At 42.2% G+C, this 243793-nt stretch overlaps 10 protein-coding genes, 2 long non-coding RNA genes and 1 pseudogene across 16 annotated transcripts in view; 8 read left to right on the plus strand and 5 right to left on the minus strand.

The window, feature by feature from the left end:
- Window positions 1-4338, plus strand: part of LOC115143160 (oxytocin receptor-like) — a 6525-nt gene extending 2187 nt beyond the window's left edge. Inside the window, exon 2 of the mRNA XM_029683285.2 lies at window positions 1626-4338. Within this exon, the coding sequence (XP_029539145.1) occupies window positions 1626-1831 (206 nt within the window). The 3' untranslated portion in view covers window positions 1832-4338. The remainder of the gene's footprint in view (window positions 1-1625) is intronic.
- A 17783-nt stretch (window positions 4339-22121) lies between these two features.
- On the minus strand, window positions 22122-43665 carry crbn (cereblon). 2 transcript variants are annotated; one of them, XR_010458827.1, is made up of 14 exons: window positions 43607-43665; window positions 43480-43506; window positions 42899-42921; window positions 39245-42387; window positions 38551-38657; window positions 38097-38299; window positions 37697-37846; window positions 31456-31618; window positions 31024-31086; window positions 30717-30801; window positions 29869-29984; window positions 27262-27326; window positions 25933-26137; window positions 23747-23821 (listed from the first exon to the last, which is right to left on the minus strand). XR_010458827.1 is itself a non-coding variant. In XM_029683289.2 (11 exons), exons 1-11 carry the CDS (start codon window positions 39315-39317, stop codon window positions 23638-23640), a joined length of 1341 nt encoding a protein of 446 aa, XP_029539149.1. In that variant the 5' UTR covers window positions 39318-41261; the 3' UTR covers window positions 22122-23637. The 2 variants fall into 2 exon arrangements, 1 of the variants encoding a protein (XP_029539149.1); XM_029683289.2 differs by lacking the exons at window positions 42899-42921; window positions 43480-43506; window positions 43607-43665 and having other exon boundaries at window positions 22122-23821; window positions 26006-26137; window positions 39245-41261.
- Window positions 43666-43710: 45 nt separating this feature from the next.
- Window positions 43711-46209, plus strand: LOC135560238 (uncharacterized). Its single transcript, XR_010458828.1, has 2 exons — window positions 43711-43815; window positions 44695-46209. It is a non-coding gene; the product is annotated as an uncharacterized LOC135560238 (long non-coding RNA).
- On the minus strand, window positions 46001-58980 carry LOC115143163 (proliferation-associated protein 2G4-like). Its single transcript, XM_029683290.2, has 12 exons — window positions 58838-58980; window positions 55652-55780; window positions 53173-53278; window positions 51152-51221; window positions 49206-49362; window positions 48513-48591; window positions 47739-47817; window positions 47468-47601; window positions 47185-47279; window positions 46963-47090; window positions 46634-46687; window positions 46001-46536 (listed from the first exon to the last, which is right to left on the minus strand). The coding sequence occupies exons 1-12, from the start codon at window positions 58920-58922 to the stop codon at window positions 46471-46473; spliced, it is 1182 nt and encodes a 393-aa protein (XP_029539150.1). The 5' UTR covers window positions 58923-58980; the 3' UTR covers window positions 46001-46470.
- Window positions 58981-66487: 7507 nt separating this feature from the next.
- LOC115142324 (receptor tyrosine-protein kinase erbB-3-like) lies at window positions 66488-101333 on the minus strand. Of its 2 annotated transcripts, XM_029681730.2 has the most exons (29): window positions 100880-101333; window positions 90749-90903; window positions 83831-84017; window positions 82896-83021; window positions 82599-82661; window positions 82342-82460; window positions 82072-82213; window positions 81765-81878; window positions 81511-81628; window positions 79905-79978; window positions 79700-79790; window positions 79277-79294; window positions 78432-78649; window positions 78158-78290; window positions 77950-78043; window positions 77603-77757; window positions 77469-77522; window positions 75414-75555; window positions 75167-75286; window positions 74917-75015; window positions 71422-71607; window positions 71178-71333; window positions 70657-70732; window positions 70382-70528; window positions 70102-70199; window positions 69682-69867; window positions 69387-69446; window positions 68968-69238; window positions 66488-68713 (listed from the first exon to the last, which is right to left on the minus strand). In XM_029681730.2, exons 1-29 carry the CDS (start codon window positions 100962-100964, stop codon window positions 67830-67832), a joined length of 4371 nt encoding a protein of 1456 aa, XP_029537590.2. In that variant the 5' UTR covers window positions 100965-101333; the 3' UTR covers window positions 66488-67829. The 2 variants fall into 2 exon arrangements, with proteins under 2 accessions (XP_029537590.2, XP_064857892.1); XM_065001820.1 differs by lacking the exon at window positions 79277-79294.
- An 11233-nt stretch (window positions 101334-112566) lies between these two features.
- Window positions 112567-124221, plus strand: LOC115143164 (peptidyl-prolyl cis-trans isomerase FKBP11-like). Its single transcript, XM_029683291.2, has 6 exons — window positions 112567-112910; window positions 113141-113203; window positions 113933-114023; window positions 114212-114245; window positions 114507-114577; window positions 123967-124221. The coding sequence occupies exons 1-6, from the start codon at window positions 112797-112799 to the stop codon at window positions 124173-124175; spliced, it is 582 nt and encodes a 193-aa protein (XP_029539151.1). The 5' UTR covers window positions 112567-112796; the 3' UTR covers window positions 124176-124221.
- Window positions 124222-133549: 9328 nt separating this feature from the next.
- On the plus strand, window positions 133550-139564 carry LOC115142325 (small ribosomal subunit protein eS26-like; annotated as a pseudogene).
- A 4832-nt stretch (window positions 139565-144396) lies between these two features.
- LOC115143165 (zinc finger protein Eos-like) lies at window positions 144397-156760 on the minus strand. Of its 3 annotated transcripts, none has more exons than XM_029683293.2 (8): window positions 156672-156760; window positions 151398-151449; window positions 149676-149780; window positions 149226-149492; window positions 148870-149037; window positions 148580-148729; window positions 148365-148496; window positions 144397-148172 (listed from the first exon to the last, which is right to left on the minus strand). In XM_029683293.2, exons 2-8 carry the CDS (start codon window positions 151432-151434, stop codon window positions 147295-147297), a joined length of 1737 nt encoding a protein of 578 aa, XP_029539153.1. In that variant the 5' UTR covers window positions 151435-151449; window positions 156672-156760; the 3' UTR covers window positions 144397-147294. The 3 variants fall into 3 exon arrangements, with proteins under 3 accessions (XP_029539153.1, XP_029539152.1, XP_029539155.1); XM_029683292.2 differs by having other exon boundaries at window positions 149676-149783; XM_029683295.2 differs by lacking the exon at window positions 148870-149037 and having other exon boundaries at window positions 149676-149783.
- Window positions 156761-159007: 2247 nt separating this feature from the next.
- Window positions 159008-166632, plus strand: LOC135560239 (uncharacterized). Its single transcript, XR_010458829.1, has 3 exons — window positions 159008-159130; window positions 159525-159586; window positions 161608-166632. It is a non-coding gene; the product is annotated as an uncharacterized LOC135560239 (long non-coding RNA).
- Window positions 166633-168051: 1419 nt separating this feature from the next.
- Window positions 168052-187619, plus strand: LOC115143166 (limb region 1 homolog-like protein). Its single transcript, XM_029683297.2, has 16 exons — window positions 168052-168316; window positions 174218-174302; window positions 180090-180123; window positions 180300-180439; window positions 181031-181134; window positions 181764-181887; window positions 182117-182185; window positions 182294-182358; window positions 183152-183224; window positions 183387-183470; window positions 184831-184907; window positions 184995-185072; window positions 185351-185515; window positions 185618-185684; window positions 185821-185982; window positions 186089-187619. The coding sequence occupies exons 1-16, from the start codon at window positions 168251-168253 to the stop codon at window positions 186172-186174; spliced, it is 1479 nt and encodes a 492-aa protein (XP_029539157.1). The 5' UTR covers window positions 168052-168250; the 3' UTR covers window positions 186175-187619.
- Window positions 187620-188449: 830 nt separating this feature from the next.
- On the plus strand, window positions 188450-193017 carry LOC115143167 (GTP-binding protein Rheb-like). The gene is made up of 8 exons (XM_029683298.2): window positions 188450-188878; window positions 189392-189463; window positions 189893-189960; window positions 190177-190259; window positions 190580-190636; window positions 190744-190791; window positions 191017-191098; window positions 191204-193017. Exons 1-8 carry the CDS (start codon window positions 188827-188829, stop codon window positions 191294-191296), a joined length of 555 nt encoding a protein of 184 aa, XP_029539158.1. The 5' UTR covers window positions 188450-188826; the 3' UTR covers window positions 191297-193017.
- Window positions 193018-198348: 5331 nt separating this feature from the next.
- LOC115143168 (5'-AMP-activated protein kinase subunit gamma-1-like) lies at window positions 198349-221358 on the plus strand. The gene is made up of 13 exons (XM_029683299.2): window positions 198349-198600; window positions 201069-201120; window positions 217352-217452; window positions 217551-217632; window positions 217758-217816; window positions 218047-218092; window positions 218183-218237; window positions 218390-218516; window positions 218782-218947; window positions 219055-219092; window positions 219252-219398; window positions 219634-219739; window positions 219916-221358. Exons 1-13 carry the CDS (start codon window positions 198364-198366, stop codon window positions 219924-219926), a joined length of 1227 nt encoding a protein of 408 aa, XP_029539159.2. The 5' UTR covers window positions 198349-198363; the 3' UTR covers window positions 219927-221358.
- Window positions 221097-242968, minus strand: LOC115143169 (activin receptor type-1B-like). Its single transcript, XM_029683300.2, has 9 exons — window positions 242813-242968; window positions 227269-227514; window positions 226785-227051; window positions 226310-226540; window positions 225982-226149; window positions 225419-225575; window positions 225192-225316; window positions 224844-224974; window positions 221097-224507 (listed from the first exon to the last, which is right to left on the minus strand). The coding sequence occupies exons 1-9, from the start codon at window positions 242901-242903 to the stop codon at window positions 224382-224384; spliced, it is 1542 nt and encodes a 513-aa protein (XP_029539160.1). The 5' UTR covers window positions 242904-242968; the 3' UTR covers window positions 221097-224381.
- Window positions 242969-243793: the final 825 nt, after the last annotated feature.

Below are 243793 nucleotides of genomic sequence, written 5' to 3' on the forward strand. Positions count from 1 at the left end.
ATTTTGATAAATAGTTTGGATGATTTTTGGGTCAAATGAACCAGTTAGGCTATCTTCCTTTGATAAGTAGCTTGCTAGCTGGTTAACAGTTCACTCTCATGCCAATTTCAAGTCTTTCTAAACTAATATCTGACTAAGGGTGCGTTTGTAAATTCACTCTGGAGTGTCAGAGTGTGCTGAGTGCAGTCAGATTGTCCGTTCATGAATTCAGTGAATTTTGTTCTCGGAGCGTACAGAGTGCACACTGGACGTTCAGGCAGAGGAGTAAGCTTGATGCGAGCGTTCTGACCTCACAACGGCAGTCAAGTGCCCAAGCTAAAGTTAGATAGTTTGCTAGGTACTTCCAGACACAAATGAGAGAAACCTCACTCTGACCATTTTATTCGCCCAAGCAGAGCTGGTTAGACTGTTTTCATGTTATCTAGAGTGTTAGTGACTGGAACTGTGCTGCTGCCAATGTTTACTGACACTGGTCATATTCGCGGCAGGGTAGCCTAGTGGTTAGAGCAATGGACTAGTAACCGGAAGGTTGCAATCCCAGAGCTGACAAGGTACAAATCTGTCGTTCTGCCCCTGGACAGGCAGTTCCTAGGCCGTCATTGAAAATAAGAATTTGTTCTTAACTGACTTGCTTAGTTAAATAAAGGTTAAAAAAAAATAATAATATTCAGCGGGTGTTGTGTGTTCAGAATTTATGATTGGACAATCTAACAACTCTCTGAATTTACTAATGCCAAGATCGGTCTCTGAGCGCACTTTACAAACACACCCTATGTTAGCTAGCTATCCCCAGTTAGATAATGTGTTTTCCCAGTTAGATAATGGGTTTCCACTTATTGCATCTGCATGCATGTTATGTTCTCCCTGGTGCACTCATTTGTTCGTGACATGAGCTGGCTGCTCGTTGTAAATAGTAGCCTATGATCTAATCTGTTCAAAACAGTGGCAGCAGTGGTCATTTGGTTTTTGACATGCAAAAGTGAAATAGGTGTATTTATGCTGTTGTTCAAATGCACATATTTCTTTATATGTCTTCTCAAATAATCTACTGGTAGTTTGAAAACATGACATCATATTTATGTCATGCTGCTTTGTTGACAACTCCAACCACCTCATGCCCAGGGTATTCAGGCCACAGGTACACACCCTCTGATTTAGGCTAGTCTCTTACACGCCAATCAGACCTACAGCATCATTGGACAAAATGGTGCCCAGCATAATCTGGATATGTGTGCAACAAAAAGTTCAACATTCACCTTCTGCTACCATTTCTGTCAAGCCATCTACACATACAATTTGGTGCATACCTTTGATAAATCCAACATATGCACCACACAGAACACACTGCAACTGCCTCTGCAACCAGTGGAGGCTGTTGAGGAGGGGACAGCTCATAGTAATGGAAACCAGGTTTGATACCATTCCATTTACTAAATTCCAGCAATTATTATGAACATCCCCCTCAGCAGCCTCCACTGTCTGCAACGCAATGCTGCAAGGCAAACGCTGCGTTCCATTGGAAATGAATGTACTTCTGGTGTACCAAAACGCAATGACACTGTCGGTGTGATCGGGGCGTAGGGCGCAGTAAATGTGCGTAATTTATCCTTGTGTTGTCATTGCAGCCGCAACGTTCACCATCCTGATGCTGTTGGCAAGTCTGAACAGCTGCGCCAACCCCTGCATCTACCTGCTCTTCAACGGTCAGCTGCCCAATAAGCTGACGGTGCTGTGCCGAAGGCCTTCCAACGGGAAAGACTCCATTAACTATGAGGCCACTGTGGTCAGCTCGCTCTACATGAGCTTCAAAAGCATCTCCGACTCCAAATAGAACACACGGTTTTCATATTCTCCAGGTATGGGGAAGCAAGTAACTAGAGGCACGCTTTAGAACCTGAAAGGGTTCTTTGGCTGTCCCCATAAGAGAACCCTTTGAAGAACCATTTTTGGTTCCATGTAGAACCCGTAACAAAAAAGGGTTTTCCTATGGGGTACTGCCGAAGAACCCTTTTGGTGCTCTTTCTTCTAAGAGTGTATGTGCGGAAATACACGCTAAATACTGGGGAATAGTCCACCACTAATGGATGAAGGCAGCCTGTTTGTGATGTGGGCTGGCGCTGGGTGTCACATAGATATATCACGGTTGTAACACCTCTGGCAGACAACATAGGAATGAGCAACATTAGCTAGATTTCCGACAGTTTTCATGCGAATATGATCAAATCCACATAAAAACAATATGCGAATTTCCCACTCTGGCGGTGTTTCCATCAAATGTACTTGATTGACATGATGCAGATAAAAGGCTGTGTGCGCGTGATCATGTGGTGCACATAAAATATATTTTGCGGTTAAATGTACCCAAGAAAAAATACAAGTTAAATGAGTTTCCAGCACATTTTCAACTCTACTGATGGTTTTCTAGCTAACAGCGCTATCGTATTTATATTAGTCAAACGGCAGCCAGGCCTTGATTAACATGTCACCAGAAGAAAACCCTGGATATTTATTGGAAAGGAGCATCAAGCTCATCACCTTGCACTTTCACCACCCTGTGAACTTCATCATTTATTTAATCTGTAGCATAATAACCTGCATGCTTTCCCAAAGAGTTGTAGTGGGGAGGACCACACATGTCATTACGTGACTCCAAGTTTACTTCGATATGATAATTATTATATCAATATTTGCGCAGAGCAGTGTTTCCCAACTCCTGTTCTCGAGTACCCACAACAGCACATACATATTTGTTGTAGCACCAGACAAACTCACCTGATTCAACTAATTGAGGGCTGGATAAGAGCGTCTGCTAAATGACTTAAATGTAATGTAATGTTAATGATTAGTTATCAAGTTGAATCAGGTGTGCTTGTCCAGGGTTACAACAAAATGTGTGCTTTTGGGGGTACTCGAGGTTGATTAGTTGCCTACCTTTTTGTGAATAAATGTCTAAATCTAATCTAACACCACCAGTTAACACCTGCAAACTTTTTAATTGTATAGTGTAGACTGCATTTACTACCTGTGATTGTTTTCAAAAATCACATGATCATCTTCAGCTGTTTGGTGCTTTTATGATGCCAGAGAAGTGGTGAAAGAAGCAGTTACAAAATAGGTGTGTGTTCACAGACATTGTCCAATGTTGATGTAACCTAACAAAATACAAGCCAACTGTTTGATGTCTTCTGTGCACATATGAATGAACCCTATGATGTAACTGCAATGATGAGATAGATGTTCTTCTTCTTTGTTTTATTTTCTCGCAGTCATACTGTGTTCAGCCGTGTTTGATCTTGCCTAGCCATCTTGTCTCAAGAGGACCACAATGGAAATAAGTCCCAGACTTTATTGTGTGCTATCCTCCATGCTTTAACAATGGAAATAAGTCCCAGACTTTATTGTGTGCTATCCTCCATGCTTTAACAATGGAAATAAGTCCCAGACTTTATTGTGTGTTATCCTCCATGCTTTATCAATGGAAATAAGTCCCAGACTTTATTGTGTGTTATCCTCCATGCTTTAACAATGGAAATAAGTCCCAGACTTTATTGTGTGTTATCCTCCATGCTTTAACAATGGAAATAAGTCCCAGACTTTATTGTGTGCTATCCTCCATGCTTTAACAATGGAAATAAGTCCCAGACTTTATTGTGTGTTATCCTCCATGCTTTAACAATGGAAATAAGTCCCAGACTTTATTGTGTGCTATCCTCCATGCTTTAACAATGGAAATAAGTCCCAGACTTTGTGTGTTATCCTCCATGCTTTAACAATGGAAATAAGTCCCAGACTTTATTGTGTGTTATCCTCCATGCTTTAACAATGGAAATAAGTCCCAGACTTTATTGTGTGTTATCCTCCATGCTTTATCAATGGAAATAAGTCCCAGACTTTATTGTGTGTTATCCTCCATGCTTTATCAATGGAAATAAGTCCCAGACTTTATTGTGTGTTATCCTCCATGCTTTAACAATGGAAATAAGTCCCAGACTTTATTGTGTGTTATCCTCCATGCTTTATCAATGGAAATAAGTCCCAGACTTTATTGTGTGCTATCCTCCATGCTTTATCAATGGAAATAAGTCCCAGACTTTATTGTGTGTTATCCTCCATGCTTTCACTCATGTGCATGTATGGCTTTTTCTAGTTTTATGTGTGCTTGTTTTTTGAAATTGTCAAATTAATAAACTAAACTCCAGAAAGACTAGAAAGATTTTTGGAAAACTTTGTTTAATACCCCGAAAATGATGTATGTAAACCTTCTATGTTTAGGTCTGTTGTAAACTGACAAAGACTAATGATTTTGTAGTGCAATTGATTGTAAAATAAACAACCACATTTTCGTGGGTAGATGTTTTCCATTTGAAATGAAGCCCATAAAGTTGCCAAATTGCTGGAAGCCATTTTATTTTTGTTCTGCAACAGAGCTGTTTCTGGGAGATTTCTTGGAGTTAAGGAATTCTTATTCAATTCCCTTTCCTGTTTGAGTTGGGCACCATTAGTAAGTGGGCGTCTGTTGAACAATTGCAGAAATGCAACATTTCTAATGATCTCTTTTCTTTAAACAGATCCCCCAGTATCTATTTTGTCATTAACAAAGAGTGAGACCAAGCACACCATCAATGCACACACATAATCAGCAGCATTATAGCCTACTTGCGGCTACAGCATAAAACACAGTGGATAAAATGTCTAGTTAAGTACACAATCAAAAACCGTCCAGCCTAGAGTCTAAACGTGACTTTAGTCTATGGTACACAACCACAATCATACAGCTAATAGAACGACAGAAAATTAGCTGCTGTATAATGAGCTAAATTGAATTTGTGTGTCTAGCTGCACTGCTGTTCCATAAAGCATGTGTACGTTTGTAAATCATGTTCCCCTTCTTTGTTTTGATATCATTTGCACAGTATAATATGTATGATGAATAGTTTTCCATACATGAGTCGGGCTTGATTGTGTTTTCAAACAGTCAATCATCTATTAGTGACATGAACATACATTTTTCAGATGCATCTCCAATTACCTATATCTATCCACCACAGTGTACAATAACACCAGCAGTACAGTATGTTCTGTTTTATATTGTTGAATACATCACTTCAGTATTTGGTCATGAAAACACAAAGAACACAACCAACTCCTTTGCCTTAATTGGTCAGTGACTGAAAGAAAGGAAGATCATAGTGTGAATATGACTTCCGAGAAATGTATGCATGTCATATAAAATGTCTCTCCAGCCTATTACTGATAACTGCTCACTATATAAGTGCAGATTTCAGTCCCAGTTCAAATACTTTATTTTAAATTGCTCTGGATATCATGCGCTCCAAATTCTGCATGCACTGACAGTCTCAACAAAGCCATTGAATATATCACGAGTCCTCTTTGACTATACATTAGGTGGAATGGCATTTACGGCAATCAAATACTAATCAGCAGGGACAATAACGACAGCTATGTAGACATGGAACAGACTGGTCCCGTTTGGCAGTGATATAAGGACATACTTCTAGATGACAATGAGTTTAGGATAGCCTGAGTGTCAGTCGTTTTGTGCCATCATGCCATCTCCTTGTCACTCATTGTCATGCAAAACATGATCGGATTGACAATGACGGCAATGGAGTTGGCAAGAACACAATCAGATCTGAGACCAGGCTAAGTTTACAGTGTGTTACAAAAGTATTCATCCCTCTTGGCATTTTTCCTATTTTGTTGCATTACAAATTGTAATTTAAATGGATTTTTATTTGGATTTTATGTAATGGACATGCATAAAATAGTCCAAATTGGTGAAGTGAAAATAAAAAAAATTTACTTGTTTAAAAATAAACTTTAAAAAAACTGAAAAGTGGTGGGTGCATATGTATTCACCCCTTTGCTATGAAGCCCCTAAATAAGATCTGGTTCAACCAATTACCTTCAGAAGTCACATAATTAGTTAAACAAAGTCCACCTGTCTGCAATCTAAGTGTCACATGATCTGTCACATGATCTCAGTATATATACACCTGTTCTGAAGGCCCCAGAGTCTGTAACACCATTAAGCAAGGGGCACCACCAAGCAAGCGGCACCATTAAGACCAAGGAGCTCTCCAAACAGGTCAGGGACAAAGTTGTGGAGCAGTACAGATCAGGGTTGGGTTATAAAAAAAATGAAACTTTGAACATCCCACAAAGCACCATTAAATCCACCAAAACTCACAGACCAGGCAAGGAGGGTATTAATCAGAGCGGCAACAAAGAGACCAAAGATAACCCTGAAGGAGCTGCAAAGCTCCACAGCGGAGATTGAAGTATCTGTCCATAGGGCCACTTTAAGCCGTTCACTCCACAGAGCTGGGATTTGCGGAAGAGTGGCGAGAAAAAAATCCATTGCTTAGAAAGAGGCAAGCATACAAGTTTGGTGTTCACCAAAAGGCTGTGAGAGACTCCCCAAACATATGGAAGAAGGTACTCTGGTCAGATGGGACTAAAATGGAGTTTTATGGCCATCAAGGAAAACGCTATGTATGGGGCAAATCCAACACCCCTCATCACCCGAGAACACCATCCCCACTGTGAAGCATGGTGGTGGCAGCATCATTCTGTGGGGATGTTTTTCATTGGCAGGGACTGGGAAACTGGTCAAAATTGAAGGAATGATGGATGGCGCTAAATACAGGGAAATTCTTGAGGGGAAACCTGTTTCAGTCTTCCAGATTTGAGACTGGGACGGAGGTTCAACTTCCAGCAGGACAATGAACCTAAGCATACTGCTAAAGCAACACTTAAGGGAAAACATTTAAATGTCTTGGAATGGCCTAGTAAAGCTAACTTTAAGAGACATACCCCAAGAGACTTGCAGCTGTAATTGCTGTAAAAGGTGTCTCTACGAAGTATTGACTTTGGCAGGGTGAATAGTTATGCAAGCTCAAGTTGTTTTTTTGTCTTATTTCTTGTTTGTTTCACAATAAAACATATTTAGCATCTTCAAAGTGGTAGGCATGTTGTGTAAATCAAATGATACAACCCCCCCCCCCCCCCAAATCCATTTTAATTCCAGGTTGTAATGCAACAAAATCGGAAAAATGCCAAGGGGGGTGAATACTTTTGCAAGGCACTGTAGGAGCCTGTCAGACCGGTCTCTGTATCGTTATGAGAGCTGGTTGACATAGTTTCTCACTGAATATAGCCATACTGTAAGGTATGAACAGGTGATGAAATATAATATGGCCTGCCAAGTGAATGGATATCAGCAGAATTGTATGTCAGAAGTAGTGTTCCAAAGCGCCACACATTTATCAGAAAGCTGTTATTAGCTGTTCTGTTCCAGGGCCTGTCAGTGCCGCACTGGGAAACCAGTCTGTACCGTGTGACGGCCTGTCAATCAATCACAGCTAATGTGTGTGCAATGCATTCTTACAATTAGGCAACTTGACAATTGCCTGAGCCCTCACATCCTCAGGGGCCTCGTTAACTTGGCATAATTTTGTTTAATAATACATAATTTTGTTATCTTGCCTTCCTCCTCCGCTCAAGACCTTCCTAAGCTCGTGGGTAACCTCTGATCGGTTTTCTTCCTCTGAAATTGGCTCTACTTTTCGAACAGTTGGGACTATTAGCGCTCTCTCTATGACGCTCTCACAGGCCACGCAGGACCCATAGAAGGGATGGTGATAAAACTGCTATTTAAAACACTGCAGATCTTTTTTTCTACACATAATTATTACCTGACAATCTTCCCTGATGTTTTCTCACACTTTTAGAACCACGGGTATTGGCCCAGAATTTCCACATCAGTGCATCCCTAACTTGAATGTCTAAAACCAGGTAGAAAAAAATGTAGAAATGATAATGGCCCTACATATTTTAAAATAACTGCTCTTTTTCTGGCCCGTAAATCTGTGCCGCCCTACGTTGAATTTTGAATTCCCGGTTTTGGCCCTCGAGCCAAAATGATTGCCCACCCAGTTTTTATGTTGTGATACAAAGACCTTAATTAGTAAAGGGCATTTAAAGTATTTTCTGTTAGACTATTCATTCTGCTTTGTTCACTTAAAAGACACGTCTCCGAACAGCTCTTCGTTCAGTTGCCATGATTATGATAAATAAACATGAGTTGGGGCCTCAGACTGGCCTATGCGTAGGGCCTCCAAATCTGCTTTTGTGTGTGTGTGTGTGTACAATATACATAAACACACACATATATATATATCAGTCTGATATGAGCAAATTTATGACTCATAGTTGTAGAACCATGTACTTATTGAAAGTAAAGTATACTTCCTACACAAACTAACATGAACACAGTGAGACACAAACACCTAAAAGTGCTGTACTTCATGCACACACTTACATGGACAGAAAGAGACACACGAACACACACATATCTAATAGTTCTATACCTCAGACTAAGAACAACTTCAGGGGATGTCCAACTTATTTGAGACTTTGAGACAAAGGGTTGGAACTGGTTCAAAAAACAGAAAATAACACAATTATTTGAGGAACAGAACACAAAACGAAAACAAAACTGAACCATTATTTTAAAAGCATAGGAACCGGTTAATAACATTACTTTACATTCCAGGCATCGCAACAAAGCGCCTATGCAAAGCCCTCACTCTGTCACTCAGAAACGTATTACAACAACCGTTCATTCAATAGAATAAAATAAGGAGTAAAGTACAAAAATAACAGGTATCAGAATAAAAACATCTATTACAGCAATAATGTCGACATCAACAATGTGTGTGTGTGTGTAGGCTACCTGCCCCTCTGAAGCATTGGTCACTGTAGCCTATTTACGATGTTACAAGCGTGATTCAGAAATTAGGGAGAGATGTTTAACTAGAGAAGAGTGGAATTCATTTTTCATGGCTAGTTAAGGATACTATAGTTATCACTTTTCACATTGTATTTATTAACTACAAAAAGATCAAACGTGTTTTTAATTCTACTGCTGCTCTGCACACACAAGCTTGTTAGCTAGCTAAAGTTTACTCTGGTCCAACATTATACCAACTCCGAAGTTCAAAGACTTTGAAAGTTCCTCCGTGGATGCCGCTCCTCGGTAGGTATAACTGTGTGAGCCTAATTCACATAATGCATGTCATAACAAGATGCCCAGTGCTTCAAGGCAAGCTTCCTTCATCCTCTCTCGCCCAGAGTGCATCTTGTGCATCTTGCGACTGGCAGCACAGTGTGTGTTTCTCCTTCATTATGATTAAACCATGCTTTCACTGCATAATTCAATTTGACTTTCCGATAAAGATTAAAACTATTACCTGCGCCACAGCAAGCTGCTATATCTGCACTGATTGGTGAAGTAATTTAATGTTGAGCTAAATGTAAAAAAAAAAAAAAAAAGGTGGGCTATATTTCAGAGGTTTAAAAAGGAACGATATAAACTGGTACTTTTTTGGGGTTCGAACCAGTTCAGAACTTAATTTCTCTGGTCGGAACAGTGGAACTGAACCAAAAAAAGAATGGTTCTGTTCAGAATTAAACGATTTGAAAATAATGTTGTTTCCACCCCTGCCTGAGACAGACATTGGTGGTGTTGTTGTGAACTGAAAACAATCTGGGGTCCTGCCCTAGAAACGCTGTCTGTGCCTCAGGCCAGCCAGGGTCTCAACAATCTCTAAATGGCAAAGTATGAACCTTTCACAATTAGACACAGGATTTATAGGCTTATAGGCTCTTTCACTAGGATTGAACTGAAATCCTGTGTACCCGTGGCTCTAAATATGCTGAAATTCAAGATACAATGTGTTCATCTTTTAGGCTAACATATTGAAACTTGGACAAATGCAGACTGGAATATGATGACTGTAATCAGAGGACTCCATATGTGCTGATTGTATCCACAGTGTCCTAATGTGGGGAGAGGGAGGGCAGTTTGTTGGTGTGATAAATGACAACTGTGTTTGTAATTAACACAAATACAACATCAGTCTATGTCCTATAATCATGGCTTGTTAGTGGCAAAGATGTATTGTTCCTCTAACTTCTGAGTTATTGAAACACTCAAAGGCTCATTCATGTGCACTTATGCACACAGACAGGCATAAACACACACCTTTTATACACCTGATACAAACAATTACTGTTTATCGCAGATACAACAGTCAAGCAGGTAATACAAGTTTAACATAAGAGGTCTGACGTCACCAGTGGTGGAAAAAGTACCCAATTGTCATACTTGACTAGAAGATACCTTAATAGAACATGAGTTAGTCACCCAGTAAAATACTACTTCAGTATTTGGTTTCAAATTCTGAAATATTAAGCAAACCAGATGGCAGAATTTGTGTTTTTTTATTAGATAGCCAGGGGCACACTCATAATTTACAAATTAAGCATTTGTGTTGAATGAGTCCGCCAAATCAGAGGCAGTAGGGATGACCAGGGAGGCTCTCTTGATAAGTGTGTGAATTGGATCATTTTCCTGTCCTGCTAAGCATTCAAAATGTAACAAGTACTTTTGTGTGTGAAGGAAAATGTATGGAGTACAAAGTACATTATTTTCTTTAGGAATGTATTGAAGTAAAAGTTATAAATAGTAAAGTAAAGTACAGATACCCCACCAAAAAAGTAGTACTTTCAAGTATTTTTTACACCCCTGGACTAACCCCTGAACCACTATTTTAAATCTCGTATTCCCCCTTCATCAAAGGCTTATTTTTGAAATGAGTAAATGATGAAAGGGATGAAAACCAGAGCTGGATAATTCATGTATCCTCCAGCAATGTGTTTGTGAGGGGTGAGCACTAGACTCTGGAGAATCAATCCATACCATTTCATCTCCATATAAATATTTGAACCAAACACACCTCAAGCCACCCCACTGTCCTGTTCTTCCAAAACAAATGCTTTGCACCCACCCAACTTATTAGGCTACCAGGGAGAAAAGCAGTTATCATAGCAGACCTAGCTGACAACGACAGAGCACTGTGGACACAAAACATCTCTGCCACGTTAGACACAGCTTCATTATCGCTCTGTGATTCTCCAGCATTATTGGCATCAGCAGGCCAATGTCATTGTCACTATAGAAACAACAGACAGGTTGTTTTTGTCTAGATCACTATGGCAGCCACCATGCCTGGCTCTGTTTTGACTGAGAGGGCTCCTGTGATTGGACAAGATCTTATCATGAACTGTAACTACCTCTGAAGTTTATATATAGTCTGGGATCTGTGGGCATGCATCTTTCAGTGCAGTGGGAACAGAACCGCTTCACATATTCCACATAAACATGTATTGGCCTAACAATTGTCTTGCAAACTCCAATCACAACAATCTTCATGTGGATTTTGCTGTATCAAAGTTGAGCTACAAGGGTAAGGTTTAAAGTAATTAAATAACTGACACTTGTGACTTATCCCATCAAGAGTTCTCCGGTGAACTGAGGTTGGGGTGTACATGCGCTGACTCCGACACTTATAATCAGTGAAATCACAAAAACAAAGAGAGCAGGAGGGTGTGTTCACTTCTCTCTGATCCTTGCAACAAATTAGGCTCTTGGCTGATGAGCTGCAATTGTGCTACAGATCATGGAGAGACTTGCCGGGAGTCACCACTTCTCTCAGAGTTTGTGAGAGAGAAGTACGAGACCTTATAATAACATATGCCATTTAGCAGATGCTTTATCCAAAGCGACTTAGTCATGCATGCATACATTTTATGTATGGGTGGTCCCAGGAATCAAACCCACTATCCTGGCATTGCAAGCACCATGTTGGGCGAGTGATTAAAACTTACCACAGAACGAGGCCCTATGGTCTCAGCTCTCATGATGTGAGCGATGACACTTCCTTATTAGCAGGATACACGTTTATTAACCATGTATCATGACTCAACTAGCTCCAATAAAGAGCACCATTCAGGCAGTCAAAAAGCCACCAGGTGAGCGAGGAGAGCCCTGGAGGGCTCCGTGATTAACTCCAGCTGGAGTGGCTCACTTACTTGACATCACAGGGCAAGGAGTGGGTGGATGAATTAGACCTGTCAGTTAGAGCCACTGTGAGACTCAGTACATGCTATTATAGCATGTCCTGTAGCTAGCTCTGTGCCTATCTGCTCTCCTTCACACTGGCCAATTAGGAGGAGGACATGGAACAAATAGCTGAGCGGAGACAGCAAGATGGAGAGAGATGCCGAATGATAAGAACACAGACGAAAACGAATATAATTATTTGCCACACCCACACTGCGGCCAGCTTGAGTGTGGGCAAAAAGGAAACAATATAACAAGAGAGGCCATCCGTCTTTTCTCTGGGGTTCTTTTAAAGAGTTTGAGGAGTGGTGCAAACCTTGATTCAGTTGTAACTGCCTGTCTCTCTCATCATAACAAAACATATGCTGAGCGATACAACCAAAAGTGCTGTTGTGAGGACCCCACAAAGGCTCATGAAGTCATAAAAACTCCTTGATATGTTTCCCATTAATTCCTCAGAAAAAGTGACCAGCTGTGGTTCAAACGTAGGCCTATTGTAACGAGTCAGATGGGCATGAAACCTCATAGGGAGCTCATCATACTAAATCCCTGATCAAACACAACACAGCGGGTCAACAGCAGTCTCATTCCCAGCGCTCTTATCGGATTAACGTCCAGGCCGCCACCACATCAACGGGTCCCCCTGAGTGTTCCCTACACTTTCCCCTTAAGAGTCGTCTGGCCTGGACAGCAAACATCTGTTGGATCAGGTTCACCAACATGGTTTAGTCAGGGTGGTGGTGATCAATCTGCCGGAACCCAATGAGTAGGTTGCCATTACCAACTCCTGCCAAATCAAATATACGGTAACTTTGAAACTAAAGCAAACTGATATCTAGTGTGTTCAATCACAAAACTTTTGGGGATCCATGTTTTGGATCACGCTGGAGGTTAATTCTGTTCTTTTGTGAATTGCCTCCAATGTCAAGAGGGCATATTTTTCTTTGAATGCAGTTTACAATGACAATTGTAAGGAGAATGTTCAAACTTTTAGGAAACCTTCTGTTAAAGTAATGAAAGTAATGAAATACCAAGAAAATACACATTTTTCTTGTCAAGTTCCTTTAATGTGCTGGATAGTGCTCATTGAGACTATCATAATAATATGTAGACAACCCAAATGAAGTGATCAGTCATTACTGTGTATTTACAAACACATAAAAATGGATATCATTCATTCCTCACTGAGGTTCAGCAGACACATGCTCACATGGACTGGTACACACGTGGAGAACAACACAGGACACTCTCAACGAGTGAGGTCTGTCTAAAGGTGAACACTTAGTGTTCAGCTACAGTGTAATCGCATGTATGAAAACCATTCCCTACCGTTGTTATTTGACAATTACTTGTTCTTTCTTTGACATCCTGGACCAGTGCAGCCTTCTCTCTTTCAACTGCCTCAAAACTAACAGCCGTATGAAAATTCCTATGATAAAGTTATCGCTCACAACAGTACACCCGAGGATAAATTACTCCAGGTTATGGCAGGGAGAGAGAGGGTAGAAAGAGAGGGCTGAGGGTAAGAAGAGAGGAGACAGAGTGAGATATGGAGAGATTTTTCATAGATTATATTCATTATGGACATGCCGATGGAAAATGTATAATTTAATTGTGAAGAAATTAGGGCACGAAATTATCTAACAAAAGTCGTCCTTTCTAGTTTCAAAGAGCGTAGTAGGCTAACTGCACAGATAAACCCAAGCAAGATAAAAGCAATGCAGACCAGAGAGAGCAGGTTCACAGCCAGGGAGACGAGAGACAAGCCAGGCACTGTGGCTGTGACAGTAGCAGGGGGCGTCTATAACAAGCTCAACTGAGTGCTGTGAGATATGAGCTGTCACACACTGGACATGAAAAGGAACACAATTTCACTGGCTGCAATTATTCCACGATGAGGGCCTCTCACGTCCCTCTCATGGAGAGTGCTAAGGCAAGTTGAGATGCGTGCCGGAGAGCCCCCAGATAGGCCAGTCTCCCGCTCAGTAACCACTCTCTGGTTAGCCCCTTGCTGGGCCAGGATATGAGACAGCGGCAGAAGGCTGCAGGAAAGCACTGTCCAAGCCAGCACACAGCAGTGTACCTGTATGCCTACAAAACACACACACACACACACACACACACAGGTTCAGCTCAGGCTTCTGCCATCTCTTTTCCTCCCACCTTTTCATTCTCACCGTTGTTCCCTTTTACCCCATTCTGTTTAAAGAGGTTTTTCCTACATTCTGCATCTCTCTATAGGTGTTGTTTCTGTCTGAGGGAGTGTGCCTAGTGTTCCTTTGTTTGTTGGAACAGTAAAGTGAGAAGTGTATCTGCTGGCTTCTAAAATCCCTTCTGATGCTGAGAGTGCACCTCCACATGTGCCAAGAAACAAACACGTACGCTGTGGAGTTTTCAGCTCCTTATTTTGATTTTAGCTACAGAAGAACACTGAAAACATTCAAGGGCAATGGAGTGTCCTTAGACTAGAGGGAATAGTGCCCCCTACTGGCCCTCCAACATCACTCTCGCATCATCTGGTCTCCCAAGGCTCGACCAACCCAACCCTGCTTAACTTTAGAGGCAAGACAGGACTAGGATGGTGGGTAATATGGCTCCTGACCACATGAGGTTGGTAGCACGTTAATTGAGGAGGACAGCCTCGTGGTAATGGCTGGAGTGGAATGGTTAAAATACAAACACATAGGTTCCGTGTGTTTGATGCCAATCCATTTGCTCCTTTCCAGCCATTATGAGGAGTACTCATAATGGTCCTATTGATACTGTCCCATGGTTATTGTCTCTGTCAGGTGGATTACACTGTATTGACCTTAAACAATCTGTCCCTGGGGTCGGCCACTGAGGACACAAACCAACACACAGAGGGACAGCAATTTCCTTCATAGATACTTTTCCATATTGGTAAAATCAGATGACAACAACTGGTTGTGTAGCTAGCTGCCTTTATTCAATCAACACACACACACACACACACACACACACACACACACACAGCGTTAAGTCATTATAAATGTCACGTTAATGCCAACGGAACTTCAGGTCACACTGATGCACTAACGACAAGAGTAAATCTGGATCACAAATGGAAAAAAACATTTGAGTAGCTTTACCCTTAAGAATTGTTTTTATCATATCTAATAGAACAAGCTCAAAACCATGCCTGTTTAATTCAATTTAAAGTAATCAAAGCTTACACTGAGTGTACAAAACATTAGGAACAACTTCCTAATATTGAGCTGCACCCAGGGTCAAGATCTCTCACCAAGTCAAAACGGGGACCCAAACCAACTACCTATCGGCCACCAGCCCAAGCTCCCAACCGCCAGGACACCAACCATCCAAGATCCCCCTATAGTTCCCCGAGAGCTGCCCCTCAACCATCCGAGACCACCCCAAAAAACCTCTCCCTCCATTCCCCACCTCTAACAAGCCATCACCCCTCCAATGCACCAGCAACCAACAAAGTGAACAAGAGATAAAAACAATACAAAAACAAGATATCAAGGACAACAAAAATCAAAACAGCATGCCCAACTGTATATACGTTTGAGTGCATGTGGTACTATTTACATGTGTATGTACAGTTGAAGTCGGAAGCTTACATACACTTAGGTTCGAGTCATTAAAACTCATTTTTCAACCACTCCACAGATTTCTTGTGGAAATGAATAGTTGTGAAAATTAAAAATTAATAAAAATTGTGAAAATTATAGTTTTGGCAAGTGGGTTAGGACATCTACTTTGTGCATGACACAAGTCATTTTTCCAACAATTGTTTACAGACAGATTATTTCACTTATAATGCACTGTATCACAATTCCAGTGGGTCAGAAGTTCACATGCACTAAATTGACTGTGCCTTTAAACTGGGCCTTGAAAAATTCCAGAAAATTATGTAATGGCATTATTAGCTTCTGATAGGATAATTGACATCATTTGAGTCAATTGGAGGTGTACCTGTGGATGTATTTCAAGGCCTACCTTCAAACTCAGTGCCTCTTTGCTTAACATCCTGGGAAAATCCCAAATAAATCAGACAAGACCTCAGAAAAAAATTGTAGACCTCCACAAGTCTGCTTCATCCTTGGGAGAAATTTATAAACGCCTGAAGGTACCACGTTCATCTGTACAAACAATAGTACGCACCCGTCATACCGCTCAGGAAGGAGATGCGTTCTGTCTCCTAGAGATGAACATACTTTGGTGCGAAAAGTGCAAATCAATCCCAGAACAACAGCAAAGGACCTTGTGACGATGCTGGAGGAAACAGGTATAAAAGTATCTACAGTGGGGAAAAAAATGTATTTACTCAGCCACCAATTGTGCAAGTTCTCCCACTTAAAAGATGAGAGAGGCCTGTAATTTTCATCATAGGTACACTTCAACTATGACAGACAAAATGAAAAAAAATCAAAAATCAATAACAAAAGTTTATCTCAATACTTTGTTATATACCCTTTGTTGGCAATGACAGAGGTCAAACGTTTTCTGTAAGTCTTCACGAGGTTCACACACTGTTGCTGGTATTTTGGCCCATTCCTCCATGCAGATCTCCTCTAGAGCAGTGATGTTTTGGGGCTGTTGCTAGGCAACACGGACTTTCAACTCCCTCCAAAGATTTTCTATGGGGTTGAGATCTGGAGACTGGCTAGGCCACTCCAGGACCTTGAAATGCTTCTTACGAAGCCACTCCTTCGTTGCCCGGGCGGTGTGTTTGGGATCATTGTCATGCTGAAAGACCCAGCCACGTTTCATCTTCAAAAAGTTATATTTTGGTTTCATCTGACCATATAACATTCTCCCAATCTTCTTCTGGATCATCCAAATGCTCTCTAGCAAACTTCAGACGGGCCTGGACATGTACTGGCTTAAGCAGGGGGACACGTCTGGCACTGCAGGATTTGAGTCCCTGGTGGCGTAGTGTGTTACTGATGGTAGGCTTTGTTACTTTGGTCCCAGCTCTCTGCAGGTCATTCACTAGGTCCCACCCGTGTGGTTCTGGGATTTTTGCTCACCGTTCTTGTGATAATTTTGACCCCACGGGGTGAGATGTTGTGTGGAGCCCCAGATCGAGGGAGATTATCAGTGGTCTTGTATGTCTTCCATTTCCTAATAATTGCTCCCACAGTTGATTTCTTCAACCCAAGCTGCTTACCTATTGCAGATTCAGTCTTCCCAGCCTGGTGCAGGTCTACAATTTTGTTTCTGGTGTCCTTTGACAGCTCTTTGGTCTTGGCCATGGACAGGTGTCTTTTATACTGATAACAAGTTCAAACAGGTGCAATTAATACAGGTAACGAGTGGAGGACAGAGGAGCCTCATAAAGAAGAAGTTACAGGTCTGTGAGAGCCAGAAATCTTGCTTGTTTGTAGGTGACCAAATACTTATTTTCCACCATAATTTGCAAATAAATTCATTAAAAAATCCTACAGTGTGATTTTCAGGATTTTTTTTCTAATTTTGTCTGTCATAGTTGAAGTGTACCTATGATGAAAATTACAGGCCTCATCTTTTTAAGTGGGAGAACTTGCACAATTGGTGGCTGACTAAATACTTTTTTTGCCCCACTGTATATCCACAGTAAAACGAGTCCTATATCGACATAATCTGAAAGGCTGCTCAGAGAAGAAGCCACTGCTCCAAAACTGCCATAAAAAAGACAGACTATGGTTTGCAACTGCACATGGGGACAAAGATCGTACTTTTTGGAGAAATGTCCTCTGGTCTGATGAAACAAAAATATAACTGTTTGGCCATAATGACCATCGTTATGTTTGGAGGAAAAAGGGGGAAGCTTGCAAGCCGAAGAACACCATGCCAACAGTGAAGCACGGGGGGCTTTGCTGTAGGAGGGACTGGTGCACTTCACAAAATAGATGGCATTGACCCCAAGCAGATGACAATGACCCCAAGCATACTTCCAAAGTTGTGTCAAAATGGCAACAAAGTCAAGGTATTGGAGTGGCCATTAAAGCCCTGACCTCAATCCTATAGGAAATGTGTGGGCAGAACTAAAAACGTGTGTGCGAGCAAGGAGCCCTACAATCCTGACTCAGTTACACTAGCTCGGTCAGGAGGAATGGGCCAAAATTCACCCAATTTATTGTGGGAAGCTTGTGGAAGGCTACCGAAACGTTTCACCCAAGTTAAACAATTTAAAGGCAATGCTACCAAATACTAATTGGGTGTGTGTAAACTTCTGACCCACTGGGAATGTGATGAAAGAAATAAAAGCTGAAATAAATCATTCTCTCTACTATTATTCTGACATTTCACATTCTTAAAATAAAGTGGTTATCCTAACTGACCTAAAATAGAGCATTTTTACTAGTATTAAATGTCAGGAATTGTGAAAAACTGAGTTTAAATGTATTTGGCTAAGGTGTATGTAAACTTCCGACTTCAACTGCATGTGTAAGTGTGTCCGTGCATTTGAATGTGTGTGTATATGCATGTGTACACGCGTACAAGCACCTGCGCGGCAACAGCCTCAGGGAAACAGGCATTGGATGTAACAGCATTGTCCCTTCGTGTCATTCAAACTTACTTTATTTTGTTCCACAGGGATGCTGGCCCATGTTGACCCCAAGGCTTCCCACAGTTGTGTCAAGTTGGCTGGATGTCCTTTGGGTGGTGGACCATTAAGACACACAGGAAACTACTGAGCGTGAAAAACCCAGCAGCGTTGCAGTTCTTGACACACTCAAGAACTGGTGCGCCTGGCACCTACTACCATACCCCATTCAAAGGCACTTAAATATTTTGTCTTGGCAATTCACTCAAAGCCATACATATACACACTCCAGGTCTAATTGTCTCAAGGTTTAAAAATCCTTCTTTAACCTGTCTTTTCCTCTTCATCTACACTGATTGAAGTGAATATGACAGGTGACATCAATATGGGATCATAGCTTTCACCTGGTCAGTCTCAAATCAAATTAAGTGGTCACATACACATGGTTAGCAGATGTTATTGCGAGTGGTGCGAAATGCTTATGCTTCTAGATCTGACAGTGCAGCAGTATCTTACAGGTAATATATTCTAGTGATGGGATAAAAATATATAAATATGCAATATATGGCTGAGCAGTGACAGAGCGGCTAAGATGCGATCGATAGTATAGAATAGTATGTGTATACTGTATCTTACACTATGAGATAAGTCATGCGAGATATGTAAATATTCTTAAAGTGGCATTATTAAAGTGACTAGTGTTCCATTTATTAAAGTGGCCAATGATAAAGTCTGTAGGTAGGCAGCCACCTCTCTGTACTAGTGATGGCTGTTTAACAATCTGATGGCCTTGAGATACAAGCTGTTTTTCAATCTCTCTGTCCCAGCTTTGATGCACCTGTACTGACCTCGCCTTCTGGATGGTAGCGGGGTGAACAGGCAGTGGCTCGGGTGGTTATTGTCCTTGATGATCTTTTTGCCTTCCTGTGACATCGGGTGTTGTAAGTGTCCTGGAGGGCAGGTAGTTTGCCCTCTGTGATGCGTTGTGTAGACCGCACCGTCTGGAGAGCCTTACAGTGCCGTTGCTGTACCAGGCTGCTCTCGATTGTGCACCTGTAAAAGTTTGTGAGTGTTTTCGGTGACAAGCCACATTTTTTCAACATCCTGAGGTTGAAGAGGTGCTGTTGCGCCTTCTTCACCACACGGTCTGTGTATGTGGACCATTTCAGTTTGTTGGGGATATGTACACTGAGGAACTCAAAAACACTTTCCACCTTCTCCACTGCTGTCCCGTCGATGTGGGTAGGGGGGTGCTTCCTTTGCTGTTTCCTGAAGTCCACGATCATCTCTTTTGTTTTGCTGACATTGAGTGAGAGGATATCTTCCTGACACCACACTCTGAGGGGCCTCACCTCCTCCCTGTAGGTTGTCTCATCGTTGTCGATAATCAAGCCTATCACTGTTGTGTTGTCTGCAATCTTGATGATTGAGTTGGAGGCGTGCATCGCCATGCAGTCGTGGGTGAACAGGGAGTACAGGAGGGGGCTGAGAACGCACCCTTGTGGGTCCCAGTGTTGAGGATCAGTGGAGTGGAGTTGTTGTTTCCTACCTTCACCACCTGGGGGCAGATCATCAGGAAGTCCAGGACCCAGTTGCACAGGGCAGGGTCAACACCTAGGGACTCAAGTTTATGATGAGTTTGGTGGGTACTATGGTGTTGAATGCTGAGCTGTAGTCAATGAACAGCATTCTTACATAGGTATTCCTCTTGTCCAGATGGGATAGGGCAGTGCGCAGTGTGATGGCAATTGCAACGGCTGTGGACCTATTGGGGCGGTAAGCAAATTGAAGTGGATCTAGGGTGACAGGTACGGTGGAGGTTATATGATCCTTGACTAATCTCTCAAAGTACTTCATGATGACAGAAGTGATTGCTACGGGGTGATAGTCATTTAGCTCAGTTACATTAGCTTACTTGGGAACAGGAACAATGGTGGCCCTCTTGAAGCATGTGGGGACAGCAGACTGGGATAGGGATTGATTGAATATGTCCATGAACACACCAGCCAGCTGGTCTGCGCATGCTCTGAGGACGCGGCTAGGGATGCCGTCTGGGCCGGCAGCCTTGCGAGAGTTAACACTTTTAAACGTTTTACTCACGTCGGCCATGGAGAAGGAGAGCCCACAGTCTTTGGTAGTGGGCCGTGTCGATGGCACTGTATTGTCCTCAAAGCGCACAAAGAAGTTGTTTAAAAAGTCTGGAAGCAAGACGATGTCCGCAACGGGGCTGGTTTTCTTTTTGTCATCCGTGATTGTCTGTAGACCCTGCCACATACGTCTCGTGTTTGAGCCGTTGAATTGCGACTCCACTTTGTCTCTATACTGACACTTTGCTTGTTTGATTGCCTTATGGCGGGAATAACTACACTGTTTGTATTCGGCTATATTCCCAGTTGCCTTGCCAAGATTAAATGCGGTGGTACGTGCTTTCAGTTTTGCACGAATGCTGCCATCAATCCACGGTTTCTGGTTAGGGAAGGTTTTAATAGTCACAGTGGGTTCAACATCTCCTATACACTTCCTTATAAACTCGCTCACCGAGTCAGCGTATACGTCAATGTTGTTCTGAGGTACCCGGAACATATCCCAGTCCACGTGATCAAAGCAATCTTGAAGCGTTGAATCCAATTGGTCTGACCAGCGTTTGATAGACCTAAGCACGGGCACTTCCTGTTTTAGTTTCTGCCTATAGGAGGGAAGCAACAAGATGTAGTCATGGTTAGATTTGCCAAAAGGAGGGCGGGGGAGGGCCTCGTATGCATTGCGGAAGTTAGAGTAGCAATGGTCGAGCATAGTACTTGCTCGTATACTGCAATCGATATGCTGATGGCATTTAGGTAGCCTTGTTCTCAGCTTAGCTTTGTTAAAACCCCCAGCTACAATAAATGCAGCCTCAGGATATATGGTTTCCAGTTTGCATAAAGTCCAGGGAAGTTCGGACGGCCATCTTGGCATCCGCTTGTGGGGGATATACACGGCTGTGACAACCGAGGAGAGTTCTCTTGGGCGATAATACGGTCGGCATTTGATTGTGAGGAATTCTAGGTCAGGTGAACAAAAGGACTTGAGTTCCTGTATGTTGTTACAATTACGCCATGAGTCGTTAATCATGAAACATACACCCCCGACATTCTTTTTACCGGAGAGATGTTTATTCCTATTGGCACGATGCACTGAAAATCCCGTTGGCTGTACTGACTCAAGTTAGCCATGTTTCCGTGAAACAGACTATGTTACAATCCCGGATATCTCTTTGGAAAGCAACTCGACCTGATTTTGTTGACTTTGTTAACTAGGGACTGAACATTAGCGAGTAATATACTCGGAAGTGGTGGGTGGTGTGCGCGCATCTGAAGCCTCACTAGAAGACCGCTCCGGCATCCTCTCCTCCGGCAGCATTGTTTTGGGTCAGCCTCTAGAATCAGTTCTAATGCCCTGGGTGGTGCCAACAAAGGGCACCACCCAGGTGGGAAAGTCACATTCCTGGTCGTAATGTTTTGATATAAAAATGGCTGCATTGGACCTTTAAGGTTTACCAACTGGGACATCACATATAAACACTTAAAAAAACAAAAAATCTTAACAAAACTCAAAGGGGAAAAAAACAGACAATCTCAATCGTATTGTAGAACATTTCTTATTGCGTGGAATTACTTTACTCAAATGTTGATAATCGAGCTGAACAAATCAATCATGTATTACATGTTCTAAAATGGAAATACACGGCAATGGGAGGGGCAAGAGTGTTGAGGTTCTACATAGATAAATCAGCTATATCAGACCAGAATTGCTACATTGATTCTTATTGGTTACTTACAAACATGAGCCAAAATAACCTTGTACATCAGCAAGGAATACAATTCTTAATTTAAAACAAATACATTGATCTAAACAAAAATATAGTTATGTAGGTAACACTTGATATAATGTTGCCATTTTTAACCAATACAGGTTAATTAACACAATGTCCCATTTAATTGTGTGGCTCATTAGACATTGATTTGGACCATAGGCACGCCATCCAGCCATGCCCTTAGTGCAGCAACATCACATATAGAACCATGGCGAAAGACTGAAATTCTAGTATCTCTGGCTCCACTGCCTTGTGCCCTGCTGTCCAAGTCTATAGTACACCAGGCATCAAACCAACTCTAGTCTTCACTAACCAGAGGTACTCCTTGTCTTCAGAGGAAAAGTGTCTTGCAGTTCAATGGGCCTCCACCTGTTTCAAAATAGAAACCTCTATCTCTACATGTGTATTACATATAGTGTACATTTTAGACAATGTGAAAATATGAAAACCAATCAAATAATATATTTCCACGCATTTCAAAATAAAGCAATAGCTTCCTTACATTGTTCATGTTCCGAATTCCTCCATCATATGCATTCAACGGGCATATGAAACAAAGGCATGATACATCCTTGTAAAAGCAGTATACTTTCATATGTACGTACACCGTCTAAACCGTGGATTTGACATGGTTTAACTCTCTATGACCGATCCAGCTGAACTGAGCTTCTCTGAGAAACACATCAAGGACAAACAGTGGACCTGAATCACAAGTGGCTTTCTATTGATTGGTTTGTTTAGAGATAGATGATGGGTACTGAAGGTCCTCTTGATGGCTGTCTATAAGCCTATATACACCTAGCTGGATACCGCATGCAAAGTCACACCCACTATGTTTAAGAGCAAGTGGCAATGCACTGGTGCGTGCCGTGTCTGTGGCAAATAGCATAGAAGCTGGATAGACAGACCACAGTAGACAGCCATACAGACAGGTCAAGAGTAGCATGCTATGGGGAAGATATGCTGTGTTGCAGAACTAATCTCTTGCTCCATTCCCCACATCTATCTGTCGATGTGCAACGCATTCCATCAGCAGTGTCCCTGCAGTCAGGAACAAAACACCCCTCCCACCTCCTCCTTGCCCCCCCCTCTATGTTAGAAAATGCCATTTTAAAGCAGGATGACCTTTACACTAATATGATGAATGTGCTGCAATGGCTGTCAGGGGGTTGGGTGGGACGCCTCGATTACTAAAATAGAGACCCTTGCCCAGTGGACAGGGTGGGGCGATCGAAGAGCCATTGGGGACATGGGGGGTGGGGAGGGGAGTTCCCCATGTTGTCACAGGCAGAGCAGGCGGGAGCCCTCATCCCCCTCCTCACCCTCAGTCTGGGGGATGCGGGGCAGCATGGCCGAGCGGGTCAAGCCCCAGAAACGAGGAGGGGACAAGTCTTTCTTGGTGGCTGTGAACTTCCATCCCATGTGTGAAGCACAGGTACGACACTGAGCAATCGTCCAGGCATACCTGAGGGGGAAGGGAGAGAGGAAAAACAGAAAGAACATATTAGTCCTCATGCATTTGTGCTGCATGCCACATGTCTTATTATTGTTGTCATAAAGCCTTTGTTGGCTTTCACGTGGGAACGGCGGCGGGAGATGGAAGCAAGGCACACAGACAAACCACTCCCCTCCAGCCACTCATCTGACATCTGTCAAATTAAGACGTATCCCAGTGTCCTCTTCTTGGCAACAGCATACCATTTGAAGCGGCTGCATGACAAGTATCACCCAGCAGCACTGGCCATTCAAATCGGCTGTATACTGACAAATGCCAGCATACAGCCTAAAACTGCCATCTTATGGGTCTGTTGCTCTCTCTACAACAAGTCTTCTCAGAACACCTTATGCTAACAGGCTGTAAAAGCACCCTTCCCCAGAAAAGCAGTGTGGCACAGAGAGGTTGAGTGGAGCAAAAGCCCTTTCTTCCCCCTCCCCCTCCATACCTCCCCTCTGAGAGGATTTGAATAAGACTCAGCATGACTAGTGCCAGCCCTCGAGGAGAATAAGTGGAGGACGTTATTACTGTCATTATTATTACTGGAGGCTAACACTGGCACAAATGCATTGTCTCAGGCAGAAAATGCATAATGGGGATCATTTTAGAGAAGAGCACTGAGGAGTGGCGTTGGTTGAAGGAGCCTTATGTTACAGAACCACTGAGAAGCCCGTGGAGCGCTCTACTTCTCTCCAAACAGTTCAGGTTCTACGTCAATACCTCCGTCAAGCCTGATGTTATGTACCCAGACACCCACACACACAGCTGCTGTGTGTGTAAGGTATCCCCGCAAGGAGAATTATGTAAAAAAAAAAAAAAAAAAAAAATACATTTAGCATATTGACAACATACCAAAAATGACAGTACACCAAAGGGGCCAGACGCTTTCGTTTTCAAGTCTTTAGCAGCTTAGATTATTCCTGGACCAAATAAAGGTATTAAAGTGCAAATTAACCCAAAAAACAACTTCTCTGGTTGAAAACGGCCTGTGTGTGTAATTTGAGTCAGAAACATGTATTCTAGTGTCAAAATTGACTACAAAATGTGAGTATTGTCCCAAACTGAGATTTGCGAGATGTAAGCTTTCCGTGGGTTGCGTTTATTTGATTTCAATCCTGCCAACATGCCCACAGCTGGCAGCACCCAAGTAATCATCAATTGAAGTGTTCCCCATAAAAACAAATCCAGCGCATCGGGGGTGCATTGCTATTTCTAGCTGTTCCCATTGACTTCCAGTCATTGAGCCCACGGTAGAAATATATATTTACAAACATGACATGTTTTTTTATTTATTACATGCTTTACATACTTTTTTGAAGCGGCGGGAACAATTTAGCAGTGGTGGATCACCGCTGCCTAATGAATATAGGGAAACACTGAATTTGAAGTGCAGCTGCACACGACCCAATTGTAATGCCCACTATAAACACATGGGTGTGGAACGCACACTGACCGTGCTAAATTTGATTTCACTTTGGATATCCCTATGGGGCTAGTTGGGATAGGCTATCCAAAGTCAAACAACTTTTGCAATGGTCACACACCGGCCAACTGAAGCCAATTGGCGAAAGCTGGTTGGCCTAGGATACTTTCAGAAGGTTACATCTTCACCATACCATCTGGTTTGCACTTAGTGGGACTAAAATTAGTTTTTCAACAGGACAATGACCCAAAACACACCTCCAGGCTGTGTAAGGGCTATTTGACCAATGAGAGTGATGGAGTGCTGCATCAGATGACCTGGCCTCAACAATCACCTGACCTCAACCCAATTGAGATGGTTTGGGATGAGTTGGACCGCAGAGTGAAGGAAAAGCAGCCAACAAGTGCTGAGCATATGTGGGAACTCTGTTGGAAAAGCATTCTTCATGAAGCTGGTTGAGAGAATGCCAAGGGTGTGCAAAGCTGTCGTCAAGGCAAAGTTGACTACTTTGAAGAATCTCAAACATAAAATATATTTTGACTTGTTTAACACTTCTTTTTGGTTACTACATGATTCCATATGTGTTATTTCCTAGTTTTGATATCTTCACTATTATTTTACAATGTAGAAAATTGTAAAAATAAATAAATAAATAAACCTGGAATGAGTAGTTGTGTCCAAACTCTTGACTGGTACTGTTGTTGTGCGTGTCATGTAAAGAGAGGCATTACCCTGGAAACCAGCTATGGAGCGTGGACGGCCTACCGACCAGGTTGAGGTTGCTGGCTTTGTAGACGGTCAGGGTCTCATGGACGTAGCCGTGGGGGTTGACGTAGGCTGCCATGGGGCCGTACAGAGACAGGCTGCAGGAGGAGAGAGGAGACATGGAAGAGACATGGTACAGATTTTCTAAACCACATTGTACAAATAGCAGCTGAATTGACATGCAAACATTTTTAAGTATAGAAATATACTAAAACTACAAATATTCTAAAATTATACAAACATACTACAATGACCACAGGCCAGGTGGCTACGGCTGTGGTAAGGTACAGGTCAGACAGTTTAGACCAACTGAATGGGACAGTAGACAGAGAGATGGTTATGAAACCGAACTAGATGAATGTCAAACAAGAGACAACTTCTGCTTAATCCTTCCTTCATCGCTCTCATTTGAGCAGAGTACAAATGCACCTACAGCATCATTAATCTAGTGTGTTTGAAACGTATACTGTATCAAACACATCAGTCATCAGTTATGTACACTGAATATACCAAACATTAGGAACACCTTCCTAATATTGAGTTTCACCCTCCCTTTTGACCTCAGAACAGTCTCAATTTGTTGGGGCATGGACTCTACAAGGTGTTGAAAGCGTTCCATAGGGACGCTGGACCAGTTGACTCCAATGCTTCCCACAGTTGTGTCAAGTTGGCTGGATGTCCTTCGGGTGGAGGACCATTCCTGATACACACCGGAAACGGTTGAGTGTGAAAAACCCTGCAGCGTTGTAGTTCTTAACATACTCAAACCAGGGCGCCTGGCACCTATTATCATACCCCGTTCAAGGGCACTTAAATCTTTGTCTTGCCCATTCACCCTGTGAATGTGTGTACACAATCCGTGTCTCAATTGTCTCAAGGCTTAAAAATCCTTCTTTAACCTGTCTGATCCCTTCATCTAAACCGATTGAAGTGGATTTAACAAGTGACATCAATAAAGGATCACCTGGATTCACCTGGTCAGCTTATGTCATGGAAAGAGAAGGTGTTCTTAATGTTCTATATACTCAGTGTATAGCTGCCCGTTCCCAAGTAGGGCTGCAGAGAACCAAAAATGGGTCTGGAGAAGCTCATTGCCTCTGCTTTTGGGTCCCTGTGTTTCGCAACACTCATCACACACACTACCAGCTCACTCTGACAACCAGTGTTAGACTACTCGACAGACACAGAAACTATTCAGAGTCTAGGTGCATCTCTCCCTCACCTGAAGATCTCGTTCTTGGTGGTGATCTCTGTATCTTGGCACTGCTTGCAACACAGCGAGGTGCACTGTGGGAAAAAAAGACCACTAATGTGACTTCATGTTCAAACCACCAGACTTCTGTAGCAGAAGCAAACATCCCTGTAGTTATTGCCTGTACTAACAACCACCTCAGAATGGCCAGGTGTTTCTCTTTATAACCCTCTTTCTCAAGGCAGCTGCATGAGAGTGCTTATTATCTTCAGTCAGAGGAAAGAGAGCCAGCTACAGTAATGAAGCAAGAGAATTTCCTCACATATCCATACTGACACACACATCCATCATCTCCTAACAGTCATGCCCATAGAGATTCTGCTGTTCTAATATTATCCCATTCTCATTTCATTTCTATGGCCGTGCTGGAATCATGAGAGTACAAAAAATAAGGAGAGTACAAAACCTGGGAGTGTACAACAGGATTACATTCTCATGAGCCATGTCTTCGTGTGTGAGGGAGTCTCATGCTCAACCATCCTTATGTTTATGTATAGAAACTCCATGCACTTCCTCCCTCGCTCCCTATATTTATTTAACCTTTATTTAACTAGGCAAGTCAGTTGAGAACAAATTCTTATTTACAATGACGGCCTACCCCGGCCAAACCCGGACGATGGGCCATTTGTGCGCCGTTATTGCTGTTATATACCAGACATAATTCCACTTTCAATTCCCACAGAAGTGGACACTAAGCCTCTCTGCCCAGTTTTCCTGCTGTGGCTGGTGAACGCAGTGCGGAAGCAGTTTAAGCCCTAAGTCCTGAGACATACGCCAGAGCACCTTTTTCTGTTGACGTTGGAACTGAAGGGAGTCTTTGAGGGACGATGAGAGACAAGCAAGCAGTGGTGCAGGCTCGGAGTGATCAGAGTGGAGATGAGGGTGATGATGGAGGTAGGGTTTAGGGAAGTAGCACTGTAACAGCTCTCAATGCTTCAGAGAGTTCACAAAGGAAGGCAGCATCTCCAACCCACCGACTCAGAGGGGAAATGATCATCACTATACAGTATATAGTCAGTGGTTAAATATTTTGAACAAAAATATAAAACCAAACAAGTGCTGGTCCCATGTTTCATGAAAAGTTCCATACACACAAAAGGCTTGTTTCTCTCAAATTTGGTGCACAAATTTGTCTACATCCCTGTTAGTGAGCATTTCTCCTTTGACAAGATAATCCTTCCACCTGACAGGTGTGGCATACCAAGAAACTGGTTAAACAATGATTAAACAATCATTACACAGGTGAACCTTGCACTGGGGACAATAAAAGGCCACTCTAAAACACAATGCCACAGATGTCTCAAGTTTTGAGGGAGCATGCAATTGGCATGCTGATTGCAGGAATGTCCACCAGAGCTGTTGCCAGAGAATTTAATGTTGTTTTAGACAATTTGGCAGTATGTCCAATCGGACTAAAAACCGCAGACCACGTTTAACCATGCCAGCCCAGGACCCCCACATCCGGATTCTTCACCTGCAGGATCGTCTGAGACTAGCCACCAGGACAGCTGATGGAGCTGAGGAGTATTTCGGTCTGTAATAAAGCCCTTTAGTGGGGAAAAACTGATTCTGATTGGCTGAACCTGGCTCCCCAGTGGGTGGTCCTGGCTCGCAAGTGGTCGGGCCAATGCCCTCCCAGGCCCACCCATGGCTGCGCCCCTGCCCAGTCATGTGAAATCCATAGATTAGGGCCTAATGAATTAATTTCAATTGACTGATTTCCTTATATGAACTGTAAATCTTGAAATTGTCATATGCTGCATTTACATTTTTGTTCAGTATATAAACACTAGAACATTAGAGGAGAGGGAAGAGAGAGGAGAGGGAAGAGAGAGGAGAGGGAAGAGAGAGGAGAGGGAAGAGAGAGGAGAGGGAAGAGAGAGGTGAGGGAAGAGAGAGGAGAGGGAAGAGAGAGGAGAGGGAAGAGAGAGGTGAGGGAAGAGAGAGGAGAGGGAAGAGAGAGGAGAGGGAAGAGAGAGGAGAGCGAATAGAGAGGAGAGCGAATAGAGAGGAGAGGGAAGAGAGAGGAGAGGGAAGAGAGAGGAGAGGGAAGAGAGAGGAGAGCGAATAGAGAGGAGAGCGAATAGAGAGGAGAGGGAAGAGAGAGGAGAGGGAATAGAGAGGAGAGGGAAGAGAGAGGAGAGGGAAGAGAGAGGAGAGGGAAGAGAGGGAGACAGAGGCGTTTGCCACAGAACAGCAGGGAGGAGTAGGGGGTCAGAGGTTAGACAGATCAGTCGGGGAGTCAGTCGGTACAGCTGGATGGATGTGTGTTGTGCGTTTCGGGGTACATATCAAACCGTGTGTGGATGGTCAGTACCATCATTGATCCTTGGGGCGTCCCTACCCATAACCATAACCCTTAACCATTTTAAATTACCTCAACTTTAATGGGGTATGGACGTCCCAAGGATTTCTGATAGCACAGACCATGTGTGGATAAGGCTCTGTTTCTCACAGATGAACAAGTCCTTGCCTGGTCCATCTGTTGAGCAGTGTGCCTGGCCTTTATATTGTAAGGTTTAGTGATGTGTATTTCTTGCTCTGTGTGTGGGCGCACATGTCTGTGTCTGTGCTCACCCGGGCCATGATGTCCAGCTCACAGCGCAGCCTCTGGATGGCACTGCCAATCTTCAGCAGCTGGAGCCGAAGGGCATCATCTATGGGCAGACAGGCAGCCACTCTATAGGAGAAATCTGACAGGAAGGAGGGGGAGCAGGAATATTACAGTTCAGGATTTGAATTCCGTGAGATTGTCAGTAGTACTCTAAAGATGTTAGGTGGCATAAATACTCTGAACAAAAATATAAACACAGCATGTAAAGTGTTGGTCCCAGGTTTAATGAGCTGAAATAAAAGAACTTTTCCATACACACAGAACGCTTATTTCTCTCGAATCTTGAGCAAAAATTAGTTTACATCCCTGTTAATGAGCATTTCCCCTTTGCCAAGATAATCCATCCAGCTGACAGGTGTAACATATCAAGAAGCTGATTAAACAGCATGATCATTACACATGTGTACTTTGTGCTGGGGACCATAAAAGGCCCTGCTAAAATGTGATGTTTTGTCACAGCCATCGAAGAGGAGTGGAACAGCCATCGAAGAGGAGTGGAACCAACAATCCACATGCCACAATCAACAGCCTGATTAACGATATGTGAAGGAGTGTCACGCTGCATGCGGCAAATGGTGGTCACACCAGATACTGACTGGTTTTCTGATCCACACACTTTTTTTTAAAGGCATCTGTGACCAACAGATTCATATCTGTATTCCCAGTCATGTAAAATCCATAAATTAGGGCCTAATGAATTTATTCCAATTGACTGATTTCCTTATAGGAACTGTAAATCAGTAGAATCTTTGAAATTGTTTCATTTATTTTTTTGTTCAGTGTATATACATAGCTTAGAGGGCAGTTGTACCTATAGCGTTTGTGGGGAGGGAATCATCCTTGAGGTTCTCGTCCCACTCATGGAGCTGTCTCTTCACTCTCTTCATCAGAGTCTCCTGGGAGACAAACACAAGAAACCATGTTACAAACAGGATGTGTGTCATAACAGTCACTAAACTCACTTACAGTATTTCTCTGGAACGCATTATGGAATAAATCAGCTTAATCAAGTTCCAGTGGAAATGTTATGTCTGTACACACACAGTAGTTCTCTCTAGCCCTGATAAGTTAGCACACTAACCTACAGAGCAGAGATGAGCAGGGCATTCAGTACTCACAGAGTCATAGAGGGCGTAGACCCAGGGAGGCCACGAGGTCATGTTGGCACAGTGGAACTTCCTCTGAGGAGAACAGAGGCAAACACACAGACAACACCTCAGCAAGAGAACTTCTTTATTCATCTTCATCGTTGAACACAAACACTGGGATGCCAGGTTGCATTCAGGAGTGAGCAACTGTATAAAGACCGGATATGTTTCCTTTTCCCAAATGACAAAGAAGCATGTCTGTTCTAGCTAAAACAAGTTTATATGAACACTTCATAAGGTTGGGCCTTGATTTGAACACATCTCATGTTTTGTATGTCTCGGCCTGAAGACCGCCACCTCTCCTCGGCATCTTCAACATCCAAACATCACCCTAACAAACAATTAACATTGACTCCATCCCTCCCCCGTTCCTAATTTCCACAAGAATAATGTGTGTCGGACCTGGCGGTAGGTGGCCCACCAGCGCTGGGCCTGTTTGCAGCTCTGGGCAGGGGGTCTGGAGGAGGGGTGCATGTGGAGGCGGGACAGGGGCGTGAGCTGCACTGCAGTCAGGGGGTCTGGAAGGATCCGCTCAGGGAGGATCTGCACCTTAGCCTGTCTGATTCTAAAAGAGACAAGAGAGAAGACAGAGAGAGAATTGGGGCTAGATAAACAAAGATAGTGAATAAACCCTTAGGTACGTATACTATGCATTTCAATTACAGAGCAAAAGCATACTTCATCAGAGAGAGGAGATAATCTGGGGCCTTAGTGAAAAAAACATTACGTGGTTGATTAAAGCATGCAATTTGGTGCAAACATTCCTCAGGTGACATGAAAACATCCCAGAAGGGGTGTCCATTAACATTTTACCAGGAATAGTTTTTTGTTTTGTGTAAATCCAAAATGGCTTCCATAATATAGGTATTTGACCATAAAAACTGTTATGCAACAGATAAAAGCATGATATTTGGTACAAACATTGCTCAGATGATATAAAAACATCCTAGAAGGGGTGCTAATTGCAGATAGCTTGTGCGAATAGCTGCATAAACTGGACATAGAGCACAAACATACCATATTAGGGTGTGGTACCTGCAATTTAAAAAATAGATAGTGGCACAGCCAGTCCACAAGGTGGCGTAGCACCAGTCTTACATTCTTTGGAGAGAACCCTGCCAGACAACTCTCTGACTTCATTCATACATTAGACCAGTCATCACAATGCTAGCAGCCAACCATAATTAGCTTAGGCCTACTCAACGTAAAGTCCCCAATAGAAAACATCACTTACGTGCATGACTTTAAATTGTATTGCTTACTATTATTTCCATGCTACACGCCACCTCTCAAGACATTTACTGAAGGCAATCTCCATCTCGCATTCCCAAATCTCCAAACTAGCTTTGTGACACTGGCAAATGCTCAAAATATAAACGGCAGCTACTCAGTGTTAACAAAACGGCAGTTACACGGTGTCCACAAACGCGCTTGAAGAAATACACATCTGCTACATTGTTCCATGTTACAATAACAACAGTGAGTGCACAGGCTTGACTAGTCAGATTCACAGTGATTTGATCAACCACTGCGCTATCCATGGTGCTGAATCTCTGCTACTAGGCCTATTTGCTTGTCGGTTTGTTTAGCAGAGAATTGGATATGTTCCCAGTGACAAAGTCATCACAAGCGGGTTACCATAAAGTAAAAACAGCCACAACCTTATGAAATTACACTGACAGCCAGGTGCAAGAGAAGAGAAAAGGGCCAACAAGCTGGCTGACATATTTCAGTCAAAAGGTGAGTTACAATAAATGTCATTTTCACTAGGCTGTAGGCTAATAACCTCATATTTTAGGCCTACATTTAAACTAGGCTCCTTCAATGAAATAGTCTGGTGACTGACTAAATTGATTAAATTGTGGAAAATACAACAAGATAGATTCAAGTCCATTTTCTCCATTTACAGTGATATAACCATGTCAGAGGAGAAAGGCTTGCCTTTGAGATGAATACATTCATGGATGTATGTACTCTATGATATGTATTGTCTTTTCTCTGTGTGACTGATGACTATTTCAATGCTAATAAACAGTAGACATATGTTGAAGAGGTCACCAGGGTGTATAGATCGCAGGGTGGTCACAGTGTAGGGTGAATGACCGCCGACACATAATCATAGGTAAGTCACCAAGTGCACCAACAGGTCCAAATTGTTTTGAGCTCAGGGGGTCTATGTACACCTACTTATGAATAGACCGACTGAAGACACGAGAGATATCACTATAAACACTATCGGCCAGGATTATAGCTGCTAATTTACCAATCAAGAAATTGTTAGCTGACTGACACTAGCTTGGTTTCCATCCAATTGGCGCCAGATTTTCATGGGAATATTATAAATTCTGCCTAAAACAAATACGCACATTTTCCCACCAGAGATGTGGTTCAATAAAATTGGACTTGTTAAATGGATTTCCATCACAACTGATGATTTTGTCACAATAAATGTAGCGTTAGATAGTGAATGTGCCCACTCTGGTATTGGCACGTGCTCTCTAACCAACAGCTCGCAAAAATAGTGTGGGTATTTTTGTATTTATTTAACTAGGCAAGTCAGTTAGAATTCTTATTTACAATGACGGCCTACCCCAGCCAAACCAAAACGACGCTGGGCCAACTGTGCGCCGCCCGATGGGACTCCCAATCATGGCCGGTTGTGATACAGCCTGGAATCGAACCAGGGTGTGTAGTGATGCCTATTATGGATTATTAAAAGTGCGAAGACTTTTATTTGTCAAATGGCAGCCAAGCATCGATCATCATGTCAACAGGATAAGCCCCTTGATATTTATTGGAAACCACCATCAAGCTCATCAACTTGCACTTTGACCACTATTTGAAGTTCATCATAACTTATTCATTATGTAGCAGAATAAACTGCATGTTTTCCCAAGTCATAGTGGGATAACCACATTTCATTGCGTTACTCCATGTTTATTTCGAATGATGATTATTATACTGAACAAAAATATAAATCCAACATGTAGCAATTTCAATGATTTTACTGAGTTACAGATCATATAAAGAAATCAGTAAATCAAAATAAATAAATAAATTAGGCCCCAATTAATGACTGGGCAGGGGCACAGCCATGGTTGGGCCTGGGAGGGTATAGGCCCACCCACTGGGGAGCTGACCCAGCCAATCAGCATGAGTTTTTCCCCACAAAAGGGTTTTTATTACAGACAGAAATACTCTTCAGTTTCATCAGCTGTCCGGGTGGATGGTCTCAAATGACACTGCAGGTGAAGAAGCCAGATGTGGAGGTCCTGGGCTGGAGTGGTTACATGTGGTCTGCAGTTGTGAGGCTGGTTGGATGTACTGCCTAATTCAACGTGGGAGGCGGTTTATGGTAGACAAATTAACATTAAATTCTCTGTCAACAGCTCTGGTGGACATTCCTGCAGTCAGCATGCCACTTGCACACTCCCTCTAAACTTGAGACATCTGTGACAAAACTGCAAATTTTATTGTGCACAGCACAAGGTGCACCTGTGTAATTATCATGTTGTTTAATCAGATTCTTGATATGCTTTTTGTGTGTATTTACAATTTCTGTGATCTTAGCTCATGAAACATGAGACCACTTTACATGTTGCGTTTATATTTGAGTTCAGTGTGCATGTACAGTACCAGTCAAAAATTGACACAACTACTCATGCAAGAGTTTCATTATTTTAACTATTTTCTAGATTGTAGAATAATACTGAAGACTATGAACTATGAAATAACACATATGGAATCATGTAGTTACATCTCCAGGCTGTAAGGGCTATTTGACCAAGGAGAGTGATAAGAGTGCTGTATCAGATGACCTGGCCTCCACAATCACCCGACAACCAAATTGAAATGGTTTGGGATGAGTTGACCCACAGAGTGAAGGATAAGGAGTCAAGTGATCAGCATTGTGGGAACTCCTTCAAGACTGTTGGGAAAGCATTCCTCATGAAGCTGGTTGAGAGTGCCAAGCGTGTGCAAAGCTGTCATCAAGGCAAAGGGTGGAAACGTTTAATTATCTCAAATATAAAATATATTTTAACACTTTTTTGGTTACTAAATGATTCCATGTGTTATTTTGTAGTTTTGATGTCTTCACTATTATTCTATAATGTAGAAAATAGTCTAAATAGGTCTAAATAAAGAAAAGGTGTGTCCAAAATTTTGACTGGTAATGAACTGGCAGCTTCATTAAATAGTACCCGCAAAACATCAGTCTCAACGTCAACAGTGAAGAGGCGACTCCGGAATGCTGGCCTTCTAGGCAGAGTTCCTCTGTCCAGTGTATGTGTTCATTTGCCCATCTTAATCTTTTCTTTTTATTGGCCAGCATTCTAGGCAACTCTGCCTAGAAGGCCAGCATTCCAGAGTCGCCTCTTCACTGTTGACGTTGAGACTGGTGTTTTGCAGATGCCAGTTTGGGACTTGTGAGGCATCTGTTTCTCAAACTAGACACTAATGTACTTGTCCTCTTGCTCAGTTGTGCACCGGGGCCTCCCATTCCTCTTTCTATTCGGGTTAGAGACAGTTTAGATGGAAACCTGGTTAGTGACTGAAACACCAAAAGGAATTGCTTATGCACAACCAAATTTCGAAATTGCACCTTGTGTATTCTACTATTCTAACTCTCAACAACCATGTATTTGGGAAAGAAACACTGCTGTAACTATATACTGCTGGTCACAAAACAATTGGTTTACCACTGTCTCTGAGGATATATGATTGTCCACCCTTTATAGGGAATAGTGTCTTATGTGCTTTCCCACTCAGATAATACAAATAAAGTGAGTTTTCCATCTTGTGGTTACTTATGATATCACTTACAAAATATTTCCTGCTCATACATACATAATCTCTACTTACTGTTGAAGTCGGAAGTTTACATACACCTTAGCCAAATACATTTAAACTCAGTTTTTCACAATTCCTGACATTTAATCCTAGTAAAAATTCCCTGTATTAGGTCAGTTAGGATCACCACTTTATTTTAAGAATGTGAAATGCCAGAATAATAATAAGAGAAAATTATTTATTTTAGCTTTTTATTTCTTTCATCACATTCCCAGTGGGTCAGATGTTTACATACACCCAATTAGTATTTGGTAGCATTGCCTTTCAATTGTTTAACTTGGGTCAAACATGTCAGGTAGCCTTCCACAAGCTTCCCACAATAGGTTTGGTGAATTTTGGCCCATTACTCCTGACATAGCTGGTGTAACCGAGTCAGGATTGTAGGCCTCCTTGCTCGCACACATTTTTTCAGTTGTGCCCATACATTTCCTATAGGATTGAGGTCAGGGCTTTGTGATGGCCACTCCAATACCTTGACTTTGTTGTCCTTAAGCCATTTTGCCACAACTTTGGAAGTATGCTTGGGGTCATTGTCCATTTGGAAGACCCATTTGCGACCAAGCTTTAACTTCCTGACTGCGGTCTTGAGATGTTGCTTCAATATATCCACATAATTGTCCTACCTCATGATGCCATCTATTTTGTGGAGTGCACCAGTCCCTCCTGCAGCAAAGCATCCCCACAACATGATGCTGCCACCCCCGTGTATCACGGTTGGGATAGCGTTCTTTGGCTTGCAAACATAACGATGGTCATTACGGCCAAACAGTTCTTTTTTTGTTTCATCAGACCAGAGGACATTTCTCCAAAAAGTATGATCTTCGTCCCCATGTGCAGTTGCAAACCATAGTCTAGCTTTTTTATGGCGGTTTTGGAGCATTGGATTCTTTCTTGCTGAGCAGCCTTTCAGGTTGTGTTAATATAGGACTTATTTTACTGTGCATATAGATACTTTTGTACCCGTTTCCTCCAGCATCTTCACAAGGTCCTTTGCTGTTGTTCTGGGATTGATTTGCACTTTTCGCACCAAAGTACGTTCATCTCTAGGAATCAGAACGCGTCGCCTTCCTGAGTGGTATGACGGCTGCATGGTCCATTGGTGTTAATACTTGCGTACTATTGTTTGTACAGATGACCGTGGTACCTTCAGACGTTTGGAAATTTCTCCCAAGGATGAACCAGACTTGTGGAGATCAACAGTTTTTTCTCCGAGGTCTTGGCTGATTTCTTTTGATTTTCCCATGATGTCAAGCAGAGGCACTGAGTTTGAAGGTAGGCCGTGAAATGCATCCACAGGTACACCTCCAATTGACTCAAATGATGTCAATTAGTCTATCAGAGGCTTCTAAAGCAACTGTTTAGAGGCACAGTCAACTTAGTGTATGTAACTTTCTGACCCACTGGAATTGTGATACAGTGAATTATAAGTGAAATAATCTGTCTGTAAACAATTGTTGGAAAGATTACTTGTGCCATGCACAAAGTAGATGTCCTAACAGACTTGACAAAACTATATTTTGTTAACAAGAAATTTGAGGAATGGTTGAAAAACAAGTTTTAATGACTCCAACCTAAGTGTATGTAAACTATCGACTTCAACTGTATATTGCCATGAAGACAATGCCTTTATGAACCTGAGAATGATGATGAAAGTCAGAGTGAAGCTCAACTGATAGACAGATTGGATAGATGTTGGTCTGTGTCTTATTCGCCGTTTTACTCAGTACTATGCCCAGGTTCTACGAGGATTTAGGTCGTTCTGATCTGGTCAGTAACATTTAGTTCCACTCACCCATCTGCTTGCGTTCTGATCTCATGGACCTTGAACCGCTGCCGCCCGACTGCCTTCACTTTGACTGTCTCAATGCCGTACTCCTGCTCCTCCCGGTAAGCATAGATCTCAGCCGTCGTCCCAAACTCTGCCTGCACCTCGCCTGTTTCACTGGAGGTGGGGGGCACAGACACATCTATTTAGCAACCCCCTACTGTGCTCTACTCTAGCCATGCTCAATACACACCAATCCAATGTATTCTAATACATGACGGAGAATGAGCAAGAGAAAACTTTGTGGAGAGGGGTAGCCAATTGGAATGCAGCCCATTACGATTCCCACTCTTTCTGAACCCATACACTCTACCCCCCCCGTCCCCGTCCCCCTCTCCCATTCTCCTCCTCCTCTCTCCCGCCATACCTGTGTGCAAGAACAGCAAAGGTGCGGTCTCTCTGGATAATGCTTCGCATCATGCTGACCTCCTGCGGTCTGAAGAGCTGCAGCGGCAGGGTCTGTCCTGGGATCAGCATGACAGCTGTGAACGGCAGCACTGGGATGGTCTGGCAGCTGTCGTCATCGTGCACTGTGCGCCCATGAAACTCCTCCATGTCTGAGCCCAGGTACTGGGAGGGAAGGGGGGCATTAGAGGGAGAGACATTATCAGATACATGAAGAAACAGCACTACTTGAATCAGTAGGCAATTCTAACTGCACTGCTTATTTGAATAAATTACTGACTAAGTGACTAAAAGGCAGAAGGGAAGCATTTCCCAGATAAGGAAAGAAGAATTAGTACTGTGTGTGTAGAAAACCCCATACTGAATACTGATACAGCTGCACAACAATACTTTGTAGAAGTAAATATGAAACCCACAGCATGTGAAGTTGGAAGACTGGGGTCAAAGTTTATGTTTGGTTTTTCTGCATCCTCACTGTCACGGTCCTCAGTCTCCATCTCATTCTCCTCTTCCTCTTCATTTTCTATAATAGTGAGTGGCAAGCAATACATACTTAAACAAGCAAATATGTACTTTCTCTTTTACTTCAAATGACCGCATTGTTAATTTATTTTTATTTTTAAGTATTTCCCTTAGTCATCGTGTTGACAATAGCATAACCTGTTGGACATGCATTTAGATGATGATTACCAGTGATCATACACACAGACCAGAAAACCTAGCTCTGGCAAGCTAATGCATTTTAATGCCAAGTGTAAGTAGACTGACATGACTATCAGCTGGGGATTAAATCACATTAGCATACATGGTAGCTAGCCAGCTAAATAGACAGTTTAATTACAGTCTGATGAAACAATTCCATAGCTAGCTAGCAAGATATTACAAATGATAAAACAAGCAATCAATCCGTCAAGATAAAAAAAAAACGTGCTTCACTGCGACAGCGATTGAGTGAGCTAATTATGCTCTGTCACTTGAAGTGGTGTGGCCTCGATTCTTTGTAGAATACAAAACTGATTTTGGCTTGCATAACGAGGCTTTACCATTTACAATAACCAACGTATTCAGTACACTAGTCTACCAATGCAAATCAATTGAAGACACATTTACCGGGTAAGAGCTGTAGTTGGTTGCCCATGTTGTCGTTGATATTGTTGTCGCCTGCACCCCTCTCGTCGGCCATATCCTTCTGTTTACACCATAGACTGTAAAAAAAAAAATGGTTTTGACTCTTCTTTCTCAGTGGTGTCTTATCGCAGGATATGCGTCGAAAACGACTCACTATCGTCCCTCAGTGGAAGGAACTAGTCTTGTATTCCGGTTCTCGAATTAATTTTACATTTGGGGTAAAGAACATTATTATTTTCAAGTTTCAACGTTTATTCGCCACGTGCACAGAACAAAGCAGGTGTAAAACTGTACCTTGATAGCTCTTTCCCAACAATATAAAAAATGTCAACCACACAAAAACTACAATGTGAGCTAGAAACACGAGAATGCAAGTACATACAGGTTACTGCCAGTACCTTACTAAATAAATGTTATGGGGTACTGGAGCGGTTGAGGTGGATTTATAAATAAAAAGTGACTGGTAGTGGAATATACATGTAAACCAGGCTGAAAAGTGACTGGTAGCAGGAATATATACATACTTATGGTAATATATTAATGGTCATTTATAAACTGGGTGGTTCGAGCCCTGAATGCTGATTGGCTGACAGTCGATGGTATATCAGACAGTATACCACTCGTATGCCAAAACATGTATTTGCACTGCTCGAATTACGTTGGTAACCAGTTTAAAATAGCAATAAGAAGGCACCTCGGGGGTTTGTGGTATATGGTCAATATACCACAGCTAAGGGCTATGTCCAGGCACTCCACGTTGCGCATAAGAATATACAGTACCAGTCGAAAGTTTGGACATGCCTACTCATGTAAGGGTTTTCTTTCTTTGACTATTGTCTACTTTGTAGTGAAGATAGTGAAGACATCAAAACTATGAAATAACACATGGAATCATGTAGTAACCAAAAAAGTTTCAAATCAAAATAGGATTTATATTTGAGATTCTTCAAAGCAGCCACTCTTTGCTTTGATGACAACTTTGCACACGCTTGGCATTCTCTCAACCAGCTTTATGAGGTAGTATCCTGGAATGCATTACAATTAACAGGTGTACCTTGTTAAAAGTTCATTTGTGTAATTTCTTTCCTTCTTAATGTGTTTGAGCTAATCCAGTTGTGTTGTGACAAGGTAGGGGTGGTATACAGAAGATGGTATTTGACCAAATAGGGCTAAATCCATATTATGGCAAGAGCATCTCAAATAAGCAAAGAGAAATGACATTCCATCATTACTTAAAACGTGGTCATTCAATCCCAAAAAATAAGAACTTTGAACGTTTGTTCAAGTACAGTTGCAAAAGCGCTATGATGAAACAGGTTCTCATGTGGACTGCCACAGGAAAGGAAGACCCAGTTACCTCCGCTGCAGAGAATAAGTTCATTAGACTTAACTGCACCTCAGATTGCAACCCAAATAAATGCTCAGTTTGTTATAGACACATCAACTGTTCGGAGACTGCGAGAATCAAGCCTTCATGGTCAAATTCCTGCAAAGATATCACTACTAAAGGACACCAAGACTTTCTTGGGCCAGAAACATGCAATGGATATTAGACCGGTGGAAATGTGTCCTTTGGTCTGACGAGTCCACATGAGATTTTTGGTTCCAACCATCTTTGCCAGATGAGTAGGTGAAGATTTATCTCCACGAAACATGGTGCTTGGCCTGTGACATTGATTTATTTCGAATTCAAGGCACACCTAACCAGCATGGCTACCACAGCATTCTGCAGCGATATCCCATCTGGTTTTGGCTTAGTGGGACTGTGTTTTTCAACAGGACAATTACCCAACACACACTTCCAGGTTGTGTAAGGGCTATTTCACCAAGGAGAGTGGAGTATCAGATCACCCGACCTCAACCAATTTAGATGGTTTGGGATGAGTTGGACCAGATTGAAGGAAAAGTGCCAACTCCTTCAAGACTGTTAAAAACATTCCTCATGAAGTTGGTTGAGAGAATGCCAAACATGCAAAGTTGTCAAGGCAACGGGTGGCTACTTTGAAGAAATTCAGATAATCATTTTTGATTAAAAAAAATTTGGTAACAATTCCATTTGTTATTTTATTTTAACTACCACTAGCAGGATAAATAATGGCAATGTGGACAGGAAAGCAGTAGTTAGCTATGTAAGTGTTACTGCCTGGGAAAAGAAACTGATGGACAGCAGCACAGAAGTGTCTTTTGCAGTTTCAGGCCTTGCGCTGGGCTGTCTGCACCTTCCAGTCACAAGCAGTGCAGTTGCCAACCCATCAGGATGCCATTAAGAGGATCAGAGGGAACATGCCAATCTGGGGTTTAAGAGAACTTGGCACGCTGGAAGACCACTGTTCAGGAACTTAAGTTTCGAAGACATGTTCCCATTGCTGTTTGCCTCAAATAGCCACTAGATGGCACCACAGACCAGTCCTTCCAGTTTGCACCAAACAAGACAGACCTACAAGTAATTTTCATAGTACCATTATTCCAGAAAGGGTTTGTGCAACTGAATGCAAGTCATTGGTTAGGACCGGCATAATAGTACAAGGCATCTTGTCGATGTAATCTTCATATGCCACAGAGAAGTTAAGCCAGAACCTCAACTACTACATTACTGATCCCCAGGGCAGTTCAAAGTCTACAGCTGTAAAAGCATCCACTGGTTCCCAAGATATTAGTTTCCAACGTTATCAAAAGCATTTAAGTGTAGTGCAAGTTGGGTGGACCGAAAGACATGAATTTCACTACACCCGCAATATCTACTAATGTGTGTGACCAATAAGATTAGATTTGAACCTGAATCAATGTTTACAGAGACTAATGTAGTTAGTAAACCAAATATTTATTATGGTCTTTACAACAAATCAGCTGTGCAGGTGGTAAAAGGCCAGAGCTGAACAGGACAGGAGAGATTCTAGCGGAAGTCAACGGCCAGGAGCCATTGGCAGAGTAGAGGGCCGGGTAGGCAGAATCTGTCCTTCACACCAACGAGACCAACTTCAGACCACCATGGTTCAGCTCTTTTCAAATCATGGACCGCTGGCTTCAGAGGGCTTGGAGTGGGTGGAGAAAAACAATCACAGCAGTAGGGGAATGGGCCAGTCTACTTGGACCTCTGCCTCATCTTTCGCCTTTTACGCTTCAGCCTACAAAGACCAGAAAGTGTCAATTAGTGACCAGGGCTGCATCATTACACACCATAGTTTGTAAAAGACACAATGATTAGCATTAATCCCACCATAGTCATGTACTCATTTAAATGTAATGTTTATTTAAATAGGCAAGTCAGTTACCAAGTTTCTATTTACAATGACACACGGGTCCCCAGTAGGCTGTTAACTACCTTGTTCTGGGGTAGAATATATTTAAGTTGTCACCGTGGCGATTCGATACAGCAAACTAGCAGTTAGTAGCCCAGTTCTCTAACCACTAGACTACCTACAACCCTGAATGAACAAACATTCAACATACACCCTGAATTGAACTCGTATGAGCCTGAAAAACAGTCATATACATGGTTGTCAAATCTATTGTAGTAGATTGCAAATATATGCGGTGTCCATGTTAACAGAAGACTGGAGTAGAATGCATATCTGAACGAAACTACACAAAGTAGCATTAGCATTCAGCTAAATCCTTAAAGGAAATGATCCTTACCTGCGCATACGCTTCTTCCTCCACTGAAAACAAAATAACACTTGAGTCAATTTAAAGACTCACAACCAAACAAGGAATCATTCATTTTTACAGCACAAGCTGCGGATCTAAACAGGAAGACACGTGAATATCTGGCATGACAATGCGTCACAATGTTAAGAGTAAAGACCATACAAAAACACGCAGTAGGCATGGAACAGGTGAACAGTATTATGTATCCTGCTAATATAAGCCATTCCTGAAATCTACAAAATGCATTACAAGTAATATTGTTAGTACCTTGTGCGCCATTGGGCCGTGAAACCTAGTTCGCCAACGTGGTCAAGCTAGCAAACCAATACGCCATGTAAATTTGTATATCCAACATTCAAAATTAACTCCTGCGCCAATTAAGCGTTTCCCCCTTTATAGTAATATTGGATACTGCCAATGTTTCCATAATATAAATTGGAAGCCAACTATTTTAGGCACGTTGTCGTTAAGAGACATGATTGTGTCGCGTTAGTTAGCTAGCCACTGCTTAGTGACAATGAGCCAAACAAAAGCCCTTCTAATAGAGAGTTAGATATTTATCAACTCACCTTTGCTCTCATCTTGTGGAGATGTGTCTGCAATTAAAGATAACACAGTTGTTGGATGTAATGGATGGCAAACAATTACTAGTGATTCAGTTGGATTTGTTTTGGGACATAATTCAATGTTTCTTACCTCTACAGCGAAGACACCAAATTGAAAGAGGACGTGACGAAGAAAGGGGAGGGCCTTTATAGAACAAAATGAAACGTCATATTCAATCGCCACTTGCTCAGCTCATTGCTCACTGGGCGATGTAGGCAGAAATCGTTGAAATTTAAATCATATTTTATGTTGGAATTATATACCTATGTTCAGCTATGTTCAGGCATGTCTACAATCACGTAAGTATATGGGTGCTGTTTGTAATAGAAAAATGGGTCACACTTTCCGTCCATGTAAGCTTCCTTTTAAATCTTATCAAGCAAATGTTATTTTTCCACCACACCTCCCCAATCCAAGTCATATATAATCTGAAACCTCTGATTAAAGTGAAACTGAATGGTCCAGGCATCAATTATGTACACTACATGACTAAAAGTATGTGGACACCTGTTCATCTCATTCCAAAAACATGGGCATTAATATGGAGTTGGTTGTCCCCCCCTCTTGCTGCTATAGCAGCCTCCACTCTCCTGGGAAGGCTTTCCACTAGATACTGGAACATTGCTACAGTGACTTGCTTCCATTCAGCCACAAGAGCATTAGTGAGGTCGGGCACTGACTGATGTTGGGTGAAACTTTCTGTCCATAAATTATGCAGAAAAATTAATCCATGCTTTTGTTATTTCTAGGTTAGACTACTGCAATGCTCTGCTTTCCGGCTACCCGGATAAAGCACTAAATAAAATTCAGTTAGTGCTAAATACGGCTGCTAGAATCCTGACTAGAACCAAAAATGTGATCATATTACTCCAGTGCTAGCCTCCCTACACTGGTTTCCGTTCAAGATATCCCTCCATTGGTGTGGGGGCTGTGCTTTGGCAAAGTGGGTGGGGTTATATCCTTCCTGTTTGGCCCTGTCCGGGGGTATCATCGGATGGGGCCACAGTGTCTCCTGACCCCTCCTGTCTCAGCCTCCAGTATTTATGCTGCAGTAGTTTATGTGTCGGGGGGCTAGGGTCAGTTTTTCCTATCTGGAGTACTTCTTCTGTCCTATCCGGTGTCCTGTGTGAATTTAAGTATGCTCTCTCTAATTCTCTCTTTCTTTCTCTCTCTCGGAGGACCTGGGCCCTAGGACCATGCCTCAGGACTACCTGGCATGATGACTCCTTGCTGTCCCCAGTCCACCTGGCCGTGCTGCTGCTCCAGTTTCAACTGTTCTGCCTGTGATTATTATTTGACCATGCTGGTCATTTATGAACATTTGAACATCTTGGCCATGTTGTTATAATCTCCACCCGGCACAGCCAGAAGAGGACTGGCCACCCCACATAGCCTGGTTCCACTCTAGGTTTCGGCCTTTCTAGGGAGTTTTTCCTAGCCACCGTGCTTCTACACCTGCATTGCTTGCTGTTTGGGGTTTTAGGCTGGGTTTCTGTACAGCACTTTGAGATATCAGCTGAGGTACGAAGGGCTATATAAATACATTTGATTTGGTCCTATTCTGTGAGCTTGTGTGACCTACCACTTTAACACTGATGCTCCTAGAGGTTTCCAATTGACAATAACATCACTTTGTTGACCGGTGCAGCTCGAGCAGGGCAGAAATTTGACAAACTGACTTGTTGGAAAGGTAGCATCCTATGACGGTGCCACGTTGAAAGTCACTGAGCTCTTCAGTAAGGCCATTCTACTGCCAATGTTTGTCTATGAAGATTGTATCCACTAAATCCACTAATTTGAAGTGGTGTCCACATACTTTTATATATATAGTGTACTCTTTATGGCTGTGCAGTCTAAAATCATCAGAAAGTATATATGTAATGTTGACTCATATCTGTGCAGATCAGATCATGACTCAATAGCTTTGTTGGAGCCTTCCAACAGAGAACAACATATTAGACATATTAAAAGGTCATTTGATTTCATTAGGTACAAATAAGTATTGGATACTGGTTATGCTTTAAAAAGTACATCTCAACATGTACTACTGTTGTCAATTTAGCTTTTTGCCACTTAATGACATGCTCTCACTTAGTTGAAAAACTTATGATTTCAAGCAGTTCTGAATGAAGATACTTTGTTTAAAAACTACACTAAAATGTTTAATTTGGTTGATAAAAATTAGGTATTGTTGAAAATAAAAATCGATTTTTAAACTGAACTCCCCTACCAGGAAGGGGGGGGGGGGCAGTAAGTATAGCAGGGTTTGTTCCCAGAATAGTAACTCTTCAGGTGTTGGTGCAAGAATTCTGTGCTTTAACCTTTCAATACTGTCATGTTTGAATAATTGTAACACAAAATGATTCGAGGCCAAAAGATTGAGTTGCTAACTCAAGTCTCATTCATGTACAAGTGTGACTGGCACCCAACTATTATTTTCCAACAAATATCATCCAGTTAAAATTAAGTTAATCAAAACAAAACTTTACTTTGTATACATTTTTAATTTAAAAAGTTTATAACACTTCACCTATAGATTGCAACATTTCTGAAGTCAGGTACATCACCTAACGATAAGGTGTAAAAACACAATGCTAGAAAAGGTTTTTTTATCCATCATATTCCAAAAATGTGTTTCCCCAATCTCATACTCCAGTTAAGTATCAATGTAAAATAAACTCCATATATATGTGTTACAAGGGTGTGACTCTTATTCAGACTCCAGATTCAACTGAATGGCTACAAAAAAAAAGTTTTTTTTCAACAGATTTGAGAGCATTCCCAACAGGCTCAACTCCAAATCTATCAGATGTATTCAATGGGCCAAATACTAGAAAAGGGCATGAGGGTCAAAAAGAGCTAACAGTTGGGAAATATTTAGATTCACTTTCTAAGTTTGTTATATGGTGTGTGTGTGTGTGCGCGTGTCAGTGTGGCTGAAGACAGGTAGGCATCTACTCTGCAGCCTTGTTGCTCTCCTCGGTTGACTGTCCAGTAGTGCTTTCCACAGTCTTGGAGGCCTAGGAGGGAGGAAGCAAGGCACCGATTAAGAATGGAGAGCGCAAACAGAATGTTTTGAATTAATTTGTTTTTTTTTACCATTGTCATATAAAATACCTTCTTTTTCTTCTTCTTCTGTGTTTTGCGACTGGCTGTGCTCTGTAGCAGAGTCTGGGGGAGAAAGAGGGATTGTTTGCTGTCAATCAAGAAATGTCTTCAAGGAAGAGAGCCACAACAGAGCTGCTAAGTGTGGAAATAGACTGGTCAAAACATCAGATGCCATCTCATACCCTTATGCAGTTACTTCTTAGTAGGCTGTGTAGGCTGTAGGCTCTGAGGTGCAAGTCCCTGTTCATTAATATAGTTATTCATGTAATATGAGCGGTGAAGAGCCATTCAGGTTGCCTGGGGCCATGGGCTGGGAGCCAGCTGGAAGCCCTATTTACCCTCAGTTCTGCATCCTGCACCTCGTGCTCTGACTTGTAGAGCTCTGGCTCAAATGGTCCGCTGGTGATTTTATGGGGGCCGTTGGCCATTAGCAGCACTGTGAACTTAAACTGGGCCACAAACTCTCCTGAGAAGCAAAGAGAGATAAATGACACACATGGTTAGGAAAAAAAGAAACAGTGCACAAGGGGATAGGAAAAGAAAGATGCAGAGAGACTCACCCTCCTTCTCATTGAGCACACTGAAAGGCTGTAGCAACTCGTGTTTGGCACACTCCACCACGCCCAGGCGGGCTTTGGCCTCATCCTCAAATGCCCTGAAGAGAGGAGAGGAACAAGACACACCTGTTAGCTGAGGTCGTCTCCAATGGACAGTCAAAGCACCTGACTTACAGCATCAGAGAGATGGTTGACGAAAAAAAAGTCCAAGACTTTAATGATAAGATTATGTTGATGCGGTTGGTTATAACAAGTCTCTCTGACACTTCTAATGAGGACATCCTACCTGAGAGTGAAGGGCATGGCGTCGAAGCGTCGCTCCACATCGCTGAAGAACATGCGGGAGGTCTTCATCTTCAGCCCGTACTGCTTACTGGGGTCCCTCTTATAAATGGTGGTCCTCTGGCCTCCATCCCTGGCCTGGGCAGGGGACAGGAGAATAGAAACATCAGTATTGGACAGTCACATTTAGCCAGGTAAGAAATTAAAAGTAATATTGCCCTTTTCTATCCATGTTACCGCATGGGGTCATTGGGATCCCCCCCTCGCTCTCTCACCTTCCCTTCACCAGTGCTGATCAGCACATCAACAGCGTAGACCTCGTGCACCTCAAACGCTGCCTTCTCATGGTCCTTCCTGCAGATGGGCATCAACAGTAGCCAATCAGAGCAACTCACATCTTTCATTTATCATTCAGTCCTAGTGACTAGGGCTGTGGCGGTCATGGAATTTTGGATCGGCCAAATTACCGTTATAACTGTTCGAATAGCAAAAAAAAACAACAACAAAAAAACTCTCATGACTGCATGTGCTGCTCCAGACTGCATGTGCTGCTCCAGACTGCATGTGGTCCTAGGCGTTGCCTTGGACTCAAATCAGAAACTGTTTACTGACTGGTGGATAGCTAGCTAGCTGGAGTTAGCTAGCCTAACTTGCTGACATTTCTTTGTGAAGTCACAGAGTGTGTCCTGTTTTTGGTATTCCATTGGGTGCATGTTTTTCCATGATCGCTACAATACTGTACCTTGCTGAAACAAGGAGCAACAATGTTTCATCACGGTGTAAAGAGACCATGTTTGTACGGAAACTGACTCAACTGCACTTCTCGTATTTTTGAATGCCCGGCCATTCTGTCTTCAGTTCCACAACACAAAATTTAAAAACGGGCTAGTTTTGTCTCCTCTCGTCTCTTCTTATATCGGCTGTTAGATGTGAACCAGACTTACTTTCATACAAAACAAAAATATAAACGCAACATGCTGTCTGCCTTCGTGGCTGTTAGGTGTGAACCAGACTTACTTCATCAAAACACTGCTTGGACGTTAATGTACCTTTGCTGGTCTGTGGGGTTCTGAATGATGGTTTTCTCTCCATCGATGACGTGTTGCTTCAGCTGATGAGATAACATACCTTAAACAGAAAGATACAAAGCCATTGCAACAGTTTTCGCCCCACATTTTACTGCAGTCACACAACAGTTAACTGCATAGACTGTTGGCTGACAATGTCTTGAAAATGATGCTTGTGTTGTGCATTGATGGGGCCGGAAGCCATGCATTGTTATCATTCTGAAAGGTCAGATGGCTAGCAACAATTACAATAAGCTGCCATGTGGGGAATTTTAGGTGGCTCATTTCAGCTAGTTTTATCATGTTTTTGATACCATGTCTTGTTGTGAGGCGTTTTGAGTGATTTCATGTCAATGCTAATATGACTCAAATTCACGAGCTAGCTAACCAACAACTGTAACAATGTATTTGAGAGACAAGTGCTCATTGTGCAAATGCATTTGTTTTCAATAAACATTTGGAGACTAACTATAGTTTACATGTTTTCAACCATCTAAGCCAACCCAGTCTGTTTTGCCCCATAGTTGCGCAAGTATCGGTTTTGTTGCTAAACAACCAACCCGTCTATATGTAACCCGTCAGCTAAAACCGTTGATTCACTATCTTAGACCGATGAATCAGAGTCAACTCTCAGGGCAAAACTGACTTTCTGCCTCAACTAGTGAAGGCACTCACCCTCGATGGCTGTGCATTTGAATGACTGAGCGATCTTGTTCCAAGCCTCTGTCACCTTTGAGTTCTGGTTGCCAGGCTTGACAAGGCGTAGGGCTGCCTCCGCACACAGATGAGCTGCCTTTATCACATCAGCTTTCTTCCCGGTCACTGGCGCCTCCTACATGTACACGGCAGAGGTAAGGTCAGGGCGCGACGTTTACCTTTCTTTTCAAGGAGCACGTGTGCGCCTAAATTAAAAAATGTAGATATACACAAAGACATTTATGAGCAAAATTGAAAATATTTGAGATATTAAAGCTAAAATCCTTAAATTTTTACCAGCACAGTGGTCGCACAGTAAAAATATTTAGGGACACATGCCAGAACCCTGAAGGAGAGTTAATGTGGGTGATTTAAATATATTTTCTGGAAGTTTTCTATAATTTCAGCCAGTAGTTTTGAAAGTAGTGCTCACGAGCCAAAACGGATCCCGAAAATTGTGTACAACGTCCTCACGTCATTGTTCACAAGCCTCTGTAGCGTGTGCTCAAAGAGCGTAGAAAAAAACTCTGTAGTGTTCATGTGGCGTGCATGTTGGGCTCACTCCAAAATTGGGGCTGTAATGAAAACACGAAGCAGACCAACTATTTGGTCCTTTAAAAACCTGCTGTATATAAATTATTGTGTGCTATAGCTTGGAAAATAAATACATGTGACTCTGGATGACAACATAATGATGTTTGTTTCCATTTGGGCTGTTTTCCTTAAGAAGTTCCATCCCTTTCATGTTTTGTTTCCTTGCCAGTATCGAGATACTGGTATCATCCCGGCACTACCAGCAACCTCATTGGACAATACTGGGCCTATCCCGATCCCGCCTCCCACTTTAACCTTGCAACCTCATTGGACATAATTTTACCTGCCAATTAACATTGTCCGTCAGTTTGGTTGTTGCAGGCCAGTTCCCGACTTCCTGTAATTGCACCCAAGGTCTCATAGTGATGTGATAATGTAATTTCATACAATGGAAAGTTATACCTGTAGTTATACGATGGCATCAACTCCTTGAAAGTTGTGTATTTATTATAAATAGCATTTGGCTACGTGATGAATAATGATCGCTGACAATGAACTGCAGTGTTGGATTATTATCCCATATCATGGAATAATACCTTTGTGAATGTTTATGACGACAAAAGTTGGACACATGGAATTATTTGAATTGGATATCCATTGATAACAGAAAGGTAGGCCGATATTTTATTGTCTAAAAAGTGGGTGAAAGCATGCATTTCTCGAGTGCATCAACATGCGTGTTATGTCATGATTGGCGAATGGGACAAATGGATGGACGCGCACCTGGTAAAAACCTTACAGCCTATTGTGCAATATGTTCCAAAATTCACCAGCGACACCATTTAGAAACTAAAGGTTGTCAGCACAGTGTTTGTGATCGGGTAGACAATTACCTTCTAATGTATTTGTGTGGCTACAGGAGCATCTTTAGCGCACAACATTCTCTGGTTTGCAGAGAAATGCTTTGAAAGAAATTTAACTACTTAGGTCTAATAGATCTCACTTCTAATTCAGGAGGCTTTCTAACTTCTGATGCATTGAAGTTATCATGCATTGATGAATTCAATGTATTTTCGCTGTTATCAAAATAACTAATGGTAAACGCATGCAGCCACTCATCCCACTTGCTTCAGAGCGCACGTTCACTGCATGACAGGAATGAGCAAGTAGATCTCATGCACTAAATTATGGCAGGTTAGAATGTAAGGATTCTGTGCTTCTTTCCACTGGGAGAGGACTGTAGATCATTTATTATGCATGTATGAGCCATACATTTATACGTCAGGTCCAAAACGGGAGGCAAAAAAATAAGGTCATTTTCAATCCTCCAGAATATATCTATTCAATGAGGGCTTAAGAAAACCAAGTCATTAGTTCATAACGGCACATACCTTGGTAGCTCCCACAACAAAGCTATGAGCCACATTTGAGATGAAGCCATCAACATGGACTCCAAGATCACTGCAGAAATAAAGGGGACAGAGATGGAGAGGATAAGAGAAAAGGAGAGATGGGAATGTTTAAGTTATGAAGGAAATAGTTCATCAGACATTCAGAAATCGTTATGCCAACCATGTAGTGGTGTAGCAATGTTATATGATGACCTGTTATATCTTGTGTAATGTAAATGTCTTGATGTGTTTGGACCCCAGGAAGAGTAGCTGGGGAGGCCTAATAAAATACAAATCCAAAACCAGTTGCTGATATCTATGACATTGTGTAAAAAGACATATAGATGAGACGATTAAATACATTTAGACAAGGACAAAATGGCAGTCATGTTGTGCTTCCAAAGATCAAATAGGAAAAAGTTTACTGACAAAAAAGACAAGGTCAGAGATAAATTAAACAGTCTAATTTGTGTGATTATATTACGGTAAGTGTCGAGTGAGGATATGCTCCGAGGGTAAGTTGTTATTGGCTTGTTCACCTACAACCATACTGCAGGGGGGGTCATAATGTCTTCCAAAGACAGCACCCATGACAATGAAATTGCTAGTGAAGGATACACCCAGCCTTTTGTTATAGTAATGAAACATGACTTTTCAACAGATTCAGAGAATGGCCAGCCCTACAGTAATACAACACATTGGTTGGCATAACCATCTACACTGAACAAAAATATAAATGCAACCATTTCAAAGTTTTTACTGAGAGTTCATATGACCAAATTGAAATAAATTCATTAGGCCCTAATCTATGGATTTAACATGACTGGAAATACAGATATACATCAGTTGGTCACAGATTTCAACAACAAAAAAGGTAGGGTGTGAATAAGAACCAGTCAGTATCTGGTGTGACCACCATTTGCCTCATGCAGCGCAACACATTTCCTTCGAAAAGAGTTGATCAGGTTGTTGATTATGGCCTGTAGAATGTTGTCCCACTCCTCTTCAATGGCTGTGCCGAAGTCGCTGAATATTGGCGGGAACTGGAACACGCTGTTGTACACGTCAATCCAGAGCATCACAAACGTGCTCAATGGGTGATATGTCTGAGTATGCAGGCCATGGAAGAACTGGGACATTTTCAGCTTCTAGGAATTGTGTTCAGATCCTTGCAACATCAGGCTGTGCAGTATTATGCTGAAACATGAGGTGATTGCGACGGATAAATAGTAGTAACATTAAAAATTCTCTGGCAACAGCTCTGGTGGACATTCCTGCAGTCAGCATGCCAATTGCACGCTCCCTCTAAACTTGAGACATCTGTGGCATTGTGTTGTGTGACAAAACTGCACATTTTAGAGAAGCCATTTATTGTCCCCAGCACAATGTGCACCTGTGTAATGATCATGCTGTTTAATCAGATTCTTGATATGCCACACCTGTCAGGTGGATGGATTATCTTGGCAAAGGAGAAATGCTCACTAACAGGGATGTAAACAAATTTGTGCACAAGATTTGAGAGAAATAAGCGTTTTGTGTGTATGGAAAGGTTCTGGGATCTTCTATTTCAGCTCATTAAACCTGGGACCAACACTTTACTTGTTGGGTTTATATTTTTGTTCAGTATAGTTGCTCGAAACACTAACATTATTCCAGACAGTGAAATCCTTATATTGACAGAAGACAGAAAACAGGAACAGTCAGAGAGATGACAAAAGTGGCAATCCAACAACTAAGATGAAAAGGCTTGTTCAACTATACAATGGCAATAGTGACAATTAGACACCATTACCAGATGAACAAGGCTAGTAATCCAATCTTTACTTATCGTTTGCCATATAGACATACAGGCACATAGACATACAGGGAGACAAGACCTAACAAAGACGACAAGTCAACAGCCAAGGAGACCCCATCAGATGCATGAGAACACAGCAAACAAGATGACAGACAACACATACTTGGGAGACTGAAGACACACAAAGTGAAGGGGTAACATTACTGTAGATTGAGGTTCATACATTTTGACCAGATCGCCATCTTTAAGTGTGTAGTCAGGGTCACTCTTCAGGGGAGAGAAGTGGCAAACACAGTTATTGACTGAGACGCTGGTGGGGAAGGCAATTCCTGGAAGAGGGAAGAGAGAACCACCAAATCTTCAATTGAAAATAATCTGCAGTGTTTATGAGAGACCTGACTGATGGCAAATAATGTCCCCCTTTTCAACCAATATCACTACTCATAGTTCTGTCATCTCACTGACATATTCAATAACACATCCCACTAACATCAAGGCGGTGGCCCGTTCCTGTAGGTTCATGCTCTACAACATCCGCAGAGTACGACCCTGCCTCACACAGGAAGCGGCGCAGGTCCTAATCCAGGCACTTGTCATCTCCCGTCTGGATTACTGCAACTCGCTGTTGGCTGGGCTCCCTGCCTGTGCCATTAAACCCCTACAACTCATCCAGAACGCCGCAGCCCGTCTGGTGTTCAACCTTCCCAAGTTCTCTCACGTCACCCCGCTCCTCCGCTCTCTCCACTGGCTTCCAGTTGAAGCTCGCATCCGCTACAAGACCATGGTGCTTGCCTACGGAGCTGTGAGGGGAACGGCACCTCAGTACCTCCAGGCTCTGATCAGGCCCTACACCCAAACAAGGGCACTGCGTTCATCCACCTCTGGCCTGCTCGCCTCCCTACCACTGAGGAAGTACAGTTCCCGCTCAGCCCAGTCAAAACTGTTCGCTGCTCTGGCCCCCCAATGGTGGAACAAACTCCCTCACGACGCCAGGACAGCGGAGTCAATCACCACCTTCCGGAGACACCTGAAACCCCACCTCTTTAAGGAATACCTAGGATAGGATAAAGTAATCCTTCTCACCCCCCTTAAAAGATTAGATGCACTATTGTAAAGTGGCTGTTCCACTGGATGTCATAAGGTGAATGCACCAATTTGTAAGTCGCTCTGGATAAGAGCGTCTGCTAAATGACTTAAATGTAAATGTAAAATGTTCAGGCCCATTGTGAATGTGTGGCATGTGTTTCTGATCTGGAGACAGTATGACAACATACTGTCCCCCTCACAAAAGAAGGCATGGTTTTGAACCACCTGCCCCATATAAACATTTCTGGGAGATTGTTGGTCCTATCTTATGTCTCTTATAACTACATAGTAGGGGTGTGAACGTTTAAACAACATTGGGATAGTTAACGGTTATAAAAAAAACTACTACCAACAGGTCCCAATCAATCAAATGTACTCATAAATCCCTTCTTACATCAGCTGATATCTCAAAGTGCTGTACAGAAACCCAGCCTAAAACCCCAAACAGCAAGCAATGCAGGTGTAGAAGCACGGTGGCTAGGAAAAACTCCCTAGAATGCCAGAACCTAGGAAGAAACCTAGAGAGGAACCAAGCTCTGAGGGGTGGCCAGTCCTCTTCTGGCTGTGTCGGGTGGAGATTATAACAGAACATGGTCAAGATGTTCAAATTTTCATAGATGACCAGCAGGGTCAAATAATAATAATCACAGTGGTTGTCGAGGGTACAACAGGTCAGCACCTCAGGAGTAAATGTCAGTTGGCTTTTCATACCCGATCATCTACATCATTAAGGGGAAATAGAAATTAAACAAATACCTAAAGCAACAATTCTGTCATGTTAGTAGGAGGAGATATGCATCTTTCAAATGATTTGCCAAGGATATAAATCGCTCCACACCTCATCGCAGTTAATAGTTATCAAAATGGCAGAGTGAGGCAGGGAAGTCCCGTATGACAATACTTTGAGAGGTTAAATGAGAAGCTGGTGAAATAAATACAAACTGTGCAAAGTGGAATTGAGCTACGGTGGCAATTACAGGTGAAATATTTAACCATCATCTGAAAGGGAGGCACCATGGAGTGAGAAAATCACAGCACTGATTACAGAAATTATTGCAGTTGATATGCATCCATTGTCAATGGAAGAGAATGTCAGCTTCACTGCCCTGATGGCATATCTAGAACCAGTCTAAAAGATGCTATGTAGAAACAGATGTAACGACCTGGATGGTGAAATTGTACAATGATTGCTCTGCGAGTACAAAGCGCGAGCTCTCAAACACCATACGTGGTGTTAACAGCAGATTGTTGGATGTCTATGAACACGCCATCATACGTCACTGCAACGAACCATCACATTAATGAAAAGTGGGACATGCACTGACAATTGAGCACATGGAGGAGAGGGACACAGCAGGGAACCTAAAACAGCATTAACTAGCAGTAAAGTGAGCATCTTCTGTAAGTAGCAAGGACTGCGGTAGATTGAACTGTACTGCCCCCTAGCGGTTATACGCAGGATCATATCTGAATAGTAAAAGTAAAAGATTTTTTATTTTCATTTAAACCTTTAAATGATTTTAAAAATTGCAGTTTAAACATTAAGAACAATTGTAACGCCATTCCGCTTGCACTTCTCATCCAGCTTTTACCCCCCTTCCACCCCGGCCCTTTACCTTTCTTCAAGTCTTTCTCCTTCCTGAAGACCTTGCCAGTTTCTGCCATGATGTGAGCGTCTCCCTTTTCACAGAGACTGATCACAGACACCCCTGACTTGGCCGCCTCAATCACCATGCGCAGGGCCTCTAGGGAGAGCGAGAGGGCAGGGGAATAGGAGGTGGAGAGTTATGAGACATTTGAGAGGTGAAAAAGAGTGTAGTAGTGAGACCAAATATGTCATCATCACATTCAATCAGAACACGTGCGTTCTCTATTAATAAGACTATCCATCATGGCTGTATTATGTCATGATGAATCAGCTGCCATTGAACTGAGTTCAATGTTAGGGTATGAATCTTGACCCTGGGCCTGAGGTCAGTTTGAAGCCTGTCCATAGAGGAGTAAGGAGGAGTCTACCGTGTCCGGAATTTACTTCCCCGTTCATTAATTGCATTCAGGGTTCATTCAAACATAATTTAAATGAGTTTTTTTACTATTGACAGTTACAGCAGATTTCAATATTGTATACCCATTCGCTCTCCTTAAATATAGGTCATCTCATTTATTTGTTTGTCTCTGAATTGTTTAAATCAAACTTTTCTCTGCCAACTCCTGATATCAGTGCATAAAAACTTAGAGGTATACTGAATTAGCCAGGTGCGCATGGGCACACATGCACACTAAGGCTAAGCTCGTTTTCCTATTTGAACTATGCTAGTTTCCATCCTCATTACCAAACTTCACAAATACTCCCACCCTCGACTTCATAACTCCTTTGCTAGTTATACAATTATGTAAATAAGAAATTTGCTGGAAAGAAACTTAAAGTATTTGTTTTATTGAATAGTCATGACCGGTTCGAGATGACGGCGGTGAAGGATATCATTGCTACTTAACGCGGATCCAAGTTCAGTTTTGAGATCCACCGGCATCACCCACCGGCAGGGTTAGCTGGATGTTTCTGACTGGTCTTGAAACTGTGACAACGGGCAGCTTCTCCAACGCAGCATCTGCTTTGCCAAGGGCTGAAATAGAAGTCAGTTCTATTCGCGATACATATCGGGCTGCAAGTCCTGCCTCTCCTACCTCCTCATTGGTTTATAGAATGGTAACTATGAAAGTTTGGATGCCAATCATCATATAATTTCAAGGAAGAAAAAGCCTGGAAGGAGGCGAGATGACTAGAAACGATTTGGTTGACCGTTTTATGTTTGGATTAATTGTCGAAGTAGAGGGCCATGTGCATTTCAGGTAAAATAACAATGTAATATTTATATCCCAGGACAAATTAGCTAGCAACAGCAAGCTAGCTAAATAGGACAAAGTAGCTAGCAAGTGCAAGCTAGCTAAATTTCCATAAATGTTTAATGCTTTTGACCTGTCGCCAAATGAATGTAATTGGTTCAGAGTTTGTTTTGATATTTTAACCTGTGTGTCATGATCGTGTTTGGTGTGGGGGGAAAAATACATTTATTCACGATGGTGCACGAGTTTGGGTCCGCGTTAGCCCTTGGCAACGCAGACGCTCATTGGCGCAATAATTGATCAATATAGATTTCTAAATTTATTTAGCAACATGAGCGGTGTAGTCATCCTATTAACCTTTTATTAAACTGACTATTGTATCTGTTGATTAAATCTGACTTACTATAATGAGTAATCCAGTAATGTCACAAGTTATGAGAAAACAGCAACTCTACAGAGCGCTAACACTACAATGAATGGCAAAATTACTTCCGGATACAAATGGTCTGCAGAGCACCTCCTGCCCAACACCGCCACCGATCTAGCTGTGTCATGTCTAGAAAGGAACCAGCTTCGTCAAATTATCATCAACAGTGGAATTTTGGGGCATTTTAGCTAACCTAACCCAATTCTCCTAACATGCCAAGTTATTTTTTGTAATGTCAATTAAGGTGGCTCAACAAATCACAGCACAGATTGAAGGATAAACTTGCCGCTTTTACTTCTTGCTATGGTTACGCTCAAAATGGCTGCCAGTCCACCCATTATGTCATCATTGACTTGAATGAAGAGCCCCGTCTACTCATTCTATTTCTGTGTGTCATAAAGCTACTAAGGTCATGCCAACAAGCAATGTCAGCATTTTTGGCCCACTTGCTTTGGGTAGGGAAATGAGCTGTCCATTTATAATACCTGTGAAAAAGTTGTCAGTGAGGCAGCTAGCTAGCCAAATCACGTGTGGTTGGAATAATATTTCCCTGTCAAGTTTAAGCCTTTCCCAGTAAAATTGTCTCAGTTGACTACAGCTAGGCAGAACAAACGTACACATATATAGCCAGACCTATTTCACTTTACTTGGAACTAGCTACATTAGCTAGTTATGACTGCTAGTAAGGGACAATTCCATGACGACAGAATTATGCGGAGGCTAATTTTTCACTTTAAATGTATGCCAAACAAAAATCAATGATTGCAAAGTTAAACAAACCATACAATTCTATGCACAAGCCAGCATTTTTACAATTTCCACCGAATTTTACAAAAACAAATTTACTTTAACAGTACAGATGCAAAGTTTGTTAACAGAATACTGGCACAAACAGCATAAACCATCATTCTGTTACAAAACTTTGCATTTGCATTGTTTGTCAAGTAAACGTATTTTTATAAACACTTTTGTTACATTTTTAAAAGTAATCTTTGTGCATTGAGTTTTTGTTTCTTGGTTTTTGTTTGACATAACTAACCAAATTTCCCCAAGGCCACTTCCTAGCTGTGTGGTTGACATGGAAACATAAATTCCGTTAACTACTGTAACTCCACAAACAGTGAACTAAGATTATGACAATACAAAACAGAACGTTTGCTAGCTAACTACTTCTACCTAGCAAATACAATAATGGTTACTACTGTCTGGTGTGCCTGTTGATAATTAATGTGTAGGTAACGTTTGCTATTTAGCCATTATGTTCACGGTCATTGACAAAATAACCGTTAACCATAGCTAGCTGGCTTACTGAATTTTGCTCACAAAATAACATCGTGAAGTCCGCTTGCAAGCACTAGACTGGGATACCAGGGCTAGGACAATTTCCATTCCACGTTTCTAAACTGCGCCTACTATGTCAAAGCACATGGTTGTGTTTGTCTGTGCCTACACATCAGGCTGGTGTTGTACGAAAGGCCGTCAAGAGCAGGTCACCTCATTTAAATGCAAGTCACCCCGATCTGACACTTACGGTTGGCGATGTCGCCTCCCATTTTGTACTTGGTGACAACCAAGTCCTCAGCGATAGTCTGTTCTTGTTCTTCATTGTCAGACATCTTGACAGCGACTCTCTTGACAACACACCTCCTAATGTGTCGGCACCAAGACCGACACCTGTGTGAAGCTAGCCACAATAGTGGAATTTGCGGTTCGACTACAAAATACAAGTCACCAATTGAAATTGATACTAACTGATACAAATAATGGAATCATGTCATATTTGGAGTAGATAATGCTAAACAAGTTTGGAAAGTTGTTATATACATTTGAAAAAAGTCCATAATTGCTGAACAATGAATCAAATGGCCACCCGGACCATTTACATTGACCCCCCCCATACTTTGTTTTTACACTGTTGCTACTTGCTGTTTATTATCTATGCATTGTCACTTTACCCCTACCTACATGTAAAAACTAACTCGACTAACCTGTACCCTTGCACATTGACTCTGTACCTGTACCCCCTGTAACACAGCCTCGTTATAGTTATTTTATTGTTTTACATTTATACATTTTTTAACTTTATTTTACTTAGAGAAAAATTAAATATTTACTATTTCTTGAACTGCATTGTTGGTTAATGGCTCCTAACTAAGCATTTTATGGTAAGGTCTAAACCTAATGTATTCGGCACATGTGACATATAAAATATGATTTGATTTGATAATTAGTCAATATATGCTAATATTTGTGAAACTCTTCACAGTTGTAATCTGTGGATGTCACCGAGTAGGCTGATACCCCATTTCAAAATCCGTAGGTAAGGCTATACATTGCAATATGAACATCAATACGCACAATAGGCTATCTAGTGAGGTGACCTCCCACAGTTAAATTTCCCAAATATTAGCAACAATGGTAATATTTGTGTAAACTCTTCACAGTTGTAATCTGTGGGTGTCACCGAGGAGGCTGATACCCCAATTCATGGACCGATGATCAATAGTTAAGGCTGTACAAAGGAAAACCCAGCCGCGAGCTGCCCAGTGACGTGGGCCTACCAGACGAGCCAAATGCCTTTTATGCTCACTTCGAGGCAAACAACACTAAAGCATGCAAGAGAGGACCAGCTGTTCCGTATGACTGTGTGATCACGCTCTCCATAGCCGATGTGAGCAAGACCTTTATACAGGACAACGTTCGCAAGGCCGCAGGGCCAGATGTATTACCAGGACGTGTATTTAGAGCATGCGCGGACCAACTGGTTTAAATATATATATTTATTTATTTATTTGACCTTTATGACTGACTATGCAAGTCAGTTCTTATTTACAATGATGGGAACAGTGGGTTAACTGCCTTGTTCAGGGGCAGAACAACAGATTTTTACCTTGTCAGTTCGGGGATTCGATCTATCAACCTTTCAGTTACTGGCACAATACTCTAACCAATAGGCTACCTTCCGCCCCTTAAGTGTGTTCACTGACATTTTCAACCTCTCCCTGACCGAGTCTGTAATACCTACAAGCAGACCACCATAGTCCCTGTGCCCAAAAAGGGAAGTTAACCTGCATACATGACTACCGCCCCGTAGCACTCACATCGGTAGCCATGGAGTGCTTTGAAAGGCTGGTCATGGCTTACATCAACACCATCATCCTGGAAACCTTAGACCCACTCCAATTTGCATACCGCCCCAACAGATCCACAGATGACATTTAAGTCATTACATTACATTTACATTTAAGTCATTTAGCAGACGCTCTTATCCAGAGCGACTTACAAATTGGTGCGTTCACCTTAAGACATCCAGTGGAACAGCCACTTTAGAATAGTGCATCTAAATATTTTAAGGGGGGGTGAGAAGGATTACTTTATCCTATCCTAGGTATTCCTGAAAGAGGTGGGGTTTCAGGTGTCTCCGGAAGGTGGTGATTGACTCCGCTGTCCTGGCGTCGTGAGGGAGTTTGTTCCACCATTGGGGGGCCAGAGCAGCGAACAGTTTTGACTGGGCTGCGCAGGAACTGTACTTCCTCAGTGGTAGGGAGGCGAGCAGGCCAGAGGTGGATGAACGCAGTGCCCTTGTTTGTTTGTAGGGCCTGATCAGAGCCTGGAGGTACTGAGGTGCCGTTCCCCTCACAGCTCCGTAGGCAAGCACCATGGTCTTGTAGCGGATGCGAGCTTCAACTGGAAGCCAGTGGAGAGAGCGGAGGAGCGGGGGTGACGTGAGAGAACTTGGGAAGGTTGAACACCAGACGGGCTGCGGCGTTCTGGATGAGTTGTAGGGGTTTAATGGCACAGGCAGGGAGCCCAGCCAACAGCGAGTTGCAGTAATCCAGACGGGAGATGACAAGTGCCTGGATTAGGACCTGCGCTGCTTCCTGTGTGAGGCAGGGTCGTACTCTGCGGATGTTGTAGAGCATGAACCTACAAGAACGGGCCACCGCCTTGATGTTAGTTGAGAACGACAGGGTATTGTCCAGGATCACGCCAAGGTTCTTAGCGCTCTGGGAGGAGGACACAATGGAGTTGTCAACCGTGATGGCGAGATCATGGAATGGGCAGTCCTTCCCGGGAGGAAGAGCAGCTCCGTCTTGCCGAGGTTCAGCTTGAGGTGGTGATCCGTCATCCACACTGATATGTCTGCCAGACATGCAGAGATGCGATTCGCCACCTGGTCATCAGAAGGGGGAAAGGAGAAGATTAATTGTGTGTCGTCTGCATAGCAATGATAGGAGAGACCATGTGAGGTTATGACAGAGCCAAGTGACTTGGTGTATAGCGAGAATAGGAGAGGGCCTAGAACAGAGCCCTGGGGACGCCAGTGGTGAGAGCGCGTGATGAGGAGACAGATTCTCGCCACGCCACCTGGTAGGAGCGACCTGTCAGGTAGGACGCAATCCAGCGTGGGCCGCGCCGGAGATGCCCAACTCGGAGAGGGTGGAGAGGAGGATCTGATGGTTCACAGTATCGAAGGCAGCCGATAGGTCTAGAAGGATGAGAGCAGAGGAGAGAGAGTTAGCTTTAGCAGTGCGGAGGGCCTCCGTGATACAGAGAAGAGCAGTCTCAGTTGAATGACTAGTCTTGAAACCTGACTGATTTGGATCAAGAAGGTCATTCTGAGAGAGATAGCGGGAGAGCTGGCCAAGGACGGCACGTTCAAGAGTTTTGGAGAGAAAAGAAAGAAGGGATACTGGTCTGTAGTTGTTGACATCGGAGGGATCGAGTGTAGGTTTTTTCAGAAGGGGTGCAACTCTCGCTCTCTTGAAGACAGAAGGGACGTAGCCAGCGGTCAGGGATGAGTTGATGAGCGAGGTGAGGTAAGGGAGAAGGTCTCCGGAAATGGTCTGGAGAAGAGAGGAGGGAATAGGGTCAAGCGGGCAGGTTGTTGGGCGGCCGGCCGTCACAAGACGCAAGATTTCATCTGGAGAGAGAGGGGAGAAAGAGGTCAGAGCACAGGGTAGGGCAGTGTGAGCAGAACCAGCGGTGTCGTTTGACTTAGCAAACGAGGATCGGATGTCGTCGACCTTCTTTTCAAAATGGTTGACGAAGTCATCTGCAGAGAGGAGGAGGGGGAGGGGGAGGAGGATTCAGGAGGGAGGAGAAGGTGGCAAAGAGCTTCCTAGGGTTAGAGGCAGATGCTTGGAATTTAGAGTGGTAGAAAGTGGCTTTAGCAGCAGAGACAGAAGAGGAAAATGTAGAGAGGAGGGAGTGAAAGGATGCCAGGTCCGCAGGGAGGCGAGTTTTCCTCCATTTCCGCTCGGCTGCCCGGAGCCCTGTTCTGTGAGCTCGCAATGAGTCGTCGAGCCACGGAGCAGGAGGGGAGGACCGAGCCGGCCTGGAGGATAGGGGACATAGAGAATCAAGGGATGCAGAAAGGGAGGAGAGGAGGGTTGAGGAGGCAGAATCAGGAGATAGGTTGGAGAAGGTTTGAGCAGAGGGAAGAGATGATAGGATGGAAGAGGAGAGAGTAGCGGGGAGAGAGAGCGAAGATTGGGACGGCGCGATACCATCCGAGTAGGGGCAGTGTGGGAAGTGTTGGATGAGAGCAAGAGGGAAAAGGATACAAGGTAGTGGTCGGAGACTTGGAGGGGAGTTGCAGTGAGGTTAGTGGAAGAACAGCATCTAGTAAAGATGAGGTCGAGCGTATTGCCTGCCTTGTGAGTAGAGGGGGAAGGTGAGAGGGTGAGGTCAAAAGAGGAGAGGAGTGGAAAGAAGGAGGCAGAGAGGAATGAGTCAAAGGTAGACGTGGGGAGGTTAAAGTCGCCCAGAACTGTGAGAGGTGAGCCGTCCTCAGGAAAGGAGCTTATCAAGGCATCAAGCTCATTGATGAACTCTCCGAGGGAACCTGGAGGGCGATAAATGATAAGGATGTTAAGCTTGAAAGGGCTGGTAACTGTGACAGCATGGAATTCAAAGGAGGCGATAGACAGATGGGTAAGGGGAGAAAGAGAGAATGACCACTTGGGAGAGATGAGGATCCCGGTGCCACCACCCCGCTGACCAGAAGCTCTCGGGGTGTGCGAGAACACGTGGGCGGACGAAGAGAGAGCAGTAGGAGTAGCAGTGTTATCTGTGGTGATCCATGTTTCCGTCAGTGCCAAGAAGTCGAGGGACTGGAGGGAGGCATAGGCTGAGATGAACTCTGCCTTGTTGGCTGCAGATCGGCAGTTCCAGAGGCTACCGGAGACCTGGAACTCCACGTGGGTCGTGCGCGCTGGGACCACCAGATTAGAGTGGCCGCGGCCACGCGGTGTGGAGCGTTTGTATGGTCTGTGCAGAGAGGAGAGAACAGGGATAGACAGACACATAGTTGACAGGCTACAAAAGAGGCTACGCTAATGCAAAGGAGATTGGAATGACAAGTGGACTACACGTCTCGAATGTTCAGAAAGTTAAGCTTACGTAGCAGGAATCTTATTGACTAAAATAATTCAAATGATACAGTACTGCTGAAGTAGGCTAGCTGGCAGTGGCTGCGTTGTTGTTGTTCTATCTCTCTATAGTGCTGTTTCTTGTGACGCAATGTCAATCGCACTGCACACTGCCCTTTCCCACCTGGACAAAAGGAACACCTACGTGAGAATGCTGTTCATTGACTATAGCTCAGTGTTCAACACCATAGTGCCCACAAAGTTCACCACTAAGCTAAGGACTCTGGGACTAAACACCTCTTTGCTGACGACACAACAGTGGTAGGCCTGATCACTGACAACGATAACACAGCCTATAGGGAGGAGGTCAGAGACCTGGCAGTGAGGTGTCAGGACAACAACCTCTCCATCAACGTGAGCAAGACAAAGGAGCTGATCGTGGACTACAGGAAAAGGAGGGCCGAACACACCCCCATTCACATTGACAGAGCTGTAGTGGAGCGGGTTGAGAATTTCAAATTCGTTGCTGTCCACGTTCTCTCTGCTACCACACGGCAAGCGGTACCGGAGCGCCAAGTCTAGATCCAAAATGCTCCTTAACAGCTTCTACCCCCAAGCCATAAAACTGCTGAACAATTCATCAAATGGCCACCCGGATTATTTTGTATTCACAACCCCCCCCCCCCCCCCCCCTGTTTTTAAACTACTGCTATTCACTGTTTATTATCTATGCATAATCACTTATGCTCCTACCTACATGTACAAATGACCTCGACTAACCTGTACCCCGGCACATTGACTCGGTACCGGTACCCCCTGTTTATAGTCTCGTTATTGTTATTTTATTGTGTTACTTTTTATTTTATTTTTTACTTTAGTTAATTTAGTATATATTTTCTTGAGCTGCATTGTTGGTTAAGGGCTTGTAGTAAGTAAGCATTTCACATTAAGGTCCCCACCTCTTGTATTCGGCGCATGTGACAAATCAAATTTGAGTATGCCACCAATGCAATTCTAATACATCCACTGATTTTTACTTTTTTTGTGTCAAATGAATAAATAATTGTCTTTTGGTGAATTTATATAATTACATTCCGACCTTGTTTACTGTTATCTCGTCCAAATATGGAAAGATTCCACTATTTATTTCTGTTTAAATTACTTTCATTGGGGAACTTTTATTTTGAAGCCAAACCGTCAAGTCCACAATTGTGGTTAATCCTTATTGTGGCTAGCTTCACACAGGTACCGCCACTACCAAGCCAGAGATACTTATTAGGAGATGGTAAACTTGTTCAACACGACAATGAAGTGCGCGGTGCATTCTGGGTGATTATTGGACAAGGAGAGCTCTCCTTCAAGGTTTGAATGGGAGTCAATTTGACGCTGGCTCAAAAACCCAACATTAGCATGAATTTCGTCAACAAGAAGTGCAACATTACCAATATTTTCAAAGATGTGAGGTAAATAACTTGCTCTCTGTAATATTGTATAGCTTTGGAATCGTGAGATTACGTACTTTCGATGAAAATAGGCACGTTTCTCCACTCATACCCTGACTTTGAGAAGGGATTGCGTGACAATTAGTTTTTAGCAACCGTGTGATGCAGCATGATAACGTGAACGCGATTGGTCGACAGTCTGCTGGGTGGGGCGTTGTACATGATCCATTCATTGCCCAATGTGATTCCTATCTCCTCCTTTCTGTAATATCAGTTAAATTGAAGGGGTTTTAATTGTCATGGGAAACATATGTTAACATTGCCAAAGCAAGTAAAATAAACAAGTGAAATAAACAGTAAACAAAAGTGAAAAACAGTATGTACAGTAAACATTACACTTACAAAAGTTCCAAAAGAAAAAAGACTATCTCTGACCAAGCTCCACTTCATGTAGCTGCTCAAGCCCCTGATTCTCCAATCTCCTCCTATGTTCTTGCTACGTAAGTAAAAACGTCACAACCAAATAGGGCTTTATGGTCTAAATCAGGGATGGGCAACTTGATCGGGATGGGGGTTAAAAATAATCTGAACTCATGAGGGGCCACAGTTGCTCGCGGGTCTGTGTACACACTTTGTTACATCTGCTGTTGTAAAAAGGGCTCTATAAATACATTTGGTTGATAGAAATAGGCAGGGTTTATGATCCTTGGGACATTGCTACCCTAAACCCTAAAGCACTTTTCATACAGCCAGCGGAATATCGTTGAGTTACGACTTGATAACTTGTAGAAAATGATCCAGTTTCCCACCTGGGAAGTTTCGGAATCAACCAGTATGAAGGTCCACGCAAAATAACTTAAGTTCATTTTAATGCAGAGGCTCCAAGTTTCCGTTAGCATGTGAACACGGTGTTAGATCAGCATCTTTGATTTCCTTGCGCCTCTACCGAAGGCTGTAGAGACAGCCGCATCAAGGTGCCATCCCACTTCTGACACCAATGTGTACATTCTGGCCTGGGTCGCATCCTTATCGGGACTCAATCTACAATCCCTGAGACTGTCAGTCCAACACCTTAACCGTTATGCACAGAGAATAACTTGACAAGGACACTAATTGTTGTACTAACGTCACTATAAATGTGGTTCCTGGGATGTTGTTTCAGGTGTTGAGCTCTGGTCATATGCTCAGCCCAACTGGAATAACGACAACATGGAATGTGCCTATTCATTTCTCACTCACCCCAAATGAATGGGACTGTGTAACAAGTGAACAGCAAGACACCACAGAAATGAATTAAACGTCTGTTATCAACAAACAGATTGTGAATCATGCGCATTCTCACTAATTAATGACAACAATCACATACATTCTTCAAAGAGTTTTATTATGTGGAAAATACTCAATAATATCACTTAAAATGTTACATTAACATTTTCAAAACATTAAAATACCATAGAAAAATAACATTGTACAAAACCATTTTTTGTTCTTATAAGTAAAAACATATACAAAGCTTATAATCGGGCCATTTCTATTAGTGCTTCACACACTCACAGTGCCTTACACTTATAATACAGTATCATATTTGAAAGAAAAGAAAAACATCCCAAAGCCTGTTATTATGGCTAAAAAACATGATCAATGTAAACCTGTAACAGACACATTAATGGCTGAACTTCCTGATTTGGCTTCTTTTTCGGCTTGGTCATTAAGAAATGCAGCAGCCATGACTGAAGCCAAACAAGAGTTGTCTTGTAAGGTGGTTTAATGTGGGTGTCTCGTGTGTGTGTTCATATGTGGCAAGCTTTTGTACATTCACTCTACCAAAACAGTGCACAGTTACAGTAACTCACCCTTCTAGATATCTTGAAACCAGGTCTTGTGTCTTAAAGTTGCCTAAGATAGGTAGTGCTAGCCAATTGTGTTTTGCCAGTTAGCTTCTGCAGGCTAGTATGTGACCGTGGCAAAGTAGATTTTTCATGTTGCACATCTTTTAATTGTCTCATTAAATGCTTTCAATATTTGTTTATGAATTTCTACAATTTATAGTTTGTATTAGGTTTTTAAGTCATTTAAATTTGGAGCTATTGATATTTAAAAAATATTGTCCCATGTACCATTTACTGATGGTCCATCTAGCCCCATAGCTATCTAGCCCCATGGGTATCTAGCCCCATGGGTATCTAGCCCCATAGCTATCTAGCCCCATGGCTATCTAGCCCCATAGCTATCTAGCCCCATAGCTATCTAGCCCCATGGGTATCGAATGTCAAATCAAATTGACTACGGGCATTACAACCTCCAAATTGATGACTGCTTGGTGGGCAGGATTGAAATAAACCCAAACCCAGGAAAACTATTACGGTACCGTTTATTCCGTGACATAAAATGTTTTCCTATCATCTCGCAAATCTCTGTTCTGAACGAGACTGACTTTATGATTTACACTTTGTTTTGACACTAGAATTAATGTTTCTGACTCATTGATGCCACATAGAACATTTTTAAAACAAGAAGTAGCTTTTTAGTGTCAGTTGCTCTTTAAAATACAAAAATGGCACACAGAGATATGTCTTAAATATTTTTGATATTTGGATGGCTCTGGATTGGTTTCTCCCCTCTCCTGGTCCTTCATTGAATTCAATGGACATGGAAAAGCTACAGAGGCAGCTATCCCCTTCAGGTTTGATGAAGGAGGTCCACTTCCCTACGTGCTCACAGCGTTAGGTTTCAGGAACAACCTGCTCTGCCAGTAGTCTGGATTGTCAAATGAGCGATCTCCGCCACCAGACTCCCCCACCCCTACCCCTGCACGCACTTTTACAAATGCCCCCATCCCTGTGTGCTGACCCCCCATGCCCCCCACTACACCCTCACCTTCTCCCTGCAAATTCTCATACTCCACTGGGTCCCCAACTCCAGGGACAGCCAGGGAATCCATGTCCTCGTACTCATCCACCTCTCCCTCTCCTCCTCTCTGCATCCTCAGCCCCTTCCTGCTTCGCAGAGCCTGCCGCAGCTTGGGTTGCCTGTTAGTGTAATGATAGTCGTCCTCTTCTACGTATTCATCGTCCTTTTCCTCCACCTCTCTCTCGTCTCTCATCCGCTGTTTGGGCATAGCTCCAGGATGAGGGACAACTCGTGTTGGGGGATCGTCTGGTCTTTCACTGGCCTCTGGTCCAACACTTCGAATGTCCATGTACTCATATTCAACGTCACCAGAGCCCCTTTCCTCCATTTTGTCTGAATCAGAGTTGAGGGCAGGGAATTCATAGTCCTGGTGTTCTTCATTCTTGGTTTGGCCTCCCCTGTTCTCCCCAGCTGATGTCCTGTGCCCCGTGCACTCTGTATACTCTGTGTCCAGGGATGGCAGAGAAGAGCGTTGCCTCTTGTTCATCTTCAACCAATGGCCATCTTTGGAGTGGCCAGGCTGCTGCCTGGGGGAGAGAGTCATCATGAACGCCTGTTTGTTCATGTACTCATATTCTTCACAGGAACTGTCATTGTCCTCCGAGGGTCCTGACGGGTATGAGGGAACCTTGGACGTCCTCCCGTGAGGAAGGGTGACCCGTGAGCTAGACAGTAGCGTATCTGTGGAGAACAGTGATAAGGGAAAGAGGAATGAGTAAGGTGATCGAGAGATCTGAAATGATCTGAGTAATTAACACTGACACTTTCAGTTGTAACAATGACCATGCAACCATTCACAAACAAAAACATGTGACTATTTATGGCTTAAAGAAAATATAAAAATGCAATATGTTCAATAGTCAGAAACACAAAGGTATATGTTCCTATGCATATTGTGTGGTATGTTTGTTTTCGTGATCTATCTATGGTATCACCTCTCTCTGGACTGTCACCCAGTCCGGGGAGCACGTATCCGTTTTGGTCCTCCTCCCCCTCTGTGTCAGGGGAGGGGGTCTCAGACAGCACCCCTGACATGCTGTCCCTCTGGGACATGTAGGCACTGTCCTCCCGATGCCGCTTCCTCTGCAGGCTGCCAGCCAAGTCCTCGCTCATCTCCAGCTCCACCAACGTGCCCCGCCCCTCGGAGCTCTCTGACACAGTGCGGGCGGAGTTGAGGCGAGAGCGAGATGCTGGGGACCACACCATCTATATAGAGGAACAGGGGGTATAATGTCAAATGAGTGATCAACCCTATAGGATTGATATAGGCTGGAAGACTTTCAATAATACATGTGTTAGCATGTAAACGTTTTCAGTAGGTTTTCATGTATCTTTATCATCTCCAGTGATTGACCTGAGAGTTATCCAGTCCTGGGGTCATGGGCAGGTATCCAGCCTGACTGCTGTGAGCACCCTGAGGGGAATACAGGAATGGGACAGGACGGGGTGGGAGTTAGAAAAACAACTTGGTGAACAAAAGGTTGTTTCGATCTGCCCATGTTATATATTGACAACCTGACCAGGACTATAGGCTATAACTTGGATTTTCCTGGTCAGGTCACATGGTCCAGAAAAACTCCTGGCCCCATACAGTTTAAAATGTATGCATCGTGTATGCATCGGGAGAGATGCCTTATATGAGCCCTCACCCTGTGGCTTTCCATTCGTGAGAGTCGAGAAAGACTCCTGGCCTGTGACAGATAGAGAGGAGGTGTGGCCATGCCGTCCCCTAGCCTCTCCTCATCCTGGTCCTCCAGCCCCGCCTCCATGTGATCCAGCTCTGTAACTCGGTGGTGAGAATCGTCTGAGGGAGAGTCAGACGGGCTGCAGTCCCCCTGGTGAACAGAGGAAGATAAAGAAATAAACTTCAATCATCATCATCATCACTAACAACATTATTATTATCCTGATGAGCTGACATTTGGTGTGGATGAACAAGAGTGTGACTCAGGCAAAGAGCACAGTCTTAGGACTGTATTGATTGGCATTTGGGAGTAGACTCCAAAAAACACATTCTTAGAAAACATTGATTTATATGGCTGTCTCCCAGGTGTGGCATTCTATCTTACCTTGATCACAAGGTACCGAGGCGGGTCCCTGGCCATTCTGGTAAACTCATTGGCCAGTTCCTTGAAGGTGGGACGGACATTCTCGTCAATCATCCAGCCTGTAAATGATGATAATGCCACATGAGTCCCATTTGAAAATATTTTCAGTTGTTTGAACATTCTTTATATACACAATACTTTCATAGCAAAACAAATTATTAAAATGCAACGTACTCTCCCTAACACATTTCACACAGATCTGATAGGTATTGAGGGTGAAGGAGAGAGGGTCGGCACTCACATTTGACCATGACCATGTAAACATCTATGGTACAGATGTGTGGCTGGGAGAGACGCTCGCCCTTCTCCAGCAGGTCAGGCACTTCCTGTGGACGCATCGTTGAGTAGGGCTCCGCCCCGTATGACATCATCTCCCACACTGTCACTCCTGCAAGATGGAGTAATATAATTGACATTCTAAAATCCTGGTAACTCAACATACACATAAGTACTTTCAAGTTACCGTTGATATAAAAGTCTATAAAAAGCACATGAAACATACACACAGTGACTCACCATAGCTCCAGACATCACTTTGATGTGTGTATCTGCGGAACAAGATGCTCTCCAGAGCCATCCATTTGATAGGCGTCTGTGGTGAGAGAGACAAGACAGGGAACTATGTCACCATGAGTTGCACCCAGTTCAAAGCCCGTGGCCACTGGGAAAAAACACCTATTAGGTAGTGTTCATGGCAACAATGCAAAACACATAGAGAAACAGGCCACGTATCTAGTCAACATCTCACCTAACAGAAAATACACAGGCCACGTATCTAGTCAACATCTCACCTAACAGAAAATACACAGGCCACGTATCTAGTCAACATCTCACCTAACAGAAAATACACAGGCCACGTATCTAGTCAACATCTCACCTAACAGAAAATACACAGGCCACGTATCTAGTCAACATCTCACCTAACAGAAAATACACAGGATGGTTTTCCAGAAGAAGATAAAGATAAATAGTAGGCTGAGACATTGTCCATGACGAGTTATTCCGGACTATGGGACCTAACCAAGAAGCCAACACACCTTGACCTCATTGTAGAAGTACTTCTTGTCATCAGGGTATAGCAGGTCTGCGATGCCATAGTCAGAGATCTGGACCATGTAGTCACTTTTCAAGAGAACATTCCTGGCTGCCAGGTTTCTGTGGACCATCCTGTGTTCCTCCAAATAGTACATACCCTGACGGGGGAGAGGACACACACCTCAGTCGCATAAACAATAACATGCACACATACACAACCACACACACACACACACGGTATCTCACCTTGGCAATCTGCACACACCAGTTGAGCAGCCTCTGTGGGTCCAGGCTATCCCTGTAGTGCCTGATGTGCTCCAGTAAGGACCCCTGAGTGCTGAGCTGGGTAACCAGCTGGAGACTTGCACCTGGACAGACGCCTAAGAGCCTGACTATGTACTGGTGGTCCAAGCTACCCATCGCCAACATGTGCTGCAGGGGTTATTAGAAAAATCTGCATTAGTAAACAGAGTCAAGCTAAGTGTTATCAGGTCAGTTATGATTTGAAGGGGAAGATGTTCTTGAGAATGGGTATGTGAGATATACACCACCGTTCAAAAGTTTGGGGTCACTTTGAAATGTCCTTTTAAAGAAAAGCACATTTTTTGTCCATTAAAATAACATCAAATTGATCAGAAATACAGTGTAGACATTGTTAATGACTATTGTAGCTGGAAACGGCTGATATTTAATGGAATATCTACATAGGCGTACAGAGGCCCATTATCAGCAAACATCACTCCTGTGTTCCAATGGCATGTTGTGTTAGCTAATCCAAGTTTATCATTTTAAAAAGGCTAATTGATCATTAGAAAACCATTTTGCAATTATGTTAGCACAGTTGAAAACTGTTGATCTGATTAAAGAAGCAATAAAACTGGCCTTCTTTAAACTAGTTGAGTATCTGGCACAACAGCATTTGTGGGTTCAAATACAGGCTCAAAAAGGCAAGATACAAAGAACTTGCTTCTGAAACTCGTCGGTCTATTCTTTTTCTGAGAAATTAAGAATATTCCATGTGAGAAATTGGCAAGAAAATGAAGATCACGTACAATGCTGTGTACTACTCCCTTCACAGAACAGTGCAAACTGGCTCTAACCAGAATAGAAAGAGGAGTAGAAGGCCCCGGTGCACAACTGAGCAAGAGGACAAGTACATTAGATTGTCCAGTTTGAGAAACAGATGCCTCACAAGTCCTCAACTGGCAGCTTCATTAAATACAGTGAGGGAAAAAAGTATTTGATCCCCTGCTGATTTTGTACGTTTGCCCACTGACAAAGAAATTTTCAGTCTATAATTTTAATGGTAGGTTTATTTGAACAGTGAGAGACAGAATAACAACAAAAAAATCCAGAAAAACGCATGTCAAAAATGTTATAAATTGATTTGTATTTTAATGAGGGAAATAAGTATTTGACCCCCTCTCAACCAGAAAGATTTCTGGCTCCGAGGTGTCTTTTATACAGGTAACGAGCTGAGAGCACATTCTTAAAGGGAGCGCTCCTAATCTCAGCTTGTTATCTGTATAAAAGACACCTGTCCACAGAAGCAATCAATCAGATTCCAAACTCTCCACCATGGCCAAGACCAAAGAGCTCTCCAAGGATGTCAGGGACAAGATTGTAGACAATTGTAGACAAGGCTGGAATGGGCTACAAGACCATCGCCAAGAAGCTTGGTGAAAAGGTGACAACAGTTGGTGCGATTATACGCAAATGGAAGAAACACAAAATAACTATCAATCTCCCTCGACCTGGGGCTCCATGCTAGATCTCACCTCATGGAGTTGCAATGATCATGAGAATGGTGAGGAATCAGCCCAGATCTTGTCAATGATCTCAAGGCATTGTTATTTTTACCTTTATTTAACCAGGCAAGTCAGTTAAGAACAAATTCTTATTTTCAATGATGGCCTAGGAACAGTGGGTTAACTGCCTGTTCAGGGGCAGAACGACAGATTTGTACCTTGTCAGCTCGGGGATTTGAACTTGCAACCTTCCGGTCACTAGCCTAACGCTCTAACCACTAGGCTACCCTGCCGCCCCATAGTCACCAAGAAAACAATTGGTAACACACACTAATCCGTGAAGGACTGAAATCCTGCAGCGCCCGCAAGGTCCCCCTGCTCAAGAAAGCACATATACATGCCGGTTTGAAGTTTGCCAATGAATATCTGAATGATTCAGAGGACAACTAGGTGAAAGTGTTGTGGTCAGATGAGACCAAAATGGAGCTCTTTGGCATCAACTCAACTCGCCGTGTTTGGAGGAGGAATGCTGCCTATGACCCCAAGAACACCATCCCCACCGTCAAACATGGAGGTGGAAACATTATGCTTTGGGGGTGTTTTTCTGCTAAGGGGACAGGACAATATCACTGCATCAAAGGGACGATGGACAGGGCTATGTACCGTCAAATCTTGGGGGAGAACCTCCTTCTTTCAGCCAGGGCATTGAAAATGGGTCGTGGATGGGTTCCAGCATGACAATGACCCAAACACACGGCCAGGGCAACAAAGGAGTGGCTCAAGAAGAAGCACATTAGGTCCTGGAGTGGCCTAGCCAGTCTCCAGACCTTAATCCCATAGAAAATCTGTGGAGGGAGCTGAAGGTACAAGTTGCCAAAAGTCAGCCTCGAAACCTTAATGACTTTGAGAAGATCTGCAAAGAGGAGTGGGACAAAATCCCTCCTGAGATGTGTGCAAACCCAGGTGGCCAACTACAAGAAACATCTGACCTCTGTGATTGCCAACAAGGGTTTTTCCACCAAGTACTAAGTCATGTCTGCACATCTATCATTCCAGTGTTTAATTGCTATATTGTAATTACTTCGCCACCAGGGCCTATTTATTGCCTTAACTCCCTTATCTTACCTCATTTGCACTCACTGTATATAGACTTTTTGTTTTCTTTTGTTCTACTGTATTATTGACTGTATGTTTTATTTATTCCATGTGTAACTCTGTGTTGTTGAATGTGTCGAATTGCTATGCTTTATCTTGGCCAGGTCGCAGTTGCAAATGAGAACTTGTTCTCAACTAGCCTACCAGGTTAAATAAAGGTGAAATAAAAAAAATAAAAAATGTTTTGCAGAGGGCTCAAATACTTATTTCCCTCATTAAAATGCAAATGAATGTATAACATTTTTGACATGAGTTTTTCTGGATTTTTTTGTTGTTATTCTGTCTCACTGTTCAAATAAACCTACCATTAAAATGAAAGACTGGTCATTTCTTTGTCAGTGGACAAACGTACAAAATCAGCAGGGGATCAAATACTTTTTTCCCCTCACTGTAGTACCCGCAAAACACCAGGCTCAATGTCAACAGTGAAGTGGCGACTCCAGGATGCTGGCCTTCTAAGCAGAGTTGCAAAGAAAAAGTCATATCTCAGACTGGCTAATAAAAAGAAAAGATTAAGATGGGCAAAATAACACAGACACTGGACAGAGGAACTATGCCTAGAAGGATAAACTTGGATTAGTTAACACAACGTGCCATTGGAACACAGGAGTGATGTTTGCTGATAATGGGCCTCTGTACGCCGATGTAGATGTTCCATAAAAAATCTGCTGTTTCCAGCTACAATAGTCCTTTACAACATTAACAATGTCTACACTGTATTTCAGATCAATTTGATGTAATTTTAATGACAAAAAAAATGTGCTTTTCTTTAAAAAACAAGGACATTTCTAAGTGACGCCAAACTTTTGAACGGTAGTGTATCTATATATTTTCTTACGTCTGTGATCTCATGGAAGGTCTGCCGCCCTGTTCGATCATGAATAGTCTTTATGGCCACGGGGATCTTCACTGAGTCTCCCTCAGGAATCCAAATGCCCTGAGAAAGGTGGAGGAAAAGACAGAGGGAGAGGGGTTACCTCACAATGAAACAAAGAAAACGTAAGAAGCACAATTTGGTAAATGGTAGAAAGGTGCAGTGATGATGAAAATAGGGGGTTTAAGAGGCCGACGGTTGATGTTGTAATCACCTTGTGGATGGAGCCAAACACCCCGGTGCCCAGCAGCTTGATCTTACGGAGCTCTCTGACCTTCAGGATCCTCGCATGAACTTTGACCCCCTTCTCACCAGGGTCCAAGGGCTCTAAACTCTACAGACCAACACAAATGCACACAGTTAATATCAAGACAATAACACACACACAGACAGTGCTATGAAAAAATCCTTATTTTATCTCTCTCTCTCACACTCACACACACCCTCTCTCCCCTCCCCACCTCTCCACTCGCCAGGTATCTCCTCATGGCTCTCTTGCGCCGGATGGCAAGACCTCTGCGGTACAGAACACTCATCACAAAGATAGAGATGCCCACTATCACCGCTGCCAAAACTCCCAGAACAATGCCTATAATGGGTTGGCTGGAAAGAGACACAGGAAGAGGTATTAGCCAATCGGCAGCTGATATACAGTGCATTCGGAAAGAATTTAAACTCCTTGACTTTTCCACATTTTGCTATGTTAAAGACTTATTCTAGAGAGTATTATAAAAAAATCGAATCAATCTACACACAATACCCCATAATGACAAAGCAATAACAGTTGAAATGTTGGCAAATTCAATTGATTGGACATGATTTGGAAAGGCACACACCGGTCTTAATAAGGTCCCACAGCTGACAGTGCATGTCAGAGCAAAAACCAAGACATGAGGTCGAAGGAATTGTGCGCAGAGCTCCAAGACAGGATTGTGTTGAGGCACAGATATGGGGAAGGGTACCAAACATTTCGGCAGCATTGAAGGTCCCCAAGAACACAATGGCCTCCATAATTCTTAAATGGAAGAAGTTTGGAACCACCAAGACTCTTCCTAGAGCGGGCCACCTGGCCAAAATGAGCAATCAGGGGAGAAGGGCCTTGGTCAGGAAGATGACCAAGACCCCGACGGTCATTCTGACAGAGCTCCAGAGTTCCTCTGTTTAGATGGGAGAACCTTCCAGAAGGAGAACCATCTCTGCAGAACTCCTCCAATCAGGCCTTTATAGCAGAGTGGCCAGATGGAAGCCACTCCTCAGTAAAAGGACTCTCGGAACATGAGAAAAAAGATTCTCTGGTCTGATGAAACCAAGATCAAACTCTTTGGCTTGAATGCCAAGCGTCACGTCTGGAGGAAATCTGACACCATCCCTACGGTGATGAATGGTGGTGGCAGCATCATGCTGTGGGGATGCTGTGGGGATGCAGGTCAGTCAATTCAGAAAATTTCCAGAACTTTGAAAGTTTCTTCAAGTGCAGTCGCAAAAACCATCACACCCTATGATGAAACTGGCTCTTACAAGGATTACCACAGGAAAGGAAGACCCAGAGTTACCTCTGCTGTAGAGGATAAGTTCATTACAGTTATCAGCCTCAGAAATTGCAGCCCAAGTAAATGTTTCACAGAGTTCAAGTGACAGACACATCTCAACATCAACTGCTCAGAGGAGACTGTATGAATCAGTTCTTCAAGGTAGAAACCACTACGAAAGGACACCAATAGGAAGAAGAGACTTGCTTGGGCCAAGATTCACGAGCAATGGACATTAGACCGGTGGAAATCTGTTCTTTGGTCTGATGAGTCCAAATTTGAGATATTTGGTTCCAACTGCTGTGTCTTTGTGATATGCAGAGTAGGTGAACGGATGATCTCTGCATGTGCGGTTCCTACCGTGAAGCATGGAGGAGGAGTGATGGTGTGGGGGTGCTGTGCAAGTGACACTGTCAGTGATTTATTTAGAATTCAAGGTACACTTAACCAGCATGGATACCACAGTATTCTGCAGCGATACACCACCCATCCGGTTTGCGCTTAGTGGGACTATCATTTGTTTTTCAACAGGACAATGACAAAACACACCTCCAGGCTGTGTAAGGACTATTTGACCAATAAGGAGAGTGATGGAGTGCTGTATCACATGATCTGGCCTCCACATGTCTTCACTATTATTCTAAAATGTAGAAAATAGTTCAAATAAAGAAAAACCCTTGTATGAGCAGGTGTGTCCAAACTTTTGACTGGTACTGTATGTAAATGTGATATTTTAGTTTTTGCTTTGTCGTTATAGTGTTAGATTGATGAGGGGGAAAAACTATTGGATCAATTTTAGATCAAGGCTGTAACGTAACAAAATGTGGAAAAAGTCAAGGGGTCTGAATACTTTCCGAATGCACCGTACAATAATGAAGATTGCTGTGCTCTAGACTAGAGAACACAGAACACACTTTAATTGTCATTACATTGAGGAGATATCAGGTTGTCAGTCACAGGTGGAGAAAAGACAGAGGCTCCACTCACCTAGTGGTTAATCTGGACGAGTCCAAACAGTCCCCAATGCCTGGCCCTGAGCAACTGAAAACACAGAACAGAGAGATATTTAACACGCATGCACACACACACACACCTCCCCCATTCTCTGACTCGTTTCTCACCCCTGGGTGCAGTTGAGGTGGCAGGGCTCACAGCGTCTCTGCTGGTTGGGGTACTTAAAGATGAGACCCTTCTCCCCCATCACTCCCTCAGGGCATGAGGACACACAGTGGGGACCGTCCCTCAGACTGGCACACACCACACACTTATTAGCTCCCTGCAGAGAGACAGAGAGGGAGAGAGAGGACCATTTCCATGTAACTGTGATCCAAAATATCCCCCGCAAGGTGGCAGTAAAGCGCTACATTTCAGATAGTCCTGAGAATTTTGAGAGACACTTTTCAACTGATCCCTCTGAGCTTATGTCTTTTTATGACACATTGAGAGATATGGTCAGAGGTGTGCATACCGGTCCTGTGCAGGTGAACCGTCCCTCCTGGACCTCACACTCTGAGTGACAGGGCATACATTCGCCCTTTGGACCTGCAAACTCACGCCCCTCCCTGGAGAAAAACAGAGATTGAGATTGAAAAATAGGTTGAAAACATAGTCACACACACATATTGAGACATACTCTACATTATGATAAAGATACATTGTTTTGACTGACTACTGACCCAGTGAGAAATCTGCACTGATGGACACAGGTTCCTCCTCGGTTGAAGTTCTTACAGGACATACACTGGTCCGGACCAGGACCCCAACACCCCTCCAACGAACACAGTGGGTCACACATGTGCCCCTCCTCAACTACACACACACACACACACACACACACACACACACACGAATATGCAAAAAACTATTAGTTCTTCAACTAGTTTACCTGCCATATTCACTCAATGATTTTGAGATTTCACCCAGTCTCTCTCCTCAGTCCCCCTGTCTCACCACACTGGCTCTGGAGACGATTCTCCTTGACGTCAATGTTCTTCTGGCGGCGCTGTGGGCGGGAGCTGCTGCTGAAGAGGCGTGTCCAGTTGACGGTGTGGTGGTAGCACAGCTTCTTGTTACCTGTGATGTAGACGCCGCCGTCGTTGATCCTCCGCAGCGAGCGCAGCCCCAGAGATGTCAGGGACGGGATGCGCATCACCAGCAGGGAGTAGCCCCTGAACAAGAGGGAGGAGTCAATAACACAGGAGGAGGAAGATGAGCAGGGCAGAGGGGTAGAGAGGCAGTGGGAGAGTGGGTCAAAGGTGAGGGAGCAGGGAGAGGAGAACCATCAGGGTGGAGGGAATGGAGGATACTTCAGACAAAATATGTACAAATGTATACTTTAGCTGGGAACATCAAGTCAGGACAGATTTAAAAAATGAATCGCACATTCGTCATTGCTGCTCCCAAACACTAATTGTCTACCAGCAGACAGAAAATGTGTATGTTGCTATGTAGCGAATGTATATGTCATTGTCTTTGAGATTAGTTTGATCAATACCACCTATTCACCCAGTGACTCCCAGTACCCAACTCTTCACTTATACGTAGAAGTGTGTATGGTCATATGGTATGATCAAGTTCAAAGTACAATCATGAGGATAGTGGTTACCTTATACCTCAACACAAATCCCTCACCCACCACCACCAACTGAGACACTTCTCATACAGTTCAAGACAACACATAACAAATTCTGAGTAAAATGTTGCTTAGCATAATCACAGGTGATAAGGAGGAAATTGTGTAAGTATGATGTCATACCAGGAAGATTAGTAAAACAGCTGTCACAAACACACTGTACCTTTTAGAGCGCCCTCCTCTGATGGGACAAACAAGACAGAGAGAGAGACAGAAGAGACAGAAGAGACAGAGACACAGAAGAGACAGAAGAGACAGAAGAGACAGAAGAGACAGAAGAGACAGAGAGACAGAGAGACAGGAGAGACAGGAGAGACAGAAGAGACAGAAGAGACAGAGAGGAGAACAGAGTAGAGAATGAGAAAAAGGGTGAAAGAGGATGAGAGAAAGTGGTGACAAGACACACAAGACACAACAGGTCAGTCTATGCATGCATGTCTACAATGCAGTTGAACACAGATGGAAATGGTGATGGGTTCAGTGTACACATACTGTAGAATGTGAACAAGATATGTCTTTAGTGCAGAGAGACAGAGACACAAGTATAACGTCAGACAGTGAGGGAGACAGACAGACAGATCGTCACCTGTAAAGGGTTCTTCCTTGTATGGTTGTCAAGTTGGAGAACACTGACAGGTCTGTCAGAGTTTCCGGCCATGACTGGATACTCAGAATGTCTGGCAACCGGAGAAGGTGTGTTACAAACACAGAACACCATACAAACACACCACTAAACTGACGCATGCACTTGAAACTTCAACACACACACACACATTCATACACACACATACCTGTGATCTCTCGCACAGTTCTGAAGATCTTCAGTTTCTCTGGATCCAAAGCTGTGATGTTGTTGTAGGGATCACTGTGTGTAGAAGATCAACCAACAGAGAAGTGGTGAGGACCAACGAAAAGGGAACAAATTGACATGACTGTGTCATTTTGAATATACATATGTAGGATCTTCATTTGAGACAGTTTGCTACAGCAGGAAAACGAGCCTGCAGAAACAGGACTTGTGAATTATTATCTGGATTATAATTCATGTAATTTTTTGTAGGGGATGATACATTTTTCATTAGGGCAATTCAAGTCTGACATTTTAAAGTGGAAATTAGAAACCTTAGAAGACTTTTTTAACCTTGAATAGACTACAAGTTTGCATTTCGTACTGTGCAGGAAAATTCTCAGAAACAAATCTTAATCAAATTAAGATTCTACATCTGTACATTGAGTGTATAAAACATTAGGAACACCTGCTCTTTATTTAATAGACTGACCAGGTGAATCCAGGTGAACGTTAGGATCCTTTATTGATGTCACGTGTTAAATTCCCTTCAATCAGTGTAGATGAAGGGAGGAGACAGGTTAAAGATGGATTTTAAGCCTTGAGACAATTAAGACATGGATGATGTGTGTGCCATTCAGAGGGTGAATCGGCAAAACAAAATATTGAAGTGCCTTTGAATGGGTTATGGTAGTAGGTGCCAGGCGCACCGGTTGAGTGTGTCAAGAACTGCAATGCTGGTGTTAGCTGTGCCACTAGAGATTCTGGGTTTGAGTCCAGGCTCTGTCGCAGCCGGCTGCGACTAGGATACCCATTGGGCGGCGCACAATTGCCCAAGCGTCATCCGAGTTAGGGGAGGGTTTGGCCGGCAGAGTTGTCCTGGTCCAATCGCGCACTAGCGACTCCTGCGGCGGACCGGGCGCAGTGCACGCTGACACGGTCACCATGTGCACGGCCAGGTGTACAGTGTTTCCTCCGACACATTGGTGCGGCTGGCTTCCGGGTTAAGTGGGCATCGGTTGGATTGCGCTTCTGAGGACGCACGGCTCTCGACCTTCGCCTTTCCCGAGTCTGTACGGGAGTTGCAGCGATGAGACAAGACTGTAACTACCAATTGGATACCATGAAATTAGGGAGAAAAAGGGGTAAAAGTAACACAAAAAAACAAAAATATATAAAAATTACATTTAAAAAAGAACTGCAACGCTGCTGGGTTTTTCACACTCAACAGTTTCCTATGTCAGTTTCCCATATCAAGAATGGTCCACCACTCAAAGAACATCTAGCCAACTTGATACAACTGTGGGAAGGGATCCCTTCGACCCCTTATAGAGTCCATGCCTCGTCAAATTGAGGCTGTTCTGAAGGAAAAGGGGGGTGCAACTCAATATTAGGAAGGTGTCGATTTTTTAAGATATTTAAAATCAAATGTATTTAATAGAGAGAGATAGAGGTGAAAGGTAGGGGAGAGAGTGCTGAAAGCATATTGGGCCAGATTGGAAACTATACTGGCAGCGGTACATTGTACATGTGCTCCAGCTGCAGTGTCTTCGATCATTAAACCACCTCAGGTCATGCCATTTTGATAGGACATTGCAACTGTCACTCACCCTTTGATCCCGGTGACCAGAAAGTGCAGGCTGCCCTGGATCTTGGTGCAGTTGATGAAACTGTCAATGTTCTGAGAGTCCACTGTCTGTCTAGAGGCTGTGCCTGTTCCTTGACAAGCTAGAGAGGAGAGGAAATAATTAATAAAGCCAAAGTTTCACTACATGAGTGAAAAGGACAGGTTGCTGGAGTAGAGGACACTACAGATCTGTGATATTTGATGGGTGTATAGTATGTGTGGACACTGGACAGGTACCTTTGGGACAGAGGCCTCCACAGGGCTCACACCTCTTCACTCCTTTCCTCTCCACCTCCGTCTTATAAGGGGGGCAGCTGCTCACACACGAGCTCCCGTCCACCACAAAATTAGCTGTGGAGGAATGAGAGACAGAGAAAGAGTGGGGCAGAGGGACAGACAAATCATTAGAATCCATAGGAAAATACACAGGGAGATTGGACCATGCTAGAAATTGATAGATTGAATGTAGTCATGATGGTCATGATTAGGACCAGGAGTTGACCGGTGAGGTGTAGTGGATAGAGCATGCTGTGTGTGGACTCACTGGGGCACTGGGCCACGCAAATGGAGCCGTACTGGTACTTGGCGCTGGGGTTGGGCTCCAGTTTGAAGGTGTGCTTGTTGTAGATGAGGGTCTGGGGACACTGCGGCACACAGGAGCCTGAGTTGTTGAAGTTGCGGCAGGCCTGGACAGAGAAAATATAGTTATGCATTGCTTAGTAGTATAGGTTTAACCTATTCATTTCTATTAAATGACTATCAGAACTTCTGGTAACACTTCTTTGCAGTATGCTTGTGTGTACAGAAAACTCACAAAGCAGTCTGTGTCCAGGGGTCCGGTACAGCCTCCTGCACACTCCATATGACAGCACTCACTGGGACTCCTCCCAAAGCAGCGGCCATTACACTGAGGGGCACACACTGTCTTCGTCACTGAGGGGGGAGAGAGAAAGAGAGAGAGAGACAGAGAGAGAGAGAGAACACTTTGAGCCAAGCGATCTGACTGAGCTGGGTTGTATGCGACAGAGGGGTTATCTAGTGTTGCAAGACAATGAGAAGCAGGTGACTAACAGATCTGGCAGGTGTCATTCCTGGACCCCCAACATGGACCTGGGCATGCCTCATCACATGGCTCTGAAAAACAACATGTCAGAAATGTTAGAAAACGTAGAAGCTACATTATACAAGAACACAGATCCTAACCATTTAACATAAAAGTTATCCTTACTGTAGCTGTCTCATCACTAATCTGAATACATAAACATGACAATTGACTTCTGCGAGTCCCTACCATGTACCTCCCACTGTACTCAAACAAATTTCAAACAAATGTATTCATAAAGCCCTTCTGAGCTGGGTTGTACTCACGTTCAGGGCCGTTCTCGTTAATGATGACCTCAGAGGCTCCATCCTTCACTATGTCCAGCCAGTTCACCTGAGGGGTGTAGCTCAGGAACTTATTCTGAATGATCTGCACCCCTCCCTCCAGGATCTCTGTGGAACACACACACACACACACGCACGCACACACGCACGCACAGACGCACACAAAGGAGGACAAACAATTAGTTTACTGTTTCTAGTCAAGATAATTGGCATAACAGGCCAGAACCCATTGGTGAGTAACCACATCAAAACTGACACAAGTCTGTATTTCTCTCTCACCCTATAGTGCCTCCTCTCACCTCTCATGTTACACTGACAGTTGGGTACATAGTAAAGGGCATTTCAACAGGGACTTCCAATAAAGACATCTACTCATATTGTACCTGACACACACACACACACACACACACACACACACACACACAAACAAACCTCCTTAAACCCTACTGTACTGTATCCATGCCAACAAGGGGTGTGGTTGTACTATGTGGGTGTGGGAGTGCCAACAGTAACATGCAACCTGCCTAGCAGGCTCTCTTTTCTTTATGTCCAGCCTCCCACGCGCAGCCATACTACAACTCTAGAGAGGGAGGGTTGTAGTAACATGCCTGCCATTTGTCACTGACACTTTGATGGGACGGGAGCCTAAAAGTTAACTACTGAAGTTGGCATGGTAGTTGACATGTGGACCATGATAACCATATTGTTGTTCATGATGATGATGTGTATCACTTAAAGGCTTATCTTCATCTCCATTAACATGTTTTTGAATGTGTGTGTGTGTGTGTGTGTGTGTGCGCTTCATCTCCATTAACATGTTTTTGAATGTGTGTGTGTGTGTGTGTGTGTGTGTGTGTGTGTGTGTGTGTGTGTGCCTTTGTGCGTGAGTTTGTGCGTGCGTGCATGCATGCGTGTACCTGTGAGGTGTGTGAGGCCCAGCTCCTCCAGTCCGTGTTGGCCGTCCTTCTGGTAGTTGACGAGGACAGCCAGAGCAAAGCGCTCCTCGAACAGAGTGGTGCCTCTGATGATACGGAGCTGGTCCAGCGGCAGCCGACTGAACTGGTTAATGGCTATAAGGATGTAGCCTGTCACTTCTCTGATAGACTACAGGGGAGGAGAGAGGTCAGGGAAGAGGGAAAGAGTCAACAAAAAAGTTTTACTCCAAAGTGCAGATGGAATGAGGATACGGCTATGTTTCTCATTGTTGATCTTGGAGGGCTGCACACAGCAAATTAGCCAGTGATGATTTTACAGTATAACATTTCTAGTGTTGATTCAGCAGTTAAATTCATTCTGTAAGAGTGAAATTAACACTCAGTGGTGTAAAATTTTCCCCAGTGTTGGTGTTAATAATTAATAACCAGAGGTATTGTTTTACACTTGAAGAGAAAACAGTCCCATCAAGACAATGCTCATCATTATCACATTTCCCAGCATGCTGTAGATAGATTTTTTAGGATTGTTTTCAATCTGTAGTGGCCTGTAAACCAGGAGTTTTCTAACATGACTGCATTAGGTTAAAACTAGGCCATCAAAGTAAGGCCTTATTGTGATGGAGTTTAATTTTAATGATGGCATTCACCTAGGTACTCACTTGGTGAAAGCTTGGTGAAAGCCAAAGTCTTGTAAAAAGAAATAATTCAATAACCATGTCTCTGTTACTAACAAATACAGTCATGGGTGGTAACTCTACAATTTACTCGTAAAGAAAAGGCACCCTGGGAAATATGCAAATGAGACTTTACACAATTCAGTGTTAAAACAGCATCCAAAAAATGATTTACTGTAACACTACAAGTGTTAATTTCTTACACTGAGAAAGTGTAACAGCGTCAGCACTAAGCAAAGTGAGTCCAGTTTTACATATAATCAAGTGTATGTTCATATGACTCATATGTTCACTGAAAATAGTATACATTTGACACTTTTAGAGTTAAATGTACACCATTGATTTTGCTGTGCAGTGTGAGCAGGCATTTGTTACCTGATTCAATTTAATTAACTATTCATCAAGACCTTGATTTGCTGAATCAGGTGTGTTAGAACTGGGACAGAAGCCTGCACATAAGTAGCCCTCCAGTATGTGGAGTGAAGAACATAGATGTAGTGGATAATGTACCTTAATTCAAGACTATTTACTGTAAATACTAAGATGCTACATTGACTTTGACAATAACATCACAACACAACATCCTCTTCTTCTCACACTCATCAATAGTTACCATGAGAGCCGTAACATTAGCTAATCACAGTACCATGACAGTTAAACTAGTTATGGGTAACTAACTGGTTTCCATGGCTATGTGATAAGTTACCATGGCTGTGTGATCAGTTACCATGGCCGCACCACAGTGTGGAGGAGACTAAGCAGGGCCGGCTCTAGCCTTTTGGGGGCCTAAGCAAAATTTGGTTGGGGGCCCAGCCACCAAGTAGGCAAAAAAATCTAGATGCCCCCATCTTGACATCGGAGAGAAAATTTTAATTTTAAAGTGCATTTCCTGCAATTCTACACATTTTGCAGTGGCGTGTAGAGAACATGTTTCAGTTTTCTCCACTTATAGACATTTTGCCATGGGGTGAACATTTTTGCAACTTTGCAACACATTTCATGCAATTCTACTCATATAGCCATAGGGGCGGAGACACATTTTTGCACTTTTATAGCAAATTTCCTGCAATTCTACATATTTTGCCATGGGCATGATTACTACAAGTTTACATAACGGGCTAGACAAATTTACCAATCTAAGACTTAGTTAGCTGATATGGCTAATTGAGTGACAATGAATGGTTTGAATCCCTGAGCCGACTAGGTGAAAAATCTGCGGATGTGCCCTTGAGCAAGGCAATTAACCTTAATTGTTCCTGTAAGTCACTCTGGTTAAGAGTGTCTGCTTAATGACTGAAATGTTAAAATAGAAACTGCTGATGCACAACCAAACATGAAGATGGCACCGAAGAACACGGCTGACATTTTACATTCTCCCAACCAATTGTGCTATTTTGTTAGTTTTTTTGCGTTTTGTGTAACTTATTTTTTAAACTTATTGTGTACATAATATTGCTGCTACCGTCTTTTATGACCGAAAATAACTTCTGGACATCAGCGATTACTCACTGCGGACTGGAATAAACTTTTTCCTTTAACAAGTCGGACAAGAAGGATATCCTGCTTTCACTGGATCAGGCCCAAATCCCGCCTTTTGCGGGAAGAAAAACGCAGGAAAAGGGGCCGCAAATCGGGCAGCCTTCTGAGAATCCATAGGCGAGCGAGTAAACTCCCACTGCCATCCGTTCTTCTTGCTAACGTGCAATCATTGGAAAATAAAATTGATGACCTACGATTAAGATTATTCTACCAACGGGACATTAAAAACTGTAACATCTTATGTTTCACCGAGACATTGCTGAACGACGATACGGACAATATAGAGCAAGCGGAATTTTCCATACACCGGTAGAACAGAGACGATACCTCTGGTAAGACGAGGGGTGGAAGTGTGTGTCTATTTGTCAATAACAGCTGGTGCGCGATGTCTAATATTAAAGAAGTCTCGAGGTATTGCTTGCCTGAGGTAGAGTATCTTATGAAAAGCTGTAGACCACACTATCCACCAAGAGAGTTATCATCTATATTATTCGTAGTAATCTATTTACCACCACAGAATGAAGCTGGCACTAAGACCGCTCTCAACCAACTCCATAAGGCTATAAGCAAAGAAGAAAATGCTCACCCAGAAGCGGCACTCCTAGTGGCCGGGGACTTTAATGCAGGGAAACTTAAATCAGTTTTACCAAATTCTAACCAACATGTCACATGTGCAATCAGAAAAAAACAATTCCTAGACTTCCTTTACTCCACACACAGAGATGCATAGAAAGCTATCCCCCACCCTCTAATTGGCAAATCTGACCATAATTCTATACTCTTGATTCCTGCTTACAAGCAAAAACTAAAGCAGGAAGTACCAGTGACTCGCTCAATACGTAAGTGGTCAGATGACGAGGATGCTACACTACAGGTCTGTTTTGCTAGCACAGACTGGAATAGGTTCGTGGATTCATCCAATGTCATTGAGGAGTACACCACCTCAGTTATAGGCTTCATCAACAAGTGCATCGACGACGTCGTCCCCACAGTGACTGTACGTACATATCCCAACCAGAATCCATGGATTACAGGCAACATCCGCATCGAGCTAAAGGCTAGAGCTGCCGCTTTCAAGGAGCGGGAGACAAATCCGGACGCTTATAAGAAATCCCATTATACCCTCAGACAAACCATCAAACAAGCAAAGCGTCAATACAGAATTAAGATGGAATCCTACTACACCGGCTCTGACACTCGTCGGATCTGGCAGGGCTTGAAAACTTTTACGGACTACAAAGGGAAACCCAGACGCGAGCTGCCAAGTGACGCGAGCCTACCAGACGAGCGAAATGCCTTTTATGCTCGCTTCAAGGCAAGCAACACTGAAGCATGCACGAGAGCACCAGCTGTTCTGGATGACTGTGTGATAACGCGCTCGGTAGCCGATGTGAACAAAAGCTTTAAACAGGTCAACATTCACAAAGTCGCTAGGCCAGACAGATTACCAGGACGTGTAGTCAAAGCATGAGCGGACCAACTGTCAAGTGTCTTCACTGACATTTTCAACCTCTCCCTGACCGAGTCTGTAATACCTACATGTTTCAAGCAGACCACCATAGTCCCTGAGCCAAAGGAAGCGAAGGTAACCTGCCTAAATGATTACCGCTCTGTGGCACTCACATCGGTATCCATGAAGTGCTTTGAAAGGCTGGTCATGGCTCACATCAACAGCATCCTCCCAGATACCCTAGATTCACTCCAATTTGCATACCGCACCAACAGATCCATAGATGACGCAATCTCATTCGCACTCCACGCTGCCCTTTCCCACCTGGACAAAAGGAACACCTATGTGAGAATGCTGTTCATTGGCTACAGCTCAGCTTTCAACACCATAGTGCCAACGAAGCTCATCACTAAGCTAAGGACTCTGGGACTAAACACTTCCCTCTGCAACTGTGTCCTGGACTTCCTGATGGGCCGCTTCCAGGTGGTAAGAGTAGGCAACAACACGTCTGGCACACTGATCCTTAACCCTGCTCAGGGGTGTGTACTTAGTCCCCTCCTATATTCCCTGTTCACCCACGACTGCGTGGTCAAACACGACTCCAACACATCATTAAGTTTGCTGACGACACAACAGTGGTAGGCCTGATCACTGACAACGATGAGACGGCCTATAGGGAGGAGGTCAGATAACTGGCAGTGTGGTGCCAGGACAACAACCTCTCCCTCAGTGTGAGCAAGACAAAGGAGCTGATCGTGGACTACAGGAAAAGGCAGGCCGAACAGGCCCCCACTAACATCGACGGGGCTGTAGTAGAGCGGGTCGAGAGTTTCAAGTTCCTTGGTGTCCACATCAGCAACAAACTATCATGGTTCAAACATACCAAGACAACATACCTTTTCCCCTTTAGGAGACTGAAAATATTTGGCATGGGTCCCCAGATCCTCAAAAGGTTCTACAGCTGCACCATAGAGGGCATCCTGACCGGTTGCATCACCGCCTGGTATGGCAACTGCTCGGCCACTGACCGTAAGGCGCTACAGAGGGTAGTGCGAAAGGCCCAGTACATCACTGAGGCAAAGCCTCCTGCCATCCAGGACCTATATAACAGGCAGTGTCAGAGGGAAGCCCATAAAATTGTCAGAGACTCCAGTCACACAATTTATAGACTGTTTTCTCTGCTACTGCACGGCAAGTGGTACCGGAGTGCCAAGTCTAGCACCAAAAGGCTCCTCAACAGCTTCTAACCCCAAGCCATAAGACTGCTAAACAATTAATCAAATCGCCACCGTACATTTTATATTGACCCCCTCTCCCTTTTGTACACTGCTGCTACACGCTATTTATTATCTATGCAGTCACTTCATCCACACCTACATATACAAATTACCTCAACTAACCTGTACCCCCCGCACACTGACTCGGTACCGGTGCCCCCTGTATATAGCCTCGTTATTGTTATTATTTTTGTGTTACTTTTTATTATTACTTTTTACTTTCGTCTACTTTGTAAATATTTTCTTAACTCTTCTTGAACTGCACTGTTGGTTAAGGGCTTGTAAGTAAGCATTTCATGGTAAAGTCTACACTTGTATTTGTCGCATAAAAATAAAGTTTGATTTGATTTGAAATGTCGAACTTTCACCGTATGTATTCTACTATTCTACCTCTCAAAAGTAAGTTCAGATCTCGCTTAGTGGCCGGAGGCCCTAAGCAATTGCTTATATCGCTTATGCCTGGGGCCGGCCCTGGACGAAGGTTATAGAACTGCATGTAAGGTGACTCATTTTGTACAGGAGACAGTGACACTATCCACAGGAGACACACACTGATAAGAGCTCTGAGTAGTTATCTGTGCAGCAAAGGGGAGTCTGTGGCCTGACATGTCTGATTGTGTTTAATGTTGTCAGCAGTGGTGGAAAAAGTACCCAATTGTCATACTTGAGTAAAAGTAAAGATGCCTTATTAATAGAAAATGACTCAAGTAAAGTAAGTCACCCAATAAAATACTACTTGAGTAAAATTTTTAAAGTATTTGGTTTAAAGGTACTTAATTATCAAAAGTAAATGTAATTGCTAAAATATAATTAAGGATCAAAAGTAAAAGTACAAGTATAAATAATTTAAAACTCTTCATTTTAGCAATTACAATTTTTATTTATGTATTTATTATTTATGGATAGCTAGGGGCACACTCCAACACTCAAATGAAGCATTTGTGTTTGGTGAGTCTTACAGACAAGAGGCAGTTGGGATGAACAGGGATGTTCTCTTGAGTGTGTGAATTTGACAATTTTCCTGTCCTGCTAAGCATTCCAATTGTAACAAGTACTTTTGGGTGTCAGGGAAAATATTAAAAGTATATCATTTTCTTTAGGAAGTAAAAGTAAAAGTCGTCAAAATGATAAATAATCAAGTAAAGTACAGATACCCCAAGAACCTACTTAAGTAGTACTTTCAAGTATTTTTACTTAAGTACTTAACCTCTTGCCTCTATTCGGGACGCTTGCGTCCCAACTAGAGCTCTGGAAATGCAAATGCGCTACGCTAAATGCTAATAGTATTAGTTAAAACTCAAACGTTTATTAAAATACACATGCAGGGTATTGAATTAAAGCTACACTCGTTGTGAATCCAGGCAACAAGTCAGATTTTTTAAATGCTTTTCGGCGAAAGCATGAGAAGCTATTATCTGATAGCATGTAACACCACAAAAGACCCGCAGGGGACGTAAACAAAATAATTAGCATTTCGGCGTTACACAAACCGCACAATAAAATAGAAAACATTCATTACCTTTGACCATCTTCTTTGTTGGCACTCCTAGATGTCCCATAATCACTATTGGGTCTTTTTTTCCGATTAAATCGGTCCATATATAGCCTAGATATCATTATATGTAGACTGTGTGATCAACGGAAAAAAAGAGCGTTTCTTAACGTAACGTAATTTTTTAAAATTCAAAAAGTCGACGATAAACTTTCACAAAACACTTCGAAATACTTTTGTAATGCAACTTTAGGTATTAGTACACGTTAATACGCGATAAAATTCATCAGGAGGCGATGTAAAAATCATTAGCTGTCGTCTTGGAAAAAATCACCACTGGTTGTCAGGAAAATAGACTAGCACTATATTTAGACTTCTGTTGAACTGGACTAAATTATACATACACTCCTGATGCAAGAAACACACACACACACCTGTTGCCATTCATCCACCTGTTCATCCCCTCACCTGTAGAAAAGTGAAATCCCTCCAATGTTCCATCATGGTTATCTCCAGATTGCCCATGACAATCTCACAGCCACTGTACATATCCTTCATCAGTGTGTACTGCGTCTGTGAACTTCCTGTCACGCTCAGTGCGTTCTGGGTGCCGGAGCATATCACTGCGGGGAAAGAAAGGCAAAAGATAGTTCTTCAGTTTTTAGGATTTCACTTCAAAACTCTAGCCTAAGTTATTGTCAGTACTGATCCATTTTGTGTAGTTTAGATCAGTTCACAACATACATTCAAACTGACTAATACGTACTGTAATAACTGTCAGTGCTAGGAATAATAATTCATTTGTTTATGCTCATTTCTCATGCCCTTTAGCTTTGCATGCTAACGGCCAGAATGGATACATGTGATGTGAAATAGGCTGAGGCCAGTGCTACATTCAATACAGTAACTGACTGTCTCTGGGGCAGACATATTGGGCCTTGTTTATTGTGGCCTGTAGGAGTCCAGTCCTTTTCCATGTCATTGGGACAGAGAGACTGTTTTGCTATTCAAATCTCAGCCAGATGTCCAAAGAGAGAGAAAGAGAAAGGGAAAGAGGAAGGAAGAGAGGCTAACTGTATAATAACGTGTTTGTATTTTTATTTCCAGTTGCTGTTCGATGAATATGTTTCCCTATATACCAATAGGTAATTTATTCACAGATTGAAAGGTAGCTAAGAACAAGCTATACTGTGTTGGATCTGATGGGATGTTGAATTGCACACAGGCTTGCTTGTAACTACCCTAAAGAGATAGACCATGTTTATAACGAAACAGGACGAGACCCAAATGCAGACACAGGAAGCAGATGGTTCGAGTCTCTGGTATTTATTAATAGACAAGGGGCAGGCAAAAGGCAGGTCGAGGAAAAGCAATAGTTCGTAAACCAGGTCAGAGTCGGATGGGTACAGGGTGGCAGGCGGGCTCCGGGTCAGGGCAGGCAGAATGGTATGGCAGGCGGGCTCAGGGTCAGGGCAGGCACAAAATGTCGGAACCGGGAGGAATAGAAAAACAGGAGTACAGAAAAACACACTGGTAGGCTTGACGAGACAAGACGAACTGGCAACAGACAAACAGAAACCACCGGTATAAATACACATGAAATAATGGAACAAATGGGAGACACCTGGTGGGGGATGGACACAAGCATAAGACAGGTGAAACAGATCAGGGTGTGACAGCATCCCCACCTCTAGGGGCGTCACCTGGCGTCCTACCCGGGCGGATGCCTGGTTGACCGGGATGCTGGCAGTAAAAGTCAGCGATGAGGGCCAGGTCCAGGATGTCCTTTAGCGGGAACCCAGCACCTCTTCTCCGGGCCATTACCCTCCCAGTCAACCAGGTACTGGAAATACCTGGAGGTGGTCTTAAGAAGAGCGGACCGGGCTCTCTTCCAGGTATGCCGACAGCGACGGACGAACATCTGGGCTGAGGGCATGCTGACCTCTTCCTCTTGCTCTGGGAAAAGCGGAGGCTAGTAACCCAGAGAACACTTGAAAGGCGAGAGCCCAGTAGCCGAGCAGGGCTGGCCGACGACCCAATGAGGGTGCAGAATGCCTTCCAGAATCGTGACGGAAACCGAGGACCACGATTGGAGACCATGTCGAAAGGAAGTTCATAGATTCGGCACTGTGCATGCGGCGACCATTGTAGGATGAAACGTTATTGGATGAAAGCCAGGGTCCGGCGAGAGCCGAGATGACAGGTAAGCTTTGAGGAATGGGCCCATTCAGGACTGGGCCGAATCAGGGACGAACATCCAGTTAGCCATGCCCCCTGCCTGGTGCACCTTGTGGACCAGGCTCTTGATTCTCGAGACAAGTGTAGCAGTGAGACAGGAGGTAGGGAGGATGATCTCTGGGTCTGATTGTGTAGCCGCAGAACTGTACAGGCGGGAGAGAGCATCAGGCTTAACATTCTTGGACCCAGGGCGGTAGGTGATGGTAAAGTTAAACCGAGTGAATAACAGACCCCAATGAGCCTGTCTAGAGTTGAGGAGTTTGGCGATGGGACATATTCAAGATTCTTATGGTCGGTCCAAACTAAGAATGGGTGTTCTGCCCCATTAAGCCAATGATTCTACTCCTCCTCCTTCTACTCCTCATCTTGACTGCAAGAAGCTCTCGATTACCAATGGCATAGTTCCTCTCAGCAGAATTCAGGCGATGAGAAAGGAAAGCGCAGGGGTGCAACTTTTGGTCCTGTGCCGAACGTTGGGACAGAATGGCCCCCACTCCAGCATCCGAGGCGTCAACCTCCACCACGAACTGACGGGATGAGTCCGGATGGATGAGGATGGGCTGTGGTGAAACGATGCTTGAGATCCAAAAACCCAGTGTCGGCAGCTGGGGACCATATGAACGGCACCTTAGAAGAAGTGAGTGCAGAGAGGGGAGAAGCCAGGGTGCTGTAGCCCCGAATGAAGCGCCGTCCAGTGCTCTGGCTTCCATGGGAATGTAGAGGAGTTGTGTGGAGATACCCAGCTCAGATACTAGAGTAGCATCCATGAAGCTCTCGTCAGTCCCAGAGTCAATGAGCATCCGGAGAGATTTAGACCGGTCACCCCACAGCAGGATAACATGGAAAGGAGTACAAGTAATAGGAGTTAGAAGACTCCCAGTATGGCCCACCAGCGTTACATATCCACCTGTCCAGTAAAATACCAGGCTCGTCAGTAGGTGGGGGCTCGGGTGACATCGGATCCTCTTGGGAATGCAGGCGTCAGGGACTTCCGGGTTTCTTCGGAGGAGAGAAAGCAGCCGTGGAAGAGCGAGTGTGGACGAGAACAGACCTCCTCTCCCTCCTGCATTCCCATAGGTGCCCAACAATCACCCATAGGTGCCCTTATCCTTGTGGTTAAGGCTATGAGGGAGTCGAGGTTCAAGGTTAACACTCGAGCTGCGAGCTCGTCTTTAATCTCCTCCGATAATCCATGAAGGAAGGTGTCAAACGGGGACTCCGGGTTCCAGGCACTCTCAGCAGCCAACGTGCGAAAGTCTACCGCGTAGTCTCCCACACTACCGGAGTCTTGACGTAGTAGAAGTAGCTTTCGGGCCACCTCTCCCGGACACCGGAGAATCGAACACCTTCCTCACATCCGCCACAAAATCCTGCAGACGAAGGCAAATGGTGGATTGTTGCTCTTAAACCGCTGTAGCTCAGGTGTGTGCCGTTCCAGACATCAGTGTTATGAGATACGCTTTCTTCGAACGATATGAAGGAAACGAAGAGGGCTGCAGCTCAAAGATAAGAGAGCACTGGGAAAGAAACGCCTGGCAGGTTCCAGGATCCCCAGCATAGCGCTCCAGAGGAGGTAAGTGGGAATCTTGGGAAGCTGGGGTAGGCTAGACAAAAATCACCACTGTAGGGGGATTACTGAGCATCTGGGAGGTCTCCGTTGTGACATGCTTCCTGATAGATAGTCCACGGAATTGTTCCAGTAATGATTTGAAGCCCTGGTCATGGCGTTCCGCCAAAGTATGGAGTCCTTCCATAAGATTCTGGAGTAGCTCCTCATGTCTTCCAATGGTGGCTCCATGCAGGGAGACAGTGTTGCGGAGCTGGTCCGAGTCTGCTGGGTCCGTCATGGCCAGTTCCTACTATAACGAGGGACAGGAGGCAGATGGTTTGATTCTCTGGTATTTATTAAAAGACAAGGGGCTGGAAAGAGGCAGGTCGAGGACAGCCAGAAGTTTGTAATCCAGGTCAGAGTCAGATGGGTACAGAATGGCAGGCAGGCTCGAGGTCAGGGCAGGCAGAATGGTATGGCAGGCGGGCTCAGGGTCAGAGCAGGCAGAAAAGGTCGGAACCGGGAGGACTAGAAAAACAGGAGTACGGAAAAACATGCTGGTAGGCTTGACGAGACAAGATGAACTGGCAACAGACAAACAGAAACCACCGGTATGAATACACAGGAGATAATGGAACAAATGAGAGACACCTGGTGGGGGGAGGAGACAAGCACAAGACAGGTGAAACAGATCAGGGTGTGACAATGTTGTCTAGTTCGTGTGCTCTCACATGTTGTCTATGTGCTGTGTTCTTGTGCTCTCACAATGATCGAAATACATGTTCTGCATTAAATCTGGAGACTGAGGAGTCACATAGACATGAGCACCGAACGTGTTAACATGTACTAGTTCATTAGATTCACACAGGGAATAACAATCAGTAAAAGCTAGAAGGTGATTCTGGAGAGAGTAACGTATAGCATGTGATAACAGTCCAATGAGCAGGCCCAGCCATCATAAAGCAGAGATAGCAGCTACTTTATTGTGCTTGTGAAGGAGCAAGAGAGAGAGGGTCACAGATGCTAGTCTAGAGGAATTTGGACACACTTGGGCATCAATCCCAGTCAAACAGAGCACACTGACTAACTGGGTAGAGGGTCTATGGAAATTCCTGAACACTACACTCTTAGAAAAAAGGGTTCCAAAAGGGTTCTTTGGTTGTCCCCATAGGAGAACACCAGACATCACCAACAACAATGTCGCCTATGGGCACAAACCCACCGTCGCTGGACCAGACAGGACTGGCAAAAAGTGCTCTTCACTGATGAGTCACGGTTTTGTCTCACCAGGGGTGATGGTCGGATTCGGGATTATCGTCGAAGGAATGAGCACTACACCGAGGCCTGTACTCTGGAGCGGGACCGATTTGGAGGTGTAGAGTCCGTCATGGTCCCACACCAGATACTGACTGTTACTTTTGATTTTGACCCCCCTTTGTTCAGGGACACATTATTCAATTTCTGTTAGTCACATGTCCGTGGAACTTGTTCAGTTTATGTCTCAGTTGTTGAATTTTGTTGTGTTCATACAAATATTTACACATGTTAAGTTTGCTGAAAATAAACACTGAATACAGTGAGAGGACGTTTCTTTTTTTGCTGAGTTTAGAACCCTCTGTGGAAATAGTTTGACATGGAACCCAATAGGGTTCTACCTTGAATCAAAAATGGTTCTTCAAAGGGTTCTCCTATGGGGACAACCGAAGAACTGTTTTAGGATCCAGATAGCAACTTTTTTTCTAAGTGTACCTAGCAGCATGCTACATTAGACCAGTGCTCTTCTATCTTTGTCCTGGACACCCACAAGGTTGCACATTTTGCTCTTGCCCAGCACTTGCATATGTGCAATCTGCCATTGTGAGATTGCATGCGTGTATTAAACGTGTAATAAACAAGGAACATACTTTTTTATATAACGAATCACCAGCTAGATGATAGGTGTACAAGTTACAACACAAGAGAGTGTAATTTAAGCATGTGTACTGTAGGAGTTCTGTTCACCTCAAATTGGGCTATGGACTTTGTGCAGTGTAGACACGTTTGGGCCTTGGAATTGTAATTATCATTAGATTGTAATTATGTTCTTCTGTGTACATTGCCCACTGCGAACCATCTTATCACTGCCCCACCTAGATTAAGCACTGGGAGAAGCCTGTGCTGGGTCACTGCTATCAGTGGATTGCTTAAAGCTGTTGACACTCAGTCAGTTCAATTACCTGTTGAGAAATAGTCCTGTGCACCTGCACATGTACACCCAGGCAAACACTAATGTGTATGCAAGCACAATAATTGTACACAAAGAAGGTCATCAGATGCTGTTCAGCCACATTATCTACCTCCATAGAGTTCCTGTACACTGTTTCACATTGTTTGTATAGAATGGTAACTTTTTGTCTTCTATATTATATATTGTATTGCCTTGTCTTTTTTTAATCGACTATTGTACTCTTGTTATTTTCTTACTATTTGTATTACTTTTATTAATCTACTTTGTATATTGATAGTTTTGCTACTGTATATTGTATATTTAACAAATAAGGCCCGCGGGTTCTGGTATATAAGCTTCTCTCTCTCTCTCTCTCTCTCTCTCTCTCTCTCTCTCTCTCTCTCTCTCTCTCTCTCTCTCTCTCTCTCTCTCTCTCTCTCTCATAATGAAGATATTTTCCTAGACTCTATACCTCTTTTCCATTTTCTCCTGACTATTTTCCTCTGTTGCATATGCAGTCAAGGCTAGATAGTGGTGTCATTGTCCATTTCCTTAGACCAACCTAACACACTAAAAAACATTACTGCCATAGACAGTAACCTAACACACTAGAAAACATTTCTCAGTCCTGGATCAGGTTTAGTTGTCATTTTCATTCAGCTGTTTCCACAGGAAAGAAAAGGGAGGGAAAGAAAAGAAAGAATGGAGGTAGGAGGAGATAAACTATTTCTATAAAGCGATAGAAACGGTGGATGAGGTAAACAGAAACTTGGCTCAGGATGCCAACAGATTACTGCATACCTTAGAGGTCTATTCTCACATACACGCCTCACTGAGATGTATGTTCAGCACACACACACTGACTCACACACACAAACACACATACACACAGAGCAGAAGGATCAACACACACATCAAAGCATAAAAACACATACTATGTCACATTTATTTTACAAGGCACATTTTATATTGCTATTGTTCACTTCCCACAGGGTATAATCCTTCAGGTCCATTGATATTGTAATCATGCTTAGCTTAGGAATACTTTTTCTGTGATAAATGAAAATAATAAATAAAGAGTTTCATTCCAAAACGAGATATATCAATTTTCAGAAATGTTGGTAAAAGAGCGTTTTTGGTTTAAAGAATTTACCAAAGAGATTGGTGTGTTTTTTCCACATCTAATCGTGGCATGGGGTTGTTCAGTAACAGGCATGTATTTATTTGAAATCTTTCACTGGATGGCTTCATTTCAGAGATACAAACAACCACATTTAGGTGCAAAACAAGATATATTCGCCTCACTCTCAGAAGAAAAAGTAGCATTCAAGAATTTACACAGTCAAATGTGACAAATAATTAAATTTGTAATAAAGAACTGAACAAATTATACATTTGATATCAGTAAATTTAAAAAAAATATAAAAAATTATCAATACAGTAATATGAGATCTGGGCTCTGGTCAAAAGTAGTGCACTATATAGGGAATAAGGTGCCATAGGGACAGGACCTAAGTCTAACCAAACACTATACCATTAGAGGTTAGATTCATGATGGGTTGAATTTCTATGTTAAATATACAGGATAAGAAACATATCATTCCAGCTTAATAATGGATGTACACTGAGTACACCAAACATTAGGAACACCTTCCTAATATTGAGTTGCACCCCCCTTTTTGCCCTCACAACATCCTCAATTGGTTGGGGCATGGACTCTACAAAGTGTTGAAAGCATTCCACAGGGATGCTGGCCCCTGTTGACTCCAATGGTTCCCACAGTTGTGCCAAGTTGGATAGATGCCCTTTGAATGATGGACCATTCTTGATACACATGGGAAACTGTTGAGCGTGAAAAATCTAGCAACTTTGCAGTTCTTGACACATTCAAACTGGCATTTAAATCTTTTGTCTTGCCCAATCACCCTCTGAATGGCATACATACACAATCCATGTCTCAATTGTCTCAAGGATTCAAAATCCTTCTTTAACCTGTCTCCTCCCCTTCACCTACACTGATTTAAGTGGATTTAACAAGTGACATCAATAAGGGATCCTAACTTTCACCTGGATTCACCTGATCAGTCTATGCCATTGAAAGAGCAGGTGTTCTTAATGTTTTGTATACTCAGTGTATAGCGTTTTGCAACAAAACCCTCATCTAAAATCTTTGGAAATAAACTTTTGAAATATTAACTGTAATGGGTATAACATTTGGATAAGTATTGTGCAATTACAGAGAAATACATACAATCTAAGCTATTAATACATATTGAAACCAATGAAATCATAAAAAGTGATTGAGTGCAATTAACTTTGTTCAGCAAACATTCACTGGTTTATGCTGTTCCTCTACAGTGGCCATGCACTGCACTAGTCTGGGAGACCAATATATGAAAATAACCCAGCTTTCCTACCTCTCTATTTCACAGACACGACTCCAACATCTGTAGTATGGAACCTGATGATCTGGTAAATGTTTTGTTTTTATTAACCAATCCACATCTTGCAAAGGTGTGCATGCATCATAATATCATTATGGTATGCCATAATTCATCTTCATCAACATTTGAAAACAACATGTATCACATAACAATAATGATTTGATGCGGATAAATATGCTCCAGTGTCAAATCTTAAAACACACACCACACACACACGCGCGCACACACACACATGCACAAGCACACACTGTACACATACACACAATTCCGGGTGAAGAAAAACAAGCTTGAAGAGGTTGAGGACAATCCAAGCTTCAGAGATGCCTGAGAAAGGGCTGTGATTGGTAGGTTTTTATGGCATGGCTGTTATCGTTATCTCTGACCCCTGATATGAGTTCATGGCACACAGTGCTTTTATAGGGCCTCGTAATCTAGAGCTCTGTGCCACATCTTCAACGGCTAAGAAAACAAACCACTGCCTGAACAGTGCCCATGGTCACATATAGGACAAATAATCAAACAACCAATCAATCAATCAATCAAATTGAAATTATATTTCATTAAATTAAATTTGGATCCATTTTAGGATAGGAGCAAAACTGTTTTCACCCCATAGCTGCAATCTAGGACCAGCTGTCCCTCAATAAATAAAGTGTGAGTCATTTAACTGCTTATAATAATTGGGGCACATGCAACTCTGGTCCATTGTGTAATAAACCATTTATTAACTTGTAATAAATATGATCCATGCATCATTTACCTTCAATGAATTCACTGTTTACCATATATTTACAACATTTGTCAAATTGTTTACCAGGGGTTATAGATCTCTAGAGAATACATTGAAATATGTATAGGCCTAGTGTGCGAGCAGAGGAAATAAAGTACTGATTGGATGCAGATCAAAATCTACATGAATTATATTTCCTCAGTTGTATGAGTATATTTACTTCTGCCTATTATCCTTCCCTGATGCCAGAGGCTCAGTCTGACTATCAGCTGCCTCCTGACTTGTTGTTGACTTTGTTTTCCTCCTGCACTGCACCACCTTATTTACCTAAGGCCAGATGACATCAGTACAGAGCCAAAGTTCAGATTCAAATCACAACACTTCACTCTAACATGGAACCTATACAATCCTACCTGACTCACCCTGAATACACCTCACAGATTTGACAAGTTTCCAGGAAGCTTGTTAATGAGTAGCTATTTTTTTTAAACTCTTGACCATATCATATGGACACTGGGGTTAAAAAAACGTAAAGAGGTGCAAAGTGAGAAAGACAGAAAGACAAAATAGCCATTATTTGTATTGCTTTTAATCTTTTTAAATGAATTTATCTTATTAACACTTTGTTCTAGCTAGCTATTTGCGTAGGTAGCTATCAAGTAAACACAATGATAATAAAGAGGTGCAAAAAGAGAAAGACAGAAAGACAAAATAGCCATTATTTGTATTGCTTTTAATCTTTTTAAATGAATTTATCTTATTAACACTTTGTTCTAGCTAGCTATGTGTGTAGGTAGCTATCAAGTAAACGCAATGATAATAGGAGCTGTTTTTTGTTAGCAGCTTGCATTGAGAGCGATAACATACAAAAGAAGCACAGAGACAATTGACACAAACACATAGGCACACTCTGTTCTGAATGTCGGCTGACGCACAGCAAACAGGTTCTGCACATATGAAACTGGTTTTGTCCCTACGGTCAGATTGACAGCACTGATTTAGGTGAGCACAAGAGATGCACCATTGACTCTTTTATGTGCACAACTCTGTGGGATTTGTCACTGCTAAAATAAAATAAAAACACTCAGCTTGATTGTGAATTAACACAGTAAGAAAAACATATAGGACATATTGGCACCAGTGCCACTAAACACTGTTGACTCTTTTGTTGTTGTTGCCTATAACAACATTTCGTAAGCAATGTATATTTTTAGTGGTGTTAAACTTCCTGGGCTTAAAAGTGGGATTATTGACAAAATAATAGGCAACATTCTTTGGGCATAAATTAAACTATTTGCCCAAGTACAATTTTTGTGGTTAAAGTCAAATAGAAAACATAATGGCTCATAAAATCGGGGGATTAGGAAATAATTTGAAAGACATTGCAGCCTACTCAATTTGATGCCGAGCGCAATACAGACACGGAACCTACCTTCTTGGGTTTGAGCGCAGGTAAACTGGAGCCATGTTAGCGTGACGCACAGCGCGAACACCTGCCGGAGACCTGTCATCCTCATTCCGCCAGTCGAGAAAATGTGTCAAACATTACGAGCTCGGAGAGATGTACAATATCGACCAAACTCTGTTATCCGACTGCTCAGGAATTGTTAGGCTACGAAATCCTTTGAATAAAAGTCCAAATCTACAAATGAAGTCTTCGAATGTTTCCCCTCCTATGTACAGTATTCCAAAGAGAAGAACAGTTCAAGTAAATCAATTTAAAGTCGACTGAAGAGTCCTCTTGAAATTTTTAGGTGAGGCAGAAGGCTACTCAGCAGAGTTTCAATTGGTTAAGACGTTCCTTTAATTGGCAGAAAAACGCTAAGAGTATTGACAAGTACACGGTATGAATAGGTTAAAGGCAAGTGTACATCAGTTTGACACCGAGTTTACAATCGTTCAACCTCTGATGTGTAAAATCATCGCTAGTCACTGATTGGACCACAGACTGGTCGTTGAACCTATCAGAGGCAGATGCGCCTTCTGTAGGCTACTCTACAACAGTCTGCATAAAGTCTACAAAGTAGCACTTGCCACGAATGGATTATTATTGACCAATCCTTCGTAGTAAATAAAGTAAATTTTTCATTTGCCTATATTAGGTCTATTGGTCATGCTAGTACTGTATGATAAATCAAGATCATTTTTGTATCATATTTTTGATTTTTGAGATATATTTAGAAATCCCTACATAATTCTTTCCCTAAATAATTTGAAGAAATAACTTGTAGATAATCTTGAAGCCCTACCAGTTAAATATGATGAACCACACACAATAGACTCAACATCATTTGGGCATCCTGGCTTCTCGCAGGGAGACTTTATCCGGGCTAATGTAAGCCCACCATTGATAAATGGCTGCTTGTTGAGACTTACATTGCACTGCTGTTCCCCATGAAGGGCTGTATTGTACCTCTGTATCGTGGACTGGTTAATCAGTCTTTCTTTGAAGGGTGCTGGACCAGAGCTATCACAATGACCGCATTGTCAACGGGTCAAATTGACTTCTGAACCCTTACAAGCGCACGCACAGACGGGGCAAACATTCTCTTGTCTGCGTCACTGAAACAAAATATCACATTTATATTCAATGTTTCATTTTGTTTTGTGTTTTTCTCAGTGTGAAAGTACATCAATATTCGGCCATGAATTCAACTATTCAACTGTGGTATTCTGTGACGGGCAGTAGGCTAATGAACTGATGATGTTATCCTAGTAGTGGAACAGGAACTGTATATGAATAGACTCTTTATAGTTCATACCGTCATCATAGTGGTTATTGAATGAAACAAAATGGTGCATGTATTTAGACTTCTCACTCACTCATTTACACACACACACACACACACACACAAGGGGTACACAGCTCAAATTGAGGCACATTTCTGGTTTGGCAAGACAAAGAACAACATAATCTCCTCTCTTTGACTAGTCACTTGAGCTTTATGCAAACACAGTCTGTCTGAGTGGGTGAGCCAGCTAAACAACTGCTCTACTGAAACTGGCTCTGCCTGTAGCTCCAGTCTGTGTGTGCACATGTGCGCGTGTGTGTGTCAGTGATTGAACAGACAGGCACTGATTACAGTTTTTCTCAATCACGTGAGAGCATTTTTGGGATCTGTGTTGATACTTATCAACAGCAGAACAGCAATGACCAAATGCATTTACCAAACTTGGGATCATTTTCTTGCCCGAGTTGTGTATCTCAGAACCCCTTTTGCGAAACTTTAAATACAAATGTCATCAGTGAACACAAAAAGTGTTTTGTTCACAGAATATTAACAAATTCTTTTCATCTGAAGTGTAATTGTGTTCTAAATCACCCCATCAGTGTCATACAATATAGGGAAAGATCTAGTCAATGGGGACCATCTCATTTCTAGGATTTTTACAATATTGCAAACATGCAAAGGTGTCATAATCTCCATCGGTGTGACTTTCCATTATAGGGCTGCGCTTTGGTGTGGATTGAGGCCTATACATTCATATCAGTTGTGTTTCTTCAATGTGTTCACCTTTCCTTATTTCTATTGTGGATTGTGTTTCTGTATGCCAATGGAAAGTCAACAAAACTATGAGCAAATCAGACCATGTATTTTATACATGGAATTTGATTGTGATGAAGCTGTTGAATAAATCCTGCATACAATGTGCTAATTTTTTTATATGACTTTTTATCAGGAATACAATTTGATTTGTTTGGAGAAATATGCATAAAAGGAGGCACATTTCTTGCACATAATGCTGCACCTTTGCATAGATGTTCTACCACTTTTGATCATCATGATTTAGTGACTGCAAAGAAAATGTATTGATCTATTGGAATTGTTAAAAGACAGACTAACTTTCTGTTTTGTGTGCTTGGACTCAAGAGATAAATATGGTTGTGTTCCGTCTTTTTGAAGGCAGTTGTGTTCTTTTTATGAATGTATTTACAATTTTGACGGTATAATATAGTTTTGATGAATTTATTCATTTATTGAGAAGCAAACTACATTTTGAATGTGCCTTTACTGTTTTGCAAAAGGCCACAGAGTTCTTGTTGTGTTTTGTCAATGACGTTGTTCCAAGAAATGTACGCGATTGAGAAAACAGTGAAGAACAACACTGAACAAAGTATTTTGGGCTAAATCACCTGCACTTAAGCATGTGACAAATATAGTTTTAGAATAATATTGATCGTTTTAAGACTTTTTTTGTAACTAAACACCGAAAGACCCCAAATGTTCCTATTTGTGGCATTGCCACATGTATACATCTACTCTTGTTATGCATTATGCTAAAATAAAAAGTAAACATCTCACTATAGCCAGAGGTTATATCAGGAAGTTATTCTCAAAGATCTTATCATTTTCTGAAAAGGACCTCTTGTTTCGTCTTGGTGAACTGTGAGGTATGGGGTCAAATACAATAAAAAAGATGAGACAATTAAAAGCAAGCATGTAGGGGTTGTTTTACAATGTCTTTATGCAGCTAGACAAAAAACGACTTGACATTAGACCAGGCAATGAAACATTTAAGAGGCAAATGTCAATGACATTTCCGTAATGCATTAAGCCAGTGAGAGACGTGTGCTGGTGAAGACTGACCTCTTCTGGCCAGCATGAAGAAATAACTGAAGTGATTGTTGTCTGACTCTAGGTTAGATGTAACGGAGCACTCCAGGGTTATAGACAACATCGTCTGAATGTTGATTGTATCTAATGTCACCCCATCTGTCAGAGCCTGTGAGTCAGGTCATACAGAAAACTGATTTATTTTTGACACAGCAGGATTTTCCTTTGTTTTATAACATCACTCTACAGCCTTACTAGGTAGGATGTCCATGACACCCCAGAGACTTGGTCATCATAACAGAACAATTCTTCAGTAAGTAATTTACATTCTTTTCCCCATTGATTATCATTATTTATGTTCATTTATGTTCACAGACAGAGTCTGTGTCAGTTTAACCCAAGCACCAAAAATCGACTACCAAAATTGAACCAACCACTCTCTTCAAACACAGGAACCCAAAGGAACACAGAACAGGCAACCCTTGCTAACTTATTTTGCACAGTGGAATAAAATACAACATTGTCATAGAACGTATAAAGAAATTGAAGGCTGATTATATATACAATTATATTATAGATATTATATTCACATCCTCATACAGATATATAATCTTAATTTGATCACTATTTTACTGATGAGAATTTTCCTGCACAACATGAAATGCAAACTTGTAGTTTATTCAAGGTTTAAAAAGGCTTCTAATGTTGGTCATTTCCACTTTAACATTTCAGACTTGATTTGCCTTAATGTAAAATGTATCAACCCCTACAAACATGTACATGAATTATAATCCATATTATAATTCCAATTTCCTGTTGCTGCAGGATTATTTTCCAACTGTAGCAATCTGGCTCTTAATTAAGATCCGACAGCTGTATGGTTGACAAGCAAACCAATTTGAAACGAAAATGTCTTATAATACTATAAGGCAAAAAACCTCAAATGATTCAACAAATGTAACATACTGTAGATGTTGTATGTACAGCGCCTTCAGAAAGTATTCACACCCCTTGACCTTTTCCACAATTTGTTGTATTACAGCATGGATCAAATGTATAACTACATAATTCCACTTTGACATTATTGGGTGTTGTGTGTAGGCTAGTAACAAAAAAAACATCACAATTTAATCCAGGCTGTAACACAACAAATTGTGGAAAAAGTCAAGGGCTGTGAATACTTTCTAAATGCACTGTGCAGAACAAAAAGATTTCAAAACATGCGTCCTGTTTATAAACAAGGCACTAAAGTAATACTGCAAAAAATGTGGCAAAGTAATTCACTTTTTGTCCATAATACAAAGTGTTATGTTTGGGGCAAATCCAATACAACACATTACTGAGTGCCACCCTCTATATTTTTTCAAGCATATCGGTGGCTGCATCATGTTATGGTATGCTTGTAATCGTTAAGGACTGGGGAGTATTTCAGGATAAAAAATGTACGGAATGGAGCTAAGCACAGGCAAACACTTAGAGGAAAACCTGTTTCAGTCTGCTTTCCAAAAGACACTGGGAGATTAAAATGTGAAGTCTGCATATTTGGGGAACGTTTTTCATTTATTTGATTCAATTCAGTCTGGTATGAGAACGGTAGCCCATATCTGCAAAAGCAGGGTGTCTGCGGAAAGCTGAGTATCTTGACTATTTGTCGGTGCCTTCAAAACTTGGTATGACTTACTACCATATATGGGCATATGAATTTATAAGGGCAGGCCGAGCTGATTACCTAATTTCGAGATGACTGCTACTTTCATTCCGGTTAGCGTTGTGAAGAATAAACACAATAAACACGGAATATGTTGATACACACCAAAAACCGGGCCTCCACAGATCATGAGGATATCTTATTTGTCTGCCTGTGACCTACCGTTATTGATCACCAGCCCCGAGAGTCAAAAATGTTTATTTAATACAACGTTTTCACCAAACAGCAAACATCTTACAGGGTAATCTTCGATTTGGTCTGTGCTATAGCTACATGGGGGGTATCAAATGAATCCTTAGGTTGGTATGAACAAATATAGCCTATTGCCAATATTATCTGATGATGTATGACTTAATGGAAACATCGAATGTCCACCGAGTGATGATATCTTTGCCCATCAAAAATATGACGTTGCCTGCTTCCTCGCTGTAGGCATCCATATCCCCTGTATGTACCCCGATACCACCACAATGTTTGAGAGAGGTTGGTGTTGTAAAAATGTAGTTTTATAGTGAACAATGACTTTTAGGCACATCCAGTGTGCAAAAAGAGTGCAATTATCACATTCGTACACTTTGGAGAGGTTCAAATCTACTTGAAAATATATGGCAAGACCTAAAAATGGTTGTCTAGCAATGATCGACAACCAATTTGACAGAGGTTGAAGAATTTTGAAAAGAATAATGGGAAAATGTTTCACAATCTCAGTGTGGAAAGCTCTTAGAGACTTACCCAGAAAGACGCACAGGTGTAATTGCTGCCAAAGGTGCTTCTACAAAGTATTGACTCATGGGTGTGAATACTTATGTAAATGAGATATTTCTGTGTTTCATTTTCAATACATTTTCAATAATGTCTAAAAACATGTTTTCATTTTGTCATTATGGGGTATTGTGTGTAGATGGGTGAATTAAAAAATCATATTTATTCAAGGGTTATGAATACTTCCTGAAGGCACTGTATGTGAATATTGGACTGTTTGGTTTGTTAGGTAGATACAGTATACTGTATCATAGTGTTAAATATTACAACACTCACCAAAAATACTGTTTTTGACAGTAAACTCTGAGTTTGGCTGGTATCAGTGGTGGTAGAATGGCTTACATCTGGACAAGTAGCTAAATCAGACTGTTTGATGTGTTCATGATTCCTGAGAGAATAGAATTAGAGGGAAGTTTGAGATCCGGTATTGTTCTGGTAATGCAGTGAATATTGTCAGTGAATTACATTCATATTATTATTAGCTTTAGGTGTTAACATACAGTATCTGGCATGTCAAATTGAAGAAAGGACCCCTGAAAAAGAGTAAAGGACTTCTAAAAGAGGACAAATACAAAGATAAATGGTTTCACCCTGCTTATTTTTAAGTAACAAACTGCAAACAATTCATTAAATACATTAAATGAACATCAAATAAAATAGACCCTTGTCATTAATAAATACATCAACAAGAGTAAAATTCAATTACACTCAGCTATCAACTTGGACCCTTACGTCTTCCCCAGATCCAACTCAACACTGAGACAAAATGAACTCATGTAAGAGCAACATGATGCAGTTTGACTCCTAACTAGGACAGGCAGGTAGGCAAGCGGTAGCAACTTCCTTCCTTTTTCTTTTCTAAACCATACACATACTCTCTTCTTAATAAGGGGTTTCCATAATAACTTGTGTGATACAGTTACACGCCTTCCATTCTCCCCACACACTCTTTCTCTCTCTGTGTGTGTCTCTCTCTCTCTTCCATTCAACTCGTGCTTTCTTGCCTAACAGACTAACTACAGAGTTCACCAATGTTAGCTGATTAGTTACGACGCTGGGACAGTTTCCAAATGAATTGCATCAGTAGAAACTGGACAAAACATGCAACTTGTTAGCAGGCTCTGCAAATCCAACTCATCATATGAGCTCCACTGCACGGGCATCTATTAAGCTGTCAAATAATAGGAAAACGAGGCAATATACAGTGAGGGAAAAAAGTATTTGATCCCCTGCTGATTTTGTACGTTTGTCCACTGAAAAAGAAATGATCAGTCTATAATTTTAATGGTAGGTTTATTTGAACAGTGAGAGACAGAGTAACAAACATATCTAGAAAAACGCATGACAAAAGTGTTATAAATGAATTTGCTTTTTAATGAGGGAAATAAGTATTTGACCCCTCTGCAAAACATTTTAATTTGTTAAATTTTATTTCACCATAATTTAACCAGGTAGGCTAGTTGAGAACAAGTTCTCATTTGCAACTGCGACCTGGCCAAGATAAAGCATAGCAATTTGACACATACAACAACACAGAGTTACACATGGAATAAGCAAAACATACAGTCAATAATACAGTAGAACAAAAGAAAACAAAAAGTCTATATACAGTGAGTGCAAATGAGTTAAGATAAGTGAGTTAAGGCAATAAATAGGCCCTGGTGGCAAAGTAATTACAATATAGCAATTAAACACTGGAATAGTAGATGTGCAGACATGACTTAGTAATTGGTGGGAAAACCCTTGTTGGCAATCAGAGATCAGACGTTTCTTGTAGTTGGCCACCTGGGTTTGCACACATCTCAGGAGCGATTTTGTCCCACTCCTCTTTGCAGATCTTCTCAAAGTCATTAAGGTTTCGAGGCTGACGTTTGGCAACTCGTACCTTCAGCTCTCTCCACAGATTTTCTATGGGATTAAGGTCTGGAGACTGGCTAGGCCACTCCAGGACCTTAAATGTGCTTCTTCTTGAGCCACTCCTTTGTTGCCTTGGCCGTGTGTTTGGGTCATTGTCATGCTGGAATACCCATCCACGACCCATTTTCAATGCCCTGGCTGAGGGAAGGAGGTTCTCACCCAAGATTTTACGGTACATGGCCCAGTCCATCGTCCCTTTGATGCGGTGATGTTGTCCTGTCCCCTTAGCAGGACCTTGCGGGCGCTGCAGGATTTCAATCCTTCACGGCGTAGTGTGTTACCAATTGTTTTCTTGGTGACTATGGTCCCAGCTGCCTTGAGATCATTGACAAGATCCTCCCGTGTAGTTCTGGGCTGATTCCTCACCGTTCTCATGATCATTGCAACTCCATGAGGTGAGATCTTGCATGGAGCCCCAGGTCGAGGGAGAATGACAGTTATTTTGTGTTTCTTCCATTTGCGTATAATCGCACCAACTGTTGTCACCTTCTCACCAAGCTGCTTGGCGATGGTCTTGTAGCCCATTCCAGCCTTGTGTAGGTCTACAATCTTGTCCCTGACATCCTTGGAGAGCTCTTTGGTCTTGGCCATGGTGGAGAGTTTGGAATCTGATTGATTGATGGCTTCTGTGGACAGGTGTCTTTTATACGGTTAACAAGCTGAGATTTGGAGCACTCCCTTTAAGAGTGTGCTCCTAATCTCAGCTCGTTACCTGTATAAAAGACACCAGGGAGCCAGAAATTTTTCTGGTTGAGAGGGGTCAAATACTTATTTCCCTCATTAAACTGCAAATCAATTTATAACACTTTTGACATGCGTTTTTCTGGATTGTTTTGTTGTTATTCTGTCTCTCACTGTTCAAATAAACCTACCATTCAAATTATAGACTGATCATTTCTTTGTCAGTGGGCAAACGTACAAAATCAGCAGGGGATCAAATACTTTTTTCCCTCACTGTATAGCCTATGAATATGTGCACCTAGCAAGGATGACAAACCATAACCTACGCCCAACAGATAAAAAAATAATTGCTCTAGTCTTTATTTCGGTGGCTAGTTAGCTAGTTAGCTGGTTGTCTGTATAGCTAGCTAGTGAAAGTGACAGCTGAGGTTGACGCTTAGTGTGCACAGCCCTAAGTTGCTGCAACACACAACTTTTCATGCCTGACCGACTAACTAGTTAGTTAGCTAGCTATAGCAAGCAGCTTGGACCATTTCCATATGAATTACATCGGTAGAAACAAGACAAAACAACCAACTACACTGAACAAAAATATAAACGCAACATGTAAAGTGTTGGTCCCATGTTTCATGAGTTGAAATAAAAGATCCCAGAAAAGGCTTATTTTTCTCACATTTTGTGTACAAATTTGTTTCCCTGTTAGTGAGCATTTCTCATTTGCCAAGATAATCCATTACATATCAAGAGCTGATAAACAGCATGATCATTACACAGGTGCACCTTGTGCTGGGGACAATAAAAGGCCACTCTAAAACATGCAGTTTTGTCACACAACACAATGCCGTAGATATTTCGAATTTTGAGGGAGCATGCAATTGGCATGCTGACTGCAGAAATGTACACCATAGCTATTGCCAGAAAATGAAATGTTAATTTCTCTACCATAAGGTTGTATAAGAGAATTTGCCAGTACGTCCAACCAGCTTCACAATCGCAGGCCACGTGTACGTCATTGTGTGGGCGAGCGGGTTTGCTGATGTCAATGTTGTGAACAGTGGTATGGGCAGACATAAGCTACGGACAGCGAACACAACTGCATTTTGTCGATGGCAATTTGAATGCACAAAAATACAGTGACGAGATCCTGAGGCCAATTTTTTAAAGGTATCTGTGACCAACAGATGCATACCTGTATTCCCAGTTATTTGAATTCCATAGATTAGTGCCTAATGAATTTATTTCAATTGACTGATTTCCTATTATGAATTGGAACTCAGTAAAATCAAGGAAATTGTTGCATTTTTATATTTGTATTCAGTATAGTTAACAGACTATATACAGCTAAACACTGCAATTATTTCCATGAGACAGAGAGCAATCATTCGAGCTCCACCGCTGATGTGCTCCTCTGTACCAACCAAGTTATCATGACATGACTTGCTAATATGAGAGCTATTCCCCAACTTTCACAGCATCAAACAACATCAACAACGCCAAACATTTATCTGCTGTTTACTTATTTCACTCACCTCGACATCTTCGCTTTTCAAAGTGCAAGGACGAGTTCGAATCAGTATCACCAACCAACATACAGTACCAGTCAAAAGTTTGGATAGGGATGGTGTATCGCTGCAGAATGTTGCTGGTTAAGTGTGCCTAGAATTCTAAATAAATCACGACAGTGTCACCAGTGTCACCAAGTACCGCCACACCATCACACCTCCATGCTTCACGGTGGGAACCACATATGCAGAGATCATCCGTTCACCAACTCTGTGCCTCACACAGCGATTGGAATCAAAAAATATCAGATATGGACTCATCAGACCAAAAGACAGATTTTGTGTTTCTTGTCTTCTTCTTTTTTAACCCCCTTTTTCTCCCCAATCTCGTTGTATCCAATTGTTAGTAGTTACTGTCTTGTCTCATTGCTACAACTCCCGTATGGGCTCAGGAGAGACGAAGGACAAGAGCCATGCGTCCTCCGAAACACAACCCAACCAAGCCGCACTGCTTCTTAACACAGCGCGCATCCAACCCGGAAGCCAGCCGCACCAATGTGTCGGAGGAAACACCGTACACCTAGCGACCTGGTCAGCATGCACTGTGCCCAGCCCGCCACAGGAGTCGCTTGTGCGCGATGAGACAAGGATATCCCTACCGGCAAAACCCTCCCTAACCTGGACAAAGCTAGGTAAATTGTGCGTCACCCAATGGACCTCCCGGTCGTGTCCGGCAGCGACAGAGCCTGGGCTCGAACCCAGAGTCTCTGGTGGCACAGCCTTAGACCACTGTGCCACCCGGGAGGCTATTTCTCTCTTCTTCTTGTTGGTGTCCTTTAATAGTGGTTTCTTTGCAGCAATTCGACCATGAAGGCCTGATTCACGCAGGTTCCTCTGAACAGTTAATGTTGTCTGTTTCTTGAACACAGTGAAGCATTTATTTGGGCTGCAATTTCTGAGGCTGGTAACTCTAATTAAATTATAATCTGCAGCAGAGGTAACTCTGGATCTTCCTTTCCTGTGGCGGTCCTCATGAGAGCCAGTTTCATCATAGCGCTTGATGGTTTTTGCGACTACACTTGAAGAAACTTTCAAAGTTCTTGAAATTTTCCAGATTGACTGACCTTCATGTCTTAAAGTAATGATGGACTGTCGTTTCTCTTTGCTTATTTGAGCTGTTCTTGCCATAATATGGACTTGCTATTTTACCAAATAGGGCTATATTCTGTATACCTTGTCACAACACAACTGATTGGCTCAAATGCATTAAGAAGGAAATAAATTCAACCAATGAACTTTTAGCAAGGCACACCTGTTAATTGAAATGCATTCCTGGTGACTACCCCATGAAGCTGGTTGAGAGAATGCCAAGAGTGTGCAAAGCTGTCTTCAAGGCAAAGGGTGGCTACTTTGAAGAATCTCAAATATAAAATATATTTTGATTTGTTTAACACTATTTTGGTTAATACATGATTTCATATGTGTTATTTCATAGTTTAGATGTCTGTACTATTATTCTACAATGTATAAGAAAAACCCTTGAATGAGTAGGTGTGCCCAAACTTTTGACTGGTACTGTAGATACAGTCTCTTTCACAATAAAAGTCATGTCCGCTTCGGCGCTGTCATTTTCTGTAATGAAGTTTAAAAAACGGTGAAAAGTCAAACGACAGCATACCCTGTTTCCGGTTTCTGGTTGATAACAACAGCCACGCGAATACGATACCAGATTGTTAACAAATTCATTTGGCGAAACTGACACATATTATTGATAGAAAAACAAGGCCATTCACAGCCGCTGTAGTAAATTAAAGAAACCCCGTCGAGGGCCACTATGGGTTCTAAAGGGAATATTAATTATGTTTTTTTTCTGGGGGTACTGATACTGCTGAAGCTTTAAGAAGACTCACAACTGCCCTCAATCGACACAAATAATGTAACTGCACCGTTACCTATCAGCAATTGACTTCTGGGATGCTGGCGGAATGTTTAAGGCGGGCTCTTCGCAGTCATTTCGGCGACACAGGCCCGCGGGTCGACTGCATCGTTATCACCATACTATAACAACACATCACCCTTAACTGGCGTCTAGCCTATATATACACACACAGTACCTCCGAATCTCTATTCGACAGATTGTCTGTGGTGGTCAGTCGGTGGCGCTTGCTGTACTACGGCTTCACGGAAGTTAGTTGGATAGTTTTCCAAAAGTTCGGATTTACAATGAAAGCCAAGACTGGGGTCACCCTAGTCTTGCTAGCTGCTTTCGTTTATGTTGCAGCACAGGAAGGCGAATCCGAGCAAAATGTTGTGGAAGAGTTATTGGTGGAAACCTTGGTGAGTTCTGTCTTTTTCTCTCTATCGTAGACTTATAGAGCGATAGGAAAGTGTCGACTCTTGCACTAACCGAATGCCATTCATTGTAACATTCAGACCAAATTGAAACAATGTATCCGTTTTTGATCGTTATAATTGTCAATGTATCGTTTATTTTGTGTAATAAAGCGATGCATTCGTATTTATTTGCAATTCAAATATATCATGTTTTAATTATCTCCCTTCATAAGGTAAAACCCGAAACTTGCTCTATAACGTCAGAAATGGGAGACACGCTACAAATCCACTATACGGTAAGCAAAAAGGAGTGGAAATGAATGGCCTAAAAATATTTTCAATTTCGAAGGTATAGGCACCGCCCTGTTTGACTTCAGACCTAGCCTGCCTATTGAGAGAAATGTGAACTACATTTTTTGGGGGAAAATGTGAATGGAATCTGGTCAAAAGTGTGCTCTGTATTTTAAGTGGTTCTGATTCATTGCATGTCAATAAACTTGACTATAGTCAATACGATGTTGTCTGTGGCATGGTGCAGAGTAACAAGTTACCGTTTTTCATTTGAGACTGGCAAATTCGTGAACTTGGCATCAAATATTGTCAGATAAAAACCACTTTCTATTCTGCATTACACATCGTTGGTATTCGTATCTGGGATGAGTAAAACTGCAATGTTTTATCCCATGTCGCGAAAAAAATGACACGTTTTATGCGTGCCATATATTTGACTCGGCACTGCAATGGGGAGATGCAACACGTCAGCACTCCTGCTCCTGCTGCGAGTAGGGCAGTAGTCCAACCGAAACTCGTCACTCATGAAGCGTCATGCTTGAGCTTGACCATTGCCTCACCTAACATACAGCCAACTCTTATAAAGACATTTGAAAAAAGTCTCAAGTGTTTCACATTTTAATTTGATTTGCAGGAAATGCATCTTAACCTTCTATTTTGATTCTAATCACTGCTTGCATGCACAATCCTTTTTAACATGTCTTCCATTCACATTGTTCCAATGCTCTGAACAGGGTAAACTACTTGCTGATGGCAAGGTGATTGACTCATCACTGTCCCGGGACCCTCTTGTTGTTGAGCTGGGAAAGAGGACCGTTATCCCTGGTAAAATCACACAACTATTCAAATTGCCTGTATTAGACCTGATATTGATCACACAAAATAGCAGGAACACTAGCTTATGTTTCAAACAGCAATATACCTTCAGATTTAGCTCACACTAGCATTGCAGTGTTTTTGTTATCGCATCAGTCACTGTATAAAGATAACATGAAATTCTGTATCTCCAACAGGTCTGGAACAGAGTTTGGTAGGAGTTTGTGAAGGGTAGGTAAACCGTCAAGGTCTGCCAATACAAAGCTTTGAAAGGGACATGTTGCATTAATTTATATAAGATAACCACTTTCTCTAGGAAATAAAAAATGATATTATATGAACTAGGATAACTAGTTTAAAATATAGATATTTTCAGTATGTGAAGCAATCACAAAGATCCTGTCTCAAATGACTGTTAAAATTGTGTCACTAAAATAGTGGAAATCATGCAAACCTTTAAGAATAGGCCTTTTCTGTCTTGTGTTCCTCCAGACAAAAAATCAAGACCACTATTCCACCACACCTTGCCTATGGAAAAAGAGGATACCCTCCAACTATCCCAGGTACTTAAAAAACATGTGCATATACACATGTACATACGCATACTGTATACATGCAACTGTATCATATACAGTGCCTTCAGAAAGTTTTCACACCCCTTGACTTTTTCCACATTTTGTGTTAAAGTGGGATTAAAATGGATTTAACAAAAATTGGTCAACGATCTACACAAAGTACTCTAATGTCAAAGTGGAAGACAAATGTATGAAAATAAAACTGTTGATTGCATGAGTATTCAAACCCTGTGAGTCAATACATGTTAGACTCACATTTAGCAGTTATTACAGCTGTAAGAGCTTTGCACACCTGGATTGTATAATATTTGCACATTTTATTATTAAAAAGAAAAATCTTTAAGTTCTGTGAAGTTGGTTGTTGATCATTGTTAGACAGCCATTTTAAAGTCTTGCCATACATTTTCAATCCAATTTATGTTCAAACTCTAACTCGGCCACTGTCTTCCTAGTAAGGAACTCAAGTTTAGATTCGGCCTTGTGTTTTAGGTTATTGTCCCGCTGAAGGAGAATTGTCTCCCAGTGTCTGTTGGAAATCAGACTGAACTAGGTTTTCCTGTAGGATTTAGCCTGTGCTTAGATCTATTAAGTTTGTTGTTATCCTAAAAAACTTGCTAGTCCTTCCCGATGACATGCATACCCATAACATGATGCAGCGACCACCATGCTTGAAAATATGAAGAGTGGTACTCAGTTTTATGTGTTGTCGGATTTGCCCCAAACATAATGTATTCTTTTCAGGACATAAAGTTAATTTCTTAACAAAATGTTTTGCAGTTTTACTTTAGTGCATTAATGCAAACAGGATGTATGACTTGGAATATTTGTGTACTGTGCAGGTTTCCTTTTCACTCTGTCATTTTAAGGAAAGGGAAAGGGGGATACCTAGTCAGTTGTACAACTGAATGCGTTCAACTAAAATGTGTCTTCTGCATTTAACCCAACCCCATTTTTAGACTAGTATTGTGGAGTAACTACAATGTTGTTCCATCCTCAGTTCTCTCCTATCACAGCCATTAAACTCTAACTGTTTTAAAATCACCATTGGCCTCTTGGTGAAATCCCTGAGCGGTTACCTTATTCTCCGGCAATTGAGTTAGGAAGGACGCCTGTTCTTTTGTATTGACTGGGTGTATGATACACCATCCACCAATGTAATTAATATCTTCACCCTGCTCAAAAGGATATTCAATATCTGCTTAGGTTCACTTTGCAAGGCATTGGAAAATCTTTGTGGTTGAAACTCCCTGCTTGACGAAGGGCCCTTACAAATAATTGTATGTGTGGGGTACAGAGATGAGATTTTATTTTACTAGGTAAATTGACTGCGAACACATTCTCATTTACAGCAACTACCTGGGGAATAGTTAGAGGGGGATGAATGAGCCAATTGGAAGCTGGGGATGACAAGGTGGCCATGATGGTATGCGGGCCAGATTGATTGGGAATTTAGCCAGGACACAAGGGTTAACCCTTACTCCTACGATAAGTGCCATGCTCGCTTTAATGACCACAGAGAGTGTGGACATCCATTTAACATCCCATCTAAAAGATGACACCTTACACAGCAATGTCCCCAATCACTGCCTTGGGGCATTAGGATATTTTTGGGGGACCTGAGGAAAAAGTGCCTCATACTGGTCTTCCAACACCACTTCCAGCAGCATCTGGTCACCCATCTAGGGATCGACCAGGACGAACCTGCTTAGTTTCGAGGCAAGCTAGCAGTGAAATACAGGGTGGTATGCTGCTGGCCAGGTAGTCACTCAAATCATATTAAACACCATAATGGCATACATGCAACTTATTATGTGACTTGTTAAGCACATTTTTATTCCGGAACTTATTTAGGCTTGCCATAACAAAGGGTTGAATACTTATTGACTCAAGTCATTTCTAAAAAAAAAAAAAAAAAAAACATAATTCCACTTTGACATTATGGGGTATTGTGTGTAGGCCAGTGACTCATCTCAATATAATCCATTTAAAAGTCAGGTTGTAACACAGCAAATTGTGGAAAAAGTCAAGGAATGTGAATCCTTTCTGAAAGCATTGTACACACTCAATAATACAAAGAAACAAACACTAAATAAATACGGCAACTCACCTTGATGACACTGCCCTGCCAGTCATGTCGATGTAAACTTGGAGCCACGCGATGACATGTGTCCCACAACAACTCGTCGGAAAAGCATGCAGTTTATTAGGATACAGATTAAATAAATTATGATCTGGATGCTCCATTCCAATAAATATCAAGGGTCTTATTATGGTGAAATGATCATCGACGCTTGGCTGTCGTTTGACAAATACAAATAATCTCGCTTTTTTTGTCCATAATAATCTCTTCATGTAGACTATAACCGTACTGTATATGCGAGCTGTTAGCTAAAGCGCATGTGGAAATACCAGTGGGCACACCCGCTATATACTGAACCATCAGTAGAGTTGAAAATGCGATGGAAACAATTTAACTTCATTTATTATTTGGTACGTGGGAATTGAACTGCAAATTGTATTTTTATGTGCAGTACATCATCACGCGCAGGCTTTTATCCCCAATAAGTCAATTTGATGGAAATACATCTGGTGGGAAATATTGTTTTGATACGTATTTTAGAATATTCGTATGAAAATCTGCCAATTGGATGGAAACCTAGCTACTGTCAGCTTAAAATCCTTTACAAGTGCAAGTGATATAGAACACAATATTAATTGGTATGCTGTAATACTGTATGTAAATACAATATATGATTACATATTCACTGTTAGCATATGCTGAAATTTTATTACAATACAATTTAAAACCTCTTAGGGATCCCTTAACGCTCGAATCCCGTTAGTGGGATAATTTGACAACATCCGGTGAAATTGCAGTGCGCCAAATTCAAACTACAGAAATATAAATATTTAACATTCATATAAATACAAGTGTAATACATCAAAAATAAAGCTTAACTCCTTGTTAATCCAACTGCTGTGTCAGATGTCAAAAAGGCTTTACGGCGAAAGCACACCATGCGATTATCTGAGGACAGCGCCCTGCATACAAAAACATGAAAGCCATTTTTCAACCTGGCAGGTGCGACATGAAAGTCAGAAATAGCGATATAATAAATGCCTTACCTTTGAAGATCTTCAAGCCCAAATGTCTGTGACACAATGAATGGTCGCTTTTATTTGATAAATTCCTTCTTTATATCCCCAAAATGTCAATTTATTTGGCGTGTTTGATTCAGAAATACACTGGTTCCAACTCGCCCAACATGACTACAAAGTATCTAATAAGTTACCTGAAAACATGGTCCAAACAACATTTCTAATCCAAACTCGGGTACCCTAAAATGTAAATAATTGATCAAATTTAAGATGGAATAAACTGTTTCCAATACCGGAGAAAAATAACGAGGAGCGCGCTCCTGTTCGCGCGCACCAAAAGTCCATCTGAGTGACACATGGAAAGAATAGGACTACTTAATTTCTCAAAAGGAAAAACATTGAACAATTTCTAAAGACTTGACATCTAGTTGAAGCCATAGGAACTGCAACCTAATAAATCAGGTTTCCCATAGAAAAGCATTGGCAAACCCAATGACCTCCAAAATAAATGTTCCCTGGCTGGATTGTGCTTGGGGTTTCGCCTGCCAAATCAGTTCTGTTATACTCAGACATTATTTTAACAGTTTTAGAAAGGTTCGTGTTTTCTATCCAATACTACCATGCATATTCATATCCTAGCTTCTGGGCCTGAGTAACAGGCAGTTTACTTTGGGCAAGCTTTTCATCCGGATGTAAAAATACTGCCCCCTAGCCCAAAGTGCTGTTTTGCTGCAGTAAATATAAAGCAATCTGTCAATTATGGTGCACTGTGGAAAAGTGTGTGGGTGGGGAAATAATCTTTGGGTCATTAACATATTTCAAGGCATGCCTTGTAAGTGGCTATATTTGTTGCACCCACTAGTGAGAATGCTGTACCAATTGAACTGATGTGGTAGTAGTGCCCATACAATTAACATGTGTGTGTGTATAAGAAACAAATCAGTGTCAGCAAGTAATTACAGTTGAAGTCGGAAGTTTACATAGACTTAGGTTGGAGTCATTAAAACTAATTTTTCAATTTCTTGTTGACAAACTATAGTTTTGGCAAGTCGGTTAGGACATATACGTTGTGCATGACACAAGTAATATTTCCAACAATTGTTTACAGACAGATTATTTCACTTATAATTCACTATCACAATTCCAGTGGGTCAGACGTTTACATGCACTAAGTTGACTGTGCCTTTAAACAACTTGGAAAATTCCAGAAAATTATGTCATGGCTTTAGAAGTTTCTGATAGGCTAATTGGAGGTGTACCTGTGGATGTATTTCAAGGCCTACCTTCAAACTCAGTGCCTCTTTGCTTAACATCCTGGGAAAATCTAAAGAAATCAGCCAAGACTTCAGAACCAAAAAAAAACTGTTGACCTCCAAGTCACGTTCATCTGTACAAACAATAGTACGCAAATATAAACACCATGGGACCACGCAGCCATCATACCGTTCAGGAAGGAGACGCGTTCTGTCTCTTAGAGATGAACGTACTTTGGCGCAAAAAGTGCAAATCAATCTGGAGGAAACGGGTACAAAAGTATCTATATCCACAGTAAAACGAGTCCTATATCGACACAACCTGAAAGGCCGCTCAGAAAGGAAGAAGCCACTGCTCCAAAACCGCCATAAAAAAGCCAGACTCTGGCAACTGCACATGGGGACAAAGATCATACTTTTTGGAGAAATGTCCTCTGGTCTGATGAAACAAAAATAGAACTGTTTGGCCATAATGACCATCATTATGTTGGGAGGAGGAAGGGGAGGCTTGCTAGCCGAGGCACACCATCCCAACTGTGAAGCACAGGGGTGGCAGCATCATGTTGTGGGGGTGCTTTCCTGCAGGAGGGATTGGTGCACTTCACAAAATAGATGGCATCATGAGGAGGAAATTATGTGGATATATTGAAGCAACATCTCAAGACCTCAGTCAAGAAGTTAAAGCTTGGTCGCAAATGGGTCTTTCAAATGGACTATGACCCCAAGCATACTTCCAAAGTTTTGGAAAAATGGCTTAAGGACAACAAAGTCAAGGTATTAGTGGCCATCACAAAGCTCTGACCTCAATCCCATAGACAATTTGTGGGCAGAACTGAAAAAGCGTGTGCGAGCAAGGTGGCCTACAAACCTGACTCAGTTACACCAGCTCTGTCAGGAGGAATGAGCCAAAATTCACCCATCTTATTGTGGGAAGCTTGTGGAAGGCTACCCGACATTTAAAGGCAATGCTACCAAATACTAATTGAGTGTATGTAAACTTCTGACCCACTGGGAATGTGATGAAATAAATAAAAGCTGAAATCAATCATTCTATCTGCTATTATTCTTACATTTAACTTTCTTAAAATAAAGTGCTGATCCTAAAACATAATTTTTACTATGATTAAATTTCAGGAATAGTGAAAAACTGAGTTTTTAAATGTATTTGGCTAAGGTGTATGTAAACTTCTGACTTCAACTGTATGTGTGTTTTCTTAATGTCCTTTTGGTCTTTTTGCCCTGGAATCATTACCAGTTTGGAAGCCTTTGTTTACACCTATAGACGTGCAAGTGATATAAATATTTTGTAATATAAACATTTTTTATTTAACCAGGTAGGCCAGTTTAGAACAAGTTCTCATTTACAACTGCGACCTGGCCAAGATAAAGCAGAGTGTCAAACAACAGAGTTACACATGGGATGAACAGTCAATAATATACAAATCTGTATACAATGAGTGAAGGAGGCCGGTTGTGAAATAGGAAGCCTATTTCTAGATTTAATTTTGGATTGGAGATGCTTAATATGAGTCTGGAAGGAGAGTTTGGTCTAGCCAGACACCTAGGCATTTATCGTTGTCCACATATTCTAAGTCAGAACCGTCCATAGTAGTGATGCTAGTCGGGCGAGCGGGTGCGGGCAGCGATCGGTTGAAGAGCATGCATTTTGTTTTACTAGCATTTAAGAGCAGTCCAAAATGATCGGTGATCTGTTTGTTCACCTGGCTTTCGAAGACTTTGGAAAGGCAGGGCATGATGGATATAGGTCTGTAATAGTTTGGGTCTAGAGTTTCTCCCCCTTGAAGAGGGGATGACCGCGGCCACTTTCCAATCTTTAGGAATCTGACAATACGAGAGGTTGAACAGATTAGTAATAGCTGTTGCAACAATGGTGGTGGAAAATTTTAGGGAGAGGGGGTCCAGATTGTCTAGCCCAGCTGATTTGTACATCAGCTGTCTGGATTTGGGTGAAGGAGAAGCGGGGGGGGGGGGGGCAGAGCTGTTGGCCGGGGTTGGGGTAGAGCTGTTGGCCGGGGTTGGGGTAGAGCTGTTGGCCGGGGTTGGGATAGCCAGGTGGAAAGCTTATTGAAATTATCATGGATTTATTGGTGGTGTCAGTGTTTCCCAGCCTCAGTGCAGATGGCAGCTGGGAGGAGGTGCTCTTATTCGCCATGGACTTGTGTCCCAAAACTTTTTGGAATTAGTGCTGCAGGATGCAAATTTGTTTGAAAAAGCTAGCCTTTGCTTTCCTGACTGTGTATATTGGTTCCTAACTTCCCTGAAAAGTTGCATATCACTATTCGATGCTAGTGCAGTACATCACAGGATGTTTTTGTGCTGGTCAAGGGCAGTCAAGTCTGGAGTGAACTAAGGGCTATATCTGTTCTTAGTTCTACATTTTCTGAATGGTGTATCTTAAATAAGCATGGTGAGGAAAGTGCTTTTAAAGAACAACCAGGCATCCTCTATGGGATGAGGTCAATATCCGCCCAGGTTGATTAAAGGCCTGCTCGCTGAAGTGTTTTGGGGCGCGTTTGAAAGTGATGAGGGGTGGTCGTTTGACCGCGGACCCATAACGGACGCAAACAATGAGGCAGGGATTGCTGAGATCCTGGTTGAAAACAGCAGAGGTGTATTTAGAGGGCAAGTTGGTCAGTATGATATCTATGAGGGTGCCCATGTGTATGGACTTGGCGTTGTTCCTTGATAATTTGTGTGAGATTGAGGGCATCTAGCGTAGATGGTAGGAAGGCCGTGGTGTTTAGCATGTCCCAGTTTAGGTCACCTAACAGTACGAACTCTGACGATAGATGGGGTGCAATCAATTCACATATGGTGAACAGGGCACAGCTGGGAGCTGGGGGGGGGGGGGGGGTCTATAACAAGTGGCAACAGTGAGGGACTTATTTCTGGCGAGATGGATTTTTAAAAGTAGAAGCTCGAACTCTTTGGGCATAGACCTGGATAGTATGACAGAACTCTGCAGGCTATCTCTACAGTAGATTGCAACTCTGCCCCCTTTAGCAGTTCTATCTGTTTTGGAAAATGTTTATAAGTGGGGATGGAAATTTCTGGATTTTTGGTGGCCTTCCTAAGCCAGGATTCAGACACGGCTAGGACATCAGGGTTGGGACATACCTAGTAGCCAACCTGCTTGCACCAATCCCATAGAATTACAGTGAAATAACATAAAAATTACAGTAGCATTTACTTTCAGTATAGTAGGCTAATTTTACAGTATTGTACTATATGATTACTCTATTACAGTAATTTACAGGAAGCTGATGGCAAGTTACTGTGAATATTACAGTAACATACTTGGCACTAGCCAGAGTTGGGCAAGATAACTTTTGATGTATCTCAAAATCAAATACAATTTTATTGGTTGCATACTCATGGTTAGCAGATGTTAGTGCGAGTGTAGCGAAATGCTTATGCTTCTAGTTCCGACCCTGCAGTAATATCTAACAATTTCACAACAACTACCTTATACACACATGTGTAAAGGAATGATTAAGAATATGTACATATAAGTATATGGATGAGAGATGGCCGAACAGCATAGCCAAGATGCAGTAGATGGTATAGAGTACAGTGTATATACATATGAGATGAGTAATGTAGGGTATGTAAACATTATATAAAGTGCCATTGTTTAAGTGACTAGTGATACATTTATTACATCCAATAATTAAGGTGGCTAGAGATTGAGTGGCTTCTGCCAACAAAGACTCAATGTTAGTGATGGTTGTTTAACAGTCTGATGGCCTTGAGATAGAAGCTGTTTTTCAGTCTCTCGGTCCCAGCGTTGATGCACCTGTACTGACCTCGCCTTCTGGATTATAGCAGGGTGAACAGGCGGTGGCTTGGGTGGTTGTTGTCCTTGATGATCTTTTTGGCCTTCCTATGACATCGGGTGCTGTAGGTATCTGGTCTTCAAGTTATTTTGTGGTTGTAACAAATCTATCCTTAAAGGTCCCGAACAGTCATTCTGATTCCCATGTAAAATAGCCTTTTCTGTGACTAAAATATCCCTGATAATATTTTGGGGGATAGAAATGCTAAACATTTTAGGAAGTAATGTTTCTGTCATGGCCAACTACCAGGAAGTTTGAAAAGACAGGCTGAGTGGGCAGGGAGCTTATATTCATGAGCTCACCTTGACTGACAGCTCTGAGATCCCTATGTCAAGAAACTTGGATGCAGTGTTTCAGTAAAATCATCTCAAGCTAATTTGGTGATACACAAAGCAACTCAAACATTGAAATTGCATCAATGATGTACTTTTTTTTATATATACATCTTCTGTTTAGCATGTCTCTTGTGATGCGGTTCACAGCAGCATTGACTGATGTGTTGACATGACAACTGCTAAATGACACTTTGGTCATTTAGCAGACAATGTGATTTATAGTCTGTGTGTTTAACTAAGGTAGATGAACATATTAGTCATAGCAAGTAAAAAGATTGTTACCGTTAGTAAGTATGCTGTTGTAGTTAAGTAGGCTACTTGCACGTCTACTTTTGTATTGTAAAAATACATTGTATTCCAATTAAAATGTTACAAAATACATGTAACAGAAATACTTCCCATTGTTGGCACTAGCTGCATGCACTGTAAATCTGCAACAGTTGACTAATTACTGTTCTAGTAATGCACTGTAAATTCTAGAAATACAGCATGTTGCTGTAGTCAGGTGTTCTAGTAATATGCTGTAAGTTTGCTCTAAAGGTCCTGTAAATATACAGTAATTTACTGGCATTTGTGCTGCTAGTATTTTACTGTAAAAATGGCAGGACATTTTGTACAGTACACGCAACAACGTGACTCGGTTAGGGTTGCAAAACTTTCCCAAGATTCCCTGATTTTCCATAAATCCAGATTGGAGGATTCTGGATATCCCTGCTTATTCCCTCACAATTCTGGAAAGCTTCACACCAGGATTTAAGGAAAGTTAATGGAATTTTGCAACCCTAAACTCAGTACTTGATCCTCCATCTCTCTTCTTCCCTCTGTCCCGTTAGCTGATGCTGCTCTAGAGTTTGAGGTGGAGGTGATGTCACTGATCCAGGCAACCCCATGGCAGAAGATGGTGAATGATGTCTTTCCCCTAGTGTGTCTGGGCCTGGTTCCCACTCTGCTGGGTATGGTGGGTCTCTACCTCTATAACAAGGCCAATGCCCAGCGGCCAGGAAAGAAGAAGGCCAAGGACAAGAAGAGCAAGAAGAAGTGAAGGAGACTCTCATAACTATTTAACTAATAAAATTAAAAACAAGGGAGTTTTTTTGTTATTATTGTTTTAAATACTCTTCTTGTTTTGATAGTTATTGTAAGACAAGTATAGAATAAGGAATAGGATTCTGCCAGTAGGAGTGCATTCTACCAGTTTAAAGTTCTATTTACTCTTAGTCAGCATACAACTTGAAACCCTTTTGAAGTTCATGTATGAGTGATGCTGTGTGATTGATGTGTAGCCTGTTAGTTTGCATGTGCTGCACAACATGTGCCACCTCTTGACAGTGTGGCGCTTGCGTTGGGCGTCAGCAGTGAGTTGAACGATGAGGGTGGCTGTGATACCATCAGCAGGGGCTTGCGATGGTGGAGGATCTGGTCACTAAGAGATGACGGCGCAGTAAGACCCGCAGCTGCTGGGTCGCCCAGGTCAGAGCGCCCCTCTCCCGTTCCAGACACAGCCGGTTCAGCAGAACCTTGTTATAACGTTGCCAGAACCATTCCAGAATCGATTAGTCCAGCATGGCCTGAGCACACAGGGTTATGAATAAGAAGTGAGGTGAGAGTCATGAAGATCAGATCAGTGTGTGTAATACAGTATTACCCATCCCTGTGCCAACTCCTCAGATGGAGGCTCATAGCATTAGCTCTCTCGTGCTCTCCTCAGCAGTGAGAGGTGTAGAAGTGCAGGACTTTATGTTCTGTCTCCAGCTTATGACACATCTTAGCCAGACTTCGAAGCCTCCCCCTTATCCACACAATCGCACAAATGTGAGAATGTATGGGAAGCGAGTAGTCAGTACACATGCATAAGTGTGAATGTGTATAGTGTGCTGTCTATGTATGCATATGACAGTCAAAGGGTGTGTATGTAGGGCCTCCCGGGTGGTTAGGGGCGCTGTACTACCAGAGAGTCTGGGTTCGCGCTCTGTCGTGACCGGGAGGTCCGTGGGGCCTAACGTCATCCGGGTTAGGGAGGGTTTGGCCGGTAGGGATATCCTTGTCTCATTGCGCACCAGAGACTCCTGTGGCGGGCCGGGCGCAGTGCGTGCTAACCAAGGTTGCCAGGTGCACGGTGTTTCCTCCGACACATTGGTGCGGCTGGCTTCCAGGTTGGATGCGCGCTGTGTTAAGCAGTGCGGCTTGGTTGGGTTGTGTATCGGAGGATGCATGACTTTCAACCTTCGTCTCTCCCGAGCCCGTACAGGAGTTGTAGCGATGAGACAAGATAGTAGCTACTAAAAACAGTTGGATACCACGAAATTGGGGAGAAAAAGGGGTAAAATCCCCCCCCCCCCACCAAAAAGTGTTTGGATGCTAAACACACACACACTAAGGTACTGTATGCCTACACAAGCACCACGCACTTCACTATTATCGAATTGAAGACCCCCACTTCCTTCCATCCTGCTAGTAAATGTGCAATCTTTGGACAATAAAATAGAGGACCTACGTGGAAGATTAAACTACCAATGGGACATTCAGAACTGTAATATGGCTGAACGACGACGATATTAACATACAGCTGGCTGGTTATACGCTGCACTGGCAGGATACAACAGCAGTGTCTGGTAAGACCAGGGATAGCAGACTGTATTTTTGTAAATGACAGCTGGTGCATGATATCTGAAGAAGTCTTGAGCTATTGTTTGTCTGAGGTAGAGGATCTCATGATAAACTGTAGACAACACTACCTACAGTTTTCATCTGTATTCTTCGTAGCTGGTTACAGTCAGACGGGCACTAAGACAGCATTGAATGAGTTGTGTTCCGCCATAAGAAAACGCTCACCCAGAAGGGCGGCGCTCATAGTAGCCGGGGACTTTAATGCAGGGAAACTTAAATCCGTTTGACCAAATTTCTATCAGCATATTAAATGTGCAACCAGTGGGGAAATAAACTCTGGACCACCTTTACTCCACACACAGAGACGCATACAAAGCTCTCCCTCGTCCTACATTTGGCAAATCTGACCATAATTCTATCCCCCTGATTTCTGCTTCCAAGTAAAAATTTAAAGCAGGAAGCAGCAGTGACTCAATCAATAAAAAAGTGGTCAGAAGAAGCAGATGCTAAAATACAGGACTGTTTTGCTAGCACAGACTGGAATATGTTCTGGGATTCCTCCGATGGCATTGAGGAGTACACAACATCAGTCATTGGCTTCATCAACAAGTGCATTGATGACGTCGTCCCCACAGTGACCGTACGTACATACCCTAAACAGAAGCCATGGATTACAGGTAACATCCACACTGAGCTAAAGGCAAGAGCTGCCTCTTTCAAGGAGCGGGACTTATAATAACCCAGAAGCTTATAAGAAATCCCGCTATGCCCTCGAACCATCAAACAGGCAGAGCGAACCAGTATAGACTACAAAGGGAAGCACAGCCGAGAGCTTTCCAGCAACATGAGACTACCAGATGAGCTAAACTACTTCTATGCTCGCTTCGAGGCAAATAACACTGAAATAAGGATGAGAGGACCAGCTGTTCTGAAAGACTGTGTAATCACGCTCTCCGCAGCCGATGTGAGTAAGACCTTTAAACAGGTCAACATTCACAAGGCCGCAGGGCCAGATCGATTACCAGGACGTGTACTGCGAGCATGCGATGACCAACTGGCAAGTGTCTTCAATTACATTTTCAACCTCTCCCTGTCCGAGTCTGTAATAACATGTTTTAAGCAGACCACCATAGTGCCTGTATCCAAGAACACTAAGGTAACCTGCCTAGATGAATACTGACCCGTAGGACTCAAATCTGTAGCCATGAAGTGCTTCGAAAGGCTGGACATGGCTCACATCAACACCATTATCCCAGAAACCCTAGACCTACTGCAAATTTGCTTACCGCCCCAACAGACCCACAGATGATGCAATCTCTCTTGCATTCCACACTGCCCTTTCCAACCTGGACAAAAGGAACACCTATGTGAGAATGCTATTCATTGACTACAGTTCAACACCATAGTGCCCTCAAAGCTCATCAATAAGCTAAGGACCCTGGGACTAAACACCTCCCTCTGCAACTGGTTCCTGGACTTCCTAACGGGCCACCCCCAGGTGGTAAGGGTAGGTAACAACTCATCCGCCACACTGATGCTCAACACAAGGGCCCCTCGGGTGTGTGCTCAGTCTCCTCCTGTACTCCCTGTTCACTCATGACTGCATGGCCAGGCACGATTCCAACACCATCATTAAGTTTGCCGATGACACATCAGTGATAGGCCTGATCACCGACAACGACGAGACAGCCTATAGGGAGGAGGTCAGAGACCTGGCCGTGTGGTGCCAGGACAACAACCTCTCCTTCAACGTGATCAAGACAAAGGAGATGATTGTGGACTACAGGAAAAAGAGGACCGAGCATTCCCCCATTCTCATTAACAGGGCTGCAGTGGAGCAGGTTGAGAGCTTCAAGTTCCATGGTGTCCACATCACCAACAAATTAGCATGGTCCAAGCACACCAAGACAGTCGTGAAGAGGGCACGACAAAGCCTATTCCCCCTCAGGAGACTGAAAAGATTTGCCATGGGTCTTCAGATCCTCAAAAGGTTCTACAGCTGCACTGTATATACACTGGAGTTGCTTACCAAGAAGACATTAGTTTTTGACTATTGCTTACACATGGTTTCTGAAACTATGGCTCCTTTTCTCTAGACTCTACACAAACAACCCCAAAACACACACAACATGCAAAACGTCACACCTCTTGTAAAACCATGCGCTTCATTCAAAACTATTTTAACTCTTCTCAAAATGATGTTTTTGCATCAGAACTCTACACTTACACTTATACACACCAACTACACACAGATGTGACAAATGTAAAACACTACCATCGTGTGTCTTTTGCATGTTCAGTGGAGTCCACGGCAGTTTGTCATAGCACTCACACATACATGTATGTGCACAAATATATACAGTATGTATGCATATTCAGTATATATTTACCATATAAACAGAAATGCAGGGGGGGGGGGGATAACCGTTTTTTTTGCAATCGCTTACACGCTAAAAGTGTTACTTGAGGCACACTCAGTGAAACCATTAACTCATGTCCCTAATCCTCAGACCAAGTCTGCAAAACTGCAAGCATGTTATCTGCTTTACACTCAGTCTGCAATTGTAAAACACACTTTTTGCAAAACACAGTTCTCTACATTAGACACATATTTTAAAACTAACAGGTTCTGTGTTTCGTTTGGAAAACACTGGCATTCAAAATGCCACACTCATTTGCCGATTACCTACACCCAGGACTCACGAGTGAAAACACTTATAGCTAATTTCTTCACTTCCAAATCAGAGCTTGAGCACTATAAATAGACTTCAGGTTGGCTTTCTTGGTTTGGACAACAATGGAGGGCAATTTTGGAAGGAGTTAGAGGAGTGGGAGTAAGAGGGGTACGAGGAGGAGGCCTGTGGTGACAGACGAGGAGGCATGCCAGGACTGGCAACGCCACTCCAGATGCTACTCCCCCCCCCCCCCCCGCTGTTTAGCCAGAGAGGGACATCACTTGTGATGTGGCCAGACCCACATAGGAGACAGGATGCACCCTAAAAGAAAGTGTCTTTATAGTAACAAGCCTATTTGTTTATCTTCTACAGTATTTGTTTTGTCTGTTACTGTTCATCCTGAAATCTGGATGAATATACAATGTTTTGAGTAGGAAATACATTTTAGCCCCCCCCTTGCATTTCTGTTTATAGTGTAAATATATACTGAATATGCATACATACTGTATATTATTTGTGCACATACAGTGGGGCAAAAAAGTATTTAGTCAGCCACCAATTGTGCAAGTTCTCCCACTTAAAAAGATGAGAGAGGCCTGTAATGAATTTATTTGCAAATTATGGTGGAAAATAAGTATTTGGTCTCCTACAAACAAGCAAGATTTCTGGCTCTCACAGACCTGTAACTTCTTCTTTAAGAGGCTCCTCTGTCCTCCACTCGTTACCTGTATTAATGGCACCTGTTTGAACTTGTTATCAGTATAAAAGACACCTGTCCACAACCTCAAACAGTCACACTCCAAATTCCACTATGGCCAAGACCAAAGTGCTGTCAAAGGACACCAGAAACAAAATTGTAGACCTGCACCAACCTGGGAAGACGGAATCTGCAATAGGTAAGCAGCTTGGTTTGAAGAAATCATCTGTGGGAGCAATTATTAGGAAATGGAAGACATACAAGACCACTGATAATCTCCCTCGATCTGGGGCTCCACGTAAGATCTCACCCCGTGGGGTCAAAATGATCACAAGAACAGTGAGCAAAAATCCCAGAACCACACGGGGGGACCTAGTGAATGACCTGCAGAGAGCTGGGACCAAAGTAACAAAGCCTACCATCAGTAACACACTACGCCGCCAGGGACTCAAATCCTGCAGTGCCAGACGTGCCCTCCTGCTTAAGCCAGTACATGTCCAGGCCTGTCTGAAGTTTGCTAGAGAGCATTTGGATGATCCAGAAGAAGATTGGGAGATGGTCATATGTTCAGATGAAACCCAAATAGAACTTTTTGGTAAAAACTCAACTCGTCGTGTTTGGAGGACAAAGAATGCTGAGTTGCATCCAAAGAACACAATACCTACTGTGAAGCATGGGGGTGGAAACATCATGCTTTGGGGCTGTTTTTCTGCAAAGGGACCAGGACGACTGATCCGTGTAAAGGAAAGAATGAATGGAGCCATATATTGTGAGATTTTGAGTGAAAACCTCCTTCCATCAGCAAGGGCATTGAAGATGAAACGTGGCTGGGTCTTTCAGCATGACAATGATCCCAAACACACCGCCTGGGCAACGAAGGAGTGGCTTCGTAAGAAGCATTTCAAGGTCCTGGAGTGGCCTAGCCAGTCTCCAGATCTCAACCCCATAGAAAATCTTTGGAGGGAGTTGAAAGTCTGTGTTGCCCAGCAACCGCCCCAAAACATCACTGCTCTAGAGGAGATCTGCATGGAGGAATGGGCCAAAATACCAGCAACAGTGTGTGAAAACCTTGTGAAGTCTTACAGAAAACATTTGACCTCTGTCATTGCCAACAAAGGGTATATAACAAAGTATTGAGAAACTTTTGTTATTGACCAAATACTTATTTTCCACCATAATTTGCAAATAAATTCATAAAAAATCCTACAATGTGATTTTCTGGATTGTTTTTCTAATTTTGTCTGTCATAGTTGAAGTGTACCTATGATGAAAATTATAGGCCTCTCATCTTTTTAAGTGGGAAAACTTGCACAATTGGTGGCTGACTAAATACTTTTTTGCCCCACTGTACATGTACATGTGTGTGCTATGATGAACTGCCATGGACTCCACCTCACACTGAACATGCAAAAGACACAAGATAGCAGTGTTTTACATTTGTCACATCCGTAGTTGACATGTTTAGTTGACGCGTAATAGAGCTAATCATTTGATGGTTTGTGTGTAGAGTTTTGATGCAAAAACACAATTTTGAGAAGAGTTAAAATACGTTGAAATTAAAGTTTTGGCTTTGCAGGAGATGTGACATTTTGCATGTTGTGTGTGTTTTGGGGTTTTGTGTGTAGAGTCTAGAGAAAATGAGCCAGTTTCAGAAATCATATGTAAGCAATTGCCAAAAACTGTAAATGTATTTCTTTCTCAAAACATTGTATATTCATCCAGATTTCAGGATGAACAGTAACAGACAAAACAAATACAGTACAAGATAAACAAATAGGCTTGTTACTATTAAGAAAAAAACCAATTAGGGTGCATCCTGTCTCCTATTTGGGTCTGGCCACAGCACCTCATCAACATCACAAGCTCCGATTTCGAAAGTGAAGAAATGAGCTATAAGTGCTTTTCACATGTGAGCACTGGGTGTAGGTAATTGGTAAATGAGTGTGGTATTTTGAATGGCAGTGTTTTCCAAACAAAACACAGGATCTGTTAGTTTTGAAAGATGTGTCTAATGTAGAGAACTGTGTTTAGTAAAAAGTGTGTTTTACAATTGCAGACTGAGTGTAAAGCAGATAACGTGCTTGTGGTTTTGCAGACTTGGTCTGAAGATTAAGTACACTTAGTGTCAGTTGATGACAATTCTCCCGGATCCGGGATGTGGAGATCCAAGAGGTTAATGCTTTCACGGAGAGTGCCTCAAGTACCACTTTTAGTGTGTAAGCGATTGTAAAAAAGAAATGTAAATGTTCGAGTGGCATAGTTACAGTTTAGACTCAAATGGGCTTGTCAGGAGTTTAAAATGGCTGTCTAGCAATGATCAACAACCAACTTGATAGAACTTGAAGACTTTTTAAAAGAATAATGTGCAAATATTGTACAATCCAGGTGTGGAAAGCTTTTAGAGATTTACCCAGAAAGGCTCACAGTTGTAACCGCTGCCAAAGGTGATTCTAACATGTATTACCTCAGGGGTGTAAATTAGATATTTCTACATTTCATTTTCAACACATTTGCAAAAATGTCTAAAAACATGTTCACATTTTATCATTATAGGGTATTGTGTGTAGATGAGTGAGAAAAAAATATTTTGTACACTTTAAATTCAGGCTGTAACAACAAAATGTGGAATAAGAATTTGTTCTTAACTGACTTGCCTAGTTAAATAAAGGTAAAATAAAATAAGTCAAGGGTATGAATATTTTCTGAAAGCATAGAGAGTATGCATGAATACAGAACTGTATTCAAATAAATATATTCTTGCTCTGACTCATTAGAGTAAATACAATCACGTTGAAAATATATTTACAGAGATGAGCAATATGAGTTTTCTATTTTCACATGGTAGACTGTTGCACAGAGTAGTCATCTTGACCATATTTTCCTTATAGGGGAATTCAGAACGAGTTACGCGCCCGTAAATGGAATTTAATTAATTGTTTTATGGACTTTTCTCTCGGCTGGTTTCTCTCTATGCATATTCTGACCTTGAATTTAAGCATAGTGAAACACATGTGCCAGACGTTTAGGGATGAGATGACAGAAATTGAGGTGTGGCAGAGGTGTGTCTACAGATTCTACAGATACAGTGTATTCTGACCTTAATTTAATTCCCTCATAATTCCACCACCTTTACGCTTTACCTTATGATCGCTGGAGACAAAGGTGAAATCAGTCATATGGCTGCAAACTGAAAAACATTTCAACATGACAGGTATTTACAGTATGTCCCTTTCACACAGTCAAATATGAAATGTTGTGCCATTATGCAGAATAAAAATGATGTGGCTTTATAACTTTTAGGGATGAATCTTGGAGATGCAAGGCAAAACCGAGCAGGATGACAGTAGCGCCAAATTGAACCTTTGTGCACTCTAGAATGTTTTAATTATATTCCCCAATTTTTCCTGTTTCCTACAATGTATTATGTTAAATATTATTAGCCACTGTCAGTAGCGACCGTAAGTAATAACCACACATATTTAACTGCCAATTTAGGATTAGATCCCTTCATTTCGTATCATTCCATTCCATTGCTTATTTTAGCCTAATTTACCTCTGTAAACGCTGTTGCGTCGATATGGTTGTTGCTGGGGGTTGCTAGCAGTAATGGATACTATTTAATTGCAAATTGCGCAATAATTTGGGACATGTAGCCTATTTGAATCATTATGGAACGCAGACCAAATGTGGCAGTTTAAACCAAGAGCGTTGTGCACGGTTCATCACAGTTCCATCTTCAGCTAGGATTAAGATAGATTTATAGGACTATTCAACCACTATTGTACAATTGTCTCCCCTTCCAATATTTAATGGATTGAACAACTGAATATGGAGACTTTCATGTTGAATCAAACCTCTTTTTTATTCACCAAGTTATCTCGTGGTTAAAGGCTCTCCAAACCGTGACTGCGAAAATGGAGTTTCCGAAAAATAATGTAGAATCCCTACTTGAGTTTTGCATTGGGGCAAAAACAATCTGCATTTTAACCAAACAAGAGGCACTACTAACCTCTATTTCGCTTCTCAATGATCATGCAAGTACTGCACAAGTAGGCTACCTATCTATTCCACCTCTGGACTGCCGATCATTCTAGGCAGCCCGAGCATGGACCGGTAACGAGTCTGACAATGGGCGAGTTAGTTTTTTTCATCTTCCGGTGCGCTATTATTCCTTACATTGGTTGTCAACCACTGCTTTAGACTGCCTACAATGTTTTATGATAATCTTCATAGTTATGCTGCCATTCAGTATGGTAGCGAGAGTTGCTGAAAAAAATAACTAGCCAATGTTTGCTATGATAATGACAAAATAATCTATATTTTGACTGCCTGTATGTGTCTTGCTTGTGTTTGATATAATTGTCTAAATAGCTGCATTTAGCCTAACACCACTGCTGAAAATAACATGAAATCGGGCATGGAATGCATAGTTCGAACATGTCGGCGATCTTTAGTATACAACCTGACATTTCATCCCCCGATAGTGGGAACGCTGAGAAGAAGCTACGTAGACAGCAGAGTGGGCAGCAGGTACGTAAAAAAAAAATCATGCACATGCGCATACATCTCCATATCAATAGCCATGGCAAATCGGTTTCCAAAAAATCCGGCACCGCAGCCACTGTTTTTTTAAATGAAGTAGGTCAATACATAAATACTTTCCTAACCCTAAATATTCTACTTGATCAGAGTATTTTTTAAAATCTCCTAAACGGAGGCAAATATGTATATTTTGATGGCTTTCTTCAATGATTCCTGATAATCAGAACGTTCTTGCTATATATTCTGTAGAGAAAATTCGAATTAAAGGTACACCATATTTAAAGGGATGGCTTTTGATAAATGTACTGAAAAATCTACTGAATGAAAACTTAATGAGACAATCTTTCGGTCAACAAGTGGGAAGGTTTTCGGTGGTTGAATTACATTTGTTCAGTGAGCATAAGGGCGCCACATGCATACGGCAAGTCTCAATACCAAATACTGAGAAGTGCTTAAATCAAAACACATAAAAAAGGCATAGATTTCCTAAGTCTGAATTGGCCCCTATAGGAACAGTAGTCTCTGTAGTCCCACACTGACCTGCATCTTCTGCAGCCTCCTCATCTGAGTGTCGATCTCCCTGGGGCTGCGCTGGTCGAGGGTCCACAGCGACTCGATGGCCATGAGATGGTTCTCTGAGGCCTCATTGTAGCAGCCCAGGGCCTGTTGGAACTGACGCCACAGACCCTCCACCGTCCCCTACCCTGTTCTTGATGTCATCTCGGGTTCTCTGGTAGTCCTGGCGTGCCTCCCACATATCTCAGTCATAGTAAGTCAATTTTTTACACACACACACACAACACTTTTTTTTTTTTAAGTACTTTTGTCTTAGGTTGTTTTTTATAGTTTTTAATTAACACTAAACTGATATTCAATGCTGTTTTTAATACATATTATGCCGTTTTTAATGTTTACATATGATGATTTAAATATGAGCTGTGCAAGTGAAATGATGTTCCTAGAATTTTACCAGAAGAAAAAAGTGCAACAGTGCGTGAGGATGGCCTGAAAATCGGCGATTAAAACCTCGTCAAAATATATCGACGTATGCCAATTTTATGTATAGAGCACACTTCTGACAGAACAGAATTCAGTTTTTTCTTTCTGCAATTGTTGCAACCTAGCATACGGAACAACTCTCTGCAAAATGTGTCGTACCCAGTCTGAAAACAGTGATGAACTAACACGCAAGCGAAGATTTGTATAACTAAACCAAGATAGACCACAGCCTGTCGTTTCCAATGGGAACAAATGAGTCATAGTGGGCAGAACAAACAAGTAGGTTGGCAGAGCCAAGCACGAGCAAGCATACGTCTGCATATTTCCGTTAGGGAACGCCACCTCTGTGAAGTGCGAGTGTGCAATAACTAAATTCGCCTTTGCACTCCTTCTAAACAACGCATTTTTTTTTGTTGCAAAGGATAAAGTCTACAAAACTTTGTCCAGAACACATTCTAGTTTTAGGAACAGAAAACTGAATTGATATCAAATATTTTATCGGTGAGAAAATTTGCAGAATGTCGGCCAAAATCCATCTCGTTCCATCTTCTCCCACTGCCGGCCAATGGGCTTCCTCTCACTACCATATTTGGTAGTGAGTGGAAAGGCCATGCGGATGCTTCACATTTAAACATCCAGTGGATATCTGTCTCATTGTTCTATCTTAGCCCCCGGCCCTTAAACCCTCAGCCCTTGAATGACGTTTCACATCGTCACATCCGCGTCTACCTTATTAAATGTCCCTTGCCCAAGGGTGGGAGAGTGATGATCAGAGAGGCAACATCCTTGGAAACCTTGAAGTTGAGCTTAAAAATAACCAACCTAAATCGATTAATGTACCTAGCAAGCTAAGATAGTTAGCTACAGTTACCCATAGCTGGCTATCTAGATTCATAGTTTGGTCCAATACATTTTATAATTCCCAAAAATGTTTATGAAGCTAGTTACGTTTTATAGGCTCCTCACTATGAGACTAAGCCAATTTGCCAACTCTAAAATCAATGGCATCTATATTTTTTTAGCAAGCTAGCATTATAATTTTAACTGACATGCTGAAAATGCAGCCCTGTTGATTAAATTTGACACTTCGTGTCCACTGGAGTTTGACACGTGACTAGAGTTTGCAGTGAATTGTGGGTCATGTCAACCCCACAAGTGATCAAAGTTCTTCACTCGCTCCTTCAAGCTAAATCAAGGGCCGAGGGAGCAACGTTTGTGAATTGGAACTCCACTTAAAATGGTAATCAAACTGCATCTATTTCGATGGGGATTCCCCCTGAGGGAAAGTGACTAGTGCGAGGGCTGAGGGGGTCAGTTGTTTCATCTGTGGATTTGCTCCCGAGTGGCACAGCGGTCTAAGGTACTGCATCTCAGTGCTAGAGGCGTCACTACAGACCCTGGTTTGATTCCAGGCTGTAACACAACCGTCCGTGATTGGGAGTCCCAAATAAAGGTTAAATAAAAACATTATATCAAGGTGTCACCAACAAAAAGGTAAACAATAGGCCTATAGCAAATGCAGCACATGGCATTAATTTTTCACATGTAAATAGCACTTTTGAGTATTGCTCAAAGCATGCCTTTCCATGAGCACAACATTTATTTTCAACACGAATCAATGAGCCCAATCAGTCCTCAGTACCTGGTTCGATTCCAAGCTGCACCACATCACGGCCGTGATTGGGAGTCCCATAGGGCGGCGCACAATTGGCCCAGTGTCGTCCGGGTTTGGCAGGGGTAGGCTGTCATTGTAAATAAGAATTAGTTCTTAACTGACTTGCCCTGTTAAATAAAGGTTAAATAAAAAAATGACAAAAATCATAAACAGAGTAGGGCTGGCTAATAAGTCCTTAGTTTTGGGGTCATGCTCAAGTTAAACAATTTGGCTAATCTATACTTCCATATTTCCAGTCCTAATCTTGACGATCAAGATGACTGGAATTCTGATAGACTTTGGTTTTTCATGTAAAGATATAATTTAATCATATTGTATGTAGTAGAAATCGATGGGTTAGAAGAAGCCTACATAACCAACACATAAAGTATAATTTAACATCCGTATGGCCAGCTATGTAAACTTTAACATTGATTTATCCTGCAATAGATGTCGTTCAATTGGTAACATACATTTTTTGTTTCTTCTAATGCCTCTTAAAGGAGAAAGTCATCTAAAAGTAACGAGATGTAATCGGATTATGTTACTGAGTTTGGGTAATCCAAAAGTTACATTATCGGTTACAATTTTGGACAGGTAACTAGTAACCGTAATGGATTGCAACATTTTCTGCAATGTTGCAAACTAGCATATGGAACAAATCGCTGCAAATGTGTCCTACCCGGTCTGAAAACAGTGATGAACACACAGCACCCAAGGGTTTCCACTAATCACCACAGCCACAACTTCAAAATTGTCTATATCTTAAAAGTTCATGAAAACAAAAAAAATGCTTTTTGGTCTTAATTTAAGGTTAGGGTTAGGCATATGGTTAGCAGTGTGGTTAAAGTTTCTTGAAATGTAACATCCAATAAAAATATTGCCAGCGGTACATTCAAACCATTTTGGTAATACAACTCTGAGGCGGCGTGATGTGATTTTGGCTATGACTGTTAGACATGACTTTGTAAACCTATAATGTTAGCCAACTAGCTAGCTAGAGATGCAAGATAGCTGATCTGTTATATGCACGTGTTTACGGATGAGATACCATGACAGATAGAACCTCTTTGGTGTCGAGGTGGTGGAATGTGAATGCGCCTCAACCAATGAAAACGTGTGATGGGCAGGGCCGACTACGCCAGGTTCTGTGTGCGAGGGGTGCATGGAGACATTTCTCGCTGTCCAGGACAGACAGGAAAATATGGACGCATGTTTTCTCCCTCTAACAAATTGAAATTATGTCCAATTAATTAAACAGAAGGTTTGGATCGCCGAAGCGACAGTAAATTTGTAACATCATAGATCAACAGAGAAATGTCATTTGTAATACAACAAACAAATGCTTGTAAACTGCGCATTCATGAAAATCCATCATGGGAAATGAAAGACTACAAATGTTTTATTTATTTAACCTTTATTTAAGTAGGCAAGTCCGTTAAGAGCAAATTCTTATTTACAATGACGGCCTACTAGGGGACAGTGGGTTAACTGCCTTGTTATGGGGCAGAATGACAGATTTTTACCTTGTCAGCTCTGGGATTCGACCCAGCAACCTTTCGGTTACTGGCCCAACGCTCTAACCATAAGGCAGTTAACCTGCCACCCCAAAAACTACTGACAAAGATACATTAAGCACCCTTATCCTTCCGCAATTGTTTATTTTGTAGAACTAAAATAAGTCAATAATTTATCAATTTGATAAGACAAATGTATATGAGTCCTTTCTGAGTCCTTGGAGGGTGTTGGAGCAGTGAGGTATATTAAGTGCTGGAGAGATATAGTTAGTTCGGTCTGTTGCTGGGGGTCGGAGGTGTCGGGTGCGAGAGAAGCAGGTTGATGTGGCCAGGGTCAGAGAAGATGTCGCATGCTGAGGACGTGAAGGAAGTAGAGGAAGGTGGATGAAGGGTGAGGGATTCTGAGAGGATCCCTGTGAATAGTAGATCTGTGACAGAACAGAGGGATAGGCCAATGAGTGATATATGTTTCAGTAAGGTTGGCTTCTTAGCGTTCCTAGTAATGGTTATCAACTGTACCGCAGAGATGGAACCTAAATCACAGAAAATATATGTTGTGGTGGCAGCTGCAGAGAAGTACTTGGGGGTATGAGATTTGACTTTAGAAGAGGTACATGGTGTGTTGAGTGGCAGTGTCCTGTCCTCTCAGATTGTTGGCCTGGGGTAGGTTCAGAAAGTAGTGGAATAAGGTGGTGGGTTTTAAATGTACAGTTCCCCCCTATTGACATCCAATCAGTTTATGTTCTGAAGTGTAAAAAAACTTGATTAATTAAGTTTATGCAATTAACTATTGCACCACTCTGGACCAACTAACGAGCTACCTACTTGTTCTGGCAAAGACCACTGGACTGCTAGGAAACGCTCAGGTAGGAAATGTAAATATGAACACATTTTATGTAGGCTGAATAATGCTCAAGTTGAGTAAGCTGAACTTGAGGCTGCTTGAAACATGGGTTTTGTCTTTTGGTTTCTCAAGAAAGAGTCGGTACATTGCAGGTTGGTTATTTTTCTGCACTCTAGGTTTGTGTATAACAAAGTATTCTATACTGAGATTACTGACACAGCACTTAAGTGAAATTGGAGTACCTAATTGACTGGAATGAACCTGCACACACAGTGGGGTCCCCAGGACTGGAGTTGAAAAACCCTTGTGAATAATTTGACAGTGAGCCTCTGTGCTCATGTTTCAAGACATCCATTGTGCCTTTGTTTAGACTGAGAAGGAACTGCGGTCGTGCCAAGAAGGGCCGTGGGCATGTGCAGCCCATCCGCTGCAGCAACTGTGCTCGCCGTATGCCCAAGGTCAAGGCCATCAACAAGTTTGTCATCAAGAACATTGTTGAGGCTGCTGCTGTCAGGGACATCTCCGAGGCTAGCGTGTTTGATTGTGAGTAGATTGGTCTGAGGGTAACTCGTCATGAGTGATGCTGTTAGGCACACTGTCGGTCCCCAGGACCATCATTGAATGACACTGCACTGAAGCATCTGTCTTTTGCTTGATTAGATCCACCAGATCAGTGGTTTATTACACTTCATACTCAAACATCCTTTCCTCTGTGCAGCCTACATTTTCCCCAAGCTCTACAGTATGTGAAGCTGCACTACTGTGTGAGCTGTGCCCTCCACAGTAAGGTGGTCAGGAACCCCTCCTCAGAGGCTAGGAAGGACGACACACCACCACCCCGCTTCAGGCCCAGTGTGAATACTCAAGCACCAAGCTCTGGCATTTTGTCCAATTAAGACCTAGACAACCAGGTGAGGAGAGTTCCTAACTAATCAGTGACCTTAGGGCTTTATTCAATCAGATCCGCATAGCAGTTGTTTTTGCGGTGTCGAGGTGAAGCTGCGTTAGAGCTGTCAAATCCACAAGTGGCTCCTGGAATTATACTTAAAGCGAACCTTTCCATTGGCTGCACGGAGTCGCATTAAGATAAATCGCATGTAACCTGGTTTACATTTCAAATACTGGAATGTGAGATGTAATATACGCCTCGATTAGGTTGATAGAAATCCTTATTATTTTGTTTAATAATTTTCAATTTGAGCATCATTATTCATATATACACACACACACACACACACACACACATACACATACACACACACAGAACCAGTCAAAAGTTTAGACACACCTACTCATGTCTTTAAGTAATGATGGACTGTTGTTTCTCTTCGCTTATTTGAGCAGTTCTTGCAATAATATGGACTTGGTATTTTACCAAATAGGGCTATTTTCTGTATACCCACCTACCCTGTCACAAAACAACTGATTGGCTCAAAAGCATTAAGGAAAGAAATTCCAGAAATTAACAAGGCACACCTGTTAATTGAAATGCATTCCAGGTGATTACCTCATGAAGCTGGTTGAGAGAATGGCAAGAGTGTGCAAAGCTGTCATCAAGGCAAAGGGTGGCTACTTTTAAGAATCTCAAATATAAAATATTTGGATTTATTTAACACTTTTTTTGGTTACATGTGTGTTTTGTCATAGTTTGTCTTCACTATTATTTTACAATGTAAAACAAAGTAAAAATAAAGAACCCTTGAATGAGTAGGTGTGTCCAAACTTTTGACTGGTACTGTATATACTTTTATTTTACCTTTATTTAAACAGGAAAGTCAGTTAAGAACAAATTCTTATGTTCAATGACGGCCTAGGAATAGTGGTTTAACTGGTTTAACCCAAAAATGTGATCATATTACTCCAGGGCTAGCCTCCCTACACTGGCTTTCTGTCAAGGCAAGGGCTGATTTCAAGGTTTTACTGCTAACCTACAAAGCATTTACATGGGCTTGCTGCTACCTATCTCTCTGATTTGGTCCTGCCGTACATACCTACACGTACGCTACAGTCACAAGACGCAGGCCTCCTAATTGTCTCTAGAATTTCTAAGCAAACAGCTGGAGGCAGGGCTTTCTCCTATAGAGCTCCATTTTAATGGAATGGTCTGCCTACCCATGTGAGAGACGCAAACTCGGTCTCAACCTTTAAGTCTTTACTGAAGACTCATCTCTTCAGTGGGTCATATGATTGAGTGTAGTCTGGCCCAGGAGTGTGAAGGTGAACGGAAAGGCTCTGGAGCAACGAACCGCCCTAGATGTCTCTGCCTGGCCGGTTCCCCTCTTTCCACTGGGATTCTCTGCCTCTAACCCTATTACAGGGGCTGAGTCACTGGCTTACTAGGGCTCTTTCATACCATCCCTAGAAGGGGTGCGTCACTTGAGTGGGTTTAGTCACTGATGTGATCTTCCTGTCTGGGTTGGCGCCCCCCCTTGGGTTGTGCCCTGGCGGGCCTTGTCTCAGGATGGTAAGTTGGTGGTTGAAGATATCCTTCTAGTGGTGTGGGGGCTGTGCTTTGGCAAAGTGGTTGGGGTTATATCCTTCCTGTTTGGCCCTGTCCGGGGGTATCATCGGATGGGGCCACAGTGTCTCCTGACCCCTTCTGTCTCAGCCTCCAGTATTTATGCTGCAGTAGTTTGTGTCGCGGGGCTAGGGTCAGTTTGTTATATCTGGAGTACTTCTCCTGTCCTATCCGGTGTCCTGTGTGAATTTAAGTATGCTCTCTCTAATTCTCTCTTTCGGAGGACCTGAGCCCTAGGACCATGGCTCAGGATTACCTGGCATGATGACTCCTTGCTGTCCCTAGTCCACCCGGCCGTGCTGCTGCTCCAGTTTCAACTGTTCTGCCTGTGATTATTATTATTTGACCATGCTGGTCATTTATGAACATTTGAACATCTTGGCCATGTTCTGTCATAATCTCCACCCGGCACAGCCATAAGAGGACTGGCCACCCCACATAGCCTGGTTCCTCTCTAGGTTTCTTCCTAGGTTTTTGCCTTTCTAAGGAGTTTTTCCTAGCCACCGTGCTTCTACACTGCATTGCTTGCTGTTTGGGGTTTTAGTCTGGGTTTCTGTACAGCACTTTGAGATATCAGCTGATGTACGAAGGGCTATATAAATACATTTGATTTGAACTGCCTTGTTCGGGGGCAGATTGACAGATTTTTTTACCTTGTCAGCTCAGAGATTCAATCTTAACCACTAGGCTACCTGCCGCCTACACGTTCTCATTTTGAACTTCTAACACAAGTGGGAGGGTGTGGTTTTGTGTCAATGATCAAGAGCAGCTGCACACCGATTTCAGTTAACGCATTTACACCTCAGACGCCGCCAAAACATCAGCTATGCGGGTGTTGGCTATCGCGGGTTAACTCTTGATCTGCTTGAAACTAGGCTTTAAGTACAAGGGAGGAGTGAAAACCCATAGACACTGCCCTCCATGGGATGAATTTGACACATGTGGCCTGGACAAAGCCTTCTGTCTAGATATCTGCATGCATTTAAGAGACTACTCAACCATATCCAGAAATTAACATAGCCATTCCTGTTTTTCCTCTAACGTTGGCTGTTATTACATGGTGTGATTGTGGACTACTGATGGCATATGTTATCTTTGTACAGGGTGGCTCCTCCTCTTTATAAATATCTGACTCTTATTTAGCAATGTAGGAAATATCAGCCAGCCAAGTAAAGTTTATTTATTTGGAATAGACTCTCCAATACAGTACAAAACTTACAGTAGTTTTAATCTTGATTACACATACTTAATTACATTATGGTACATGTAAAAAGGCTCTGCAGTAGTTAAAGCGAATCCACACCATTCACAGGGGCAGGAGGAGAAAAGGTGACAGAGCAGATAGTCAAGTCAAAGGGAACACAAACACAGTGCAATAGAGAAACCTTGAAAAATAAAACATTCAAACAAGGGCAAAATGCAACCACAAAAACAAGAGCACGTCAGTAATAAAATGTTCTCTCTGAAGCTGGGGTGGCTGTTAAGGAGAAATACAAAATAAGCTTGAATCATTTATCCTCAAGACTATTTGGAGAAAGCTGAATAAGGAAAGTGTTGCAAACAGTATTGTTACCTCATCCACCAGGTTTTAAAAGCATAACTGTAATCCAAATAATCAAATCCAGGATTACCTTCTCAGGGATTTTCTGCTGAACTTCTGTCCTAAATGGATTTCATGTGAAATAAACTGTACTGGTCACAGCCAGGGCAAGTATGAGATACATCCTGTCCAATTACCCTTGTCCAGTTAGGTTCACTGAATTTGCCTTTTCACACTATTACCAAAGCCCAGACATATCTGCTACAAATTCAGTTAAGCTCTTTAATATAGCTCCATTCAAGAACTGTACATGCCATTTGGTTTACAGAACAAAGATGTTTTTGCATCATAATTCACAGATCTGAGTAAAGTCCTAGGCACATTTTAAATTAAAGCTAAAACTGTGAGATGAGTCAACTACAAGATACAGAGTTTTGTGCTGTGCCATCAGCCTGATTTGTGGAATGACAGTCAATGAGGGAGTGTTATTACGCTGGCCAGGGTGCATCGTACAGCTCTTTTCCAAAAAATACATTTTCAAAATTGTCAAACTAGTTCATTGGTAAGGCGGACAAAGCGTTATCAAAAGCAATCCCTTTCGCATGTGAAAACAGAATCCTTCTTGTTACTTTATCTGCTTAATTACATAACTTTTGTTTTGAGCCGACTTTGCAATCGGACAGGTCGGGACACTTGGCTCATGCCAGAGAGGCAGCCCGCTTCCAAATCGAATGTAGTCAACTTTCAGCCGGTGCAAAACATGCCTGCACAGGCACAATTAAATCGAACCCCCCCCCATTGTCACTGGGAGAACCTCAAGTTGCATACTTCTTGCATTCTCTCTCCTCATAAGCCATTGGATGAGAAAGCCAGAGGTCCCTCCCCTCTGACCTTCTCCTCCAATGGATTTTGAGGAGGACGGGAGGAGTATGCAATTAAGATTCTCCCAGAGGCTGCATTTACACAGGCAGCCCTATTCTGATCTTTTCACTATTTGGTCTTTTGATTAGTTTGATTGGGCTGCCTGTGTAGCTAGTTGTCAGATTGGTGACTGATGTGAAATGGCTAGAACTAACACTGATAATTAACAAAACATTCCAAATGTATCTAACCACGTTTCCATCCAGTTATGTGAGTAAAGTCATACCGTATAAAGACAAATCACAACAGCTGTGATGGAAACAAGTTTCAGTACAATTTTATAAAATGGCGACAGAATTTGTTCTTTTGACATGGTGGGACCTTTTTGTGTTGGTAAAATGTATGCGAGAAATGGCAGTGGAAACACCTTTATGCGCAAATATTGCTATAACCATCATATCGAAGTAAACTTGGGAGTCACGTGATGACACGGTGTGTGGTCCTCCCACTACGACTCTGTAAACCATGCAGTTTATTAGGTTACAGATGAAATAAGTTCTGAACTTCACAGGGTGGTGGAAGTGCACGGTATGAGCTTGAGGGTCTTATTCTGGTGACATGATCGATGCTTGACAAACAAATATTGTAACTCTTAAATCATAATAATCTCATGTTTGTAGACTAACCTACCTGAACTGCAAGGTGTTGGCTAGGGCGCAAGTGATAAGAGCAGAATAAGCACATTTGCTATTTAATGTAACAGTTTGTGATAAAACTATCAGTAGAATTGAAAATGCGATGGAAACACATTGAACATTAGATTTTTTATTCGGTACATAAACTTAAGCGAAAAAGTACATTGTGCACTACGTCATCACGCACTGATTTATATCTGCAATAAGTCCGTTTGGTGGAAACGCACCACTGGCGGGTAAATTCACATTTTCTTTATGCGGATGTTTGAATATTCACATTAAAATCTTTCACCAATTTGATGGAAACCTAGCATATGACATCAATTTGTGTTACCGTTTATTGAGCTTTCAAGACCCATGGCCAAGTGTTCGGTCCTCAAATCTGATGTAGCCAACATCAAACAGTGAAAACCTAAGAGGGGGAGGGAGGGGGGCGCGGGGGGCAAAGGCACAATAGCAAGATTTACACACAGAAACACATCTGGAGACACCTAAACCTGCTCTTCCAGGAACTGCCATCAAACGATCAATGCAGAACTTCCACGTCAATTCAATAATCCAACCATTTCGTATTACATTAGATATATAATTTCTCTACTTTGAACAGTAATTACATATCCGTTCATAAGGCATTACGTTTAGAACAGCATTACAGATGAAGTTTAATGCAACTGATTAAGTGCAACTATGCCCTGTAATTCAGTACAATTTCAGTGCTATGTAATTGTTTAAGAAGATTGTGTCTTTTCTGACATTGGGATGAGGCATTTTCTTGTATACAGTCCACTTCAAAGCACATTCCTTTTTTGTAAGATTAATTAAATATTAAATGAAGTGAAGATACAGGGCTGCCAAAACCAACTTAAAAACTTTCAAATTAACCACAGAAAAATTCAAACATCACCAAACCCATACTCCCGACAGAGGCAATTATCATTTGAGGTAAAGAGTTTCACATTTATTAAAAATAAAAAAAATCCCACAGCCACAGCAGATTTTCCTGTCTCTCATACTTAATCTGTGTCATGAGTAGGGCCAGGAGTTTTGCTTGACCATGGGAAACTCTGGGCCCTAATCAAGAACTATAAATCCTACAGGCTTCCAAGTTCATTCAATATGAAGACTAAGAGATTGGGTAAAAGAGTAGGTCCACAACTGCCCAAACTGTTTCTTTTCATTCAAAAATTGTGTATTCATCACGTTCCCTTGGTCAAAGTTGCCTGAAGGGATCTGAATGCTTCCTGATTCCAAGGAAAATGTTTACCAACGTCAGTGCTCTCTATAAAAACAACAATTACAAGTCTGATGAGAAAGAAAGAAAATCATTGAACGAAAATAAGCATTTCAAAGTCACTTCTGAAGAATCACCTTCTCAATCTTAACCACCGACAACTGTGGTCTCTCACACACACACACACACATTCATGCCTTAGCAGCAGGTGACAAACAATCTCATGCACATGTACTTATTTCTAAACCTTTCATATATGAAAAGTTATTCTCTTTTTTAACATGTCTTTGTCTCTTTCCTTTTGGGATGAGGTTATACAATTTATATCTACATTAGGCCACTTAAGAAATTAGTGACTGCAAATTAAAATGTGTGATTATAGTAGAGGGAAATTTTGGATTCAGCTTGGGCATTTAGCAGGGCCAGCTGGGATATTTCATGTAACGTCAATGATATCTTTATGGGTGGAAAAATGTATATTGGCAAGAATTGTCAGCAAGGTCAATGTCATGAAAGGCACAATACAATGAATATACAACAATTGTTTTAAGTCTCACTTAAATAAATAATATTGGTTTTGGTTTGTTTCATAGTAAGCAACACATTGGGATATCAGGGACCTTCTAAAATTGCCAACAATCTCCACCCTTTGTTGAAGTCAACTCCAATAGTGGCAGTGGCTCTCCTTTTGTGGAGATGAATTTAAAAAAAATATTTATCTTTCTTTCAACACACTGCACAGAGAAATGTGCAGGCCATAAATAACCTCTATAAAATAGTTTAATATAATTATATCTCAGTGCAACAAAAGCAATCAAATTAAACAAAAACAAACATACTGTACCCCATTCCACCCCACAACATTCACACTGATAATAGCCTTCAACTCGCTCTCATTTAACTTACTAAACTTCCAAAAGAACCAACACACACACAAACTGAAATTGGAAAGTGCACTCATTTGAGGCCAACCCCTCAAATCCTTCTTACTATTTGACTTGGGATCCTGGGCCTGGCCTGCACCGCAACTGTTATTAAAATACATGACCTACTATACATCAAATACACAATCTTACACAACACTGTCTGTCTGCCACACCACCAGGGACTAAGCATGTTAGGGAATGGAATGGATTTTTCAAAGTGCTTTTCAAATAGGGCTTTGTTAAACGGACAAATTCCGAGGAAGCCTAATGGCATCTAAAGACGACTACTGATGTCTGACTACAGCTTGCAAGCACAACGAAGTGCACATTGACAACTGTTTGTTTGTTTTCTTGCATTATAAATTTGATAAAATCTTGATTAAAGTGCAGTAGAGGAAAACAAAGTCCGATATAAATCACATTGTCTAGCTAGTAGCATCACTGTTTTGTGCGCCCGGTTTTTTACCCGGATAAGAGAGGAAAGGTAGACAGACCACACCAGAGAAAGGCACTTCTGAGGATAGAAAAGTGCATTTACTCTTCATCTTAGCATTTTCTGGCAAGAATTCATACATTTTGAAAAGTGTATTCAGAGTAGTGAGGATTCTCCCTTTTTTTTTTTAAAGTGACGCAATTGAGCCATTCTAGTGTGCCTATTTGAAGTTGAGGTTTATGTGATATCAGTATCAATGCTTGTGTACAAATCATTTACAAAAAGCAGTTGTTCTTTTTTTCTTTTTTTTAAACTACCCTTCCCCTTCTACCCCCTCTTGTGATGCAGTGCAGACCAAACCCAAGCAGGCCCTTCTCTCAGAGTAAAAACAGCCCTAAGTACAGAGGCCCATCCAGCCAGCCTCAGCCTGGCAGGTGCTCTCCGCGGACAATGTGGGAGGAGAACTCATAGCGGTCCTGGCTGCGGTGGCCACAGATGTTGCACTCAAAGGGCTGGCGGAAGCCGTGGCAGCCCATGTGGATTGTGAACATAACGTGGTCCAGGAAGAGCACACGGCAGTGCTCACAGCGGAAAGAGCGCACTGTGTGCCCCTCTCCATCCACCACCCGAAACGCCTGCCTTGAGGTGGGGGAGCCTGGGGCCAGGGCAGGGGGAGGGGGGAAAGCAGGGTGGCCACCCTCCTCCCTGTCCCTCTCTCCATCCCTGTCTTTGGCATGGCTTGGGCTGTCCATGCCCCTGTGGTGCAGTAGGGGTGGAGGGGGAGGGTGGTGGTTGGAGTGGAGGTGGTGGAGGTTGTGGTGATTGTGGTTGTTGTGGAGCGGCAGGGCAGGCGCTACACTGCTAAACACTTCATCCGGCATGCTCTCTGTGTCCGTGGAGTCCTGGCAACCGTTGCTAGGTGACGGGCCGTGGCTGCGTCCAGGGGGCAGGTCCTCGTGGCCCTCTGCAGCCTCCCTGCCCCCCACACCCGTGGACCCTAGGCCAGCCCCGGCCCCAGTGCAGTCTAGCCTCGGCCCCAGCGTAGCCATGGGGGTGTGAGCCGAACTGATGACCGGCCGGAGCTCCGACAGGCAAGAGGGGTGAGGGAGAGGCAAGCGTAGGGGTCGGAGGCCTTCAGATCCACCACCACTTCCAACTCCCTGTCCCCCCAGGTACCCTCCTCCCAGGCTAGTGTAGTGTGGCTGCTCCAGACCACCGTGGTGCGTAACCCCGTCTTTGTCGAAGGCGGTTCTGAGCTCGTAAGGCGTGTCGGCCAGACTGAGGCGCATGTGCTTTTGTCCTGCAGGGCAGATAGGCATGGAATCACACGGTACCACAACTCATAGGGAGGAACTAGTGATGTGCAGGTAGGTCTTCATTATTTTTAAACTGACACCTGATGTCATGAATGATCTTGTACCCTTTGTGTTACCTGTGTGTGAGCGGTGTCTTTGCTCACCTCCCCATAAACAAATTCCAAATAACTGCTTACCTACAAATTTCTGTGGTGTGGATCTCTTGCGTTTGGTGATGCTGTGGGCTAGCCGATCGATGAACGCCATCTTGTCTGAGGAAGGTTGCAGCAGGTTGTCAGGCATGAACTCCAGGTCCCTCAGCTCTTCTTCTATAAAAGATATGATCACACCATAGATAGAAGCAGTAACTTGCAGTGCGCGAGTATGTGTGTACGTGTTATTTCTCCACTACCTTGAGTGTGAGCGCTGGCTGGCTGCTGTGTCTCCAGGCTCTGCAGGTAGCTGTGGCAGCGTTCACGGTGCTCTTCCAGGGTGCTCTGCTGCTTGTAGCTGCGGCCACAGTAACTACACTTATAGGGCTTCCCCACTGTGGGAGACGATACTGGGGACAAAGTCAACATACCTTTAATACATACAGAACTCTAGGTCTGCATCTTTTGCTCAGGAACTGACATGCTCAACTCAGACCCTCTTTTCCTCACCCAAGTGTGTGTGTGTGTACAGTATGTATATCCCTCTCACCCGAGTGAGTGCGGAGGTGGCCTGTAAGAGCGTCCCGTCTGCGGCATGCGTAGCTGCAGAAGGGACATTTAAAAGGCTTCTCCCCCGAGTGCAGCTTAATGTGACGCAGCAGGTTCCCCTTCTGGGTGAAAGAGGCCCCACACTGATTACACTGGAATGGCCGCTCACCTGGAGGAGGCACATACCAGTTTACACCCCCGACTCCGTACAAACCAGTTTGAAATCAGTTTCACTCCCAGTCACGAGCCCAAATTACAATGTCAACCTGGTTTCGGGGCAGATCTGCGCAACAAACTAACCTCATCTTTTTGTATAAAGGACTAATCAATCAATCACTCAATCAATTGATCAGTCACCTGTGTGGCTGCGTTTGTGCACCATGAGGACGTTGGGCCCGATGCAGATCATCCCACAGATGTCACACTTGAGTTTTCCGTTGGGCAGCCGGATGGCACCTCCTGGTGACATGGGCTCTGGACTGGCCAGCTCCCTGTAGCCCCCTCCTCCGGCCTCTCCTCCCTGCTCAGAACCCCCCTCCTCCACCCTGTCCCCTCTCTCATCCTCTGGCCCCGTGCCGCGGCCCGGCTCCTCATCACTGTACAGCTCCACTTTGATGGAGTTGGCTGGAGAGAGACAGGGTTTAGACCAGGAGAGGGACATATGATGTGAGCAGAAACACGGATGTGCTTGCTAAAGTAAAACAAAAACATCTGAGCCATAAAACCAACTACCATACTCTCCCTTGGGAATAATAAAGTTCAGTACTTGTACTACAATGACAAAGGAATTGACAAATTGGAACTTACCACTAAGAGAGCGGCTGGGAGAAGTGTGCTGGCTGTTGGGGGTGCTCACTGTGGGGCCTCCAAGGGCCCCTGAAAACTCCCTCTCCATCGAAGAGTCTCCACTGCCTGCTGTCCACACACACAAAATTATGTAGGCCTACTGACAGTTCATTCATCTCGATAATATCACAACCATAAGGTCAGTAAGTCCGCTAATAAACTCAGCAAAAAAAGAAACGTCCTCACTGTCAACTGCATTTATTTTAAGCAAACTTAACATGTGTAAATATTTGTATGAACATAAGATTCAACAACAGACAAACCGAACAAGTTCCACCAACATGTGACTAACAGAAATGGAATAATGTGTCCCTGAACAAAGGGGGGAATGGGGGGGTCAAAAGTAAGTGTCAATGCAGCTGGTGGCCACACCAGATACTAAGTACTGCAGTGCATCTCCTCCTTATGGACTGCACCAGATTAGCCAGTTCTTGCTGTGAGATGTTACCCCACTCTTCCACCAAGGCACCTGCAAGTTCCCAGACATTTCTGGGGGGGTATGGCCCTAGCCCTTACCCTCCGATCCAACAGGTCCCAGACGTGCTCAATGGGATTGAGATCTGGGCTTGTCGCTGGCCATGGCAGAACACTAACATTCCTGTTTTGCAGGAAATCACGCACAGAACGAGCAGTGTGGCTGGTGGCATTGTCATGCTGGAGCGTCATGTCAGGATGAGCCTGCAGAAAGGGTACCACATGAGGGAGGAGGATGTCTTCCCTGTAACGCACAGCATTGAGATGCCTGCAATGACAACAAGCTCAGTGCGATGATACTGTGACACACCGCCCCAGACCATGATGGACCCTCCACCTCGATCCCGCTCCAGTGTACAGGCCTCTGTGTAATGCTCATTCCTTCGACAATAAACTTGAATCCGACCATCACCCCTGGTGAGACAAAACCGCGACTCGTCAGAGAAGAGCACTTTTTGCCAGTCCTGTCTGGTCCAGCAACGGTGGGTTTGTGCCCATAGGCGACGTAGTTGCCGGTGATGTCTGGTGAGGACCTGCCTTTACAACAGGCCTACAAGCCCTCAGTGCAGCCTCTCTCAGCCTATTGTGGACAGTCTGAGCACTGATGGAGGGATTGTGTGTTCCTGGTGTAACTCGGGCAGTTGTTGCCATCCTGTACCTCTCCCACTGGTGTGATGTTCGGATGTACCGATCCTGTGCAGGTGTTGTTACACTTGGTCTGCCACTACAAGGACGATCAACTGTCCGTCCCGTCTCGCTGTAGCGCAGTCTTAAGCGTCTCACAGTACAGACATTGCAATTTATTGCCCTGGCCACATCTGCAGCCCTCATGCCTCCTTGCAGCATGCCTGCCTAAGGCACGTTCACGCAGATGAGCAGGGACCCTGGGCATCTTTCTTTTGGGGTTTTCCAGAGTCAGTAGAAAGGCCTCTTTATTGTCCTAAGTTTTCATAACTGTGACCTTAATTGCCTACCGTCTGTAAGCAGTTAGTGTCTTAACGACCGTTCCACAGGTGCATGTTCATTAATTGTTTATGGTTCATTGAAAAAGCATGGGAAACCTTGTTTAACTCCTTTACAATGAAGATCTGTGAAGTTATTTGGATTTTTACAAATTATCTTCGAAAGACAGGGTCCTGAAAAAGCAACGTTTCTTTTTTTGCTGAGTTTACAAAGGACTGTCCATGCCCTGCCCTGCCCTACACTTACCTGACATGTAGGGACGGCCATTGCAGTCGTCATCCATTCTAACACCAGTTAACTGACGGAAAAACAAACAGGTAGAGGAGAACCTCTAAAAATCACAGTTCTTCACTCTGTAAACACAACGACACAGTTCCAGGAAATGCATAGTAGCTTAAAATTCATGAAGTGCAACTGACCCTCATTGAGCGAAGTCCAGCAATTTCAGCAGACGGGTAGCAAATTGAGTTAGAAAACCCATGATGCATCTGCAACTATCATTCTGAAGACTAAGATGCCTGGCACAGTGGCTTATTTAAAAATATATTTTACATTTTCACCCCAAATTCTCATTACCGAAATGCATCTAGATTAGGTCATTTTATCCAATTTTACTAGGTTTTTCTAACTTATTTGAATAAAACACAGTTTGTCCATAAATCATAAAAATCGGCCAAACCCTCCCTAACCCGGGCGACGCTAGGCTAATTGTGCGTCGCCCCACGGACCTCCCGGTCGCAGCCGGTTACGACAGAGCCTGGGCACGAACCCAGAATCTCTGGTGGCACAGCTGGCGCTGCAGTACAGCACCCTTTACCACTGCGCCACCCGGGAGGCCCAAAACTCCAATAATTTAAGTAAAGTTTTATTCACCCATGATGCATCGTGGATATCCTTAGATGAGCACAAGTTCATTTAATTTCTTAATTTATATGCCTTCAGAATGAGGATCTTATTCTCAAACGCCTTTACTACACATGACCTTCTGATTACCGAAATGGCTAAAAAAGCTCAAATTGGGAGAAACGTGGAGTTCCATTAATTACCTAAATGGAGGCATGAATGGGCTTCAGTGATGTGGTCTAGAGGTCGACCGATTAAAATCGGTATGGCCGATTTCAAGTTTTCATAACAATCGGAAATCTGTATTTTTGGGCGCCGATTTGCCGTTTTTTAAATACCTTTATTTAACTAGGCAAGTCAGTTAAGAACACATTCTTATTTTCAATGGCGGCCTAGGAACGGTGGGGTTAACTGCCTCGTTCACGGGCAGAACGACAGATTTTCAACTTGTCAGCTCGGGGGATTCAACTAGTCCAACGCAATAACGACCTGCCTCTCTCTCGTTGCACTCCACAAGGAGACTGCCTGTTACGCGAATGCAGTAAGCCAAGGTAAGTTGCTAGCTAGCATTAAACTTATCTTATAAAAAACAATCATAATCACTAGTTAACTACACATGGTTGATGATATTACTAGATATTATCTAGTGTGTCCTGCGTTGCATATAATCTGCCTGAGCATGCAAGCATACGAGTATCTAAGTATCTGACTGAGCGGTGGTAGGCAGAAGCAGGCGCGTAAACAGTCATTCAAACAGCACTATCGTGCGTTTTGCCAACAACTCTTCGTTGTGCGCCAAGCATTGCGCTGTTTATGACTGTTGTTCCCCTTGCTCTGCATGGGTAACGCTGCTTCGATGGTGGCTGTTGTCGTTGTGTTGCTGGGTCGAGCCCAGGGAGGAGCGAGACAGAAGCTATACTGTTACACTGGCAATAAAGTGCCTATAAGAACATCTAATAGTCAAAGATTAAAGAAATACAAATGGTATAGAGGGAAATAGTCCTATAATTCCTATAAATAACTACAACTTAAAACTTTTACCTGGGAATATTGAAGACTCATGTTAAAAGGAACCACCAGCTTTCATATGTTCTCATGTTCTGAGCGAGGAACTGAAACGTTAGGTTTCTTACATAGCACATATTGCACTTTTACTTTCTTCTCCAACACTGTTTTTGCATTATTTAAACAAAATTGAACATGTTTCATTATTTATTTGAGGCTAAATTGATTATTGATGTTTTATATTAAGTTCAAATAAGTGTTCATTCAGTATTGTTGTAATTGTCATTATTACATAAATGTAAAAAACAAAAACGGCCGATTAATTGGTATCGGCTTTTTTGGTCCTCCAATAAATCAGTATCGGTGTTGAAAAATCATAATCGGTCGACCTCTTATGTGGTCAATTATTTGCTGACTTATAATGGCTGTCTCCTATTACTTGCAGGCTGAGCTAAGGGGCTCGCTCTCATTACCGAAACATTTTTAGGTCTGTTTTGATCAGGAGACCCTTCATTTCGGTATTGATAATAAGCTAATTCTAATGTACAGTCAATGGGTGCGCTAGTAACTTTAATTACTTACTAGGACCACTGCTTACACCCATTATAGATTTTTTTGTAAAACATTAGTTATTTGATTAAGTAGGAGTCGTCAAGAAATATGGGTGTATAAACCACATTTAATTTACATAAAGCCACGATCTGGAGTTTGTTTCAGCAAAGAGCAACCCCACCACTTAAAAAGGAGGATATCCACCATTTTGATGTGTACCTGTTTTAGCACATACAGTGCCTTGCAAAAGTATTCAACCCCCTTAGCATTTTTCATATTTTGCTAAATTATAACCTGTCATTTGGATTTCATGTCATGGACATACACAAAATAGTCCAAATTGGTGAAGTGAAAAAAAAAAAAAAAAAAAAAAAATGTTTCAAAAAACAAATACAAGAAGAGTAAAGTGGTGCGTGAATATGTTTTTACCCCCTTTGCTATGAAGCCCCTAAATAAGACCTGGTGCGACCAATTACCTTCAAAAGTCAGATAATGAGTTAAATAAAGTCCACCTGTGTGCAATCTAAGTGTCACATGATCTCATATATATATATATTTAAATAAGCTAGTTTTTCAAACACTCCACAAATTTCTTGTTAACAAAGTATAGTTTTGGCAAGTTGGTTAGGACATCTACTTTGTGCATGACACAAGTCATTTTTCCAACTATTGTTTACAGACAGATTTCACTATCAAAATTCCAGTCGGTCAGAAATTTACATACACTAATAGGCTGACCACACTGACGCAAGAGTTGCAAAATAAATGTAGGCATATATATATATTATTCAATTACTGTGCCAACGAGCGTCTGCGTTGTCAAGTGCTAAAATAGAAGTTGTTCCTATTTCTGACACAGATCGCGCTGCAAGTCCTGTCTCTCCCATCTCCTCATTGACTTATAGAAGCAGGTGCCGTCTCATTGGTGGGTGATTGAAAGACGAACTGTTCTGCCGGTTGTCATGGTAATACTATGAAAGTGTAGATGCCAATCACCATATAAGTTCAAAGATGAAAAAGCCTGGAAAGAGGAGAGATGACTAGAAACGTCCCACCTTATTTCCTGTTTGTTTCACAAGGAAAAATATTTTGAAAGTGGTAGGCATGATATGTAAATCAGATGATACAAACTCCCCAAAAATCTATTTTAATTCCAAGTTGTAAGGCAACAAACTAGCAAAAATGCCAAGGGGGTGAATACTTTCGCAAGCCACCGTACGTACCTATACTGTTTGATATCCCAAAACAGTATATTTACATACTTTATAGGCATATCATGTTATGCCATTTGCCCACAGGATCCCATCTATAATACCTTAGATATATATCATATCCACATCCTAATACAGCCACATTATCTGTGAAGACCTGGGAGAATTTACTTTTTCAAAAGAAGTCACTTTATGCTTAAGTTTACTTTTGAAAATACTGTACTTGCCCATAATTACAGTACTTATATTTATGCTAGTCAGTTGCATTAAGATCAGTGATTTTAGTATTATACAACTCGTTTGAGATTATCAAACGACACAGTTTGATGTTGTTTTGGGTTAATGAATCTCTAATAGAGCCCAATGGCAAACTATCAATACCGAAACATTCTTATCATTACTGTAATGCACCAATTTTGGGGAAATAATATGAAAAATAAAACATACTTTAATCATGTTGACTTAATCTGATAGTCTGATATAAAAACTAACATGTATACACAAGTAATGAAGAAAAAAATAAACATTCAGAAAAGGTTGCGGTAATGAGAAATGACAAATGAATTGTAATTTAATTTTAAATATACTTGTTTTCAGTGTTGTTTAATTGAGGCCTTTGCATTAGGTGAGCAATGTAAAGAAATATTAGAAATGTATTTTCTTAATAGTTTAACTTACACTGTTGCAGTAAAGTAATGCATTTCTGCATTGGTAACGTTGGTTCTGGAGATTGTGATAAAATGCATAATATCTGATCAATAAACATAATTATGAAAAATAAATACAGAACCTAATATTACTATTCCAAGAGGATTTTTTGTCAAGTGAAAGGTTCGTGAGAATCACAAATGAAATGGAGTGAGAGGGGCAATGGCCTTTTATTTAACACTTCGCTATCAAGTCCTTCAAGACCATGGACGAAGCCTATACTGTCTGTGGCCACAGTAACATAATGATGCTAACTAGCTAGCCATCTGACTAAAGTCAAAGATATAGCTAGCTAGCTAACACTTTCTTCTGTGCTAACCAAAGATTATCTGTGTTAATGTAGTACAGGTTACAACCCCCACCAAAAGTGTCAGCATATAACCAGCTAGCTACATTAGCTCTAGGGCAATTCCATGATAACAGAATGATGCTGAGAGTCAGATTTTACACTTTTCAGATGCAAAGTTTGGTAACAGAATGGGTTGTTTTAATCCCCACCCCAAAAAAATGACCATCTTCTTGGGGGTTGTAACCTGCACTAACGTTACGTTGGCGCAGATCATCTTTGGTTAGCACAAACGAACGTGTTAGCTAGCTACAGTAGTTATAATTGACGTTAGTCGGATGGCTAGCTACTTTGTTAGCTAGCTTGTCTGTACATGCTAGCTAACTAAGCTCAGCAAGTCAGCCACTAGCTAGCTAGCTAGCTATGCTAAAGTTAGCCACACATACTGGTAACTAACCCTTCTTCCATCTTTGAGATAGCTGTCTGACCAGCCTGGCAACTGACAAGCTAACTATTAGCCAATTGCTTTTAAGTAGCGTTCGCTACCCAAGGAAGACAGTGACAGTTGGTTAACATCAACAAAATAGTAAGGAACATAAAATATTACTACTAACGATGCTTTTCTAAATCATATCGGTTGCAAACATTGTAGATGCAAGTGTTTAATCTCAATGCCACGTCTTGGTTAGCATGTCTGGCTGCTAGTTACATGAATAATGCCTGTTTCTTATGTGGTTGCTATGGTACCCACCGCCCAGAAAAATGCGCTAGGCTAGACAGCTAACGTTAATCAGTTGGCTAGCATCTCTGGTTGATGGCATCGTCAGCTACCAACTTTACATTAAAAGTACTTCAACAAACTCCAACCTCTATAGAAACAGCAACTACACAAACATTTTTGCAAATATTCCTTACCTGTCACGATAGGCCTCGATTCTGGGATTTTATGTTTCTGCTGCTCTGCTTGTTTTCTCTTGCGACGAGAGCATCTCCCGGCACTCGGCTCGTCACTAGTTACCACAGCCACAAAGTCGTAAACCCCGCCTATTTCTACCATTTATCTTATTAAAATATGACTTTAAACCTAACCTTAACTACATTGCAAACATTATGCCTAACCCTAACCTTAAATTAAGACCAAAAAGCTCATTTTTGTTTTCATGAATTCTTACATATAAACATTTTGACTTTGTGGCTTTGCTATCTAGTGGAACCCCGGCACTCCGCAGCATTTACACCGCGTTCTAAACAATTTCCGGTCCGTCAAATACCGGGATAAAGACCCGCTCACAACTCCCATGGATTCTCATCAATAGAATGTCGAGTGTGTCGAGCTTGAATGCTCAGCTACCTTCATCTCTCTCAAATTACCCACTTGTTGCACATTAGGCTACATGTATTGTGACATACATAGTCCACCTTTTTCATTTAGATGAAAAGGTTTATCGCCAGAAAAAACGTTCTTTCTTGCACTAATTAGTTCCACCCTCTTGCCAATTTCCTTTTCACCAGTATTTTTCCCCACAAAACTTTCTGTAGGGATAGGCTAGCCCTGTACTCGTCCAAGAGATAATTTTATATAGGCTACAGCCCACTAGCAGTATCATTTCTGTGTGGAGGGTTGATGAATATTCAGTGGTTGGGAAGAAGTGTAGTAACAATTGTTTTATTTAGGCAAGTCAGTTAAGAACATTAGGCAAGTCAGTTAAGAACACATTCTTATTTACAATGACGGCCTACACCAGCCAAACTCAAACAACCCTGGGCCAATTGTGTGCTGCCCTATGAGATTCCCAATCACGGCCGGTTGTGATACAGCCTGGAATCAAACCAGGGTCTGTAGTGAAATTTATAGCACTGAGATGCAGTGCCTTAGACCGCTGTGCCACACGGAAGCCAGGAGCATTGATTGAATGATACAATCTCAATCATAAGACTGCTAAAGACAATAGGGAACAATCACAGGAAATGTTTAATAATGCAGATTGACATGAATTAACCATTTGTACTGACCTGGGTGAAACACCAGCAAACACATTATTTGTATTCCCAAAACTAGAAAATTGGCAGTGTTATGTAGCAATGTTACAGATACAGTATAGAAAACTGCCAGATGGTGGCACTGCTGCTGTATAGTGTGTGTGTTTGTGTGTGTGTCCTTCACAAGAGAAAGAGTGATTGCAAGGCACATCCAGGTAAACCCATGTAGAGCCTGTGAAATATCAGAATAGGCTAGCTTTGATTTAACGGCATAAGTCAGTTGGAACATGTGTCATTCTGGTGTTTCTTGATGCATCTCGTTTATCGACACCCACAGTCAAATAGGGGGACAGGGTGTGGTCAAGGTGCATTTCAGGAAATGTGCAGTAGCCCTAGTACATACAACAACTTACCCACCCCCCTTATCTGCCCCTTTGTCAATGGAACTACATCAATTCACTCCCCATCTTTTTTAGTCAGACCGTTATGTCTTCAGCAAAAGCGAGAGAGACTGAGAGAGAGCGATGTGTAGACTGATGTGTATGGGTTAGGCTATGTGTGCTGTTAGATCTCAGGATGACAGTGATCTATCCCCAGAACAGTACCTGTCAGTAAAAGAGTAGCTATAGGACACAGCAGAGAGAGCATGCCCTCATACACATCTACAGGGCTGAGGTGGAGAGGGTCAAATGTTTCAAGTTCCTCACTGAGGACCTGAAATGGTCCCTCCACACTGACACTATGGTGAAGAAGGCGCAAGAGCACCTCTTCAACCTCAGGAAGCTGAAGAAATTCAGCTTGGCCCCCAAGACCCTCACAAACTTCTACAGATGCACCATCGAGAAACGTCTGTCAGGCTGTAACACCATCTGGCACGGCAACTGCACCACCCGCAAACACAGGGCTCTCCAGGGGCACACTGCCTGCCCTCCATGACATCTACAGCACCCGGTGTCATAGGAGGCCAAGAAGAACATTAAGGACAGCCACCCAATTCACATCCCTCATGATAAAGTACTACTGAATTACTATACAAAATCTAGGAATTGTAGGAATTGTATAGTAAATGTATAATGATGCACTACTCAAGTAGAGTTTTGTAGTGTTCAGTAGGAAAACAGTAGTGCTTCCAGTAGTAATCAGGTAGAGATTCTACTACTTGATGTTGGTAGTAAATAAGTAGCCAAAACACTACAGGCAAACTGCACTGATGTTTCAGTAGTGAGCAGTAGAGTTTTGCAGCTTGTGGCTGCACATCCTGTGCCCGTGACCGCAGAAGAAGAGTTGAAGAAAAGTTGCTTTTTGTTAGCTAGCTAGTGTTATATAAAATATAAAATATTATCATCTTCCATTCTTCCATCCTGTCTTTTATACCCCTTAGGCTGACACCATCTGTAAGTTTAACTTTCCTTTATGTTTTATGAATAGTTACATGTCATTGTTTAGCTGTTTATAACGTTTTACTACATCAAAAAAATTGCTACCCAAAAAGGTCTTAGCAATTGTGTTTAGCTTAGCAGCTTGCTAGCCCTATTGAAATGTAACGTTAGCTATGTAGCCTCTGTTTTCATCATGTTAGCTAATAGGTATGTGTTTGTGTGCAAATGTATAGTATTTTCATATTAGTATACTTCCGCATTCAACTTACATTTTTTTAACCTGTTGCTAAGGAGGCCCTCAACAGGCCATTGTTGGTAAGACTGAGTTTAGTAGTGATCAATAGGAAAACAGTAGTGCTTCCAGTAGTAATCAAGTAGAGATTCTACTACTTGATCTCTCTCTCCACAGATGATGCAATCTCTATTGCACTCCACACTGCCCTTTCCCACCTGGACAAAAGCAACACTTATGTGAGAATGCTACTCATTGATTAATTGAGAATGCTTATTCATCCCGGCACAGCCAGAAGAGGACTGGCCACCCCTCATAGCCTGGTTTCTCTCTAGGTTTCTTCCTAGGTTTTGGCCTTTCTAGGGAGTTTTTCCTAGCCACCGTGCTTCTACACCTGCATTGCTTGCTGTTTGGGGTTTTAGGCAGGGTTTCTGTACAGCACTTTGAGATATCAGCTGATGTAAGAAGGGCTATATAAATACATTTGATTTGATTTGACTACAGCTCAGTGTTCAACACCATAGTACCCTCAAAGCTCATCACTAAGCTAAGAATCCTGGGACTAAACACCTCCCTCTGCAACTGGATCCTGGACTTCCTGACGGGTCGCCCCCAGGTGGTGAGGGTAGGTAGCAACACATCTGCCACGCTGATCCTCAACACTGGAGCTCCCCAGGGGTGCGTGCTCAGTCCCCTCCTGTACTCCCTGTTCACCCACGACTGTATGGCCAGGCACGACTCCAACACCATCATTATGTTTGCAGACGACACAACAGTGGTAGGCCTGATCCCCGACAACAATGAGACAGCCTATAGGGAGGAGGTCAGAGACCTGGCCGGGTGGTGCCAGAATAACAACCTATCCCTCAAAATAACCAAGACTAAGGAGATAATTGTGGACTACAGGAAAAGGAGGACCGAGCACGCCCCCATTCTCATCGACGGGGCTGTAGTGGAGCAGGTTGAGAGCTTCAAGTTCCTTGGTGTCCACATCTACAACAAGCTAGAATGGTCCAAACACACCAAGACAGTCGTGAAGAGGGCACGACAAAGCCTATTACCTCTCAGGAAACTAAAAGGTTTTGGCATGGGTCCTGAGATCCTCAATAGGTTCTACAGCTGCAACATCGAGAGCATCCTGACTGGTTGCATCACGGCCTGGTACGGCAATTGTTCAGCCTCTGACCGCAAGGCACTACAGAGGGTAGTGCGTACGGCCCAGTACATCACTGGAGCTAAGCTGCCTGCCATCCATGACCTCTACACCAGGCGGTGTCAGAGGAAAGCCCTAAAAATTGTCAAAGATCCCAGCCACCTCAGTCATAGGCTGTTCTCTCTACTACCACATGGCAAGCGGTACCGGAGTACCAAGTCTAGGACAAAAAGGCTTCTCAACAGTTTTTACCCCCAAGCCATAAGACTCCTGAACATGTAATCAACTGGCTACCCGGACTATTTGCATTGTGAGCCCCCCAACCCCTCTTTTAAGCTGATGCTGCTCTCTGTTTATCACATATGCATAGTCACTTTAACTATACATTCATGTAATACTACCCCAATTGGGCCGACCAACCAGTGCTCCCGCACATTGGCTAACCGGGCTATCTGCATTGTGTCCACATCTGTTCCTGGATGTTTGGAAGAAGTTGCTCTCGGAGGATGTGTTGGTACCATTCTTTATTCATGGCTGTGTTCTTAGGCAAAATTGTGAGTGAGCCCACTCCCTTGGCTGAGAAGCAACCCCACACATGAATGGTCTCAGGATGCTTTACTGTTGGCATGACACAGGACTGATGGTAGCGCTCACCTTGTCTTCTCCAGACAAGCTTTTTTCCAGATGCCCCAAACAATCGGAAAGGGGATTCATCAGAGAAAATGACTTTAGCCCAGTCCTCAGCAGTCCAATCCCTGTACCATTTGCAGAATATCAGTCTGTCCCTGATGTTTTTCCTGGAGAGAAGTGGCTTTTCTCACTGTGCGTGCAGATGCACTCACACCTGCCTGCTGTCATTCCTGAGCAAGCTCTGTGCTGGTAGTGCCCTGATCCCGCAGCTGAATCAATTTTAGGAGGCGGTCCTGGCGATTGCTGGACTTTCTTGGACGCCCTGAGGCCTTCTTCACAACAATTGAACCACTCTCCTTGAAGTTCTTGATGATACGATAAATGGTTGATTTAGGTGCAATCTTACTGGCAGCCATATCCTTGCCTGTGAAGCCCTTTTCGTGCAAAGCAATGATGACAGCATTTGTTTCCTTGCAGGTAACCATGGTTGACAGAGGAAGAACAATGATTCCAAGCACTACCCTCCTTTTGAAGCTTCCAGTCTGTTATTCGAACTCAATCAGCATGACAGAGTGATCTCCAGCCTTGTCCTCGTCAACACTCACACCTGTGTTAACGAGAGAATCACTGACATGATGTCAGCTGGTCTTTTTGTGGCAGGGCTGAAATGCAGTGGAAATGTTTTTGGGGATTCAGTTCATTTGCATGGCAAAGAGGGACTTTGCAATTCATTGCAATTCATCTGATCACTCATCATAACATTCTGGAGTATTTGCAAATTGCCATCATACAAATTGAGGCAGCAAACTTTGTGAAAATGAATATTTGTGTCATTCTCAAAACCTTTGGCCACGACTGTATATCCAGCTATATATTCCCTTCCCCTGTCAGTCACTTTTGGATTAAATGGTTTGCCAAGCAGATATTAGCCCAAAGGCCGGCAGATGGCGATATTAAGTCGCTTCATTTTCTTAGCGCCCAAAATAAATCCATGCAGCCAGCTATACACTCGTATCCCGGTTTTTACATAACAAAATATCCATTCAGGCTGCAAAGGCATCCATTTCCTCCTTAACTTGATTAAATGGCAAGGTGGTGGAAAAAATTGGGAAAGTATTAATACTTTGTTTATGAAACACAATTTACCACCACCATGCTAGTGTAATGGATGTGAAACGCTAGCTTAGTTAGCGGTGGTGCGCGCTAAATAGCGTTTCAATCGGTGACGTCACTTGCTCTGAGACCTTGAAGTAGTAGTTCCCCTTGCTCTGCAAGGGCTGCGGCTTTTGTGGAGTGATGGGTAACGATGCTCCGTGGGTGTCAGTTGTTGATGTGAGCAGAGGGTCCCTGGTTCGCACCCGGGTATGGGCGAGGGGATGGTCAAAAGTTATACTGTTACACTAGGAGTGGCTGAATGCTAGCCCATGGATGTTGTGTATCACTTTCAGACAATTAAGTTGCAGCAGTCTGTTGTTTACCCTTGGTCTGAACCAAGGGGCCAGGCTTACCGTAGAAGCACAGTTTCGACAGCTCCTACAGTCTTGCTTCCGTACTGCAGTTTAACTGACGCTCGGCCCAGAAAGACAATTCCCATAGACGGTCACATAGAAAAGTCAGATTAGAACATTCATAATGAGACACTTTAGTCATTACCTTTGTGGGCAAAACATCCATTGAACTATTCAAATAAATGTTTCTGAGTCCAATTTGATTTCCATCACTCACAGCCGAATATATTATTTTACATTCATCCAATGTCTGCCATGTTTTTGGATGACTTAATGATGTTGTCGCTGCTCGTGCAGCTCCCTGTGTGCAATGAGTTCTAGTGCAAATGTGATGTTGGTTCGCATTAAACCGGATGCAACCTGTATATAGATGGTCCATGAATCGGTGTATGCGAACGTGAGTAGATTACTTTGAAAACGATGACATCTTGGACGCAGTCTCCAATTCTTATTATACCTCAGTGGTGGAAAAACAATTAACCCTGTTCCATATAGACAGTATGGCCAATATATACGGTATATATACAGTTGAGGTCGGATGTTTACATACACCTTGGCCAAATACATTTAAACTCAGTTTTTTACAATTCCTGACATTTGCTGCAGGAGGGACTGGTGCACTTCACAAAATAGACGAGTACATGAGGAAAGAAAATTATGTGGATATATTGAAGCAACATCAGTCAGGAAGTTAAAGCTTGGTTGCAAATGGATCTTCCAAATGGACAATGACTCCAAGCATACTCACAAAGTTGTTGCAAAAGGACAACCAAGTCAAGGTATTGGAGTGGCCATCACAAAGTCTTGACCTCAATCCTATAGAATCATTGTGGGTAGAACTGGAAAAGCATGTGCGAGCAAGGAGGCCTACAAAGAAGGCACCAGCTCTGTCAGGAGGAATGGGTCAAAATTCACCCAACTTATTGTGGGAAGCTTGTGGAAGGCTACCTGAAATGTTTGACCCAAGTTAAACAATTTAAAGTCAATGCTACCAAATACTAATTGAGTGTATGTAAACTTCTGACCCACTGGGAATGTGATGAAAGAAATAAAAGCTGAAATAAATCATTGTCACTACTATTATTCTGACATTTCACATTCTTAAAATAAAGTGGTGATCCTAACTGACCTAATACAGGGAATTTGTACTAGGATTAAATGTCAGGAATTGTGAAAATCTGAGTTTAAATGTATTTGGCTAAGGTATATGTAAACTTCTGACCTCAACTGTCAATATATATATATAAACTCAGCAAAAAAAGAAACATCCTCTCACTGTCAACAGCATTTATTTTCAGCAAACTTAACATGTGTAAATATTTGTATGAACATAATAAGATTCAACAACTGAGACATAAACTGAACACGTTCCACAGACATGTGACTAACAGAAATGGAATAATGTTTCCCTTAACAAAGTTGGTCAACATCAAAAGTAACAGTCAGTATCTGTTATGGCCACCAGCTGCATTAAGTACTGCAGTGCATCTCCTCCTCATGGACTGCACCAGATTGACAGTTCTTGCTGTGAGATGTTACCCCACTCTTCCACCAAGGCACCTGCAAGTTCCCGGACATTTCTGGGGGGAATGGGTCTAGCCCTCACCCTCCGGTCCAACAGCTCCCAGACGTGCTCAATGAGATTGAGATCAGGGCTCTTCGTTGGCCATGGCAGAACACTGACATTCCTGTCTTGCAGGAAATCACACACAGAACGAGCAGTATGGCTGGTGTCATTGTCATGCTAGAAGATGTCAAGATGAGCCTGCAGGAATGGTACCACATGAGGGAGGAGGATGTCTTCCCTGTAATGTACAGCGTTGAGATTGCCTGCACTGACAATAAGCTCAGTCCGATGATGCTGTGATACACCGCCCCAGACCATGACGGACCCTCCACCTCGATCCCGCTCCAGAGTACATGCCTCGGTGTAACGCTCATTCCTTCGACGACAAGTATGAATCCGACCATCACCCCTGGTGAGACAAACCCGCGACTCATCGGAGAAGAGCACTTTTTGCCAGTCCTGTCTGGTCCAGCAACGTTGGGTTTGTGCCCATAGGTGACGTTGTTGCCGGTGATGTCTGGTGAGGACGTTCCTTACAACTGGCCTACAAGCCCTCAGTCCAGCCTCTCTCAGCCTATTGCGGACTGTCTGAGCACTGATGGAGAGATTGTGTGTTCCTGGTATAACTCGGGCAGTTGTTGTTGCCATCCTGTACCTGTTCCGCAGGTGTGATGTTCGGATGTACCGATCCTGTGCAGTTGTTGTTACACGTGGTCTGCCACTACGAGGACAATCAGCTGTCCGTCCTGTCTCCCTGTAGCGCTGTCTTAGGCGTCTCACAGTACGACATTGGAATGAACTCACTGAAGTGGTGAATGACCTTGAGCCTTCTTGGATGGGCACTTCTAATGTAACTCTATGGCAGTACCCAAGGGGCTTGAATTTTCTAGCTCTTCTCGTAGATTTTGCGGTGACCTAGTGTCCCCGTGAGTGACAGAACACTGAGCAAATCACGGCGCAACTAGAAAACATTACCAACCCCTACACGCCGTATTTTCCGTTGGCTGCCCCACCACCACAGAAAGCACTGAGCTAGTCTGAAACACCCTCCTTTTGGCGCTGCCTTACTCAAGAAAGCAAAAATGAGACCATGTTTATGTGCCGCTTGATTAACTAAATTTTTTTTTTTTTTTACATGGTTTGCAAAATTATATGTGACATGTATAAATACCAAAATAACATTGCAAATCAGGCAAATCAATGCCCCACCTGCCCTGAATGACGGGTCGACACTGGTTATAAATCCTATAGTTTTTACAGACTGTACTGTTGTTTTCACTATAGTATTTATTTAGTGTAGTATACTCTTAACATTTACAGTTAACTATAGTATAAATACTGTAGTAAAAGAAAACCGTGCTTCTTCATCTGCATTGCTTGCTCTTTGGGGTTTTAGGATGGGTTCTGCATACACACTTTGTGACAACTGCTGATGTAAAAAGGACTTTATAAATACACATTTGACTGATAGTATATACTATGGTAATTAAAGTAGTGTTTTTGCGGACTGTAGTATACTTAAGCAATAAGGCACGAGGGGGTGTGGCATATGGCCAATATATCACTGCTAAGGGCGGTTCTTAGGCACGACACAACGCAATTAGAGCAGTAAAAATAAAAGTTTTGTCATACCCGTGATATATGGTCTGATATACCACGGCTGTCAGCCATTCAGCATTCAGGACTCGAACCACCCAGTTTATAATGTAGTATTACTATAGCGTTTTTGCAGACATGACTCTTATTATTTTTTACAAAGAAGTGGAGGCTTTCTCCTTCAGGAAACCTATGCGAGAATGACAAAAATAACACATTTTCCATAACCAGTGAGTACAGAAATTTGCATCCTGTAGCTCTAACTCCAAAAGGTTTTGGGACACTGTAAAGTCCATGGAGAACAAGAGCACCTCCTCCCAGCTGCCCATCCACGATAATCGAGAATTTCAAGAAGCATTTCTCTACGGCTGGCCATGCTTTCCTCCTGGCTACCCCACCCCGGCCAACAGCTCTGCATCCCCTGCAGCTACTTGCCCAAGCCTCCCCAGCTTCTCCTTCACCCAAATCCAGATAGCAGATGTTCTGAAAGAGCTGCAAAACCTGGACCCATACAAATCAGCTGGGCTTTGTCACGCCCAGACCTTAGAGAGCCGTTTTATTTCTCTATTTGGTTAGGTCAGGTTGTGATGTGGGGTGGGCATTCTATGTTTCCTATTTCTTTGTTTTTGGCCGAGTGTGGTTCCCAATCAGAGGCAGCTGTCTATCGTTGTCTCTGATTGGGAATCATACTTAGGTAGCCTTTTTCCCACCTGTGTTTTGTGGGTAGTTATTTTCTGTTTTGTCTCTGTTACCTGACAGAATTGTACGCTTTCGTTTTGTTACTTTGTTTGAGTGTTTTTTGATAAATAAAAAAATGATGAACACTTTTCACTCTGCGCTTTGGTCCACTCCTTCCGACGACAGGCGTTACAGGGCTAGACAATCTGGACCCTCTCTTTCTAAAAATTATCCGCCGCCATTGTTGCAACCCCTATTACCAATCTGTTCAACCTCTCTTTCGTATCGTCCGAGATCCCTAAAGATTGGAAAGCTGCCGCGGTCATCCCCCTCTTCAAAGGAGGTGACACTCTAGACCCAACCTGTTATAGACCTATATCCGCCCTGCCTTTCTTAAGACTTCAAAAGCAAAGTTAATTAACAGATCACTGACCATTTCGAATCCCACCGTACCTTCTCCGCTGTGCAATCCGGTTTCCGAGCTGGTCACGGGTGCACCTCAGCCACACTCAAGGTACTAAACGATATCATAAACGACATCGATAAAAGATTGTACTGTGCAGCCGTCTTTATCGACCTGGCCAAGGCTTTCGACTCTGTCAATCACTGTATTCTTATCGGCAGACTCATCAGCCTTGGTTTCTCAAATGACTGCGTCGCCTGGTTCACCAACTACTTTTCAGACAGAGTTCAGCTAACCGATCGCTGCAGCTGTACATAGCTCATCTGTAAATAGCCCATCCAATCTACCTACCTCATCCCCATATTGTTTTTATTTACTTTTCTGCTCTTTTGCAAACCAGTATTTCTACTTGCACATTATCATCTGCACATCTATCACTCCAATGTTAATTTGCTAAATGGTAATTACTTCACTACTATGGCCTATTTATTGCCTTACCTCCTCACGCCGTTTGCACACACTGTATATAGACTTTCTTTTTTGAATTATATTGTGTTATTGACTGTACGTTTGTTTATTCCATGTGTAACTCTGTGTTGTTGTTTGTGTCACACTGCTTTGCTTTATCTTGGCCAGGTCGCAGTTGTAAATGAGAACTTGTTCTCAACTAGCCTACCTGGTTAAATAAAGGTGAAAATAATAAAAAATAAGTAGGCCTAAACGGACAGTTCAGTTCTTTCTATTTCCAGTAACAAGCAGGGAACACAATATATGCTATATACTTGGTATGTAACTTTTTCACTTATGTCTGGCACAAATTTGTGATATGGGGGAGGGGAATGGGCAGGGTACATGCAAATGTAATACTGTAGTTTTTACTATAGTTAAAAAAGTGTTGTGTTTTTACGGACATTACTGTAGTATTTACTACAGTGTTTTTTTGCAGATAATACTGTATAATTTACAATAGGATTCTACAGGATAATACACCATTCTATAGTAAGTACTACACATGATAGAGGGATACTACAGTGTGTAGTATAGTATTCTATAGCATTCTATTGTAAGTACTGTAGACCTCTATAGTAAACTGCAGTATTTTTTCATGTGGGTATACGATATACAGTCATTGGTAGCAGATCATTTTTGGACACCGCACCGCGACAACTGCACGCCCATTGTGGCGCAGAGGGACAATCTGTTCACAAGAGCAGAGAGGCAGCGACACGACTCATTTGCATGAGGCAGCCTAGGAACGAGGACAAGCTGCGCTGCGGTTCTGGTCTGATGAGGCAGCAACAAGGACCAGAAAACATGTACATTTGAGCCACATAAAGGGCGAACAATCCGCGATATGGTTGTCGGAGCATGGAAGCTCCAGAAGACGTGTCGGTCCGGGAACAGCTTTTCCACGACCGAGTCAGAGAGACCATAGTAAGTACAGTCTGTTCTCGTCGACTGCGGTGAAATTGAGAGCTTGCCTGTTGATTGGAGTGCTCTCGCTGCACTGCCGTGATCATCAGTCAGCTGCAAGTGCAATTGTATCTCATAACATTTACAATTTGCTGAATATGTCTGGCTGTAGGTTATTCCAGGAACTTGCTGTTAGAATTTGTCATATTTCTCAATTACCCCTTTGCCCTACCATTACCACTGTATACCTTCAGCGTCCCTCCTGTGTTTTTGATAAAGAAAAATGTGAGGTCATGTTGCTGCTATTCAACCCCAAAATATGCCCCTACTGTAGACTGCTTAAGAATATTGTGCAGCCGTATGCACTTTAATCTTACACCTGTCTACAATGTAACAACAAACATCAGACAGTAACATCAGACAGTTCGATAGTTCACCAAGTAGGCCTGATGCAGGATAGTTATTGCATTCTTGATGACATAAATTACATTTTACTATAATTATTAACACCATTGCCTGTGTACTGGTAGATCCAGATGTTGAAGCATCAACATATCAGCATCAATGAAGTGTACAATGTAGCCTAACTTTAATTGAACCTTAATATTCAGCTCTAAAAACCAAGTCACAATGAGAACCTGGGTATTTGTGGTAAAAATAGGTTATTGCTGCACAGGTATGTGCTCAAAGCACATTATGTTATGGGATGTCAAACCTGTTGCCATTTTTATGTAGTGTAAAATGTCGTTGGACCAGTATTTGTTACATTTGAAACGCATTAAATGTTGTGCTGTATGTGCTCATGTAATCCTGGCATGATGGCTCTATCACCACAGCAGCACAGGGAAGTGACCCATGACCCTGCTTAGCACAGTAGATCTGTCTCTCTTCTGCCTGTCTGACTCACTGATACAGATGACATTAAGTCATTCCAGACTCTCTCTCTCTATTTTCTAACTCTCATTCCTGTGAGTGCATTATAGGCTGCTAATAGCGTTTATCTTTGTGTTTATGTGGGCAATGCGTTTCTATCCACATGCACGTGTGTCCTACGTGCCTTAGGCTGGACAGAGTGTGCAGCCTTTTAATGAAAGTAGTGGTAGTGCTAGTTAAATTTTTCATGACCTACATCTGCCCTTCGAAAGGCTGTTCAGTCTTAACAGGTACAGTGGCATGCATAGTTATCAATAATACCATTCCCCCACTCCTATTTTCCAGTAGGGCTGAATGGACACAACATGGTCTCAATGACAGAGGCATGCATTAGTAGCACAACCTTTCATCACAGAGGTGTGCTTTTTCTCACAGAAATATTCAACAAATACTTGTTGTGTAAAGCACTAACAAGCTAAATATTTGTATGAATATGATGTTTTACCTTTACATCCAAACTTTTAACAACATGTCTGAGACGGTTATCTTTTGTTCTGTCTTTACGACACCAGTGTCCAGCTCACTGACTAATAGGAAATACTGGAGAAATCCTTCAGCACACAGGACTTGAGTTTGTCTAGTGGGCTGGCAGCTTAGCCCAACCTGAAAGTGTTTACACAACTGCAGAGAGGAGGATCGAGACCGACTGAGAGAGGGAGGAAATATTCTGATGTGAAAGTCAGAAATACAGAGAAATACCAGACAGAATGACAGACAGACAGGTGGGGACAGACAGACAGATGGGGAGTGTGCGTCAGAGCTGAGACAGGGAACACTGTTGTCCTCTGGACTAGAGCAGGTGAAGGTGCCCTCAGTGGGGCTCTGTCTATTTGTTCCTTCAGGAGGATAAAAAATATAAGCCTGTGGTGTTTTGTCCTTCACAAAGGACAGTCTTGCTGTGACCGAACATGATGGCTGTGTTTGTTGGGATTGGAGGCTCAACTTAACGTGCATCTATATACAGTATATGCTACTTGTATATGCCGTGGACCTTCAATGGTGCTCCGTATTCTCTCTGTCATTTATTGGCAGTTTGCTCTGATACAGTGGGGCTTTTGTTTGGGGCATTAGCGAGCTGGGCATTAGCTGTTGGGGCTGTTGGGTATAAGCTGGTTAGCATTGTGACATGGGCTATGTTTGCCTTCTCTCCCACATCTCTCTATCAAAGGGTGGATTTACATCAGTAAAATGTGTGTAGTAAGATCTAGCGCTCTTCAACATCAGATGTGCAACTTTTCTGTTTTACACTTTACTTTAGCCTTGGATGTGGTGTGGCCAAAGCCACATTCCAGCTTCATGTGTGTGTGCAGCTATTACCATACTGTAAATACCATAGTATTTAGACAATCAAAATGTTTTCAAATGTATTTTATTTAACTAGGCAAGTAAGTTAAGAATCAAACTCTACAGGAGCTTCTCATCTAAACTATATTCTACATAATGTTGCACATTTGATTAATGCAATGATTCACAAATGTGTGGATCATTTATAATCCTTTTCATTTTCAATTTAGCTAACAGAGCAAGAATGCTGTCTACTGATATTAAGGTACTTCTTGCAGGGACAGGTGGTGTGGGAAAGCCATTGTCTTTACACTATAATACCCAGAGGTAGTGTGGGAGACATCTCTAAAAGGCAGATTTTTGTATCTAGATCTGTCTTTTTACACTACAATATAATCTTTCCTGGAACTAGATTCCATCGTCAAAGTATTGTAGTGTAAAGAGGCCCAAAGTTCAGCTTTGTGGTCTGTGGATTTAAAACCCCTGTCTCCCAAAATCCTCAAACTGCCCACCATCGGCCCCATTCTCTCTGAGCTGTCTGAATGCCCAGGTTGTTTCAGTCCAGCCCAGTTTATTATTCTTCAGCCTGTATCTTAGTACTGGCCAAGGACTGGTTTTAGATGGCTTGCTTTATTACAGAGCAAGTCACACATCATGTACTTTAAGCATCTGAATGTCTCAGTTGGCTATTTGGAGCACTGTGTCACTCTGTAGCATCGTCTTTCAGTTTGGGAATGGGAAATGAATAGTTGTTATTAGGCATTTTCTGCAGTTGCGTATTTATATTGTAGTACATTGCTCTAACAAAGCTTTTACTTGTATACAGCTAAGCCTGCAACTCAACTCTGGTATAATTGCAGTGACATCATCACATTATAACCATCAGATTTATTAGACTCCAAAAAAGACTGGCAAGGACACGACGTCAATCCACACTTAATAAAGAGACAAACATTCAGTGAAAATGTTTTAGAAACTAAGAGTATATTGGATGTGTGAGGTATGGTAGTTCTTAATGCTAAACATGATCTGTTACAACTACTGAGCTCTGCCCTAGTTCATTGGATGTTGGTGTCACTGGGTAGGCTATGAGGTGGGGTATCCAATTCTGCCTTGTCGTTCATCCACACACTAGGTAAGTCTGTGGTGGCTGCCATTTGTGGGTCAAGCTTATCAAATGTACATGATTATACAAGTCAGCAGGCACATCATGTCCAAGTATACATTAGGGGCATCATCACAGACACAGATTCTCTCCCTGTAATAAGGATCACATTCAGATAGGAGTGCTAACATTTACAGTTATAGGATGTAGCTCTGTTTTTATTTACCTTCACAACATGTTATATTAGAGTATTTTATTAGACCACCGGAATATTCTGGAACAGAACATTTACTTACCTACCTCTGATCCCGCAGATATCTCCTTATGTCATATTTATGATATTATGTTTTTCTCTCTCTGTTATTTGTTAACCTGATTGCGTCATCTTTATTCAGACCAGGGTGGGGATATGTTTCTTTGATTCTGGCACAGAACTGCTGCCATTCCTAGTTCCCTAAATTGGAAGAATAGTGTCCTCCATTTTAGAAAATGTCTGGTCATTTCTGTTTTATAGGGGATCGGTGGGTATGTGAGTATTTAGTTTGTTATGTTGTTGGCTTTTTTTGTAATCCCAGCCGGTCTCCTCTCCACTCTCTCGTTGCTTAATCTGGTAATCCTGATCATCTGACCCCCTCTCATCTATCTACTACATAACTAACCCCGATGACCCTGTTTATAAAACCAGGTGCTCAATCACAGTCACAGATTGCCAAAACCTTCATTTGGTAACTAGAAATCCATTCCAATTATGTAATTCTGCATCTGTAATACAGTTAGGCTACCTACAGACAATACAGTATCACTAACCTGGGGATCTTTCATTTTCCGATAATAAACGAGAACTTAATTTTGTTGTAAAGGGAGAGAATGCAGAGTTCAACTTGATTCTACTGATCAGTGATTGATTCACATACATTAGGATGTGCCTCCTGGAATGCAGGCTTGAGGGTAAACTATTGTTTTGAAGGTAGAACCACAAGTGATGATCTGCATTCATCTCGCCACACCTGCAACAATAAATCACTCTTCTGAGTTGTGGCTAAACGGGTTCATAGCATGCGTCTATTGGCTTTTGTTCAGAATTCTTCAAACAAACAGCAAGCTATACAGTTTGACGTGGATGAGAAAATTGACTTTCCACTCCCTAGAATGTGCATGTTTCCTTTCTTATCCTTGTTTTCTCTTTGAAAGTTTAAAGATGCCCAGCTTTGACAGAGGGCATGCATGGTGTTAATCGGGCAACCATAGCAAAAATAAACACAGTGCAGGTAACAGAGAGGGAGATGATTGACTCTCCTGTGTGTTCCTGGGCTCCGTCATCTCTAAGATCATTGGGGTGATGTCTTGATGAACCAGCTGGAGGTTGAAAAGCCTGCCTGTAAATGATCTGCATTAGTGTGACAGAGGACTTGAAGACTTTGTCTGGTGTTTGTTTGCCCTGTGCGAACCTACTCACCTCTGTTATACAGCAACACTCGGGGTCGACAGCAGCGTTGTGTGTATTTTCTCCATAGAGTGAATTCTTGCTTTATAAATGCAAATAGAGATGAGAAAACAAACAACTAGCAACGTGCATGTCCCCGCCCATATGTCTTTTTTCAGCCATCTATTTCTTGTGTGAGGGGGGCAAAATCCACTTGTGTGAGGGGGGCAAAATCCACTTGTGTGAGGGGGGCAAAATCCACTTGTCACTTAAATCTCACTGGACTGATTGCTTTTATTTTACTCCTGTGACTTTTTCATGCATTTGCGTGTGCCTGTTGTTTTTTCCCGTTAACGTTACGACCGCGGATATATTTGTAATGACCTGTCAAACACATCCCAGTATTGGCCATAATGGACTCAATGGAATGCATTGTCTTTCCATTGCATCTATAAGAACACAAAAGTTTTGTTGGGGATTTAACACATCTCGACACTTGCATCATAAGAAAGAGAGGAAAGATAACTTTATTTTGATTGGTGTACATTTTTTTGTGGATTAAAAAAATAAATAATTTGATACAGTTGAAATGTTAACCAATTAGATGCGCTGAATGAAAGCATCTCCTGAAAATGAACAGTTGGATTCTAGTGATATTATGTCTGATTTCGCAAACAATGTAAAGCATGTATAGATAGGTGTAATCTAAAGCCAAGGATGTTGATTTCTAATCTGAGTGTATCCTGCTATTGACACTCTTGTTGAATTATTCAACAGAATGTGACAACAACATGAATTAATGAGTGCAGGGAGGCCTAGACTAGGGATGGCCAACTTGGATGGGGTTGGGGGGCCACAACAAAATCTGAACTCATATGGGGGGGCGCAGTTGCTTGCGGATCTGCGTACCCACATCCATACCCCCTCCCCCACATTGCGAGCAAAACATTTTAGCGTGCCTCCCTCTTGACAGCAGAGAGAACAATCATTTCGTGCAATTCTACACATTTTTACCATTTAGCATTTATTAGAATTGTTTTTAAAACTTGAATCAATTTTGATGACCCGTTGCTACAATGACCGAATAATAAAAGATTGACTTATTCCCACAATTAGCATGGATTAATCATAGGAAGTCTGATCCTAAACGTTGATCTCAGTGTTTTTATCTCCACAGATCTGTGTCCTGCTTTTCATATGTCTCTACATTGTCTCCTATCTGGTCATCACCCACTACAAGAGGAATGCTGAGTTTACCATAGGTATGTGTGAATCTGAGAGGTCACTGGAGTGAAGGCCAGGTCACAGTGGACTGCCAGGTCTGCTGGGTTTCTGTGGCTCAACACTACTGATTTAACTCTAAAAGTAATTGATTGGACTCTTGATAGTTCTGTATGCCTCCCAATGTCCTCCTTTGGTCCTGTACAAGTAGGTGTTGTATTACAGCCAGGACGACCGTATATATGTATACAGTGCCTTCGGAAAGTATTCAGACCCCTTGACTATTTCCAGATTTTGTTACTTTACATCCTTATTCTTAAATGGATTAAATCGTTTTTGTCCCACTTCAATCTAGACACAATACCCCATAATGACACAGCAGAAACAGGTTTTTAGACATTTTTGCTAATTTATGAAAAATACAACACTAAAATATATTTATATAATTATTCAGACCCTTTACTCAATATATTTTTGAAGCACCTTTGGCAGTGAGTCTTAATGAGTATGACGCTACAAGCTTGGTACACTTGTATTTGGGGAGTTTCTCCCATTCTTTTCTGCAGATCCTCTCAAGCTCTGTCAGGTTGTATAGGGAGTGTTGCTGCACAGCTATTTTCAGGTCTCTCCAGAAATGTTTGTTCTGGTTCAAGTCCGGGCTCTGGCTCGGCCACTCAAGGACATTGAGAGACTTGTCTCGAAGCCACTCCTGCGTTGTCTTGGCTGTGTGCTTAGGGTCGTTGTCCTGTTGGAAGGGGAACTGTCACCCCAGTCTGAGGTCCTGAGCGCTCTGGAGTAGTTTTTCATCAAGGATCTCTCTTTACTTTGCTCTGTTCATCTTTCCCTCAATCCTGACTAGTCTTCCAGTCCCTGTCGCGGAAAAACAACCCCACAGCAGCATGATGCTGCCACCACCATGCTTCACCATAGGGATGGCGCCAGGTTTTCTCCAGACGTGATGCTTGGTATTTAGGCCAAAAAGTTCAATCTTGGTTTTATCAGACCAGAGAATGTTGTTTCTCATGATCTGAGAGTCTTTAGGTAACGTTTGGCAAACTCCAAGCGGGCTGTCATGTGCCTTTTACTGAGGAGTGACTTCTGTCTGGCCACTCTAAGATAAAGGCCTGATGGGTGGAGTGCTGCAGAGAGGGTTGTCCTTCTGGAAGTTTCTCCCATCTCCACAGAGAAACTCTAGAACTCAGAGTGACCATTGGGTTCTCGGTCACCTCCCTGACCAAGGCCCTTCTCCCCCGATTGCTCAGGCGGCCAGCTCTAAGAAGAGTGTTGGTGGTTCCAAACTTCATCCATTTCAGATTGATGGAGGCCACTGTATTCTTGGGGACCTTCAACGCTGCAGAATTGTTTTCGTCCCCTTCCCCAGATCTGTGTCTGTCCTGTCTCAGCGTTCTACGGACACTTCCTTCAACCTCATGGCTTGGTTTTTGCTCCGACATGCACTGTCAACTGTGGGACCTTATATAGACCGGTGTGTGCCTTTCCAAATTATGTCCAATCTATTGAATTTACCACCGGTGGACTCAATGATGATCAATGGAAACAGGATACACCTGAGCGCAACTTCGAGTCTCAAAGAAAAGGGTCTGAATACCTACAGTGGGGCAAAAAAGTATTTAGTCAGCCACCAATTGTGCAAGTTCTCCCACTTTAAAAGATGAGAGGCCTGTAATTTTCATCATAAGTACACTTCAACTATGACAGACAAAATGAGAAAATAAATCCAGAAAATCACATTGTAGGATTTTTAATGAATTTATCTGCAAATTATGGTGGAAAATAAGTATTTGGTTAATAACAAAAGTTTCTCAATACTTTGTTATATACCCTTTGTTGGCAATGACAGAGGTCAAACATTTTCTGTAAGTCTTCACAAGGTTTTCACACACTGTTGCTGGTATTTTGGCCCATTCCTCCATGCAGATCTCCTCTGGAGCAGTGATGTTTTGGGGCTGTTGCTGGGCAACACGGACTTTCAACTCCCTCCAAAGATTTTCTATGGGGTTGAGATCTGGAGACTGGCTAGGCCACTCCAGGACCTTGAAATGCTTCTCACGAAGCCACTCCTTCGTTGCCCGGGCGGTGTGTTTGGGATCATTGTCATGCTGAAAGACCCAGCCACGTTTCATCTTCAATGCCCTTGCTGATGGAAGGAGGTTCACTCAAAATCTCACAATACATGGCCCCATTCATTCTTTCCTTTACACGGATCAGTCGTCCTGGTCCCTTTGCAGAAAAACAGCCCCAAAGCATGATGTTTCCACCCCCGTGCTTCACAGTAGGTATGGTGTTCTTTTGATGCAACTCAGCATTCTTTGTCCTCCAAACACGACGAGTTGAGTTTTAACCAAAAAGTTATATTTTGGTTTCATCTGACGATATGACATTCTCCCAATCTTCTTCTGGATCATCCAAATACTCTCTAGCAAACTTCAGACTGGCCTGGACATGTAATGGCTTAAGCAGGGGGACACCTCTGGCACTGCAGGATTTGAGTCCCTGGCGGCATAGTGTGTTACTGATGGTAGCCTATGTTACTTTGGTCCCAGCTCTCTGCAGGTCATTCCCTAGGTCCCCTCATGTGGTTCTGGGATTTTTGCTCACCGTTCTTGTGATCATTTTGACCCCACGGGGTGAGATCTTGCGTGGAGCCCCAGATCGAGGGAGATTATCAGTGGTCTTGTATGTCTTCCATTTTCTAATAATTGCTCCCACAGTTGATTTCTTCAAACCAAGCTGCTTACCTATTGCAGATTCAGTCTTCCCAGTCTGGTGCAGGTCTACAATTTTGTTTCTGGTGTCCTTTGACAGCTCTTTGGTCTTGGCAATAGTGGAGTTTGGAGTGTGACTGTTTGAGGTTGTGGACAGGTTTTTTTTATACTGATAACAAGTTCAAACCGGTGCCATTAATACGGGTAATGAGTGGAGGACAGAGGAGCCTCTTAAAGAATAAGTTACAGGTCTGTGAGAGCCAGAAATCTTGCTTGTTTGTAGGTGACCAAATACTTATTTTTCCACCATAACTTGCAAATAAATTCATTAAAATCCTACAATGTGATTTTCTGGGTTTTCTTTTCTCATTTTGTCTGTCATAGTTGAAGTGTACCTATGAGGAAAATTACAGGCCTCTCTCATCTTTTAAAGTGGGAGAACTTGCACAATTGGTGGCTGACTAAATACTTTTTTTGCCCCACTGTATGTAAATAAGCTCTTTCTGTTTTTTATATTTAATACATTTGCAAAAATGTCTAACTTGTTTTTGTTTTGCCATTATGGGGTATTGTGTGTAGATTGCAGAGGATTTTAAAATGTGGTTCATCCATTTTAGAATAAGGCTGTAATGTAACAAAATGTGGAAAACGTCAAGGGGTCTGAATACTTTCCAAAGGCACTGAATATGCATATATCAGAATATGTTTGCCCTTGCTTCACATGGCTGTGTATAGATTTTGTATGTCTATATAAACAAGTTGTTGTTTACTATGAAGGAATCATAACTAATATATGTGTGCAGGCATGAGCTAGGGTGTTTTTCACTGCAGCCGCCCCCACCTCACTTGTGAGTGCATGTTTCCATTATGAATTTACACCAAGCGTTGGTATGGTGGACAGGATGCTTTCCAAAATACACTCTGGTACAAATTACAGCCAGAGCCTGTTATGCAACCTCCCTTGGTCTCCCGGATCCTCTGTCCTGTTAGACTGGGCGAGGGGCGCAAGGAATGTTCCCCTGGGATAATAATACGCTCCGTAGGGCATACACAGTGCACAACAACCCCCAAACAACACACTTGGACACACACACACAGAACCAGCGCCCACCTAGTCAGGAATATACGGTTTGCGGCACCCCTTGGACAGCCAATATAGGTGTGTGGACTGGGGGTTTTCACAAACCAGATGTTTCTGGCTATGGTTCCATTCTAGTAATGTCTCTTGTGTAGTGTGTAAACCATGTAGGACGCCAGAGAGAGAGAAGTAAGGGGGAAACGGAGACCTCCATGGGTTTTACTTTAACCAACAAAGGACTCTGTACTTAGGCTGTCTATCCAGTCTTAATTTGCTGGTACAAAAACAATGGGGTACGGAATAAGCCTCAACTTCGAAGCCTGTGTCAAATATGATAATTCCGTTTTTATGACAAAATTCTTAATCGTAAGAGGTCGGGTTAGCAAATTGTTCAATACCACCCCCACCCCTTTCCCAACACTTGCACATGTGTACTAATTTGTGCACTGATTTGTTCAGTTGTTGGAAATAGCTGGCTGATCTGATCAGTCACAGATCAGGGCCATACACATATGGGGCCCAGAGATCTTCAAACAATGTATTACTGTACTTTGATAAAGATTAGCGTTTTGCTTTTGGGCAATTTAATTTCAGAAAGAACCTATTATTACCGGTTCCTGGTTTGTAGCCTGCAGCATAAACACACACACAGCCATACACACACACACAGCCATACACACAGACACACACTGTACGTAGGCCTACACAATAATTTGTTTTGCTTGATCACACACTCTTCCACACATGTGCAAACATGTTTGTCGTTTATAGTTGTTACTCTAAGAACAGTTTTAGCCTGCAGGTGTTTGTTAGAATCAGTGGTGTAGTGGTGCCTGGAGAAGTGGGTATTTTGCCAACATTTTTCCAAACGGCCTGAAGGAAACACACCGTGTGAAAACTTCTATGAGAAACAGTGACATACTCTTTGAAATGATGAATCCCATACTGGTCTTTCACAGTCAGACCAACCCAAGCTGTACTGTGCAGTAGGCTAATAGTAGGCCTACTATTGAAACGGATCAACTGAGTCAGTAATTCACCGGTTTCAGATCCCCCCCTAAAAAAAGTCAGGTATTCGTTCTCAAAGTCACACAATTTTGTTGATTTTCTGTAAAAAAAAAATAAGAAAGTATGTTCTAAGTCTAACAATGCTTACTTAAACCACTTGAGGTCTGAGAAAAATCTAAGAAATTAGATTTTTTTTTAGAGTAGTTGACCTTTAATTCAAGTGTGCAGGCACCTAGCACTATTGTTTTATAAGCAGTGTTTCTGTAGCACATGAGATGGAGTTTGCATAAGAAATGGCACTAGATTGCTTGATTAAAATAATCATCATGATATCATTCTGACAGGTAGGCATGTGCTACTTTGTAGCTAGTTAACATTTAATAGAGCAGGTTTTTGGGAAAGGCTTTCCATCGACTAGAAGACAGTTATGCCTGTCTTTCACATCACTATATTTTCCTGTTCCTTCATTTGTTTGAAACCTGGACATTCTGCTTCATATTATGAGGCGTGTCTTACCTTGCTTGAAAATTGCCTATGGCCAAAATCCCACCATATACATGTGGAGGCAATTATTCTTATGAAGACTTCTCCTGTTCTATTGGTTTTCTTTCAAAGTTCTTTCATTGTCTAACCCATGGTGGTTGTTGCATCTTTAAAGCCCCCCTCTTTCTAACAGATCTTTACATCTGTCCATGAAACCGCTTGCATGTGCGGTGAGCATTTTGGAACAGTGGTTTCACACAAATTGCATTTTGGAACAGTCACGCGTAAGCCTACTGCCCTGTGTACATTGCTGGGCCTAAAAAGGTATACCTACGTATGTATACCCTCCACTACACCACTGGTGAGAATTGAGCAATGTGTGCTTGTCGCCCTTCGGGAATTTAGGGGAAGGAGGTCTTGTCTTTGATCAGGTTCTCAGCTTCTTGCCCAGCCTGTCTAACCCCTCAACCCCACACACGTTTTCCTCTTCTGTAAGCCATACTAACAATTGCGTTGTGTTCTTTAAATTGTAGATAACAGTGAAGATGCAACAGTCAACAAAATTGCGTGAGTAACTTTGAACAATAGAGGCTTTATTACCACCAATCATATCTATTCTGCCACAGAATGTCAGAAAACCAATATACTGAACCTACCTACATATTTGATATTTCTATGTATCATATGGGACTGCTGCTTCTTTGGTAAAAAAAAAATCTAATTTTCTCTCTGTCTTTCTCTAGGCTGTGGCTCTGTACGTTCACTCTCTCTGTCTCTGTGGGCGCTGTTCTACTCCTACCACTCTCCATCTTGTCCAACGAGGTCCTGCTCTCCTTCCCACAGAGCTACTACATGCAGTGGCTTAACGGATCCCTTATACACGGTAAACACACACACAAGCAGCTACATTAACATACACACACACCTGACTGACACACCTGACGCATACAGACATTTTGTTTGTACGAAGGATGAATGACAGTTTAAAGTCATGTGCTAATGAAAGATCTTCTCAGCAGGTAGTTGGTTCAGTGCATATGCTTCACATATTTGCTTTCCCTTTTCATTTGTTCAGAGATTTTGCAGTCCACCACAGGTTGCTACGGGTGTAGCTATTACCTTTACTCAGTGGTGATAAGACTACAGATACGAGCTCCTCAGAGCCTTGAACTTTTAAAACTAACGTTTATGAAACTCCACTAGAGACCTCACTCTTAGAACAATAGGTTCCATAAGGGTTCTTTGGCTGTCCCCATAGGAGAACCCTTTTTGGTTCCAGGTAGAACCCTTTTGGGTTCCATGTAGGACCCTATGTGGAAAGGGTTCTAGTTGGAACAAAAATAGTTTCTTCAAAGGGTTCTCCTATGGGGATAGCCGAAGAACCCTTTTAGATTCTAGATAGAAAAAAAGGCTCTAAGAGTGTATCGCATGTAGAGAGTGACCTCTCACTGTCTGTCTCCATCTCTCAATGCAGGACTGTGGAATATAGTCTTCCTCTTCTCCAACCTATCCCTGGTCTTCCTCCTGCCCTTTGCCTACTTCTTCACTGAGTCTGAGGGCTTCGCTGGATCCAAAAAGGTACCTGCTTCAGTGACAGAGCAGACTGGTAGCAGTAGTGCTCGAGCCAAATCCACTGAGTGTTGTGATGACATGATGAGTTGGCTGAAGCACAAACAGACTTGGACCAGGCTAATGAAAGAGCATCATGTATATGTACACTGTGCTCTTTCCATGACACAGACTGACCAGGTGAATCCAGGTCAAAGCTAAAATCCCTTATTGATATTGTTAAATCCAGTTCAATCAGTGTAGATGAAGGGGAGGAGACAGATTCAAGAAGGATTTTTAAACCTCGAGTCAATTGACACATGGATAGGCAGTAGGTGCCAGGTGCACTGGTTTGAGTGTGTCAAGAACTGCAACGCTGCTGGGTTTTTCACACTCAACAGTTTGCTGTGTGTATGAAGAATGGTCCACCACTCAAAGGACATCTAGCCAACTTAACACAACTGTGGGGAAACATTGGAATCAACATGGGCCAGGATCCCTGTGGAACGCTTTCGACACCTTGTAGAGTCCATGCCCCGACGAATTGAGGCTGTTTTTAGGGAAAAGGGGGTCCAACTCGATATTAGGTGTTCCTAGTGTTTTTGTACACTCAGTGTATATAACATGTGGTATAACGTTTGTATACCCTCTGTACACAGGGTGTGATGGCCCGTCTGTATGAGACAGCAGTAGTCCTCTTCCTCCTGACCCTGCTCGTGTTGGGGATGGTGTGGGTGGCATCAGCCATCCTTGATGACAACATGGCCAGACAAAGTCTTTATGGTAAAACAACCCCCTTCTCGTCCTCCCTCTCTCTCTCTCTCTCTCTCTCTCTCTCGATCTCTCCCCCTTTTCTCTCACTTTCACATCCTTAAAACTGTTTTATGTGCTTTTTATCTTTTACCTGCCACCTCTTCTCATATTTAGTCTGTTGCTGTTGTTAACTGCAAATGTGAAATGTAAGTTTAATTCCTAAATGTATCTGTAATGTGTTAAATCGTTTGTCTCTCAGATCTGTGGGAATATTACCTGCCTTATCTGTACTCCTGCATATCCTTGTTCGGAGTCCTGCTGCTGTTGTGTAAGTACAGTACATGTTTACCCAGTGCCGGGCCGGGGGCATTTCATAAATATGAGGATGACGGTGTATTTCTATATTATATGATTGTATCCCCTGTGTCTCCCACAGTATGCACTCCTCTAGGACTATCACGCATGTTCAGCGTCACAGGAAGGCTACTGGTCAAACCCAGGGTGAGTGTGTCTGTGTAAGACTCATGTGTGTTTTTGTCCTTAAGTTTATGTGCTGTCTGTACAGCTCTGGAAAAGATTAAGAGACCACTGCAAAATTATCACTTTCTCTGGTTTTACTATTTATAGGTATGTGTTTGGGTAAAATTATTTTGTTTTGTTTTATTCTATAAACTTCTTACAGCATTTCTCCCAAATTCCAAATCAAAATATTGTCATTTAGAGCATTTATTTGCAGAAAATGACAACTGGTCAAAATAACAAAAACGATGCAGTGTTGTCAGACCTCGAATAACGCAAAGAAAATAACTTCATATTCATTTTTAAACAACACAATACTAATGTTTTAACTTAGGAAGAGTTCAGAAATTAATATTTGATGGAATAACCCTGATTTTCAATCACAGATTTAATGCGTCTTGGCATGCTCTCCACCAGTCTTAATCATATTCCAGAGGTTTTCAACGGGGTTCAGGTCTGGAGATTGGGCTGGTCATGACAGGGTCTTGATTTGGTGGTCCTACATCCACACCTTGATTTACCTGGCTGTGTGGCATGGAGCATTGTCCTGCTGGAAAAACCAATCCTCAGAGTTGGGGAACATTGTCAGAGCAGAAGGAAGCAAGTTTTGGTAAAATAAACTGCTAATTTTGCAGTTCAATTCTTTCCAGAGCTGTATATAGCTTTGTGTATAGGTGTACCCCATTGTATGTGTGTGGTGTTGGTATGTACTGTATGTGTGTGGTGTTGGTATGTACTGTATGTGCTGGTCTGAGTCAATGTCTTCCATCATCAGTTGCTGGAGGACCTTGATGAGACAATGAGTTGTGCTGAGTTTGAAGAGGCCTCTCTATCCAGGAACCTCACTAGTAAGTCTCATGACATAACGTACTGTATATCCATGATATAACATATGCCAATTTTATGCCATAATTTGTCCCTTTCATGCATAATTAAAGTGATGTTATTTATCTTTAAAGGGAATGAATAGAAGCTTATCACAAAATTACAACTCTTTCTTTCCTCTGTAGGTGGGACCTCGTTATGGATTAATGTGAATGCAGAGGTTCTGAGGAACCGGTTCCTCAACATTCAGGCCCAGCGGATTGCTCTGGGTAAGAACTAGAGGTCGACCGACTATGATTTTTCAATTCCGATACCGATTTATTGGAGGACCAAAAAAAGCAGATAACCATTAATCGGATGTTTTAAATATTTTTTTATATATATTTGTAACAATGACAATTACAACAATACTGAAACCCAGTGTTGGAGAAGAAAGTAAAAGTGCAATATGAGCCATGTAAAAAAGCTAACGTTTAAGTTCCTTGCTCCTAACATATGAAAGCTTGTGGTTCCTTTTAACATGAGTCTTCAATATTCCCAGTTAAGATGTTTTAGGTTGTAGTTATTATAGGAATTATAGGACAATTTCTCTCTATAACATTTGTATTTCACAGACCTTTGACTATTGTATGTTCTTATAGGCACCATAGTATTGCCAGCCTAATCTCGGAAGTTGATAGGCTTGAAGTCATAAACAGCGCTGTGCTACAAGCATAGCGAAAAGTTGCTGGCAAACGGAGGAGTTCGGTTTGAATAAATGCTTACGAGCCTGCTGCTGCCTACCACCGCTCAGTCAGACTGCTCTATCAAATCATAGACTTAATTATAATATAATAACACACAGAAATATGAGCCTTAGGTCATTAATATGGTCATATCCGGAAACTATAATTTTGAAAACAAAACGTTTATTCTTTCAGTGAAATACGGAACCGTTCCGTATTTTATTGAACGGGTGGCAACCCTAAGTCTAAATATTGCTGTTACATTGCACAACCTTCAATGTTATGTCATAATTATGTAAAATTCTGGCAAATGAATTATGGTCTTTGTTAGGAAGAAATGGTCTTCACACAGTTCGCAACGAGTCAGGCGGCCTAAACTGCTGCATATACACTGATTCTGCTTATACTGAACGCAAGAGAAGTGACACAATTTCAGGCACCGCATTGATTATATGCAACGCAGGACAAGCTAGATAAACTAGTAATATCATCAACCATGTGTAGTTAACTAGTGATTATGTTAAAATTGATTGTTTTTTATGAGATAAGTTTAATGCTAGCTAGCAGCTGCACTCGCATAACAGGTGGTCAGCCTGCCACGCAGTCTCCTCATGGATTACAATATAATCGGCCATAATCGGAGTCCAAAAATGCCAATTACCGATTGTTATGAAAACTTGAAATCGGCCCTAATTAATCGGCCATTCCGAGTAATCGGTCGATCTCTAGTAAGAGGTCATTGACTTTCCTAGAAACACAGAACATGTCCTACCCTACGAGGCCTGGCCAGGAAGACTGGCTATAATTAGGGCCTGGAGTTTGTCACCTGGTCAGGAAAAACTCCAAACGATAAAAAGACTGGGATTCTCAGACACTAACTCTGGATTTCTGTTTTTGCCTTCAGAGATAAGGAAGAGAGCGTCACCATGGCAGCGTAACCTAGGATACCCATTGGCCATGCTGTTGCTGCTGGCTGTAACGGTGAGGAGAGGCAGACTCACCACTCATCTCGCCTCCTCATTCAAAATGTTGTGTGTATTTTGATGTGAGTGTTGTTCTCTTTCCCAGGTGGTGTGTGTGCTTATTGTGTGTTACCATGTGGTGGAGTTGCTGTTTGACGATACAGCTATGCCTCGAGGGATGGAGGTGAGGGGATGCTTTCCTTTACAAGCAATAACTAATAATTCAGCAAATATCTAATTTAATTCAAACAAAGATATGTTGTTGCTACTAGTTCTTGCCTTGTAACTTTTTAAGGGACACTGTATAGCATAGTAGAGCTATAGTAGACCTGTATACACTATGAAACAGAGTTTATATAATTAAACAGAACAGAGTTTATATAATGTGTGTACTATTGACATTTTAATTGTATTATCACAGGATGTAAATAGTATTAACTTTCTTTCTCTCTCTTCTTGAAGGACCCTCTCCTGGGAGCTGCCTCGTTCTCCATGTTCGGTTCGTTAGGGGCTGCAGTGCAGGTGATCCTCATCCTGTATCTCATGATCTCCTCAGTAGTGGGTTTCTACAGCTCCCCACTGTTCACTGGACTACGCCCCCGCGCACAGGACACCACACTGACACAGGTACACACAGGTACACACACACACTGGCACACACACACTGCTCGCTCTCTCTTCCGTGGGGCATTCTCATAATAACCCAACTTTCTTCCTCTCTTTTCTCAGATTATTGGGAACTGTGTTTCTCTTTTGGTGCTCAGCTCAGCTCTGCCTGTATTTTCTAGGACTTTGGGTAAGTCTGCAGAGGAGGACTTGGTGTCAGGTGCTCTTGTCTGACAGACTGACATACATATAAAACACCAACAAATGGATGCTTTTTCTAAACATTAACCATTGAATGGTTTGGTCCTTTGGTCTTGATGATTCAGGGATCACCCGGTTTGATCTGCTGGGAGACTTTGGTCGGTTTAACTGGCTGGGAAACTTCCACATCGTCTTCCTGTATAACATACTGTTTGCCGGGCTGACCTCTGCCTGTCTGATCAACACTCTCACATGGACTGTACAGAGGGAACTCATCAGAGCATTCGGTATGTTGGGGTCACACACAGATACACAACCCTGCATGCATGTACACATGCTCACACACGTTGTGAATCGGCTGATTCCCTAATCTGGTCCTCTATCTCGTCACAGGGCTGCATAAACTGCCGTCGACTGTGTCCCGCTCCACCATCCCACTCAGGCTCCTATTGGCTAATGGACTCTCAAAGATTCAGTGACACTTGAACAAGCCAATGACCATGGCTAACCAAAGTGAGTTTACCAGAAATCAGTGTCCCCAAATATTGAGCGGATGTAAACTCTCATTGAAAGATTGACCTGTTTGCTGATGGTCGACTGGTGATCCTGTCACCACTGATATGAGAAGAGGATGAAACTTGATTAGATGAAACATATCGTCTGATCAGGAATGGACTTGGACCTCAGACATGATCATACATACAGAGAATAGGTACAGGTACTGCGCCAAAGGGGACCAATGCAATTTGTCTCCTTTTCTGTCAGGTCTATAACGGAGTAAGTGAGAAATAAAATAAAAAAGAAGAGGGAGACAATGGTGAAGAAAACAAAATGAACAGAAAGGGAGCAAGAATTTAGGTTTCTATGCGTAGAGTATGGAGATGGTCATCTTCGAGTCCCAAGGTCATTCCCAATATATGAACACTTCATAGACATCCAAAGTGACTTCTGCTGAAATGTCTGCCAATCTCAAAACATATGGATCCCTGACTCTTTGACTGGAAGGAACTCCACAAGAACTTCAGCTCTATGTACTTCTTTAGATCTGGCTTTTCCTCTCTTGCACTTATGACCTTATTTATTATTCAAATGATTTATTCTGCTGTGTCAACTTGTGAACATCATATCACTTCTTTCTGTTGTCCTTTAATGGAATGTTTTGGAAAGAAGAAGATGTCTGCATGGTGTCAAAGAATAACAGTAAATCGGTTAACAGTAATGAAAGTAAGGGACGGGTACAGTAACTCTACTTCTATGCATATGGCCAATTCTACTATACTCCTTTTTAGTATATCATTCTCATTTACACATTTGTATCACAACCTTGTGTAATAGGGACAGTTTATTGTTGGACTGAAAAAGTTGGACAGCTGCCTTTTGTGACGAGAACAGCAACATACAATGCTTAGCACCATGGCGCTAAAGGCAATTTAAGGTAGAGACCGGAAACAATGGCCTGGAAGTTAAGACCAAGTTAAACTGTGATGTGTGTGTTTATGTGCCTGTGTTTGAGTAAAAGAGTGCCTGTGTGTGTGTTTGTGTCTGTCAGTGTACATTCGTTTTTTGTGCAATGTTGCATTAATGCATGGAGATTTTTCTCCAATATCTCAAGTTCCTTTCATTTTTTAAAATCACGTTTTTATTTTTTATTATGAGTTTGTGTCAATAGATTTATTTTGACATCAAGTGAATGTTCATGTGTTTGTCTCACAGGGGTAAAACCTCTCCTGAATCGTCCAAATGTCTTGTCATTAAAATGCCAGAACAGTAGGCTACTACATGTTAAATTGTCTTGTAAAACTGTATGCTTTACTATGATGTATGATTGTTAGCTAGCTATACATTTCAACTCTGGTTAAAAGTATATGAAAATAGTTTTTGTAAGGACTCTTTACTGGAATAAATATTTTCAGTCTATTTCTTATACCATTGTTTCTATTTTTTGCATAGCATACTAAGAAAATGTATTGATTTGGAAACCAAGTTTCACTCCAATCTGGAAGATTGCCTGATGTTTTTAGAGCCTCAAATTGGCTAATCTTTATGTCGAGACAAATCCATGTCCCACACCATCTGTTGTGTCTTAGTACCACATGGTATGGTAAAGATAAGTCTGTCATCATTTTTACCTTCTTCAATTTCGTCATTGAGGTGTTGCTGGATCTACACAAAGATGGCGTAAGTGCACTCAACCTAACATAAACATTTCATAGCTGCCTAAAGTGGTCTAACAGACACATTTTGGAGTGATCACTTTCCAAAAATATAACAGGGCCCACCATTCACATAGGCCTATTTAAAACAAACATTTTTAAAGCACATTTCTGTAAAGGTATGTATATGATAATCTTGTATTGTCATTGTTTTTATTATAAAATGCTCAGATTAACGTGTTTTGCAATATGTGTTAAAAAGGCCTAGCTTGTCTGTCTCTCACATTTGTAGATCACTAATTCAGGTTCAGAGTGACATCTGCTGTACAAAATGGGGCACCCTCCTTATACCTCAATACCACTGTCGTCCCTAGCTACCACAGCCACAAAGTCATAAACCCCGCCTATTTCTACAATTTCTCTTCTTAAAATATGACTTTAAATCTAACCCTACGCTTAACCACACTAAGTCTATGCCTTTCCTAACCTTAAATTAGGACCAAAAGGCACATTTTTTGTTTTCATGAATGACGATATATTTGCTTTGTGGCTGTTGTAACGAGTGGAAACCCAATGGCACCCTCATGTCAAGCTCTGACGTGTGTCTTTTTACGACGGTGTGCTTGTCCAGTTTCCGACAGTGTGACTCGCAAAGCGTAACCGCTGTGAATAAGCTGTTTTACTTTCCTGTTTTACATTCTAAAAACTAATCTTTAGATAATTTCAAACTAAGTATCAACAAAAATAACTGTACCGATAACCGATATATTGCAATTATCAGTCGAAATACGTGTTCAACCAGCTTCAGTTCTGAAGTTGCAACTCGAGGCCCCTGCGGAGTGTTAGCTCTAGCGGCACTGTAAAGTTTGTTGTTGTCACGTGACGTGATACGAATGTGGCGATAAAGTTTTTGTTTCGTTATTAAAACTGCCATACATTTCAACATTGGCTATCTATTGAAGTAACCATTTTAACGCAATGCCTCAACCAAAATACAGGAAGATTGCTGTGATTGGGTACAGATCTGTAGGTGAGTCACATAAGAAGCTAGCTAACTAACGCGTTAGCCAGCTTTTGTTTTTGTTTGCATAGCTACGCTATAGCTACGCTATTGCTAGCTAAACTAGCAAATGTTAGCTAGTTAATACCAAAACACAATACCATAGTTGTGTAACTTAATTGTGTACATGTTTGTATAGAAGTTGTCGACAATTACGAAACGTTGTCGTTGATATCATTATTTCTATTCACCATGCCAAAGTTGTGTGCTAACTTTGCCACAACGGCAGCCAAGTAACTAGTTCCTCGATGTGGCACTGTCTCGCGTCTACCTCACACTCTACTTACAGTTAGATATTTGCATTGTGAAATATCTCCTGTCACAGCTAACGTTATGCAATTACAATTTATAACAGTTGTTCAGAGTTCGATAACTTTCAGTTTCTTACTTAACAAATTGTAATTTTCTATGATTTTGGAAATTGTTGCTCATCGGCCACCACAACAATACATTATTTAATACATTATTTCTTTACTTCTACAGGAAAGTCTTCTCTCACAATACAGTTCGTGGAAGGACAGTTCGTAGATTCATATGACCCTACCATTGAAAACAGTAAGTATTTATTTATTTTATATAAATGTATTGGATCAGTTTTGTTTATCTAATTGCACCCATTGTAAGGTGCCGTTGAGGATCAAATAATATGCATGGATGAAAATAAGTTATAGGTGGTTGTATCCAGAATGTATTCTCATTTCATGACCATGTTATATCCAGCAATTACCATTTTCTCCTGTATGTTGCCTGTGATGTAGGACTATTCAATAGTCAGATTCCCTTGCTAAACATTTAGCAACTGAAAGCTTTTATTGTTTACCCTAGGGACTTACCACAATTTGTCCAATAGAAACTTGTTTTCATTGTGGAACGTTGTACGTTTAGGATAAACGGCTTCTGTTACAAAACATTTTGCAACGGAATCTGACTAATGAATACACCCGTGGCTTGGGCTTGACCACTTGTCTCTTCATCTGTTTCCAGCCTTCAACAAAATGGTGTCTGTCAACGGTCAAGACTTCAATCTTCAGTTGGTCGATACTGCGGGTCAGGTATGTATGCTTTACATTGTACTACATTACTCATTTTATTTACCTCAGTTTCTGAAATAAAAACACTATATACCTGCTGGGTTCCGGTGATCAGTGGCAGTTTGCGCAGATGAAATGTAGAATTGTTGGGATATTGACAAAAAACAGTGATCAATATTTATTTCAGAAGCACTTTTTTGTTTTCAATCTAACCGATTTCTCCCCTTATCGCTACAGGACGAGTACTCTATTTTCCCTCAGTCTCATTCAATGGACATCCATGGTTATGTCTTGGTCTACGCAGTGACTTCCATGAAAAGGTGAGTAGTCACAGGTACATTTCATTCTGGGTTTATCCATCAGAGATTGTGTTCAATAGTCACTTGTACAGGGTTGCAGGTGTGATTGCAGGGTACAGTGAAAATCTTATGGTCCAAGCTCCGACATGCAGGATGAAGTGAAATAAAATAATGAAAATGGTCATAAAAAAACATTAGAAATAGCACAATATACATCATAACGGTAGTAGGGGGGGAACATCTTTGCCCTTGTGACTACTGTGTGTATAAATGGTTGTCTGTGCATCAATGCACACATGGACCCTAGTAACCTGTCTCTTTTTGTCTTTCACGTTTTGCAGTTTTGAAGTTGTTCAGGTTCTTCATGACAAGCTTCTAGATATGGTTGGGAAAATACAGTAAGTTAACCAAAATTATGAAAGGTTTAATGCTGCTTTTGATGATTTTGTGTCTTAAAACTTTTTTGTTTTTCATGTAAGAAATATCAATGGATGTTTTCTTTTAGGGTGCCAACTGTTCTTGTTGGGAACAAAAAAGATCTCCACATGGAAAGGTAAACTTACTTGAGCTGAATGAAGGTGGAGAGCAATGGTGCTCCCACTCACATGCATGGCTGGTACAGTATGTGTAGAACCATGACACTATCTGATATATGGTTTCACCTTGGTTATCCAGCCAAGGCCTTGGACCTTGTGACTATAGAGGTACATAAGTGCCTCCTGAAGATACTGTATGTGATTTCATTACATCATGCTCAGTGTGTCCTTTTTCCCCTCAGGGTGATCAAGCCAGAAGAAGGGAAGAAGCTGGCCGACTCATGGGGAGCAGCGTTCATGGAGTCTTCTGCCAAGGAGAACGAGGTAGACAAATATATATTTTCTGTAGACAGAGCTACTCACCAAAATTGTGTGTTTATTCAAAATAATTAAGGTATTTATTGATTTGTTTTCATCTCTGCATTGCAGACCGCTGTAGAGTTATTCAAGCGGATCATTCTGGAGATGGAAAGGGCGGATGGGAACGTTGCCTCAGAAGATAAGAAGTGTGCTGTGATGTAAGAGGGTCTAACCAGGACAGCAGTAAGCTCATTGGCCGAAATCAGGAGACACATCACCACCAGCCTGCCAATCATGACCTCCCCAGCACCAAGGAGCTGCAGTCGCAATGTGGCCATTTATAATTCAATAGTGTTTTGCAAAGGCAGCCAATCACACTCAAGACTGACAAAGGAGAACTCTGAGAGGTGTCACACAAGGGTTTCACTGTCAGTTTTACTGAACTCTGTCAAGTTTGGTTGGCTTAAACCAAACCCCATGAAAAACAAAACATATGAAAATGCCAAATGTAATGTATGAGCCACAAACTCAAACTTTACACACAAAAAACTTCTCCCTGATAATCTGATAATTGCAATCAACTAGCTAGCCATGCATCAACAGATGGAGCAGTGACTGGCCAGTGTCCCTGACTCTCACTGGCTAGCTTCACCTTGTACACCTCGACTCCTTTTCTCAGGTCATCTGTATACTTCAATGAATACACCGGCCATGGCAGAGAGCCACAGTTCACATTGCTGTTGTAGCGACATTGGAAAGTTGCTGTGATATACAACTGATTAATGTCTTAGTTGCAGTATATTGGAATGAGTTTTCTTTCACACAATACGTGTGTTGCGGAAATACATTTCCTCTTGCATTGGTCTTGGCTAACATTGTTTCACTGTAAAACTTTCAGCAAGTCAACTTCAGGTAACACTTCATCCTTGAACTGTAAATCATGTCTTTTAGAAAACAACGATTTTTATTTTCTAGAATACATTTTGATGTTCTTCAGCACTTCTGGTTGGCAGATTGGTCCTCACTCCTTCCTCTCTGTGATGTATCTGTCATCTGACTTTAATAATTGAGCTGTAATTATCCAGTAGATGAGGCACCCTTGAATGAAGTTTCAGATTAGAAGAGTGGAAGGGATCAGTTATATTTAAAAGTTGTGGCCTTTTGATCCCAGAGAACTAGAATCCTATACACAGGTTCGATAGTGTTGTTGGTTATATCCTGAGATAATACAAGTTTGTTTATTCAGCAGCATATTTAATAAAATGTCTGCATATAATTATACTATAATTAAGAATATTATGGACTTGCAGTTTTTGCATTCACTGATAATTCCTTACCACTGTGGACTGCAAACCAGTTCATGGGGACCACAGGATCTGCTGGTTTAGTTTTTGGGTTTTGATTCCAGAAGTGATGTAGGCTTGCTCAAGCTCAATAAGGACGCTGTATGACCCATTATGACTTATACATTTAGTATTGAGTCAGGGAATAGCAGCGGTCACACAGTGCTCACCATAACCTGATTTGCGTGTCCACTTTAGCCTTACAAACAGAAGATCAATTAGAAGCCAATGGTTTTTACTGACATTACTTTCATTTATCCACCCCCTAGTATCTATTATTTGTTATTTTGATGTTTTTTTGGGATAGAGTGCTTCTCTTTGAGTAAGTAGTAGGTTGATTGATTGATAGGTGATTGATGGTCAAAGAGAAGCTGGTGATGCTGTGTCTTGTGCCTTACCTTACCCTTCAATACCCCCTTTATTCAACCCACCTGCTTCCCTACCTGACTCAAGGTGCTCTAGTTTTTTTTCTGTTGCCTTGATCCAATGGGTAAAAACCAGGTGGTGTTGTGCAACCAATATCCCCACGGTCAATGTTAACTGAGAAATCTTGCTGTAAACAGTTTTGTATATATAAATAAATCCTTTACTCCATTAAAAGTCTATTTTTTTATTGATTAGTTGTGCTGTAGATGCTCAATTACTAAGAATAAGAATTCCACAAGTCTCTCAGGAAATTAGTAATTATTTGTTTGACAAAATTGAGCAAAGACTAATTATGACACTAACAATTATGTAATTGTCCCTGTACTAAACCTAAACTATCATAAAGCGCAATAGTAATGGTGTCTTTTTGTAGGCACTAACTCCACCATGGCTTGTTGGCCAAAGCTTATGGGGAAATTAATGGAGATTTTGTTTTTTGGATCAACATTGAAAATAAGGTTTCTGTTAAACAGGCTTAGGAGATCTTATATGTTTTGTTCTATGAGATCATATTCATCAGCAAATGGCACTTTTTGGAATTTTGAAGCATTTATATCAAACAAGCACTTAAAGGCTTCATAATTCATAAAGGTCATGTTAACTGACATTATCTCAGAACAAAATGTAAAAGATCGCCTAAGCCTGTGAACCTCAGACCTTATTTTTGGCTTTTATACCAAAACCCAATTCTTTCCCCATAAGAATGATGGCTGAAGGAACCAGAGGTAAATCATTTCCAGTTTTAGGACTACAAGTTGGCGCGCACCTTGATGGTCTTTACGGAGGATTGTCAACTATGGCATAAGGAGACGACGAGTGGATAAGAGGCAATCCGTCATTTTGATTAAGACATTCATGAGTGAGCTAGGATTGACGTAGTCAATATAACTCTATAGCACTTTTGAAATGTACAGGGACAGACTTCAGAACATTTTAGTAAAAATTCCCTGTCTTAGGTCAGTTAGGATCACCACTTTATTTTAAGAATGTGAAATGACAGAATAATAGTAGAGATAATTAATTATTTCAGCTTTTATTTCTTTCATTCCATTCCCAGTGGCTCAGAAGTGTACATACACTCAATTAGTAATTGGTAGCATTGTCTTTAAATTGTTTAACTTGGGTCAAATGTTTCAGGTAGCCTTCCACAAGCTTCCCACAATAAGTTGGGTGAATCAGGTTTGTAGGCCTCCTTGCTCGCACATGCTTTTTCAGTTCTGCCCACACATTTTCTATAGTATTGAGGTCAGGGCTTTGTGATGGCCACTCCAATACCTTGACTTTATTGTCCTTAAGCCATTTTCCCACAACTTTGGAAGTACTATGCTTGGGGTCATTGTCCATTTGGAAGATCCATTTGCAACCAAACTTTAACTTCCTGACTGATGTCTTGAGATGTTGCTTCAATATATCCACATAATTCTCCATCCATATAATTTTCCTACCTCATGATGCCATCTATTTTGTGATGTGTACCAGTCCCTCCTGCAGCAAAGCACCCTCAGAACATGATGCTGCCACCCCCGTGCTTCACGGTTGGGATGGTGTTCTTCGGCTTGCAAGCTTCCCGCTTTTTCCTCCAAACATAACGATGGCCATTATGGCCAAACAGTTCTATTTTTGTTTCATTAGACAAGAGGACATTTCTCAAAATAGCACAGTCTTTGTCCCAATGTGCAGTTGCAAACCATAGTTTGGCTTTAATATCCCGGTTTTGGAGTAGTGACTTCATCCTTGCTGAGCGGCCTTTCAGGTTATGTCAATATAGGAATTGTTTTACTGTGGATATAGATACTTTTGTACCTGTTTCCGCCAGCATCGTCACAAGGTCCTTTGCTGTTGTTATGGGATTGATTTGTACTTTTCGCACCAACGTACGTTCATCTCTAGGAGACAGAACATGTCTCCTTCCTGAACGGTATGACGTCTGCGTGGTCCCATGGTGTTTATTCTTGCGTACTATTGTTTGTACAGATGAACGTGGTACCTTCAGGCATTTGGAAATTGCTCCCAAGGATGAACCAGACTTGTGGAGGTCTACAATTGTCTACAATTGAGGTTTTGGCTGATTTATTTTGATTTTCCCATGATGTCAAGCAAAGAGGCACTGAGTTTGAAGGTAGGCCTTGAAATATATCCACAGGTCCACCTCCAATTGACTCAAATGATGTCAATTAGCTTATCAGAAGCTTCTAAAGCTATGACATCTTTTTCTGGAATTTTCCAAGCTGTTTAAAGGCACAGTCAACTTAGTGTATGTACATTTCTGACCCACTGGAATTGTGATACAGTGAATTTTAAGTGAAATAATCTGTCTGTAAACAATTGTTGGAAAAATGACTTGTGTAATGCACAAAGTAGATGTCCTAACCGACTTGCCAAAATTCTAGTTTGTTAACAAGAAATTTGTGGAGTGGTTGAAAAACAAGTTTTAAGGACTCCAACCTAACTGTATGTAAACTTCTGACTTCAACTGTAAGCAGACAACGAAAGCTCTTACAATATTCGATGATGACATTTCTCTAAAACAGGCTATAGGCTACATGTGCACCACCAAGTCAGAACAGTAGGCTAAATTATTAGAGTGAGGCACATGGGCTACTAACAGCTTACTACACAACATACACTTAGTATTACTTTCTTAGCTACAGTATTACATAATTTATGCAGCAGCATACAATACATTTGTAGACTCACATTGCTGTGCTGTGCTCACTTGAACAGGAAGGTGGCGCGGCGGTCCTTGGGCAAATTTTGTCATCAAACTTTGTCATCAAAGTCTGACTTTCTCTGGATTTATGGTGCTTTCAAGACAACTGCGAGCTCTAAGAAAAAACAAGGTCAAATCATGATGATGTCAGTGATTTTCAGGTCGGAGCTCTAGAAAGAGGCCCGAGTTCCCGACTTGCAATTCTGAGATGGATGACCTTTCAAAATGTATTTTCCCAGTCGGAGCTCGTTCTTAACTCACTGAAGTCAGAGATTTCCCAGTTCCGAGTTTCCAGTTGTTTTGAGCCATGCAGCAAGTCATGCTGGATTGACAGCATGGCCAATGTTGAATGTTTATCTTTTTAAGCTTGGAAAAGAGACCCTTAATGCCAGAATTCGACCACACACCCACTACACTGAATAGCAGGCTTTGTAATGCTTGCAGTTAGCCACTGATTCCTTCCAAACAACTTATTGTTGAATTTGCAATTTCCAACTTGTTATGGCCGATGAGCACCGGTACGTTTTATCTATAATTTCTCTTCATCATTTCCCTTCATTTGAAAAGGATTTGCCAGTAGATTGTCAACTTCATTCATGATGATGACTGCTAGCTTGCTAGCTAAGATTTTGAAAGTATGATGTTGACATGATCAGTCCAATCATTAGCTACGGTATATATAGTGTGATTTGACGTCATTTTATCTATGGCCAATGATCTTGAGCCTTCACGGATGGGCACTTCTAATGTAACTCTATGGCAGCACGCAAAGGGCTTGAATTTTCTAGCTCTACCCGTAGATTTTGCGGTGACGTAGTGTCCCTGTGAGTGACAGAGCACAGAGCAAATCACAACGCAACTAGAGAACAATATCAACCCCTACACGCAGTATTTTCCGTTGGCTGCCCCACCACCACAGAAAGCACTGAGCTAGTCTGAAACACCTGCCTTTTGGAGCTGCCTTACTCAAGAAAGCAAAAATCAGACCATGTTTGTGTCCCGCTTCATTAACCCAATCATTTATTTTAGATTTTACATTGTTTGCAAACTGATATGTGACATGTATAAATACCAAAATAACATTGCAAAACAGGTGGGGCTCAAAATGACGGGTCGCCATTCGCCACAGTTCTCTGCACATACGCCCAATCCCGCTCCTTACCCTAAACTCCCAACCTTACCATCTCCATACAGTGATACATCACATTCTTTCCCTTCTTTGAGCCCACCCCTCTCTTTACTCACGTTTTGTTTAGTTTGATGTTGTGTTTAGACTGCTGTTTTGTTGTGTTTCTTTTTCCTTTCTATAATTGTAAAGCGACTTTGTGTCCTTGAAAAGCTCTATATAAATCCCATGTATTATTATTATTATTATTATATGCTGCTGATCAACATGACTTGCCTACATTTTTACAATTTGTTATGCTTAATTTCCGTTATATTTATCCCTCCTCTCCTATTAGGAGCTGGAGTCCAGACAGGCTTTGTGAATGGACATAAGAGAGAATTAGCAAACTCACACACACCCTAAAACAGGAGTGGGCAAACGTTTTGGCTTGAGGGCCACATCGGGATTTTGGAATTCAATCGAGGGCCGCATTTGTTGGGGGACTAATTGTTTGTTAAAATCAATTTGCGAGAACCTCCTGAGTGGCACAGCATCGTAGTGTTTGAGGTGTCACTACAGACCCGGGTTCGATCCCAGGCTGACTGTGACTGGGAGACACATGAGGCAGCATACAATTGTCCCGGGTTAGGAAAGGGTTTGGCAGGCTGAGATTTCCTTGTCCCATCGCGCTCTAGTGACTCCTGTGGCGGGCCGGGCGCATGCATGCGGACATGGTCGCCAGGTGTACAGTGTTTCCTCCCACACATTGGTGCGGCTGGCTTCCGGATTAAGCGGGAATTGTGTCAAGAAGTAGTGCATCTTGGCTGGTTCGTGTTTCGGAGGACGCATAGCTTTTGACCTACGTCTCTCCCGGGTCCGTACAGGAGTTGGCCGAAAAGGTCCCATCAATCAAAGCCCCAAGCACACCTCAGACACACGCAAATCATATTTCTCCTTTCCCAAAACCTAGGCTCACCTTCAAATGTTGGTTTTGCGATCGGTTGCCCATTTCAACAGCCAGGGTTTCATTAAAGGATCCTTTTTTTAATCGCATATTTAATTAAAGTGCATTGCATTTGGGGACGTTAAACTTAAATTCATTGTCACAAAACGTGCGTCAGACAAAAAAAAACATGTATTTTGTTTCTGGCTGGCATATGTGGTGGTCGCCTAAAGTCACTGTATTAGGCAAGGCCTCATATATATAGGATAGCAAACGAATGGTGGAATAATAGCCCAGCCTATGAATTAACCTTGCGCTTGCTTACAGCGAACTGGCGGGGATGTTTGAATGGGTGAGAGCTTCTCTGGTGTTATGTGATCACATTGGCTGGTGGTAAAAATGCAATAAATGTAAAACCTCTGTTCTCCCCACGCCCAATATTTTACAATGAAATGTATTCCATTAGAATGCCCAATGTTAGAATGTTTCAAATCAAATGTATGAATTCATTTAGAACGTTTTCTTATCAGTCTAATTTCCATAAACATTGTGATTGGATGAAAGCAGGGAGGGTTATCGAAACACGATCAAATCCATTGCTCTCCTCGAGCTCATTAATGATATAATGTTCATATTTGAAGATTGCCAAAAGGCCAGTCTCATTGGCAATGACAAGGAGTGGCAAGGAATGGAATGTTAGCTGAATAGAATGGTACCCAGGCTACCCCTTTTACCCCGTCTCACCCTTTCTTCACGGTCATGCGCAATCAGAAGGAAGTACTGTTAGAGGGGGCAATCGCAATCTCTCGCGCTTCCGGGGGAGTTCCAGTCATTCCAAGGCATCTTTCTCCTCGTTCATTTCACGCTATCAGTCCAGCTAAGTTTAATAAACCGATACCTTGGGAAAAAGTGCGGCGTGAGAAGAACATTTGGTTGTTTACTTCGCTACCTTACAGGACCAAGCAAGGACGAGACCGTGAATGGAAAATGGAGTGTGTAAGTAGCTTACACCTCGAGCAACGTTCAAGCTGACACATATTAGTTAGCTACAGCTAGCAAGTTCAACTTCGTTATCTGTGGTAGTGTTTCGTAACTGGTCAGCGTACCAAGCTCATTAGTAGTGGCTAGCTAACGTTAATTTGTTGCATCCTTGTCGTTGTCACATTTCAGTCAGTAACGTTCACTTCTTAGCGCTAACTAGTTTACATAATGGATACTTAACATACCAAATTGGTGGCCATCGGTAGCTATGTCAGCGCCCAGAAGTTTTAATCTTACTCTAGTTCACTTAGCGAAGTAAACGTTGGGTAGTTATTGTGTTAACTAACGCTACATTGACAGCAGGAACTGAACTGTCTAGTAACGTTATCCTAGCTAGTGTTCATTTGATTTTATTTCACCTTTATTTAACCAGGTAGGCTAGTTGAAAACAAGTTCTCATTTAGTGTGATCCACTAAACTGTTGTTTGCTAACGCGTTACCTTTCTGTCCAAAGGTTCTTATATCTAAACGAGACAAGGACAGTTAGGCAATGACTCCCACGTGTTTGTTACATATTGGGTTAGGAATAGCAAACCAACATGATTGAACCACTTTCAGACAGCAGTATGTTTGCTAGTTCATATTCCTGATATAAGGAAGGCGATGATTAGCCACGACTAACACATTGGTGGTAATATAAAAAGCACTGGGTTCCTGTAGAGGAAACATAAGTGATTTCATTTCCTTGGCATTTCTCAGCAATTACAAGGAACAAAAATATAAATCAAATCAAATCAAATTTTATTTGTCACATACACATGGTTAGCAGATGTTAATGCGAGTGTAGCGAAATGCTTGTGCTTCTAGTTCCGACAATGCAGTGATAACCAACAAGTAATCTAACTAACAATTCCAAAACTACTGTCTTATACACAGTGTAAGGGGATAAGGAATATGTACATAAGGATATATGAATGAGTAATGGTACAGAGCAGCATACAGTAGATGGTATCGAGTACAGTATATACATATGAGATGAGTATGTAGACAAAGTAAACAAAGTGGCATAGTTAAAGTGGCTAGTGACATAAGAATGCAGTCGATGATCTAGAGTACAGTATATACATATGCATATGAGATGAATAATGTAGGGTAAGTAACATTATATAAGGTAGCATTGTTTAAAGTGGCTAGTGATATATTTACATCATTTCCCATTATTAAAGTGGCTGGAGTTGGGTCAGTGTCAATGACAGTGTGTTGGCAGCAGCCACTCAATGTTAGTGGTGGCTGTTTAACAGTCTGTAAACGCAACCTGCAACAATTGCAAAGATTTTACGGAGTTATAGTTCAAATAAGGAAATCAGTCAATTGATGTAAATTCATTAGCCCCTGATCTACGAATTACACATGACTGGGAATACAGATATGCATCTGTTGTTCAGAGATGCCCACAAAAAGGTAGGGGCCTGGATCAGAAATCAATTCAGTATCTGGTGTGACCATCATTTGCCTCAGGCTGTTGATTGTAGCTTGTGTAATGTTGTCCCAGTCATCTTCAATGGCTGTGCTAAGTTCCTGGATATTGGCGGGAAATGGAACATGCTGTTGTACATGTCAATCCATAGCATTCCAAACATGCTCAATGGGTGAAATGTCTGGTGAGTATGCAGACCATGGAAGAACTGGGCCGTTTTCAGCTTCCTGGAATTGTGATGATGGTGGCGGATGAGTGGCACGACAATGGGCCTCAGGATCTCATGACGATATATCTATGTATTCAAATTGCCATCGATAAAATCCTATTGTATTCATTGTCCGTAGCTTATGCATGCGCATACCATAACCCCACCGCCACCATGGGGGACTCTGTTCACAACATTGACATCAGCAAACCGCTGTTCGGGTGGCTGGTCTCAAATGGTCCCGCAGGTGAAGAAGCCGTGGTCCCGCAGGTGAAGAAGCCGAATGTGGAGGTCCTGAGCTGGTGTGGTTAAACATGGTCTATGGTTGTGAGGCTGTTTGGACGTACTGCCAAATTCCCTAAAACAACGTTGGAGGCAGCCAATGGTAGAGAAATTAACATTAAATTCTCTGGCATCTGCACTGGTAGACATTCCTGCAGTCAAATGCCAATTGCACACTCCCTCAACATGAGACATCTGTGGCATTGTGTTGTGACAAAACAACATTTTAGTGTCCTTTTATTGTACCCAACACAAGGTAAACCTGTGTAATAATGCTGTTTAATCAGCTTCTTGATATGCCACACCTGTCAGATGGATGGATTATTTTGGCTCACTAACAGTTGTAAATAAATTTGTGCACAAAATGAGAGAAATAAGCGTTTTGTGCATTTTTCTGGGATCTTTTATTTCAGCTTATGAAACATGCATGGGACTGGCACTTTACATCTTGCATTTATAAATGTGTTAAGTGTAGTTAAAATGAATCAATGAACCTATACTCTGACCCTCTTTCAGATGCCACTTTCTGTTGATGATGTGGATTGTAAAAAGGAGCCACTTCTAGAAGGTAAAGAACCATATTTTACTTTTAATGCATAGCCTAGCTATTCATCATTTCATTGCTGTCTGTAGCTATCCTTTAGGATAAATAGCTAGGGTATGCATGCTGGTGCAATCTTTAATCCTATGCATGGTGAGAAATTGTTAAATGGATAATCCACCCTAGATATTAAATGTGACGTGCTATGTCATAAGGTTCCCGTCAATGGAGATTGTTTGTTATCCCCTATCACATTTCATAACGCTTTTAAAACAACTATCTGCACTCCAGATTGCCAAATCGGTTAAAAGATGGTATGGGCATATCTATCCGTCAATCAGCATTACAAAGTATATATTTGCTGACAACTAAACAGTGGAGCAAATTATTCAGCTCATTTATTCCTTCAAGTACCATCGCACAATGTGTTTTTCCTCCTCCCAGCTCGTCCTCTAGTCTTGAAAACCCGACCCTAGGCAACACAGTGGCTATGGTCTGGTTTCAATGATGGACTCTTTTGGCATAGAGGAACTATGTCTATGGTCATGTTTTCAAGACTACTTGTCCTCTAGCCTGGTTGCCTTTTCTGTTCAGCTATTACATTCCACTCTTGTCATTTGCCAAAGATACTGCCTTTTCGGCAGTTAAAAAAAAAAGAACATTAATAATCTCGATGAGGTCAGAGGATTTGATCCGGATTTCAAAACCCCTCAGCTATCATTTATCAATGTTTATGCAAATGAGTCTCATAGGAAAACGTTTTAACTTAATTAATACATTTGATTGGAAACCTTCTAACTAGTGATGCACCGATATAACATTTTTGTCAGATACCGATATCCAATATTTTCCTTGCCTAAAAAAAACAGTACCGATAACTGCTGTAAAAAATTTGCGGCCTTTTAAGCATTCTATTACAGTTAAATAGTTAACACACACCCATGGACGCAGCGGTCTAAGGCACTGCATCTCAGTGGAAGAGGCGTCATTACAGTCCCTGGTTTGATTCCAGGCTGTATCACACCCGGCCGTCATTGGGAGTTCTATGGCCCAGCGTTGCCCGGGGTAGGCCGTCATTGTAAATAAGAATGGGTTCATAACTGATTTGTCTAGTTAAAGGTTACACACACACCACACTGACCAAAAAGTTACTTTGTTGGCGTTTACATATGTCCCCATTACTAGTAAAACATAATCAAAACCTATTTATTTCACTTACTTGCTGTGCTGTTTTTTTTTCATTTGTTCAGTCGTTTCATTCTCAACCAGGATTTCTATGGAACGCCGTTGCGTGTCAAAATATATATATACGTCAAATAACACTAGTTGACCCATCAGGACCTGAATATGCACGTCACATAATAAATTAACGCGTTCATACATTTTTAAAATCTAGTTATTACACATTGATTACACTCACTTGTATTTCATATGTCGCAACGATTCATCGATACGTATGACATGATGCTGGTAAAGTTGTCATTAAAAAAAGAGCTGGCTAGATCATGGATGCAGGCAATGTTCTTCCCCTAAAACATAGCAAAACAACAATCTGTTTCAGTAGCTATAGTTAGCTAGCTTACTATGTAGCTAGGTCTCATCTAAAATAACCATCATTTATAAGACTGTTCTTATTTGATTAATGGTGGTCGGACCCATCTATGTGAAGCTAGCCACAATAACGATTAGCCACAATAGTGGACTTTGCGGTTAACCTTCAAAGTAAAAGTATGGCATTATTCTATTTGCATTCATTCACTGTCAATGACATGCTTTTATTTTGAAGGCAAACCGCAAATTCCACTATTGTGCCTAATCCTTATTGTGGCTAGCTTCACAACACATAACCCGGTTCGGTTGAGCCTCACTAGCAAGATGATGCTAGCTAGCTTTGGGCAACAGGGTTAAGTAGCTGGCTGGCAATTTATTTTCATGACATGAAGTTCAATTTCAATAGGTGAACAACAAGTGGCAACCTAGCTAGTACTTACTCACAAAGATTCCTAAATCATTGCTAAGAATAATGAAAATGACTGCAGTTTCTACTGGTCATTGGTTTCAGGCTGGTTGTATTGGTGCCAAAGCTAGCTACCCCAGAAGTTGCGGTCGAACAAATGATGCTTTATTACCAACGCGCTATTGTAAATACATCGTTCGTGACACGTGTTTGCTTATTTGCAGACTTTTTTTGTACAGCTTTGACAGTGCTGTATCTTTTTCGACACACAACGTCCCAAACAGTGTTCCATAGTATGTATGTTGTGAAGCTAATAGTAGTGACGCTATTACTGTGTAACTCCGGTAGGGCAACGTCTGAAAAATAGCGCACTTGGTAGTAGAGGTCGACCGATTATTGATTTTTCAACACCGATACTGATTATTGGAGGGCCAAAAAAATCAGATACGATTAATCGGCCGATTTTATTTATTTATTTGTAATAATGACAATTACAACAATACTGAATGAACACTTATTTTAACTTAAATATAATACATCAATAAAATCAATTTAGCCTTAAATAAATAATGAAACCTGTTAAATTTGGTTTAAATAATGCATAAACAAAGTGTTGAAGAAAAAAGTAAAAGTGCAATATGTGCCATGTAAGAAAGCTAACGTTTAAGTTCCTTGCTCAGAACATGAGAACATATGAAAGCTGGTGGTTTCTTTTAACACGAGTCTTCAATATTCCCAGGTGAGAAGTTTTAGGTTGTAGTTATTATAGGAATTATAGGACTATTTTTCTCCATACCATTTTGTATTTCATTAACCTTTGACTATTGGATGTTCTTATAGGCACTTTAGTATTGCCAGTGTAACAGTATAGCTTCCATCCCTCTCCTCACTCCTACCTGGGCTCGAACCAGGAATACATCGACAACAGCCACCCTCGAAGCAGCGTTACCCATGTAAAGCAAGGGGAACAACCACTCCAAGTCTCAGAGCGAGTGACGTTTGAAACGCTATTAGCGAGCACCCCGCTAACTAGCTAGCCATTTCACATCGGTTACACCAGCCTAATCTCGGGAGTTGATAGGCTTGAAGTCATAAACAGCGCAAACCTTGAAGCACAGCGACTAGCTGCTGGCAAAACGCACGAAAGTGCTGTTTGAATGAATGCTTACGAGCCTGCTGGTGCCTACCACCGCTCAGTCAGACTGCTCTATCAAATCATAAACGTAATTATAACATAACACACAGAAATACGAGCCTTAGGTCGTTAATATGGTCGAATCCGGAAACTATCATCTCGAAAACAAGATGTTTATTCTTTCAGGGAAATACGGAACCGTTCCGTATTTTATCTAGCAGGTGGCATCCATAAGTCTAAATATTCCTGTTACATTGCACAACCTTCAATGTAATGTCATAATTACTTAAAATTCTGGCAAGTTAGGCAGCCCAAACTGTTGCATATACACTGACTCTGCGTGCAATGAACGCAAGAGAAGTGACACAATTTCATCTGGTTAATATTGCCTGCTAACCTGGTTTTCTTTTAGCTAAATATGCAGGTTTAAAAAATATATACTTCTGTGTATTGATTTTAAGAAAGGCATTGATGTTTATGATTAGGTACACATTGGCGCAACGACAGTCCTTTTTCACGAATACGCACCGCATCGATTATATGCAACGCAGGACACGCTAGATAAACTAGTAATATCATCAACCATGTGTAGTTAACTAGTGATAATGATTGATTGATTGTTTTTTATAAGATAAGTTTAATGCTAGCTAGCAACTTACCTTGGTTTACAATGTAATGCAATGTAATCAGGTGGTTAGTGTTGGACTAGTTAACTGTAAGGTTGCAAGATTGAATCCCTGAGCTGACAAGGTAAAAATCTGTTGTTCTGCCCCTGAACAAGGCAGTTAACCCACCGTTCTTAGGCTGTCATTGAAAATAAGAATGTGTTCTTTAACTGACTTGCCTAGTTAAATAAAGATTAAATAAAGGTCTAAAAAAAAATCCCCCCAAAAATCGGCCAAATCGACGTCCAAAAATACAGATTTCTGATTGTTATGAAAATTTGAAATCGCCCCTAATTAATCGGCAATTCCGATTAATCGGTCAACCTCTACTTGGTAGTGTGTACCAGTGCTCGACCAGTCGGCGAAAGCCAACATCACCCACGACAGAAAACTGTTGATGTTCAAGGACAATGAATTCCATTATTTTGGCATTATTAATGGATTTCGCCTTTTGAGTTGTCTCGCTGAAATGTTCTCACACTTTCAAATGACTGCTCGACTTGTTGACTGCTCGTTCCACACAGCAGACAATTGGCTATATTTGGAATGCTGTGTTGCACAACATTTTACATGGCATCATTACGTCATGTACCTACACTGTGAACTTTCATGTGCCTTAATAACAAACTTAATAAGAAACTTGTATGCCACCTGTTAATACAATTGTTAAATTACGAGCCTAGAAGCGTGCCATATATCTATCTGCTTCTGTCTATTTGAGCTGGTCAGTATTTGTAGGTAATCCCGTCTAACGCAGCTTTTAAATTAGTTTTATTGTGTAGTAAAACTGCATAAGTGTTGCGCTCCACTTTCTGGAGGACCCAGTTTTGAAATCAGTGGAATTTGAGTATGATAGCTAAGGGGATGGAGAAATCCGGATTACAGCTTCAAACTAAGGGAAACCATGGCATCCGACAGGAGAAGCGTCCATCAGTGAATGATGTATATTGGTAAAATAGTCTAGCTAGCTACATTTTCAGATATGACATGTTTCTAATTTTGACAAAGCGTAATTACATTGTTGCCAGCAGCAGTTAGTCACCAACACTGGATAACATGAAAACAGTCTAAAATTGTCAGTGGGGTGTTCTCTCATTTGTCTGGAAGTAGCTAGCAAACTAGCCAATGTTAGCCAGTTATCTTGGTTGCTTGACTCCCGTTCTGAAGTCAGAACGCTCAGATCAACCCTACTCCTCGGCCAGAGCGTCCAGTGTGTGCTCTGAATGCTCCAGAGAGCGAAACGCTCTGAATTTACAAACGGACAATCTGATAGCACAGTTGCAGTCGCCAACGTCTGGATAACATAACAGCCTAACCAGCTCGGCTAGGGCGAGTAATGTTCAGTGAGCTGTTCTCTGATTTGTATCTGGAAGTAGCTAGAAAGTTAGCTTGGGTGCTTTGCTGCTGTTTAGTACAGAATGCTTGGATCAACCCTTAAAGAGATTCTTCTTCGGTGGACTTTATCGGCGGTTGGCATCCAACGTTATGGTGCATTACCGCCAGCTGGAGAGACAGGAAGAAATTATATAGACTATATCTAATGATCTTATACTCAATATACTATTTCTAATCTAATTTCCTTTATCCCCTTCTCCCTCATACTAGATCTCAGCCTCTCTCTTTCCCTCTGATACTGCCCACACTGTAGTAATTCATGCTCCATGGTCTCTGTTTCCTGGCAATAATCACACTTTCCTGTTGGATGCTTTCCTATCACATTTAAGGACGTATTCAACTGGCAGTGTCCCACCATTTATCTTGTAAAAATAGCTTATTCTGTCCCTTCCTGCTGTCCTTTCCTCTGTTCTTGAAATAAATGCCTGCCCTTAGTATCTCTATTCCCCCTTAAAGAGATGGGTGGGGCTAAACCTTAAGGGGGTGTGAACGTTGCCGAATGGGTGTAGGACAAAGAACGTCTCTCCAATAGTAGTACCAAAATATTAAAAAGCAATTTTTTTCAAAAGTGAGTTTACAAGTTTATCAACTTTAAAATCAGAATTACTTTCCCATTGTTCCTCAACTGTAGTGTATGCTGTACCATTTTGTAGCTCAGAGTTTCTACTGTTATCCAATGTAAAAAACACAATTTCAAATTTTCCTACATAAGACCGATTTGAGCCGGTATGTCACATTTTGGCTCCCTTCATTGTTCCTTCTATCCTTACCAGTCTCCCAGTCCCTGCCTCTGGAAAGCATCCCCATAGCATTATGCTTCCACCACCATGCTTCACGATAGGGATGGTGTTAGATGGGTGATGAGCTGTGGCTGTTTTTTTTCCAGACATAGTGCTTTGCATTCAGGCTATAGAGTTACATTTGTCATCAGTCCACAGAATATTTTGCCTTATGCTCAGTCATCCATGTTCCTTTTTGCATACTCCAGGCGTGCTGTCATGCCTTTTTTTCAGGAGTGGCTTCTGTCTGGCGACTTTCCCATAAAGCCCAGATTGGTGAGATGCAGTACCTTAGACCGCTGCGCCATTTGGGAGCCCCTGTATGTTGACATGCATTGTCAAAACTCTAATTTATTTATATAGCCCTTCATAAATCAGCTGATATCTCAAAGTGCTGTACAGAAACCCAGCCTAAAACCCCAAACAGCAAGCAATGCAGGTGTTGAAACACGTTGGCTCGGAAAAATTCCCTAGAAAGGCCGAAACCTAGAGAGGAACCAGGCTATGAGGAGTGGCCAGTCCTCTTCTAGCTGCGCCGGGTGGAGATTATAACAGAACATGGCCAAGTGTTCATAAATGACCAGCATGGTCAAATAATAGGGCTGGGACAGGTAGCATGTCTGGTGAACAGGTCAGGATTCCATAGCCGCAGGCAGAACAGTTGAAACTGGAGCAGCAGCACGGCCAGGTGGACGGGGACAGCAAGGAGTCATCATGCCAGGTAGTCCTGAGGCATGGTCCTAGGGCTCAGGTCCTCCGAGAGAGAGAAAGAAAGAGAGAATTAGAGCGAGCATACTTAAATTCACACAGGACACCGGATAAGACAGGAGAAGTACTCCAGATATAACAAACTGACCCTAGCCCCCCGACACAAACTACTGCAGCATAAATACTGGAGGCTGAGACCGGAGGGGTCAGGAGACACTGTGGCCCCATCCGATGATACCCCCGGACAGGGCCAAGCAGGAAGGATATAACCCCACCCACTTTCCATCCTGAGACGAGGCCGAGTATAGCCCACAAAGATCTCCGCCACGGCACAACCCACGGGGAGGTGCCAACCCAGACAGGAAGATCACATCAGTGTGTCAACCCACTCAAGTGACGCACCCCTCCTAGGGACGGCATGAAAGAGCACCAGTAAGCCAGTGACTCAGCCCCTGTAATAGGGTTAGAGGCAGAGAATCCCAGTGGAAAGAGGGGAACCGGCCAGGCAGAGACAGCAAGGGCGGTTCGTTGCTCCAGAGCCTTTCCTTTCACCTTCACACTCCTGGGCCGGACTACACTCAATCATAGGACCTACTGAAGAGACGAGTCTTCAGTAAAGGCTTAAAGGTTGCCTACATGGGTAGGCAGACTGTTCCATAAAAATGGAGCTCTATAGGAGAAAGCCCTGCCTCCAGCTGTTTGCTTAGAAATTCTAGGAACAATTAGGAGGCCTGCATCTTGTGACCATAGCGTATGTGGGTATCAACTGTGGGACCTTAAATAGACAGTGTTTATTTCTGAATGATGTTCCAAACAATTAAATTGGCCTCAGGTGGACTTTTTTTTTCTTAATGTAAATGACATATTTCTGTTTCATTTTCAATACATTTTTAAAAGTGTCATGTTTTCACTTTGTCATTATGGGGTATTGTGTGTAGATTGGGGTGAGAAGTATTTAGTCAGCATTTTTTTTATTTCAGTCGAACACAACAATGTGACATAAGTCAAGGTTTATGAATACTTGCTGAAGGCACTATATATTATTAGACCTAGACTACTCCAGTGCATTTAGGCGACCGCTATAGTCCATGAGCCAGCCCCCCAAATTTGGGCCGTTGGGCTCACTTGGCCAACGATGTCTGTTGTTTTTCAAGGTCTATGTCCCTAAAGTTGGAAAATGTCTGAGAGCAGTGCAGCAATGGTAGCTTTCTGTGTTATCACTGTTTTGTTCCTCCCGCCCATTTCTTTTATATATATTTTTTTTACAATTGTTTATCATAGTGTAAAGTCCCAATGTCAGTATACAATATGTTCTTGCTCACGTATAGTTGCAGCAAAGTAGTCAATGGAATGTTTCATTGACCAAATTGGCGCATATTCAAAAAAGTGGATATTCGTAAAATCCATCATGATTTATGTATTGTAACAGGCACACAATGTGGTTACTTAAGTCCGATTTGGCTATTTTCACTGCTGAACATGTAGAAGTTGTCCCTTTTCAGGTTTAGAAGTAACTGCTAAATGCTAACTCCCGTTCGTATAAGCTGGTTAGCATAGCTAGCATACAGAAATCGGTGGTGGTAGTCGTTTTTAAATTTAATGCAGTTGATTGGTAACGATGACATGAACATGTGTTAGGGTTGCAAAGGGTCGTAAACTATGTAAAATTTCTGGAATTTTTCTGGAAATTTTCCATGGGAAGCTAAGAACGGGATGTTAACTTCTTGACGCTACCCATCTCCGTTGCCGGATCATTTTCGCCAGCAACCGCTGAATAGCATAGCGCCACAGTCAAATAATATTACTAAAAAAATAGTCATATTCATGAAATCACAAGTGCAATATTGCATAACACTGTTTAGCCTTTTGTTAATCCACCTGTCGTCTCAGATTTTGCAATTATGCTTTACAGCGAAAGCAATCCAAGCCTTTGTGTAAGTTTATCGATAGCCTAGCATAGCATTATGTACACGTAGCATCAGGATGCTTGGTCACAAATCCGAAAAGCAATCAAATTAACCGTTTACCTTTGTTCTTCGGATGTTTTCACCCACGAGACTCCCAGTTACACAACAAATGTTCCTTTTGTTCCATAAAGATGATTTTTTATACCCAAAATACCGCCGTTTGTTTGTCGCGTTATGTTCAGAAATCCACAGGAAAGAGTGGTCACGACAACGCAGACGGAAATTCTAAATAGTCTCCATAATGTCCACAGAAACATGTCAAACGTTTTTTATAATCTTTAGTCAGGTTGTTTTTAAAAAATATATTCGATAATATATCAACCGAGTGTGTAGGTTTTTCAATAACACCGGGTGGAACAATGGCCGCTTTACTCTGTAGCGCAAAACTCACTCTGCGTAAGTGGATCGGTGGGGGCTCTCAATGTGATCTTTCACGCTAATCTTTCAAAATAAAAGCCTGAAACTATGTCTAAAGACTGTTGACACCTTAGGGAAGCCATAGAAAAAGGAATCTGGTTGATATCCCTTTAAATGGAGGATAGGCATGCATAGGAACAGAAGGGTTTCAAAAGAAGAGGCACTTCCTGATTGGATTTTCTTCAGGTTTTCGCCTGCAATATCAGTTCTGTTATACTCACAGACAATATTTTTACAGTTTTGGAAACTTTAGTGTTTTCTATTATAATCTGACAATTATATGCATATTCTAGTTTCTGAGGCTGAGAAATAGGCCGTTTCAAATGGGTATGTTTTTTTAGCCATAAATGAAAATATTGCCCCCTACAGGCAAAAGGTTAAGATGTCACAGCACTATCTGATGTGTGAAGACATTTCACTGCAGCTAATGTAGAAGTAAAAGCTGTGTAAATTTGCAAATACAGTGCCAAATCTTCTGTGAAAAAATCAACAAAGATGCAGAATCATCTGGCCAAGTGCATAAAGTTCCCTCACCGCTCACAACCTCTGACAAAAGTCCCTTTACTTCTATTTGAGGTGAAAATGATGAATCGGACACCTTATCGATAGCACATGGTCCTCCTGGAATCAGACAGTCAGAGAAATGCTGATTAATGTCTTGCTCGAGCTGTGTATGCAACTGGTTCACCGCTGATGCTCACAGGCAATGTATATTGGAAGAGATTTCTGAATGTTCTCCGCCCAGCATACACCCCTCCAGCCACACATGCTTTATCTACTCATTTGCTGGATGCAGAGTTCAAGTGAAGGTCAAGCAAGACTGTATTGCAATCATCACTGATGGGTGGTCGAATGTTCGTGGCCAAGGAATAGTTAACTACATCTCCACCCCTCAACCAGTATTCTACAAGCGCACAGACACAAGGGACAACAGACACACCTGTCTCTACATTGCAGATGAGCGGAAGGCAGTCATCAATAACCTTGGACCACAGAAGGCCTATAGTGTCGTCACTACCATGTCTCGCAACCTTAGTCTGGATGAGGGCAAGGTTCTTGGTAGTCTGGCCAAGTACACTTCCAAGCAAGGGCTTTGGGATAGAGATGCAATATGACAGTCATGCCAACATATCTCATCAGCCACCTGGTGGAAGGAACTTTGTGGATCTGAGGCTCTTTCCCCTGTTGCCTCATCATCCTCCAAATTCCACCAACCTGAGCCACCTAAGAGCGCAACTGGTCCTTATTTGGGAACACACACCAAAGCACGCAACAGGCTGACCAATACAAGGATTGAAAAATTGGTGACCATCCGGGCAAATATGAGGCTTTTTGAGCCTGACAACAAGCCATCCTTAACTAGATTAGAAAGTGACCGTGAAGATGAAGCCTCAGTCTGATGTTCAAGAGGTGGACATTGAGGAGGTTCAGGGAGAAGACATGGAAGACAACCAAAACTTAAATTTCTAGACTATCATTTTACAGATGTAAACTGAGCAAAAATACTGACATTCCTGTCTTGCAGGAAATCACGCACAGAACGAGCTGTATGGCTGGTGGCATTATCATGCTGGAGGGTCATGTCAGGATGAGCCTGCAGGAAGGTTACCACATGAGGGAGGAGGATGTCTTCCCTGAAACGCACAGCGTTGAGATTGCCTACAATGACAACAAGCTGAGTCCGATGATGCTGTGACACACTGCCCCAGACCATGACGGACCCTCCACCTCCAAATCGATCCCACTCCAGAGTACAGGCCTGTAACGCTCATTCCTTCAACGATAAACGCGAATCCGACCGCCACCCCTGGTGAGACGAAACCGCAACTCGTCAGTGAAGATCACTTTTTGCCAGTCCTGTTTGGTCCAGCGACGGTGGGTTTGTGCCCATAGGCGACTTTGTTGCCAGTGATGTCTTGGGAGGACGTGCCTTACAACAGTCCGACAAGCTCTGTCCAGCCTCTCTCAGCCTATTGCAGACAGTCTGAACACTGATTGAGGGATTGTGTGTTCCTGGTGTAACTCGGCAGTTGTTGCCATCCTGTACCTGTCCCGCAGGTGTTGTTACATGTGGTCTGCCACTGCAAGGACTATCAGCTGTACGTCCTCTCTCCCTGTAGCACTGTCTTAAGCATCTCACAGTACAGACATTGCAATTTATTGCCCTGGCCACATCTCCAGTCCACATGCCTCCTTGTGGCATGCCTAAGGCATGTTCACGCAGATGAGCAGGGACGCTGGGCGTCTTTCTTTTAAGGTTTTTCAGAGTCGGTAGAAAGCCCTCTTTAGTGTCCTAAGCTTCCATAACTGTGACCTTAATTGCCTTCCGTCTGTAAGCTGTTAGTGTCTTAATGACTGTTCCACAGGTGCATGTTCATTAATTGTTTATGGTTCATTAATTATGGTTCATTGAACAAGCATGGGAAACAGGGTTTAAACCCTTTACAATAAAGATCTGTGAAGTTATTTGGATTTTTACGAATTATATTTAAAAGACGGGGTCCTGAAAAGGGGACTTCTTTTTTTTTGCTGAGTTTATGTTGAAAATGCGATGGATCGTTGGGATCATTCCATATTCCCTTTTGTTGTTCCATGAAATCATCACATGTGAATAGTCAACTCATTTCATTAAATTTCAATTCGTAACTAAATTGTTTTATTTCTATTGGAAGGATTTAATTATTTGCAATGGTCTATTCATCATACGGTTAAAGGTTTGTTTCTGTCTCCATATGATATGGTAAATATATCCAATGCAAAAAAACATCTAAATTTTAAATGGTATTAATTTGCATATTTCCGTTAATTCCCTTATATTCCCACGGAAAGTTTCCACCTCTGAATAATCCCCAAAATGTGCAACCCTATTTGTGCTTGACATCCATACAAGTATTTTACTCCGATTTCTAGCCTTAAGGTAGGCAAATTTAGCTTTGAGGCAATGAAGAGACTCGGGATCTTTCCCCCACGACTTCTTTACCGCATCTATACTCTTTTAATAATATATCAATAGAAAACTTAGATTCACATCTGTCCATCAGACACATTTTGGAATGTTCAGGTCAACATAACCTTGAGGCAAACGCATGGTTCCATTGGAAATTAATGTATTTCTGGTGTACCAAAACGCAATGACCCTGTAGGTGTGAGTGAGGCTATAGAATTCTATTTAGTGGTTCAGCTATGTTTTTGGATTGTGACTTTGTTGATAGAGGCACCACATTGCACACACAGCTAGAACAGGGTTTTAAAATGATTTGTAGATGAAGGGCCATCACAGGATTCACAAATTAACCCCACAGAATACCTTTTCCAATATGGCCTTCAAACAACTCAATGGGGAATTGAAAATTGGATAAATTTTGGCATAACCATAGCTGAATGATATATAATTGTAGTTTGCCCAATAATATCTTAAAATGTTCATAGTGATGTTGAATATTCAACTAAATGTGCCAGATATAAAGATGTTACATTATCCACAGGATTGTGGTAAGAATATGCCCAAGAGGTTGTCTGAATCGCTGATTTTCTAAAGATGTCCTGATCAATAGGTGCAATATTTCAACTTCAAACATGTAAAATGGATATAGTCATGGATGTCAGCTGGAAGGAACAGCGACCATTTTACGGGCTCCTGACCAATTGTGCTGTTTTTAGGTATTTTTAGCGATGATCTTAGGTTTTTTTGTACGTAATGTTTCCGCCACCGAAAAGAGCTTCTTAACATCAGAACAGCCATCATTACTTTAATTTCTACTTCAATGAGTCGGGAGGCAAAAGGCATTCAGGCCCAAATCCCCGACCCTCAAAGAAGGAGACTGCTATAGAGGCCGACGTGTGGGATAGCTGACGAGACTACGTCGGAGAGTGAATAAACCGCGTCTACCCTCCGTTCTATTGGCGAGCGTGCAATCACCTGAGAATAACTTGTATGAGTTGTGTTCGAGATTATCCTTTCAATGTGATCTGAATAACTGTAATATCCTAGGTTTCTCCGAGTTGTGGCTGAACAAAGACACGGTGAATATAAATCTAGCTGTTTTTTCTATACATCGCCTGGACAGAGGTGGCGTCGGGAAGCTCAGGTGAGGGGTTGTGTATCTTCGTTAAAAGCTGGTATCGCAATCTCCAGTATTAAGGAAGTCTCGACGTTCTGCTCACCAGAGTTGGAATACCTCATGATAAGCTGGAGAGACGATACTATTTACCAAGAGTTTTCATCTATATTTTTCATAGCTGTCTATTTACCTTTACAAACTGATACTGCACTAAGACCTCTCTCAAGGAGCTATATAGGGCCATGAGTAAACAAGAAAATTCTCACTCGGAGGCAATGCTCCTAGTGGCCAGTGACTTCGGTGTAGGAAAACCAACATTTGTTTGACCTAATTTCTACCAGCATGTTACCTGTGCCACTAGAGGCAAAAACACTCTAGAGCACCTTTACTCCACACACAGAGTTTTATACAAAATTCCCTCGCCCTCCATTTGGCAAATCTAACCATAACTCTATCCTCTTGATTTCGGCTTACAAGCAAAAACTCAAACGGGATGTACTAGTGACAAGCTCAATTCGGAAATGGTCCGGTGAAGCGGCTGCTGAACTACATTACTTTCTTTAGCACAGACTGGAATATGTTCCGAGATTCATCCGATGGCATTGAGGAGTTTACCACATCAGTCACCGGCTTCATTAGTAAATGCATCGACAACATCGTCCCAACAGTGACCATACGTACATATCCTAACCAGAAGCCATAAATTACTGGCAACATCCGCACAGAGCTAAAGGCTAGAGCTGCCGCCTTCAAGGAATGGGTCACTAATCCGGACACATATAAGAAATCCTGCATGCGGGGGACCAGTACGAAAAAACGATGAAAAATGTATTAGTCTACTAAATAAAAAATGTAATGTGCCAGGACAACCTTCTCCATCAACATCCGCAAGACAGCTGATCGTGGACTACAGGAAACGGAGGGCCGAGCACACCCACATCGACAGGGCTGTAGTGGAGTAGGTCGAGAGCTTCAAGTTCCTCTGTGTCCACATCCCTAAAGTATCATGGTCCACACAGATAAGATTTGGCATGGACCCTCAGATCCTAAAATTTCTTCAGCTGCACCATTGAGAGCATCTTGATTGGCTGCTCATCGCTTCGTATGGCAACTGCTTGGCATCTGACCGCAAGGCACTACAGAGGGTAGTGTGTATGTCCCAGTACCTCACAGGGGCCAAGCTCTCTGCCATCCAGGACCTCTATACGGGGTGGTGTCAGGAAGGCCCTAAAAATGGTCAGACTCCAGCCACCCAAGTCTTGGATTGTTCTCTCTGCTACCGCACAGCAAATAGTACCGATGAACCAACAGGACCCTGAACAGCCCCCCCCATCCTTAAACTGCTAAATAGTTAGTACTGTAATCACAGCCAAAGGTGCTTCAACAAAGTACTGAGTAAAGGGTCTGATTACTTGTGTAAAGATTTTTTTTTTTTTTTATTATCAAAATTTCTAAACCTGTTTTCGCTTTGTCATTATGGGTTATTGTGTGTATTGATGGGGGTGGGGAGGAAACATCAAATTTAGAATAAGGCTGTAACGTAACAGTGTGGAAAAAGTCAAGGGGTCTTAAATACTTTACGAAGGCACTGTATGTAGGTAATTTTGTGACCTTTTCAGAAGAACCACGTGTCAAACAAAGATTAAAATGTATCAGGGTTTTCTTTTTAAAATAATCTATACAGGCAATTCTGATATGTACCCTAGAGGTCAAAGGTCAGGGTTCTGTTGACCTGAATATTCTAAAAATGTGACTGACCTCTGTATGACAGCTTTCCAAAGATATATGATTTAAAGGATTTACGTGAGCAATAACTTTTTGTATACTGACATTATTTGTCATAGGGTAGAATCTCGTAAGGGGAAATCATTTCTGGGATGGAGGGATGAGAGTAATACACACAGTTACCATTGCTGCACTGCATTTTCCAACTCTAGGGACATAGACCTTCAAGAAAATCAGAGACTTGTCATTATTTTGTCTGACGCACGTGCCAATGAATTGAAGTTGAACATCACCAAATGCGTCAGTTTTAATTAAATGTGCAATAAAAAAGTATAGTGCCATGGCCTATTTAATGAAACGGGCTGTTATAGCATTACGCTATAATGTAGCCTAGGGCTACTTTCTGATGGACTACAGCCAAGATTTGAGGTGAGCCTAGGTTTAGAATACGTTTTAGGAGAAAGTGATTTGTGTGTTTGTGACGTGCTGGTTGCTTTGAGTCCTTTTTATGGTGTGTGAATTCGCTAGTTCTCTAATGTCCATTCAGAATGTTTCCTCAAGTAGCCTGTCTGGACTCCATCACTTAAGAGAGACTGGACAATTAATATAACTGAAATTAGCATAACATTAAAAAGGCCTTTCTAGCCACTCTGAACGACATGATCTTCCATTGACACTGCCTTCTGACGAGAATGACTGCAGCAGATTGTAACAGTATCGTTTATTGTTCTTCAAATTCTATATTGCGCCAAATTTGTGAGCACCCCATGTTCCGTAACGTTGTTATGGAAAATATTAATGTTTCCAACTATCAATCAGCAACTGCGCCGGAAATCCGGCTGCATATTGAACGTTGAAATTGCTTAAAGGCAGTCTCTCTGGCAAATGACAGGAGTGGAATGTTAGCTAAAAAAGACTGATACCCAGACTAGTCCTCCTTGTACTGTGTTTGTGATAGTGTCGTTGCCAAGGCAACACCCACTCACGAGGGAAACCAGGGACTCCCAATTTTTTTTTTTATGTGTGTAGCTGTTAGCTTTCCAGCTTGACCAGAGAGAGAGCACTGCATTGTGTGTTTTGTAGTAGATTTAGCTGTAATATATATCCCCAATGATTCTCACGTTGCCCCCAATTGTATTATATCGACAAAATAAAACCTATGTTCACCAAAAATGTTGTTTTCATATATTAGTTATTCAGGAATGTGAATCATAGCAATTATTGGTTTTGAGTGGATTGCTCTTTTTTAATGAATTTTAAAATTGTATTTACTTGTTCGTAAAAAGTATTATGTTGCCTGTGTAGGAAGGAATGTTATGTTATATTGTGACAAATGTTGGAATCTATTGAGGCAGCTCCAAAAAAAATAATCTAAATATGACAATTGAAATGTATATAATGAATGCACAGTAAATTGAATTGTTTCCCTCTTGTCCTCATTCTCCTCAGACTCGGATTATAATGTCTACACCCGGTTTATGAAGTCTCATCGGTGCTATGACTTGGTCCCTACCAGCTCCAAGTTGGTGGTGTTCGATACTTCACTGCAGGCAAGACCACATCCTGATTTTAACTCTTTCCTGTCAAATGAATCTAGACCCAAGATGCTGCTTTGTGTTTGTGTATAACTTGGTTGATCTCTCCGTAGGTAAAGAAGGCATTTTTCGCTCTGGTGTCCAATGGGGTGAGAGCAGCACCACTCTGGGACTGTAAGAAGCAGTGTTTTGTAGGTGAGAAAGACTGTCCATTGTCACCTGTTGCCTGGGATTTGGGGTGTTTTATTTTTTGTATTTTATTTTTAATAATGCACAATGAGTGGAGTTGACTCTGTTCTCCTGCTGATCTCTCACTGCAGGCATGCTGACCATCACAGACTTCATCAACATCCTCCATCGCTACTATAAGTCTCCTTTGGTAAGGCCTAGCTTCCAGGCTGCCCTCGTATTCCACTGTTTCTATGTTTGAATGTTTATAGCATTCCCTATCTCAATTTCACATTTTAATCATATCAGTGGTGGTGGAGGTTGGAAAGGTGCGACAAGTGATTTGCAGCACTTACATCATATCTAATGAACAGTTGACCTTCATGCCTCTCACTACCCTTGCTCTGTTAGTCAGCATTTTCACCTGTTTTAATGTTTCAGGTGCAGATATATGAGCTGGAGGAGCACAAGATAGAGACGTGGAGAGGTAAGGGCATTTAGTAACTGTAATAATTAATGACTGATCATCTACTGGCATAAGGCTAACTAGTGCCTATTCTGTTATCCTTCATCATAGAAGTCTACCTTCAAGACTCCTTCAAGCCCCTAGTCAGCATATCCCCCAATGAAAGGTAGGTCTACTGCCATGGTGAGGGTTGTCACTGGACAGTTGGTCCATGTAGCCAGAGCTCAATTCAGTTACTGACTGGCACTGTTTGTCTGAAAGGGCCCTGATATGGTCACAAAGGTATTTTAATATCCCCTTTCTCCTTCCCTGTTTCAGTCTGTATGACGCCGTGTCGTCTCTGCTGAAGCATAAGATCCACAGACTGCCTGTGATCGACCCTCTGACAGGGAACACACTCTACATCCTCACTCACAAGAGGATCCTCAAGTTCCTCAAGCTCTTTGTGAGTCTCTTTTGTGATCCTCTTTCTCACGCTCTCCCCGTTCATCTCTCTCACCACGTTTTATCACCCGCTGTTCCTTGACATCTCAAGGTTGCTTTCTCGGCAGGAGAGAAGTTAAGACGTGCAGTTCTAGGTCTGTAGGCCTTGTTAATGAAATCCACACCCCAATGTTTATTGATTGTGGTGAGGTAATATACTTTGTTTAATTTGTGTGATTTTTTTTTTTCAAGCCACTTATATTAGTGTAACCTTGTGTTATTCCCAGATATCGGAGATGCCGAAACCTGCTTTCTTAGGCCAGACTCTAGAGGAACTGGGCATCGGAACATTCCATAAGATTGCAGTGGTGCGTTCTGACACACCTCTTTACACAGCACTGGGCATCTTCGTGGAGCAGAGAGTGTCTGCCCTGCCTGTCGTCGATGACAATGGTGAGTAAGGGGGGGACAGTTTGTTGAATGAAGGGTTAAATATGACTTCTGACCCTGATATGGCATGTAGTATTCATGTGCTCATGTCTTTCTCTCTCAACACACAGGACGAGTGGTGGACATTTACTCCAAATTTGATGTCATTGTAAGTACTGGACAGCTGTGCTACCAATGAGCCGTATTTAAACAGTATAGTCACTGATCAGCAGAAAATGGTTGTTTTAGCTCATTGTGGGTGTTTGAGAGACAGGCAAAGAGTACTGAAAACAAGCAGCATATAGAAGTAATAATGTCCCCCACACAGAACCTAGCTGCAGAGAAGACGTACAACAACCTGGATGTGACTGTGACCAAAGCCCTGCAGCACCGCTCTCAGTATTTTGAGGGAGTGCTCACCTGCAACACACACGACACACTGGAGTCCATCATAAACAGACTGGTAGAGGCAGAGGTGAGAGATACACCTGTGTATACACATTCTATTACTGTTTGGGTCCACAATTTAAACAGTTTCTTGGGAGTTTGTCAAGGTCAATACAAGTAGTACACACAATTATAATGTAATATATACACCGGTGCTGAGATCTAACCTTGCCATTGCTAAGTCAACATCACCTTACTTGAAGGTGGAACAACTGCTAAAGCCTTTAGTTTGTGTAACCTATGATTTGTCTCCTCTCTCTCAGGTGCACAGGCTGGTGGTGGTTGATGAGCAGGAGGTGGTGAAGGGTATCGTCTCTCTCTCAGACATCCTCCAGGCACTGGTGCTCACTAATGGAGACGGAGACAAGGGTAAACACAAACCTGCGCTATGCACTGACCTTGATAAATCAAATGAAAACGATGTGAATGTCATTAAGTTTCAACTCAGTCCCTGGGAAGCAATGTTTTAAAATTGTTTTGTGGTTTTAAAGGAATTAAATAGTTTAAGGTGAAATAAAGTGATTTATCTGGTGTTTGTATTTCAGGAACTGCTTGAGGGAGTGATGAAGGGAAGCCTCCTCCAAAAAGATGAGGAGGAGGATCCTGGAGGAGAGGAAGAAATAGGAGTGACGTGGGAGAGGGAAAGATAGGAATCTGTCAACAACCCCTCCTGTACAAATGTACGTCTTGAACATGAGGATCTCTCTCTCTGCACAAAAATGTGAATCCCATTGACTTTCTCAATTCAGCAATATAGACACATAGGGACACTTTAAACCAAGCCAAAACCAAACAAGAAGCCGGACCAGAAGTGGCCAATGGAGTGGAGCTGTATGTCCATTGTCCACTCTGAGCGGCCCAACACAACCTAGTGTCCCTCCTCTATTGGTGCAGGTGATGGACCGATACAGTGAAGGAATGATGTCTAGTTATGTGAAGGGGATCAATTATCCACTTCTCAGACAGATCCATTCCCTACCTGTTCTCTCCCATTTGGTCTGTAGACACTGGAGAGAGGAGTCGGAAACTTTCCACCCTGTCCCTTAACTGAGCAGCATTCCTTTTCCCCCATCATCCTTATAGGGCTGGAGTCTATAAAGCACAACAAGCCAATCATGGATCAAAAGATCATGTATGTCACAGTGGAACAATATATATTAGTACTGGAAGCTACCACAGCAACTCCGCTGTTTTGGTTACAGTAGGTGAAGTCTGGCATGTCCGAGTTGGCACTGCTGTAGCTGTAATTAATTTTATTTCTAATATTGATGCACAACCACTGACTTATGTAATCACGAGTTTTTTCTGATTTGCTATTTGGCATAGCGTACATTTCACAATGTTTTCTTATTCTTTCTTCAGTTTGTAAAGTGTCATGTGAATTTAAGTGTTATGATTTTGCTCAGTGTGTCCTTGTTTGATTTGACACACACATTGTCAAACCCAGAAGACTGGAGACATTTTTATGGCAGTAACACGAGTCTGTGTTTTTAGGGTTTGTTTAACGGTGTTCCTCAATCCTTCTAGCGCTAGATGAAATTATTTTTTGAAAGTTTTCAACATGCAGTGTGAGTGTGTGGATTGATCATGGACTCAGTCACTTGTGAACAATTGCCTGTCTTCTGATTGCATGTATCCGAGAGCTTCTGAGATATTCATCCTGATTGTGTTGGGGGTAATTCGGTGAAGCAGTTGACATTTTGGACAGTCCCTTTTTTGCCGTGACTTTATTCCATTACCTTATAGGATTCCATTTGAGCCTTTCATTACTACCTGTACTTTCCTTTTCACGTTCCCAGAGGGCAAACCATGTATGAAAGGGAGTTTCTTGGGCCATTGAATCAGTACATGTTCAACATTTCAAAATTGACTTTTGCTCACTGGTTTTAAGGTATGAATAAGATGTGTACACGTATTTAAATGATTTTTTTCCCTTCCTCAAGTGAACTGTAATTTAATGCATGAGCAATAAATATTGATTTTCTGCAGTTTCCTGTAATTCGTTTTGGGGCGGCAGGGTAGCCTAGTGGTTAGAGCGTTGGACTAGTAACTGGAAGGTTGCAAGTTCAAACCCCAAATCTGTCGTTCTGCCCCTGAACAGGCAGTTAACCCACTAGGCCATCATTGAAAATAAGAATTTGTTCTTAACTGACTTGCCTAGTTAAAGTTTTTAAAAAATGTACTTTTTAATGTGTTTTGGTGGAGCAGTAAGGTTGTAGGTCAGCTGGCGGTTGTGGGAAGAGCAGGATGTGATACAATAACTTAGGGCAATGGGATGACCATGGATCAGGGGCTAGACCTTTGTTCTGATTTGAATGAGGGGTAGAAAGGTTGCATTGGAGGACACATCAAAAGGCACTAATGGAAATAGTTTTTGCATTAGATGTACACACTGGTATGTGAGTAAAATAAACACAAAACTTAGGAAAACGGTTGTATTATTACTCTAGGCTATATGCATGATTGGAAACTAGTCCTGAGAAGGTTAATGGTTTTAGTCCAGATGTCTGGATAGAGACCTGGGTGTTCATAATTCAGTGCTACATTAAACAATACAACATGTCATACCACCCCTTAACAGTGTGTGCTCAAAACAAGGCCATAGACACATCCCAACCATGGCCTATGACATTTGCATAGGATCACTCCCTGACCAAAGATAGGCGGATGTGTGGTAAGATTGTCTAACAGTATGCAGACAAACACACAGGTCCTGCCTCCCACTCACAGCCATAAACAACCACATTTTCAGGAAGAACATGTACACATGTTCTTAAACATCTCCCAAGAACTATATTTTAAAAAATACAGTACAGGTCAGCATGACATGGTCATTAACTAACGCATAAATACATACAGGGCATACATACAGTATTTCCTGTGGAACAGCAGTCATAAGTATCAGTAGTATTTCATTTTTCAAAGGTTCAACCCCTGCCTGTATGTGCTATAGCCATACTGAATAAGCACCCTTTACAGAGGGTCTGATGAATCCTCACTCTACTTAGCTTTCTGAAAATGTGAAATCTGGGAGAGGTATTTACCTATCACTGAGGAACTGTGATTAAAATGCTTACTGAACATATTAAACACACTGCATTCACTGGTATAATCTGCAGTAAAACAGTGAGGGGTGTTGAACTTGAACGGTTTAGTTGCGATGCTGTGGAGTTAGTAGTGCACACATGGGCCCTGCAGAGCATTTTCTAGGAACTCACAGCAAACTGGCAGGATTAAGAACACAAGGAAAGAGACTAAGTCCGCAGTACCTTTTGAGTAAGTGGTCAACAAAACAAAAAGCTACAATTTTAACAGTACATAGTTTTCCTGAAAATAACATTTGGTAATATGATTTGACATGAGGTAAATTATACAAACTATTTACAATTTGCATATCAAGGATGTAAAATAGGTTGAGTAGAATTGAAGAATACGGACTATTGACTCAAATACTGTTCTATAGTAATGTGAGACATCAAATTGGAGGGACTCAGTATGCGCTTTCAATGACAGTGTACAGTAGTTTTGCTTTGGAGATATTCCATTGGTTTGTCAGTGGATGATTGACAGCACAAATAAGCCCCTCCCGTTGTCTCCCATGCAAGAACAGTTACCAGTGTTAAACTGTTGTCAAATGAAACTCAAAATAAAATCGAATTCATAACAGCAACCCGTCATTAGAGCGTCTGTGTGTGCGCGCGTGCACACATACACACAAAATGGCTATACAGTCCGTCGTCATGATATACCATAGAGCCGGGTGTTTGTATGGACCATTCCTGCCTCTAAGTAGGCAATAGGAGTTACAAAACATTGGTTGCTGTAAACCTATGTTCTGGTAACCTGATCTCTGTGACTCACAGACCACTGCTACCATAAATGATACATAACATGCCCACATAAATAAGGAAGACTTGGTCTTCATGGATTTTAAAATCAATTTCTCAGTGTGTATGTACATACAACGGAGAGATCAGTATACAGTATTCAAAGACGGACCTCATCTTCCCCCTATACACACACACACTCCCTGACAAAAGAAAACAATTGAAAAACAGACCTCTGCCATCAGTGATTCAACATAGCATCAATACAATATAAAGGCAAACAAATACAAATGTATAGGTACTTGTGAATCGAATAAAAAATATTGTATCAAATTAAATTACACACATCCTCTAACTACAGTTTTATACAGAGTGTACACTGAGTGTACAAAACATTGTCTTTCCACGACAGACTGACCAGCTGAATCCAGGTGAAAGATATGATCCCTTATTGATGTCACTTCAATTAGTGTAGATGAAGGGGAGGAGACAGGTTAAAGACGGATGTTTAAGCCTTGAGCCATGGATTGTGTATGTGTGCCATTCAACGGGTGAAAGGGCAAGACAAAGGATTTAAGTGCCTTTGAATGGGGTATGATAGTAGGTGCCAGGTGCACCGGTTTGAGTGTGTCAAGAACTGCAACGCTGCTGGTTTATCCCGTGTGTATCAATACTGGTCAACCACCCAAAGGACATCCAGCCAACTTGACACAGCTGTGGAAAGCAATGGAGTCAACATGAATTGAGGCTGTTCTTAGGGAAAGGGGTGGGGGGGTTCCACCCCAATATTAGGAAGGTGTTCTTAATGGTTTTGTACACTCAGTGTTTATCCTGCCATTGAGATTAACATGGGCATTATCGGGAGCAGTAGTAATATCAGTAATTGCAGTCATTTTAGTAGGAACAGAACAGAGAAGGGGGCTGCAGGAACAGGTTTGTGGGTCAGAATGGTGAGATAGGTTGGGGGCAAGGGATGGACAGGGGTTGCCAGTAGTTTTGGCTGAATAGACGAGGTAGGGTTTGTCACAACTCAGGCGGTGGTGGCTTTAAAAAAAACTGTCAGGAGAGTCATGTAATTTTTTTTTTCCTTTGAAAAGACACTGTCCCTCTATCTCTCTCAGTATTTTTTTTAGTGCAGGACAGAGTCACCAGTGCTCTCCTCAGGTCTTTGGGATAGGGCCCTCTCAGACTTTGATGTCCTCCTGGACACTCAGCTGGGACAGGGTCTTCTTGATGCGCAGGGCGGTGAGGCGGGCGGCTCCGTTGGCGTACCAACACTCCCTCATGATCTTCCCCATCACACGCAGGGTCTTGGGGGACGGGGAGGGAGAGAGAAAAGAGGAAGATTGTACTTTATCTATGTTATATAAAGCTCAGGAAAATTGGACCAACAGTTGAGCGAACATGAGGAAAATGAGGTTAGAGGAAGTCATATGCACAAGGATAAATAAGCTTATCGAAACCACCAATGCATCCCCAGAGAACAAGCTCGCCAAATAAACATACTTCATTTAAAATACACCAGCATACAATGTAATACTGATAAGAAACCAGTGACACTTTCATATTAGTGAGTGACAGCTGTGTTTTCATAATAGGATTGTTTGATTGACCTCAAATGAACATGCATATCCATGTGTCCCTACCTCGTAGCTCTGCCACCAGTTGGGCACGTTGGGCCGTAGCTTCTGGTCACACACCAGCTTCCTCATCTCCTCTATGGAGGGGTCAGAGGGCACCAGGTCAAAGTACGGTAGCTGGTACTCCTCATGGATACCTCGGGGCAGAGGTCAAAGGTCAGGTTTCTAATCAATTGTGAATTAAACTTTTAACTACAGTGAGATAGAGAGATGCATCCCAAATAACACCATTCTCCTTATATAGTGCACTACCACTTGGAGACCTATGGGCCCTGGTCAAAAGTAGTTGACTATATAGGGAATAGGGTGCCATTTGGGACCAGCCAGAGTGTGCTGAGGGGGAACCTGTCTGACCTCCAGCGTTGCAGCGGCGTGCGATCTCCCAGTAAACCAGGCCCAGAGCGTAGATGTCTGCACACTTAAACGAATCAAAATGCCTCATGTTGATGCTCTCATCCAGAACCTCAGGGGCCATGTACCTGACAGAGAGAATGTGTGTTTTATTAAGCTGGGGTGGCATGAGGGTTGTAAGTTGAGAAACCAAGTACTTCTTACGGTTGAGGACGTGTGTTTGTTTGCACCTCTTTGTGCCCACTCTCTGGTTGGGGGCGATGTCTATGGTGTCGGTGGTGGACTCATGGCGCACGGCCAGCCCCAGGTCAGCAATGGCACAGGTACTGTTTTTCTTCACCAGGATGTTCTTAGACTTGAGGTCCCGGTGGGCAATACCAGGCTTACCTAGAGGAGGGCCGAGAGAGTGAGCCTACCTGACAATTACTGCATTCCTGACAATCAATGGAAGTCATGTAACTGATCATTAACATGTTCGTGTGAAACGTGTGTTTTATGTTGTCCAATTCATTTGAATCAAACAATCATAGATATCTGCAATATACCATTGCATACTACAGTAGACGAAAACGTAAATGTTCTTCCAGAATGACATCAATAATTGACCTATCAAGGAACATCTCTGTTGGTCTGAGTCAGTGCACTCAACAGAGATGCTTGAGTTTAGAGGGGCTGCTGTATAAGTCATACCGGGCAGATCCATAACCCAGACTCTGACCAGGCTGAATGGGAGAGCTGGCGTTTCCTACCAGCTATGAAGCATGGCCTATATTTACCAGAGGCACACCCTCACCCTGTGTGCCCAGGATCTCCATGTGCAGGTGTGCCAGGCCGCTGGCAGCAGACAGTGCCAGTTTGATCATTCCCTCGATGGTGATGGAGTAACGGTTCAGGTAGTCAAACAGAGAGCCATACTCGTGGTAGTCTGACACCAGCCACAGCTGGGTCCATGTGCCATTATCTATGACAGAAAGATTGTTGGACAATACGTTCAGAGACCAATGTTCAGACCCTACACCTAATACGAAAAACTGACCTGAACACCAGAAATCTACAAGCAGTGCTCTTCGAAGGGGAATATTTGTTGTGATGTCATAGAACGACGGCCAGTATTTTGTTACCTTTGTTGTCGGCGGCGATGAATCCCAGGATGTTTTCGTGGCGCAGCATAATGGTCTGGTAGATCTCAGCCTCGCGGAACCAGGAGCGTTCCTCTCTGGACGAAAAGATCTTCACCGCCACGTCTCCTCCTCTCCAGCGGCCGCGCCACACTTCCCCGAAACGCCCTTTTCCTATAATCTCCTGCAGCACGATGGTCCTGGCCACTGTTCGCTGGACAAACAGAGGGAGGCCTGCAGAGAGACACAGGACGAAGAGGACCAAGGCATATGGGACACAGAGACAAGGTAAAAAAGAAAGAGGACTATACAGTTAGACAATCACATTGTGACACGTGCCTAATATCAACCACATTTCCCCCTATGCATTTTGTTTTCTTCTATGGAAGACATTATTAAAGCTACAGTCACTAATCTCTTTTTTTCCCTGTTTTGTGACTGCTTGAATTGATCAGAGCCCTAGTGTGGCTGTACTGACCGGAGCCTGATCCAGAGGTGGACATGTCGTAAATGAGGTCCTGCAGGGTCTTGTCCTTGGCCATGTAGAGATGGTCACAGGAGGGGTCCTCCACCTCCAGCCTCTGCCTGTGGCTGTAGGCTTGCTGGTGGTACTGGAACAGGAACACACCCATGATTAGCAGCACACACAGCAGGCAGACGGGCCCTGCGACCACTGCTACCAGCTCCACTGGACCCCATTTACCATCAGGGCCAAAAACACCCCCCAGGCCCGGCCGAGACGTCACTGAGAGAGGGAAGAGAAAGAATCAGACTAAATACATATTTCACATTTCATGAGTGAACATAACACAATTCACTGAACTGTGTTTTGAGACCCTTGTCCTCTATTGTAGCAGACATCCTAGCCCTGTGGTTCGTAACGTGAGGTGTGCAACCTGGGACATGTGCTTGTGTGTGGCGGTATACAGCTTATATTCCATGGTCGAGGTCGAGACACTCACCAGAGGTTACTTTGAGGTCGAGGCTGTTGCAGTAGTTAGTGTAGCAGCAGTGTGTGTAGAGGAGGCCCTCAGCGCTCAGGCAGTAGAAGGGCTGGCCCGGGGGTACCAGCTTGTCCCGGGTGATGCAGATACGGATGTGCTGCTCCAGCCCATTGATGAAGGACGTGGAGGCCATGCAGGCCCCGTCTGTCTCACACTGGGAGCCAGTCTTCTCACACTGGGCTGTGGTGCAGTTACACCACAAAGCTGTACAGAGAGAGAGATTATTTCAATATTTTAGAATAATGGTTTGGATAAACTCAAAACATGCTCAAAGCTGTAATGTCATAAGAATTTGTGCTGGCACTGCCACATAAAAAACATTTCATGACAATTTCCCTCCACTGTATGAGATGCAAGTATATATACAGCAGAGGGCGCTCATCGACAGCAGCAGTACCACACAGGGGCCCTTTGACGATTACATTTCCCTGGCACCAACTTAGTCCAGCGTGATCAAACGCACATCCTTTAGCGGGGTGCAGGGCCAAAGAAAGTTGGTATAAAATGAACAGAGGCAGTACAATCAGCAGCTCCAGCAGGTATCTTTGTTCACAAAACAACGTTTCGATCCTGCAAGGATGACCTGATGAAGATCCTTGCTGGATCAAAATGTTGTTTGTGGTGGAGCTTCTGAGTGTGCTGGCTCTATTTATTTTATACTGACACCAACTTTCCCTATGATCATGTCAGATAAAGCATTGGACTACAGAAAAAAAAAAGATTCACTGCGTTTATTACATTTTTCCTCCAACTGAACCACACCATTTCCCAGAGAATAACCAAACTATTTCAGCTTTTCTCTTGGAGAAGAATCAGACAGACGTCAACACTACTTTTTGTAAGGACACGTTGAAATAATAGCCAGTGAGTTTATTAGAAAATAGCCCGAGATTTTAAAGAGAAATATATCTCCTTTTGATAAAGCTGGTAGCATGCTCCATCAGGATAGAGAAGGCTCCAGAGAGTGATTCAACATCTTCAGTATTTTAGGTCGCAGGGACTAGGACTAAGTTGACATTGTACAAATCTCTAGTCGTTGAAGAGGTAAACAACCCTTTAGTTTGATGATCCTTTAACAATCTTTTGAACTATACCTCTTAGAAATGTTTCAATTATTTACCATGCCCCAAATGGCATAATTTCACAAAACTAAGCAGACGCAGAAAAGTGTGTTGTTTGAAACCATTCCAGATGGGGACAAACATGTTTTTAACCCAAAACGGTCACAAAATCGACCCTATTAGCTAATGGTGTTTTTAACATCACAAGAGTACAACAAGACAGCACAACACCCCTACCCTACAGAGGTGGTTCATCCTGGAAATAGAGTATCAAAGGTAAATCAAACTGCGTGCCAAAGCTGGCCGTTTCAAAAAGACACGTTCAGCGGCAGGCCGGGAAACAATTATAGCCATTCCAGAGATGGATAGAGATCTCTACTTGGAAATAACTCGACTTTGCATGGACATGGGCAGTGTGGTGCAAGGGCAACAACCTCTCCCTCAATGTGACCAAGAAAAAGGAGCTGATCGTGGTCTACAGGAAAAGGTGGGCCAAACAGGCCCCCATTCACATCAATGGGGCTGTAGTGGAGCGAGTCGAGAGTCTTAAAGTTCCTTGCTGTCCACATCACCAAAGAACTATCATGGTCCAAACACACCAAGACAGTCCTGAAGAAGGCACGACTTCCCCCTCAGGAGACTGAAAAGATTTGGCATGGGTCCCCAGATCCTCAAAACGTTCTACATTGGCACCTGATGACGAGCAGTATGGCAACTGCTCGGCATTTGACCGTAAGGCGCTACAGAGGGTAGTGCGTACGGCCCAGTGGGGCCAAGCTTCCTGTAATCCAGGACCTATATAATAGCCGGTGTCAGAGGAAAGCCCATAAAATTGTCAGAGAGTCAGACTGTTTTCTCTGCTACCGCATGGCAAGTGGTAACGGAGCGCCAAGTCTAGGTCCAAAAGGCTCCTTAACAGCTTCTACCCCCAAGCCATAAGACTGCTAAACAATTAATCAGATGGCCACCGGACTATTACCTTGACCTCCCCCTCCCCTCCATTTGTTTTGTACACTGCTGCTACTCGCTGTTTATCTATGCATAGTCACTTCACCCCTACCTACATGTACAAAATACCTCAACTAACCTGACTCGGTACCGGTACCCCCTGTATATAGCCTCCACATTGACTCGGTACCGGTACCCCCTGTATATAGCCTCCACATTGACTACCCCTGTATATAGCCTCCACATTGACTCGGTACCCCCTTTATATAGCCTCCACATTGACTCTGTATATAGCCTCCACATTGACCGGTACCCCCTGTATATAGCCTCCACATTGACTCGGTACCCCTTTATATAGCCTCCACATTGTACCCCCTTTATATAGCCTCCACATTGACTCGGTACCGGTACCCCCTGTATATAGCCTCCACATTGACTCGGTACCGGTACCCCCTGTATATAGCCTCGTTATTGTGTTACTTTATTATTATTATCTTTTTTAAAATTTTATTTTTTACTTTAGTTTATTTGGTAAATATTTTCATAACTCTTCTTGAAATGCACGGTTAAGGGCTTGTAAATAAGCATTTCACAGTAAGGCCTACACTTGTTGTATTCGGCACATGTGACAAATAAAGTTTGATTTGATTTCACATTGAGAGCTTCCACTATTTTAAAGTAGTAAACTAGGTGGGGATTCCTAACTTGTGAGTGATCAGCCAATGATAAGATAATTGTATTTTTCTTTAATATTGGTTTGCCTAGTTTGTAAATGGCTTTAAGCTATATCACCGCCAACTGGTGACACACGAGATTTGGTTCAAGACTCCAGTATTGCAAGTAGCGGTAAATCACAAATATTAGCTTTACATTTTTTCCCAAACATCAAAAGAATAAGAAAATGTACTACTTTAAAAATGGAGATAGCTCTAATGGAGTTGCCCATGCTATTACAGATGCCATAATGGCACAGATACAATGTTGAGTACCTCTTTCCCTTTCTAAGATTCTAATCTCTCACAAGAATACAGTTCAGTTTTAAAAGGCCAGCTTGCTACCAATTTTTATGATTCCTCTTCTCCTAATTCGCCTATTGTCCACAAGTTCCATAACCAGCTAGCTAGAGCAAGTAACATTAGCTAGTTCAAGCTAACGTTCTAAATAGGACAGAGCCTTCATTTAATTTAGCTAGCTAAGGAGAAAATATAAAGATTTGAGTGATGAGCAGTAAAAATGTAGGTAAGTTACCATTTTCTAGCTTACTTTTGTGACTGACTTTCCTTCACTGCCATAAACTGTTGTTAATAACCTGCACCTCACGTAACTATTTCACCTAGAACGCCTAGCCTGAAAACAGGTTTTTGGATAAAAATCACACAATATCAACCCAGTTCAGTACTTTTGTATGGAGAGTATGAGAGATTTAAACAGGTCTGTCAGACAGCAAGGTCAGCACAGCAGGCAGTGAGGTCACTTTGGGTGAACCAGATCACAGAAATGACACACACACACAGAGAATGAGAAGCAATTTTACAAGTTATTGCACATTGCAGACATCACAAGAAAGCTCAGACATCTGGGTAATTTGATACTCTCAACATACAGGCTCTATAATGGTAGACATACTTGATAGAATTGAGGTTCAAAGACAAAAGGTCTCTGTTTAGTGCAGACAGCTTGCTTTTAAATAGTGGTGTTCTACTGACAGTGTTACTATAATCAGAAGTGGACTTTGCCCATACAATTTCATAATCCTTAATCAACATCACATTGGCCCTTTGTGTGGCGATTACAGGGAATTTGACCAACCCAGACTGAGCTGAGATCTGTGGGGGTAGGGGAGTGAACCCAGAATGTAGTTTTTGGGATAAGCCATCCTCCGGGTCAGCTTCCTGTGTACAGGGAGGGGTGATAAGACGAAAGGGGGAAACCCTAAAGTTTTTTTTAGGAGTTTGTAGTCTGTACTGGAGGTTTGGGATTAGTCCCAGGCAGCCTAGTCCTGAAAACTAGGACAGAGGAAGTAAAAAAAAAAAAGTAAAGGCAGAGAAGGGGCGTTCAATGTGTTTTAAACCCCTGCGGCGAGGGCTTTTTTTGTGGTAGTGGGTTGTACAGAGGAGGGGGTTGACTTGTGTGAGCAGCTGCAGCTGTCATTAACCCAGTCTAGACAGTGACTGCCTCAGTGAAATTTTGGATAATTTAATTTCATTTGGGCACAGAGGCTGACATGGTGTGAAATTCCGATATATTTTTTTTCTTCCATCATAGTCTGTAAATGACTTCAATGTTAACATTGAACATCCTCTGTTGCATTTGTATTTCCCACACAACACACATTCGCAGGAATGAAAGAAACATGAGCTTTTTGGTTTCCAGAAGGTTCGTCCTTTTGCAAATAGATTGATTAATAGGCTTAATGTTGATAGGAGCCTAATTAAAAGTGCAACTAGAACCCTGTGAAGATAAGTGTTCAAAAACATGGATAGCTACAGTAAAGTAGTGAGAAATGATAGGTGATTATTACTTGCTGACATTCTGTAAACTGGGGTTGAGGTTGGAGGTGTTACTCGAGACGAGGGTGGGGGAAAGAGCTCTGCACGAAGCAGGCAGCACTCAGACAGGGAATAACTGATTAAGATACCCAGACGCCACCAGGCAGAAGAAGAAAAAGAAAAAAAACACCACTGTACTCACCCCATCCCCCTACCTCCCCGACTATCCCACTCCGATCGATACACATGAAGTGTGTGTGTGTGCGCGTGCTTCTGTTATTGTATCTGGGCTCCCAGTCTTCTGATTCTATAGCGAAAGCTAGTTGGCTTTCTAGACACAGGTTCAGTGATCTTAAGCAGGCAGTGTATTTCTCAAACAGTACTTAATCAGTGAGAATGTTTTGAGGCATGTTTACGTTCACATGTTGGATTAACCATTTAGGCAAGACTACAATCTGGAGAAACTCTAGTATTAGAAAACATGCTAAATCAGATCGGTGAGAACATGTAGTGCTATGCTGGAACAAAATACGTTTCCATGTCGATCAATTCAAGGCCATAGCGAGGTCTGTTCAAAGAGTTCCCATTTTTAAACAGACAGTAAAACCTGATAGTTAATATGATAATTATTATTATTATTAGGTGAGTGTTTATATTTGTCCTATTTCAAGGGCACATTGGTGGATTTTTCACCTTGTCAGCTCGGGGATTCTAACTAATTATAGTGCCTAATGGAGTCTGGCCTCCGATACTCCAAGGACTCCCTAACACAGTTGTCCTTGGAATTCAGACAGGATGCATAGTCTCAATTTGAGGAGGGGAAAAGAACATTGAAAAATCAATGAGTGACTACAGAAGATTCGATAATACAGTTATAGATAATACTAATAGAAATGAGATAAGGAAAAACAGACCTCTTTCAATGGCTGAATGACTCATGTAGTAGAAGATAATGCTGCAAGCATTTTACGAATACACACCTCTCAATGTAATTACATGGCTGTTTCCCAAATCCCATGACTTACGTTTTCTTATCTCACTACCTCGCCCAGCTCCCTTGTTGTCCAGCTCCTCCCTTCCCATCCTCTATCTAAATCTCTCTCCCTTTCCAAATATCACAAACCCAGGGAACGTGAGTTGGTCACTCACTGTAACCTCTCTTCATCAAACATCTCAATCATACTGTTTCACACACACACACACACACACACACACACACAATCCTGTTTGCCTTTAAGCCTCCTTACTCTGATGCGGTTTATCAACAGGCACGTACATGCAAAATTAAAGGCCATGGATTTTTAAAAATATTCTTTAAAAAAAGTAAACCCTTTCACCTCCCAACCTTGGCACAAGAACAGCTGTGGTTTAAAGCTTCCCCTGGGCTTGAGCGAAGTAATCATTTATTTGGGGGCTTTTATTTGGTGTGGTTTAGAAATTAACACACGCACCTGCCCGTTTGTGTCTGAGGAGTCTTTCAGTTTCAGCTACTATGCTGTGGGAGTATTCCCACGTCAGAAGGGGAAAAAACATGTCTTAATGACATCTGTGGCATTGACTCATACAGACTACACACACACACACACTGTAAAATGATATCACTAGATTAATGCTTAGGGGTGGAGCCTATTATATATATATTTTGTTATCTTACACATCAAATCGACCCCAATGTGTACATTTCAAAAGGCAGAAATATGAGTTAGCCTAAATATGACTTAAAATAGACCCATAAGAAAGGCAATCTATGTACAGTACCAGTCAAAAGTTGACACACCTACACATTCAAGGGTTTTTCTTTATTGTTAGTGTTTTCTACAATGTAGAATAAGATTAAAAGACATCAAAACCATGAAATACATCTAGTAACCAAAAAGTGTTAAACAAATCAAAATATATTTTATATGTGAGATTCTTCAAAGTAGCCACCCTTTGCCTTGATGACAGCTTTGCACACTCATTACATTCTCTCAACCAGCTGCAGCTGGTATGCTTTTCCAACAGTCTTGAAGGTGTTCCCACATATGCTGAGCACTTGTTGTCCAACTCATCTCAAACAATCTCATTTGGGTTGAGGTCAGGTGATTGTGGAGGCCAGGTCATCTGATGCAGCCCTCCATCACTCTCCTTCTTGGTCAAATAGCCCTTACACAGCCTGGAGGTGTGTTGGGTCATTGTCCTATTGAAAAACAAATGATAGTTCCACTAAAACAAACCAGATGGGAGGGTATATCGCTGCAAGAATGCTGTGGTAGCCATGCAGGTTAAGTGTGCCTTGAATTCTAAATAAATCAGTGTCACCAGCAAAGCACCCCCACACAGTCGCACCTCCTCCTCCATACTTCACGATGGGAACCACACATGCGAAAGACATCCGTTCACCAACTCTGCATCTCACAAAGACATGGCGGTTGGAAGCAAAAATATCACATTTGGACTCATCAGACCAAAGAACAGATTTCCACCGGTCTAATGTCAATTGTTCCTGTTTCTTCTTATTGGTATCCTTTAGTAGTGGTTTCTTTGCAGCAATTCGGCCATGAAGGCCTGATTCACGCAGTCTCTTCTGAACAGTTGATGACAAAACTTTCCAAATTGACTGACCTTCATGTCTTAAAATAATGATGGACTGTCGTTTCTCTTTGCTTATTTGAGTTGTTCTTGCCATAATATGGACTTGGTCTTTTACCAAATAGGGCCATCTTCTGTATACCACCCCTACCTTGTCACAACAACTGATTGTCTCAAACACATTACGAAGGAAGGAAATTCCACAAATTCACTTTTAACAAGGCACACCTGTTAATTGAAATGCATTCCAGGTGACTACCTCATGAATCTGGTTGAGAGAATGCCAAGAGTGTGCAAAGCAGTCATCTCAAGTATATTTTGATTTGTTTAGCACTTTTTCAGTTACTACATGATTCCATGTGTTATTTCATAGTTTTGATGTCTTCACTATTATTCTACAATGTAGAAAATAGTCAAACGAATGAAAAAGCCTGTAATGAGTAGGTGTGTCTGAACTTTTGACTGGTCCTGTCAATTATTTTACCATTGGGGTGATTACAATGCTGGACAGTGCCATGGCACCTTCTGGACATTTGATATCCAGTCACAGACCTTTTTTGCGCACACACATGCCATGATCCAGCACACATGAACTCAAGAAGGTTGTTATTTTATGTTGTTATTGAATTTGTATAATTTTTGATGAAAGTTTCATAACATCTATTTTTGCCATTAAGTTAAAAGCACTTTTAAAAAGGAAATATGGCTTATATAAATCTAGATGCAAGTATTTTAGATAAAATGGGAGGACCTTGATGAGATTTAAAATACACACCACAAACTGCATCTGCGTTATTGTACCGGATCTGAGCGCAGATCTGAGTACACACAGACACACCGCACAAGTACACACGTCAAGTGGCCCTGTGCTGAATGTGTGGCAAGGTTATTCACTGGCACTATAGTAAAACATATACAATAAATAGGCTGTAAACGTACAATGTCTACATAGACAGGCTAGGCCTTACTTGGGAGAAAGGAGGTGGTGTAGAAGTAAAGTGAGTGAGAGGAAATGTTTTCAACAGCAACTTGTTTTTTTTCTCTCCGTTTTTAGAGAATGCTGTGATGCGTCAAGACTGTCGAAGAAATAGTGTGGCAGAGCAAACACTGTTAAAAGCGGGGGTTTGGCGTGTTACTAAAGTCAAGCACAGTACAGGTATTGTTTGGTGACAGGGCTGTGTGAAGGGAGTGGGGGAGGGAGAGAGGAGAAAAAGGGTACAGTAGAGAGAAGGAGAAAAAAGGCTACCTGTGCACATTGTATTGCTTTGTACATTGTGATGTAGCCTAAGGACACTTCACTTTAAATGTATGGCAAACAAAAAAATACAACTCTGTTGACTACTTTTAATGACTACAGTGACTATTTTAAACAATTTACACTGAACATTTTACATCACTTTTACTGGAAGAACTGTACAGATGCAAAGTTTGGTAACATCATTTCAGTAAATTCGCCCACTGTTTTTTTAAAACTGTTAAATAGGCCTATCTGCTCCGAATTAAAATTCAAAGATGTCTGCAGAAAGAATGGGGTGTCAGCTACAGATGTAGGATCTTCATTTCAGCCAGTTTGTTACACCTGGAAAATAATCATGCAGGAACAGAACATTTTTTTGCAGTGGTTGATACATTGTTCATTACAGCAAATAAAGTCTGACTTTTTAAAGTGGAAATTATAAACTTTATAAGTCTTTTTAAACCTTGAATACACTACAAGTTTGTATTTCTTGCTGGGCAGGAACATTCTCAGAAACAAAAGAGTGATCAACATCCTACAACTGAATGACAAGACACCTTGAGTTTGAAAAATATATATATTTTGGTTTATTGAACTACACGCTAAGTGAAGTGGATTTACACACGGTAACAGAATTGCAGTAACGAATTCCATCATGGGTCTCTGATCTGTAATACACAAAAATTCATAATTATGGATATGAAAGCAAGGCTCTGAATGCAGTGTGACCATTTTACGCAAATATGCACCTGAATATTTAGGAGCACCAGCGACTCCTGTGGCGGGCCGTGTGCAGTGCACGCTAACCAAGGTCGCCAGGTGCACAGTGTTTCCTCCGACACATTGGTGTGGCTGGCTTCCGGGTTTGATGTGCACTGTTTTAAGAAGCAGTGCAGCTTGGTTGGGCTGTGTTTCGGAGGACGCATGGCTTTCGAACTTCGTCTCTCCCGAGCCCGTACGGGAGTTGTAGCGATGAGACAAGATAGTAATTACTTACAATTGGATACCATGAAATTGGGGAGAAAGGGGGTAAAAAAAAAAAGCCCAAGAAAGATAGACACCCACCATTTCAGATGTTTTTTTAAAATTATAATTTGTTTTACCCCTTTTCTCCACAATTTTGTGATATCCAATTTGTAGTTACAGTCTTGTCCCCATCACTGCAACTCCCCTACGGACTCGGGAGGGGCCAAGGACGAAAGCCACGCATGAATTTGTCGGAGGAAACGTCGTCCAGCTCCCCTAACCCAGACGACGCAGGGCCAATTGTGAGCCGCTTCACGGGTCTTCTGGTCACGGCCGGCAGTGACATAGCCAGGAATCGAACGCGGGTCTGTAGTGACACCTCAAGCGCTGCGATGCAGTGCCTTAAACACTGGGTACTGGACTTCCTGACGGGCCGCCCCCAGGTGATGAGGGTAGGTAACAACATCTCCACCCCGCTGATCCTCAACACTGGGGCCCCACAAGGGTGCGTTCTGAGCCCTCTCCTGTACTCCCTGTTCACCCACGACTGCGTGGCCATGCACGCCTCCAACTCAATCATCAAGTTTGCGGACGACACTACAGTGGTAGGCTTGATTACCAACAACGACGAGACTGCCTACAGGGAGGAGGTGAGGGCCCTCGGAGTGTGGTGTCAGGAAAATAACCTCACACTCAACATCAACAAAACTAAAGAAGATGATTGTGGACTTCAGGAAACAGCAGAGGGAACACCCCCCTATCCACATCGATGGGACAGTAGTGGAGAGGGTAGTAAGTTTTAAGTTCCTCGGCATACACATCACAGACAAACTGAATTGGTCCACCCACACAGACAGCATCATGAAAAAGGCGCTGCAGCGCCTCTTCAACCTCAGGAGGCTGAAGAAATTAGGCTTGTCACCAAAAGCACTTACAAACTTCTACAGATGCACAATCGAGAGCATCCTGTCAGGCTGTATCACTGCCTGGTACGGCAACTGCTCCGCCCACAACCGTAAGGCTCTCCAGAGGGTAGTGAGGTCTGCACAATGCATCACCGGGGGCAAACTACCTGCCCTCCAGGACACCTACACCACCCGATGTCACAGGAAGGCCATAAAGATCATCAAGGACAACAACCACCCGAGCCACTGCCTGTTCACCCCGCTATCATCCAGAAGGCGAGGTCAGTACAGGTGCATCAAAGCAGGGACCGAGAGACTGAAAAACAGCTTCTATCTCAAGGCCATCAGACTGTTAAACAGCCACCACTAACATTGAGTGGCTGCTGCCAACACAGACTCAACTCCAGCCACTTTAATAATGGGAATTGATGTAAAATATATCACTAGCCACTTTAAACAATGCTACTTAATATAATGTTTACATGCCCTACATTACTCATCTCATATGTATATACTGTACTCGATACCATCTCCTGCATCTTGCCTATGCCGTTCTGTACCATCACTCATTCATATATCTTTATGTACATATTCTTTATCCCTTTACACTTGTGTGTATAAGGTAGTAGTTTTGGAATTGTTAGGTTAGATTACTCGTTGGTTATTACTGCATTTTCGGAACTAGAAGCACAAGCATTTCGCAACACTCGCATTAACCTGTTGCGACGAGCAATCCCGTATCCGGGATCACTCAATGTTAGTGGTGGCTGTTTAACAGTCTGATGGCCTTGAGATCTTATAAGTATAGCCTCAAGCTCATTAGCATAACGCAACGTTAACTATTCATGAAAATCGCAAATGAAATGAAATAAATATATTGGCTCTCAAGCAAATGTTCAGTTTTTCCAAAAATATTATTTGTGTAGGAGAAATCGCTCCGTTTTGTTCATCACGTTTAGCTGAGAAAAACCCCCCGAAAATTCAGTCATCAAAACGCCAAACTTTTTTTCCAAATTAACTCCATAATATCGACAGAAACATGGCAAACGTTGTTTAGAATCAATCCTCAAGGTGTTTTTCACATATCTATTCGATGACAAGTCATTCGTGGCAGTGTGCCCACATGGGAAAATACATGCAGCTGGAGATTACGCACCAATTTTGACGGAGGACACCAGGCGGACACCTGGTAAATGTAGTCTCTTATGGTCAATCTTCCAATGATATGCCTACAAATACGTCACAATGCTGCAGACACCTTGGGGAAACGACAGAAAGTGTAGGCTCGTTCCTGGCGCCTCAAAAATCTGGCTCACTTCCTGTTTGAAGTTTCATCTTGATTTCGCCTGTAGCATTAGTTCTGTGGCACTCACAGACAATATCTTTGCAGTTTTGGAAACGTCAGAGTGTTTTCTTTCCAAAGCTGTCAATTATATGCATAGTCGAGCATCTTTTCGTGACAAAATATCTTGTTTAAAATGGGAACGTTTTTTTATCCATAAATTAAAAGAGCACCCCCTATATCCATCTGCTAACCATGTGTATGTGACAAATACATTTGATTTGATAAACCACTGCGCCACTCGGGAGGCCTCTCCATTTCAGATTGTTCTGAAATTGTTTCTGTAGTTAGAAACAGATAAGATTAGCATTCCTGCAACATTATTTTGTTGAAATATAACTTGATTTGAGGAATTAAGATAATTGATTGGACCCAAATTGGTAATTTGAAATTATAGGACTCATAACATTCAATAAATATTGTACATAATATCTGATTTGGACCCAAAGCATTTTTAACAATAGCTAGGTTTCCATCAAATTGGTGACAGATTTTCACGTGACAATTTCCCACCGGAAATGCGTTTCCATCTAATTGACTTGAGGATAAAAGGCTTTGCGTGATGACCCAGTGCACATAAATACCTTTTGCGGTTAAATGGGTTTCCATCATATTTTCATGTTTTTCTCACAAAAAAATTGTTTTGTTATAAAGTGAGTGTGCCCACTCTGGTATTGGCCCAGAGTTTCATCTGCAGCCTAATAAACTGCATCCATTTCCAACAAGTTGTAGTGGTAGGTCCACACGTTTTTCGCATGCCTACAATTTTATTTCGATATGATTGTTATTATTTCAATATTTGAGCATAAAAGCTTTTCCACCGACATTTCTCTCATAATTAATTTTATTGATACAAAAATACCTCACCTTGTCGTCAAAACAAAATACAGTAGACATTTGGAAAGTTTACCATTAGGCCAGTCATACATTTTTTGATGCGACATGTACTTTACTGGCTAAAGAAATGTTGGATGGAAACCTGGTTAATGGATAAGACATGGGGATTCCAAATAAATGGTCAAAAGCCACCCACACCAATCATTATGGAGCTGCGGCTTGGAGTATTGTTTCTAGTATTTATTCCTAGTGAATTTTTCCCCTTGTTCAGAGGAATTAGTAATTGACATTGTTAGGTTTATATCCAATCCTACATTCTGAAATTACCAGGTTCTGACCACTGTTCCTGCTAGACGGTGATTTAAAAAAAAAAAGATTCTTGGAGTGGTATCACAGCTCCCCCTTGCAGTGTAAGGCTCTGTGGCGAAACGGATGCCATATACTTAAAATGTTTCCAAACTTTGCATCGTATTTAGTGTCGCCAGAGTATGTCAATAGAACAGGAAGTTACCAAACCACAGAACAAGATGAAAATGTGGTTTTAGGCAATGAATTTAAACAATTAGTACTCACTTATAGGAATGGATAGGCCTATTGGAATAGTCAAGTTAAATAATACACATTATATGACTGTTGCCTCACGTTTTAGTTTGTGATGGTAATTACATTTGTTTTTGATGATGATTATTAGGTTGAGGTCGCTAGCGACAGTATCTTCAACCTAGGGTGCGTTCGTAAATTCACTCTGGCTATCTACTCGGATTTCAGAGCACTCTCGTCTGAGTGTGCCAGAGCGCAGAATAACTGATTAATTTACGAACGCTCAACACCCATTGAATATGGACGGTGTCAGTAAACATCTGAAAAAAAAGCTTAATGCAAATTGTTTCCAGCAGCACAGTTACAACCACCAATGCTCTGGATAACATGAAAACAGCCTAACCAGCTCTGGTCACTTTGGAGTGACAAAGAGTGCGCTCTGGTCGTTCGTAAATTCAGAGCGTTGCCAGATTGACTATTTACAAACTGACAACGTTAGCTTGGGTGCTTTAATGCCGTTGTGAGGTCAGAACACGGATCAAACCTACTTCTCGGCCAGAGCGTCCAGTGTGCACTCTAAACGCTCCAACAGCGAAATGTTCTGAATTTACGAACTGTCAACCTCTGAATTTACAAACGCCCTGTGCGCACTCGGGCACTCCAGATTGAATTTACGAACACACCTCTAGTCTTGCAGCTCTTTAGCTAGCTACTCTGTAAACTAGCTTGACTTGCTAGAAAATTAGATAAACAAGTTGAGGAAAAACTAACTAAACAAAACATGTTTTATTATCACCTGAAACAATGTTTCTTCTGTCTTGAATTTAAAGGTCATATTTTGCAATGTCCCAAAATAAATGCGATCTCTGACAAGAAACTAGGCTCTCCTCCATTTTGTCTCATTGTGAAACCCTATGCTCTCTGTCCAGTAGTAGCTGAATGAGATTGCGTGAAGATGACGTATAGTATAATGAAATACATCACGATGTGTATGGGGCATAACCTTCCACAGAGTTAAATTATTTTCCAGAGAAGGCATGGAGAAAAATATGCCTAATGTCATTATATCACATCAACAATGGGTTTATCCAACTCATAATGGTAAACTAGATCATCCTAAAGTTAGTTACTTAACTTTGCAGACTCAACAGATAAAGCGTATAGAAAAGGATATGTTTAAATGGATATATTAGGCTAAGTGACAAAAGTTGAGAAGAGCAATCAAATAGGCCCACAGAACGAAACAGGATTTAAAAAAAGTTGAAATAGGCTGAGACTTTCACAATAAATCACAGTTGTAAAGAGAAGCTGTGATAATTTAGTCCAGGCTTTTATCACCATTCATTCCAGTAGATTAGATAAGAAACTGGAAAATCTCCATTACTCCATTGTTTGGGCATTTTTAATCTCCACACATGGATACCACCAAGCCCCCTGCCCTGCCCAGAGAAAAAGGGCCATATACATGCAATCTGTATTTACACTGTTGGACACTCTTTTGAAGCCACAGGCGCCCAATCATATCATCCATGTTATTCAAAAATTAGGAGTTCACGATCAAGGGCTTTTTTTTAAAGAGACTAGGACTGAGTGTCTATAGACCTTGAAGCCTCTTCTCTCTACATGTACGAAACACGCTAAAGGCCATGGAGAGGGAGAACTGAGGCCGAGTTCTGTTTACTCATTTATGCTTTTCATAGTTTATCATTACTGGATAAAATATACATTTAACTCAAGCTGATTGGTAGAACAACACACAATGGCCCGTTTCGCAATGTACTCCAGCTCTTCGAAGCTAAATAGGTCAGCCTCAAGACACCAGCTTGCTAAACCATTGTGTTATAGTCTCAGCAAAAGCGTTTAGAGCTGCACTTTTAAAACCACGACACTAGCTATCTTGTTTGCAGAGTTTACAGTACACACACCAAAATAAACTGCTAAAAAACAGATTTTCACAGGAAATGACGACAAAAACATAGTCAAATTTGGGAATAAGGAACTCATACCTTACTTGATGAGGAATCTGAGTGAGCACATTTAAATGCTTTGATATTGAATATTATGAGGTAGTTTATGATAAATAAATAAACTAATATTTCCATATTCGTTTTTGAGAATACAGCAAATTAATTAAACTTTGATTAAATGACTCAAGGCAATTTGTCAAACCACTGCTTTTGGATTCTTGTGAATTGTATCAAGGAATGGTGGAAGGTCCTTGGTAGACAACCTTGGCTGTTCATCCCAAATCCTAAAAACGGTGCTATGTCTGAGATGTTTACTAACGCGATCCAAGTATCCATCCAATTAGCGTCTAGCTGGCCAGAGAACTAACGTTATGCTATTCTCAAGCAATAAAGCATATTTAAACATAACGTCAAACAGTGTAGGTAGGTAGCTAGCTAGCTGATTCTCTTATTTTCATCTCTATTGCAATACTATTAGCCGTAAACAATCAGGTTCAATTAGCTAACTCGACTTGCTTGATACCAAATCCGTGCGCCATGTTGTGCTATTACTAAGCAATGTAAATTTCATTCACAAACAGTGCAAGTAAATACACACAGGCGGGAATAAAAACTTAATCGGAAAAACATTACACTTACCATCATAAGTTCCAAATATGCAAACCAGGACGAGAATAATTAACACAATTAGATTCTTAGCCATGATCGCTATATTCCCATTGCATTGCATTAATATTTGGGCTAGTAGTGTGGTATTGACAGCGGAGCGGACAAAAACACACAGCTCCAGTTAGACAACAGACAGACAGACACGTTGAAGGGGGTGGGTGGAGGATTTAATTAAAGGGGAGTAACGGCTAACTAGTTCTTATTATGAAGTATGTCGATAAAATAAAGTTGGTAGGCCCTCTAGAAAGCACAATGTAAAGTTTGTATTATCTGGTCAAGGCTTAAAACGTAAACTTTTAAAATCAGGTGGTTTACATATTGAATATGCCTTTAACCTTGTAGCTATACACCATGTACCACACACATAATAGAACCTTACATGATCTCTATGATACCACCCATGGGGAACGGTGGGCGCAACTTTCACTGGGGACGGGAACGGGGGACATGGCCCCCCCACATGAAATTGCATTTTTGTGTGCCCTATCATTGCACTTGTGATACGAATCTGGGGGGGCACTTTAGGACCATGCGGACGCCTCAGAGCGGTCTGGTAGGTATGAGTGGGATGGATTTAGGACCGCGCAGACACCACCTGTGTGAAGGCAAAGCTTCTGAAAGGCTCGCGTATAGGACCAGCACAGGAGATATGAACAGTGGCAGCTGTTGTCTGTGTTGTGCTTTTTCTCCGAGTTGAAAAAGCAATGAGATCAGAAACAGGCTACTCTTTAGTTGACTGATCTAGCAGGCAAGGTAACTGCAATTTGACAGATTTTTTTTTTATTCCCAGTGAGGAGCTAGTAGTGTAACTGACATTTTAATTCAGCTAACGTTTCATTTCGACTGGAGTAATGAACTACTAGCAATTCATTAAATTGTATAATATAATTAAATTATATAAATATTTAGCTTCTATGTGTCAAATAGAAATCATAGAGATCATGTGTTTAT

This window comes from Oncorhynchus nerka, linkage group LG15 (assembly GCF_034236695.1).
Source record: "Oncorhynchus nerka isolate Pitt River linkage group LG15, Oner_Uvic_2.0, whole genome shotgun sequence".
In the NCBI taxonomy this organism is placed as follows: domain Eukaryota; kingdom Metazoa; phylum Chordata; class Actinopteri; order Salmoniformes; family Salmonidae; genus Oncorhynchus; species Oncorhynchus nerka.

What these genes read in the sequence shown, in the direction of transcription:
- LOC115143165 (XM_029683292.2), bottom strand. Translation starts at nt 151,434, where the DNA reads ATGGATGACGACTGCAATGGCCGTCCCTACATGTCAG. An exon ending in CCACCTCCGCACTCACTCGG is followed by an intron (nt 148,730 to 148,869) that starts GTGAGAGGGATA and finishes CTTTGTCCCCAG; the next exon opens with TATCGTCTCCCACAGTGGGG. An exon ending in AGCCAGCGCTCACACTCAAG is followed by an intron (nt 148,497 to 148,579) that starts GTAGTGGAGAAA and finishes TATCTTTTATAG; the next exon opens with AAGAAGAGCTGAGGGACCTG.
- LOC115143163 (XM_029683290.2), bottom strand. Translation starts at nt 58,922, where the DNA reads ATGTCTGACAATGAAGAACAAGAACAGACTATCGCTGAGGACTTGGTT. An exon ending in GATGGCGATCTGGTCAAAAT is followed by an intron (nt 51,222 to 53,172) that starts GTATGAACCTCA and finishes TTATTTCTGCAG; the next exon opens with TGATCTTGGAGTCCATGTTG. An exon ending in AGAAGAAGAAGAAAAAGAAG is followed by an intron (nt 46,537 to 46,633) that starts GTATTTTATATG and finishes CCTCCCTCCTAG; the next exon opens with GCCTCCAAGACTGTGGAAAG.
- LOC115143168 (XM_029683299.2), top strand. Translation starts at nt 198,364, where the DNA reads ATGCGCAATCAGAAGGAAGTACTGTTAGAGGGGGCAATCGCAATCTCT. An exon ending in TAAGAAGCAGTGTTTTGTAG is followed by an intron (nt 217,633 to 217,757) that starts GTGAGAAAGACT and finishes CTCTCACTGCAG; the next exon opens with GCATGCTGACCATCACAGAC. An exon ending in GCTACTATAAGTCTCCTTTG is followed by an intron (nt 217,817 to 218,046) that starts GTAAGGCCTAGC and finishes TTAATGTTTCAG; the next exon opens with GTGCAGATATATGAGCTGGA.
- LOC115143166 (XM_029683297.2), top strand. Translation starts at nt 168,251, where the DNA reads ATGGAAGCTCCAGAAGACGTGTCGGTCCGGGAACAGCTTTTCCACGAC. An exon ending in GGCCCAGCGGATTGCTCTGG is followed by an intron (nt 183,471 to 184,830) that starts GTAAGAACTAGA and finishes TTTTGCCTTCAG; the next exon opens with AGATAAGGAAGAGAGCGTCA. An exon ending in CTATGCCTCGAGGGATGGAG is followed by an intron (nt 185,073 to 185,350) that starts GTGAGGGGATGC and finishes CTCTTCTTGAAG; the next exon opens with GACCCTCTCCTGGGAGCTGC.
- LOC115143164 (XM_029683291.2), top strand. Translation starts at nt 112,797, where the DNA reads ATGAAAGCCAAGACTGGGGTCACCCTAGTCTTGCTAGCTGCTTTCGTT. An exon ending in AGTTATTGGTGGAAACCTTG is followed by an intron (nt 112,911 to 113,140) that starts GTGAGTTCTGTC and finishes TCCCTTCATAAG; the next exon opens with GTAAAACCCGAAACTTGCTC. An exon ending in TTGGTAGGAGTTTGTGAAGG is followed by an intron (nt 114,246 to 114,506) that starts GTAGGTAAACCG and finishes GTGTTCCTCCAG; the next exon opens with ACAAAAAATCAAGACCACTA.
- crbn (XM_029683289.2), bottom strand. Translation starts at nt 39,317, where the DNA reads ATGGCCGACGAGAGGGGTGCAGGCGACAACAATATCAACGACAACATG. An exon ending in CCAACTACAGCTCTTACCCG is followed by an intron (nt 38,658 to 39,244) that starts GTAAATGTGTCT and finishes TCACTATTATAG; the next exon opens with AAAATGAAGAGGAAGAGGAG. An exon ending in TTTGCTGTTCTTGCACACAG is followed by an intron (nt 37,847 to 38,096) that starts GTATGGCGGGAG and finishes CCCCACCTCCAG; the next exon opens with TGAAACAGGCGAGGTGCAGG.
- LOC115142324 (XM_029681730.2), bottom strand. Translation starts at nt 100,964, where the DNA reads ATGAGGATGACAGGTCTCCGGCAGGTGTTCGCGCTGTGCGTCACGCTA. An exon ending in CTGCGCTCAAACCCAAGAAG is followed by an intron (nt 90,904 to 100,879) that starts GTAGGTTCCGTG and finishes CTTTCCCCGCAG; the next exon opens with TGATATGCTCCGGCACCCAG. An exon ending in GGGTGACAGTCCAGAGAGAG is followed by an intron (nt 68,714 to 68,967) that starts GTGATACCATAG and finishes TGTTCTCCACAG; the next exon opens with ATACGCTACTGTCTAGCTCA.
- LOC115143169 (XM_029683300.2), bottom strand. Translation starts at nt 242,903, where the DNA reads ATGCAATGCAATGGGAATATAGCGATCATGGCTAAGAATCTAATTGTG. An exon ending in CACCTCTGGATCAGGCTCCG is followed by an intron (nt 226,541 to 226,784) that starts GTCAGTACAGCC and finishes GTCTCTCTGCAG; the next exon opens with GCCTCCCTCTGTTTGTCCAG. An exon ending in GGAGATCCTGGGCACACAGG is followed by an intron (nt 225,576 to 225,981) that starts GTGAGGGTGTGC and finishes GCCCTCCTCTAG; the next exon opens with GTAAGCCTGGTATTGCCCAC.
- LOC115143167 (XM_029683298.2), top strand. Translation starts at nt 188,827, where the DNA reads ATGCCTCAACCAAAATACAGGAAGATTGCTGTGATTGGGTACAGATCT. An exon ending in GATTGGGTACAGATCTGTAG is followed by an intron (nt 188,879 to 189,391) that starts GTGAGTCACATA and finishes TTACTTCTACAG; the next exon opens with GAAAGTCTTCTCTCACAATA. An exon ending in TGACCCTACCATTGAAAACA is followed by an intron (nt 189,464 to 189,892) that starts GTAAGTATTTAT and finishes ATCTGTTTCCAG; the next exon opens with CCTTCAACAAAATGGTGTCT.